General features: G+C 39.4%; 1 protein-coding gene across 5 annotated transcripts; it reads right to left on the bottom strand.

The window, feature by feature from the left end:
• Nucleotides 1-87,649: 87,649 nt before the first annotated feature.
• TBL1XR1 (TBL1X/Y related 1) lies at nucleotides 87,650-221,923 on the bottom strand. 5 transcript variants are annotated; one of them, XM_016218038.2, is made up of 16 exons: nucleotides 221,118-221,228; nucleotides 152,779-152,853; nucleotides 142,407-142,521; nucleotides 122,856-122,958; nucleotides 112,322-112,467; nucleotides 109,503-109,725; nucleotides 108,693-108,825; nucleotides 108,189-108,330; nucleotides 105,283-105,346; nucleotides 105,099-105,196; nucleotides 103,816-103,876; nucleotides 94,472-94,593; nucleotides 94,032-94,106; nucleotides 92,398-92,525; nucleotides 91,451-91,616; nucleotides 87,650-88,029 (listed from the first exon to the last, which is right to left on the bottom strand). In XM_016218038.2, exons 4-16 carry the CDS (start codon nucleotides 122,911-122,913, stop codon nucleotides 87,880-87,882), a joined length of 1,566 nt encoding a protein of 521 aa, XP_016073524.1. In that variant the 5' UTR covers nucleotides 122,914-122,958; nucleotides 142,407-142,521; nucleotides 152,779-152,853; nucleotides 221,118-221,228; the 3' UTR covers nucleotides 87,650-87,879. The 5 variants fall into 5 exon arrangements, with proteins under 5 accessions (XP_016073524.1, XP_016073525.1, XP_016073526.1 ...); XM_016218039.2 differs by lacking the exon at nucleotides 221,118-221,228 and adding an exon at nucleotides 194,823-195,147; XM_016218040.2 differs by lacking the exons at nucleotides 142,407-142,521; nucleotides 221,118-221,228 and adding an exon at nucleotides 194,823-194,981.
• Nucleotides 221,924-288,358: the final 66,435 nt, after the last annotated feature.

Genomic DNA, 288,358 nt, shown 5'->3' with positions numbered 1-288,358 from the left:
AAAAAAACAAAAAAAAACAAAAAACCAAGGCATTAACTGATACAGTTCAAATTCCTAGTTTTCACTCTAGGGAACTTCTCCACTTAAAATGATAGTAGAATCTCCATTTGCCTATGTAATAATCAGGGTAGAGTCAATGAGAATACCAGAAAGTTAGCAATTTGCATAGCTTCCAAGAAAAGAGAGAAAAAAAAGCAAGTTAATTAAATCAAGTAAAACTCTTCAGAATCTCCAGAAAGTCACATAGCAAAATAAATACTCAAGTTTCCAGGCACATATTATATATCTTTTTTCATATTTTATCACATTTCCAAAATATCAAGATAATTTACTCCATTCATCATAGGTACAAGGTTTGACTTGTCGTTTTAGCAACATAAACAAAATACTACAATAAAGAGAAAAATTATTCACAAGAATTCCTCCAGTTCAAATGAATTATTCCTTGTAATAATCCATTATTATTAATACGTAAGGGAGTGTTCATGTTAGAGAAATGTTGTAATACTAAAGGGGTAAGGAATTTTAGGTACCAAGGAGAGCCTTAGAGGAAGGCACACTAACCAATAAGGCAGAATCTTGCATGGGTTCCAACAAAAAGCAAAAGGAGACACAATGCCCCTTCCCATCCTTATTAGCTTCCTAGGGCTGCCATAATAAATACAACAGGCTGGGTGGTCTAAACAACAGAAAATTATTTTCTCACTATCTGGGGGCTAGAATTCCAAGATCACATTATCAGAATTGGTTTCTTCTGAGGCCACTCTCTTGGGCTGGTAGATGGCTGTACTCACATGGTCTTCTTTCTGTCCCTGTCTACGTCCAAATTTCCTCTTCTCTAAGAACATCAGTCATATTGGATTAAGGACATAAATAAAGAGCCTCTTCTTAGCAAACATCATTAATTTATTTACCAGAAGGTTCAGCTATCAGCATATTTACAAGAAGATTAGACCTAGTCATCTGCCTTGCTCATTTCCCCAGGAGCATCCTCCCAGGAATCAGGAGAGAATTAGATCTGGGCCAGCTGCTTTAACTTCTTCCTCCCCACAGATTCAGGATAACGTAAACTCACATTTTTTTCCTCTACATAATCTTTAGTATGTTACATATTTCTCACTCATGTCAAAAATAATAAATTTTATGGAACATTTTATTGGGGATAATCAATTAGTTATCTTTATGCAAAATAAGTACATATGCAGTCAGAAATATAGCTTGCTAAACGGCCTATATAAAGTGTTATTACTGGTCTTTGAAAATATATATATGCACAGAAATTTCACTACAATTATATTTAGGGTGCACCCCATTGAAGAAGCTATCATGCAGTGGACACCTATTGAGTTTTATATCCACCGTCTCAATTTCCTGTAACTTCTTTCCCCTTTCCTAGCCATTTACTCACCCCAACCCCCATCCCACCCCAAAGAATCTCAACTAGATCCCAGCTCCCAGTCAAATAAGTCAATCAAGCTAAAGATGGGCACCTGATCCTAGCTGGTGCAGAACCCCTCCCCTGAGGCCACAACTCTAGCTTTAGTCTTTGATGCTGTCTTGAACTCGACAGTCGTCAGCAGCCACTTTTCTGCTATGTACAAGAAAACCAGTTCTACAGTGTCTGCAGATATAACATCAGAAATATGTTATGGACAACTCTTAAGTCTTTTACTTAAATAGCATAAAAGAAAATTACAGTGTTGACCAAAAGAACACGCAGGTTTTTCATTAAACTTTGTTTTAGAGGGTCTCAAAATTTTGTGACATATTTTGGCGCACTAAATAGGTTAGGACAGATAAGCAAAGAGTAACTTTGTTTATGTGTAAGCTAGTTTATAAAGGCCAAATCCTGTTATATTAAAGTCCATGTGTTGTATATAAAAAAAGAAGAAAACCAGTTTTGTAACAACAGAGAATAAATAATCAGATGCATCGGGAGGATCACAGGTGAGAAATGGAGAGCCCATGCCGATCTCTACTTCCAGCCCATCCTAGGTCTCCACCCTTGGGTTCTGTGTGACGACTGTGTCTATATCCTGAAAATAAGTTTCTTATCCTTAAAAAAGTTGTTTTCCACTGCTTTCATCCACAGAAATCCTAACATTATCTATAGATCTATGTTCAAATTCTGGCACTGTCACTTACTGATTGTGTGACCTTAAATTATTTACCCTCTCCAAGGTGAAGCCTCTTCTTTCATAAAATAGGGGAAATACCACTTTCCTTATGAGTTTGTTCTGTAGATTAAATATTAAAATTTTATGGACCACAGTATGCACTCTGTAAATGGCAGATGTTAATGGAGACTGAAGCTTCTAGCTGCCACCCTTTGGAATCATCAGAGTGTTCATGCTGAGGTCACACTTCTCCCTGGTGCTCCCAGCCAATGACTGAGCTTGAGCTGGCCCATTACTGTCTAAATCACAATTCTTCCAATGGGTAGTCTTTGCTCAAGGACTTCTCATCAGCCTGGTCAAAACTTTATCAGAAATACACAGCACTCTGAGACTCTTCTTACCAAATTCTTCCTTTCCTTTCTCCTTTCTCAAGTCCCAAACTAGCATCATCACCTGAAGACTCTACCTACTAATTCCTGCTTCCTGCCCCTTTCTTCCTTCACTGGCATTTCCCCCCAAATTACCTCAATAATATATAATCCCATGTTGACATCTATTTCTCAAATGACCTGAATTGGCACAATGACAATATAGTGCAGTAATTAATCTACAGATAAATTATCACTGTTGTTGTAAATACACAGTACATCCTACACTATCACAACCATTCCTAACTGTTCTTGGCTCTCAGTCTCTGGCTGAGCCCAGACATGATCTCACACTTCTCTTTAATATGCACATTAACCGTCAATTGACCTGAATTAGTATATTTACAGGATAGATATGATATTAACTTCCAATTTCTACTAAGAACTTGATGAAACACTTGGCCAGGAATGACAGGAAAGCATCTCTGCCTTGTTTCTTTCCAGATCCTTTTCAACTTTCCTTATTACATGGTTGTGTCCTTCACTAAACCCCTCCTTTGTTCCAGGCTGTTTATAAACCCAGAACCCGTTCTAAATCAGTATAGTATAATCATTAAAGCTTACAGAGCTTGTGGATTTTAGTTTTTATGTGGCATCTGAATTTCAGACCTCAGTGCAATTTCTAACATCCTACTAAAAAACATGTGAAATTTAAAAATAAAAATAGCTAACACAGAAAATCTGAGGATGTCAGTCAATTGATTGCTAATCTGAAAAGAACTTCCACAAACTATAAGACAAATAGAAAAATTTTTTAAATCAAAACTAATGTGAAAATGCATGATTTGATACTGACCTAGAGCATATTACTCTTGACAAAGACAGGAAGACACTTCCGTCGGACACTCTGTCTGCCCCATGGCTCAAGGTCCTATGGTCCAAATCAGCAGGGGTCAATCCCATGGATAATTTTTTGAGGAGGCTGCTATACTAGCTTCTATCATTTCTCTATAATTACTTGATTTTTCCAGATTTTCCATAATTAGCATGAATCACTTCTATAATCAGGGTTAATTCATAAAAATAATGATTTTCTTTAAAAAATGGATTCTTCATCAACTACCTTTTACCACTCTGTGTCTACTTGGTTCTTAATGCCTCATTTTACTGTCTGTGTGGCACATGTATTTCTTTCTTCCTTGCAAAATCATTGCATGGTTAAAACTTGGGGAATAATACTCCTTTCAAATAAAGTCTAAGACAGTCCTGGAAAAAAAAGAAAAAATAACTTTTGTGAAATAGCAATTTTTTTTTATCATGTCAACTCTTAATTTGCAGAATTTATTATTAAGAAATCTGAGTTTTTCAAGCACATAATTCTCCTTTTGATCTACAGGCCTCCGGGCTGTAAGTTCCCAGATGCTTGACACTGGTTTTAACTAAAGTGTTTCCCTAGCTAAGGCATTTTCTGTGGCACAAAATGAAACCACCATTGTGGTTCATTTTGTCCAAAGATCCAAATTGATAAATTAAGATGCCAACGTTTGAAACCCTGGTGTGCTGGAGGGAGCTGACTTATTAATCTATATATAGCACACTGAGAAGAAGACTTAAGGTTTTTGATGACTGTTCAAAGAGTGTTTGAGATGAAGGGTCCTGTGGGAGAAGACATGAAACAGAAAAGCACGTTGGAGATTTGTCATAGAGCTGCAGGAAAGCTCTCCACCAAAACATTAGTCCCATCCCAGCAGGTTTGTTGGAAATGTGCTTCCTGTGTTGAACTCAAACTTTCCTGTGATAGGTCTGTGAGAGGCTGACACTCCTGGGGGTGTGGTGTATGCTGTCAATGAAACTGACTCTCTCAACAAAAGTGTGGCAGAGTTCAGAGTGCTGTGGATGCAGTAAAGGATCATTTACCAATGAGCCAAGAGATATGCTGGAACCCCTATAGGTACTAGACACTAGTACAGGGATAGAATGTTAAATAAGATGGACATTGTCCCTGCCCTTACAGAGATTATAGTCTGTTGAGGAAGATGGATGGTAATCAATGCAATTCCAATGCTCTGTGAAAAGAACTGTGATAGAGAAACACGGGAAATTGTCCAAACACAATAACGGAGCGCATGTTCAAACTTGAAGACTTCCTGGGGGAAGTGACATCTAAGCTGAGGATCGAGGATGTGCAGTGGTTAACTGAGAGAAGAGAACTTCTGGCTAAAGATGGGGAAATTCACTAAAGTGAAAGTAAAAGAAGATTCTTATAAATAAATAAATAAATAAATAGGCATAAACACATAAGCCTATGAGGGCAAAGGGAATGGGAAAGGGGATACCAACAAGAAATTTTGTAATTTTGAAAGCAGATTCAACAAATGGGAAGTGACCTAGCTGAGCAGAGCCCACTGACTCTCAACCAGCAGAGGGAACTATCAGAAAGCAACACCACCTATGCTGCTGAACCCCACAAGACTCAGCTGACGGCACTCAGAACCTTGGGAAGCAGGGGTGAAGGTGGTGTTACAACATATGCACTGAGCGAAACTCTGCTAAGAAGAAATTCAACCCCCTCCTTCATGTTGCCCCACCCCCCCACCCCCGACCCCCCGACATCTGCACATCATTTACCCCGGCAGAACACTAAAGGTTTTCCCTTTGGAGAGAGTGAAATAAGCCTCTGGACTAAAGTCACATGTCACAGCCCAAGACACCTTCCTGGAAAAGGTCTCACACTGAATGTTAAGAGTCCCAGCCCTCTTGAACCACTTAACATCCTGAACACAGACTTACACTCTCTACAACTGAAAGATTCCTTTGTAAGGAATCTCAACAATGAAAGAGAAAAGGCAAAGGCAGTCTATCACTGGGGTTCCCTAATCAAATGGCACAAGATCACCTGCAGTGAAGACCACAATCAACAAGCATGCCCCACCATCCCTACACACACAGAACTTCCAAGCAGGTTTCCATGCCCACTCTTCAATGCGAAGAGTCCAGGGTGACTGGACATTGTAGGAAATCATCTAAAATAAAAGGCAGGTATCTATGTCAAAGCAAACAAACCCATCCAAAAAAGCAAACTAGAAGAAACAGAGGCTGCAAACAGGGAAGGAATCAACTTCAAAAATTTCTTAATATCCTCAGCAAAAGAAGAGAGGGTAAGAAATAAAAGAGAATACTGTCTTTCATTTGCTAAAGACACAAACTTTGGAGTCTTCCTTGCCTCCTCTCTTTCTGACAAACTCCCATATCCAATCTGTCAGCATATCCTAAAGCTCTGCCTTTCAAACCTATTCAGAATTAGACCACTTCTTATCTCACTCACTACCGCTGCGCTGGTGCAAGTGAGGCCCGTGTCCCGCCTGGATTTACTGCAAGAGGCTCTGAATGGTTCTCCTGGCTTCTGTATGTCCTAATACACAGCAGCCAGAGTGATCCTTTTGAAACATAAATTAGATCATATCACTCCTTTGTCTGAAACCCACATCAGCTTCTGCTTTCAGTTAGAGTAAAAGCCAAAGTACCTTCTGGGGTTTAGGGATCTCCGTATAACTGGATCCACTCACACCATCCTGCTTCCACCCCTAGGACTATTACCTTTGACTCCCTCACGCCGACTTCCTTAGTTCCCCCCCAACTCACCAGGCACACACTGACTCAGAGACATGGCTCTAGCTCTTCCTCTTGCCATAACACTTGGATAACTCAGAAGACCCTTGGATAACTCTTTTATCATCTTCAAGTCTTTGCTCGAATGTCACTCTCTCAACAAGGACTACACTGCCCCTCTCTTCCACTTCTAATCCACTTAACTCTTCTGTACTCCCTCTTTTTTCCATAGGATATACTACATTGTAAAATGTATGTGTGGTTCATGATCCATCACTCTCCGCGGGAAGGTAGGTTCTTCAAGAGGAATGATCTTTATTTTTCTGAATGATGTATTCCAAGCATCTGAACACTGTACGGCAAATAGTAGGCTACCATAACAAAGTACCACAAACTGGTGCCTTAAATATCAGAGCTAGCTAGCAAGGCACATTCAAGAACATAAAATGAGTTCAGTCCAACAAAGCATGAAGTACAGAGCTGGGACTATTAACAGTGAGAGTGAGATGATGACGTTAAGCAGAAAACAAAACACTCAGAGCTTTGTGAGACATGAGAAAAGAGCTTGACTGTATCTTAAAAGCAATGGGGAAGCTTAAAGGGGGAGGGAAATGGGGATCAGAGTTGCCGCTGAAACCATTATAGAAACTGTGAGCAAGAGAGTATGTTCTAGGTATAAATTAGCTGCAGTAAACCCAAGGACAGTGCCCCTTTAGGCCCCCATGACTCTGTAAGCCAGCCTCTGAACTCTTTTCCTGACTAAGCAGAGTCCCTGGACACCACATCTAGCTAGGTTTCCAGTAACCATGAGACAGTTGGTTTGGCCTGTAGGCTAAAAAATGTAGGGCCAAAGAACAGCCAAGGCCCAGCACTCCAGGGTGAGGCTGGAGTCTGAATCAAAACAGACATTTCAAACCAAGCCATGAGTCTAAAGAGGCCAGAGACAGAGACCAAATGTGAGTCAAAGGTGGTACAACCAGAGGTGGGGCAAGGTTGGCCAGTGCAGTTGATAAGAAACTGTCTGAAGAGATACCATGATTTACTGAGAAGCAGGGCTCCTTTTCCTAGGGTGCTATAAGAGTTGTCTGTTGTCATTTCACAAATCACCTCAAAACAAATAGCTTAAAATAACAATGATTTTTTTACACATGACTCAGTGGAACAGCAACTTGGCCTGGGTTCAGCTGAACTCTTCCATTTGGTTTTGCCTGAAGCCACCTCTGCATCTGCAGTCATGGGGCAGTGGGGCCGGGTGGTCTAAGGTGGCCTCACTCATGTGCCTAGAGAACTTAGCTGGGCTGGTCTATGCCTTCCTCACATGACCTTTCATTCTTCTGGTAGGTTAGGCCAGTTTCACAGTGTGGCAGTGGCAGGGCAGCATTCCAAGAGAGAGAACTGAAGCTTCAAGGCCTTTGTGTGGAATTTGCACCATCATTTTCACCACGTTCTGCTGGTCAGAGCAAGTCCCAGGCCAGCCCAGGCTCAATGGGCCAAGAAGAGACCACCTCCCAGTGGCAGGAGCATCCAAATCACGCTGGAAAGGGGTGTGCACACGGGGAGGGGAGGAGTTGTGGCAGTCAGTTTGGGATGTATCCCAGGTGCCAATACGTGGCCCAGGCAGGCCAGAGGCCACTGGAGCCCACGAAGGGCAAAATGGCAAGATGTCTCAGCTGCCCATTTCTCAATGAATTTAACAACAGAACACCTGTGCTTTCCCGAAGGAGGCAAAGTAGTCCCAACCCACAAATGTCACGTTTTATTGAGTGCCATCAGTAATGTGGGAAATAATATCATCCCCCGGTGCTTTTAAGAGAGATCTGAGTTATAAATTAAAGTTGGGGGGATAATATTACAGTCTATGAATTTCTGTTTTCATATATTTCATAACTGAGTATTTCATGTTAGCTTCAATTCACTCATCTATTTAATATCTATACCTCATAAAGTCCACCTATGAAACTGATAGGCACCTTCCGACCAACATGTATAGTTATGCCAGTCATTCTGACAGGAAGAGAGAAAAGGGATTATCTCCCTGTTAGGTGACTCACTCTGAGTATTTTTAGAGCTGGAGACGGCTACTGTCCTGACACTCCACCTCAGGTAGGGGCCAGCTCCACACAGCCTCTGGCCATCCAACATCCTCTATTCCAAGGTTTTTTGGAGTAAACCTTTATGGGATATCAATAGTCTGAGCCAATTTGAAGCATTCACCATAGAAAAAAAGAAAGGAAAGAAAACACATCTGCCTATCACCAGTTATTAGAAAGTTTGTTTTCCATTGCCTCCCGTCTCAGACTTTGCTCTGTGGGATTCAGTTCTTCCTTATGTTGAGAAAGTACACAAAGAAAGGAGGAAAGGTGATATATATGACATTCAGAGACAGTGAGTAAAATGAATGCTTTCTAAAAATAAGTGTGGTAGTCAGTTTCATACTTGATCAACATTATGTTACCCATTTGTTAGTTTAATTCATATTTGTCCATCACTTGTTCTTCAACAAATGTTTATCGCTCAGCTTTATCCTGTTTGATCCTTTGGGGCTACAAGGGGAATAATCACCGTCTCTGATCTCAGGGACTTCACAACCAATGGGTAGAGTGTTGAGTGGGTCACCAATTGTAAAGGGCTTCTTCCACTGGGTTGTAACCTCTTCCCATAAAAAATATGAAGAGCAGACGATGAAATCGACTCACAAGATTATGTCTATGTCACCACAGCATGCCTAGCTTAAAAGAGAAATAGATATTTAGACAAGTCACCTTGTTTAAATCTTTAGGTCAAACTAGCTTTCTGAAAATACAGCATCAGTAAACACAAGTCAAGTTTTGTTTTCCGGTTCCATTATTTTCAAATCAATTCAACAAATGTGTATGGAGCATTTGCTGGATGCAAGAAACAGGCTAAGGAAGATAAACACATCGCCCATCTTAAGAAGCTGCCAACATAGCAGGAAGATGGGCTGCACCCTATTTTCACTGCTGTGTCCAAATCAACGAGCCCATAGTCTGCACTCTTCTCCCTCAAGGAAGTTATATGATCTGAGTTAAGAAAATGAGATAAATTTTTACATAAAATTAAGGAAAGGAAAATGAGTTGAAATACCTTCATCTTCTAGGATCAAAATGTTATGAGAACAAAACAAACCCAATACATAGAATTTTTTTTTAATGGCAGAGAAAATATATGTTCCCAGTTGGAAAATAATGAAGACTTTGGGAAATATTGTTTTGAAATATGCCCTTGTAAAGTTTAAGCTAAAATAAATAAGAAGCTCTGTGTTAAATTATGTCCCCATCTACCCAAATTTCTCATGGCTTTAGTGAACTATTTACAATTTTCTTAAAATACTGAGAACTGGAAAGAGACCACCAAAGCCTATGAAAAAATGCCAAGACATTTTCACAAGCCACCAAACCTTCTGATGTACCCAGCTTTGTTTTCTCACTAAAAAGCACCAGGCAGGGGATGAGAAGAATTATAGAAATCTTTTTAAAACCTCTACAATATAATGGCATCATTACTAATATGCTCCAGGCTTTTATGAAGGAAAAAACAAAATCACATTAGACAAATCTGGGAGATGTTTTTGATGGAACGCCAGAATTAATTAATGGGACACAGTAGGTGTTGATTTTTATGTCAGTATAAGTTAAGCCTTTTATTTTGTAGTCAAGGAATGAAAAATAAATATCAAACTGGCCTGACCCGCGATCCTGATTTAATAGCTTAATTTCCAGAAATGCCAGTGAAAAATCGCACAAACGTTTGCCTAGGCCAGTTCCTCTTTATTAGACAGTTCTTCTAGCTTTCCCTTTTCACAAAGAATGCAGTGCCTAACGGAGCTTAATTAAGTTTGTATTTTACAGCACAAATCACATTTTCTCACAAGAAAAAGCTTGTTGGAGGGGAGAGAGGGATGTGTCCTAGAGCCCAGTCCATGGAAAAGCTCACCAAGCCGCCACAGTAATCCGCGGATCCTCACATCGGGTGGCGAAGGCAACAAGGGGACTCGATTTGTCACACATATTAAGATAGTACACATTGTATGCTGAGCTAGGGCAGAGATGGAAATATATGTCGCACGTCCGTGTTGAGAAAGGGATAGTGTCTCGGGAGATTTATATTGAGCCCTAATGCCGCTTTTCTTTCACCACATAGGTTTAGAGTTTCTACATTCTTTCTTTTCCGAAACTCTGAGAAGGGTGTCAGAGGGCTCCACCCAGGCCTCCCTGCAGGTGTGCAGGGCACCCCGCAGCATGAAGTCCCCTGAGGAGAAAAGGGGCTGAAATGTGCAGCAGCTCGGCAGTGCCCTCCGCGGTTCCCTGCATCTGTCCCTCACTTCAGCAGTTTTTCAATGGAGCAGAACCAGAGTCGCCCCTTCCTCCAGCCTTCGACCACCCTCACCGCTTTTCCAGCCTCCACCTTCGGTACCACCTCAGCCGTCCTCAGCCTCCGAGACCAGCCAGCACCGTTTTTGACCTTAACTCCTTATTGCCAAACCACCAGGAGCTCCCAAATTCCCAGAATTATTCCAGCCAGGTGGAGGCTGCCGTCAGCCTCCCGGCCAACCTGCATCTGCAGGCCTCCTACGCCTACCTGTCTCTGGGCTTCCATTTCCACCGAGTGCAGCAGCTCTGGAGGATGAGGGACACTTTTTCTGAGAGTTGGCAGCAGAGAAGTAGAAAAGATCAAGGGAGCCAGGTGTCTCTGGAAGATGCAAAACCAGCACGGCAGCCGCTCCCTCTTCTAGGATGAGCAGAAACCTTTCTAAGATGAGTGGGGCAAAACCCAGGACCCCATGGAAGTGCCATGGTCATAGAGAGGAACCTGGGCCAGGCCCTTCTGGACCTGCGTGGCCTGGGTTCTACCTGCACAGACCCTCGGCTCTGCGACTTCCTGGAGGACCACCTCCTGGCTAAGGAGGTGAAGCTCACCGAGAAGATAGGCAACACCTGGCTCACCTCCATAGGCCGGGCAAATCTCTCTTCCAAAGCCTCACCCTCAAGCAGGAGTAGGAGCCTTTGGAGCCCAGAGGCCTTTGAGAAGCCCTTCTGCATCCCCCTGGTGACCGCCTTCTGCCTGAGCCTCTCCCTGAAACCACTAGTCAGCCTTCTAACCACCCTGGAGGCCCCTCAATGACTGGGACCAAATGGAAACAATAAAGCTTTATGCAGCAAAAAAAATAAAAATAAAATAGATGGATGGCAGTTGATTCTGTCAGAGGAGTTGACTTGTCAGAGCCTTGAAAATCAAGTTGCTGTAACAATTTGCTTGCCAAAGTTGTTGAGAAGATAAATTGACCTCAGCAAAATGACCAATTCACTGTCAAAGCTAAGTGAAATATAAATGTTTTAAAAAGGACCTACATCAGGTGTATAACTCAAATGGAAATAAAAACAGGTGGCATTGTTGTGACTGCTCTGAGAAAGCAAAAATAGAAGAATGAATGCTTCTGTTAGGATAGGGTTGATTGCCTATAAAAATGAAAATGAAATAAGAGTTGCTTAAGAAAGTTAGAAGTTTATGACACTTTCATATAAAAGAAGTCCAAAGGTAGACAGCGCATTATATAGTGGCATCAGAAATGCAAGTTCATCTCTCTGTCCCACCAGCTCAGGGAATGGCTTCAGTTTTCAAGGTCACCTCATAGTGCAATATGGCTGAGCTCCAACCGTTACAAATGCACTCACACAGCAAAAAGAGAAGTGGGAAAAAGGGTGAAAAGGCCTTTTTCCAAGCCAACTTAGCTCCCTTTAAGCAGTCTTCCCAGAAGTCTCATATAACACTGTTTATATCTCATTGGCAAGGTCTTTTTTTAAAAATCCTCACCACAGAATATGTTCTTATTGATTTTGTGAGAGAGAGAGAAAGAAACATCGATGTGAGAAACATAATTCTATTGCCTTCCATATGGGCCCCAACAGGAGATCAAAGCGCAACATAGCTGTGTGCCCTGATCGAGAATTGAACCCGCAACATTTTGGTGTATGGAACAACACTCCAACCAATTGAGCCACCCAGCCACAGCTCATAGGTAAGATCTCATAGGCAATACCTAGCTATGGGAAAGGCTGGGGGAAAAAATATTCCAGAGATACCCTTACCCTCCATGACATAAATCAGGATTCACTTAAAAGGAAAGGGGTGGGAAAGGATGTTTAGGTAAGCAACTAGCTTTCCCTGATACATCAGATTTTTATTCCTTGTTGGTAAAACTTAACATGTGACTATGTAGTGACAGAAAGCAGATCAGGGGTTGCCTGAAGCTAGGGAATAGGGGCAGGATGGGGAACTATAAGGGGACATGTGGCACCTTGTAGGAGCGATGGATATGTTCACTATCTTGATTGTGGTGATGTTTCCACAGCTTTAACATATGTTGAACTGTGTGCATAAATATGTGCAATACACTGTGCTATAGATTGAATGTCTGTGTCCCCTCCCCCTAAAAATTCATAGGTTGAAGCCTAATCCCCAAGGTGATGGTATTAGGGGGTGGGGCTTCTGGGAAATGGTTAGGTCATGAGGGTGGAGCCCTCATGAATGAGATTAGTGCCTTTATAAGAGACCTCAGGGAGAAACCTGGCCCCCTTCTGCCATGTGAGGAGACAGTGAGAAGAAAAACATCTCACCAGACACCAAATCTGCTGGTGCCTTGATCTCAGACTTCCTGCCTCCAAAACTACAAGAAAGAAATTTCTGTTGTCTATAAGCCACCCAATCTATGGCATTTTTGTTATAGCAGCCCAAATAGACCAAGACATTTGGTATGTTCATTATGTTTCATTAAAGCTGTTAAATATAAAGTGAGCCACTAAATAAACATGAAAATAACAAATGAGAATGCAGACACACACACATACATTTCAAAAAACGATGTCCTAGTACTATTATAAGAACAGTTATTTCCTTTTAATTGTGGGGTTGTTTTTTAATAGACCCCTCCCGAGAGACTCAAAGTTTCTTCTTATAAAACCTGTAAACAGAGATGATAACAATGGTATTAATTAGATAATCTACTGCACTGAGCTGTAAGTCAAGGCTGCCAAGAACAATGCCAGGCCACAGGCAATAACAGGTGTCTTTCATCCACCAATTTTTAAAAAACCAAACTCTTCACTTGGAATAGAAACTCATTAAATTTATTATCTTTAATTCTCCTTTTTGATAGCTGAGGAGGCTTGGGTAGAAATAATTATCTCTCTCACCAAGTGAGCAGCAATGAAGAGACAAGAATTCCAAGGTTCTCGCACCTCCCATGGAGGGGGTGGGTGGATACAGTCCAGTGTTTCGTCCATAATCTCAGCCCCTGTTCCACCCTCTGCTCCAAGATGAGGAGGTTGGGCTCTGCAATGACGGGTCCCAGATTCCAGGGGGACACTGCCCTGACAGAAAATTAGAAAGTGGGTGAGGGGAGGGGAAGTTCCGCTCTTCCTGCTTCCAGCGTGGGCAGGCAGGACCTCCTTTCTTTGCCTCTCCAGCCTCTTCCTTCCTCAGCTCTGCTATCCAGATCACCACTAGCATTATGACCTTCTTGCTCTCTCCTTTAAAAAATGTACAGAATTAAGTTCACTCCCCAGAGTGACTCTTAAGCCCCTTCTCAACCTGGCCCCAGCCTTGCTCCCCAGCTTTATTTCAAGGCACTTCTCACCCTCTTTCTGCCACTGAGAGTGGCCGTCTCGCCACACACCTAGTTCTCCACAAAGCAATGCCTTCTCCCTCTCACATCCTTCTGCCTCAGATGCCTTTCCCACTTGCCTTCCCCAGAAAGTCTCCTGGGAGCCTTTTAAGATGCATCTCACCCAGCCAGCATGGCTCAGCAGTTGAGCATTGACCTAGGATCCAGGAGATCAGGGTTCAATTCCCAGTCAGGGCACATGCCCGGGTTGGGGGCTCGATCCCCAGTCGGGGGCCTGCAGGAGGCAGCCGATCAATGACTCTCATCATTGATGTTTCTATCTCTCTCTCCCTCTCCCTTCCTCTCTCTGAAACCAATAAAGATATATTTAAAAATAAAAAAGATGCCTCTCCACATCATAGCCCCAGCCCTTTCAGGCAGAGTTAGCAATCTCCTCCCTGCCTTGGGTGTACACTTCTGTAGTGAACTGTAATGCTTCCATCTCCACATTGTCACAAGACTGGGAGCTCCCTGAGAGTGACAAGCCCGCCTCAGTGTATCCTGTCACCCGGTGCCTGGCTCACTGCCTGCCTCACAGCAGATGTTCAACAGGCGTTTATTAAATGAATAAGAGACAGATGAGCAAATGCACTGGGGAAATTTGTGACAAATTCTTGTGGTTCCCTTCTCCCTCTCCTCTCCCTCCCCCCGCTGGCAGGCATCCTCCCTGTGGGGCACAGGCCAGCGCTGCCGTCGGGGACGTCTGAGCCCCCACGAGGTGTGCTCTCCTCCCAGCTAACGCCTCCTCAGAGACACCTGAAGGATCTACCCTTAGATGACTTACCAGGGATGTGGCCTTTGACAACTCACCAAATAAGCTTCTGTTTCCTTACCCAAAAACTAGTGGCAGTAAGCAAGTGAGCCCCAAGGGCTGTTGGGAGGACTGAATGGAACATTATATGTAGCCCTCCAGAACAGAATTTGGGTCCCATAGGAAACTCAATGACACCATTGTTCTTCATCTCTCCCTTTTAATAGAGAACAAAAAAGACTTTACCTTTTTTTTTTTTAAATGACCATTTAACGAAGGCAATAGCAGGTGACGACAGAGGCAGTAAGGGCAAAAGGTTTGGAGAGAGATTCCTGCCTGGGCCCCTCAGACACTGCACAGATACTCTCCTACTCCGTCTCCATAAACAGCCCCACCCTGTGTCTTCCCCATCGCACTTCCCCGGACACTCCCCGCCCTCCCCCACCTGTAATGCTCGGCATGCCCATCTCCTCTGCTGAGCTAGTTCCGACCCATTCTCCAGGCCCAGGCCAAAGCGCACCTCCTCTCCAGAGCCTGTTCTGATACCTCGAGAAGAAAGTCGGTCACCTCTTTCTCTGTATTTCCACAGAACTTCATTCCCCCCCTTCCCACTCACCTGCATCACCTCATGCTCACTGCTCCGTCTCTGGGTCAACTTCCCCATGCTAAAAAGAAGAAAACTTCCTTGAAAGCATCAATGTCTTCCTTCTTCACGATGCTTGAGAGATTTGGCTCCAGAGGATGACCCAGCACTTATATCCAAAGCCACGGAATAAGTAAAGAAGAAACTAATTAAGCTGACCCAGAGGATTTAAGATCTGGAAGGCCTTATTTGAGTTTGGAAGAAGGCAGAAGCCCTTATTAAATCGTTTCAGGGCACTCAGTGGCGAGAGATACCTTTAACACGCGATGATGTGGTGGGAATTCCTGGCTCTGTTCTTTGTATTGGAATTTAATTTCTACTTTAAATAAATCTCACTCTCAGTGGGGACTTTGACAGTACCAGGGCCATTAATGAGAAAGAAAACCCTAGAAACCTAATTATCAGCTCAAAAGACATCCAGGACAGCTATGCAAGGAAAAGGTGTTAAATCTGACTGATGTATCATTCTGGGCTTGTGCTGTGTCTAGGTGTTTGTAACTAATGCAATTATTTTCCTCTCGGGCTGTCTCTAAGAGACATTTCAAAGAATGACATTTAAAGTAACCACACAGTACATTAAAGAAAAAGAAGTAACAAATTTTATACAGACATCATCAAAAAGAGAGCCAGGCGGGCTGACAGAGGAGGCTGCTCCTCCGCCAGGCAGCCCTTAAATGGAAAAGTCCAGGTGGCCAATAAGCACTTTCAGAGAAGAGAGGGGGAGGACCCCCGTGACAAAAATGGCTCAGATTCTATTCCCTTTTGTCACTCAAAAAGAAAGGCTTTGCCTGGCAAAAGCCAGCTCTTCACGCGATGATGGTGGCTTGGCTGGGGGTGTGTTGGCTGCTGTGCTACGTTTTACTGTTTTATGGGCGTTTGTTGTTTTATCCGCTCTGTCCTTCGGGCGGCCTGAGTTCAGCATCCCTACACGTGCACATAACTTTTAAGAGCAGACTTTAGTGTCTGATTATCAAATTGCCTCAGAAATATTTAGGGAATTTCAGGAACATTTCACCCACACAAAATACATGTGGCAGTCCATCTCTCTGGAGGATGATTTGGTTGTACACATCAAAGGTCGTAAGATGTGCCTGCCTGTCGGCCAGAAATTCACCTCCTGGGACTTCATCTCAGGAAAAATATGAAAAGTGTGTACAAATATGTGTATGTGAGGATGATCATCATAGTGACAAGCTCAAACCCTTTAAATAAATGGCCACTGTAAATAGCTACAAAAAATTATGATCCATTCACTTAAGTAAATACTATGGCATCTCAAAATGTATTTTAGAAATGTATTTGTTGACACTGAGAGGTGTTCACAAGTGGGAATAAAGGTTACAAAACAATATGAGTAGCATGATCTCATGCTTGTGAGAATACTGTAGTTTTTAAAATTTTCTTAATCAGGTCAGTGGGTTGGTCAATGAAAAGAAAAAATTAGTTGAAGTGGTAAGACAAAAAATATATATAATATATGTATATATATGTGTATGTGTGTGGATATATATATATATATTTAAATATTTTCTTTAACCTAAAACCTAATTTTACGCTCCTCTACCAGTCATTTGATAAAAGGCCAAGATTAATTGGGGGGGAGGGGTACACCTTTTAGAGTCCCTGTCTTCTGTGATTATGTACTACATTGTCAAATATTTCCAGTTTCAATTTCTTTAATTCGTGTCTTTGTTATCAGTGCAGTGCCCTCTGCATCTCCACCTGTTGCTGGTGGAAGGGGAAATCTTGCAATGTGACAAAGAAAAAGGAATTTTCTGAGACTCACATGGGAGAATGAGTGATGTTTATTTGTGTGAATTAAGCCCCTGGGTTTCCAAGGTCCCATCTCTCTCTGTACTGCCATGGAAAAAGTCCAGCCGTGCCTTCAGCAGAGCTGAGATTAAAGCCACTGCCCAGAGTTTCCACTCCATATCAAAGCACAGTCTAGTCCAGCATCTGGCTAGTTCAGCTTGTGTTCCATGCAGTCCATTGCGTGTGGGATCTGCATGACCATGGGCCATGTGATGCTAAGGCGGCATGGCTCTGGAGGTGTCTGGGAGAGTGTAGATAGCTAACTAATTATGACGATAACATCTTATGAGAGTCATAAGGAAGGATGAGATGGGTTTTACCTCAGAACAGTCAAAAACAAGATGGTTCTTTGTGGTGACAAGGACTCCCCCTTCAACTGAGCTTTAATCCAGTTCCTCTGAGCCATCTTCTCAACTAGACCTCATCCTTGGCCTGTTGACCCATTTTAACAAGAATCCTGCCAAGCCAATTTTGTAATAATCTCCCCACCCTTGATGGCTAACCCAGTCCCTCATAGTAGTTTTCCATCCATTGACCCTTGCGCCCTGGCTATTGGCTATAAATCCCTCGCTGCCCTGTTATATTTGAAGATGAGTTCAGTCTCTCTCCCTGGCTGCAATAATCTTGACCCCTATTGCAATAGTCTTGAATAAAGTCTTCCTTGACTGTTTAACTCCATCCAGTGGCTTTTTTTTCTTTGACAAAGGTTAGCCATTTCTGAAATACAAACGTGACAGGATTTCCTAATTATCACTGCTTTCTGGAAGCACATGGCTCCAATAGAGCTTAACATTGTCAGAGGATATAACAAAATTGATCTCCCACAGTGGTTTGCATCAAATAATTAAGTGCTTTCAAAATTCTAATTGAGTGTAACTTCTTTCTTCCCATAAGGAAAACATTATTTATCAAAATGTATTCTTTTTAAATTTTTTTAACTCTCACCCAAGGACATGCTTTTATTGATGTTAGAGAGAGAGAGAGAGAAACATCTATCCATTGCCTCCCTCCTGCACCCGGACCAGGGATAAGACCCACAACCTGACCAGGAATTGAACCTGTGACTTTCGGTGTATGGGACGACATTCCAACCAAGCTATACCATTCAGGGCATCAAAATGTATTCTTTGAACACCTACTTTGAACACCTACCCGAAAGAGAATAAATATCAAGAAGGTCAAGATATGCTATTAGAGGAAATCGGCCCCTCCTAAACCTAGAGAATTTCTTGTCTTGTTAAAAAGTCAACTTACCAAAAATATCCTTAAGATATTACTCCCTAGTACAATCATGACCCCTTTATAGAATTTCAATGTTATAATCTTCTTTGTTCTCCAAAACAAATACTATGTCTCCCTTTCTTTTCAAATATGTGGTTGACCTCTTTTCAAATGTATATTTGACATGCCTTCAAATGTATATTATCAGCACTCCTTTTAAATTTGCCCCTTTCAAGTAGATTTTTGGAAGTCTGGCAACTTATAAGTTCACCCTCCCTTCCCTGTTATGTGTCCTTTTGTCTCCTTTTTCCTACCTGAGTGTTAGGAAGCCCCTTCTCCCCAGCTGACCACAGGCAAAACTTGAAAGGTAAATTGAGTATAAAAGAAAGCCAATCATTTTGATGTGTTAAAAAAAAAAACTGGGATGAAGTAGTTTTCAGCCCCTGGCTAGTGAGCCCCCCCTTTCCTTCTTCAGTGCAGGTCTTATAAGCAGCAACAACTTCTTTTTAAAAATTCTGATAATTTAGGATAATTAAAAAGAAATGCATCTACCTTGCTACCACCAGATCCCCGCTGAGGTGCAGTTCTCTATAACCCGGCGACATCTAAGTCTGAGGTGACAGCAAATCCACAACCAAAAAGCAATTTAAGAATTTTAAATTTTAAGGTTCTTCTGAGGATCCAAGAGTATGGTTCTCTGTCAACAAGGTTTGAAAAAGTCACTGTGTTTTCATATGAAAGTTTTGGTGCAAGAACCAGTTGGAACACAGTTCAAAATGATCTTCCTGCCTCTCCCTCCAACCTCCCGATCCCCCTCCCACTGTCTTTCTGCCAGTCTCCCTCTCTCCCTCTCTCTCTCTCCCTCACACACACACTCTCTCTCTCTCTCTCTCTCTCTCTCTCAGAGATGCATTTCTTTTTAATTACCCTAAATCTGCCAGTCCATTACACATCAAACTGGCCCACCCTGACTGTTCCGCGCAGGCCTATTTTCTCTCCCCTGGGACTGCAGGGAATGTCTGTCTGGAGATGAAAACACAGAGAACAGCAAAGAGAACCTTGGATAGCTCACTTCAAATGAAAGCCTCACTTCTCCTCTTGCCTTTTCTGACGTGTCCTCCTTGAACTCTTTGTTGCTCATAAGATGCTCGGAAAAGGGCAACACAGCATTCTCCTCGGCCACGCTCTGTGCAGGGATTGGTGTGGTGGGAAAGAAAATGTCTTCCTGAGAAAACTTTCCCTTGTCAGTAGCACATGATATGAGCACCTGCCTATTAAACAGTACTCCCTTTCGGAAACTTTTATCCTGCCTATAGCTCATATATTTAGATGCAAGTTTTGCTATTGAAGTAGCTGCCAGGATCTTATGGGCCAGTGTGGTTGCAATTTACAATATTTCATAAATCACAGCAAGACTGAAAATGCTTGTGACAGACAAGGCTTTAAATTGACATCCTGTCTTTTTATGGACATTAAAAGGGTTGATCTCATGACATACTCCACAGATGCATCCCCACCTTGCACAGCACTGGAGGGGTGGCAAGTCAGGGAGGGAGGAAGAGATATCGAGGAGCAAACTACAGTGCCCCACACACTGTGCTTTGTAAGAGGGGGAAATCCAAAACCAAAGAGTGTGATCCTCAGCATTTGTAATGGCTTGAAAGACAAGATCCTTGGTCCATCCTCCTTGAGCAACACCAATCTGTGAACTTCATGGACCTCCATGAATAGCCCCAACCCCACAAAAGTTAAAGGAAAAGAAAGGTCAATTCACCTTGGAAGAACCAAGAAACTTGCAATTTCCTTGATGGAGATCACAAGGCCAAGCAGTGATTCTATTGGGAAACTCATGAGAAAGTTGTGTGTCCCCTCCCTGTCCTCCATGGGCCACCTTTTCTCAGTCTGGGCCAGACGTCAGAATTGCCTGAGATGGGGCAAAAAAACTACCCCACTCAAGAAAAATACAATCAAATCGTTGGGGTGCAGCCAAGGCCTAAAGTTCTCCAGGTGATTCTAATAGGCAGCCAGTTTTGAGAATCATTTGTCAAAATACAACAAAAATGAGTAAAACAGGCAGGATGTTATAAATGAGGGGGTCTGGGCACTCTGGCCAGCCAGAAGCCACACGTGGCTATGTGTTTAATGAGAACTGTCGCTACTCAGCTCCAGGCAGTTGTTGCCATGAAGGAATAGAGGCCCATTTGTTGTCAGATTTCCTGATTTGAAAAGAATACCAGGAATCTGGCCCTGGCTGGTGTGGCTCATTGATTGAGCATTGGCCCATGCGCCAAAGGGTCTCAGGTTCGATTTCTGGTCAAGGGCAAGTACCGGGGTTGCAGGTTTGTTCCCTTGCCCCAGTTCAGGGATCATGAAGGAAGCAACCAGTCAATGTGTCTCTCTCACATTGATGTCTCTCTTTCTCTTTCTCTGTCTCTCTCCCCTCTCCCACTCTGTAAAGAAATCAATGGGGGAAAAAATCCTCAGGTGAGAATTAACAACATCTGGATATTTTTACCATGAAATCTCCTGATTTTTAAATGTTGAAAAATAGATCAAAAAAATAATACTATGCAGCCCTGGCCAGCGTGGCTCAGTTGGTTGGGCATCACCCTGTGCACTGAAAGGCTGCCAGTTCAGTTCCCAGTCAGGGCACAGATGGGTGTTACATGCTTGATCCCTGGTAGGGGGCGTGGAGGAAGCAGCAGGTCGATGTTTCACTCTCACATAGACGTTTCTCTCTCTCCCCCTCCCTTCCTCTCTCTGAAACCAATAAAGATATTTAAAAAAAAAAAAAAAAAAAGAATTTTCCATAAATAAAAAGACTTCGTCACCACCATCAACATAAATAGGCAGGATGATTCTCCCAGGGCCAAAGACAAGCTTAGGGAGAAGTCTAATGAAGCCCACAAGTTGCAATTATACTGGCCCAAGGGATATAAACGTCAGCGACAAAGCTGGGAGCCGTGATCGTCGGGCGAGCCTCCTGTTTTTATGCTTGGAGTTCAAATTCCCCTCGAGAGGAGGAGGAAGCAGCTCTGCGGCTGAGGCGAGGGCCTGGCTTCGCACAGCCCCGCGTGGCCTCGCAGCCGTTGTCCGACGCCGCTCAGAAGCCCGGTCGCATTAACCCCGGACCTTCACTTTGGCCGTGTCTCTCAAACCACTAAAACAACTTTTTTATTTGCTTTTTCAGTGTTTGCTGACACAAGAGTCTGGGAAGTGGGGGGAAAAGGGGAAAAAGGACAGGAACCAGTAGTAACTGCTTTTGGGCATAAAGAAGTGACAAACACTAACGACGCCTCTCAGACCAGTGTATGAACAGAACGGTTTTCTCTATAAATTAATGCAGAGCAACCTGCTTTTACACATATTATTTATTATTTGTGCTGCTGCTTTATCGATTTTGAGACTGTTTTGTTACATTGGAATGGGGAAATCTGATACAATAAAACTCTTCTCATTGAAAATAATATAGCCACATCACGAAATACAAATTTATCCCTTTATTTATGAGAAGATAGCATCTGTAGACTGCATTTAGGTTGTGGGAATTAGCTGAAGACTGCTTCAGTGGATTAATAAAAACAAAAAGAAATATAAATACATTAATGTTTAGGCATAAAACCTAAGATAAAATAATAGAGTGTACTTCTAAATTTTAAAACTTGTTTGCTTATAATGTTCTAGAGAGCTTTATTTTACGAAGGGGCACAATGCTAGTCTTACAAGACTATATATATTTTCTATTTATATTCCTCTTGTCCCATTTTTCATGTGCATTACATCATCTGATTTTATTATGCCTCATATTTTATTTATTCATTTATGATGCCTTGGGATTTTATTTCTTATAATCTTAGTGGAATTTTTACTTAAAAAAAAACAAAAACAGATAATTAAAAATAAAACCACACAGCTCGCATGAACATTTTGTTTCATATGCAATTATAAATGTATTTTCAAGGCAATTTTAATGCCCAATTTTTACAAAGCATCATCTTTTCCCTATGCAGCATATACTCTAAGGAAATCTTTAAAAGACGCTGTTTGCATAACTTTGGTATTGCAACCCTCAGAGACTCCGCCTACTCAGGAATGACATCGAGGGATTTCCATACAGGTGAGGGAAATAACAGTACTTTTGGTACAAGTGGGTTTCCCAGAAAAAAATACAATTGCCATGGGATGTTGGGAGGGGGTGGTTTGGAAAGAGGTGGGAGTCACTGAGATACAGGGCATTGGCTGGAGGAGCCTTCACACGGCAGCCACCTTGCTAGGGCGGATGCTTTCCCACTGATCTGCAGGAGAATGTGCCCATCGGTCATCAATGCCACGTAGATACTTGGTGATGCACCCCCTAAAACAGTAGGAGTCACCGTTGCCGAGTTGCCCTGCCCTCCCCCTTGCCACCCTCCTGTAAAACAGACAGCAAGGGGGTCTATTTTCCAGGCATGGAGAACGACCGGTGCGCCGCGGCCTCCCCAGTGAGCACCGGGAACAGGGGAACTGAGCCGTCGCCCACAGTAGTGAGCCTGCCAAGGAGTAGTGAGCTCCTCCCTAGCTCTTTCTGCACGGATAGAATACGGGGAATTAGGGGAATCGGTGGTTACACACACCAAGAACAGGCAGTTAGAATCCGCACGACTTCCACCCAAATCTGAGAAACTGGTTACGGGTCCAGGCCCCGGCGGCCTTTTCCAGCTCCTTCTTCCTTTCCCACTCCCTCACTGAACAAATCGCACTGACTCACGTTGTCCTTCCATAGTCAGCTCAAGGGTCACTCCCGCTGGGAGGCCATCCCAGATGCGCCTCCTTTGCTAAATTAGCTGAACCTCCTCGTGATGCCACGGTGCCCGCTGTGCCTCATTCCCTTGTTCTTTTGTTGTTGTTATCTCACTCGAGGATATTTTTTCCATTGATTTTTAGAGAGAGAGGAAGAAAGGAAGGGAGGCAGGGAGGGAGGGAGAGAGGGGGAGAGGGGAGAGAGAGAGAGACATCTAAGTGAGAGAGATACATCAACTGGTTGCCTCCTGCACGCACTCCAACCAGGGCAGGGGATTGAACCTGCAACCCAGGCACATGCCCTTGATGAGGAATCGAACCTGTGACCCTTCAGTGTGCAGGCCGAAGCTCTAACCACTGAGCAACACCAGCCAGGGCTCACTTCCTTGTTCCCCGGTAGACTGTGATTTCCTTGAGGGCAGCACCTGGGGCTCGACATTTCTGTAGCCCAGGGCTTAGCCAAGTCTGATACACCTAAAAGACGCTCAGCAGTGATGTATTGTTCACAAAGGTAGCGTATCACTTATGCAGCTTCTTAGCTCAAATAAGGTTGCACTCATTTACTGATCACCTACCCGCCTGCGGCAAGTCTGGACTGGATATCGAACACACATGATTCAGTGTAAAGCTCACAGCAATCCTTCAAGAAGTGTATTTTTACTCACATTTTACAGGCAAGTAAACTGACCCTCAAGATAAGTTTATCTAACCAAGGTCACATAACCAGTAAATCACAGGGCTTGGATTGAATTCCAGTTACACTTAACTTAAAATTTTCTTTTCTATCTCAATGCTACGCAAATAAAAAGATTTCTATGTATATTATCATTATGGAAAATAAACTTAAAATCAAATCTGTGAACATGGCCTTTTCACCACCAACTTTCTCCCCCTGCCCCTCCCAACCCCCTACATAATTAATATCTTCATATGTTTGGAAGATAATCATCTTGAAAACAATGTCAACATCACCACTTAAACTAGAAATACTAAGCATCCCACCAACTATTTAGTGTTCATATTGCTTTAACTTATTTTTATCAGAAATATAGTATGTGTTGTCCCATATTTATTCACATCTTCAACAAAACTATCTACAAACAACTTCACAAACTCTATGTTGTGTTACAACATCCTTTACAATCCGGACAACCCCCCAAAAAGTGAGAATTCCTGATCTAAAGAACACGTTACTACTTACAAGCTCATCAAACAGAATCTCCAATACTTAAATCTGCCTCTAGAAAATTCTCTCATCGTAAAAAAAAAAAATCAAATGGAACCAGTTCCTTTGTTGGGACCATGATGCCTATACCTGGGGGGTGTCCAGAACTGTCTCTGGTTTTGTATAATCTAGACCTTTAAACTCCACCACAGCCAACGATCAGCCTGATTTATTAAAGTAAAATGTTGCTTCCTGTTTGCAAGCTAAGTGCACAAGGATGGAAAAATCCATTTGTAGGGCCAGCGGGAGCCGCCGTAAGTAACCCTCGGAGCCTTGTCACATGTAGAACGCGCTCACCACCACCATGAGCTGATGGGACCAGAGTCAGGAGGCCTTTCAGTGTTCAGAAAAGATGTCCTTCCCACTCATAGGAAAGACATGCTGCTGCTCTTGCCGTGACCTGATATGGACAGAAACGGGGCGCGTAATAAGCAGCATCTGTGGGTGACCAGCCCTGGGCCAGGCGGTCCTTCTTCATGTCTGGAGGAAAGCACATACTAAGAAAAGAGATACAGGAGAGCTGTGTACCCTAAAACCAAGGTCATCTTGCCAAGATGCATCCTTACAGAAGGGGCAGAGAACATATGCCCTGTAGCAAGGGTTAAGGGAAGGGAAAATAGCAAGAAACACTCGCTTTCTCGTGTGTCTGACCCCCACCAGGCTTTCAGGGTCTCTAGGTGGGAACCATGTCTTCCTGCTTCATGTCCCCAGCAGGATAGGTGGCCACTCACAAACCTTAAGCAAGTGAAAAAATGGATGTTAGATTCTATCTTGGATATCTACTTCCTCTTTAATACTTTCCTGTTGACTGACCTGTGTCTCCTCGTGAAGTCAGTCATCTTTGAGTGAGACAAGGGACCATGGAGACCACTGTCTGAGGTGCTCCCTATCACTCACCTTTGTCACCAATTCCCAGAGCAATTCAAGGAATACAGTGACCAATGTCCAAAAACCACTGTACCATTTTAAGCCTCATACATTCACTGATATTAGTAGCACATTTATTTCATCTCATGCATCTTTCTGTATTTGAGAGACTGTAAAGGGAATTTATATGGCATGAAACAGGACACTCTTCCCCTAAAACAAACATAAACAGTTCATGAATCATGGTTCACTGCAACAATTTGCGTAACAAACACGCTTCCCAAGAAACTGTATAATAGGCGCCTAGTGTTCTAACTTACGAATATTTGGGGTCATTAAGTACAGCACAGAATATAAATAGGAGGAAGAAAAAATAAATACTTTTGTTAAGCTTATCTGGAAATAGAAGACTTAGACTTGTATTTGCATTTTCCTGCTTTTTAATTGTTTAGCATATTGTGTGTGTGTGTGTGTGTGTGTGTGTGTATATATATATATATATATTATATAACATAAATATAAATATAATCTGCCTAAAGTTTTAAAGCAGTTTGTAAAATAAACTGATAGCCTACAGAGCATATTTAAACAGGTAATTTAGTATTCTGGTCCTAATAGGTTAAGGGCCTCAAGTGGAATACTCTAATCACATGCGATAATTCCATCCCTGCCATGAGATCTGGCAACGCTTAGTGCACATATTCTTGCAAATTACTGGAAATACCACATTCCCATGAGACAAAGTGACAGCTATGAAATTAAGTAGTATAAGCCAAAGACTCCAATAGCTACATTAAACAAACACACCTCCAGCAAATTTCTCTGTCCCCATTCATGCAAATGGAATACAATCTTGTCTAAACAGTAACTTGCAGGTCTCAGTCATTGTTAGAACATAACCCAAGTCTTTGGCTTTGTTTCACTACCTTTTCAGGGCCTCTTTCCTCTCTTCCAAGAAGGTAGGAGATCAGAGACATACAATCAGAGACAGTCCTTCCCAGCCTAGTCACTGATGCAATAACCAAAGGGTCATTGGTCAGATTCACGTAAATCTGATACGATTAAAAATAACTATCTATAGACTTCCAATAAAGATGTCCTGTGAGGCCCAGAGGCAGTCTCCCTGGCCATCTGCACTGGGTGTTCCAGGGGTGTTCTTTGTGTGGGTTACATGCTTCTTCCTTTTGTAGTTGAGCCTTGATTGCTGTTGGCATGTCAGTGGTTGGAACTGACCTTCAGGCTGACTGGCTGTGAGGAATGGCTGTGACTACAGAGGACAAACTGTTGTGTTTTGACTGACCCCGAGATTCGCTGTAGCAGGCCTCTGGTGCCTGCTGAGTCCATCCTTTTGGTGTGTCATTTGTGGAGCTAACTGGGTGGGGCTCTGGTGCAGTCTGAAGCTAGTCACTGGGTGTGCTGGTCCTGGAGCCTCTTAGGAGGGGTTCCAGTGCAACACTGCCTGTGCCTGGTCTGGGGCCACCCAGTAGGAGTTACAAAGTACTTTATGGTTGTACTAGGTTTGGAGGCACCTGGGACAGGCTATGCTGTGAACCAAGGCCAGCTCCCACTAGTCCGAGGCTGGGGGCAGCTTAGCAAGAGGTACAGGGCACCCCAAGGGCAGCCACTACTTATTTTGTTTGGGATTTGTGGACCCTTCAGAGATCTTAGGAAAGTCCACAGCAGGGGCCGAGGCCAACCATCTGTGCATAACAGCTGCTGAAAGAGGCTCAGGCTGTGTGTGAGTTGGGTGGGGTGGGTTCTCAGGGAATCACCAGGGTGGGCAAGTTTGATGGAAACTCAGGGATTTTGTGCCTGACTGCACCTGCAGGCTGGGTTGGGGGAGGTCTCAACAAAGGAACAAAGAGGTAGAGAGAGCTGCCCCTCCACCCTGGCCCTGAAGCCAGGCAGTTCAGTTCCTCCTCATGTGTCTTTGATGCTTTTTGAGCAGCTGCTGAGTGCCAGAGCTCAGGGTGAGCGCATCCATCAGCGAGTGAGTTTGGGGGGGGGGGGGACCTTGAAGAGGGTACCTGAGACTCCAGCAGCCCTCTGTCTTACCTGATGGAATTCCTCCTGATTTTCACAGCCAGATGTTGTAGGGACGCCTCCTCCTGGCACCGGTGGTCTGCGCTGAGGGCCTGGCTTGGGACTGGGAAGCCTCACAACTCTGGGGGAACCTCTGCAGCCTGAGGTATCCCTTTCCATTCTTAACCACCACACAGGGGTGCGGGACCAGCCTGCTTTTCTTCTCTGTCCCTCCTAACAGTCTTGATATGGCTCCTTCTTTATGTCTTTAGTTAAAGGAGTTATGTTCAGCTAGTCTTCAGGTGCTTCTCAAAGGTGGTTGTAATTTTGATGTGATCATTGGGAGGAGGCAAGTTGTCAAAGAAGGGGAGCTGGTGGATATTATGGAGATCACCTTACAATCCCACACCCTCCCTGCCGAAAGCTTCAAGAAATCTCATCCACCAAGTACATACTAGCCGCCCCTTGGCAGTCCGTAACCATCAGTCCCGCTGCTAGAGCCGGAAAAGGCTCTTTATTAACTTCAGGGAAACTGGAACCCAGATTGAAGTAATCCCTACAGTAGCTAAGGGGAAGAATTAAGTTTATGTATAATCTTTACTCAGCAAACTTTCAGAACATATTTGAATTCACTTGTACCCACTGTGTGTAGACTCAAACCTCAGAGAGTGCCTCAGCTGAGTCATCTGTAGAAGGGTAATAACAATGATAGCTGCTGCATTGAGCCTTTATGGGGTCAAATGAGATAACACCTGGGAAGTCCCAAGAACAGGTTCTCACAGAGTAAACACTCAAAACCTTCTCTCTGCTGTATTAAAATTGAATCTAGTCATTTCATTTCTCCCACACTTATAAAATGTGTCCCCCTAATAAGAGTTTTATCAAAGTCAAATGAACAGGCATATTAGAATTCTTTCCTGGGGAAGAAGGCAGCATTGTGGTAAGAATTTTAACCTTTCCTCTGTCATCTGCTATTTCAAGGGCAGTAACTTATTTTTACCATGTGAAACCAATAGTAATTATGGGGTAGAATGTGTTCCTAATGAGATCACCCTCATAACCCAAAGCTTCTAAGTTTCCTGGAAGAAATTACACCTCCAATCTCAGTTAGTCATGCTGTAAACAGCAGTGGGAAAGAAGACATTGAGACAATGCTGGAAAAAAATACCTCAACAACACGGTTTCCTTTGAAATGGTTTTAGAGCAAATTAAAGGGCCTAATTCCCTCATTTTACCTACTTTCTGGTGATAAATAAAGCAGGAATGACATTGATTTTCACATTTTTTCTGATCTCTAGCCACTGTCATATTTTTTTTAAAAAAAAAAAACACAACCTTTCCATACCGCTAATACATCCAGAGGTTTCAAATTTCTTCAATATATAAAAGCAGCTGCCTGGGATCAGGCGGACAGGCATTAAAGTTGACATTTGCAAACATCATTGTTTCACTCCCAGTTCACGGGCATTTTGACAAGAAGAAAATACAAACCTTCACTCATTCGAGGGCAAACATTCTGGAACTAAATGATTTACATGGTAATAGGCAAAGGTTAAGATCACATATTTCATAGCCTTTTTACCAACTTTAGTCAAACCTCTGAAGTTTATGGAAATCCTTGGTCTTTCAATATCCCCTGTGAATATATGTGAAATAAGCATTTTAATGATAACCTCTGAGGCCATGTGGTTGGGTTTCAGTAAGTAAGACCACTTATTCAACATATACTGGGATCATTTTAAGTGTAAAATTTTGGTAAAATAAACTAACATACAAATAATGCCTTGAATGTTTTTTTAATATAAATGTCTATTTATTTAATATAAATTATATCTCTTGTCATTGAAGACTGAGTATGGCATTTCAGTTGACAAAAAAAAAAAAAAAAAAAAAGCCACTCAAATTCCTAATAGCCAAGAGGAGACTATATTCAAATAGCACCTTGAGGAGGAAGATGGAATTCGTGAAAATGAAAAACACATCTCTAAGAAAAGCATAAAGGTGACTTTGGGGAGAAGTAAAACTGAGAGAAATCAGATTTGAGCTAATTTTCTATGACTTTGTCAGGTCAGAATATTTACATTTGCTAAGGGAAGCTGCTTATTGTTAAAGTTTACAGTTCTGCTTTCATAGATATGAAAATGTCACTGTTAGTTCCACGTTTCAACATCCATATCAAAACATCTTGCCATACCTCCAAAAAAAGAGGTTGCTAAGTCACCCAAGCAAAATGGATTTGCATTTCCATTTTTAGACATGGCACTTTTAGGAAAGTGACCTTAAATGATATCCATTGCATCAAATGAAGCATTATTGAGGAATCAATCCTGAACTAGATGGCATCTGGGAACAATTGTGTCTATTGATACATACACCCAAAGACCTCACAACTTCTGGAGACTGGTCCAGGCCTCCAGGAATTCCTCTCTTTGTTTTTCTCAGGCACAAGCCTAAGCCAGTTTCAGGAGCCGAGAGACAATAGCTTATCTCCTATTTCTATTTTTGATACGTCAAGAGCTGTAACGAGGAAAGCTCTTACCCCATGGTGCTTCAGTTGGAATACATTTACAAAATTAACTTTGAAAAAAACTGGAGTTGATTAGTTACATTAGATATTCTGTCAACAAATCCAACTTCTTCTAATCAGTCATAATTAAGGCTGATGTTTGATGAGAGGTACAAGTGAGAGCAGCGAGTTGACATGCCGAGCTGCCCCTCTAGGGATCTGGGTGAAATCTGCTCATGATTTTCACTTGGAAAATAAGTCAGTTTGCTCGCTTTGGCCAAATTGGCAAAAGAAACGTATGCCCAACTTCTAACGGATGTAAGAATGTTTTGTGCACATTTAGCAAATTTGGCAAGTAGGTTTTCATTTTCCCCAGGAACAGGGTAAGAATCCTGGAATCCTGGCGCTTTTAGCAAAGTCATATGCCAACCTAGCCCATGCTTTCCATTCCGGTTCTTCAGCCCAAGATGTTAGAGAACATCTCCCAGCAAGGGTAGCAATAATTAAATTAGCATGCCTATAAGGCCTAGAATAATCGCCACTGGATGGTAGAAACGAGGCAGATCCGGTCACTGGATTACACCAGACACATCCCAATAGCCCCAGGTTGGCAAGGGGAGAGCTTCTAGAATGCTTTGCTCCCCACCAGCATAAGAGGCCTGGATTCCCCGCAATTTGTTCCCCTCCAAGAACAAGCGCTGCTTTTTGTGTAATTCAGATATGCCACGACGCTACAAAACAGATTTTTTTTTAACCACCGAATTCCTGTAGTTCTGCCAGACATAACGGAGAGAAACAGGACCTAGCCCCCTAACGAGCCGTTTGTGGGTTCATCAGGCCTGAAGCATTTCCTCCCGCCCCTTCCTGCCTCCCCCAGGACAGTTCTCCTCTCTCTCACTGGGTTTTCCATCTTTCCTTCGAAACTACTTCTTTTTCACCAGCTTGCAAACATGTGAGTCCTGTCGCTGTGAGCCAGCTTCCTCTAGGTCCTCACTATCCCCTCCTTCCTTAACCCTCGGCATCTGCCACCCACCCTCTTTGCTCTGCTGCAAGTTCTCTTCCCTCGACGCCTCCTCCTGATCTAACGCCCCTTCCTTCATCCTTGAAGCCACCCCTGGAACCTTTGACTAAGCTGAGCTTCCAAGTTTTCACCTTCTTCCCTTGAGACCAGAAACACTAATTCTCTGCGCTCTGAGCACCCTCCTGAACTTATCGCCCTGTCCCCTTAAATACAGATTTGTCTCCAATGTGCCCGGGTTGCCCTGATCTTTCTCAGTTCTCTCCTCTGACCGTCCCTTTCCTTCCCAAGAGTGACCATGGAAATCGAATGCTTTCCTGCAACACTCCCGGGGGCCACGGCAGAGTGCAAACAGAAGAGCTAGAAACGCCTATGTTCCTTGATTGCAGCTAATATCGAAACAGATAATCACATCAAAACAAATGTGAACATCATTTACCTGAATATTTGTCAAGCTCAGTTGTAAAGCAAAGTCAAGAAAAAACTATATATTGAAGAATAAAATGCAAAATGTAAATGAATCTTTAGATGAAGTATAAATTTTCCCCCAAAATTGCTTTTCATGCCCTAATTTCCCGTCTCCAAACAAGTCTAGGTCAGGCCCTGGTAATACTCCTGTTTCACATTTACAGCACCTTCGTGGACAATTCCACGCGGCTCTCCCACAAGACCCTCACACTCCATGTTGAAAATTGAATTCTCACCGCTTCCCAAACCTGTTTCCATTGCTAGGGATCCTATTTCCATCAGCAGCACATCCGATAGTGGCCCAATGTCCAAACCTCTTAGGACTGGGATTCCTCGCGCTTGGTTGCTGCGCCCAAGCAGGTGCCAGGCCTGTGCATGCATGATTGCCCTTTCTTCAATTTTCCTATCTCCATTCCTCATTTATCATCCTTCTAGTTCCTGCTTCTCTTTGCCTCAAGCATCACAACGGTATCTAAATGATTTTCCTCCTTTTTGCTATCTGTATGTATAATACATGCCTCTTCCACATGAATCATTTCCACGCTCAAAATCTTCCTACGAGTCCCAAAATCTACTGAATAAAGATGAAACTCCTCGGCCCAGCACACAAAGTCTTCCCCAGTCTAGTCATACCTTATCTCGCTTTTTTCCTGCTCTTACCCTCCAAAGTTATTATATTCTTACAAAGACATTCTGTTTGAGCCTTATGCCAACATTAGCATTTTTTTCCTATGGGTAGGAAAAAAACAAAGTGAGATTTTTAAGCATTTAACTACAGGGACATTTCATTAAGCAAAGTTTAGTTCCTAAATCCGTCATGGCCCTTTTTATCCGGGAGGGGTGAGCTCCATTAAAGCGGTACCGTGTTAAGCCGGGTGCATCCTCTGCTGCAGAAGCAGAAGTTTATTTCACTCTAAGTTCCCCTCTTTCCATGTACAGCCTACTGCCAACTCCCTCGGGCCTATTGGATTTCCAAGTATGTGTATTTCTTTGCTTCTGTGTGATCTCAGCAGGGATAAATGAACCCGAGATATTAAAATGTAATTTGTTCAGATCTTTGCCTTAAGGGTGAGCGCTAAGATGCTGCCATCAGCCAGGAAATTTGTGATCTAATTTAGAAGCAGTGAGCCATGCTGTCTTTTCTCAGACACTTCAGAAAGCTGCACTGGGGTCCCCACTTTTCTGTGGTTTTGTAAAATATTTTCTTTCAAAAAGCTATAAACAGTGTTGATTTCTTTTCTCCACTTTTTCCCCTCTATTATCCCAAGAAAGATTCACTCAGTAAAGGCGGGGAGTAGAAACTGCCCTCTTCAGTTGCCACACTGTTGAAATGCCGTATGACACAAGTGATTTACCTTTTAATCTCTCTGATTCTGCTCTATCAGAGACTGTCCTGCCCTGAGTCACCCTCTACCTGGACGTGCTGGAGGAAATCTGGCCCCGGCGCTTGCAGACAGAGCCCGGGATCCACACTGAGCTGGCCTGAGCGAAGATTTTGAAATTGACAGTCCTCGCGTGCTCTGGAAGAGATTTCTCACCTAAGTATCATTAGGCTCAAACCGTCAGTACTGTCACTAGAAATCAAAATCAAAGAAAAATTTTTAGTTTTTCTACACACAGTTTTACTACTTATAGTTCCCATCTTATCCCAGCTAGAGACAGGCTGTTATTACCAGTTCATTGGTTTCTTCCATTTTTTCTTTGATTTCTCAGCAAAAGAAAAACAAATGTGAGATCATAAAAAGTAATCAGGTACAGCCCGGCCCGGCGTGGCTCAGTGGTTGAGCATGGACCTCGGATCCGGAAGATCGTGGTTCGATTCCCGGTCAGGGCACATGCCTGGGTTGTGGGCCCGATCCCCACTCGGGGCGTGCAGGAGGCAGCCGATCAATGACTCTCATCATTACGTTTCTATCTCTCTCTCTCTCCCTCTTCCTCTCTCTGAAATCAATAAAGATTTTTTTTAAAGTATATCAGGTACAAACTGGGCTTTTTTTTAATTCTAAGGTTACTTAAGAGAAAAGGCATTGGACCTGATTTTGTTGAGAAGAATTCGGCCTAGAGAGCAGTTGGATTAAAGCCAGTTAAAGATTAAAAGCCAGGAGCTATAGAAAAATGAGTTGCTTAACTTCACAGAAAGGATCTGAGATGAGAGACTCAAAGTCCCTCTGGGAATTGAAAACTTACTACTGTCCTGACATCCTCCAAGAAAGAAAGGAAAAGAACAGGTCTGAACATTAGAAATGAAATTTAAATCAAGAAGAGACCATATTATTATTATTATTATCGAGATTAAGAGGCAGAGAGGAAAAGAAGGTAAAAACTAAATGTACCCACATTAGCTTCAGAGTAATATCATAGCAAAATGCTAGGCTGTTCGTTGAAACTCGGGATAAAACAAGTTGGAATTTCCTTTACAAAAGTACCAGCAACTTCCTGAAATACAACTTTTTCCAAATTAGATGTAGAAGAGAAGCCACTAGACTCCTCAGGTCTTCAGCATAAAGGCAACTAAGTCGCATTCATTGGCCACTGCAGACATCATCAGCAAGATCTCTTTGTGGATAATAATTGACTAATAGTTTCTTAACAGTGCAACAAAAGGGACTGGAGACTTTTAAAATAAGATGTTGCCTTGCAATTCAAATGGTAAATCTGACAGAAAGCAAACAACATTCTAGGCAAATGCAGAAGACTACAGACTAGTAAGTGTGCTAGCGGTGAGAAGGAGGTGATGGAGAGCCCAGCGGCTGCTCCTGCAGACACAGGAAGGCAGCCTTTAAAATCTCTCCACCCCTAGATCTCAGGTTCCATCCAACACTGGGTCTCAGTCAGTTACCGCACAAAGCGGTGTGGCTTCAAAGGATAGAATGACGTCCCTGTGCTATAAACTTACACGTTTTAACCCTTCAGTCTAACTTTGAAAGAAAAATGACAGGGATGATGGTAGGGATGGTACCAAAAGGCCTTCAATCAGAGCTCAAATTGTGCGTGCATTTTCTCTCTGAATCCAGGATATTGTAATGTTTGCCTTCCTTCAAAATAGCAAAGATTCCATGCAGATTATCAAAACAACTTTGCAAGCTTAGAGGCATATCAATTTCTAGGAATGGGTTTTATTTTTCCGTCGCATTTTCCTCTGTGAAAACCTTTATTAGATTCCCAACTTGAAGTGCGCTCTGACCATGTGAATCAACAGAATGCTGCACTTCCGTGAGTCTATTTTCATGACCCAGTCGACTGTTCATCATGAATATGAATATAACCCATAGGCTTCTACAAAATGTGGCAAACTTTAGGACTACCCTAAAATAAAAGTTGTATACGTTGTCACTGAAAATTACACAGCCACATTACCTGTGTTTCAAATTGTACTGATTAAGTCTTTCATATCCCCAACCTATTCAACTGAGATAATTAGATAGTACAGGAAGCTCTAGCATTATAAAATCAAAGAACTTAAGTCTCAGTGTAAGCTGTATATGCCAATCAAGTTTGTGTCTCCGACGTTTATAGGGCATGAGTGCCACCTACTGGTAAGTATTAAAAATTGCAACATCTGGCCAAGAGCCACCGACTTCATCTTTGCAACCTAACCACGCCTGGGTTTTCCCCTGTAGCCGGAATTGCACTGTTTTTGCTCATTAGATGAACAGTTTGCCTCGCTTCGTGTTAATATCTTTGCAAGAAGATCACACAAAAAGAGTTTTGTGTGATATTGTCATGATATTTTACTTTGTGTATGCATTATATATATGTAAGTACATATTTGTGCACTTGTGCTTTAAGCCTATCTTCCCCTACAAGCATGCAATTTCAGCCAAAGCAGCAACATTATTTTATTCACTCAGGTATTCTACTGGGTCTAGAACAGTGCCTGGCACTTAGTAAATATTCCATGTTCACTGCATAAATGAGCAAAATTATGTTTTAAGACAATGTAGCATATTGGCTAATAACCTAAGTTTTGAAGCCAGACAGACAGAAGTTGAAACTGTGGCTCCCTTTTCAATCCTCTGTTAGACTTCTGTCATGGTTCTTAATTTCTCAGAGTCTCAGTTTGCTCACCTATCAAACAGCGATAACACTAAGGTAGTTGGAAAATTAAATGGGCAAATGTTTATAAAGTACATAAAAATTAATATTATGACCATTATTATTAAATTCTATGACTCGAGCAAGGGGTTTGTCAGAAACTTAACGAAGGCGCTGGGAGTTTCCTTTTCATATACGTCCTAGGAGCTCGTCCTTCCTCATATCCTTGAAGCCGACTCCCGGCCTCTGTCAGACCCACCACATTCTGCGCTTCCCCCAAGTGCGGGGTCCACGCTGGTGTCCACTGCGCCTCAGCACTCAGGAGCCAGAGACGCTGAGAGTGGTTAGGAGTTGCAGAGTGATATTTAAGAAGCAACTATTCTGGAAACCTTTAAACATACTTTGAATCTCTTGAATAGTTCAGAACTCTCTGAGGGGTTTTGCAGGATTTTAATTTATTTTACAGCCAATACTATACTTTGTTAACTGCCAGGGAACCATTTTATACTTGCAGCAAAATATCTTCCCACGAGCGCTCTGTTCGAATGTTAGGCAAGCCACAGAACCACCATTTAAATGGACTTACCCACCAAGGAACTCTTGTCTCGTGTAACACGAGGTCCGAGGTGGTGATGCTGCTGATTCGCAGCGGGACTGTATCATGAAGACGCCATGTCCTCTTCACGTCATGCTCTGCTGTCCGCAATGCTGTTTTATGCCAAGGCTAAGTCCCCTGTGGCCTTAGGTGCTTCCAGTAGACATCTGGGCCTCATGGTGTGCTGTTCACGTTCTCTCGGCTCATCGGTCCGATACCAAAACATGTCCATCCTCAAAACTGGCTGACTCTAAGATTAATCCGATTGGTTTAGAGTTTTAGATCCATTATAATCCATGCCTGGTGCCAAATGGAGTCGGCTTCCTCTGAGCGCCATGGGCTGCATGAAGGAGGGGAGAAGACCTCCACAAAATCTAGGTTTGTTAGAAAAGAGCAAGGAGAGAATAGAGACAATGACAGAACGCCACAGGGCAGGCCGCCGGAAGTCCCCATTCCAATCAGCACACGGCGGTGCAGAGGTCTGGTCTGTGAAATCAAATCCATAGGCTGAATCGTACCTGACTTATTTTTTAAATTCTAGAAATAATCTGTTAAGGGGATATTTTCTGGCAGTGCACATACAAGAATCTAATATGTTTCCCCAGAAATGTTGCAAATTTAGGTCAATTGTGACATGACAGTTCTGCATACGTTCACTGAACATGATACAGGTCTGGCAGTGAGAACACACAAGCTGAAACTCTCTGTGAGTACAACGGCCTCTCGCCCCTCTGGGTCTCTGTTTCCATCTCTTGTATGAAAGATGGAGTGGGTGAGTTCAAAAATCTTTCAACTTCTACACTCTGTGTATCGGAATCCACATCCACCTACATCAGCAAGTGAATGTGCCTAACAATTAGCACATGATTGCATGTGTCATTTAAGTAAGGATTGAGTTATCGCACGGGCTCTCCTTGGTACGGAACTGACAAGACAAACACAAGCATGAGGCAAGTTCCTGCCTTCCAGAATCTTCCTTGGGGAGAAAAGGCAAGTGTAATAAAAAATTAGAAAGCAGGGCAGCAAACATAGCGACACGTTCACCGAGTGGAACAGTGTCCTGGGCAGGAAGAGTGAGATGAGGGGCAGGTTGGATTCGAGCTGTACCTAGAACAAGTATGATTTAAAAGAGGGAATTTACTGGAGGAGAGGGGATCAGCAAACACTGCAGGTCAGAAATTGATGTGATGTTTGTGAAACTATGAGGAGACAAAGTAGTTATGGTGGACGAAGTGCATGCTGCGCCTCGTGTGACAGCCACAGGTTACTGGGACCTGCCAAGTGCCAGTACTTTAGTTACAATAGTCCATACAATCTTCACAGTAACTCTAGGAAAAGGGTGTCGTAACCCACATTGTAGCCTCAAGTTATCTTGCTCAAAGCAAAAAAAAAAAAAAAAAGGCAGTAAATCTGTGATTAGAAGTTTCTGCAACTTCAAAGGCATAACCAGTTAGCCTTGAGCTCACTTCTCTGCCTCTTTGAAATGTAACCACTCACCGCGGCACCGGAGCCTGGAAATCAGGCTGGACATCGACTGATACTCTTCAGGCCAATTTAGAAAAACAAAACATTCGTGGCAAAGCTACATCTTCTTTCATACAAACGAAAATACCTTTACTCACCCCAAAGAGAGGGGCATCTTTGGTTAGAGAACAAGGCATAGTTTTGAATTTTTTCTTATCTATATTAAATAGAATTATGACAATGAAGAACATGGCTTTGCCTGTCAGCCACTGAAATGTTACTATCTGGGCACATTAGAGAAGCGATGCCGCAGAAGCAGCCGGGAGGTTTTTATCTTGACACTGGATTGAGGGCTCTGCTGAAAGTCGTGCCATCCCTGGGTCGCTTGCTGCTCAGTGTGGTGGTTCTGCTCAGAGAGAGAAAAACAAGGCACCTCACTGACCTCCCACCTGCGCAGACACCATACGACCTCCTCTGTCACCTGCAAGCAGCACTGCCAAGGGGTGTTCAACTCAGCTCAGCATATACTTAGGACTTTTATGATGGTTTCTGGGCCCAGGTGTACACGGACAGTGTCACCCTTGAATGTGACTATAATATGAAGCACACGACGCGAGCACTCCATCATCTCGTCAGCGTTGTTCAAATGGAAATGACGTCCCTGCCACTCCACTCAGATTCCCAAACACATTTCCCAGGGAGCCCTGTACGTGACTGCTAGGCCTCCCTCACCAGCACCGTTCCCTCCCCGACAATTGTAAAAGTGCCTTTTGATCTGTGACCTGCACTTAAAAACCGACATCTGGTAGTGAGGGTGGTAATTAAACATCATTTAAGAGTTATTTCTGCCTTGTTAACTGAGTGACTCTGTGATCAAATTATGGGATAATTTAGAAGAATCCAGGCATATTGATTGTATAATCCATAATGTGTATAATTAATAACCACCCCTGAAAGCTCTGTGTGAGAAACTGTAAGGATTCACATTAGATGGAAAGTCAAGGCCTGAGTGGTGCTCTCTCCTCAGTGCCATTTATTCACGTCACACAAAAGGGAGGCTTTCAAAGGGGGTGAAGCCAAGATTCGATTCCAGAACTTACTGACCCTGTTACACAGATTGGTGTGAGTTGGGATCCTCTTGCACGTCTTTGGGAGCACTCTGTCTGCTGTTCTTACAGAGAGTGTCACTCACCATTTCTGAGTTTCAAATGGGGCTTCTTCCCAGCCCTGGGGATGGCAATGTGCAGGCAGGTTTACCTGCAATGAGATGTAACCCGCAGTTTAGTTAGCAGGTGCTGCTTCTACTCATGTCTCAGTAACACACACCCACACCCACACCCACACCCACACCCACACCCACATCTACACACACACACACGCATTTCTACTGGTTGGGGTCAAAGTGGCAAGGGTCAGATCTCTGTATTCTTGAGTTTTATTGTGCTATTACAGCCATACAAGGTCCCCGAGAAATATGCTCACATACACACACAGACATTATTTACTATTAACTAGCATTTCTGCCCCAAACTCCTTTCTGTTCTTTTACCCCATGAGTCAGGCTAGATTTTTCTGTGAGCCCAAAGAAATCTTGGGCCCTGCACTACAGGAAAACACGATGCCTGTTCAGTGGCTCCTCTGCCTTGGCCATCAAAGAACCTGATGGTGCCTGACCAGGAGCCCCAAGGAGAGAAGACAGCAGAGCTCATCAGGGAATAGACGCAGCTGGGCCGAGTGTCACCCTGTGCACTGGAGGGCAAATGCCCAGGTTGCCTGTTTGTTCCCCGGTCAGGGTGGGTACAGGAGGCAACCAATTGATGTTTCTCTCTCACAGTGATGCCCCTTTCTCTCTCCCTCTCACTTCTTCTCTCTCTAAAATCAATAAAAACATATCCTCGGGTGAGGATTTTTTTTTAAAAAAAAAGAAGAGATGCACTCATTCAAAGCGAAGGGTCTGCCTGTCCCATTTGTATATCAAAGGAAGCGGGACCGTGTTTAGCACTTACACACAGCTAGTTGGGCGCCTGCCTCAGCCTGCCACCCTTTTCTCCACCCACGAACGCACTTGGTGAGGTGGTGACACGAGAGCAGTTTGTATGTGTCGAGCCAGCACTCTGCTAAGTGCTTGCCGTGCACTGCTTATTTAATCATCCAAACAGCCCTAATAAGGTAGTACCAACACTGTCCCCACCCACAGAGAAGGGCACGGTGGGTGGAGAGGTTCGGGGACCCACCCAGACCCACGGAGGGGGAGTGAGGGAGCCCACGCAGGGGCTGCCAGGCCCGGTGCGGCCGAGCGCCTGCCTGGCCGTGCGCCTCCTGAGCACTCCATTTCTCCCGGACACATTCAGGGCTCCTCCTTCAGAGGCGCAATGGAGAGAGGGAGGGGCCTAGGGAGAAGGAAAGGTGCCCTCAGCAGTCACACAAGACCAGGTCATGAGCAGACAAGGCCGCCATGAGAAATGCTCAGGGGTAGGGGCCACCCAGAGACTTTACAGTGAAGACAGCAGCTCTTCTCCTGTAAACCATTTCCCGTGCATGGCTGGTTCTGATGGAGCCCCTGTGTTAGTTTCTAGGGGTGCCATTAACTAGTTCCTACAGACTGGGCCGTTAAACAACAGAAATTTATCTCCTCGCAGTTCCAAAGGCTGGAAATCTAAAATCAAAGTGTCAGCTGAGTTGGTTTCTTCTGAGGGCTGAGGCCTCTCTCCTTCACTTGAAGATGGACATCTTGCCCCCGTGTCTTCACCTGGCCTTTTTTTCTGTAGATGTCTCTGTCCTGATCTCTTCTCAGAAGGGTATCAGTCATATTAGGTAAGGGCCCACCCTAATGATCTCATTTAAACTTAAATACCTCTTTAAAAACCCGATCTTCAAATGCAGTCACCTTCTAAAGTGATGGAGGTTAGGACATCAGCCCGTAACACACACTCCATACACACACACACACTCCACACACACACACACACACACACACACACACACTCTTTAGCTCCAGACTTTCAGTAAAAGTCTGCTAGATATACTGTCTTGGATAAGAGAAAAATGGTAGAAAATTAAAGGCAAAACTGTCTTCCTTGTGGGGAATTAATGAAAATGTAGATGGAAAGAAACAGGCCAGGAGGTCAGCACAGGGCGGCAGAAAGGAATTAAGCACAGGAGGAAGCAGGGAGCCAAAGGAAGGCGTGCTGGGAAGTTTAGTGTCCCACCTCCAGTCTTGAAGATACTGAGATTCCCACCTATATGTGAGTGTATTTTGCTTTGTTTGCTTGTGAGCATGAAAGAAATGATAACTCTGGAAGGCTGTGGCACAGTGATGAATGGTATGGCAATTTTTCAGTGAATTACCATCAAATCTCAGCCTACTTATATCAGAGGTCACACAACCCCTTGAGGTGGAAATGCAATCCAAATATTTACCTCTTGATTCCCAGCCCAGTTTACCATCCCTCACACTGAAACAGACGAGGATGTCACATGCTGGAGGTGAGAAGATCAGTGGGCATCACCTTGGATCCAAGGCAGCACAGCCATTGAAAATCAAAGGTGCTGCAGGCCAGGAGATGAATTCAAGTGACTCACAAAAGCTCTTTGGCTCAGTCCCGGGTGATGAAATTTTAAGACAAGAATAACATTATTAAATTTCATAGCACTTTGCAATCAATATTTTCAATTAAAGATCATTGGGTTCTCCCAACTTTAAAGCTATTAAATAAATAATGCTAACAAATCGATCTTTTTCACACTTACAAAATTTTCCGAAGCCATTTCGACAGGGCATTCTCTGACAGTGCAGAGGGAGAAACTGGCCCTCTGGTTCTGTTTCTGGGTGGCACGGCATGCATGTGGAGTTGACTGACAGTGGCCTTGTGCCAGCATGGTGCCATCCGCCAGCTGGTCATTACAGCTGGGGAGCATAGCCATACTGAGCCCTGTATCAGAGGTCTCAGCTGGTCACTGACAAGGCGGCCATGCCAAAGACACATTTGGCAATTTGATCCCACTAGCATTTGATTATGTGTGTGTTTGTGTGTGTGTGTGTGTGTGCGAATCTGTGTGTATTTGATGATACGAGCCAAAACAGCCTATTGGCAGTGTTTTTCAAACTGACAGTAAGCAACACAAATAAATTAAGTTTCTCATTTCTTTGGGATCATGTGGAGAAAATAAGGAAAAGGAAGGACAGCTGGAGAAAGAAGAAAGGCAAAGAGGTATTTTACAGGTTATAAGGTATGAGGACTGGCACTGCAACTTCACACACACACACACCGGGGCTGCTGGGAGTGAAGAGCCGAGATGTAAACTTCGGTTCACCCATGCAGGTTCAAGGCATTCTATCTTATTGATCATTCCCCAAAGTTACAGGAATTATACAGACATAAAAATAGGAAGCTAAAGAAAGGAACTAGAATTAGTGCCTGGAAACCTTTAAGAAACATAATATTCATGTCTTAAGAGAAATAACATGATCATTTAATACTGAAAAACCCAAAATAGAGAATTTTTAAAACCCAGATGCATAATAGCAAAATAGGGAGTCATACGGCTAATTGTTATATTTCCATGAACAAAAACAAAATTTCAAAGATGAGAATCCAGACTGACACTGCTTTCATCTATATTAAGATTTTTTTAGTAGTGAGGAACAAACACTGACTCTGTCTAGATTCAGAGAGACATTGAGGAAGAGAGAGAATTTATTACAAGGACACTGAAAGGGTCTTGTGACACTCCAGGGACTTCATTGGCAAGTTCCCATAGAGCATTGATTTTTAACCTGGTTACATAATAAAATCACATGGGAAAATGTGAAAAACAGGCACTGCACTGGCTCTACTAAGACAAATTATAACAGAATCTCTGCGGTGGGCCCATGAATAAGTATATTTAAAAAGCTCTCCAGCTTATCTTAATGTATGGCCAAGGATCAGAACTGCTCCCCTGAAATGTTGGAATTAATACCACTCCATCTTTATGACTTCCAAGCCCACTGGGTTTAGCTCAAAATTCTGAAAATTCCAGGAGAGACAATGTAAGTGGCCCAGTTTACATTCAGAGGATACCACTGAAAAAATTAGCCATTGCCAAGGAAGCAGGGTCACATTAGACCAGACATGGCAGATGGCACTAGGAGTCCATGCCTATGGAGCAGAGCAGGTTGAATTACTGAGAGCTGGGCAGCCACCCAAAAAGTGTCCATTACACCACCCATGAGTGTGATGGGAAGTTTCATGCTTAAGCAATTCTCCCTCCTTTACCGAGAACACACACAGATAAAAATGGCACCACAGAGTCCAAACTGCCCAGCATGACACCCAAATGAGTACAGAGATGTTTCATGCACCCTGGCTGGTGAACGAACCCTGTATTTATTCACTCAAATGCCAATGTCACCTGGTAGAAGTTCTGCATTAATGAATGGATATGAATGGTCTGTAGCAACTGTAACAAAGACAAGTCTCCATTTGCTTCTCCTTACTTGATAAATGCATATGAAAGAGTAGTTTAAACAATAAAAGAAAAGCTTCTCTTAAGTGGATAAGCATTTCTCAGACAAGCCCATTTATGCTGAACTTAATCAACCCCCTTTTTTTGTATAATACATGGTGCAAAAATGAACTTAAGTCTGAAGATAGTCCTAACACAAACCTGAAGCTGAAGAAGTTCAAGTGAACTTTTTTTTAATGTAATAAACAACTATTCCAGCTGTGACACAGACAGTAAAGGGAAAGCACCTGGTATGTGTGTAATTATGAATCAAATCAATATATACACTTGCAAACATAAGCATATGGGGAGCACCCAGGAAGCGCTCAGGGCCAAGGAAAATTCAAGATCAGGGTGAGACGGCCGATGCTTTCGAGATAGCCACTGCTTTCAATGGGCGACCAAGCCTACACTCAAAGATCGAGCATCTGAAGAGAGCCTGTGATTTAGAATCAGAAGTTATACTCGAGTCACCATCCCACCCATAGTGAGTTTGCGTCACAAGCCGCGCCCTGCCCCTGAAGGCTCCACACAGTGGCCCATGGAATGACCGGTCAATCCCCTTAACACCCCCCTAAATTTAACACACACAAGAGTCTAGGTGTTACAAAGAAAAACTATACACTTACACATTTACAATGCAGTTGAGCAGAGGAGATAAAATCACGGAGGCCTAATGTATATAAATTATATAATGACTGTCACACAACACAGAGCTGTCATAGTCGTAGTTTGGGTTCTTTCACAAGCAGAACTTGAGACAAGGAATTCGAGCGCAAGGACTTCCTTCGATAGGTGAGTGAGGGAAAACAGCTGCAGGGGCGGGGAGCTGAAACAGGGAAAGAAGGCAGCACTGAAGGCTGTGTCCTTCAGCACGTTGCCCCTACGAGCAACTGGAGCTTAATCCCACAACAGAGGAAACCCGGGAGCCTGTGAAGCACACACGCCTCAGAGCTACGCCACTCAGGGTGAGGGAGCCAGGACACTAATACACCAGCTCCCACCAGTCCCTGGTTGAGGGTTGCTGTGGAGGCGCAGGAGGTTAATATCTGGCAATTCAGGCCTGCTGGGCACGCGGGCACATTGGCTCCAGCAGCCAGCGAAAGCCCTCAGTGAGTGAGAAGTGTCCTGGCAATTGAATGCAGCTGACCTACGACGACATGGTAAGTGGCAAATGAGGCCCAGTGGGAAGAGCACTAGATGTGAACCAACGATGCCCACGTTTGAGGCCAAGAACAGTAATACCTACTCCTGGGGATGTTGTGAGAAGAAGATGCAAATAGATACACACTTTGCAAAGCATAAAGTGTAATACGCACACTAACTACAATTATTAACTGACAATTTTCAGAACTGAAATACTATACCTAGTATTGGAAAAGGGCATAGTCTTTGGAGTCACTGTTTTGGGTTCAAGTCCCAGCTCTACCACTTACTGAGTGCAGGGCATTGACTTAATAACTTAACTTCTCCTTATTTGTCAAATGGGACCAATTAGTGATGCCTAACCCATAGTGTCATGGCGGAGATTAAAAGCACTTCTGCAGCCTGGCCGGGCGTGGCTCAGTGGATCCAGGAGATCACGGTTCAATTCCCAGTCAGGGCACATGCCCGGGTTACAGGCTCGATCCCCAGTCGGAGTCCTGCAGGAGGCAGCCGATCAATGACTCTCTCATCATGAATGTTTCTATCTCTCCCTCTCCCTTCCTCTCTCTGAAATCAATAAAAATATACTTTTAAAAAAAAAGAAAAAGCACTTCTGCATGTAAACTGCCTAAGACAAAGTCTAGCAAATGGCAGAAATCCAAACGTCAACAGCCATCACCATGATCTTCCTTGCCATCATCATTAAATTGAAATCTGTATTAGTCAGCTTGGGTTGCCGTAACAAAACCTCACACACTGGGTGGCTTAACAGAAGAAACTTATTTACTTACAGTTCTCAAGGCTGGAAAAACAAGACCAAGGTGCCAGCCAATTCACTTTCTGGTGAGAGCTCTCTTCCTGGCTTGAAATGGCTACTTTCTCGCTGTGTCCTCACATGGCAGGGAGGGAGAGAGACCCCTTTCTTTTCCTATAAAGCCACTAATCCCACCATAAGGCCCCATCATCATGACCTATTCTAACCCAAATTACCAACCACAGGCCCTTCTCCAAATACCATCACATCGGGGGTTGGGACTTCAACATATAAACCTGCGGGCAACCCAAACATTCAGTCCATAACAAAATGTTTGACTGTCATACATTATTGTGAATGATGGAGTAAATATTATAACAGTTACTCTCCAGTGATCCATACTAAAAGGTAGCACACATAATAATGATAAATGAATATACAGACAGGTCGATAGACAGAGGATTGTATGTCTATGAGTAGAGACTGTAGAGCAGTTAAAGAGTTGTGGAGTTTCTTCTATTTCTACTCTGTTACCAGGCCACCCAAAAACAAATGTTCAATGTTTTCTACTTGTACCTGACATTGTCTGGGTTGAGTGCTGGTGGGACTCTAAATTATAATAGCAAACATGCAACCAGAAGAGTACAGTGTCTGTGAAAGCAAAGCCAATTTCTATTATAGAAAACCATTTTTTAAATGTCTGTTTCTCCGCTTTAGTAAATAGAACACAGAGTACATAATTGAATATCTGATGACTGAAAATCTTGCAGAGTCTGCGGGCTCTCATGCTGAACATCAGTTCCCATCACAGGGCCTGTAGGTGTACTCACAGGAGAACAGATTAGACAGAATCTTCAATGGCCTTGAGCTACTCCCACATGCCTTTGGGGGTTTTTTGTCTTTACCTTTTAAAAGAATAATAAATATTTGATATGAGTTTGGTAAGGTTGTTGTTTGTGAATTTTCTCTGTCTGGTTGAGTTCAGGGGAACTTTATGTACTGATCTCTAAGTGGTATGAGCACTCCCCCTCTCTCTTTCCACAAAGTGAAGGAAGGGTGATGGGCATGCCCTCATCCCCTCTCCATCCACTGAGGACCAGATACTTTCCTCTATATAATCTACACCTAGAGAGAAGTTTAGTGTGCCCAGCCTCTTGCTCAGCTGTGAAACCTGCAGGAATTCACAGGGGAATCTGCTCCTGCATGTGTTCTGAGTCCTTCAACAAAGAGTTGTTTACAATGAACCAGCCTACCCCCCACTCCCATCCCACCCCAGCTTCTCTGCTCTGGCTTCTTTCCCTTTTTTTCCCAGCTCTGCCTTTCTATAAGGGCTTTTCTAAAGTAGTGAGATATCTCTCGAAGCAGTTCCTCATGACCCATCTTCTAAGATTTCCCACCAGCTCTGTTGACTCCTAGAAGTTGTAATCTACAGATGGATCTCTTAATAGATGTCAGAGGGGAGGAGTCATGGGGAAGCCCAGGAGATTTGGGGGACATAGAATAGATATTGTTGATTTAGAAGGTGATTCTTATGTAAGTAAAAGGCAGTTACCTGATTTATTGACTGGGGAGGACTCAGAGTCCTAAAGTTAAGGAAGATCATTGGCCTTCATCAAAGTCTTCTCTTTTCCCATAATATTTCGGTTCAGTGGATGAAGTATGTGAAACCATACAATACTTTTCAAAATCTATTCTCAGCTATACTACAGGAAAAATACAGCCTATCTGAGCTCAATTATTTTTGCTTTCTCTTCAGTTTACAGCTTTGGTGCCAACTTTTGTGGTTATTTGTGGGTATTTTAATAGGAAATTTGAAGGAGCCGTAGCGAGGATGGCTTATCAGCTACCACGGCAATGCAGAAATACCAAAATAAGCACACTGAAATTCTAGTTGCAGTGAAAGTTATTCATGAAAGTCATCTAACCATCAACTGAGAATATAGTAAAATAGTGCTAGTTCCTGTGCATTAAAGCCCATGAGCGTGACTCATTCAAACTACCAGTGTCTAATCCAACAGCCATTCTGCTCTTCCTCATCAAACAACTCAATTTTTAGTTGGGTACACTATAACCCCAAAGAAAAGATTCATTAGCCAGACTTCCCTGCTGCTAAGTGACCATGAGGCTAAAATCTGACCACTAAAACCTAAAACTATTGTATGGGATTTCAGGAAGATTTCCTGAAAGGAAGAAGTACACACATCTTCTTCCAGACCTTCGCCCTGCTGTCGGAATAGAGATGTGGTTACTAGAGCTCTGGCAGAATCTTCTGCCGTACGGATGACAGTTACATGCTGGAGATCACAGAGCAGGGAGCTGGGAGGAGCCTGTGTCACCAGGAACTTTCTTGAGTTCCTATTCCAATCTTATATTTCTGAGTAACAAACCACTGAAATTTAGTCGCATGAAACAGCAGCACCTTTGTACTATCACTTTCTCCCATGGTTCTAAGGCCTGGCTAGGCTCAGCGAGGCAGTCTTGCTGGGGGTTCCTCATGTGGCACTGGGGTCTTCTCATTGACTTTCTCATTCAAATGTGAAGGCTCGTGCTCACTCCTGGCTGGGATCTCAACTTCGGGTATAAGTCAGAACGCCTGTACGTGGCCTCCCAGTGTGGCCTGGGCTTCCTCACGGCAAGGCAGCCGAAACAAGCAGATGCTGTGACCCGGCCTCAGAAGGTATACAGTGCCACTTCTGCTGCCCCCTACTGGTTGAGGTCATCTCACGTTCTGCCCAGGTTCAAGGCGAGGAGTCTCAGGTTGACCTGGGGAGAGGAGCACAGGAAATTGCAAGATCATAACTTAAGAAGAGCAGAAGACATTGTGACAGCCATCTTTGAAAAATAAAATCTGCCATAGCCCCGTACAAGACCCAAATTACCTTCTTAAAGATGTATGTTATGTGAGAGACAAACATCTATCTTGTTTAAGCCAATGTTATTATGGATCTTTCCATTATGTGCATCCCAAGCCTGATCCTAACTAATGTAACTCCCTGGGCCATCACTCATAGATGATCTACATTTACCTTACATGCAATTCTAACCAACCTGTTTCATCTGGATTCTCCTTCCGAGGAAGATTAATGGCAACAGCATAGAAAAGGGGAAAACACTGTTAGAATCAAACCAGGCACACCCTCAGCAACAGAAATTAAGGAAAGAAATTGAAAAGTCATAAAAAGTCAGCCTTCGTGCGTTAAAGAGGCACAGCTGTATGTGGGCATTTAGGAAAAAGACAGCATCATTATATGAATCAAAAAAAAATAGCCCTAGCGATTCCAATTAAATTCAGAACACAAGAATTGATGAGGGCTCTAAAATATTAAAAAGGATAGAGATTTATTCATGCCGGTCTCGTTAAAAATAATTTTTATACATGTTATTGCTAAACATAATCTCTGAGAAAACATTTATAGGTTTTTGAGACATAATTATATATTCTTATACTTTTCCCCTGAGAGAATCCCAGAGAGGTTATTTAATTCCCAATTTCATCTTTGCATTAAATAAAATTTAAAAAAAAGGAAAGAAAACACAAACGCATTAATTCAGCCAAAAATGTTCAAATTAAGCTCAATCCACGCAGTAATTTTGCACCTGTAGGAGTTGGTGCGCAGCTGTCTCCCCTTGCCCCAAGGAGCACGCCAGCACCCTTCTCTGTGAAGAAACCTCGTCAGAGAAACCAGGGAGCAGGGCTGCCGATCGGAAAGCCCACAGCCCGCAGCATCCCCCCAGGCTCCGCCTTCTCAATTATAAACTAGAGTTAATGCTGTTTCCCAGATTTTTGTTTTGTTTTGGTTTGGTTTGAGTCCCAATATTTTTTTTGCTTCTCCTGTCCTAAAACGCCTTGGGATTAACAAATACTAAATTCAGCTAGAAACTCAAAAGAACAAAATGTGCTTCAGCTAACATCCTTCTTCCATCCACTCTATAATAAAAAAATTTTTTAAAGCTATATACTTCCCCAGTAGCCATGCTAAAAAAACAAACAAAAAAACCTAACCTCTAGGCACACTGAAGTTCTTCCCTTCTTGATTTTCTTTGGTCTTGCTGAAATTCTCAACAAATACATCGGTCTCTCATTTCCACTAGCCTTCAGAATTTTCTACACTTTATGACATTCAGAAATAGATTGGCATTTGCCAAGAAAATGACTCTCTTTTCATTATTACCCCCCACACACCGCTCCACACCCAAGCCACCAGGAACTGGGCACACAGACCCACACTGCTCCATCCCCAGCATCCACCGCTCGGCTCCCACTGCCAGGCACACAGGACCGCTTTCCTTTTCTGCTCGCTTCAAGGCCCGCTTCAAAGGTCTCCTTCTCTATGAAGTCTTTCCTAACCCTCTAAATTAAAATTAAGCTCTCTCCCTACATTCAACAAATAAATATTTGAGTGTCTAGTGAACGTTGGGCGCCGTATTAGAGACAAGATATACAACAGGAGAAAACAACATATTGCTCTTCTACTGGGAGAGAGAAACAGTGATCATATAATCAAAGAATGAAGCAAAGTTGATTGTGACATATGCCACAAATGAATGGCATGTGGTGCTATGAGCTACTGGATTTGACCGGCCACGTGCGTTAAGTCAGAAACTGCGAAGGTTTGAAATGTTATCCAACTTGAGAGGTGAAAAGATAGGCTGCCAGTTTGACATGCATATAATGACAGAAGACACTACCCAAGACTCCGGATCAGAAGCATGGATGGTGTTACTCATACCAGAAGCCGCAGCCAGGGCAGTGTCTTGTATGGCCTCCCACAGCCCAGTCTCCACAGGGCACAAGGATTAGGGGCAGGTGTTTCCAGCCCCTGCGATCAGGTACCGCGGGAGAGGGAGCTCGAATTGCGAGAGACTGAGTCTTATGAGGCTGCCCTTTCTCCACCCGCTGCTCTGGAGAGATTCGTGTAAGAGATTCGTGCAAATCAGTCCCCTCCCGAGGAGAAGGGGGAACATCCCTACTCTGAAATGTCACCAGGTGGGGAAAGGAGAGGACTTGGCTACCCAGGATGTCTCCAGGGAGGTCTGTCTCTAAATCTCTCTGGGGAAACACTGTCTCTAGCATCCAAGGTTGTCTGTCCCCTGCTCAGAAGGCCTGGGCCATGAGGAATCAAAGAAATCCGCAGAGAACTGTCTCCCCACGTGACAAAGATCCGAGATGTTCTCCCTGAAGAAATGAAGTTTGTGCTGAGACCTGAACAAGGGGCCGGAGTCTGCGGCAGGAGGGGTGATATCAGGATAGCGTTGCATGCTCGGTGCCGGGCACAAGGGAGAAGCGCAGTGTTTCCAAGGGAGCGGCTGCAAGGCTGAGGCACACAGCTGGAGGGAACCTCAGGGGAAGGTGGGGGCCGCACCTCGCAGCGCCTTGTCCACCCACCTGAAGGCTTTGGTCCCTTTTACCAAGAGCAGTGGGAAGCCAAGGGTGCCTCTTAAGCCAAGAAAGCCCTGGGTTGCATTCCAGCAATGACACTCTCTGCATCGCGGGCAGGACCTTGCGTCCCGGCTTCCACAGAGCCTCCGACTCCAGCCTGTTCTTTGCCCTTGGGCTCTTCCAGTTCCACTCCTCCTCTTGCACCCTCACGCAATGCAGCCCTGCACCTAAGAACTTGGCACGCATCCTCTATTGCTCACCTGCGATGTGCAAAGCACCAATTTAAATCAAAAATTATTTCCTTTGTTGAATCAGTACTAAGAGAAACCTCTACCTTCCTGCAGCTTCTATTTAACGAATTTGTTCACTTCAGTTAAGGTCTTTTAATCCTTCAACTTCTCTACTTAGGATACTTCAGTGTGTCCACCGGAGGGAAGATCAAGAAAAATATACCTTAGAGCTGTCCAATGTTCAAACTACTCTGGAAAATAGCACCTGAATTAAATTACATCAGGGTGGCTTTGAATGAGAGCGGTGAGCTGGTATTGTAGCCCTGTATACAAGAAAGAAAGGGAAAAATACAAGATGCAATTCTGAATCTAAGCTGGGCTAAAAATAAAAGATCTAAAATCTTGACTAGCACGCTGAAATTTCAGATGGAGGCTGGAAGCATATGATGGGGGGAGAGGGCAAGGACCTGATGGCTGCAAGTAACGACTTCTTCAGAAAGAGCTGATTGGTTTTATATATGAGATGCCTTTAAAGTGTTACCTTTTGCATTTTCCCCTTCACCACAAATTTAATAACTTTATTTTCACTGCAGCTCCATCAATTTTAGTTTGGATGTGCAATGATTCACTTCCCTAGAGCGTTTGCATAATGTGTATCCCGCAGGTTTCATTTCTGTAAATCACTGCTTTGTGGGGGAGAAGGGAGGTGGATTCCAGGCACGCTCCAGCCTTTGAGTAAGTTTTGAGACCAAAAGGAGATTGCATTTCCTGATTGCTAAGTTATCGCTGCTGTTCACTGAGAAATTATTTTCCCTATAACACTTCCGTTTGTATATTCGATAAAGTTAATATCTGTGAAATCAGTTGATTCTCACTGCGCTAAATTATTCCGGAATAGACAGAAGATTGACTTCCTGGTATTGACAAGAGAGAACTCTCAATGTCTTTTGACTTATTATTTTTGGCAGTTGGAAAGAATTCCAATAACACACAAAATTACTTTACAGGGTATGTTTAGAGAGCAAAGAAAAATTAATGGAGGGATGGATTCATAGGGTATTTTTGCCTTTTGACAAAGATTTCTATTTCCTGTCAAACATTTCCTCTGAAATGAACTGGAGGAGCACAATGCAAATCGATTTAGCCACACCTTAAGAAATACCTGAGGTTTGATTGCCTCTACAATATTTATGCTGACATAAATAATTCAATGGCAAATTACTCCAGCTTTTATAATTACCTCCCATAGAGGCACACGGCTCAGTCCCAGGACTTAATTATGGCTTGATGAAGGTATTTAGGTCACTACAACCAATAAACCATATAGAAAATTTTAAAGACATAAAGGAGAGAAATCCATAGCTTTCAACCCTAAGCTCTTAAGAAGAAATACAGCATGTGTGATTGGTCCTAAACACTGCGGGCTTCAGGAAACAGAGCTCTATTAATAATGAACTTTCTAAAAAGACATTGTTTTCAACCTCAACATGGGCTCCTCGCACATCAGATCCTTAAATTCGGCATTAAGTGACACCTTTCCCCTGGTTGGCAGATCGCCCACATGCGTGGTACAAACAGCTCTCTCCTCGGTAGTGTCCCACTCGTGGCCTCCAGCCACTCCAGGCTGAGCCGCTCACCTCCTTTCATTTCGCTCATGCTCCCTTAATTCTCCCAGCGCCAACGCTGTGGTCCTAGGCACAGTTCTCAGGTAGAGGAGAGGCAGGTGAGCTCAGTGCTGGCATCTTACTGGGTCCCTCTTCACCAGCCAAGGGACAATTTTCTCTTCCTCTGGGGATATATTTAAAAATCCAGGACCCCCCCAAAGGATACAAATCATACATCCTGTCACTGTCTAGTTATCTAGGAACTAAGTTTGGCATAGAAATTTATAGCTTATTAAAGGATTCGGTAACATTATCTGGCTTTTTCTACTCCTAACTGAACCGTGAAGAAACTACTCTAGTTCAGTTGTATAGGCGAGGAAACCGAGGCTGAGCGAGCTTGAGTAGCTTTCGCCGTATGAACAAGACAGTAGTTGGCAGAGCCAGACCCACAGCCAAGTCTCATCCTCGCGGTGCCCCCTGCGAGGGGCCTTCGGTTCCCTGCTCTGCCTGCGCCTGGAACACGGTAGATGCTCAGCAAATGTCTGTGCGGTGGAAGAACTGAAGCCCCTGCTGGGAGCTCCCACGGCCTCCGAGGCCTGCCCGCCACGGAAGCCCAGGGGAACCCGTGTGACAGCGAGCGCTCTGCGCAGCGAAGGCACAGCAGGGGCGCTGCTGCTTCCAGACTCGCAGAAGCAGGTCATGCTGCCCGGGCCATGGCTCCTGTCCTAGGGGGAGACGTGCATGAGGAGCCCCAGCCCCAGCCACAGCCACGGCCACGGCCACGGCCACGGCCACGGCCACGGCCACGGCCAGGAGCTACACCTGCAACTTCCTTTTAAATCCTATATATACATACACTGTGTGGGAGTGCTGTTTCAGTGAACAACTTTTGGGAGTTTTTTATTATGTATATTCACTTATTCTTGGGTTTTATATTCATTACAAAGTTAAGAACTTTCTCAGGTTGCAGCCGCCATACGGGTGCCCAGACTGAGCTGACAGATGAGTAGGCCGCCTGACAAGGCCACTTCTTTATAAACCTGAGGACAGCCTGGCCCCGAATGAAAACATGCATCACATCCTTGTCTCAAGTCCCTTCCTTTTGCTCTAAATCGTGTTTCTAATCCGCACACTTGCCATATCCTGATCTCCAGGAGCACAGACACTTTGCAGGACCCCAACACTCACCTCCCCACATTATAGGCTGATTCATAACACGTTCTGTGGATGATATTTTGGGGTCACTCTTTGACTACATGGACTGACAGTGTCATCCCACGTCATCATATCCTGTCTATACCTTCTGAGTGTTCCCTTGGTCTAGCTGAAACCCAGGAGCTATGTCCAATATTTCTCCTTTATCCCCTACAGGTGTAGGCAAAAAGCAAATGTTCAGTAAGTACTTACTGAATAAAAGCTCAGGCAAGTCCAAGTGTAGAAATGCATAAATACTTGCATATAAAACAATCAAATACGTAACAATTCAAATAGATAACAGTATGTAAATATATAACAATTCAAATATGACAATTAAAATATGGTGTCTTAACCTGTGATCTATAAATAGATTTCATTGGGTCTCCCTTCAAATTGTATGAAAATGTTCATGGTGGGTACAAATGTTCGTTTTTCTGGAGGAAGTGTCGTTAACTGTCATCAGCTTCTCAGTGAGATCTACTACCAAAAACATAGAGCTCTGCTGCCAAGAACTCTGTAAAGATCGAAAAAAAGGCAAAGAGATTTGACCTCTTTCACAAATAGGTCATATTTCTGCAGAGTTAACCATCTTCTTTGCTATATAAGGCCCTGTCCGGGATAGGGAGGGACAAAAGGGTGTCACTGCAGGCCTCGATTTCTGCTAAATCAGTATTGTTGAGGTCGGGGCACTCACTCTAACAGTCACACTTTGATGGTCATGGGCATAGTAATATGCAACTACAGGGAAGACACAGGATCTGTCTAGAAACAGCATCTGTCTAGAAACAGACATTAGCTCCTGTCTCAAAAGCAAGGGAAAAGAATCTCTTTTGCAGAAATATTTGAGGGTTTCATCAATTCCCCTAAGAGCCTCTCTAAGTCCTTTGATATTTAAATCATTCTTTTTCAAAGAGCCTTTCCTGCCACCATCAGGGCTGCTTTTTCACTCTTCAGTTGTTAACTGGTCTAACTCTGCCAGATCCTCACTTCTCAGTGCAAGTCCCCCAACGTCACTTACAGGAAACCTCCCATCTTTTGTGAGATTCGCAGTTTCGCATTTCAATCTGCCTGGTTTTCACATTGGAACACTGGGTCTTGCTAGTAGGATTAAGCAGGGAGGGATGTCTAAGAGCAGACATTTTATAATGGGTCTATAAATTAGTGAATATTTTTAGGCTGCTATTTTCTAACAACCTTGTAACTGCTGGGACTCAGAAAATATACTCCGATAATTAGGACCCCCATACATCACAGTGTTCACAGCACCGATCTTTACACGGTGGGGTTATAGGTAATAAAAATGATAACTGACATTAATTGAGAGTTCTCTATGCACGCTAAGCACTTTACAAGCATCGCCTCACTTAATATTCGCAGAAACCCCCTGAGAGAGCTACTACTGCTTTCCTTCTTTTCAAGTGAGGAACCTGAGCTTTAGAGAGGTTAGAATACTTACCCAAGGTCACACTGGTAAGTGGCAGGGCTGTGACTTAACTCCGCTTGTCTGCCTTCAACCAGGCTCTCAACTTCCTACTGATTTGTATTTTCTTCTTTCATATAAAAAAAATGTATTACCAGTGACATAAAGAAAAAAAAATGATTATTTCTTAAAACCACTGAGTACAACTATCACCTTGTGCAGCTTTCAAAGTCATATTCCCCAATCTGTTTATGGTCCATTTGATAAATACCACCTATCAAAACCTATTTCTCTGGAGTTTTATTAGAACAAGCATTTAAATTTCTTTTAAAAAGTGAACATTTGAGGCAAAGGTTTTTAACCACTAGCCAATCTCTCGCTAGAAGCCTGGGGCATCTGTTGATTTGAAAATTCCTCTTTTGGCAAGAATACCAGTTCACCTCTCTCTCCTCAGCTCCTCAACGCCAGGGGCCACATGAAAGAGCTGGACTGAAGAGGAAGGGCCAGAAACTGCATTCCATCCTGCGAGGGACAGGGAAGATTTAGAATTTGTGTTTAATCACTTGTTCAGTGGATTTATAAAAAAGAAGGTGAAGGGACTAGTCAAAGAACATATATGCATAATCCATAGCCACAGGCAACAGTGTGGTGATGGCCAGAAGGAAGGGGGAGCGGGGGTAGGTAGAAATTAAAAAGAAACTTAAACCCTAGTTGTAATAAAACTCCAGCAATGTGACTGTATTGCTAGGTCTCTAGAGTCTAAAAACCTGAGAACCAGGAGGTCCATGTCCAAGAGCAGAAGATGGGTGTCCCAGTTCAAGATGAGAGAAAATTTTTGTTCTATTTGAGCCCTCAAAAGATTGGAGGATGCCCACCTGCTTTGGCAAGGGCAATCTTCTTTCCTCAGTCTACTTAATAAAATGCTAATGTCCTCCAGAAACTCTCACAGACCTAGCGTTTTACCAGCCATCTGGGCATCCTTTAGCCCAGTCAAGCTGACACGTAACATTAACCGTCACAGTGACCATGGGTACTGACCATGAACAGCCCATACCTGGAGGAGTAAACTATGGAACCAGAGAGATGGTGGGAGCAGGAGGACACGCTTTAAGCAAACTTTGGGAATGGTAAAGAGATGGTGGAAGGAACATGGCCTCTGGAGGCCGACTGAGGAGGCAGTACTCTCAGATGCCTCCCCTCCAGGTCTCCCCTCTACCCACAACAGTGTCGGCAGCAGCTCTGTGGCAGCGCTGGAGGTCGCTCTACAGAGAGCTAGTTGAAGCTCTGGTGCCGTCAACAATGGAGTAACTTACACATCAGACACCGTGTGCTAAGAAGCAAATAGCGGGATCCTCAGTCCTCACAGGGCTCCCTGCAGCAGCAACATCAGGGCTTATTGCAGACTGGTTAAATTTTTCATCTTACTCTCCAAGAAGCCAATACATTGAAGGCTGATATTTTGGACTAGACAAACCCATGCATGAAGGAACTCCGAGGGATGAAAGAAAAATTTTCTTGATAGTGAGAGATGGCCTCATTAGTACCCCAGGCTGGTGATGCAGAAGTAGTAAGATATACTTATAGAGCTTATGCACTGTTTTATATTATTTTCCATTTTACCTTAGCTTGACTGATTTTTATTAAACAGAAATTTGAGGTTTTTAAGAATATTTTATATCATATATAAATATTTTTGTAATATTTGTTTATAATATATTCTATTGTTTCTATTATAAATATGTAATATATTTTATATTTCTCTCACATTAATAATAATTCACAGTCATAGAGCATGCCTTATATGCTGAGCATTAGGCTAAAGATTCTAATTAGATGAGCTCTTTCAACCCAGCAACAGCTCTAATCTTTTGCTTGTTACAACCAGGAGAACAATCCTTTTTCGTGTCTTATAATTTTGTATTCTTTTTGGGACCTCACACTTTTTTGTGTACAGTATACAAAACGAGGCATGGGCCTAAATGTATTTATCTCCACACCAATAATTAGTATGCTAAGAGCAGGGGTCCACAAACTACTGCTTGTGGGCCAAATCTGGCCTGCTCCCTATTTTTAAAAATAAAGTTTCATCTGAACAGAGTTACGCTGCTTTGTTTGCATATTGTTTACAGCTACTTTCACACCAAAAATGCAGAACTGAGAAGTCGCAGAGTCTAAAATGCTTGCTAGCTGACCTTTTACCTAAAAGCACTGATCATGACATAATTATTTCTTTCTTCATTGTTTTATCTCATTTGTTATTTCTATTTACTACATCTTTTAAGTTCTCCTTCTCAAGTTACCATATAAAATATAATATTAAAAATATAAAATATATCAAACATTTTCTTTACTGATTTTTACTATTTGAGATGGAGTATATTAATTAAAAGGTTAAGTTGTTCAAGTGAATAGATACAGATGAACAAACCAGTTGTAGTTTTTTACTATCCCTGTTATCATGGTGTACAGCGAACAACAATAAATACCTCGCTGTCAGACAATAACGAGCCTTTATTTAGAACATGCACTTGCTCTGGGTTGGCTGGTCTAAGAGGCGCCAGCTGGTACCACTCTTGCACATGTCCGCCACCCTCCTCCTGGGGCCAGCTCCCCCAAGAGCTTTTTCTCACTGTGATGGCAGAAACGCACAAGGTTTCTAAAGACTCAGGCTCAGAACTGGCCCAGTGACACTTCACCTCATCCCATAGGCCATACAAGCCACAAGGTCAGCCCCGATTCAAGGGGCAGGAAGCTCTACTACAAAGTCTCCTGGCAAAAGGCAAGGCTGCCAGGAGGGATGAGAAGCTTGGGTCAGTGACACAATCTACCATGTCACAGAAATATATACATTTAAACCTTAAAGCACATTTGCAGTTCTACATTATACACATTTTAATATTTAATCCTGACAAGGGCCCTAGGAATTAGATATTACCATTGGTGTCTTTTAAAAATGAGGAACCTGTGCCAGGGTATCTGACTTGCTCAACGTTAAACAGTTTGAAGGCAGAAACAGGACTTAAACCCAAGTCTATTTCCAAAGGCTTTTCCTCTAGGTCATATTTGCATATTAAATTTGGCTGGTGTAGTGGAAATGGCTATCTCCCTACTAAAATTCAGTCCCTATGGTTTCATTATTTCTTTCTTCATTGTTTTATATTGTTGAAATGAATTTCCAATAAAACTTTATTTACAAAAGCTGGCAGCAGGCCAGATTTGGCCCACAAGCCATAGTTTGTGGACTCCTGTTCTTAGGCATACTAATTATTGGTATGAAGATAAATACATTTAGTCCCATACTAAATGTATTCTGCCCCCTCCACACTTCCCTTCCCTTCTGGCCAGGTGGATGAAGAAGATAGACTGTCTAATAAGCTTTCTGAGACGATGGATGTGACCTACATCTGAGCATTCTCATATGGTATCCACTGGCTACATGTGAACTCTTGGTATATGGTTAGTACAACTGGGGAATACAATTTTTAATTTAACCTAGTCTACTACCTCCAGCAAAATAATTCTAATTAATTTAAATTTGTTATGGAATTCACCAAATAAAGTACTTGAGGGTTGATATTGAAAACAGATGGAAAGGACTTGAAAAATGTAAACATTTCTTAAATTGGTAGAACTATTTGTCATAGGTCAAATAGTGGCCAATACTTTGGGAAGCAAAATATGGCATAAAAAGGGAACAGATACTCTTGAGATAGTTACAGTTTGATTTTTCCAGTTTCTTTCTGTCTGGATAACAAATTAAACTCCCCTTTACTATACTGTAGGGGAGCAAAACTTGCCAGATGAAAAAATGCCAATTTGGCATATTTATTATTTTGAATCAAAGTTACTTGAGCCCAGCCGGGCATGGCTCAGCGGTTGAGCTTTGACCTAGGATCCAGGTGATCAGGGTTCGATTCCCAGTCAGGGCACATGCCCGGGTTGTGGGCTTGGTCTCCAGTCGGGGGTGTGCAGGAGGCGGCCGATCAATGACTCTCTCATCACTGATGTTTCTCTCTCTCTCTCTCTCTCTCTCTCTCCCTCTCCTTTCCTCTCTCTGAAATAATAAAGACATACTTTAAAAAAATAAATAAATAAAGTTACTTGAGAAACAACCAGTGCCAGAAAGACACTCTGACCTTCCTTTCCCTGTCTCCCTGGAAATAGAAAATAAATCTCCCATGTGAAAGGAACCCTCCCTGTACCAGGAGGTAGAGACACATCCTTATGATCAGAGACAGGGAATTTAGGGCCAAGAAGAATGTACAAAAAAACTTGTTTCTTCTTTACTGATTAACTACCTCAAACCAAACCTTTTTTTTTTCTTGTCAATTCTTCATAAATTTATTGCTTCTCTATCTAAAAAGTATAAAGGCTGCTTGCTTTAGTTATTTCTTTAGGTCTCATATCTCTGAGACCTCTGTACATATGAATTAAATTTGATTTTCTATTGTTAATTTATCTCATGTCAATTTAATTATTAGGCAGCCTGGAAAGGTAGAAGGAGAATGTTCCCCTCCCAAACACTACAGAATTCACTTGCCTCTCTCACTGGTAAATAAATTATCATTTGGAGGCAACCTGACACAACAGTACACAGGCATAAAGCCACCTTTTACAAAATCCATTGTTTCCCTAGCGCGATTGTATCTTTTATTGGTATTTATTGCAATGACCCAGTACTTCTAATGGTTGTGAAACTTGGCCAGTCTGCACACTTTTGAAATCTGTTAAAAATGAAAAGAATATTTAGATATTAAAACACCAGAAAACTGTGATTGCTTTTTAGCTTCTGTTTATTTTACAAAAAGCTCTACCTACCACTGGGAAAGGCCACGGTGATGCATGTAAATGATAGTGAGTCCCCACTATCAAAGGGGATGTCAATCTTATCAAAGGCAGGTCGATGACTCAGAGGCTGACCCATGCTCCATTATCTGCTCTCAGGTTCTCTAGCGCCTCCGTTTAAGAGGACCTCTTTGCTCTTGGCTGTGGAGCCTGTGATTAGGAGTCAGAGCCAGTTCATGTCATGGCTCCTTTTCCTAGCTAAGTGGCCATGAGCAGGTCGCCTTTCTGAACCTCAGTTTCCTGTGCCAGTGAGGGTTAAAGGGAATAGCACAGATAAAGCGTGTAGCACATAGTAATTGCACCTTGTTCAGGTTCAACACATGTGGCTGTTGTCCACCTTTGGAGACTTCTCCAACCTCCCGGTACCCAAAGCCGTGCCTTATATGTATGGCTTCCAGGGCCACATTTTTAAAACCTTAAAACGCATTCAACTGAAAACAGCCTCATAACATAACTGAGAAACATAGACACATTTTAGGAAGGAGATGAAAAGGAAGCCACTGCAACAGGAAATGTACACAGTTCACTGTGGTTATGGATCAGAGATGAAAGATTAATAGATACTTTAAATAAGTCTTAGCCAGGCACATCCCTCTTTGTCACCTTGGACAGGGATTTTGCTACTTTCCTTACTTATGCTAATGAGCGGCAGTCCCTTTCACCTAGTAAAACAAAATTATTAGGACCACAGAATGGATAGCTAATGCTGGGCCCTCCGCCTGTCTCTTATTTGTCACCTTAGGTGTGATTTGCATGCTTGTCTGAAGTTGAATATGTAGTTGTTGGATGTGGCTGAGACCTGAATGGCCTGAAGCTTTTCCAGGTAGTCCAGATCCGAAGCCTTGATTCAGATCAGCGCTTCAAAATACTGCATGCCTGGTGCTGACTGGGGATCTACCGAGATACTGAATGAGATTATAGAGGACAAATGTCCTAAAATGTGCCCTTGTACAGACTCACTTCTCAATTTCCCTGCAAATCACTCTCCTTTCTTATGAAGTTATGAGAAAGATCTCAAACAGTGAGGAAATTATGCAAGATATTACCATGCAAAGGCTTACTGTATATAAGCATTTTATAAAATATTTCTCCTATCATCTTTGTCTCAATAACAGATCATGTTCGTCCATGACCTTCCATTGATCTCTGGCATCTCTGCTTTAAGCCAGGGATCCTGAGGTGAATATAGTTTAGAGGGGGTGGTACACAAAAATGCAAAGGCATGTGTGCACATACAGTTAACTGCCTAACAAATATTTATGCTCCTTGTCCAGAATGTAGAGTTGTTGATGAAAATAGTTGCCCAGAATATCCCCCACCCCCACCCCTACCCCCACCCCTTGCATCTAGATGTGGCCATGAGACTTGCTCCTACTAAGGGGATGTGAACAGAGAGAATACATGTCACTTCTTGGCTGAGATGGTTAAAAAGATGGTGTGCCTGCTCCGCACTCTCCACCCTGGATCTCAAAACTCATGGTGGCATTGGAAGCCACATGTTGAATATGGTGGAGCCACAGAACGAAAGAATCCTGAATCCCTGAATCACTTTCCAGTGGTGAGGAGACTCCTGAGTGGGAACACCCACATTGAACTGTTAGTGAGTAATGAACTGTGTCTACAGCGGAAGTTGATGTTATCTTAATTAATAGCGTGAGCATTGAAGTGAAATTGCAATCAATACAATCCTATGTATTCTTTCCTATAATAGTATCTGGTCGTTGTAATGAACATAGCTAGAAGAAACAATCATTTTACTGCATTAAAATGTAGCGAGTACACACGTCTGGTGAGAGTATAAATTGGTACAACCACTGTAGAAAATTGTTTGGCAAAATTGACTAAAGCCAAACCTTTGCATATTCTATGATCTAACCATATGTAATCCCATCAGAAATGTGGACATGCGTTCATCAAAAACATGCACTAGAATGTGGTATATACATACAATGAAATATTATTCAGCCTTAAAATGGAAGGAAATTCTGACATGCTACAAGATGGGTGGACCTTGAGTACATTATACTAAGTGAAATAAGGCAGTGCCCAAAAGACAAATACTGCGCAATTCCACTCACATGAGGTATCTGGAGTAATCTAACGCATGGAAACAGAAAGTAGAACCATGGGTGCCAGTGGCTGGAGGAAGAGGGAAATAAAGAGTTGTTGTTCAGTGGGTAGAGAATTTCAGTTTTGCAAGATGAAAAGAGCTCTGGAGATGGGCTGTACAACAATGTCAATGTTCTTAACATTACTGACCTGTATATTTAAAATGGTGAAGATGGTAACTTTTCTGTTACATGTATTTTACCACAATTAAGTATAAAACATGTACTAGAATGTTCAGAGTAGCACAATTCATAATAGCCAGGAATCAGAAACTACCAAATGTCCTCCAACAGTAAGATGAATAGACTGTGGCCTGTCCACCCACTGGAATATTACACAGTGATAAGAAATGCATGACCTGGGCCACAAAACAATAGGAATAAAGCTTACAAATGTAATGATAAGCAGAAGAAGCCAAACCAAAAAATGTATGTTGTATGATTTTGTACTTTATATACACTTATATAAAGTAAAAAGCTCTTCAGTGTTGTGAGAAGTCAAGATAAGAGTGTGAGTAGTAACTGAAAAGAAGTCAGGTGGGATCTGGGGGTATTTCTGGATTATAAAATTATTATTATATTTCAATTAAAAATTTCTGATATAAAACCATTGTTAAAATAATACATTTCTAAAGTTTTCTATATTCTCTCAAAAAAAATATTACAGACTAGAGGGAAAAATAAGGTCAAAAAGTCACCCTCTTACTTGAGAGCAGTACAGCCTCTGGAAGCTGCTGAGGCTAACACATTTAGAATTTGTTTGCAAATGATCAACTTGAATCAAGACATCTTAGAATTCCTTGTTATTCCTTAAACTTCCCACTGTATACAGATTACCTACTTGCTCACCAAATTATCATTCATCTATAAGTACCAACAAGAACTGTGTTTAACAATTAAAATTCCATGGTAATTTCACACTCAACAATGCCGTGTGTTCATAATTTCAATATTAGATCTGATTGAACATGATTAAATATGGTCTGTGCTTTCCAAAACGGGTTGCACGATGGATCTAAATGAACTCATTAGTAGCTAATGCTGTAGAGATCTTTCTAAATGCTAATGTTTAGCTGCCTTTGGCTCATTAATTAATTTAAAGATTGTATAATTATCCAAGTGTTTGATTCAAGTACATCCACCACTTTTTATTACTGGATAATGCTTATTTGCATGTGAGCATAAAAAATTAAATTATGTCATCCAAAGATATGGAGCATAATACCAAATGATCATACAGGTTATGTATTTATTTTAAAAAGACAAAAGATCAGAGGGGGGTGTTCACTTGAACACATGAAGATTTGGGACCTCAGCAAATACTTGTCACCAAAATAGGAGTGATAAAAACAAAAGTAGGGATGGGCAAAAAGTCAAATGTTGGGAGAACATAAGTAAAATATAAACTAAACCCAGTGCACAGGAAAGAAGGGGAGCCTGGTTTAATTTGAAAACAGCCCCATTCTAAAAATCTACTCAGGGGAAAATCCAAGGTGACAGGAATATCCTAAATTTCAAGTCATTCTTTTGGAATCTGATCATTGGGATCATCTTTCAAAGGCCTTAAGATCATTCAAGATTGTTTAAAAATTAGAACCAGAAACATAGTGAGAAACGTTTAGATACCTAATGATTTTCTTCCACACCCAGGATGAGAATTTTAAGTGATAATCACCTACAAAAAGGTGATTTGAGGTAGGCACAATGGTGTTCATTCCAGGGTCACTGTTGTCACACACTCAAGAAGAGTCCCGTCCAACAGAGACTAAGTAACATCATAGTCTCATACTTAAAAGCAAAGGTAAGAATAAAGTGCTAGAGGTACTCTGAGGACAAAGAGAAGTGAAACTGGGAGGTGTTTTGGTAGATCCCAAACAGGAAGCCCGCCTACTTCCCCAAGAGTATCATCATCAGGAAACCTCCTCGCAAATAAGGGTAGTATAGTGAGTACAGAATGGTAAATAAGGAAATATTTTTAGCTTGTGACCTACTGATTTCTCTACTAGTGATGGGGTTTGTGGATATCACCACACTCTACAGCTCCCATGGGAAGACATGTGTGAGAGGATGGTCATCAGAGAGCGAGAGTCAGCATGAGCAGGGTTTTAAGTGATGTCTTCTCACGAATCTTGGACATATTTTGGAGGCTTGGGGGTTGACAGGGATTTCACATTGATCTTTTCCATTATGCTTGCAAATTACTTCAATGTGCAGGAGGAATCACTGGGAACTAAATTAAGATCTCTGAAAGGAAAAAGTCAAGATTGTGAAAACTGCAGGAGGGACAATTGAACCTGACATTGATTGACTCAGACAGGCATGAGAACCACGGCAAGAAGACTTAGGAGGCTTTACCTCTTCAACATTTGGTTTTGTCCTAACCCTCCCAAGATGGGCTTTCAGAGTCCTGTCCAAGAATGATTACCTATTGCCATGGTCTGAATGTTTGTGCCACCCCCCTCCAAAATGCATATGTTAGAAACCTAACTGGCAAGGTGACGGTATTAGATAAAGCCTCTGCTCTCATGAATGGGACTAGTGTCCTTATTACAAAAGGGCCACAGAGCTCCCTACCCCCTTCTGCCATGTGAGGATCCAACAACAAATCTGCAACTTGGATGAAGGCCCTCACCAACCATGCTGGCACCCTGATCTCAGACTTCCAATCTCTAGAACTGTGAGAAATAAATTTCTTTTGTTCAAAAGCTACCCAGTCTGGGGTATTTTGTTATAGCAGCTAAACAGACTGACACCTACTTCCTCTTGCCTGTGGCAATGGCCACTCAGGTAACACTGTGAGAAAAGTAGTCATGTCTTAATCAGTTTAGACACCTAACTCTTTAGAATAGTAAGAACTAGCCATGTATATAATCCAGAAGAATTTTCATGTGTTCCCTAATTAAACATTTACACATGAGGCCAATATGAGGTATATATTAGTTAGGATAAAGATGAAGCTGCTATAACAAAGGGTCCCAAAATTCAGTGCCTTAAATAATATAAAGGCTTCTCTCCTAAGAACACCATGTCCAGCATGAGCTAGAGAGGCTTATGCAGCTCAAGGACACAGCTTCTTGCTAATGGTTTTCTCCCATCCCCAAGGGTACTGCCTTCATCCACACTGTTATAGCTAGGTTGCCCCAACATCCATACTACAGCCTATGGGAAGAGGCGGAGAGCCAATATCCAGGGAAACATGCTTGTCTTTAAATTGTAGATTATCTCTAAGTTACATGTTACATGTATCACTTCAGCTCACTCTCTACTTGCCAAAAATTAGTCACATGTCCATACCTAGCTGAAAATAGAGCTGGGAAATAAGTAGCAATTTCCCAAAGCCCACCCCTCTGATAACCCAAATATCTGTGTACGCTCTCTTCTCTCCTCACACAGAACATACCCTTCTCCTAAAAGAGACAGGTCAAAATTCCATCCAGCTACTGCATCCACCTTAAAATCCAAGATATCTGGGCAATATGTAGTCTCCTCCACCAGGTGTGGATGTGTCTCCTAGTGGATAAGTAACCTGCTTGTTCCTTCCCCATCCCCTGCCTCACCCATCCCTGCACCCACAACCTCCTCAGTAAACAATGTGAATAAGACAACATGTGCACAATAGAACTGTCCTCTCAGGAAAGAGACTCAAAATACACAGCAGCCACAGGTCCTTAGCAATGATGGAGTCTTGCTGGGCAGTGATTATAGCCTTGCCCTGGAAGTGGAATATTTCCCTGGTAAGACTTTGGTTCTGGTTTTGGGGAAGAATTCCTTCGCTCATTGTCCCCTGAGCCTGTGGCTTTGCCTGGGCAGTTCTTCCTTGTCCATCGTCCCTCATGACCACATCTGTGTTTGGAGACATTTCTTTCCTGAGCCCTCCTTCAAGGAAACCCAGTTCTTTTTAGACTGCTAGGGCTTTAGGAGCCTGAGGATTACATTATTGAACAATCATAGGCCCGTAGTTTGTTTGGTGTTAAAATTTGCTCAAATACATGGTAGATTTCTAGTCTATTTGATCCCGGTCTGACTTAACGTGTCAGTAGACTCCCAGAATTCTTTACTGGGCATTACTCTTAAACTTGCCTTATTTCCCGACTTCAGAGTTTAGCCATCATCTCGCCCGACAAATGGCAGTTCCCTTTGTGGCCATCTGACACAGCAGACTTAATCTGATTTTTGTTGCTAGGTCTAACTCCCTTTGTTTGGTTGAGAATCTTTTAATGGCAGGGCTTTGAAAAACACTCTTAGTAACGCCTTATCTTCTGCCTTTGTGGGATTTTGAACAGTTGGTTTTTCCGACCACATGGGGTTCTATTATCTTCCAGTTCTTGCAAATTGGCCAGTTCTTGCCTGGGCTCATTTCTTTTTTGTAATAACCTGTGAAAAGCAGCACTGAGCAGCCAACATACAAATATTCTGGCTCTTTCCAACTGCTTTCTTTAGGGCTAATGATTATATAGACATGGGATCTGTCATCCAACTAACTGCAGAAGACCATTTTACTAAATGTTGCCTTGACTTTACAAAGTTTATCAGCTATCCAACATCCACAATTTCCATTTTGTCATTGCTTGTTTCCTAACATCTACGGCAATGCCACATATTTAAATTTTTTATGATGATAAATACCAATATCTGTATTCATTAGAATAAGAATGACATTGTAAAAATAAGGCACCAAAAATAAGTCACTTCAAATAGATTAATTTCTGTTTCTCTCTTGCTGAATATCCTGGTAGGTCTATGCCAGTGAGGCAGCTCTTTGGAGCTCATTCAGGAGCTCACTTTCTTTTCATCTTGGGCATTGCCCTTCATGGTTGAAGCTGAGTCAGGACTACATCAATATACTGGCCTATAGAGAGGGAAAAACAAAGTCCCAGGACAGCATCTTCTTTTTTAGCAAGAGAGTACTTAGAAGTTACACATACCAATACTATTTCTGTCCTACTGGCTCAAATTTCATCATGTGGCCACTAAATGGGTGCTGTGTGAGTGCTGGGAGAGTAAGAGGAAACACCAGGGGCTATCACTGGCTACTGGTACCATGGGAAGGAGTCAGGAAAGCTGACTAAACCTTATAGGGAAGCTGTACAACCCTACCAATTGCATCTGTCAAAATATCCATCTCTACTAGCTTAAGGTAAACAATTTAGCCAACTTTGAGACCTTGCACACACAGATTAGCAGGAAATTTGGTCATTCCCACAGCCCCTTTCCCCATGTCCCAAACTCCATATGACATTCCAAGTTACTCTTGTTATTACCACCACCACCAAAAATTAAAGGCATCTTCCTGTGACCAGAAGACTTCACCACCATTTCACCAGGTGCTGGCACCTACCCTGTCAAAAGTGTTATTCCTGCGAAAAAAGAGACTCTCTCTGGCTATTGTCCTCAGCATGCCTCCAGCCAGCCAGGAATAGCTCAATCCCACACCTAAAACCACTTGAGTCTTCTTCAGGCCTGGGAATTTGGGTCCAACCCACTCCCAGTGACTAGGTCATGGGGGTGGAGTCCTCGTTAATGGGATTAGTGGCCCCAGAGAGCTCCCTTGCTGCTTCCACCCTGGGAGGACACAGCAAGAAGACAGCCGACTATGAACTGGGAATCGGCCCTCACCAGACACTGGATCCGTCAGCGTCTTGAGCTTAGACTTCCCAGCTTCCAGAGCTGTAAGGAATAAATGTTTGTTTTTTAAGCCACTCAGTCTATGGCATTTTGTTGTTGTTGTTGTTTATGATAGCTCGAACAAACTAAGACAGCCACTTAGCCCATATAAAGAGAAAATCCATGGCCTTAAATTATTGGTTCAATCCTCTGATTAGCCAGGACTGGCAGGCAAGCACAGGGAATGACAATCCCCATCACAGTGATTCCAGCCCGTTGGCTGCTCCACCACAGTCACTGGGCATTTACTCTGCCACCTCTCAGGGGACTCGATCATTTAATATTCACCTCCACACGACAATGCCCTGAAAAATCTATTTTTTAGCCAAGGTTTTACAATAATGAGGCCTGGCTCTTCCCTCAGATTTGGAGCTGTCCTCATCATTTTTCCCAGGCTCTGTAAATTTGCATCTTGTCTGCCTAATGAGTTTACATACTTATTTTTACTGCACAATCTGAATTCAGATCCATCTTTCTGGCTTCCTGATAGGAAACATGTTTGTCATCAATACATTTTGTTTCCACTAAATACGGGATTCACTGTGGCAATTATCCAGGGCCCTAATCAGCTGCAGAGGCAGCAATGTGTTGAAGTAAGTATAGGAAAGCTGCAGACTTTCATTAATATGCACATAAACACCATACCAGTGCCTCCCAAGGAAGTTCTCGGCCTCAGACAGCTGCTGGAGCAAGACTGCACATACGAACAGACAAATGAAGTGCATTAAATGATTATCTTTTCTTTAAAAGCCAAAGAACTTTATATGCTGCAATATTGATGATTAAAAGCAACACAATGTGTAATTTAAGAAGAAATTATATCTACTTTTAAATGCATGTATTGATTGCTGTTTACTTTCTCCTCTCTGGAAAACAGTAAAATAATAATACCAAAAAAGAATGTGTAAAAAAAAAACCCTTCTTCCCTGGTGCAAGTTGAAATTATTCAAGACCTTGACCTGTAATAGAGCGCTGCTTCACAAACAAGGCAAATCGGCCCGTGCATGTTCTTCAGGTGACCGGAAGGAGCACAGTTTTGACTCGCTTCCCTGCGTGCCATTATTTTGAATGATCCAATTGGGAAATATGCTTTGTCCAAATAGTTAAGTCTGGCATTGAGGCATTTAAAGTATCTTGGAAAAAATAGCAAGGGACATGAGCTGCCCAGAAATGAATGCCGGAGTAAAAGTGGTGGAGTAGCTGCAACATCGTGGGCTTTGTCCCAGGACTTGGGTGTGCGTAGGGTATGTTTTAACTGCGTCTTCACTTAGGCCTGTTCCCCTGGCTCAGCAGCGGGCGGCACACAGCTGTGGCTGGGAATGTTTTGAGATACTAGGGGGCTTTTTCCCCTCCTCTGTTTTTGTTTTCCTCTGGGTTCAACCTTCAAATAGGTAGCCAGTTGTGTATTCATTGCCTCAGGGGAGGAGTCTTCATTTTCCAAAAGGCTTAAGCCCCTTAGAGAATTTACTAAGAAAGTAAAATACAGAAAAGAACATCCACACTTAAAGAGTTTGTGTTAGAGGAATAACGGAGGTGGCTTAGGACTCCCCCCTCCAGATTTACAGGAGACTCTCCTGAGCTCGAGGGGAGGGGAGGTAGGGGAAGCTTTGGGGATGGGAGCAGAGACCCCGCCCTGTCCCTGGTGATGCCGGTCAGGAGTCAGCGGAACCTCAAGGCCAGGATCAGCCTTGCAGGAGTCCATGCGGGAGGCAGGGAGAAGCTGGGCCCGAAGGGACCCTGCAGGCAGGGACAATAGGCTTCCCAAGAACAGCCTGTGTGCACCAGGTATCAAGGGCCTCCTGGCCTCCACCCCACCCACCTCACCTGGTGCTGCGAATTCTAGAACTGTAGCTTGACCTTGGGGTGGGAATGGCTTCCTGAGGATAGGTCTGGAAAGTCCTGAAGTTAAATTTTTCCTCTAGTTTGGTTGAATTCAAGCTTAAAACGAGATATGAAGTTGAGTATTAAAAAATAAAGTTGTATTTGTTTCTTAGTTGAGGGACTAATATTCCTATTTATTACATAATGGGAGCTAAATAATTATTCGATTAATTCCTTAAGACAATGAAAGCACAGGGGAAGGACACCCAGAGAGGAGCGTCTTTCCTGAGAAAATGTCGCAGTGTGGCCAGGAGGGGCTGGAGGAGGCATCCTTGGGTGAAGCAGGACAGAGGGTAAAGGACAAGCCCTGGGACAAAGGGCAGAAATTCTCACTGGGCCTGAAGCGCCGTCTCCATGGGGAGCAGGTGAGGCTGCAGAGCGGCCTCTGGTCAGGTCCCGACAGGGCGAGGAAGAGCCATTTGAAGGAATCTGGATTTCACTCTGCAGCCTGTGGAGGACTCTGCTTCGCATGAAACCTCAGCTGGTCCAGATCTCAGGGGCCTTTAGAACACGGGCCTCCCCCCGCTTGACTGGGGCGCGTGCAGCCCCTGGCTGGCTCCACCAGCCTGCGCTCGCCACCCTCCCCACCCTGCACCCTGCACCCAGCACGCTCTGCTCTCTAACCTGGCTGTGCTTGGGGGACACCGGCGCCCTGCAGAAGGGAAGCCCAGGCCCCCCACCTGTGAGAACACTGCTCCCAGCTGCGGAGAGGGACCTTTCCAACTGCTTTCCGACCTCCCGGCACCACCTCAGACTAGGAGCCTTGGCCCTGCCCTGCTTTCCCCAGCACAGCGGACGGATGGACGGCAGGCCGGCCGGGGAGACCCGGGGAGGCCGGAGCTGGGAACTGCGGCCGCGTCGCCACAGTCCTGCAGGCGGTGCCGTAGGGCCCCGGGGTCTTTTTCCAGGGCAGGAACCCGGGTGGAACAGCTGCGCACCTCCCTCCATGGAAAGAAAGAAACGAGGACAGTGACTTGCAAGCCTTTTCATCTCCTGGCACCTATAAACTAATTAATAAAATGCTGTGGCACATCAAAAACTATATTTTGGCCAATCTGACCCCTAAAATAGGTATAATTTTGATTCATTCACTCTGGACGGCACGCGGGTTGAAAAGCGAACTAACATTTTGTGCCCCGTGGGCACCGAGCACTTCATACGTGCATACTTAATCCTTACAACAGGCGAAGAGTAGTATCCCAGCTTCGCAAATGGGAGAAAAGAGAGCATTAAAGAATTTACGAACTTGCGGGGCTGCCCAGGGAGTAGGAGGTTGATCTGCATTTCAAAGGCAGATGTCCCGTAAAACCAAACCGCAGACTCGCTCTGGGCCCTGAATGCTCAGCCTCCCGCTGAACCTGCTCTCACTGAGGCAGTGGGTTCCTCCCTGTGCCAGACTGTCGCATGCTGTCAGATGTTACTACTAACTAAACACCAGGCGTCACCCAGTCATTGTGATGACACCGTGCATTCCCCCCAGTGCCTCCAGGGGCAGGACAAGAGCTCCACCTCTTGAGAACCACCCTGGCAAAAGTGAAAAGGAGAGAAAAAGGTTCTGAGTTTATTACTGCTAAAATATCAAAATCAGTGTTTTTTTTAAGATCTTTCTTATAATCATTCACCTGAAGACTGATCTTTCTCCATCTTTGTGGTCACTGAACTGTCACTGTATATAAATCAATCATCACTGTACAGGTTTTGGGGGTGAGCACAGGAAGAGGAAACGGGGAGCTGCAGGACACGGGAGAAAGGCCTGAACGTTCAGATGCCTCACAATGTGTCGCTTCACTTGAGACCACGGTCACGTGGCCCAGCACTTGCACACCCTTATAAGCAGGGTGTTAATGCAAAACTTACTTTTTGGACATAAGTTAGTTATTGTTTTCTTAGTGATTCTCTACATACTTTGTGATCACCAGATAGGTGATGCACATTTTTTATTTCCACTATTATAGATTAAGAGGAAAAATCCCAGAATTCTAAAGAGCACAAGTTGCCTGAGGTTATGCAAGTTGTTACTTTCAGAGCCAGATTTCTACTCCACCACCTCGCTCTCAGTAATGAACTGGAGAAAATGTTAACTGGGTCCAAATATTAGTATGTGTATCTTTTTCCATTGACTCAATTTATGAAGTAACACAACATTAGTATATATACCTCAGGTCTAGTCCCTGCTCTCCAGAATTCATGTTTTGACCTATACCACCGCTTCCATATTTATTAACAGCTGTTAAGTATTTATTTACTTGCAGCGGTTAAACTTTGGATAACCTTCACTTAACCTCTCATGACTTCAGTCTTTCCAACCATCACACACACATGCACAGCAGTTAGGTTTAAAGGTTATCTTGCTACTGCCTCCAAATTCTAGTTTTTATGTCAAGATCATTAGAATATCACCTGTCATCTTAACCTTATCAAAACACTTCAAATTTTTTAACATTAACTCTTCTTAGGTCTTTAAACTGACAATCTTGACATTTCATTTAGGTTCATAATCTCAAATATTTATGCAAAATGTATTTTTAATTTCATCCTTAATGTATTGTCATTATTTTGTAATTTGCTGTTCTCATTGTCTTAGTAAATGCACGGAGAAGCTATTCATGGAGACTGGTTTGAAGTCCCACAAGCAATTACATCAACCTACCTTGATGGTACCCACGATTCACTTTTTTCCCATTATCAAAGTTTTTAATAAGTTAGCTAAATAACTTTGCGTAAGAAATAGCTAAAGGTAATAAAAGATGACTGATAATAACACAGTTTGGATTTAGAGGATCACATAATTCTCTGCATTTGCATAATAGTAACCCCTAGAACATATAACCTAGTAAATAAATCAGCTGATCCAAATTAATTAAACATCAGTTGCTAGAACAAAACTTTTAGGTACTTTCATACTTTTTCTTTTCCTAAAAAGGTAATTACCATAATCCCAGAACCGTTCTTTCCCTGACAAATAACAGTATTTAGCATCTGCAGTGTGTCACGCCCTTGTTGACTTTGGTTCGCACCCACAGCAGGCCTGCTACATTTGCACTGTGGTTCTCATGTTGCAAATGAGGGAGAAGTTTAGGTGAAATGCACAAAGCTCACTCACTCAAACCCAGACACTCCTTCCTCTACTCTATTCAAAGACCAGAGCAAAGGAAACTGGTCAAGAGTTGGCCCAGCCAAGGTGCCCAGGTGGTGCAGGTGTGAACAGCTGTACTGAGTGTACAGAAATCTTAACCCTTCTGAGGACAGCAAACACCGGACCGTACTAATCCTGTCACCATGGTTAGTTCATTTATTTGTTCTTTCCTTCGTTCGACCTAAAAACACGTTTGAGTACCAACTGTTAGCGTAGGCAGCCAGGAGTTAACGAGAGAAGGGAGCTAGACTGGCTGAGCCTGACTGAGTCTGGAGGTTATAGCTTCAGGCACCCCAGGGGACAACTGCATCCCCACCACACCGTGCGTGTTGTGTAGCGAGGAAGGACCAAAGGACCGGCTTTCCAATCTCTCCGGGGAACCACCATCTATTCCACAGATTAGGGTCAGGGGGGAGTGAAGGTGAAATTCGTTTGCTAGGAGCACGTGCAGTAGGAGCCAAGATGGTGACCATAAAGAGGAGGCGTCTAATCTGGGAAAAGAATCAGATTGGATAAGGGACACAAAACCCCAGAGAATCTAGGAACAGGATACAGGGAGGACCCAACACAAGCCTGTGAAAGATTAGGAAAGAGATTGGTTTAAAAGGCAGGCCTCCCCCCCAAGCCAGAGGTAATATAATCAATGCTTAACGAAGGCCCCTCCCGGCAGCACACCTTCACCCGCATGATTGCCTGTTCACGCAGCTCCAAGCACAGGCCTGGGTACAAAGACTGAGCTAGCTGCCGGGGGACAGAGACTGAGCTAGCCGGCTGGAGACAGAGGCTGAGCTGGACTAAGCTTTGGCATGGGCTGAACTCAACTGCGGCAGCTCCGGATGCCCTGCCCGCGCCAGGTAATGGCACATCTCTGGGCCCTGGCCCTTCTGGGCTTGGTGAAGACAAGGCTGGGCTTCTTCCACAGCGGGACGGAGCTGAACCGCCTGGTTGTGGATGAGACACAGACACCAGGCACCTGGGGACAGTCCTCCGTTTGCTCCAGCTTCAGTAATTCTTACCACCACCCCTCACCCTCCCATGCGAGGTCCCCAAAATGCTTTTCTTGCGACTGTGCAAGAACCCCATTTCCACCAGCAACACAACCATGTGCCAGGGACTCTCTTAAATATGTGACACAAAATAATGAGCCCAATTCATTGTCACTGATTCAGGCAAATTACTCATTCAAAACACTTACATGGTAGGCTCTGGAAATATAAAAAAGAATGGCCTTGCTAGGGAGGAGCCTGTGGTCATATAACGGCCGCCTGAACAGCAGGCGGTTTAATATTGTAACTACCGCAGCCTCCGAAGGCTTCCTTTAGAAATCCCTGCCTGGGAGAGCACCTTCATCAGCTCACTTCCTTAGTGCAGTGAGGACGCAGGGATTCTGAAATCAATCCGTTCATTTACTGAGATGTTTTGTTTCCCCTCAGTTAAATCTGACTATTCAGGAAACAGTCTTCACTCTAGAGAACCCTAATTTCATTTTGAAACAGTATTGGAAATGAAGAAACACCATTTCAGGCTGTTTGTCTAAAATGCTGTCATTACCTGTCAAGAAGCAATTTTAGTGAATTTCTTTTAAGGGATAGTAAAGAATTTGTGAAAATGTTATCAAGTTACAATATTGGACTTTAGAGGAGAAATTTTTAAGCAGATAGTGATGAAATCCTCCCTGGATCTGACTACAACTGTTTGCTTAAAATGTCTCAAAACAAATTGATTGCCAAAGTGTAATTTACATTTAGACTTTTATTATATTCTGCAATGGGAGTTTTTTTAGTCAGTTTCATTTGTCAGAGGATCACAGAGAGATACATGAAAAATAAATCTTATTCTGGCTCCTCCTCAACCCAGCTGAACATGGAGAAGTTTACTCTGGGAACTCAGGCAGAATAGACAACTTTCAGGTAAATTAACTACAAAGCACCAGGCATGAATGCCGTTCAACAAAGTGTTAAGGAAACAGAATTTTTTTCTTTTTTAAAAAACAAAGCCTAATTGCTGACTCTGAGCCACCCTCCAGTCTACCCCATTCCACAATGTCAGAGAAAACACCCTGGTACTTTGACATCCCCACCACCCTCCTCCTATATGCCAAAGCATGGGGAGGGGTGTTTTTTTCAGAGAATCCTTTATTGGTGCAAGAGATTAGACTGTTTTTCCTGAATTTATGGCCTCTTTAGAATTTGAGGTTTTTGCTACTTCTAGGCTCTTTTTGGTACATGGTAATCTTTTGTTTGGCAGTGCAGGTCCCATATGCCTAGCTAGACACAACTTAGTGCTTTGCTCTCAGAGTATTTTGTGCTACACAGTAGTGTTGTCTGGAAGCAGGAAATGGTCTTCTCTGCTCTTGGAGTCCACAGACTTTTCATTCCTTTATTCAGTCTGTCTGTCACTCTGCTCCCCAGCCCCTGCATCCCCATCACTAGCCATGAAGTCTGGAGAAAAGTCTCTCTTCCTTCATGTTTCTTTATGACACTCTATGTGACCAAAACCCCACTAAGTTCTCCCAAGAACCCGAGCTTCTGAGCAACAGGACTCAGAAAGACTGGGAGAACATGTGTCCCGCACTGCCACTTGCCACTTCCAAGGCAATGAGCGCTGAGCAGCCACCTGCTGGACTGAAAGGGAGGGGAGGGCACAGCTTAGCATCTCTAAACATCACCCGGCAGTAATTAGAGCTGCTTAGCAGAGTGATTTCTAACCTGTACCCTTGAACATTTCATCTTCCTTAAAGTAGGTTTGTTTTTAAGAGATATAGTGGTATATGATAGGCAGAATAATGACATCCCAAAAGATGTCACCTCCAAATCCAGAGCCTATGAATACGGTAGTTATGCTACATGGCAAAGAGGAATGAAGGTTGCAGACAGAATCGAAGTTGCCTATCAGCTGACCTTACCATAGGTAAGCCTGGATCATTCAAGGCCCCATGTAAGTAAAGGATCCCTGAAAGGCGGAGATAACTTCTGGTTTCCAGTCCCACCAGTAAGGATCTTGGAAGTTACTACTCTGTCTTAACAAGTAAAAAGCCAAACAGGCTAAAAAGTCAACAACTTAAACAGGGTATCTGCATAGCCTAGACGTACCCCCCTGATATGTATTAATCACTGTAGTGGTTTTAACACAGGTTGATTATGTGACGCTCTTCCCCCCAGGAGGTGGAGCTTAATTTCTCTCCCCTAGAGCGTGCGATTAGTAACTTGCTCCTAATGAACAGAGCATGTGAAAAGAAAGCTGGTAACTTCAGAGTGGAGAATCCCCAAAGACACTGTGCCAAATAATGAAAGTTAACATCACCAATCCTCATCACGTTGATGTGGGGTCCTCGTAATGACGTGATTAGGAGTTAAACTTTGCTATACTCGTCTCCAAAATCCAAATGCCAGTCTGATCATGAGAACACACCAGACAAACCCAGCTTGAGACGCTTTCTATAAAACACTTGACCAGACTTCTTAAAAAATGGCAAGGTCTTGGAAAACAGGGGACTGACAGTGTTATTGACTGGAGACCCAGGAGACACGATGACTCAGTGCCAGGTGGGATCCTCACTGGATCCTGGTGGGAAAACTAGTGAAATCGGAGTAAATTTTAGTTTTGTTAAAAGTACTGTATCTATGTTAATTTCTTAGTTTTGATAAGTGTATCTAATATACTACTCCCAGGGGATGCAGGGTGAAGGATATAGGGGCTTACATTACTATCTTTACAACTCTTGTATAAATCTAAAATTATTCAAAAGGCTTTTTTTAAAAAGACTGACCATTTCAAGTTGGTGAGGATGCAGAGCAACTGGAAATCTCATGCGCTGCTGGTTGAAATGTAAAACAATAAATGATACAACCACTGTAGAAAAGTTTGGCAGTTTCTTAGGAAAATAAACATACATATAGTATTTCCCAGCTGTTCTATCCATAGGTATCTACCCAAGAGAAATGAAAGCATGCCTTATACACAACTAAGTCTGCACACGAATCTTCACAGCAACATTATCACTAAGAGCCAAACAGTGGAAGAACCCAATGTTCACCAACAGGTTACTGGTTAATTACTTTCTGGTATATCCGTACAACAGAATACCACTTAGCAATAAAAAATAATCAACTATTTATTTATAAACCATGGATAAACCTCCAATTATGCTGAGTGAAAGAAGCTAGACTGCTCCTGCCCTCACCACCAATAAAATAGTGACTCCATTTTTATAAAATTCTAGAAAATGTAAACAGCTTATAGTGACAGAAAGCAAATTGGTGGTAGCTTGAGAATGGCAGGAGCAGGAGAGGGAGGCAAAAGAGAGGGTTAGTCAAGGGGCGAGAAAACACCCGTGAGGTGATAGGCTCATTTTGTGTGACTGTTTCACAGGTGTACACGTAGGTCAACACATACGCTTGTGCAATTTAATTAGAGCTCAATAAAGTTTTATTTAAACGACATGGAAAGATGTTTTAATGTATTAAGTGAAATAAAATCAGTCACACAAAAACAAGCAGAGCATAATCCCCTTTATGTTAAAACAAAACTTAATGGTTTTGTTTCTAAATGCATAGTAGTGTGAATATTATGTAATGAACAGAGGCTACTACGAGTGTGGAGGTGGGTGAGACGTAGGAGTGGAGGGTGAGCGAGCTGCCGTAACCTACAAGGCCACAATCTCAGTGATTCAGCAACACTTTCCTCCTCCTCACGCTGCATGGCCCACGTCGGTGAGCTGGATGCAGCTCCTGAAATGGCTGAAAGGCCTATAATTAGCAGCACTTAAGAACCCTGCTCAAAACTAGATAAAACTTATACCCGTGATTTTCCTCTTTATGAACACACACACACATCTTTTTACTTTAAAACATTTCTAAAATTAGCATGTATTACATTACCACCATAAGGGGAAAATTACACAGAACAAAACGTCTATGCCTGAAGACAGAGGTGACCACAACCCCACAAAAGCGGAGTGCTATTTTGACCTTGATTAATGTTTCAAAGTTGAAATCTAAGTGAGATAATTGAAATAGAAGCCAAAAGAGTGAAATGTGAAACGCTATGCCTCTAGAACCTTAGTTCTTAATACTGATGCAGTTTCTGATGATTTTCTATAAATAATAGATTACAAAATGGATGTTTGGCACAGAGTTGCTTTTAAAAGTGCATTTTCCAATTCCTGACAATGCAAAAAAACAAACAAAAAAAATATGTAATGGAGACTAAGGGCAAGACACACAAAAAATACAGATAAAGTAACACAGGGAACTGATGACATGTCATCATCATCATCACCCAAGTAGGCTGCATGCAAAAACCAGTTACATATTTTAAGGTATCTCATCATAACAAAATATAATTGTAAATAACAGCCAGTTCAATAAACTACTTTCCTATTCATGTCCATAATAGTAGTGCTTTGTACATCTAATTATAACCCTTATTTTCAACAAATTATCCTGTGAAATACATGTTTTCTCTGGCACATTTATAACAGTAAAAATAGTAATAATAATCATGCCAAGTATGAAAGCCTCATTATGTTACTAGGCTAAATAATTTGTATGACTGCTAATCCTTAAAACCTCAAAAGCAAGATATTTCTCACACATAAAAAGTGATGCTCGGATGTAAAGTTACTGGTCAAGCTCACATCCATAGGCAAGAGGTAGTGCTTTTTTCACTAGTGTTCTCATTTTAAACTTCTCTCCAGGAATTCCTCGTGGCACCACCTCGAATGAATCAAACCATTACTATTTTCCAGTCAATGTTCTAGGCTCTGGGGAACCACAGAGAAGTACAATAGACAGATTTTGCCCTTTAAGAACTCGGTCTAATAATATTAGAGCGGGTGGGAAGCAATTCTGTAACCAGAGCTACGTCTAGGCGCTGAGAGAGAAGGGGCACCTGCCTCAGTGAAGGCTGAGACAGAAGGAAGAAGTGGGCAAGGCGCTGGTGGGTGGCTGCCCCCCAGAAGCACTTGACTAGACCGCACCTGACAACAGGATTAAGCAAGCGGAGGGGGGAAGGCACTCCAGGGAGGGGGCTACCAGGGAGGGCCTTCAGGAGGCGCAGGACTCTGTGTGGAGGTGAGGCTGGGCGGGAAAGTAGACACGAAGCTTCCTCAGCCACTTCCACGCACAACTGCTGATCAGAACACTCCTGTTCCCCGACAGCCTCGAAACCACAGCCCGCACCCCTAGGCACTGCCACAAATTCTCGACAACAAGGAGCAACCAGCACCAGCACCCACCTGCCAGGCCCACTGCGGCCGCTGCTGCTCTCCGCCAGACGCCGGGCACAGCACACCTACGCTGCACACACTTCCTGGGACGTACCAGATAGTCAACAGCTAAGTATTTGTTGAGGAAAGTAATAAAGGAGGGCCCAAGACTTGAGAGGGTAAAATGTATAAAAATAGCATTAAAAAAAGTCCTAAAAAAAATGTCTGCTATTCATTTGCACATGGACTAGAAATTTAGCTTCCAGCAACTACCACTATATGCCATTAAATATTCTGGTACTCCTATGTAGTATATAATTGAATTTAACCTATATATTGTGCTCTGTGGCAGAAGTATTTTCCTCCATGTTTACCCAAACTTAACTATATCCTTAACATTTAGTGACTAGTAACATAGACTTAAAAAATTAGTTGCTTTCTGCCAACTCCTGCAAATGGTTGTCATTTCTTGCTCTAAATTATTCTCATTCCCCCCAAAAATCTCCCTTCTACAAATTCCTAAATGACTCCTTTTGAAATAACAGATTCATTTAATGACAGAAAATGGGTGCGTTGCCAAGTCTTTGAACGTGGCTATTAATAGGGCTGTGCATCACAATCAACTGTTGAATTTGTCCTACAAATACACAACTGTTTACTGCACCACTGTTTACAACAGGAGACAGTGATTAAGTAAATACACATTATAGGAGCCAGTTAAACTAACGTGTATAATACAACACAACCATTAATAATCAAAGTAATGGTAGCATATAGTGTGCTTTATACAAGCAGGCACTGTTCCCTACAGACTTGAAATACAGGTACGTTAACAGTTTTAACCCTCCTACCTACCACTAGTCCCATCTTACAGATAGGAAAACCGGGGCAGTCACTCCTTAGGTCAAATAGCTGGTAAGAGTCGACTTGGGACTCACCCTAAGCAGTCAGGCAGAATTCACGCTTTTAATTTCTATGGCAGCGACTGTCAACCTTTATCTCAGGGCACACATAAACTCAGTACTACAATTCTGTGGCACACCAAAAAATATTTTTTGCCAACCTGACAAAAGAAAAAAAAAAGGTCTAATTTTGATTCATTCACGTTGGACTGCGATTTGTAAACCAAAGGGAAAAGAGCGCAGTGCCCGACTAAATACAGGCGGCAGGTACTGCGCGCTTTGCCTTGCAGCACACCGGCTGAAAATCACTGCTCTGTGGTATAGGAAGTGCTTGTACTTATAGGACAAAAGCCCCTGGCGATTTCGGTGAAAAAGTGTTTCTGAAACCAGTGACTATTAAAATCCCATTTTTAAAAGTATGTATTAAAAATGTTTGGAAGGACACATGGCAAAGTATTAATAGTGGTTACCACCGAGGAGGAATTGGTAGGGAGCTTGGAAATGGGAATTTATTGCTTTCCAATTTCTTCACAAGCACACATTTCATAATATACAGTCTGCCAATTACACAACTCCTTCCTCTCCCACCCATCACCTATGGCATACAAACAAGCATTAAAAACAGCGCACATGCCTAGCACTATCCTATTAGCCAGTAGGTTAAGGGTAGGGTAGGGAGTCTTATTTTAAAGAAGATTTTAATGGACTCTAGGTTAATCAACATTGCTACAAAAGTAAAATTTACTTACCTCTAAATAAGACTTAATTTATTCCAACACCACATCCGCCCAACTTCAAACTTAAGTTTATTCCCATATGCTAAAATATATCAACCACTTCACTGGAAATATTTAAAAACATATTACATGGCTACATTTTTGGCATATTAAACTCAATTTGAATTATCTGATGACTGTAGGCCTTTATGATGATGTCCGTGCCAAATGTGCAGCTCTCCGTTCCTGCTGGAGTTTCAGCATTTGCCTGTCCCCTACTTAGGGATACTGCTTGTCAGGTACCAAAGTTGGAAAATCAGATAATCAACCTAGGGTCAAGAGTTTATTTGCCAAGTTCTCTTTACTTTTTAAAATCTTTCCATGTGTAAATCCAGTCAAAAAAAGCTTATGTAGAAAATAACCTGACAATGTGTAGATTTTTCAAAATCCCCTAAATTTGAACGTAAGATTCTGGACACTGATGTTCTCAAATGTCTGATCTCAGACTGAGTTCAATGTGACTGATTATGAATGCAAGAGTTTCACGACTTGAGGTTTCCATTCAGTGCTTGAATGAAAAGGAACTCTGCTCAGTAGCCCTCCAACCTATGCTTTTGATATTTCTGGTAGAGCCCATTCTGACATTGGATTACTATAAATACTAAGCTGTTTTGTTTTTTATAAACAGAATTACGGTATCCCTTTTCATTATAGATTCCACCCCACTGGTTCTAGTTCTTAAAATGTGAATTGTTTTTGCACAAGTGATCATACAAACCCAACAACCAAGAAACATTAATAATTGTCTTCTGTACTTTACTAAACACTTTGTGTTTAATATATTTTAAATTATAAAGAAATTACAAGGAACTCCTAAAAAATTTTATACAAAAATATTACAAGTTAGGACAAATAGCATTGAGATATGACATTTGAGAAGAAACATGCAGAAAAAGTAGCGTAGGGTTAACATTTCATTGGTGACAGAGCGCTTTGGTACAGCAGAGAAAAAGCACCGTGAAACTACTGTCCATAGTGTCTTTTCCTCCACTGCATTTGCAAATGATTATACTGAGGAAGCAGTAAACTTTAACTTGATCTGCTATGTACTGTTATAGGTAAGAAATCTGACCTACTGTATAAACTGTAAGAACTATGAAACTAATAATAACCCTTCTACAACTATTCAAATTGATTTCAGCTTTACCTCAAGCTTATATGGATTATCCTTAGTAAACTAACACTTTTTTGCAAAAGTGTAAAATGCAGAGTATTATTAATGATCTATGCCATGCAATAAAAGTTAACCCTTTGAAAATAAAAGGTTGTTGGAAAGTTCTAGCAACTGCAGCTTATTTAATAAAACATGACAAGGCTATGCCTGTATTAGTTTCTGAATAAGGAAATGGAAGGGACAGGTAAAAGAACTCGATAATACAAGTTTTTACAAAACAAAACAAAAAATATGATCAACGATCCTTTTAAAAAGTCCTAAGTAACTCTAAAGAAGGTAGGTAGAATTAATTAAAACTGGAAGGTGCCTAGTATCTTTCCTAAGAGATTATAAGGTTTTGTTAGCAACATAAGCAACTAGCTACGGAGAAAAATTATTAAATTATAGTAAGTTTATATGCAGAAAAAATGTCATTTAGAAAGCTGAGCATCCTGCCCTAAAATTCTTCAACAACATAGTTTTGTGCTCAAAACTGCATGCTAAGCAAATGAATCTGACGTCTCCTTTAGTTTATGTGAAACAATGTCTTCTAAGTACAATAATTATTTTTCAAAATAATTCAAAATTATTATTCCTTAGCTGATTAAATGCTCTATTTTTCTTTAATAAAAATAGTAAATAACCCCTTCATTTAAAAAATCTTATCTCCGGCAAGAAGTAATAAAATAGTAAAATTTGTAATTTTATCTATGGGCTTACCGTAACCTATATATCTTGGAAAACAATACATTTATGAAAACAGTGGTTTTGGGTTCTTATGGCAGCTGTTATAATTGGTAACACCACTATGGGAGAGAACAGACATGTTATATGTTATGAAGGCTAACTCAGAGCAAAACAGTTTATTCTACAACAGAACATTGGAGGAGTAAATGCAATTAAAATGTAAACAAGAAATTGTAAACAAGAAATAGCATCCCTCTCTCTTTACTTAACTAAATAGTCTATACAAACTACATAGATATCAAAGGTTTTATATATGTACACAGCCAACATAATATCAAAATATATTTTATTCTGGACCTCTTTCAGATCTGATTCAAATTACAGTTGTCAAAGCAATACAATGCAAAGGGAAACGGCAACAACAACAACAACAACAAAAAAATGTGCCTAGAAAGGATAAAGGGTCATTGGGGACAAATCATTGTGATGTGGAACCAAAATACATTGTAAGTGTAATTAACATGGTCCAGGACAGCATAGAACATCTATAATCAGTCTTCCTTACACCATAATCATGGAAACTGAACAATAAAGTTCTTCAACATGTACAAAAAACTGTCATGGGCTGGTTTACACTTTTACAACAGTTTTAAAGTTAACTGGATAACTAAAGAAATGATGCAGACATTTTAATCCAGTGCTATAGGTAGGCTCACAGAATTAGACCCAAAGGATTTGTAAAAATCAAAATTAGAACATTATAGCTACAATGTCAAAGTCAGGAAAGAAGAAAATCACTTCTGTACTTAGGGATTACAGAGCTACAAAATGCAGTCTGTGTTTTTGTTTTTAATGAGATGGGTAAGTACATCAGACTAGATACAACATGCAGAATGTTTTTTTGAACTCATCCAGAAAATCCAAAGAAAACATCATGAAACATCTTACTAGAGAAAAAAAGCCTTAGTTATTCACCCTGCTCCGACACTGTCAACAGAAAGGCAGAAATAAAGAATGCTACTAATACTTCAGAACTACTGATATAAGACATCAAATTTCTAGATCAGTGTATTAAAAAAAGTGAACACTTCCTCTTTTTTCGCTCTCCTCTACCTTAACTAGAATCATGTTAAAACAAACACAAAAACAAACAAAGTGATATTGAATGTGACGCTTCAGAGCTACTACTGGAAGGAGTAATAATTCATAACTTCCCTAACCTCCTTCCATCCCTGCTGATTCAGAAGGGAAAAAAACAAATCAATCCACAAACCAACCAGGGTCTCTTGTAGATTTGCTGCTATTCCCCAAAATGTTGGCATTTGCTGCCATGCCACAATGTTGGTCCACTGAGTAGGATTCCTGTGGAAACTGTCAACAGTAATTCACCAAATGCAAGTACCATTCTTAGCATGTGAGAATAAATGCAGGTTCTATAGACATGTACAATGTGCTTAAGAAAATGAAAACTTTTGAAGAGTAAATAGCACTGCATTTGAAATTTATTTTTCTGCTTCTCTAGTAAAACTTAGTATTTTTGCTCACATAAGGATGGTCATTTGTGATTCCTTCAAATGGCAAAAATGCATACTCCTCTTCAGGCCTCTATTCAATAGTTTACATTACTCTTAACAAAATCATTCTACATAAACAGCTCCTTAAAAATAGTACTCTCTCATCAAATCTAATTTGACAGAAAGAAGTTTAAGGAAAAAAGGAGTGCTTTATAAGTGAAAATGTACAAATCTTTGGCCTTTCTCTTGACATTTTTATATGTCAAAAAGCAAAAAAAGAAAAACAAACCTTCATGTAATTCAATCTTATGATTACTTTTGCACCATATTTTGTTTTTACACCACAAAAGGAGGCACTTTCAGTATCTATAAAAGGTGTTTAATCCTAAAACATATTTACTTAGAGAATAATTAAAACAATTCAATACATTCTAAGACCTAGCAGAAAATTATAAGTTACCACTTCTGAAAGTCATTTGAAAGTCAATGATGGTACCTGATCAACAACAGGAAGTGGGGATTGGATCAAATATAAGAGCTTATGGGATTTCCTACATGGAGAAGAAAAAAGATATTCCTTTATGATGTTTAGGAGTGACAGCTGCTCTTTATTCCATTTTAATCAGTGAGTATTCTATCCATTCAAGTTTTCCTTTCTATTTTTCCTTATGATAAGTTTCTTAACAGTAGCCTAAATAACAATGATATATAATGAATACCACAGAAATCTACTGGAGTCAGTTGAACTTCAGGAGTAAGTTATCAGAAAAAGATAAAAGAAAAAATGAGCGAGAACCTCAAATATAAAAATTTTACGGGCTGTGAAACTTGGTCTCTCACAATCATGTTACTGCTCAAATGAGAGGCGATCTGATTTTTGTCTACTGGAGCAGCATCGTGGCACATCAGCAGGCAATGGTGATGTTGAGAACAGCAGCAAAAATAAACAATTGTATGCTCATAAAGAACCCAAGCCTACAAAATGGATACCTTCCAGGTGAATTTTACACTTAAAAGACCCAAGACATCAGGATAATAAAGCTCTGTACTTATAATCTTTCATATGTCCTATTGTGGCTATTATGCTTAAGTAAAATAGCTAAAAATTAAAAAAACAACAACAAAACAGAAAAGATGACAATACCATAAAAATGTAGCTGTCTATTTTGGCAGCTATATCGCAGAACTTCTTGACTATCTTTTAATCAGCTGGGAAAAAAAGTCAATAACTGTATGCAAATGAATAAATTGTCAATATCAAAATACAAAAGTACTATCAATAATCACCTCTGACTTTCAGATTTAAATTCAGTGCAATTGACAAATGCATCGCTAAAGGAAAATGCAGCTTAAACATACTCAAAACATTTGTGTCTATTCCTGGGAGCACATTTAAAAATTATTGCACAGATTTTTTTTATTTTTATTTATTTTTTTAAAACAACAACAGAGGTCAACCACAGATGTGGACCTCCAGCAATAAAAGCAGGATTTCAAGTGCCAGATACTCAGCATATTAGGTTTCCTACATAAGTCACAGGGTAATAGTTCTAAGTATCTATAATGTGATCCAAACCCTAAAAACAGCTGGCACAAAACCATCATGAATGACTGCCTCTCTGGATGTAAATTTTTAAAAATATTATTACAGTATCATAGCCCCCACTAACAACAACTGGGGTACATATAACAATGTATTATGGAATTAAGTGTATTTATTTTCTTTAACAATAGCAAATGCTATCCTACCTTAGTAAAAACCAAGACTTGCTTCAATCAATGCTCTTTTGTAAAAATAGCAAAATAACAAATGCTGAAAATCAAAGCTGCATTACTTGGGCTAAATCAGTTTCTATTTAAAATAGGTTAAAATTTTAGTAAAGGCCTCAAAACAATTAGTGATGGAAATAGTGTTATAAATTTGCTAAGCTTGGTAATAAGCGATTCCTCAATTAAAACCTTTGAGAGATAAATTTGACAACTGTTCTCTGGATTCTCACCTCAACCATGACAAACCTGTTAATCACACATATGAACACAGCCCCATGCTATCATTTGTCAATTCTCTAAATTTTCACTTTTAGTTGCATGAGCACAGGAGGAGGTTTGACCTGATACCTATATCCTTAAGAAAATACTTGACATGATAAACAGAATAAAAGACATGATATAGTAGTGATTACCGGGGGGGGAAAAAATAGCAGCTTAAGTCTATCTATATTTGAAAAAATGTAGTCACAAGTACCACAAATGCAGAATCAGAGCAGCAGGGAGGTTAGTGCAATTATACTTAAAAAAAAAAAAAAAAAAAAAAAAAAAAAAATCTGAATCGCTGCTATTTAAAAACACCTTGAAGCAAGTCTTTTGTTTTAAAGATTGTTTTTAAACTAAGGTAGCTAACATTTTGCCATGTAATGGCAGTGTTATATGCCGTTATCTTGCTTTGTATAAAGAAAAATAACATGAGAGATTTTTAATACTGGAATTTGGTTATATTACATATTTAAGCTTCTACACAGAATGATGGACACTTTGAGAAGCTAATCCTTATCCAGAAACATTTTAATCTCTTAAAAAACAAAGCAAAACAAACAAACAAACAAACAAAAGCCCCAAACCTACTTTGCTCCTTTTACAATAGTGCACATTTTAACCATAATTTAGTTATGGCTACAAAACATCAGAAGATTTTTTTTTATGCATCTTCTCTATGGTATTTTTTAAAAAGTTTTTGTGCCCTCCTAGTCTTTAATTGGCAGAAATATGTCCAAAATAGAAACTACTGCATTTAAGCCACATCACAAAACAAAAACAAAAACAGCAAAACAAAACAAAAAAACAGAGCATAATACCCCTTTACTGATGTGTCTTACAGATTGACGTGACCAAAGGCATATATTTTCATTTAATTTCCAATTTCCCCTTCTACAACATGCACCAATTGAATATATGCTCTGGGAGCCATAAAAGGTACCAAACATTTATCTTTTCAAAAGAATGCATTAAAATATTTTTAAGAATTTTTTGTTTAAAAGGTGAAAAAAATATAAACAAGAAACTGATTCACTCCCTTACTTCATGCATCCATAAACTAAACCAAAAACAAAGTTTAAAAGCAAGAACAAACTACTGCTGCAAGTTTTTGTAAGTCCATTTTCTCTGTACATACAAACTGCTCAACTACTGAAGGGAAGAAAAGAATATAATCCATGGTGTCTGCTGATTCAAAGGGGAGAAACAAGGCTGTCATTAGTATCCAAAAAACTGGTACATGTATGGGCTGCTCTTATAATGCATATTTCTTTCTTCTGTTTTTCATATCCAAAACTTGTAAATGCTATTTTAGGGGCACAGCAGATTAGATTCCAGCACTTGGTGAACAGAATTCACAAGCTGTGACAAAATTCTGTCATCTTCAGGGTGCAATTTGTGTATATACACTGGATGTATATGTTTCTTTTAGATTTGGCTGTAGTGGACTGGCCATGGTTCAAGTGGGACTATAGCAGTACATGGGTCAGGGACAGTCATTTGGCTATGTACACATTCATAGTCGGTCCATGGCTTCCAACTAGTAGCGCTATTTCCGAAGGTCTAATACACAAACCTGTAAGAAATTAAAATAATCAACCACTGTGTTAAGAATTTCATCATACATTTTTAGCTTAACTTTTCTATAGTACGGTCTGGAGTCTCTTTCTTTCTTTCTTTTTTTTTGAAATATATCTTTATTGATTTCAGAGAGAGGAAAGGAGAGGGAGAGAGAGAGATAGAAACATCAATGATGACGGAGTCATTGATTAAGCCTGCAACCTGGGCATGTGCCCTGACCGGGAATCGAACCCCGATCGCCTGGATCCTAGGTCGACGCTCAACTGCTGAGCCACGCCTGGCCAGGCTGGAGTCTATTTCTTGGTTCCAAGTTCACAAAACTGGTGAAGCAATATAGTAATCATGGCAACGGGCACTTAACAGAAATCAGATAAATCGTCTAAGCAACTGGAGGAAACAACGATGGGCTAATATGACAGAGGAAGAACCATGGCTACAATTTTGAAGATTTACTCTCTGTTAACTAAGAAGTAGAAAAAATATGCTCAAAAAAAACTATTTCCTATCTCTTGGGTCTTAACAAAAGACACTACAGATTATATTAAGCTCCAGCTCCAGTAAATAGCTAATGGCTATATCCTTTCCATTTTCCCTTTGCTTTCAGAGCTTTGGAAGTCATAAGTAGTATTTCTGTAGAGTTGGCCGACCTGATCCTGAAAGTATCTCAGAATCACACATTCCTCAAATGCACAACTCAACTACCTCTTTTCCCCCCTCCCCGGGCCACCAACACTCTTCTGTAGGGGAGAAAAAGTAGAAACAGGCAGTGAAAATTCGTCTCTCTCAGAGTGGTATTCTGCTATTCTTAATTTCACTAATGAAGGTTTACTTTAAAAATAACTCCATTTCTTGATTATAAAAAACACGCTTTTTGGCAAAGGTGGCCTAAATTTTGTTACATTATTTGAATGAAATGAACATGTATACAGCCTTCAGTAAAAAAAAATCAATACCGTATCATAAAATTTATTTTGAAGAGAACATTAAGCTACATTTATTCACTATGCTTACACACCCTTTGGAAACACTGTATTATACTTACTGAACCATCTGATGCACTGGCTCCAACCTTGTCTCCTGCTGCATTCCAGCAAACTTCAAAAATTCCACCTGTTCCCCTATAGCTGTGAACTAGAGCACCTGTCTAAAAAAAATGAAAAACAAAAATTTATAAATATTAACATATTGAGGTAAAAATATTATATGGCTTTATTTCTAGCAATCAAAGGTAGGATTCAGCTTTCACTCCAAAATAAATACAAGGTATAAGATACTAGAAATGTGATTTGATGATCCTTTTATAAAAAGATAACACTAGTCTGCTCTCAACAGATCATTCACTCACACATTCAGTTTCTCCAGTATTGATAATCATTCTTAGCTAAGGTACCTCTGGCCTCTCTGACACATTAACAATGGCTAGAAGTGAACAGTCAAGGCATGGCTTGAAATAAATTTTTCATGATGTTATTGAAAGCTGCATGAGTTTGGCAAACTTGTAAATAAACAAAATTGTCAGAATTTCTTTGACAAACACGCTAAAGAGAAAGTACAATAAACTAGTAAAAGAAATTCCAGTGTGAGTCTGTTACGTAGTCCATATTAACGAAAATTCCTATTAAAATAGCCCCCTAAACTATAGGAGTTATGAAAGAAGCTAAAATATACGCATATTATTCTTGAAAGATGACAAATTTTTTAAAAAGTGTAACTAGGAACACTACAATTTCATTATCAATTTAGCTGAATAAGTATAAAATATTTTATTCCTGCAGCAACAGAAACCATAATCATTCAGCTGCCACTGAATAATTAAGACTCAGTACAAAAATGTACTGTCCTAAGAAGCCAGTCATTAAACAGGGCAAAGGTCAGAGGTTCTGCTGTGAGAAATTGGAAAACAATGAAAAATATGCTTCTGATGTTCTGCCCTGATAAACCAGGACAGTCTTTCTCAGCTTTAAAGTAATCTAACAGGTCAAACTAGAAAGACTGTCTTTCCTTGCTTTCCCCTTCAGAGTCAGTAGGAAATACTGCAGGAACCACAGGTCACTGCCACAAGCTTACCACACTGGGAAGGCTCTACTGGCTTCCAATTTTTTCCCCTCCTACCTAAAATTTCTAACAATTTAAGAGATTAATTAAAGTGTGTGAATACAGGTCTTGAGTATCTACAAGTAATGAGAAGAGAAAGGAGTGGCACCAACAAAATCTAAACTGTTGATATTAAAAAGTAAAACCTATAAGACAGTCAACTTTGGGGTTTAAGGAAATAAAAATTTCTTTCAAAAGTACTTACCAAGTTCTAAGCTTGAATTAAGCTATAACTGAACCAAAATAGCACGGTCAAAAGCCAGAGCTGTGACATTAACAAAGGCCAATGAATCATCAGCATCTACTCAAATTTGTATGTATATTCAGACGAGGCTTCAACAACTTACCTGTCAAGTGCTTAGGTAACACATCACCCAAGTAATGCAAGAAATAACTACAAGTATATATGATAAAACGATAATGACTTTCTCCTGCACTAAGAACTCACTAGATGCATTTTATTATTTTCAAACTTCAAAAAAAAAGTAAAATGATATTTTTGATACATAACAGTGATACAACAAAACAGCATGGATAGCTGCTCAAATGCCCTTAAAAACCAATCAGTGATCTGCCATTAGAACTCTAAAGCCACATACCCAAATTTCATTAAAACTGATTTTCTCACAATAGAGTAAATGAGTGATTGAAAAGGTAAACAACAGACAGATTATCTATAGATTGTATCTAAAAAGCCTTTGCTATTCAATCACAACAGAAAGATTAATGTGAAAGGAAAGCCAAGGGGAAATGGAAACTATTAAACTAAGAGAGTGCAGCAATGTGTCGAAAGTCAGAATGTTCCAAACACAAGCAACAACCGGTAAGTGAAAGGAGTGTATTTTTTAAAGATGCTATTCCTGGTTAACAATATGATCCACACTTCAGAATAAATTAAGAAAAAGGAAGGTCTTTATATAAAGAAATTATAAAACCTCACTGAAGGGGAAAAAAGACTTAATTAGGGGGACTTATAAAGTTAGTTATTAAAGCTATACTAAAGATGCAGGGATATACCAGAGCATCTGTGAATAAACCACATAAGAACCTGGAATGTGAAAGGGGGCATTACGAAGCACTAAAGTGACAAGAAATAGTGCTGCGACAACTGGGTAACCATCTAGAGGAAGATAAAATTAGAACTCTACCTCACACCATATATAAAAAAACAACCCCAAAGGAGTTCAAAATATAAATGGAAAATAGTGAAAGTATAAAATGAAAGAATCATAATGCTTTTACACACACACACACACACACACACACGAGAACAACAAAATAAACCGTAATAGACAGCTGCCTGCAGGGGATCAAGACAGAAATGGGAGCAAGAGTTCTCAGTGTATACCTTTTACAATGTTTTGGTTTTGGGGGGAAGCCATCTGAATGAGTAATTTAATCAAAATAATACTTGAGCCCTGGCTGGGTGGCTCAGTTAGTTGGAACATTGTCCCAAACACCAAAAAAGGTTGCGGGCTCGACTCCTGGTCAGGACACATACCTAGGTTGTGGTTTGATTCCCAGTTGGGACACGCATATAGGAGGCAAGTGATCAATGCTTCTCTCTCACATCAATCTTTCTTTCTCTCTCTCTTTTAAAAATCAATAAAAACATACCCGAGTAAGGATTAAAAAAAAGAAAAACTTCAAAACGATGATTTACGCAACACAGTCTGACCAAATGCAATGGTTAGCGATACAAAGAGAAGCGCCCACAATCACTTATTATGCTTGTACGACGGCCAGAGAGGAGCTTGCTCACGGGAGGCGAGTGGCTGCTACTGAAGAGCCAGCGCGAGGCCCGGCTGGGGAGCTGGCTCGGCGGTTAGTGTCATCGATGGGCCGAGCCGCCCGTCCGGGCCCGGGCCCGGGCCATACAAGGAGCAGCCAGTGACTGCATAAATAAGTGGAACAGCAAATCGATCTCTCTCTCAATTTAAAAAAAAAAGAAGAAAAAAGAAACTACATGGAGAATAAGAACTAATACACAGAAAAAGATTTAAAAAGGAAAAAAAAAGCAACAAAACAGGCTGTTTTCTCTGCTTTTAGGAAAAAATCTCTATAGCACCGTCCCTAAAAGGTTGTATGGTTTTAAGTTTTTTCACTGCCCTTTAGTACATTTTTTTTACTGCTCACATATAGGTTCTTCAAAGACAATTTTTTTAGAAAACAAAAAAATTATATTATTTAATAAATGCATCTTAAATTCTCACATTTTATGTCTGTGAAACTGTTGAAAAAATAAAGAATCTAAATTTATTCCTAAATTCTGATCTATACAATGAAAACATAACTTCAGTTGGTTTCAATCTTTACTTAGCTGTAAATTTAAAAGGTACTCATTTAAAAACAAGAACTGAATTCATACCACAAAAATAATGATAACCAGAAAGGAAATTATTTGTACATGCTAATGTTTCTTACTGAATATAAGCCCACTTGACTATTCTTATATAGACATAGAGACATACCTGTGTGTTCCAGATGTGCACACATTTGTCAAAAGAACCACTTGCCAGATACCTGCCATCAGGACTGAAAGCTACACTGTACACAGGCTCTTGGTGTTTTGTCAAGGTATGGATGCAAATTCCTCGGTCTACATCCCATAATCTAACAGTAGAGTCAAAGGATGCACTGACAAGGAGGAAAAAATATTGTTTTATAAATAATGAAATACTCTTAGGCCCACCCCAATATACAATATTCATCCATTCCTATTAGCCAGCCACAAATTCCTCATGAGAAGCAGAATGGGCTGTTAGGAAAACAAATCTATAAATGAAAAAAGGCAGCCTCAGGGCAGCTCCAAGTCCCTGAATTGAAACACATACACAAACTAATTCACTGTATTCCTTTGCTCTTTAAATAATTCCTTTATATTAATCCATGGTTTTGAACACTGTATTGACTGTATTTTCAACTTTACTTTTTTTTTTTTTAATCCTGAGGAAATTTTATTGCACTGGGCTTCAATTACTTGGGTTATAATCATCAGCAAATATTTGATATCTCCAGACAAAAAAAAATCCATTATGACATGAAATAATAAAGCTCTATTTAAAAGTTCCCATTTAAACCCGACCCATGTGGCTCAGTGGCTAAGAGTCCACCTATGAACCAGGAGGTCACGGTTCGATTCCCATCAGGGCACATGACCAGGTTGCGGGCTGAATCCCCAGTAGGAGCAGATCAATGATTCTCTCTCATCATTAATGTTTCTAGCTCTCTCTCCCCCCCTTCCTCTCTCTGTAACCGTTTTTTTAAAAAGCATATTTAAAAGTTCCCATTTAAAAATTATGTATTTCTTGCAAGATACATTCCCACTTCATGGAATCTTCCCTAATTTTCTGTCATATTTATTAGAAGTTTTATTTGTAGAAGACTCATAAGAGGAAGAGTAAAACATAAATATTACCTTGCTAACATAAGGTTGGCATTTGGATTATTTGTCCCTGGCCCTGTTGGACTCCACTTGATAGTATAAATTTCTTTATTATGTGCTTGCAAATCATGGACACAATTGTCTTGTTTCATGCTCCATATCTAAGCAAAAAAGAAAAATGTATAAAATCATTTTCTATACAAAAGGTACAATTTAAACACTATCTTGACAATTCAAAATATAAGTGGTATTATCCAGAACAATGTTTATGGAGGTCAAGGGAATATTTGAAAATAAAGTGTACAATATATTTATCTCTTTTTAAAATGACAGTACTTTCCAAATATTCACTATTGTGAGGCTTCAGGACATAATTAACTGTAATCCTAAGATTACTTTTGACAGCTTCAGATGGTATAAACTCTAACGTTCAATAAGCTCCTGGGGTAATGTTTCTAACATGTTTAAGGCGTTAGTTTATATGCTGTCCCTTAAATAAAAGGTCAACGTTATAAATTGCTCTCAGAATTTTAAATCAGGAAATATTTTGCAATGGAGAAAACAGATAAGCAACTTACAAATAAAATAGTATGATTCATGTATGAACCAAAGCATAGGTAACAAAAGCAAAAAGAGGCCCAGTGGGAATACAAAGAATTAAAAAGCTTCTGCACCACAAAGGAAACAATCAGCAAAGTAAAATAAAAAAGGCGAGTAACAAAATAGGAGAAAAATTTGAAAATCGTATGTCCAATATAGGGTTAATTTCCAAAAATATACAAGGAACTCCTCTTATAAGACAACAGCAAAAAAAAACTATATTGCTAGAAGAGCATTTTTACTAGTAATGTTTGCAAGGAAGCTCAGGCTTGGGAAAACTATCGAACTAAAAAACAGCAGGTATTTAAAGAGAAAACCTACCAGGTTACCAAGGTTACATTTAGTCTGTTCATAGGGGAAGGAAAAGCAGTCCCTAATGCGTATGCTGACTGTAAAGGTCATCATGTCTATAGTCACTGGCGTTGCAAAGTCAAGAACAACATTATTTTCAGTAGTTAGTATGTTACAGGAAAGGGATTCATTAATTTTGGAGATTGATATTAGTTTGTTCTTTATATCAAAATGTTTTTTCCCTCTAACTGTGATGTGCATAGGTGTTAGTTCTGCTTTTAGTCACACAACAAGAAAAATGTAAATTCACATTGAGATGTGAATACTGGCATGTCAACTAGGCTCACTCACAATAAGTGATTCTCTGCAATCTATCAGTCTCCAGGCAAGGGTGACTCAAATTACCACCACAGCAAAATCAATACAGTTCACAGAATCTCAGTCCAAGTCATGAACGCTACAGAGATCTTCACGACTTATTAGTCAAATCTTTACATATGCAAATACACTTACTGCAAATATATGTGACTTTCTAATAGTGAAGACAATTTATAACAGCACATTTCTAAGTATCATAATTCCCATCATGCAGCCATCCTTTTCAGGGGAATTTATTTCCTATATTCAAACATTTAAAATACCTCATAAAAGAAAATATAAAGAACAAGGTTTAAGCACTCAAGGAACTATAAAAGACATTCTAAACAGTGTTCAAATGGCCTGAGCAGTAACATTGTACGACATCTCCACCCCATTTCTCCCACTCTCTAAATTACCTTCAAAGTCATGTCATCAGAACAAGAGGCCAGGAGATTGCCAGTTGGGTCCCATTTGATAGCATTTACTTCATTCTAAAAATAACAGTAAATATTTACATTTTCATTTTATAGACTGGTTGCTCTTTGGTCATTAAACATACATACAGTGGTGCCTCGGTTTTCGAACATCTCCGTTTATGAACGCCGTAAACCTGGAAATGCTTCAGTTTTTGAATACTCCTCAGAAGTCGAACATGCCACATGGCTTCCACTGAGTGCAAGACACTGAGGCCTAGCTGCTGGCTGTTGATCCCTCGGCTTTCCAATGTTTCAGAACTCAAACAGTCTTCCAGAATGGATTACATTCGAAAACCAAGGTACCACTGTACTTCGAAACCACTCTGAAACGTTACTTATTCATCACAATCACTTTAAAGGGGGGGAAAAACGTTTCTCACCGTGTGTCCCTGGAATGTTTTAATAGGTCTGTCTTGTCCTAATTTACAGACGTGAATGCACATGTCTGTACTACAAGAAGCAAAAGTGTTGTTGCTCTGCCAATCTACATCCAATGCTGGTGCTGAAATGACAAAAAGCCCGGTTAGCATTCATTCCCCATGTACCAACATCTAGGAACCCGAGTTTTAAACCATGGTTGGACATTAAATATGCTAACAGGAACATAAAGTTCTACTTTATACTTATAAAAATATAATTTAAAGAAATTATAGCTAAACATAAAAAATATTAATAAATTTCTGTTTAGTTGCCTGTCAGACACAGCCTAATAGAAAGTACACTGGCCTGGTAATATGGAGATCAGTGTTCCCAAGAGCATGCTCTGTGAAATACCAGCACTGGATTTTGGTTTTTCATTTGTAAATGATAAAATTGAACATGATGCTATGCTTTTTAATTCTAAAATTCTGTGAGTGTTCAATGAACAAGAGGCCGTGGTTCTGCCACTCCCCAACTAGTAGTGGGCCCTAAGCAAGTCACTTAACCTGTCATGGTATTTCCCTCATCTTAAAAAAAGGGGGGAATAGAACCTTTACGCTAGTACACAAGAATACCAAGGATATTGTGAAAATCAAGTGAGATGAGATGTATGGAGAGTACTTTGTGAATTACAAATTAGACAAATGTTACATTTAATAAGTATCATTCCCAGTATCTACTCAAATGATAAATGGAATACTGCATATGATTCACAAATACATTTTCTTCTAAGAGATTCCCATCAAAAACCTCTTAAAATCTATGTCATTGAATTTCAAACCTCAGAGGCCCAAAGCTGGCTGGCATTTAATACTTATTTTAGCTCTACTATGATTAAAGATTCTTTCCTTTCCTTCTCCTCTGCTGCAAGGTGCAGGTTCTATAATTAGCAATGCAGATTAAGGTAATGATATCAAGTAATCAGGTTAAACAATAGAAGCATACAAAAAACAATGGACTCAGAGCAGGGGTAGATACACTATAGCCCATTAGACAAGACAGTTTTTACATTTCAATTGGCTAGGGAGAAAAAAACAATCAAAAAGCCTACACCTGATCAAAAGAACACCCATGACGGTGAAAATCATACTTAATTCAAAGTTTGGTGTCCATATATAAAGCTTTATGAAACCCAGCCAAGCTCATTAGGCTACGTATTTCCTGCGGCTGCTTTTGCACCACCAGGGCAGACTTGACTAGCTACAACAAAGATTCTACAGCTTACAAAACCAGAAGTTATTTTCTGAACCTTTACAGAACAAGTTTACCATTTAGAGGAAACAGAAAAAGCAGAAAAACAGGAAGGTTAAATTTAAGCTGTGTATCTTCATTATTAGAGAAATAAAGGATTTAGTTAGAGGAGGTCAGAACTGGTGTCTACGGGAAGGGAAAAAGAAAATCACTCTGTGTGTACCTAATTATAATAGTAATTGGCAATGCTGCGATTAAACATAGTATAAATAAGTGTTTTGAGCATCTGGACTGATAAGCCAAAAAGTTTGTCATGTGTGAGGACTTGAAACTATGGAAAGGAGCAGCAAAAAGAAAGAATTAAAGCATTTACGACTCAAAGAAATATTTAATCAGGACTTTGAAAACTATATCAAGATACTTTTAAAGAGACGAAGGACAACAGGCAACAGTGAAAATAATTTCATTAACTGGCTAGGGACAAATCAGGTAAAAATCTAAAATCTAGAGCACAGCTCAAGGAAGCTAACGGTAGTAACATGGCCAGACATTACTAAAGAACTAGCTTTGAGTGTATTTCCACAACAAAAACCAGGAATCAGGACACTACCTGGAATGAGTCAGCAAAGGAAAAGTAGTCCTTACAAAACGGGAAAAGACATGTTGAATAGAAACTTACTATGCAGGGGTATGAAATATTAAATCCGCTCTCCAAGCAACCTTTCTGAAACTAGTGGCATATGAAAATATTAACATAAATTTGACTTTTGTACAAAATTTCAAATTACAAGAATTCTCACCAGATTAAACAAGAACAAGGCACGATATTAGAGCGGGCAAGCGAAAGTGAACGGCAGTGACTGCTACTGTCACAGGCAACGCTACTCTAGGTGGTTCTGGTCTCCTCCCTCCCACTAGAAGCTCTTCACCTGTGTGTCCAGTCCCGTTTCTGAGCACCTGGGTGCTCAGGGCTCCCAGGGGCAAACTTCTTCAGAGACCCACCCTGCTCTGCTCCTGTTTACTTCCCCAAATGTGGCTAGCACCCAATAGCTAGTGATATGTAGTTGAGGGAAAGTGGGCCAGTTAAAAAAAACCTAGCAACCTTGGCTCAAAATGAGAAAAAGTCTGAGGTGTAAATAAAAACTCCAGAGCCATGTCTATCTGGCTGAAAATGGGCTGCTTCCCCCAAACTCCTCCCTTCCTTGGCTCCTTCCTTCTTTCCCATCCTGCTTCCCACAACTCCTAGCTTGTTTCTCCTGAGGTTTCCTTAATAAACCACTTCACTCAAATGCTTGGCTCAAGGTCTGCTTCTGAGAGAATCCAACTTAAACCAGCCAGTAAATAAAACTACAGGCCAACTTTGATTGGCACTGTGTGTGAACTCCGCTGCATCTGTGTGCATCACGACTTCTCAGAGCAATACAGATGACGGTCCTGTTCGTGTGTCACCTTGCTCTCAGGTCCACTCCTTACCACACTCTGTCTTCCTATGTTCTGCATCCAGGGGCCTGACTCTCTCAAATCCACATTCCAGCCTCCTGTGCCTGCAGTTTTCCAGAAATCACTATCAAGAGCCCAAGGTCAGGAGAAACAAAGAGGACAGGCAAATGTGCTCCCATTTCTCTTTCAGGTTGGGCCTCTGGCAGTTGCTAGGATTACTCCACAGGGCTTGCTCTTGCCAGGCAGCCTCTCCTCTAAGGTTCCAATTCACACTGGGCATTTGGATCCTGCCGTCTTCTCTAAGTCTTAGGTTTCCGGCAGTGTTAAACTCTGAGTTACCTCTAAGTATTCTTCTGTTTTTCACTCTTCCAGCACCTCTGCAACTATTTCCTTGTATTAAATTCCCTTTCTTGGATTACCTGGTTTAGATTCTGCTCTTGTGCCTGGAATCTGACTCAGTAACTACTTAACACTACATTTTCATTTTGACATTAAATATATTACTTAAGATATTTCAAAAAGAATTTTAACAAAATGTTTCTTAGGTAAATAACTTATTCAAGTGTTAAGTAGTAAGGGAAAAAAAGACCTGAAAAATCAAATTAATTTAGAAGACAATTCAATGTATAATAAATTGCTTTGAAGAAGGTCAAATATCTGTCCTGATGCACCAGGGTACTAACTTGGTACAGAGTTGTCTACAAAATCTTAGTAAGAGAAAATAAGTAGTAGTATTCAAACAGACACACTTAGGTTCAAACAAAAACAAAAACAAACTATGAGCAGGTACAGACAACTGGAGGAGGCTGGGGAATGCTGCAACATGAGCTGTGTGATTAATGGGTCTGTGATTTGTCTGGCTCATAAGATGCAATGGTTATGGATTGGTGCAATCTAAGAACACAGGCAAGTTCTTTAGGATAGAAAAAGACCTCTAACATAAAATGTGCTCTTATGTAAGTGATATATAAGAGTTGTGTTTGCTATTACTGGCCTCATTTTACACATAATAAAAGCTAAGAAAAGTTAATTTGCCCAGGGTAACACAAACTTTTAATTTGAAGCCGAGATTCAAATTTCTGTGTCCTCCAAATCTGATTTATTTTTGTTAACCTGTGCATCCTTCATAAGTTAAAAAGGTAATGAACAAACCTATGAGGGGGCAGGGAAGAAAGGCATTCATTACTCATTTCCTTTTTTTTTTAAACAGCTTTATTCAAATACAATTCACATGCCACAGGATTCACCCATTTAAAGTACACAATTCAATGCTTTTTGGTATATTACATTATTAACTTTTAAATATTGTGGTCATATGTAACATAAAATATCATTTTATTAAGTATACAATTCAGTGGTATTAATTATACTCATAATGTTGTGCAGCTATCACCACTATTTCCAAAACCTTTTCATCACCCCAAACACAAACTTTAACCATTAAGCAATAACTCTCCATTCCTCCCACCCCCAGTCCTGCTAACCCCTATTCTTTACTTTTTGTCTATATGCATTTGCTTATTGTAATTACTTCATATAAGGAGAATCATACTACTTGTCCATTTGTGTCTGGTTTACTTCGCTTAGCATAATGTGTACAAGGTTCACTGATGGTACAGCATGCGTCCAACTTTGTTTGTTTTCATGGCTGAGTATTAGCTGTCTGTCTAGACCCCATTTTGTTGACCCATCCATGTGCTGATGAGTGCTGGGTCGTCTCCACCTTCTGACTACTGTGAATAATGCTGCTATGATCACCGACAGACAAGAATCTGTTCAAGTCGCTGCTTTCAGTTCTTTTGGATACATATGTGGGAGTACAACTGCTAGGTTACATGTTAATTCTATATGTAGCTGTCAGTGTAACTGCCATACTGTTTTCCACCATGAATGCACCATTTTACATAGAAAAGTATAAGGGTCCTAATTTCTCCACATCCATGAACACTGTTATTTTTTATAGCTGCCCTAATGGGTATGAAGTGGTAACGCATTGTAACACATCTATAATCATGATTTATGCATTACACAATTTATGCATTATATACACAGGAGAACATTCAGTAAAGGAATTAAAATACAGTAATTTAAAAAGCGTGGTAGACTTCCATTTCTGGTCAATATGAAGTGAAAGGGACCATATTTACCTCCTGCCTCAAACAACCAAAAAACTTACAAAATATATGAAAGAATAGTTTAAGACACTGGACATTAGGCACAAAGGACAGTGGTTCCTCAGAGAAAGGACACCCAACAAACAATGTGCCTTCAAAATTGCCCAAGCTTACAATCTGGAAAAAAAAAAGTCCAGGTTTTGGCACAGGAAAGAGAAATCTCCCTAGGCAGAGATCCATGAAATTCCTGAGTTGAACAGACAAAGCTGAGAATCTGGGGAGACAAAGGCAGCTAGAATTCACAGGACAGAGTACTAGAAAGGAGAGAGCTACATAGAGAACTCTGAAGACCTGTAGCGGGCTCTAATCACATATCCAGCACAAGTGCATGACAATACTAGCTGAGACCTGGGAATGAACAACTTAAACAGATGAGAAGAAACAATGCCTGATACACAAGGCTGGGAATAGCGCCTGTATCCATCCACCAGTCAGATGAGAAACTTCATAATGCATGGAACACTGGCTAGAGTGCACTTGAGGTTTTTACCTCAATACTGGGAAATAATTAGCCATAAACTGAGCACTTTTTCACTGCCATTTAATAATTTTATAAGCAACACCTAAACGATCAAACCATTTCTTAACTGTGTCCCAGAACAAAGTTCGCAAGTATTTTTACAAGAATACATTCAACAAGGCAAAATTCAAAACATCCCACTTCCAACCAAAAGTAACAAGGCACTCAAAGATACAGGAAAATGACCAAAATGAAGAGAAAAATCGTGTTAGAATTAACAAAGACATCAAAGCACTTGCAGATACAACTGACAGTTGCACAATGCACAGTAAAAAATATGCATATAACTTTGACTCCTCAAAAACTCAACTAGTCATCCCACAGTATTTGCAGGGGATTGGTTCCAGAAACCCAATGGATATCAAAATCCATGGATGCTCAAGTCCCTTATATAAAGTGATGTACAAAATGCATAATTAGGCCTGGCCCGTGTGGCTGTTGGTTAAGTATTGTCCCATGTACCAAAAGGCTGCTGGTTTGATTCTGGGACAGGGCACATGCCCGGGCTGCAGGCTATATCCCCAGTAGGGGGTGTGTGGGAGGCAGATGATGATGTCTCTCTCTCGCTCCTCCCTTCCTCTCTCTCTAAAAAGAACCCCAAAACCGTATTTCTTTAAAAAAAAAAAAAAAAAAAAAGCATATAGTTAGCCCTCTGCATCTAAAGTTGGTTGAATCCATGAATGCAAAACCCAAGGATATGGAGGGAGGAATGTATATTTATTGAAAAGAAAATGCATATACATGGACCCGTGCAATTTAAACTCATGCTGCTCAAGGGTCAACTGTACATACCATGTATCCGGATAGTTAAGTAGAAACACAAAAGATGTAAAAAAGACCTAAATCAAACCTCTAGAGATGAAAACTGAAATGTGAAATGAAAAAATGCACTAGATAGGATAAGCTGTAGATGTTTCAGAAAAGACTTGTGAAATTGAAACAGTACAGAAAACACCCCAAAATTTAAAAAACAAAACAAAAACAGCCCAGCCAGTGTGGCTCAGAGGTTAAGCATCGACCTATGATCCGGAAGATCAAGGTTTGATTCCTGGTCAGGGCACATGCTTGGGTTGCGGGCTTGATCCCCAGCAGGGGGCGTGCAGGAGGCAGCCAAACAGTGATTCTCTCTCATTATTGATGTTTCTCTCTCTCTCTCCCTCTCATTCCCTCTCCCCGAAATCAATAAAAATATATGTAAAAGAAATAAACAAAAAAAACACAACTTGACCTAAATGACATTTATAGGAACAATGGAATTAAATTAGAAGTCAATAGTACAAATCTCTCTGGAAACTTCCCAAATACTCAGAAATTAATAAGGCAAAAGAAACCAACAGTGGAAAGTATTTTGAACAGAATAAAAACACAACGTATAAAAATTGTGAGATGTCACTAAGTAGTAAGGAGTTAGAAGTAAATTTATAGCACTAAATATTTACATTAGAAAAGCAGAAAGGCCCAATTCAGTGCCTCAACTTCTGAAAGCATGACACATAAAAGAAGTTAATAAATTATAGAATTCATCAATATTATTAACTTCTGATCTCCAAGGACACTATCAAAACAATGCAAAAACAAGCCACAGATTCCAGATAATATTTGTAAATACGTGATAAAAGACTTGCACCGAGAATAAAGAACTCAGAAAACTTATTAATAAGAAAACAAAATTAAATAAAAGGTCCGATTTAAATAGGCACTTCAGCAAAGAAAACATAAAGATGGTAAATGAGCACATGGCAAGATGCTCAACATCATCGGTCATTAGGAAATGCAAATTAAAACCACAGTGAGATACCACTACACACATCTTAGAATGGCTACAATTAAAAAGACTACATAAAAAGTGCTGGCACAATACAGAGGGATGACCCACTGCTGCTGCTAACATAAACCAGTTTAAAAAGAGTACTCTGGAAAACAGTTTGGCAGTTTATTAGTAAGTTAAATATACACCTACCATATGATCTAGTCATTCTATTCCTAAGTATTCACACAGGAGAAATGAAAGCAGAAGTCCGTATAAAGACTACTTGTGTACATGAACGTTGATAGCAGTTTTGTTTGTAATAAGCAAAAACTGGAAACAACCCCAATGTGCTTCAGTAGGTGATAAACTGTGGTATATACCTACGTAATGGAATACTACTCATCAATTGAAAGGAAAGCAATATAATTATGTAGAGTGAAAAAAGCAGACCAAAGAATACGTGCTGTGTGATCCCATTTACATCATGTAAAGGAATTACTGGTGACAGAAAAACTATGAGTGGTTGCCTGGGTTGGGGGAGAGAGCATAAAAGGGCAGAAGGGAACTTCTGAAGCCAACAGATGTAATTCAATGTCTTGAATGTGGTGATAGATTCAATGGTATATACATGTCAAAACATACTGAATTGTACAATTTAGATATACATACAGGGCAAAAGGAGGTTTACAATTGCTCGTATGGAAAATAACATAACAGTTAATGAGTAATAATACAAAATAAACTGTGTTTTGCATACTCACACTGTAAACCCAGTCTACTTTTGCCCCAGACTGTTTTTTTTTGTTTTTTGTTTTTTTGTCAATTCACCCCAATAAAGCTGTTTTAAAAAGGAAAAGGCACGGCAAGAAAGAATACCGTGGGTAAAAAGCTTATTTAGTTGTAAAATGACTTTAATACCATCTACCTCTCATCTTGTCGCCAGGACTAAATGGGATCATGTATACAAAGAGCAGCATCAAAGATGGTACACATCATATAGTACAATACACTTACTTATTTCAAAACTCCATCACTTCTAGGAGGTAGGAGAAACATTTAGGCAAAGAGCCAGAGGCCTAACAGTTCTATTTGAGTGAAGGCTAGAAGCAAAGGTCAACAAAACCTGGTGTGTAAATGCCTATCATGTGGTAAGCTGTATTCAAACTGAACTGGTAACACTATGCCTGCAAAATTACATTACTCACATACTACAGAAAAATAATTCTGTACCTTATTTGATTGTTTAGTCACACTAAATAGAGAAAGACAAAAGAGCAAACTGCCAGAAGCTGTTTGTTTTAAAACTGATGCTGTGCCCTCCCAGTGAAAAAGATGTTATAGAGATTTGAAAATAACCAGTTATTTTAGTCAGCCTCCAAATGAAAGCTCTTCCAAACTAGACCAAAGCCCTGAAAGAAGCAGTCAAATCGGGTATTATTAAAACTACTGCTGTAACAGTTACTAGGCATCTTGTTTCAGTTTAGTATCAGCTACTGTCATCAGGAAACCCCCTGAACGCAGGTACAAAGGTTCCAGGCTGCAAATGAGCACAGGAACTTAAATCCTGTGTCCCTACTCATCTGGTTGTATGCCCTGCAGCATGGCTGTACATCATGGGGTATGGAGCACACTATTTTGGGGGTAAGAATTAAGCATCAAATTATTCCCCAAAAGAAAAAATCCACCTACAGCACCAAAATTCAAACATTGGAAAAGCCTAATTTTTATTTTATGTACACAGGTGGACTGATTTAGATATATCAATCCAAAATGAGAAATGATAATACCTAAATCTGTAGGAGTTTATACGGTATTTTCATATACGCTACTTAGTTTTATCCTCATAACAGATAGGTATTATTATCCTTCATTTACAGGTAGAGAAAATGAGGCTCAGAAAGGTTAAGTGAATTGCTTAGTCTTAAAGCTTGTTAAGTGGAGTGAAACTGTCATTCAAATCTAGACCTCCTGATTCAAAAACCTATGTCCTTACCATTAAATAATACCAACCAGGCCTCAAATGCTTTGTTATGGTACATTTCACAGAAAACTTTTGATGATCCTGACAATTAACATCTGAAAGTCATTGAACACCAACTCCTCAAAGAACTAGTAACAAGACTGATGGTTCAAGATTTTAAATAAATTTAATGCTGTTAAAAGTTCACTTAGAAAAACAGAAAAAAACCCACAAAACTCTAGTTTCTCATGCAAATTGTAAAGATTTACCTGAATGAAAAGGAAACTGTTGCTTGGCTTCACCAGTATGTGCATCCCAAATAATTGTTGTCTAAGATTAAATAGAAAAGAAAAATATATTGCTAAGAAGTTAAAGTGAATTTATTATAGATGCGTAAGACAGATTTTCCTAACTGTACTGAAGCAATATGAAATGTCAGGGTGGATGAATTATTAACATTTACTCTTCCCAACTAGGACAATGAGCTAGACTCTACTTTTAGGGTTTGGGAAGGAGGATATGACTATTAAGTAGTTTAATTTTCCCCTGATGGTTTTTTATGAGTCACTTTACTTGAAATAACAGTTATTGGTTTGTCTACAAAGTACCAGACATTGTATTAGAGTGCTTAAAAAAAATTTCACTGCAATAGTGTATTATTTAATGTAAGATTTTTATAGCTATTAAGCTACAAAGAGAAAAATTCTTAGTTAACAAAGTAATCAGTTAATTCTCAGTATTAAGAATTTTAAAGCTCACATTTACATATAAAGGCAGCTTGAGTTTTGACAATTACCTAGAACAGTATCTTTTATATTAATTACATCAAAGTATGACACATAGATCTGAGTGGATATATTCACCATTCCTTTTCATACTCTCCCATCACTAGTTTTATACCTTTGGGGGTGTTAAGTATTGCACAACGCAGTGACTATTCACAGGCTATCCCCTCCCGTTCCTGGCCTCCTTCACGTTTCTTCCCCTTTTCTCTCTACTTCCCTTTGACAACACACCCAGCTATCTATAAGCATGTACTTTCCTAGATTCACGGTAAAGGGGGTGACCTAAGAAAATAAAGGAAAAAGGTGGCAATATTTTTAACCCATGCATATTTACCAAACTAATCAGGTGCAAAAGCTGGAAGGATCCTGTACTTCTTATATTTTCAATTAAGCACCAGGAGGTTCAGCTAATAGACTGGCGCTAAGATTTCCCATGGAATCACTCCAGAGCCATACTCACTGATGAGATAAACTAGAAACTTTAGAAGGGAAGCAAAGAGTATGGGAAGTGTGACACTCATTACAGCTCAAATTCCAGCAGAAGCAAGGAGTGCAGTCACATAAATAAAGCATAAAGGCTTTAGAAATGAGTAGGTTTAGAAATGAGCTGACAGAAAATCTAAGAAAGTATTCTATAACTATCATTAACTCATACCTGAATTTCCCAAATGAATGTTTTGTTTATGTAATTAGCAGAGAAAATATTACTTTCAATTCTACTTTGTAACACATTAGCCTTTATAGAATTTAGTTTAATATTCTTTTACCTTGTCTACTCCAGCACTTAGGATGAAATTTCCTTTCTTATTCCATTTTAATGCAAATATAGGGCCTTTATGCTGCCCTAAGGTGCTAGCAAGGTTACCTAGTATTAAAAAGACAAACAAAAAAACATTACTTCGAGCTTTATAACAGACCAACAACAAAGGAAAAGAAAAATGCTTCACTTACCATCTTTAGTCCATATTCTGGCAAACCCATCGTATGAACCAGTTGCTAGAAGTGTACCTTCACTCTGTCAGAGAAACACATTTCTTTCAGTTATGTAATCCAGAAAGGGCATGTCACTTATTAGAATGTTTAAATCCTAGGTACAGCCTCCCCTGACATTCTCTGCTTCAAAACTGTTTCAGTGTTACCTACTTGGGAGTGCCACACGGGCCATCAAACACCCTTCACTGCTGGGAAGCTGGAACTTTGCAGCACTCAACCAGCGAGTGTGGGAGCCTCTGTCCAAATCTCAGAAACAGCAGAAGTGCTCTGGAGCAGGACCCCTGCATGCTGAGGTCTACTGTATCCTTATAGATGCATATGACTAAAGATGGGGAGGCTGGCAGACTGGGAAGGACACCAAAATCATAATCTTTTAATGATTCAATAGAAGTAAAAAGCAAAATCTTCCAAAATATTTCATTATGATTTAAAGGTTTCATATGGCCCTCTTTAAGTCTTTTATTGTCTAAATAAAATGTTGTATGATACAAACGATACTACTGTTTCAGATGATCAGATTCTTAAATATCACTGAATGTTCCTTTCCTCTGTTAATTCTTTCCCAATATAAAATCCTTACCAATAAAAAATGCAGCACAAGAGAACCAGAGAAGAGCACAGGTGACTTGACAGTAAAGGAAGTTGAGTAGTTTTGTGGAACCACTTTAGTAGGAACACATTCCAGTCCCTCTAACCTCATATTCCTTTGCTGGGCCCTGCGCTGACAAATAGCACAACGAAGGGCAGGTCTGACATTCTATGGAAATGGAAGTTACAGAGTACACTGAACAGACAGCTGCGGGGATGAGTCAGCCTTGCTGGAGACAGGGAATGAAATCCTGACTTATCCAGTACTTTCTTGATGCTTTTTGGTAAGGGAACTGAAAACAATGTCATCTTTCAGACCTCTCAAGCCACTAGCTGTGCAGGTAAGTGACAAACAAATGCTAGTTCTGGAGGTTGTAGAGTAAGTCCTGCCAGGACTTAGAAATCCACAATGGTTCTAACTGAGGATGAGGTAGCCATCCTAAAGCCAATAGAAAAGGCTTACTTCCAGACTCTGCACAATGGTAAGTTTCTTTTAAACTAATGGTCCCCAAATGTTTTAGTTCATGGACCACTAAAGTTGAAAAACAAAACAAAACAAAACTTGAAACATTAAATATGTCAAGCTCTTACTTTAGTTATAAAAAAAAAAATCCATTAATCAAGAATACCTCTTTTTTTTGGGGGGGGGGGGGTTAATCCTCACCTGAGGATATTTTTTCCATTGCTTTTCAGAAAGTGGAAAGAAGGGGGGGGGACGGGACGGACGGGGACACATGACAATGGACGGACACGACACTGATGTGAGACAGACACATGGACTGGTTCCTCCCACACACCCGAGGCAGGGAACAAACAGCAACCCAAGTATGTGCCCTTGACCAGGAATTGAACCAGAGACCCTATGGTGCATAGGCTGACACTCTAACTAGTGAAACACACCAGTCAGAGCTATTTTTGCCTTTTAGTGGAAGACTCAAGTACATAGTGAATACATTTTTGAAAAGTCCACGTTTTAAAACTGTAACTTGCAGTTTAGAATCGCCAAGCTCAACAAATCAAAGTTCACCATTCTTTTCAGTGTAAATTTCATTAAATTAAAATGGTCTCTGAGCCAAATAGCTTAAGAATGCTATAAGGTTTCTGACCTGAGATATAATAAGGTCCCATATTAAGATGGTTTATTAGTCCTGACCCTACAACCAAATAATACTGCAATGTGATAAACCTCTTTTCATTTTTACAACTGTCAACTTTATAAGGGAAAGGTAAATACATTACTAGGAATTTTAGGAGAGTGTGTTAGAACACAACAGAACAGAACAAAAAGCCCTAGCTAGGAGTTCTGGAAGAACTTCATGGAAACAGAACTTTAGCTGGAATAACTGTTTTTAAGGATAGACTTCATTCCTTGGGATGACATTTGGAAGATTCTTGGGAAAGTCCCACACCAAGCTGTTAAGCGGAAGCCAGAGGAGGAAGGGTGCCCACTTGCTGAGGGAAGAATAGCCAACCCCTAAAACTCTTGGAAACAGTGACAGTCTAAAAGGCTTCTTGGGTGGGGGGAGAGAGGGAAAGAAAGGTAAAAAATGGAACAAAGGAAAATATACACAAGGAGCCACACAAGTGTGAATTTTGCACATATTAATCATGGGAATGGAAAGAAACAAAGATGTTAATCGTGTACTTAAAACTGCAAGGGTGAAGCTTTATTAACAGTAAAATCAAACTTTCTGGTCAGAATAGTCCAGTTATCTCTGAAAGATGTTAAATCATATGCTGAATCAGAGAATTGTAAGATTACTACAGCTAGAATAGTTTGGAAGTAATCTAGACTAATCGTCACTAAAAGGTAGTTAGTTGGCTATGAAGTTTTTGTGAGATCACAGCAAAATGAGAAAAACAAGAACATGTTTTTATTATATAGATTTCTCTTATCCCCAGCACAGGACTTACTAGTTAAGGACACAGTTGTGTCTGCTATTGATTTTCATCTACTTCCCTACTTATGTAGGTACCATCATTACACGTTTACTATACATGTGAGGAAAAGGAAGCATGGCATGGTCAACCACCAACTTTATGAAGGTTCTGCTGTTAGATAAACTGAAGAGCTGCAAGTTGAACCTTGGTCTGACTGCTCAAGGGCCAGCCTTTGTTTTTAACACATTTGGGAATGAGGACTCCTAGTTTGTTATTCTCATTAGTTAGTGAAATTCAAAAATATCTGAACAAAGGGACAAACCCTGCCCTCAGTCAAAGGCTCAAAGAAGTGTATTAGCACTTACATCCACTACGGACAACACAGGGATACTCACATTCCAATCTAGAGAGGTCACGTCCTTGTTGCTTGGGACATCTTGCCCTCCTTCCCGTATACAATGTCTAAGTACTAATTGTGTTGAGCCACTGGTGCTATTTTCACTAAGATTCCATATTCTTGCTGTGGAGTCTCCAGACCTATAAAGTATGTAATATATTTTAAATCCCCATAATGTTCTCTAGTATCCCAGATTTAAAAACAAAACAAAGCATATTTATGTCCTAAATTAATAAGGCAAATAAAACCAGAGTTATCAGGAATTTCCATTGCCAGTATTTTTTTCTCTGCCTCCATTCTGAGGGCCCCAAGCACTCCTGAAGTAGTGAGTTTAATGAAAACTTCTAAGATCAGTTTATGAAGGAATGAAGATTTATAGAGGCAAAATGACACTAACAAGCAACAACAGAAACCTGAAAAGGTAAGAAATGTATTTATAAAATGTAACAGGTTCAGTAAGATATTTTTAAAAACCCGTTTGGTTTCACTTTGAGAAACATACCCCGATGCCAGGAGATCACTGACGGGGTTCCAGGCACAGATGAAGACTTCAGACTCATGGCCCCGCAACACAACGGCCTTGTTCGGGGGGATCTCAACGTCCCCATCCACCTCCATCATATCAGTATGATTGTCTGCAGCAACGGAACGGGGAAGAGTCCAGTCAGGTAGAGCGGCAACACACGGGGGAAACACCTCCCGTGTAACATACAGGTTCATTTGACTACACAGTACTGAGCACATGGAAAATGAATTCTTATCTTTAGTTAAGTATGACCATGCTATTTTAAAAAGCTACATGTATCTGAGAGTGTGTTTAGAGGCGGGGGCTGGAGGATGAGGGTAGAGAGGGACTGCAAAAGGTTAGACCCACAAGCATGACTGAAATGATAAAACGGTTTGAACTCAATATAATCCATGCCAATACTATTCTGAGTTCCCGCCAGTAGGGGTTGCTGATATCATTCCTATAACATGAGAGTTGCCTTTATATCTCCATGTCAGAGCTTCACTGTATTTGTTAATGACTAGTATGACAAATTTTATTTAGGAATCAAATGCAGACACAAAATTCACTTAACCATAGAAAAATGGTTTCTAAATATTTTCTAGAACAAAATAAAATCCACGAGTGTAAACCTAGCTTTCTGGAGCTTTAGGGATGAAAATTTGAACTATGTGAGACGAGTTAGGGGAACAAGTTGGCCTAAATGATAGAGATGATGTTTTTTCAGCTTAGAAGAGGCAAAATTCCTATGAAGCAAAACACTTCTTATGAAAAGGAATTTTTAAAAATTCTGTCTCAGCTCACTTGCTATTGTATGTGCTCCATTCTCCTCCCCATTTGCTGTGTTTTCTCCATTTTTTGCAGATCCTTGTTGGTTTGTGGCAGCTGCAGCAGCTGCAGCAGCTGCTGCTTGTTGCTGTGCAAGCTTGTCTCTGTAAGCTTGTTGTCTTGTTTGTACTACATCAGGCATTACGGCATCTATCAGCGACAGAGACTCTATTGGTCGACCATCGAACAAGGTACCATCCTGGATTTGGAAAATTGTGAGAAGAAAAATCAAAGGTACCACATTAAGGCTAATTTGTATTCACACAAGTCCACAGCAGAAATAAAAACCTCCATTCTGAAACAGAACACTTATAGATAACTTTCTGGATGCGTGTAAGAAGGAAAGGAGTCAGAAGAAACTTCAAGAAGCAATTGGAAATAGCTGTTTAATTTTTCCTTCTCACCTGGTTCTTACTGTTGTAAGTTGCACAGATAAAGCTGAAATACTGAAAGGAATAATAAAAAGTAGGCCCAGATAATAGAAAGGTTTATTAATTATATTCCAAAATTCTGTTAGTCAAAAGCAATGACCAATATGAAATCATTCACACAATAAGATTTGGTACCACATGATAGTAAACACTTCTTTAAAACCAAAAACTCTTATTAAATAGCTTTTTTGGACTTAAAAGTTTCTTGTGATTTGATAAAATATTAAAACAGAAAGGCCTCAGATATTATCCCATATAACATTTCATTTTACTAATGTTGGAGTGCAAGCCCAATAAGGCTTAAAAGACTTGGTGAAGTTACACCTAGTCAAAGGCAGCCGGCATCTCTTAGCCAGAACTACTCAAAGTGTGATCCAAGGACCACCATCGCCTGGTAACTGTTAGAAATGCAGATTCAAACCTATGGAATCTAAATCTCTGAAGGGCTTAGGAACTGTTTTAACAAGCTCTCTGGGGGAGTCTAATGTGCCACACCAAGAGTTGAGAAGCACCATCTTAACTCACAGGCTGCTGCTCTTTAATTTTACGGACTTGCTATAATTTTCCAAAGCTCCTCTCATAGCTATTAGGAAGTTCACAATTAATAAAAAGTTCTCCAGTGAGCACAAGAGACACAAACACTGAGCAAGTCAGAAATTAGCTAACACTATTTGTATGTGAAGCCTGGCTCACTGAAGCCAATGACCACACTCTCCTGATAATCTGCAGGGTGTGAGGGGGCTCTGAGCTGCAAACACAGCACATCTTTCTAAGCTGTTGAGTGTAATGCAGTATTTGAGGAGTAGGTGAAAGTATTTTAATTTATAAGTAACTTAAAAATATCAAAACCAACACAGACTCATTGTGAAGTACTACATTAAATCTACACAAAGTTTTTCAGATAAAATGAGACTTCATCTCTGGCTACCACTGGAAATTGTTTATCACCCTCTGTAAAGGATCCTTTTGGAGGGAAAGTGCTCAAAGAGAGTGAGGACACATTTAATTTTTTATTAGCAAATTTCTCAGTTACAGGGATGAGAAAACAAAGACAATAAAATCAATACTGGTATACTATTAATTATAGTAATAAATACTAATATAGAAATCATGAATGCTTCAGTTTGGGGGTTTTTTAATCTTTATCTGGGGGTATTTTTTCCATTACTTTTTTAGAGAGAGAAGAGGGAGGCAGGGAGGGAGGGAGGCAGGGAGGGAGAGCTATGTGAAAGAAACACATCAATTGGCTGCATCCCACATGCACCCTGACTGGGGACAGGGAATGAGCCTGCAACTGATAAATGTGCCCTTGGCTAGAACTGAACCGGGACCCTTCCATCTGTGGGCTGACACTCTAACCACTGAACAAAACTGGCTAGGGCCATGCTTCAGTTTTAAAAATATATGTCAAAATATTTGTTCACATTATATTTTTGTGAAAGGAAAGGAGAAGATATTAATCTCTGAAATAAAAATAAGGTAAAAGCTCCACATATCATAAATCCTGACCATATATGAAAATTTTCAGGTAGACAAGGGTTTGTGAACCTTTTCTGTAAAAGACCAGACAGTAAATATTTTAGGCTTTGCAGCATAAATTCTGTCACAACTACTCAATTATGCCATAGTAGCACAAAATTAGTCAGACAATATGTCAATGAGTGAACATGAATGTGTTCTAATCAAACTTTACAAAAACAAGCAGAAGGCAGGATTTGGTTCATGGGACAAAGTTGGCTGACACGTGGGTTAAACTACCGATACATGGACCTTACGTAGGCAAGAGTATCAAGAATTAGCTTTAATTATGAAGTGTCTTCCAAAATCAGTTATAAACAAATAATATGACATTTTCTGATTTTTCAGACCATCAATTATGGTCTTAGCATTCCACAGTACAATGCTGTCATTTTAAATAAAATTATTTCTTGCTGTTTACTTCTAAACCATTTACTGTATCCCTAGCCGGTTTGGCTCAGTGGTTAGAGCGTCGGCCCGTGGACCGAAGGGTCCTGGGTTCATTCCAACCAAGGGCACGTACCTTGGCTGCAGGCTTGATCCCAGCCCAGGTCAGGGTGCATGCAGGAGGCAACCAATCAATGTCTCTGTCTTTCCCTATCCATTCCACTCTCTCTGAAAAGCAAGGGGAAAACATCCTCGGGTGAGGATTAAAATTAAATAAATAAAAATAAAACCATCTCCCGTAGGGAGCCAACACGCCTTGCCTATGCGGCCTGACCACTACAGTAGGAACAAAGCCCTTCAAATTTGTTAGCCCAGAAATCAGATGATGAATGAGCAAAAAAGGTATCAGATTTAAAAACATACTGAAGAGTAAAAATATTTGAAATAAGTCTTCCTTACCTCATTAATACTAACTTCTGCCTCTACATACTGTAGACCTTTCTGGATGATAGAAATCAATGCAGCAGGTGGGACAAGGGCACCATTTATGTTTGACTGACTGATATGGCTTTCTATACCAAAGGTAAACGCTGAATGAGAAAATCCTAAAAGCAAAAGAAAAGGTATAAGAAGTTATTCTCCTAGAGGCAACATGCTGTAAGACAAACCTCTATAATCTTCAAAATCACAATCCACCCACTTGAAATCCCAGACTGCTAGCTAAGGTCAAATATATGTTTTTAAACAAAAAATATATCAAAATCCAAACATGTTAATCTTTATATATTTTCCTTTTCACTTTGTGTAATGTACTATTTAAAATTTCCAGTACATACAAAATTTAGCAGTGGCACATAACTTCCTTCAACAAATAGTGTCAAACTTTAAAGTTGGAAAAAAGCATTTGGAAACCAAGTGACTCAACTGCTTCACTCAAGATAATTTAGAGCAAGATAAATTAAGTGACATTTAGTATTTTGGTAGTGTATTTAAATCTCTACATACAAACTGTCAAACACCTTATAAATTTAATCTTTTGCAGGTTTTTAAAAACTACTTAGAAAATAGGCAAACTAAAACTATACAAGAAATGAAAATTGAAATTTAATAATGAAAAATAACTATGCTTGAAAGCCAGTGTATGAATTAAGTGCTAAAAAAAATTACTAATTCTTTGCCACTTAGTAATAACCCACCTAAATGAAACCTTTAGAAAAATGAGTTAGCAAGTGAAAATCGAGTCTGTCTCCATTAGCAATTCATTTTTATTTGAAATACTTAAAACCCAAAACACATAACAAAAATCCCTTATGTTAGCCTTGCTTTTTATGCAAGCCAAGTTCAAAGTGAAAAGTAAAATTCTAGTAAACTGACAGACCCAATGGCGACTAAAATAATACCCATCATAGCTTATCATTAAGTAGTAACTGTCACTAATGTATTTTAAACAATTAAATTATACATGTAATACAAAATGTTAAGAACCCTTCATACCAAGTAAAGTAAATGAATATGGGCTTATCTGGGTCTTGGTTAAACTGATTTCATCTATGTAACTCGTGTCCAGCCCAGTGCATGTCTTTTTTTTTCTTTTCATTTCTGCTTCCACTCTTAGGCTCCATGTGGCACTTATGAACAGCCTATAGTCAAGTACTGTGAGCTCACAAACAGCATGTGGCCAGGAAATAATTCAACTGTTTAACAGACAAGATACACCTAAGCTGATTTTCCTCATGGCTCACTCCGTCCCCTCCTTGGAACACCGAACCGTTCCTTCCTGTAACTACCCATAGTAAGAAGTGAAAAGATGTTACCTTTAAGACTTTCATTTTCACCTCATGACTTTGCCAACAGGCGAGATCATTATTAAACACATTTATAGTTTCCAGCTTAATCTAAGCTCACAGAGATGCTAGAAACATACCAATGGGGAAAACCCAGCATTTTGCACACTGTCCCTTATCAGGAAACCCACAACTACTGAATGAGCAGATTCCAGATCACCAGGGTAGAAAGCTGAGAATGAAGACTAGGAAGGATGGGGAGAGAGGGGGGGGAGAGATATGGCTGTGAAATCAACAGGCAGTAAGGTAGGAGATTGTGTTTTCAATTACATACCCCTCCCTAAATAAATATGGAGTGTATCATGAATAGGAAAAAAGCTAAACAGCCAAGTGGCTTAGAGATTTAAGATTCTAAGATTTAAGTAAGATTTCAAGATAAATGGTAATTATAAAGGGCCTTCACCATGCATATATAACTTTATTATTTTATCATCTAAATTAGCAAAAGGGAAAACAGCCGTTAAGAGAATAAGGATTCATTCAGAGACGGTAGCCGTAACTGCTACACTCTATTGTTCCTACTGAACAGTTAGACTATGGTCAAAAATAAAGCTAAGGCAAAGCAGCTCCTGTTCAGTAACAGTACACAAAAATTCCATCATTATTCTTGTTTCTGCTTAAAATGTTACAAAGTGGTGTCAGTAGTGCATGAAATATTAAGGCACGTATTAGCAAGGTTTTAAAAGTGTTTTGATTTCATAAGTCTTACAAATTGTAGCAAACCCCATGATTTCTGCACACTCTAATTCATGAATACAAATTTAAAAAATCTAAATCATTGTATTTAAACCCTGTTTATATTAGATCACACAGTCCAAGCTTATGTCCAAGAATATCCTAAGAGTTGCAGGTGGATATTCAAGAGATGTCAATTTTTGGCTGGCATGTTGCATATATCCTCAATTTGTTCTATCAGACAAGGAGAGAAGCTATCACCAGTGCTTACATCTATCTCAAGTTATCACACACACGCTTAGAATGTTCTCAAATAATTTGCAAGAAAACAACGCTGAAATGGTCATTAGCATTGTTTTGGCACTTCTCATTAATGTTTACTCTAAAGAAGGTTTACACATAAACACTGAGTAAATAAATGCTGGATTCAACTATCATTTTTTCTTTATTTCTAGTCATAGCATTACATGGCAGCTAAAAATCATTACGTTCAAAATTACTTTCCTTCTTCCCCTTCTTAAAACTTTCTCCTTAGAAATTTCTGACCTTACTTCCTTACACCTGAAAGTCACCCTCACTCCCACCCCTGCTGCTGGCGTTTCACCACTTACCAAATCATGTCAATCCTACCTCCCTGGTCTCTGTCATCACCTTTCCTTCTCTGCCAAAACCTGTAGTTTAGTCTCCGTGATCCTTTGCCTGGACTATTTACTGCCATAAATTCCTTTCCTCTCTTCCCCAATTCATACATCTGCCACATCACAGACAAAATACTGCTTGTAAAACAAAAACTGATCCTAACACTCCTTACTTGGGCACTTTCATCCATTGGCCTTCATAACAAAGGCCAAACTCCTAAGTATGCCACACTGTTATTTTTGTAATCTGACCCTACTTATCTGCCCAGGTTCATCTACCCAGTTCCACACCCCCACACTTCTTCCCACTGCACATTTAATCAAGTGATTAACATTTCTTGTAACACCTTGCTGTGTTTCTCATGCCTTTGGGCCTTACATGTTCCTATGATCTTTTCTCCTAACTAAATGGAGATGACGTCCTTCCTTTCACTGCCCCTGGGTTGATCCTTCGTCTATGCTAATTCTTTCATCTGTATGGCAACTCACCACACCGTGTGTGTCTATGGTTTTGTGTATGTGTGTGCTGGGCTGCCTGAGAGAAGGATTTATGGTCATCTTTCACTTCTGGAAGAAGACAGCGTTACCTAATTTATCCAATGCTCAATAAATGTTAACTCAGAATGCAATTCTATTATAATGTATCTTGGCACATTACTATGAATCCAGAAAAAGCATATGACTTAAATCTTCCTGGAAAAACAAAAGTTGAACCAGGGTTATGATAAAAAATATTTCTATTTATCTGTAAATATATATGTAGAAAATATTTTTTCAGGGATAGCTTTGTCTTACAAAGTAGAAGGCAAAAGAGATCAACCTAATAAATATGTGAAATACCTCTGCAATCAAGTACTCTATACATTCACTAGGGTGATTAAGGTCTGGGAGGTAGAAATTCCTCCAGAGAGGAATGAGGCTGAAAACCACAACTTCTGGGGTATAGTAATTTGATGACAAAGACAAGCAGTGGAAGAAAGGAGGTGTGTGGTTACTCATGAGACCATGCACTATTCCCATATGAGAAACGAAATCACAAAACCACCATTTTCTGAATATTGCTTGTTTCAGGGAGTGTTCTCCCTTGGGATGACAGGGACTGTGTTCTCAAAGGAGAGTCAGTCCTCCCGAGCTAGCCAACTCTACAAACAAAAGACAGGAACAAGAAAATGGGCCTGATCCTCATGGTTCAGGTACAGGGTCTCTATACCATAACCAAGAAAAAAAAAAAAGGGCAAAGCTTAACTATTATACAACACAGTGCCATAGTCGAAAGAAAAATCTGATTTATACAAGGCCCTATTTAAGCTTCAGGTCAGGAAACCCTAAAAAATTATATCCCTGCTCCCATCCTCACACATACCCTTGGCCCCAAATCCATTGCCAACTCTGTCCTACAGACCCAGATTTTGTTTACTCTGAAAGTTCCACAATCATTAGTCAAGAGGATGGAAAGTACAACACAGGAAATATAGTCAATAATATTATAATAACTATGTATGGTGCCAGGTGGGTACTAGATTTATTATTAGGGGATCACTTTTTAAGTCATATAAATGTCTAATCACTATGCTGTACACCAGAAACTAATATAATATTGCATGTCAACTGTAATTTAAAAGTAAATTAAACTTAGAATTACAATATGATCCATCAATTCCTCTCACAGGTATATTGTCCAAGAAAAATAAAAACATGTTTGAACAACAACAACAAAGTTCCACAAACAAATCCTGAAAATTTTCAGAAAAGATAAAAAGAAAGAGAGAAAAAAATGTGATAGGGGATTTTTGATGTTAAAGAGTTAGACCCAGTACTTACAAAAGTTTGAGAAAAATGTGAAAAAAATACTACAATACCAAAACCCAAATGCAACTGTTAATGTCTGTATTTCTTTTCTTTACATACTGGATTTTTCCCAGAAAAATATAATACACTGGCTGTACAATTCCGTGCCGTAATTTTTCTCTTAAAAATATATACAACTATGAACATTTCACATAAATATTTTCTGAAATAATTTCATCATAATATTTAACCAATAAATGCATTCAGCTAGTAAATTCATCCCATAGCTGGATATTGGATTCTTCCAAAGTTCACTACTTTAAAAGAATCTTGCCTCAAGTATCTGTGTCTATAGGTTTTTGCCAGGTTTATATTTTTTTCTTTTTAGGATGAATTCCCTCAAAAGTTGAGGGGGACATTAGCATTTTAAAGGGAGTTTTCATGATTGCTAAACTGCTTTCCCCCCAATTGTGCAAATCTATAAAGCCATCAGCAATTTATATGTTTCCTTATACTCTCACTATGCTGGCTATTGCTAAAAACAAAAAGATTCCTATTAAGATTGGACAAGTTCTACTGGACAATTAAAGTTGTCTTTTTAACAAGCACGTCAGCAGGAATATGTAACTGGAATTCCTTCTATCACAGAAAAACAGTCATTCAGGTGACAAAAAAGAGAGAACTGATTTAGAAGTATGAAAGTATAGTTATTATCAGCATTTATGATAACTGCTTGCTGTTTACTGTTAATTAGTCATGTATACAACAACTATATGTCAAATCAACGTTAATGCATGTTTTATTATAAAGCAAAACTTTGTATACCTACTTGTACTTTTAAAGTGGACTATTCTACTCCTATAAATTAAAAGGCTAAAGGTGGACTTGCCAGATACAGAGCTCTCCTCACTCCATTTCTTCATGGTTAGAGGCATATTGACAGGCAGTTGAACCTGTCTCCATCCTGTCCACTGGTAAAGTCTGTTTATAAATGGCACCAGTAGGAGGATATGGGGAAAGGAATGTTTACCTAGCTCAGTTACCTTTATCTGAGCCAAGAGAAACTACACTGGCATTTGACCGCTGACATTTTACTAGGGTTAAATTGGAAGGTTTAATACAAAAACCATTAAATTAAAAATTTAATTAAAACACACACACACATTCACAAAATGAACAGATAGGTTTTGGTGTTATAGGTTAGAGCCTTAATGGTAAACATAAACATTCAGGTTAGTTTGTGCCTATTATGATGACACTTATATTTCTAAATTAAGTGTGTGTGGGGAAGGTATATTTGATGGTGACCATATTATAAACAAATAGAACATGGGAAGTAAGCATCATCTCAGAAAAAGTGGTGTGGTGTGGTGTGGTACAAGGTCTATACCCAGGGAGATGCAATATTCCTCTTTAAAGGTCAGAAAACAGTGGAGAGAGTAGGATGCAGGAGACAAGGTGCTTTTTTATGAACCAAGCCCTTTAAGCCAAGACATGTATTGCTAATTTCTCATAGAGACTGCACGGCAAGATGAATCTCAGTTCTAAAAACATGAGGATTTAAAAAAATAATAATAGTATTCGGAATCACAATCTAGAGAATAACTCAGTAATAAGGACATATGGTTTCTGCATTTTGCAGTTAGTCTTCGATCAGAAGATGCACAATACAACTGTTCATAACGTCCAACATCATAAACAAAAATGCAATAGATGACAGTTAAATCTACAATTAAGAATTCTCCCCCGAACCAAATACAGTTTAGGCAAAATAAAATTATATATTACACAAAGGAACAAGAAAAATGGGTGCCACAAAGTTCACGAATAACTGCCAGAACAACTTCTCTAGAAAAAAGTAAACTAAAACTATGGACGACTAACTAACTACAGGAGAATTAAGGAAAATGGGAAAATGCAAATGAGGCAGGGGATTAAGAAGGTCCAAACCAGTCTAGCTCTTCAAAAAGTAACACTGTATTAGGTTCTGTTATATAGGCACAATTTAGTGTGTGCCACTCCGTACTTACTCTGCACACGGTTGCTAGATATGAGTTATTAGGGCAATCCAATTATTAATGCCCACGGGCGAGCACTAATTAAAGGGAGCATACTCAATCCAGTCAATCATTACTTACAGTACTACATGTGAAATACATTCAATTTCCAAGTCATCTCAAAAGAGAAAAAAACTAATTTGATTCCCTAGGAATTATTTATTGAATATGGAACTCTAGCTCACGAAAGTACAAAATGGTGATGAGCAAAGTAATTTGCTGAGGGTGAACTTTCAAGAGATAAAATTGAGAAAAATAAAAAGCCACAACCCTTAGTAAAAACATCCTACAATAAATATATTTTTCTCTTAATTAGTTTTAATGAATAAGGGAAGATGGCTTATTTCAAACAGACGTCTATAATACATGTGAGGTTATATATTGCAACGTAATCCCTTTTTAGCAAGTGACGAAGTTTATGGATGTGGAAACTGAAACTCTGAGAAATTAAGTAATTTTGGGGGAAAGAGAGGGACTTTTAACAAGTATCTTCTAGTGCTAGTAACAGTCATAATAAAATGATCGCCACACAGAGTATTCAAGATGAAAACAATTCAAATGATTTTATTCCCTCTGGAGCTGGACACCATTGTCCAGTCCACATTAAATACTGCCTGCAGAGACCAGGTATTAGATGTTCTTACTGAAAAACATTATTTCTAAATCACACATTTATCAAAATAGAACCAAACGTGCAGAAGGTGGCGTTTTTTGGAATTTCTGACTGAAAACTTTTAGATAATGAGACAAGCAAGAAGGAAATTGTATTTTACTTTGTGGTGAGTCTTTACAAACCAGCCCTTTAATGTCTCTGCACAGATACTTTGTTTTTTTCCTATCTCCAATTCAGCACTCTCTTATGGGATTTAAAATAGCAAGATTCTAGTTTTTTCTATATTGCTTTAAATCTTTTAAGAGAAATATTTCTGGCCTAAAAAGTTATTTACATCATATTTCTTACATATTTTATGACTAATTCGCAGTAAATTATGGTGATAAATACATTGAATCCCAAGAGAAGGAATTTCTGGACTATGTGATTCCAAGATAGAATCAATTGCAAATATGGCAATTTTTATGTACAAATGGAAATCGGAACCAAGAAAGAGCCTTTGGATAGTGGAAAGTGCTGACGGGTCAGATTCTGAGCTCTGTCAGAAACCTGTCCCTAGCTGACAGAGCTATACATTTCTTAAACTCTTTTCCATCTCCTATTTCTAGAAGTAATTTCAAAAGAATGTCTGATAGCATCCTTTATGATATAAATATGCATCATCATTCCTGCAAAATCTTACCTACAAATACACCAATTTTATTGGCAGCTCCCTCTTTAGGAGAGTCTCCCGTTCCAAATCTCAATATGTACATTTCATGTTTTCTATTTTCTCTCAAATAGTTACTACATATAATTTGTCTTTCAAGATATTGTGAACATGCTACATACCTGTTGTCAACTTTGTTGTCAAGTTCTAACTGTCCTACAACTAATACAGGCCAGTGGCTTTCAAACTTTATTATGCCTAAGAATCACCTGGGGCATTCGTAAAATGCAGACTCCTGGGCCCCATTCACCGTTCTCTAAGTGATTTTGATGCAGGTGGTCAAAGGATCAAACTTTAGAATTCTGGTATAGGTGGGTCTTAAATTTATGGCAAGCTGCATTCCTTAAAAAACTGCCCTAAGTCAAAATGTCATCAGTTGACGTTGATGGAGCATGGTTGCAGTGTGGTCCCGAACACCAAAAGGTTGCAGGTTCAAGTCCCCGTTTGGGGTGTGTATAGAAGACAACCAATCAATGTCTCTTTCTCAATCAATAAACATATCCTCAAGTGAGGATAAAAAAATAAAATGTCATCAGTTGAGCCTCATTTTCCCCTAAACAGTTACAAATTTTAAGAAGGGACTGGTGTTCACATTTTCAGAGATGTGGTTTAACAGCATACTTCATCACAAGTGCACTGCTGTAGAAGTATAAAGGTTTCTAAAGAATACACAAAGAATGACTAAGACTACAGTAAACAATTAGAAAGGACTTAAGATGATAAATATCAGTCCACCATATAAAGCTTTTTAAAATATAATTGTTGCTTTATTTTTACTGCAACATATAACACCTTTAGACGTGGAACTTAGAAGGGTTTTCTCTGAGAACATAAGCAACTTTAAGGAGGCTCTGGATAACATTTAATCACTTGGTACTCTTTCAGAAATTAATCCAGAGTATTATTTTCCTGCCCCCTTTACTTGCTGTATTTTCTTGTAGCAACATAGAACATCGATTTGTGGACTTCTGTTTGGAAACAAGGTTTGAGTGTTCCTTAACATGTCTAACTTGTCTTTGCTCTATCTTACCGCAGTACAGGCTGAACCACAGGATGCTGCTGAGCTATTCAACTGCTTCTGATCTCCTGAAAGAGCAGTTTCATATGGTGCAACCTAAATCACCACCTTTACAACACACCTACAAGCCATTACAATATATTTCCCATCCACTGATCCTTCACAATGTATTTTGCTTTAGTGTCCAAGGCCTCAAAACTCTGACTTAAACAGTGGTCAGATTCAAAGGCAGAAAAAGTAGTTTGTTTTGACCCAACAAATTCTTTCCATTTTGTTCAAAAGTACTACATAACAATATCCAAACATGTACATACATATTATATATGTAACAATCACTAGGGCTCTACTTTTTTCACTTTATTAATCATTTTATCTTATTCAAAATATTGTATGGATGTCCTCTTTGGATCTGCCTTCAATACCAATTTACCAGTTGTAAAATAAAACAAAAGAGGATCTATTAATTTCAGTTATTCTGCAACATAGCAAGTTATTCTGCATCAGATGGCTATTTTTGTTTCTTCTCCCTTTTCTCTTCTCTGCCCTTGTGGGCATCACTTTCCCAGCTATTCCAGGCCAGAGAGGAACAGTGATGGTGCTTGAGAATAGAAAACCTCCACCCAAGAGAAAGCTCAGAACTGGAGTGCAGCTGGGAACATCTTAGCAAGCAGTGGGACCTAAGATCTAAGCCCATGTTTGTACTCCTATATAAGGAAGGACAACTACCTGAGCCCTAAGGATAATTGGAGTTTCAAAACCAAAACCAGGTTCAGTGCCCTACTCTATTCCTTCTCTCTTCCCTCACACACAACTACCAAAATTATCTTTTTTATACCAGACTTCATCTTACTACTAAAACATTCCAATAAATTTAACCTATAATTTCTAAAATTCAACCACTCCAGCACATTTTCATGCCCTGAATAATTCCAGCTCAAGTTGACAATCTGCACTTACCATTGCAGTCAATCTTTTCCACCATCCTATGACCCATCCAACCGAAGCTAAATCTCTTATACTGTTACCATTTTTGCTTAATCCATCCCACATTTTCCCTTTTAGTTTTCCTTCTATCTAAAACATCTCTTAATCTGCCTAGAAAACTTGGATGATCCCTCATTTAATATTTATTACAAATGACTTTCGATGATTTTCATTTATCAGTTATCCCTCAATAAATACATTCAGTAAGAATTCACGTTAAGAATACATTTAATCAATTGGGATAATACTTATGAAAGCATTCTGAAAAAAATATGGCTACTTTAGCTTTTGAAATGCTAACTACAATGAGGAACAGAAACATTTAGCTATGGATTCTGAATATACATTATTAAATTAATGATATCTGCAAGTTTATATGTTCCTGTGTACAATAATCTCATTTCAGAACAAATTATAAAAAATGGTCTTTGAACAGTGAAAGCCAAACCATTTGTTACAAATATTTGCCTGAGATGATTCCAACATATTTGAAAGAGTCAGAGAGTTAAACCATGCAGTAACACATAGCTTTAAAATGGCAGTCCAGACATTTAAGGAAACATACAAAGTTCAACAGTTTGGACTGATACAAATTTCAAATGCATAAAAGGATATTTTGAGAATATTAAAATAATTTGAGGCCTATTTATTTTATGAAAGTACTCACCTGACTCTTGCAAGTATCTATATACCAAGAAGTTGACCTCATCACTGCTTATACTCATCTTTATTCCCACTTAAACCATGAGGTCACAACACAGGATATAACCCTAAAAATAAAACAAAGTTAATTAAGTATTTTCTCAATAAAATATTTTTAAACAAAATGTAAACAATGATGTAAAAACCATTTGATTTTATTAAATGATGAAAAAAGAAGGTTCTATATTGCCTAATAATGAACCCTAACAAATAAAGTTACTTCCAATAGTTAGTAACAGATTACACAACCAAAACATGGCTGGGTCTATTTTTCTGCAATAGAACATACTGACAAAAATAATTCAAAATTTATAAAAGGACTTTAGCATCACACTTTAATGACTATAGCAAACAGCATAAAAAGTTGTTCCTTTGTTTCTCCTTAACTGTAAAAATAGTAAATTTTAAGAATCAGAATATTATTTATTTAGGAAAGACTGACTTTAGACCACTGGCTATATAATATTGTAGGAGTTGAAGTCTCTATTTTGTCAACATCTAATCTGCAATGTTCAAGTTCCCAAAAGCTCTAGGTATATAAGGCAGAGAGGTTAGAATACAATTCTGAAAACTCAAAAGATACTCTTTTATCTTGATGGACATCCTCAAACCTTGAACTTGGAGGAAGGGAAAAAGGAAACTGAGACATAACTTAATATGGGGAACTATACTTATCCATTCTCATGTCACAGAGTGAGTTAAAGCAGTCATTAGCACCTTTTCCTGTCCAGAGCCAGACAATGAATACGTTAGGCTTTGCCAGCCATACAGTCTCTTCACTGCTACTCAACCCTGTGGCTGTAGCACAAAAGCATCAGCAAACAATATGTAAATAAATGAGTGTGATATGTTATATAATCTGTTGTGTCATAAAATATTTTTCTTTTGATTTCTTTCCAAGCATTTAAAAGTAAAAAAACACCTTTCTTCAATGTGGTCCTTATAGAAGGCTAACAGGCTGATCTGGCCCACAGGCTATAGTTTCTTGGTCCCTAGTTTATAAAGGATAAACTAACATCTAGTATAAAGGGGTCTAGCATTCTGGGCCCATGCTGACTGTTCTGCCACATTATGGATCCTTTATGATGCAGAGTTCATAGTATACTTTAAAATCACAGCTAACAAGCACCTGAGTAAGCTCCCATGCGACAGGAACTGCTGCTGCTCTACACTGTGGAAAGAGTGGTGACTAAGAGCTCATCTATCCAGCTTGTATCTCAGAAAGGGAGGAAGACAAGAAGGTAGTAACAATTTTCCAACTGGCATAGACAGAGGAAACCCTAACCAAATTTAGTATTCTGGGAATACAGCCTAGGCAAAGTGCCACTGGGATTTAGACCTGAAGGACAGACAGGAAAGTTTGGGGGAGGAAGGCAGGGAATGGCAGCAATCCAGTGAGCACTAACAATCAACGAAAGGGCTGGGTGAGGAGACAGTAAGAAAACATGAAGTAAGGCTTGAAACAAAGACAAAGCCCATATTCTGAGGGGCCTTGAAAGCATCACCTAGAGAAAATTAATGCACTGACAAGGTTTTAAGAGGGTAGGTGAATGGCCTGACTTATTGTTTGTTTTTTAAATCCTCACTTGAGGATATGCTTTCACTGATCCTTAGAAAGGAATGGAGAGAAACATGGATCAACTGCCTCCTGTACATGCCCCAACCAAGGTTCAAACTCACAACCTGTGTATGTGTCCTGACCGAGAATTGATCGCTCAACCTTTCTGGTGCATGGGACGAAGCTCCAACCAAGCAACCTCGCCAGGGATGATTTGCATTTTTTAAGATTATCCTTGCCCGGCTGGGCATGGCTCAGCGGTTGAGCAATGACCTAGGATCCAGGGGATCGGGTTCGATTCCCAGGCAGGGCACATGCCCGGGCTGCGGGCTAGATCCCCAGTTGGGGGCATGCAGGAGGCTGTGAATCAATGACGCTCTCATCATTGATGTTTCAATCTCTCTCTCTCCTTTTCTCTCTCTGAAATCAATAAAGATATATATTTTTTAAAAATTATCCTGACTCTGATATGAAGAATAGACTGGAAGGAAACTGGACTGGAAAGGGGGAGCAAAGAGTTACAAGGGTGCTGCAGAAATGTAGCAGAAGACTAAGAAACCCGGACTATGCCACTGGAGCTGGAGAGGAGTACTGGGATTCCAAAGACACTTAAGAAGTAGACTCAAGGGTGATTGATTGGACACAGGGGTAAGGAAAAGGGAGATTCAAAGGTTTCTTTTAGGACATCTAGATGGGTCGTACTGCCACTTCCTTAAATGAGAAACCACAGTGGAAGAGTAACAACTATCTTGATATAAAAAAGGCACCATCCCCCCCAAATTAACTCAAAGAGTACAATTAATCACCTGAATGTTCAACATACAGTACCCACCCCATCCAAGGGACACATTCCAAGAACCTCAGTGCCTGAAACCATAGATAGTAACAAACCCTGTATGTACTGTATTATATTTTTCCTATGCATACGTATCTATGATAGTTTAATTTATAAATTAGGCACAGTAAGGGATTAACAATAATAAAATCAAACAATTATAATATGCTGTATTAAACATTATGTAAATGTGATCACTTGTTTCAGGGGATCCCTTGCTGAAATCTTTGTATGGACTCAGTGCTTTCTAGCACAACATGTTGCTTTCAATCAAAACACATTTTCTGTTCTTGTCTTCCACTCACAATTTTAGTGCCTTTTCCATCTCAACTAAGCACTGACACTCACTGTGGCTGTAACTTTTGCAGTTTGAGGTGTAACAGCAAAACTAGTACAAAATTATTTTTCCTTCACAATTTCTTATATGGAAAACACATTCTTACAACAGATCTTAGCAACCTCAGCATATGATTTTTTTTCTTTATTACACTGAAAACTTTCACTTTTTCACTTAAAGAAAGCACTTACTTACGGCTTCTCTTTGGCATATCCAAATTGCCAGCTTGAATACTCTTGCACTTTGGGGTCATTATTAAACAAAATAAAGGTTACTTGAACATAAGCAATGCAGTACCATAACAGTGGATCTGATAACCACCATGGCTACGCAGTGACTGATGGGCAGATAGTATACACAGCATGGAGATGCTAGATGAAGGGGGATGATCCAGGTCCCAGGCAGGACAGGGCAAAATGGCATGCAATTTAAAACTTGTAAATTGTTTATTTCTGGAATTTTCCATTTAATATTGTTAGACCATGGTTGACCACAAGTAACTGAAAGCATGGAAAGTGAAATCATGGATAATGGGGGGCTACTGCACTTATTTCACTTTAGGGTAATAAACCAATCCAAATAAATGCTGATGGGATTCATTTGTGGGGTGAGGTAGTGACCAGTGAAAAGTAAACACCACAATGGTCATGTAATTAACAAAGACTATGGGGACAGGGGGATGCATTAAAGCACTATTTTTCTGACAGATTTATTTTATTCACTTGGTCAATACTTTGAGCACTTCCAACATGCCAAGTATTCTGACAGATGCTGGAGACATGGCTAAATAAAATAGACCAGGGCTAGACCTTACGACGTTCCAGGTTGTTGGGGAGCAAGACAACATTTAATTCAAACTTAGATAAGAAAAAATACATAAAATTCTGAGAGTACACACCCTGAGTCTAAATGTTCAGGTAGGCAAAGGATGTAAAATGTAAGTGTCCTACAGGTTTCTGTATTAGGCACAGTGTTGGAGGAGCTAATATTCCTTTTAATTCAAAATATCTTAAGTGTATCAAGTTACCTTTGCTCCTACCTGTGTACACACTGCTTCTCATCAATTTGCATGTTAAGGAAAATGAGGTAAAAGAATATTCACATTTACAGAGTCCCATGTATGGGACTAGGCCTTTTACACATTATTTCATTTCCTCTTCTGTGTTATATTCCTCATTTTAATCTAAGAGCACTGACACATATGAGAAAAGCATTTCTATATATAGATCTGTGTATTCAGAAGTGTTATTCAAACACTAAATTGATTTTCCTCAGTGTAGGAAATAAACAGTATGGAATGTATAACATAAAATAATGTAATGATTATAATCAGCCCTAGCCGGTTTGGCTCAGTGGTTAGAGTGTCGGTCCGCGGACTGAGGGTCTCCAGTTCAATTCCCGGTCAAGGGCACATACCTTGGTTGCAGGCTCAATACCGGCCCTGGTCTGGGCACATGCGGGAGACAACCAATCGATGTGTCTCTCTCCCCCTCCCCTTCCACCCTCTAAAAAACACCAAAACAAAAACAATGGAAAAAAAATCCTTGGGTGAGGATTAATCAAAAAAAATAAAATAAAATTCTAAGCACTAGAGGGCCTAAGTTGCTAGTTGCAAGTTATAACATAAATTGCCAAAGCCCCAGTAAGTATCACTGCACAGCTCTCATGGACTAGGATGTGAACAGCAGTCCTAACTGGTCAGCCAGACTCTGTAGTCACAAACAGAGTACTACACTACGCTGCTACATAACAGCTTCTAAACTCACAAAATTATTGTTTGTTGGGGTGAATTCTCAATCTGCTGTGAAGCAAAACAACAGTTTAGCTGCTGCCCTGCAACCCAATGAGTTATAGAAAACTGTCAAATTGTCTTGTTAAAACCAAGACACAGTGTGAAATACCAAACTATACTAACAACAATAAAAAAGTGTGTGTATGTGGAGGGGAAATGAAAGGAATGAGGAGAGAGATTAAATCCAGTTGTCCATTAGTGAAGTCATGGTGTGTACTACCACGTGCTGGGCTGCACAGAAATCCCATGCTGAAGCCCTTACCTCCAGTACCTCAGAATGTGACTATTTGGTGATGGGATCTTTACAGAGGTGATTAAGTTAAAATGAGGCCAATAGGGTAGACCTTCAATAATCTGAATATAACCAAGTAATACCAGTGTTCTTATAAGACAAGGAAGAGACACACAGGATGCATGTGCACAGAGGAAATGCCATGTGAGGAGAGAGCCATCTGCAAGTCAAGGAGAGAGGCCTCAAAAGAAACCACACCCACTGGTACCTTGATCTTCGCCTTCCAGAACTGTGAGAAAATAAATTTCTGTTGTTCCAGCCATCCAATCTGTGGTAATTTGTTATGGCAGCCCTGGCAAACTGATATACACCCATCTTATACCATAAATCCTTAAAAGCTCTCTCTTTGATCATTCATTAGAGACCTTTAAAAGTATTAAGTTCACAATTGCTAGGATCTGCCTTTAAATTTGCCTCTGTCTTTAGGAACCCATCCTGTCCTGTAATTATTAAAGACGATGAAATTAACAGAATACGCTAGCTTTTTATAATCTTCTGCCCCCCCACTACCGCAGTCTCCTCATGCCCACCCTGCCCAAGAAACAGTCTCAGAAGCAGCACCCAAAAATACATTACCCTTAATTCCCACCTCATTAAAAACTAATTAAAATTCTACCACTGTTAGGTAATAATAACACTTTCATGTGTATAAAATATGATACAATGAAGGAAGGTACATTTTAAAACTTACTTTGAAGTCTTTGGCAATATACTTTAAAATGTGCATAAAGTACATTCTCAACTTTTGCAATCCTAAATCTGATAAGGTTTTACACAATTTTTGCTAGACTAAATGAAATCATGTTGACCAAATTACTTTTGTAAACTGTAAAGTTACATTAGGATTTAGAAACAATTTGATAATCTCAATAAGAAACACTAAACTCTAAATTAAATACATTATTTCAGCTTATTTTTAATATAATACTAATCAAACGAAAAACAAAACAGCCCTAGCTGGTTTGGCTCAGTTGTTAGAGCGTCACCCTGCAGACTGAAGGGTCCTGGGTTTGATTCTGGCTAAGGGCACGTACCTCAGTTGCAGGCTCGACCCCCAGCCCTGGTTGGGGTTTGTGCGGGAGGCAACCAATCGATGTCTGTCTCTGTCTCTGTCTCTCTCTCCCACTCTCTCTGAAAAGCAATGGAAAAATATCCTCAAGTGAGGATTAAAAAAAAAAAGTATAAAATCAAATTATTTGGCTGATATCTTAAAGCATTAATGACAACAGCTTATTTACTTTTCTGTTTATCAGCAGCCCTACAACTACGGTTTATCTGTCGAACACTTTAAGGATATCTTTTCATGGCTGCCTGTAATATTAAGTCCAAAGAGAAGAAAAGTAGTGTATTTCCTTACAACAAAAAATTCTACCATTTTTAACATTAGGTTAAACGCCGAGTTTAAGCTATATTTTTAAAGACCTAATCTCATTAGATAATTTTTACTCAAACTATTAAATAGAGGATATCCTTTTAGAATCAGTAAGTTTTTTAAAGAGGGTATCTTTAATCATTTGAATATTATGTCCTAATAAAAAGTCTACAGCATAACCCCCGCCCCAAGAGAAATAATGCACCTTTAAATAAAGAAGTAGACAAGATGGTTTGTGATGAGACATGAGCAGACACTGGCATTGGTTTTGCTGTTCCAATTCTGGTACATGAGCATCTTTTCAATAATTTTTTTAAGAGCATGCCTGGCAATGTATACATTTTATGTAAAGGGTAACTTATTGTTTTGTTTTTTTAAAATAGTATGGACAATTTTTACACTATGAGAATTTCTCCTTTTGGTTATTGTTTTTTAAAATTATTTGTTATCAGATTAATGGTCACCAAAAATCCAAAGTTGGTAAATCTTAAGAATTTAAAGTATGATTATAATTGGGAAGGGATTAACTTCTAAATTACTTTTCTTTCCTTCTTTCAATGTAATCCAGAGCTCACAGATATAATTTAAAGATAACAAGACAGAGATATAATATCTCAGACTATAGGATTTTAGACAAATCATATGAATCTTCTAGGCCTGTTTCCTCAACTATAAAAGAAGGAAATTGAAGTAGATGGTTTCAGTTCTAAACTTCCATGATTCTAGTCAGTATAAGTATATAGGGTATTAGGTATGAATCTTGCAGGCCAACACAGAGTACCAGATCACACAGTGATTTTTAATAAAGCATTTTTCATAGCCTTACTAACAGAAGTGCATTAGAAGATTTTTAAAACTGTCAGAACACAGATGGACATCTCCAAGAATTAGGGTAAGAGAAAACAAATAAGCCCACCTCATTAAGAAACATGTAAGTACTTATTAGGACCAACTATCATTTATAAACATGACTTACATAAAGACATAGGCAAATGGTACAGCAAACCATTTATTCATTAGTAACAGACTTCTGATGACAATCATTTGTTTCAACTGTGACCAGGGGTCTGCAAACTATGGCCTGTATGTCAAATCCAACCCATCACCTATTTTTGTACAGCCCACAATACCTTGTGGTTTTCACAAAACAAAAACTGGATTTACAGAACATTTTTTAAGAGAGCATTTGCCACTGATTTGATGAAACAGAACACTAATTTTGAATCTCAATTAGGCAATTTAAGTCTCAGCAGAACTATACTGAGAACAGTAAACTAGCAACCAATACAAATCACCTTTAAGTTCAACTGACATTAGTTATTTCCTTTTTATACCCAATTTCTTTTTTACACCCAAAGGCCTCTGATGAGCTGCCTCACAACCCAGAGGTGGACTTCTACTTCCCAAACATATAAAAGGAGTAGCTGTTTACTCAGATGTCTTCTAAGATCCCTTTAAAATATAAAACTACTTGATTCAATAAATATGTGTTGAATGATTAAATAAAATTATAGTCAAGATACACTGTCAGAGGAATGAAGGAGGACAAGAAATTAAAACACTAAGGAACACAGGCTGTATTTCTGGTATATCTTTTTCAATTACTGAGCAGCAATGAGTCATAGGACTTAAGGCAAACCACTGTCAGTCTGGGAAGGAAAAGTCTGGAAACTCAAGTCAGGTATGAAAATAAAAGTCAAGCCCGGCCGGGCGTGGCTCAGCGGTTGAGAGTCGACCTAGGATTCAGGCGATCGGGGTTCGATTCCCGGTCAGGGCACATGCCCGGGTTGCGGGCTCAATCAATGACTCATCATTAATGTTTCTATCTCTCTCTCTCTCCCCCTCTCCTTTCCTCTCTCTGAAATCAATAAAGATATATTTAAAAAAACACACACAAAAAAAACAAAAAAAGTCAAGAAGCTAGTCCCCTCCCACGAGAAAGAAAAGCTCTGACTTTGTTTGAATGGGAACAAACATAAGAAAGGTAACAAAATTTTCTCGATTATAACAAAGTTATTCTAGCTCTGGAATAGGTATGTTATGAGAATATGAAAGACAAACAGCTAAAACTTTAAAAGGACAATCATATGAATGAATGGAAACTTTGCTGAAAACTTAGAAATTATAGACAAAATAAAGAGAAAAAGGTACCAGATATAACAATCTGATAGAGTTATAAATAAAAACTACCTATAACCACCTTTATAAAACAGTTTATTAGGTAAGAAATAGGTATTCCTTGATTTAAGCGAAAAAACTAAGACAAAATTAAGACTACTGGGTCCTAGTTTATCAAAACAAGTGTCCACAGATTGGTTATACTGGGAAAATTGTAGGGCAGAAGTAAAAATGTGCAGAAGATTGTTCCAGTGGCAGAAATGTGTGATTAATATAGATCAAGTGTCCAAATATGGGGGGGGGGGGGACCGGACTGTAAAGAGATCAACGTTCATCCCAATGGGCAATCAATACTGTTCAAATCAAGTGAAGACAATTTAAAGCAAGTTTAGTACTCAGATAACAGACTGACACACACATGTGAGCGCACACACACACCAGCCATTGGGAAATATGGAAGACAAAGGCAAAAGCAAATGAAGTGGAAATTGATGACAGGCATGAACTGAAGTAGGCTTTCAAGTTTTATTGGGGGGAAAATGGGGGAAATCCACCATGAATGTCTCACAGCTCAGTTTTACAGTGTACCAAAAACAGCAGTAATAGCCTATTAGATTTTCTGTTTTTAAAAAAAGCCTAGGTAGGAACAACTCAAGCCCAGGTGACACCACAGCTCCACAATCACCCTGAGGTCCTGCTGCGTGTGTCCTCCTTTGTAAATAATCAGTCTGGTCAGGTTGTAGATCCCCTAACTGAAAATACAGATTGTTGGCAGTACCTTACTAAAAGATACTTCTTTCCATTTCATAGGAAATGTACTTCACTGCTAACCCTGTTTAAAGTGCACAAAACTAAAACCTAGATTTATTATCTTTGTCAAGCCTGAGACATAGTTTGATCTGCTTTTTATTAAATTAGTATAGAAATTAGGTCTCACAGTGAGGCCTGCAGACCCATGGGAACAGTTCCCAAGACTTTTTAAGGGGTCCTCAAGGTACAAATTTTTATACTGTTACTAAAGCATTGCTTGCCTTTTTCACTGAATTGATGTTTGCCCTGATGTTATTAGGTAACAGTGGGTAAAATGAAGTCAGGAGCACCTTAATTTATCAGCAGTCATTATACTCTTCAGTACCATGCACTCAAAAAAAGTGACTCACAAAAATTCTTCACTGAAGAATGTCCCTGATAGAGCAGCCAAAAAAAAGCTTGCTTTTATTATTCTTTTTTCCTTCTTATTGACTTTATTAGAGGGACACTAAGTAACAAAATTATACAGGTTTCAGATGCACATTTCTGCAACACATCATCTGTACAGTACCATGTGTTCACCAGCCAAGTCTCCGTCCATCACCATTTACCCCTCCCCCCTCTCCTCCACGCCTCTACCTCCCACCTCCCCGCCCCCTGGCAATCACCATACTGCTGTCAGTGTCCATGAGGTTTTCTTTTCTTTTTTGCTCAATCCCTGCACCACCCCCACCCCCAAGAGATGTCTGCCTGCTCTCTGAGTCTATCACTATTTTGCTTGTTAGTTCATTTTGTTCATTACATTCCACATTTGAGTGAAATCATATGGTACTTCTCTGACTGGCTTATTTCACTTTGACCATAATGTTCTCCAGGTCCATCCATGCTGTCACAAAAGGTAATGTTTCCTTCTTTTTTATGGCCGTGTTGTATTCCATGGTGTAAATGTACCACAGCTTTTTTATCCACTCATCTACTGATGGGCACTTTGGCTGCTTCCAAATCTTGGCTATTGTAAATATGGAACAAAACATTCCTTACACATAAAAGTACTTTTGTTGCACACTAAAATGGTGATTGTCTCAAAGTAAAGCACTGTGCAACTGTTTGAATTGCAAGCTGTTCTAGCTACTTTTTTCATGGAACGGCACTTTTACTTCAAAGAACTGACAACGTATGGCTTTTCAGATTACGAATTTAGCAGACATTTTCTTACAAATAAAGTGAAACTGTCACTTTAAAGAAAACAACTAATGGCATATGTTGGCAAGGGTAAAACTTAAGCTCTTAAGAGAAAATCAGTAGTATCTGGAAATTTTATCAGCCACCATAAGCTAGAGAGCTTCCAATACTCTAATGAGATTAGTGGTGATATTAATGAGTCTGATTTTTTTTATTGTATAATGAACATATGGAAGACCTGCAGAACTCAGTGAACAAATGTTTACTCAATGGCCAGTACAGAATTATGCATGAGGAAACCATCCACTCAATGTTCAAGAGAGACCAATGGATTTTAATGAATAGAATACAAAAAGTTCATTGATATAATTTCAGATGTGTTAAAACTAACCCTTAAGAAACTATCCACTTGTTGAAATTTCATGTAGTATCGAAGAACATCCAAATTTATTTAAAAAAATAAATTTTTATTTTTATTTGAAATATTTACAACTACTTATCTTTGTAAGGCCAGTTTTCATGTATTTCAACTACAATAACATATGTTAATATGTGACTGCAGAAGCAGATGCGAGAAACCAGCTGTCTTCTATTAAGCCAGAGATTAACAGAGATTTGAAAAATGTAAAACAATGCAACCCTTTTCATGAAAATTTTTCATTTTGAAAAATACCTATTTTTCATAAAATGTATTATGGATGGGGTTTACTGTTATGTTGAAATTTGTCAGTAATATAAAATTTCAGTTTTACTTTTTGATGCAGCAAATACCAATAGTTATCACCCACATAAACAAAAGTTCTTTGGAGTCAATAATAAATTAAGAATGTAATGGGGTACTAAGACCAAAATGTTTGAGACCTGATAGTCTAAAAATTGATTTCCTCCTGGCAATACTGGTGGCTAATCTTTTTGGCAAAGTTCAAGAGTTTCCCTGAGGAAACAAACCTCTTAAACTACAATACTGTTCAGACTGTAACAAGGTTTCTATTGTTCATGTTGGAATACATATTAGGTACTCAGTACATTTATACCTAATAAACAAAAAAAGGTACTTATAAAACATAAACATCCTCATGCAAAAGCTCTAGTTTTGATAAAACATATGTAATCTACTAACTAAAACATGAAGGAGTGAAAATTATAAACCTTCTGAGACTATACCTCTGTGAATGGGTTCTTTATGGACATACCCACTTGATTCAATAATTTTACTGAATTGAAGTTTATCATTTATTCAACAAACATTTACTAAGTGCTAACACATGCCTGGGTGCGTTCTAGGCCCTGAACATTGTAATAATGTAAAACTCCATTAATATAAAGAACAATATTGTGAAGAATGGGCTTCACAGGCAAATTCCAAGTTGCATTCCATTTCTTACCAAGTTCTACTATACAAGCTGTAGAAAAGGTGTGGAGGCTGTGGTATAGAAGCAGTACCACCACATCACATCTCCTTCTCTAACAGTGCAGATCCACATGTCCAGCAGGTTTGTCCAGCTTATCACTTGTGTTAAGTAGTAAGGTTCCAAAGGGCTGCAATACCTATCCCACCAACTGAAACATGAAGGTGGTCTCTAACAGCCTTTATTTTCCAAAGAGAATGCATGCATGACTACAGGCAATGGCAGCCTTCCTCACCATTTATATGGAAACAGATAATGCAGGACTGGGGCCCTACAGATCTACTCAATCATATACTCAACCTGTTAGTCACATGAGAAGTAAGGAGAGGTGGACAGCTGAGCAACAAACTTGAAATTCTTTATAGTCAGATTTCCAGGTTATACCTGGTACAAATTCCATACATGCCCCTTTACACTCTGAGGACTCAAAAAAATGAACAGAGAAGATGTGGGGAGTGAATATCTAGGGAACAGAGGTACATCTGTGTTTAATAATGGCAAGTAACTGTTCCATACTAATTGTGCTACTCCTAATCATATCAATACCTGCTGTGGATATATTAAAGGAAAATCAAGCATAAGATTTTTGAAATCTTTGTATGTGTGAAGCCATTATTTGTCTGGTGGAGAAACCTACGCCTGGCAGAACTGCTTAGTAAATTCAGCTCCTGCTAGGATCTCCTAACATCCCTTTCCCCAGACTAGTCCCCTTACAGAGCACTCTAACACTCAGCACCAATCCATATCAACATCACTGAAAGTGAGACAGACAGATGGTTTATGCTTCACGGTGTGGTGCAAAAGGAAACAACAACAAAAAGACTTTATCGTCAAAGACTTACAAGTGAATTTAATCTAAGTACCACTTTACAGAAATTACAGAAGGACAGTGGAATGTGTTAGCAATTCCACAAGGATGCGATTAGCCAAATCCAGAATGTAGAATATTGATAGAACAAATGAATGTTTTCTACCAGTAAGTGGAAAAGATTTAAATTTAGCAACCAAAAGCAGTGTGTAGACTTTATCTGGATTCTGATTAAAACGATCTGAAATGTCATTTGGCAGACAAAAAACTTTTTAAATTCCCTTTACCACTACCAGTTTCTCCTAAGATTCAATGGGGGGGGGGGGGGGGGGACGGACGGACGGACGGACGCACGGATGGGGTAGTGAGTGTAGAGACAATACAGTGACTCTTATTTCATATTCAACATGTATCCTGGTCTTTTAATCCTCACTTTGTTTAAAGATCCTGATTTGACTATGAAATATTGGGCAGCTTTGCTGTTTTCTCTGGAAAGTCAAACAGCTCCACAATGATGACTCGCTATGAGTTTATCTAGACATACTTCAAGGGTTTTCATCAAAAACACACCATTTACTATCAACTTGCTGATCAATTTACTGTTTCCCAAGTACAGGTATTAGAATAGAGTCTTATTCCTTCAAAGCAATGCAAGTGGGTGCCAGGTGCTCAAGAAATAGTTTTAAAGAAACAAAACCCTAAGGCAGAACAGTGAGACATACATACAGAGTGAATGAGAGAGAAAGAGAGCTTGCATATAAGCGCACGCACTGAAGCCTCTCTTCTCATTCCTCTCAACCTCATCTCTTTCTTGGAAAAAGAAAGATATTTAGAGAAATGAAGATACTCTGTACACCCATAGATGTCAGCTTCATAATCAGTTTGATATACGCCAAAAATATTACATTAAGAAATGAATAATAAAGCTTTCTTGAATAGCATCTGGCAATCAGATATTTAATCTTTGTTTGATCTCTATCATGCAACTAAAAAGCCCTCTTTCTTGCACAATTTTCTCACATAAATCTCTGAAAAAATAGAAGAGAAATATTCTTTCAAAAAATATCAAGCTGCTTGGGCCATCAATCTCAGAAACACTCCACTTCAATTAAAATACCTAATGTTATAACAGTCATTGTTATAATAAAAATGTTATACATAAAGTATGTTATAATGAAACAAAGAGAACATCTACCCCTCTATTCTGTCCTGGTTACATGATCAGATAGCACTGGGTTATCTAATGTGAGAGGTGTTAAATCTATTCACAGCCAGGAAGGAGGAGTCTGGAATTATTTCCCTTTCACTGTTCTGTATGCTAGAAATACAAGAACAATCCTTCTTTTCCATTATGTAGTAGAAATGGGCTCACCATCTTTTTGTTGGTGGTGGTATGTTTGTGTGTGTGTGTGTGTGTGTTTTGGGGGGGGTCCCTCCTTATATTAGTGGTAAAGGAAGCTTTCAGGGCATTACAACAACAAAAAAGCAGCTGGGGGTTAACAATGAAAGTATTCATTTCAAAATTAATTTTTTTATTTATATAGAACATTACTCTAAAGAAACAATACTGGATTGTACAATGTGTGGGGTAGGTAAGATTTTTCAAACACTGTGGCGACTCAACAAATACTCTAGGAATGGTAAGTTATTCACATTCATTCAAAAATGAAAGCTATGTAAGAGCAGGCATTTGAGCATTATTATTTACTACTGTACTTTCTGTCTGGAATATAGCCCAATTCACAGAAGGCACTCAATTATTATTTGCTGAAAGAAACAAAGCTCTTTCTTTTAAAGACCAAAAAATTCTCTTCAATGATGACTAAAACTCAATGTTCCTTTTCATCCATTCCCATCTTGATTCTCCATTACCTCCTCAAATTCAATTAAGTTGTTATCTCCATTTATCTTGGGCCAAACACACTAAATATGAAGAAGAAGTTCCACACTCCAGTTTGTAGCCCACCAGTGGTTTTGCATAGTGTGGTATATCAAAATCACCTGTGGCACCTTTTTAAAAGTAATGTCATAAACTTCGTGACAATCCTAAAAGTCCTTAATTAAATTTTAGCAACTCAGAGGTACAGTCCAAGCATGTATAGTTTTAAAAGTTCCTCAGGTCATGCAAACCATGTCTTGCATCATGCCACATACTTAAAACTTCTCTATCTTTAAATCCTGTAACTGTCAAAACAAAAGCAAAGCATGTACACACACACCTCTTTTTTACAGTAACCTCCCTAAATCTCTGAGTTACTCAGTTTCTAAATGAACAAGTTTTCATGATCACCTCAATTACACTTGTCAGCATCCTCCAATCCAACATCATCCTATTGGACTATATCTGTTCTCCCTCCAATTTCATGTGAACCTACTGATCAGACATTTCAACAGCAAATCCTATGATCTTGACATTCAGCTCAACTAGTCCTGCCAATTCCACTCAAGCACTGTATCGTATGTAAACCCCAAACAATGATGGTATACAAAGTCATTCTGCCCCTTTGAGCCATTTGGCAATCATTTTATTATGTTTTGAGAACTTCCTTATCAAAATTTCCATTGTGGATTTTCAAAATTTTCAACTTTCCTCAAGGACCCCATCTCACTGAAAGCTCCTCAATCAAAGGTGATTTCGCTTCTTTGGTAAAAGTTGTTAGAACTTCCTTGACTTTTTGTTTACTTCACAATCTTTATTTTTACTCACCATATGATTTTGTGCTGACTCTCTGAAGTAGAAAAAAAAGATACAGAAGAGGAAAAATTATCCCTACCATAGAATTTATTGGGCCTTCTAGCAAAATTACTTGCCCTTTATAAAGGAATTTAATACAATGGCTAACAAAAACAATAGCTTCTCTACCCCAGTACAAAGCACCTATAAATACAGATGAGAAAATACTCCTTTTACAAGAGTAAAAAACTATTAAATATTTACCAAAAATTAACAAAACAGGCACAGAATTAATGTGACTAAAAGTACTATTCTTCCTGAAAGATACAAAATGCGAGCAAAGGAAAAGGATGGCCTGCTGCAGACTTGTGCTGCCGTGATGACCACCGACCGAAAGGAAGGAAAAGTGGCTCACACGCTTTACTGTAAACAAAAACAAACTCCAGGCAGTTTTAGTATCTAAATATTTCAATAAATGTAGTGCACTTGTGTATGTATGCATGTACACATACAGACATACTTCACATACACATCTTAAACATGTAATAATACATGTCCAATCTAGAGAACAGGAAAATATCTTCTTAACAAAGACTAGAAACTTAAAAACTGCACAAAAAAAGACAGCCATATTTGAGTACATAAAGATTGACTAGTTATCAAGGAAAAAACATACCAAAGTAAAAAGGAGTAAAATTACACTTGTTAAAATTGGTAAAATAGGAGATTTGATATTTCTGTCAGAAATGTGGGGAAAGGTTATTCCCATATACTGCAAATGGAAACGTGAAGTCCTTTTGAAAAACAACTTGACAACCTTTATTAAAAGTAAACACAGCCCTAGCTGGTTTGGCTCAGTGGACAGAGCGTGAGCCTGCAGGCTGAAGAGCCCCAATTTCGATTCTGCCCAAGGGCATGTACTTTGATTGCAGGCTCCATCCCCATCCGAGCACATGCAGGAGGCAACCAATCCATGTGTCTCCCTCACATCGATGTCTCTCCTCCCTCCCTCTTCCCACTCTCTCTGAAAAGCAATGGAAAAAATATCCTCGTGTGAGGATTTAAAAAAAAAAAGGTAAATATATTAGACTGGGCCATAGACATGCCCCTTTTTTTCAGGTTCAAGTGGTAAAACAGTTAACAATGTCATGCAGTTCAACTAAGATATATATACTATACAACCTAGAGAAATAAAAGCATAAGTTCCTAAGGATGTTTACTTTAGAAACACTGTTTTTTAGTGGCAAAAAATAAATAAAAAATAAAAGGGATAAAATAAGTCCATTAAAAGGGAGTACCAAAATAAGATTGTGGCACATTAATAATATTCATGGATAATAAAACATTAAAAACAATTGATGGGGGAGGGGAAGAAAAATGGTACTCTACAAAAACTATAATCACATTCACGTATTTAAGTAAAAGAATATGTGTATGTGTATAAAGAAGAAAAACTATTTTTGTTATTGTTAGTTTTGCTTTTGATCTTATGGATTCTAAATAGCTTTGTTACTAATCACCCCCAAATTCAAAGGGTTTTCATACTCCTTGACTCACACCACTTGCCATTTCCAGCATTTGAGAAGACTGAAAAGAAGAGTCTTTAAACTTCTAACATTTGGCTTCCTTACTTTCCTCTCTCCTCTCTCACTGGCTTTTCTTCCTGCCCTAATATGTGTCAAGCTGGCTTCTTTTTAGCACTGTGATCTTCACTCTACTCTCCCACTAATGACCTCTCCCACTCTGAAGAATTAGAAAACCACCATCTAACACATGCCCCTGCAATCTTTCCCACTCCAAGTATTCCAGCTAACTGAGGCACAAATCCTCCTTTCAGAACCTTATAATTCAGCATTATCAGGGGCAATTTATGCTCTGGGTCCCCAAATTTGTTTCTCCTCTTGCCTGTAACTATCACTGATTCCCATTCACCACACTTTAAACTTTAGTAATCATGTTGTATTTAACTTCCTATCTCGGCTTTTACCTGAAATTTTAATGCTATCTTCTATTACCTATGCAACACCATTTTCAGCCATGCCTTCCTTTCTACAGTTTCTATCACCCCTACTACAACAGCCTCAAAGCCTCCTAGTCTCTTCCTGTTATCTTCTGACACCCAGACATAAAACATAACTCTAATTATGTCATATATGTTTGTTGCTACCTATCGGCTTGCACATTCACTCTATTCAGCCAGACACCTAAGTTCTCCAGTCTATGGTCTCAAAGTATCTATCTAGGCTCAGAGCACCTTTGTACCCTTCAGATGAGCAGAGATCTTCCTCAACTTACAATGGTGTTATGTCCCAATAAACCCACTGTAAGTTGAAAATACTCTAAGTAAAAAATGCACTTCAATACACCTGATGTACTGAACATCATTATCTTAGCCTAGCCTACCTTAAATGTGCTCAGAACACTTACACTAGTCTACAGATGGGTAAAATCATCCCTCTGCTGCTGTCCAATGTCACGAGAGTATCACGCCACATGTACGTGGGAAAAGACCAAAGTACGGTTTCTACTGAATGCTTTTGTTTTCACACCATTCTAAAGCCGAAAAATTTTAAGTTGCACAATCATAAATCGGGACCATGTGTGTTATCTGTGTCATTCTAACATCCTGCAAATTTCCATTCCTGCTTTTTAGCTCTTTGTTCCAACTACAAGTGTTGAAATTCTTCTGTTCTTCTTCAAATGCCATCTCCTTATGAAGCCTATTCAAATACCAACATTAAAGATGGCTGGGTACTTTCCTCCTAGATCCCAAAGAATAGTTTTATTTACTCTTTTCAAAACTGGGCAATAGTGAAAAGATTACTAGACTACAAATCAGAATGTTGATGTTTTCTTTCAAATGCTACTGCTCTTGCATAAATCAAAGACATTTTAAATTCCCTGAGCCCCCGTTCCTTGTTCTGTAAAATAAAAATAAAATCTAATCTACAAACCTCAGGGGTAGGTAGAAATGCACGGAAAACCAGTTTATAATCTAAGTGTTAACACTGTTATTATATTACCTTTTATTATGCATATCTGTTTTTCAACCACTACCAAATTATAAGCATTTAAAAGGCAGTCTGTTCTTTATAGCCTAACATTCAACACATAGTAGCTATTCGAATATTTTTTTAAACCTTCATAAATCATAAAATAGCTCTCATGCTCCAGCATAAAAAATATATAATCTAAGCACAATTTATATACAATTATGCCTTGATCAAAATAGAACATTAATAACCCTTGTCCCCACAGATATATTTTCAGGGAAACTACTGTCACATAATACATCTAGACCTCTTATTTAGTTCACCTGAAACACAATTAGTTAACTGGTAGGTAGGCAGGGACCCTTTAACATGGCGGATGAATAACTAAGTAGTCAAAGCATCTGTCTGTGTGACTGTGCTGGTAGTATCCGATCCCATCCAACAAATTTACCCAAGATTCACAGTGGAGCATTCGTGCTTTAGTTTACCCTAAAATTCTAAAGGTTGACACCGTGGTTATTTCAGTGACATAAAACTGTGTGTGTGTTTTTTAAAAATAAATATACAAGAGAAGCAATGTTAAGTTTCGTTAAGCTGAAACATTTTATTTTTTCTTACTCTTTTACCAAAGCAAAATTATGGACAATGTTAACAAAAAATAAAAATAAATAAAAATGAAAGGGAGAGTGGAAATGACTCTTTTAGTCCTACAGAAATCTGTAAATCATACCTTAAGAGAACTTGAAAGTCCTTGAGTTACCCTTGAAAACTACGTAAGCCTATAATACCTTGTTAAACCAGAAAGCAAGAAAGCTACCTAAACCTACTAGGGTCTTGTCTAAGGACATAGAAACTATCTTAAAGAAGCTATCACTAGCCAAAAATGGAACAATTTTAGCATCACCAGAGATCAATAACCTAAAACACAAATGTGTTTAAACCCATGAGGTCATAAGATAAACTATTTTTACTGCAATTATGTCACACTGTTGACTAGTATTTCTTGGCATTTTATCTCACGAAAAATGTATCATATCTGCTCTTAGATCTCATATCCACACTCTTATACTTGTCATCCATTTTTAAAAAAAGACATTTATGACTCTACAAATCATTCCTGTTTTAAATTTTAATCTACTATTGCTATTAGTGCCTGATAAGGCTACAGGAGTTACTGATAAGAAACCTTCTTACTAAGAGTTAACTCTTCAAAATAATGGTCAAAAGCTAAGTAGTAGTAGCAAAATAAAAAGTCACGAGTAATTAGACTGTTATGGATTAAAATAGACATGGGTTAAAAAAAATAAAATGGAATGTTTGACAGGAACGAACAACAGCAGTTATGAGAGAAGCAAATCACTTTGTGTGTTCATGTAACAACAATAAAAAAGCTCACCCTGTGTGTGATGTTGCTGAGTTCCATAAACAAACCTCAGGCAGCATGATGGAACAGAGAGTCCTAGACTGAGTCAGGAGGCCTCTGTTCTAGCCCAAGGCCTCAGTTTCCTCATCTGTAAAATTAGGGTGCTGAATTAGATAATCTGAAAGGGCTCCTCTAGTTTTAACATTGAGAGATTCTACGGACGAATTTAAGAAGCAGTAAAATGTAGGGCTTTGTTAACAGTGAAGTTTAACTGTTAACATTGGAAACAGCAGGTGGAAATGAATGAAAAGAATTTTCATAAAATTTTGAACTGCAAAAGGCAATTACCTAACTCATGACAGCTGTAAAGGTTTTTATGATTTACCAGCCTTAAGTGACCAAATTATGACCGGAAAAAATCTATTCACCTTTGGCTAGCCAGACCACCCAAGTAAATCTAGAAAATAGTACAGGAACACCTTTGGGCTAGTAATGACTTCAAGTATAAAGTGTTGCATAACTGTCCTCAGTTAAGTAATTGAACATAGAGTAAAATGACAATAAAAATAATTAAACAATTATTCAACTTTAATATGCAATAAAACAACAATTATGCTTGTGATATCCTTTATCAGTAGTGTATTTTTCCTATGCAATAATTTTTTTCTGGTTAGGCCTCAAAATAGAACCTGGTTTCTCCTTTTGGCAACAAGGCTAACTAAAATAAATGACCCCCCTACCGTGGGGAAACATAAACAAAAAAGGTGCCTTTGTGTTTAAGTTTTCTATGCTGAAAGAATCTATCAGTAACAGATAACAGAAAGGCTCTGGTGCCTCAAAAAATGGTGGTTTTCTAACAGTAATTTCCTAAATACAATTAGCTGCCTGGTCCCAGCTAATCCTCCAAGGTCTAATAAATTGAATTGTAAGTTTTAAATTCATAGGTCAAGCTGATATTCTACTTTATGTTTTGTTTATTTTTTGTTTATGTTGATGCTATAGTTCTGACCTGGCAGACTTAAAACTCCAGGGACATGAGAACCAATCAGCATATCTCAACAATCAAAACTCTATCACAGATGTCTATTCACTCTATTAAAGGTGTACTGTCTACCATTAAAGGATATAAAGATATAATGAAACATTCAATGAGAAAAAAACTTGTTTTCAAAGCTTGTTTTATGCAAATTACCTAAGGGATTATAAAATAACTTGGCATCCACACAATACATTAATTATTCATTTGAACATCTCACCTTGGCAATACAGTATCTAATATGTTATTCAGAATCACTAATAAAATTTCTCTCTCAAATTTTAGAAATAAAGGCAAAAACAAAAGTCTTCATGGTAATGAAATTTGATATTGGCCAGTCTAAAAATGTTTGTGACATACATGTGTCTGAGATAGAAAATCTGTGAAACAATTTCCCTTTGTATTGAATATATTTTCCATTTTAATTTGGGTATTTCGATTTATAATCCTAATAAGCTGATTAAAATACCTTTAAACTTAATGGCAAACAACAGAAATCAGGATGGACATGCAGAGCATCATGTAGCGCAGCTGTTCTAGGAACTTTCTCAGTCTACCTTATCTCCTCCTTCCATGACTTTTTCAGAGAGAGAGTTAAACATTAGCTTATTTACTAATAAAAATACTATTACTAATGATAAGATACTATAATTAGTATTGTTTTTAGCCAATATTGTACAGTGTGAAACAGCTCCTACAAAAGTTTAGGGCTGAACTGCTGACTTGGGTAAAATATTCTCCTCAAGGGTGGTACACCAAGATCAGCAGTGAAAGAAGAATGTGATCTTTAAAATAACTAGTTGGTATGTCATGTGAAGCCCAATAGGGTGTGTCCCTCACTAAATTTCTATCTGTAGAACATAAGTATATCTGTAATTCTTTCCACCAATTATAAAAGTCAGCACACAATTTTCTCAAAGACCAAAATATCTCAGATATCAATAACACAGAATTCCTGGAACAATATAAATGGCTAGAGCTGAGCACAACATAGCAGCCCATTTGCTTTGAGGAAGTTATAATACCTAGGAAAAAAATGGTATTTTATTATTGCAATGCCACTGGAAAGATAAAAAAGATAAAAGACCAAAAATAAGTCCAAATATGACTATTTTAGGTCACTAGAAAAATATGAAGCCAATATAATATCAAGTAATTACATATAACGTTTCATTTCCTAAACTTTATTAATAACTGCTTAGTTTTGTTGAAAGTTTTCATTTCAGGATTGGGGAAGAAAAATTGGGCTATAAAAAATTAAAATTATCAAATTAATGGTTAAAAATATCACATCTAATAATTACAGTTTACATTTTAATTTTATTTTTCTTTCATTCTCATCCACTTATGACTTATTCTGATATGTACATTTTTAAAATTCAGCCTATCAGATTAGATTTCCTACGAGTAAATTAAATGAGAAAAAATTTAGTATTTTCTAGTGGTTGTACTTAATATTATGTCAGTATGTTTTAGTAGCACTATATTTGTCTCTCAGAAGCCTATAAAAGAACCACAAAATGCTGGAACAACGGTCGTTTGCTTTTCGACCCAACAACTCATTAACATATTGTTAACCATATTCCTAAATTACAGATTTTTAAAAACAAATTCTAATCATCCAATCTAGCTAACAATTCTAGCATAAAAATGAAGCAGCCTTCCTTCCTTCTTTGAAAAATGAATACAATGCACTAAAAAATGTGTCCTAAGACATACTTCATAAATGACAATTGGTCAATTAAAAGAATGGAAAGAGAATCTAGTAATTTTCTCTAATAGCATTTTCAAAACTTGTTCAAAATAAGCAACCCCGGGGATTCCATCTCCCATTAATCGTACTTGACTCTGAGCATACTCTAATTATGTATCCATTCCCTCAGAATTTATGTATTATAAATTATCTTAATGAGTCTTTGCTGTGTCACTTTGAAGTAATCAAATTATTGTGTGGATATGTTTTGTCTTCTCACTTTTATTGTTTATATTTCTGTATCTTTACGCATCCTAAACAGTTCAGAGCTCAGTCCACAGGCAGAAAAATGTCACGGATCAACTCAAACTATTTTCAAATTTAAAGAAATAATATCAATTTTGATGATAGCCACTGAAAATACGTTAACAAGAGAAATCTGATTTAGAGAAATACTACCTACTAGTATCTTTATAACATCATAAAAATTTACAAATATTACGAAAAATTCAAAGAGCTGCACAGAGAATATTACCACAGCCACCACCAAGACTTTAAAATCAACATTTCCTTGTATTTGTTTTGCCCACATCTATTAATGGGTCTTCGTTTTTGCAGACTTTTGAAAGCAGCTGCAAACCTCAATATAATTCCCCATAAATTTTTCATCTTGGCTATCATTAACTATAGTAAAGTAATACGGTCTTTCTTTTAAAGAAAAATTTACACAAAATACAATGGATACATGCTAGATGTACCATTCAATGAGTTTAGACACATGCACATGCTCAAGTAATCGAATTTCCTAACAGAATACAGGTCATCGCCACTGCCCTAGAAAGTTCCCACGCGCCATTTCCCAATTAATCCCTGTCCCCACTACCCAGGCGTCCAGTTCTGGGCCATGACAACTACAAGTTCCCCAACATAAATTAGTTCTGCTTCCTTCACCCCATCTTTTGAACAGATAAAATCTGCATGCTTTTGTTTTTAGAACATCATATAAAAGGAATCATACGTTATTGTCCTGTTTTATGTATGACTACCTTCGCTCAGCATAATGTTTCAAAGCTGCTACAGGCATCAATAAATAGCTTGTTCCTTTCCCTTGCTCAGTAGTATTCTGCCGTACAAAGACAGCAGGGTTTGTCTGTGTATTCTCCTGCCGACACACACCTGAACTGTTTCGGGGCTCCGGGTAAGCCCTGTGTCTGGCAGAGGTTATGCACAGTACTTGGTAACCCACCCCTGTGGTTCAGGGATTTCCCCCTGCCGCCTCCACTGCTCTGCAGCGGCTGTGTAGTTCTGAACTCTGATTCCTCAAGCCAGTAAGACTGCAAACAAGCCAACAAGAGCCTGTCCTCAGGCAAAACCATCAAGATGAAGAAACTCACTGAAGGCTAGTCCAGTTTCTACTTGTTTTTGTTTGTTCTACAGTGTTCTCATAATGTTTATTTCAAACATTATCCAGACTGTAGTCAGGGTCTGTGGAAGCATTTGTCTGATGGAAGCCAATGCTCCATTTTTTTAGTTATACTGCCCTATTATTCTTCTGAATACACTTGCTACAGACTGTAACTGACATACCTATTTTGGGGTTGTTGTTGTTTTCCTCCTCAACAGCTTGATTAAGCCAGTTCCTTGGATTAAAAGAGCCAAACTAAACCAGGAAAATAGGTCTCTGGGAGCTGGAGAGCATGAAAGCTGACAGAGGGGATCCTGTACTTCTGTGTATGAACGAACAAAGTCCCAAGTTCATCCGAGGGTGTTTAAGCACAACACATCCAAAGAAGCACAGATTTTAAGAACTAAAGATATCAACCACTGTTCAGGTCCCACACTAATCCTGACTGGTACACATGGGAAACTGACTCAAAGCAGCTTAGCAAATTCTTGAAAAGTTAACGAACAAACATTGGAACCACTGCCCACACCACACAGGAGAAAGGACTTGTAGTCTAAACCAGTTATAAAGTTTCCATTTGTTTCTTTTTATACTTTCATTTCAAGTGGAGGGTGGATAAAGTAGCTGCCTTAATGTCTTTCATAATCCTCCTGTTTGGATCATATCAACATTGGCATCTGTTACTGCCTTTTTCTTTCAGAATTGTTCAAATTTTCCCGATTCTTTGTATGTTGAGTAATTTTTTTATTGTATCCTCTTGGGAGGTGACTTGACAAGATACTAAATGTAGATAAAGGAGAGCAAACACTGAACAATTGATCTTTCTGAATAAGACAATGCAAATAGATGGGGGAAAAGTCTAATTTTAATTGAAAAATTTTTTCCTGACAGTTTGCATCTTTAGTTTTTAACAGTAATGAAAACACCTAGAGATCGCAAACCACGGCGTTTTTATCCTATTATTCTATCTCCTCCAGAGATCCTGTGAAAGCTCTCATGATTAACCTTTGAAGAATATTCAGATTCTATATAATTTGTATGACAGAATTTTTTTTAAATGCTGACAACGTAACTATATAATGTAGTCCCATGATCTAATTTTAGGAACCCTCTGAGGGTCATTCTAGTTTCCCCAGATCTTAGCTTTAGCCAAGTTTTCACTGTGCTAATTACTTGTTTCTGGCAAATAAGCAGAGTATATAGGTCAGGGAGCTGAGACTAGCAAGGTCTATAACAATAGTGTCAACAAATATACAATGCAGGACATAATGCAAAACCCATCATGTTAAATTTTCTACAGACGTGAAAAATTTTAAAAGAAACAGATGGCAGCTGATTTTAGTAATAAATTGTATTTAACCCAATATATCAAAATATTTTTTTCGTATAATCAATATTTTGAAATCGAGATTTTACTTTTAAAAAATTATCTTCAGATTCCAGCATGCATGTTATATTTGCAGCACATCTCGACTATGACTAGTCAAACAACTACACATGAGTGGTGGCTACCACACTATTCAGCACAAGTCTACATGTGGAGGTGAAGGATGAGGGGAGGGAAAGCAATGGAAAACAAGGGTCAAGGTGTCTCAATGAGTAATCTGCCTTATATACACACAGAAACTATATGCTGGTGGTGGTGATGAGGTCTACCCTGTTACATGGCAGGGACAGAGACCAGAGAAAGTCTGTTTTTGAAATAAATATCCATCTCCACTATGGGTAGTGCCTAAAAAAAAGGGTAGGTGCTTATGTATCACTTCAAAATAAATGCATTAACAAGTATTTACTTTTATGAAAGCCACTGTCAAAAAGGCTCCTTTGGCCAAGACAATGTAAGCATCCATAGGAATATGAATAACAACTACATGCAATAAATGTATCAAATATTTAAACCCACAAACTCACAATGACATCTTAAAAATCCTCATTGGTCTGCTTTTCCAGGATTCTAGGAAACACCTCAGTACTTTGAAAATTAGTAAGTAAAGGAAAGAATCAAGTACTTAGTATGCCTTTTCTGTGCCAACTGTGCCAAAGGGTAACCGAATATCTGACCAGGGAAGTTTCTCTTTGTAGAAATATTACAGATAAGAAAGACTTGATAAAATTAGGATGTCAACATTGTGTACACTCATGGAAATAATGGATCAAGGCAATGCTCAGCAATGGCCACCTAACATAACAGAGATAACCAGATATTACGTGTTTCTTCATGTAATTACTTAATACCACCCATGAAATATTATGCCACCCTAACCCTCCCCCCCAAATAAAGCAAAAAAACACAAACAAAACTGAATTAGGTTAAGCTTTTAGATCTAACTACCAATTTACCAAAATATACAAGTGAAACAGAGGCATTTTACTACAGGAATGCAAGTAATAAAATACAGAATGTGGAAACCTTACAGGGCTTCCCTTTTAGGGAAAACCCTGTAAGGTTTCCACATTCTGTATTAATAAAGAGCTAAAAGCATAAGCTGTACATGCAAACCAAATGTAATATATGGATTTTGCGATTCTGTAAAAATATTATTTATGAGGAGATGAGGAAAGAAACTAAATGAATATACAATGATATCAAGATATTACTGTCACCACCTCACACCCATTAGGAGGCCCACTATCCAAAAACCCAAACCAAACATAACCACTCACAGAAAAGTACTGGCAAGAATATAGAGAAATCAGAACTCTTGTACACTATTGCTGGGAATATAAAATGGTGCAGCCACTTTGGAAAACAATATGGAGATGCCTCAAAAAATTAAAACTAGAATTACCACATGATCCAGCAATCTCACTTCTGGGTATATAGCCAAAAAGATTTGAAAGCAGGATCTCAAAGAGATACATGCTCACCCATGTTCATCACAACATTCATTATTCACTACAGTCAAAGGTGCAAGCAACCCAAATGTCCACTGACGATGAATAAAGAAAATATGATACACACACATGCAACGGAGTATTATTCAGCCTTTAAAGAGGGAAATCCTGCTACATGCTATAACATGCATGAACCTAGACAACATTATGCTATGCTAAATAAGCCAGGCACAAAAGAAAAATACTGTACTTATATAAGGTAGCTAAAGTACTCAAACTCATGGAAACAAAAAGTAAACTGGTTGTTGCTAATGGCTGGGGAAGAGAGAGAAATAGAAGCTGTGGTTCAGTAAGTACAGAGTTTCAATTTTGCAAGACTAAAAGTTTGAGAGATCTGTTATACAATAATGTGAATAGTTAACACTCCACATACTGCACACTTAAAATTAAGATAAATTTTATGTTTTTACTACAATTTTAAAAAGTATATTTAAATTCCTTTTCAAATAAGAAAAATTATTGTCAAGTTTTAAAGTATGGTAATGGTACTGTATATATTTTTAAATAGTGCATATCATCCATAAAGACATACTAAAATATTTATGAATGAAATCATGTGATATAAGTATTGGCTTCAAAATAATCAGGTGTGTTGGGATATAAATGGTAACAAGATAGTTAAATGAAACAAAACTGGTGACTTGCAGCTGGGTGAGAGTTTATTGTGCTATTCTCTCTACTTCAGTGTATGTTTGAAAATTTTCACAATAAAAAGTTACAATAGTAATACACATTGTTGGTATTAAGGAAAATAATTATAGAAAGTAGTATAAAGCATTCCTATAGGAAGGTAGCTGTAAATCATGATGATTTAAGGTGCAATTAGAGTTAAAATAACTTGTACCTAGGCAAGTGAAGAGAGAAACAAAAATGAATGTTATGAATCCCTCATAGTTATTTCATCAAGAACAAAGCTGAGGGCGGGTGTGGGGGCGGTAGAGTTAACTGTTCCCACAAAGCACTCCTTTATAGCATGTTCAGAGAAAATAAAAAGATGAGACACTACATAGCACAGGCATAATGCTATAGCACTTTTCAGGTCCAAAGAAAAACCACCATTCTGGAGCAAAATCTGTAATTTACAAGCAAGCATTGCATGCAAATGTGTAGAAATGGCTTTTGTATCCTCAGCTAGACTACAAGCAAATTTGTTGTAATCTTGTCCTTCATCTTTAATACACAAACACATATATAGAACACTAACATAAACAAACATAAATTTCTGTGACCATGGCTTAAAAATGATTTTCAACGATTTTCAACAAATTGGCAAACATGAGATAATCTGATTTAAAATACAGTCTACGAGCTGTTCCAAAAACAAAACAAAGCAACACACAGCCTATGTGAGCAGCACACTTAAAACTTCACTTGAGGACAGGCACTTAGAAGAGACAGCCAGTTGCATAGGAACCTGCATCTCAGACACCAAATGCCTATGCAACTGATTCTCAGGGGAGACATGTCACAAATAGTTAAGACTATAACAACCTAGTAAACTAACAGGTTTCAAATGTGAGTGTCAAACAAAACACCAAAGGGAGATACTCCAAAATGCCAAAGATGATTTACCATGGAGCTGCTTCTTACAACAGAAACTCTGTAGTGCTCCAGAGGAAAATAGCAGATTTAATGATGGTTAATGAGTCACCCAACCACCCTAAAGGACCCAGCAAGTATTTCATAAATTAATGAATCCTTCGAGTTAGGTAAAAACAGAAAAAAATTTCTATTTTCCCCAACATTCTCCATTAACTGGGGGGGGGGGGGGGGCATAGTGGGAGCTAGAAGTCATTTTTAAGAATTCAAAAGAGCCTGGCCGGTCGTGGCTCAGCGGTTGAGCATCGACCTAGGATCCAGGAGATTGGGGTTCAATTCCCGGTCAGGGCACATGCTCGGGTTGCAGGCTCGATCCCCAGTCGGGGGTGTGCAGGAGGCAGCCAATCAATGGCTCTCTCATCCCTGATGTTTCTATCTCCCCCCCCCTTTCCTCTCTCTGAAATCAATAAAGATATATTTTAAAAAACAAAAACAAAAAACGGGCTTTAAAAAAAAATTTCAAAAGATAGTTTAGGCAAAGGACATCCTTCTCTTATCAACATACTGACAAATCCATCTTTAAAATGAATCTTCTCTTTGCAATATTTTCACAGATAACTTATCTCACCCTTTTAGCCTGGTTCTAGTTAATTTTTAGTTTTTATTTCATAGTGATGCATCTACCATTTCCCATAAAATTCTATAAACCCTTTATCAGTTTCTATAGCTCCCTGATTTAATGTTTAAAGTAAAAATTTAAGTAAAAATTAAAAATTTTGATGATGCACTACTTTAAAATAGAAGATATTGTTTAAGTAATTAATTCGGGGGGAAACAAAAACAAAAAGCAAAAATTAATTCTCCTGCTAGTCATTAATCCCCAAACTATACAGCAATAGGTAAGGAATTACCTATTTACATTTAGGTAAGAAGTTACTTTTTCTAAAGGAGAATCATCTGAACTCTAATTAACAGTGATGAGATCATTTTGCCTACAGCTAGAGCTAAACTTTAGAAATTTAGTCCAATTCTATCATCAAAATTTATGAGTACTTGACAAAAGTCATCCAAGACACACACAAGAAAAAAAAGCAAATCCCAACTCCTACAGAGCCCAGTGGTCTTTCTGCTGTATAACACAGCTGACAGATTTTTATTCCACAGAGAAAAGCTTTTAAATGATAATTTTAAATAGATAAAAATGTTTCTCCTGAAAATTATTAACTAGTGAAATACAGGCAGAATTTCAGCCATTTAATTCACCATTAACTATAAATATAGGGTGCCCCAAAAACATTTATACACACACCTTGAGTAATTATAAAGGCAGGGTTTAATAAAATACATTTCATTTTCAAAATTGAGCTATCAGCTCTTAAAGTGTGTATACATTTTTGGGGGACACCTTGTATTAGGATAAATGCAATATGCAAAACAGACTATTATATAAGAGGATAGACAAAAACATGAGCTCTTACTGCTGTTATAACTTAAGTTTAACATGAAAATTCTGTTGACAAAATACAGTCTACTTGTTAAAATACAGAATTATCACTACATAATACTTTACGTCTTGATAACCATAACCAAGAGGTTATAAAACCTACAGATAATGAAAATCTTCAAAGGGTTTGCCTCTTTTTAATACTAAATACTTAAAAACTATTTTAAGTACCTTAAATTACATATTAAAAACAAACATTTCTTTAGTTTAGTAACACATGTACATTTTGTGAGATTGTGAGAAACTTTCAAAATCCTTAACAGATTCTTAAAAATAAGTGAATACTAAAAAGAGCAATGAAAACAATCTAACATTCAGAGTGGGAATTCTTACCATTGGCAGTGCATTGATGTGGGGATGTACAACTGAATATCCGGTCCCGCCAATCACAAGTTGCTGCTGCTGATGCTGAGAAAAAGAAAAGTAAAATATTCAGTGTGCCCTGAAACAAGTTCAGTTTAAAAGATTCCTCATGCCAAATTCTACACGTATAAAATACTCTTCATTTATGTCTTCAAGGTCTCCACCAGTGACTATCTTTCTCCCCCTAAGCAACTGTAATCGTAAACAGCAGCAGCAACTTCTGAATGCACAGCATACGGCAGGCACTGCGTCTTTATAACACTAAAAGATTGACACAATAAACAAAACAAGAATCAAGAGATCAATCTGCACAAACTGACCCACATTCAACTCAACTCATGCAAATATTATTTTAAAAGAGCCCAGTATAGTATGCTAACAATCTACTATCATGAGCCATGAAGAATAGCACTCAACTTATTTTCTATATATTCTGTTTAATAAAGAGAAATACATGATTGGTTTTGAAACCATTTCAATCAAAACTTATTAAACTTTAATCTCTTCAGAGTTTACATTTTATAGAGCTTACCCAGTCCTCCTCGATTGCTAAGTCACAGCACATTATCTCCCATGAACCTTTTTTGTAAATATACAAGTGGTTTCTCATACACCCTGTCAGTGGTGACTGTTCCTGTCAAGTTCCTGTCAGAGCACATGTTGACGGCACAGAAAGAAATGTAGGAGCTTTACCTCATACACCTAACAGGTAAATTAAGTCAGGGAACACTAAAAAGATAACTCAGCAAATACATGGAATAACTCAGAAAGAATTTAATCCCTTGAAGTTTGCTCCCCTCAGATTTTATCTTTACTGGACTGGAACTCTCATTTGTGCTGATTGCCAACTCCACCGCCATATACTGAAACTTCAGTTCTACTATGTAACTTAAGTTACAAGGAAATCTAGAAATTAAAATAACATTTATTAAGCATGTCACACATTTAAATGAAATTATAGATGGTTATATCAACATATACTATCCCAATAGCTTCTGGTGTTTCAAGAGAGAGGAATGAGCCCAAGGCATTTTGGTACAAGACACTTATGAGCTAGTTGGTAGATCCTTTCTACCACCTACTGAAGAAATTTTCTATAGATATCATGATTGAGTCCAAACAAAAATTAGATTACTGCTAGGCTCTGTTTACCCCCAGAGTTGTTTGTTATGAACATCAATTATTTTACTTTGAAAATTTCATGAGTTTTTGAGCTGTAAGCCATATACGGCGACTTGTTATCCAAAAATTGGCAGAACACCCTTATCAGAAAAAAGTTTGGGCATACATTTATTCTATTTATTTATAAATAAGCAACATGTGCTACTCAATTATGTACACACTGTAAAACAAAACCAATTTTTAAAAAGAGATTATTTATTTACAGTGCTCTAATGTTATTTAAAACACTCTAGTTTCTTAACTTTTAAGTGTCTTGTAACCACGATAGTTTCATATCATTAAAGTCTCAAGGCATAACTTACTCTTAGAGCAAGGCTCATCAATACCAACAGTGAATGTATGTGTCAAATACATCTTCCTCGATAATCTGAAATTTTCAGTCATCTTCTCAGATTAGATCACGGCTGGGGGAAAGCTCATTTAAGTAGCTTGTATCAGTTCTACCATTTTCTTGTTTCCTATTCTTATTCATGTTTCTTATATTCAGTTCCTTTGCAGAAATTTTTAAGTTACTAGATTTTTATAGGGTTGGGTTAAAATTATATAATATAATCCATAAATCTACATATTCAAACACAAGTAAACTTATAATACAGTAGTAAACTCAAACACATGGTAATTCCCAGGAATGGAATGAGTGGGAGTGCCACTGTTAGTCTGTGAACCCCCCCACTCCAGTCTTCTAAGAACCATTATATACCATATGTTATACATGACTCTATGACATCACAGCCAGACAGGGGTATACATTTGAAACCCTACATTAAATATAAATAAACTTATAATCTAAAATGAACGTAAGTAAACTAATAGAGCACTGGACCCCAATGGATACTTGCTTTCACTACTGGGATGTGTACACTCACAACACACAAACTCACACATCTACATTTGGAAAATACTAATTAGATCGTTCCAGCTGTTAGGTCTTTTTCCTCCTCTTCCTGGGTTTCTCTTTTCTGTCATCTGTGAGTCGTTCTCTCATCACTCTAATATGTCTTGTATCTCAATTTCTCTATCTTTTCTCTATCCTCTTCTTCATTCACTCATTTAACTTTACCCATTGGACTATAGTCCTTAAGCGAAAAAAATCACAATAGTGATTTGATAAATAGGTAGGTAGTTAAATATTTGATTCTAGGATTTGAAGGGTGAATTAATCTGTGAGAAATAACGTTTCAACAGGTCTGCCCACTTGCACATACAATACAATCTGGAAAAGTGAGAAATTTCTAAAAACATAAACATATGCAGGGCTGTATTTTGGATTCAATATTAGACGTTTTTCTAGTTGACTCATTTACCTATGCCCCACCCATTGTGCAGTGCATTTATAAAAGCACACCACACAATTCTTCATCTTATAAAATGAACATCTGAATTTTAAAAGATATAATTACATATTTTACAAAAGAATTACAAAAATCTAAGGTGTGTTTAAGATAATCTGAATGCATATTAAAACTATCTGCACTGAAGTAATTTAAGTTCTCTAAAAAACAAAATCACATGTATCCTTTACATCTGCCTTTAATATCACTTGCTAAAAGTCCTCTACTCTCACCATAGCAGGTGGTCCTCTCTCTCTGTGCTCTGCACTCTGGCTGCCACGATGCTGCTCATTCCTCTGTCAGAAATGCGCTCCAACTATGGTTCTGCCCATCAAGATTCAGCCCAAATCACCTTCCTCCCCTAACTGTTCACTCCAATTTCTAGAGAAAGAAACCTGCCCCTCTCTTGCCCCAACTTTGTAGTGCCTTGCTCTCTCATCATGCCTCCCTTTATCAGACTTCTGGAGACCAGGGACTTGATCATTCATTCATCTTGCTAACCCACCACCAAACTAAGAATAGTACCTTGAACATATATAGTTAAGATATATATGTTCATAAAGTGTTATAATATCTCTATGTGTAGAAATAAGCACACACATATTTGAAAATAAAACACAGTAGAGACTGAATTATAGCATAAATAAATCATATTGGTTAGAAGAACTACTCAACTTTTTTTTTTTTAATGCTTAGGAGAGCCAGCCTATAACCAGTCATTTCAGTACCACTTCTAGGAAGCGACCAATAAAGATTGACCTTTTGCCACTAAAAAACAAACAAACAAACAAACTCAAGAGCACATAATCACATTATAAAATCAGCATAAAACTAGCGACTACTTTGTTCTACATACACTAGACCTATTTGTTTTACTTCTTGTAATGAAGTAAGTCTTCGCAGGCTTTGATTTTACCTCCAAACAAAAAGTTTTGCTTCTAGAATCCATATTTCAGAACATTTTACCTAAAATAAATTTTAGAAAAGGCTTTCAACATAGAAACAGACACTGCTGACTCAGCAAACATCTTCCAAAATCTACCACCTACACATAATCAGGAGTTTTTAATATGTAAAAATCCTATAAAATAGTTCAGCAATGTATTTTGACTCATCTTCAAAAATACTAACCTAAAGACTTTAGAAGTAAATTTATTGGATTGGTGGATTACAGGTCCTTTCCCTAAGAAAAGATACAAACTAACAGAAAAGTTGCTTATAATTAAAGTTGCCATGCAATCTAATCTAGAACCTACTGGCCAGTAACAAATTCAAGAAAGTGTACTTGGTATCCTGAAGAAATAAAAGGTACAAATGAATTCTTTATATTTGAAAATTTTGGAACAATCACCCCAAGAATTAAGAAAAAAACATAATGATCCTACCATACTTAATATGCTTAAAAAGATTTCTTATTAAATGAACTTCTGGGCAAAAGAAAAGTCACAAAGTCCAAATTAAATTGCTTACACATGGTTGAAAGTACAATAAACAAAGTGATTACCTTCAACTGAAACAACAAAAATAATATATTTGTAAATTGAAGTTTCAATGGAATCTTCTCAATTCCATAACCCATTTCACAACTTTTATTAATTGCCTTCTTCAACGTTGTAATCTCTAATATCATACTATGCATTCATTAAAGCCTCTAAAGCATTATATCCTGAGCTCTCCTCACCCCATTCTCACTCTCACACAATATTCTCCTAGACAGCCAGTGGAAAAGGGGAAGGCACTGTAACAGAAGGGATATCTTAAGGACACTGACCCTGAGAGATCAGACTCAAAGTAGTCAGATCAAACACAAGTTTACCATCACTGGCTATGATTTTTACTTTCCTTGTTATTTAAGTGATTTAGGGAAAATGGATTCAAGAGTTGTATACTATGACCCCAATTTTCTAAAAATAGGATATACTCGAGCCACAAATCCACATTAAAAAAAAGCCAAAAAAACCCACGATTTAAACATGCACTGAAAAAGAAAACATGCATTTATGACTAATCATACAATTATGATGTCAGTTACTTTCATTGGTAGCATCACATGTAGCTCAAGTTTATATTACATTTATACCAAAAAAACTACTGTGCAGAAATAAGACAAAAACTATGAAGTACCCTAAAATTTGTCTGTCAGAGAGTTAGCAATGTGCCCAGCCGGGCGTGGCTCAGTGGTTGAGCGTCAACCTGGGATCCAGGCGATCGGGGTTCGATTCCCGGTCAGGGCACATGCCCGGGTTGTGGGCTCAATCAATGATTCTCTCATCATTGATGTTTCTATCTCTCTCTCTCCCTCTCCTTTCTTCTCTCTGAAATCAATAAAGATACATTAAAAAAAAAAAAGTTAGCAATGCAATTAAAGACAATAAAAAACACAAGTTCTCTTATATTAAGCCCCAGAAGTTTTCAAATTAAAGTTTGGTTTGGGCAGTTTTAAGTGTTATTAAAAATCAGACTGATTTTTTTAGGCACTAACATCTAGTGAAGTTCCCAATTCACTAACTTTCAGTGATAGATAACTGAACATGAGAAAAGGCTTAAACTCATACTTTAGTTGTGATACTAGACAGGTGATATAAAAATGTATGACTAAACACACACTGTTGTTAGTTACTTTAAAAAAAAAAAATAGTACATCAACAATGTACTACTACAAAAATCACTTTTATAATGTAAACTAAAATGTGACTGCAAAAGATGCTTTCATATTTTCTCACAATCCTAAATCATAATATAACTCACAGATGACTCTGGGAATGAACAAGTGAATTGTGTATGTGTAATTAGTTTTTAAAACAAATTTATGAATCTGCGGACAAAATTACACTTAAAACAAAATGTTAATTTTCTTATCTTTTCCAAGTTCTCTAATATCAAAGCAACCAAGGATTCCATCGACAACAAAGGGCCAGCCTCCTATTAATGAACTCTCTCCATTAGTTACTGAAGAAAATGCCAACTGAAAAGAAAGCCAGATTCTTTAGGAGGCCAGGAAGCAATGTAATTTAAAGCCTATGTTTATCTCAAAGCCAAGTTTTATAGTAAGGTGTTTTTTTTTTTTCTTTGACTGTAAGATTTATACTGCAACAGACTGCAGGGGGAACTGTGGGGAGAATGGAGAGGAGGAGAAGAGGAAGGGAGGAGGAAGGGGGAAGTGTCTTATTATCCTCTCTCTACTAAACACTGTTAGTATTAAAGGTTAGCCCCTTACCAACAGTAGACAAAATTTGCTAAAATGTATCAGTAAATAAAGACCCCTTGCCCTCCCAGAGTTTAAATTCCAACAGAAGTGCTATGAAAAAAAGAAAAAGTCTGAGTAGGGGGAGGGGACTCGGGCATTCTGGAGGAGGGAGGAGTTGGTGGCTCCGGGCCGCAGTAGTAAGTAGAATAGTCAGAACTGGTTTGCATTTCAACTGAGAGCTGGCAAGAAGATATCAAGATGTTTTATGTTCTGTATGCAGGCAATCGCAGATGAAGATGTGCCTTATCTTGACGTTGTCACCTTAGTGTTGGAAACCGTATCTAGAACATTCACATTCACAAAATAGGTCATTTATGTTTCAATTACTCCAATTTTTTCTCTGAAATATCTGTTCTTGCCTATATCCTGTATCTCTTGTGTATTATAAAGCTGTAATTCCTAGGATAGATATTAGCATTATAAATCACGGGTTTATTTATGTTTAGCACTGTAATATTATAGAGGCCATCAGAAAAGTTATCAAATGTGAAAAAGAAGATATGCTAAATAAGAGAAACTTTCATAACTGTTGCCCAGAGCCTGTTCAGTCAAAGTACTTTTCATAAAAGCATTCTTACAAAGTTAATATCAAAAAGCTTCTAATTTTTCAAGACACATGATACTGAAAAACAGAAAAATACCACTGAAATAAAATGTCTGGTCACTTAAGTCCTACTTCAGTTTAGACAACAGACTCAATGTTTAAATATCCAGCAAATGCTTACATTGTGCCTGTACTACATACATTTATTTATCTACCAATACTACCTTAAAATACCTAGTTAGGTAAAAATAACAAAACGCAAATGTGGATACAGACCATCACTTCTTCAAATGCTTAAGAACCTCTGGTCTTGTTTTTTCCCATTGTGTTCAATATTCTTTAGTAGAGCAAACATACAGAGGAGAAAAGTGAAATTAGTTTGTGAAAACCCACAAAGCTAGAACTTCACTGACCGGCTGGACTTTTTTCAACACTTTAGATTGTAAACTCCTGGAAAAAATAAGGTATCTTTATAACTTGTAGCTTCTATCATACCTAAAACATAATTCTGGATTCCAATGAGCATTAAATGAGATTGACAGAGAGGGGAATTTGTGAAGATAGGGGAATTTCAACAAAATCTTACCTCTTGCTTATAAGAGGGGAAATAACTCGGAAAATATCTTTCCCACAAAGAGGATGAAAATCTGTTGTGACTGTTAACTGGCCTCTAAATCTCAAGTCCTGGTTAATCAAGCAGATGAAAAGAACTTACTACTCTGATGAGTCAGACTCAACAAGGAGAAACTCACAAAATCTTAAGGCCACACCTGTAACCTGTTAACTCAGAAGGACATAGGACAGGAAGGCTATCAGGGTAGTTACTATCAGTCCAGACAGGTCAGCACAACATGCAACCCAGGAGTCTTTGCACACCTTCCTGATTACTCAGGCACAAGGGGACAAGAACTCACCGAAGGGTGTGGAAGCTACCCTGGCTCAGAAACCCCAAGCTCCACAGAGGAACTAATATCATCTTATAAGAGTCTCATGGGCATAGCTTTCAGAGGACCCAACCCATCCATCAAGGGACATGCTCAGTATAAGAATGTACAAAACCTTCCCACCAAGTATTCACTCCCACTGAGATGCAGTTCACAAGTTAAAGACCACTTTGCCATGTACCCCATTTCGGCTGGCAATACTGCTGACATTCCACCTCTATATTTCAAATGAAACAAAGCTAAAAATTAAACTAAGTTCATTTAAGCATCTAAGAAGAAAAGGTTTGCTGAACCCTTTCCTCAAAACACACCTGGGTACTGATCCTTCTCTGCCTCTGGGATGCCAGAGTCTTAGGCTTACAACTTGGGCTTCTATAGGACTGGTTCAGATCCTATAAGCAATGACTGGGTATGACTGGGTTGACCTCTGATATCCTTGGAAGCCTTTTAAAAAATAAAAATGAGGCTCACAAGAAAAAAAACAGGCACTCAAAGAAGAAAATATCTCCTGACTTCTGAAAAATAAGGCAACATAGACATAAAACCAAACTAACAAACTAAATAATATCTTATAAGTAGAACAGAAAACCTGTTTTGATGATCTGAAGGTTAAATAAAGTTTTTTTTTAAAAGTGGTCCAGTATGGCTGGGCATGGCTCAGTGGTAGAGCATTGACCTAGGATCCAGATCACAGTTTGATTCCTGGTAAGGGCACATGCCCAGGTTGCAGGCTCGATTCCCAGTCAGCGGAGTTCAGGAAGCAGCAGATCAATGACTCTCTCATCATTGATGTTTCTTTCTTTCTTTCTCTCTCTCTCTCTCTCTCTCTCCCCCTCTCCCTCTCCCTTTCTGAAATCAATAAGGACATATTTTAACAAACAAACACAAAAGAACTTAAAAAAAACACAAAAAACACGGTTCAGTTCATAAATATTCTTACCAGAAGTAATAAAATACTATTAAACTCTGCATTGCTTGTGCACTCGGTATCATTTACATCTCACAATAAGCTTGTACAGTAGGTATTACTGTCTCTGTTTCAAAAACAAGTTGACTAAGGCTCAAAGAAGTTCCTTGACCAAAAGCAACAGCTGAAAAAGGGCAGAGAAGTGGCCACCAGATGCCAGGGTAAATTCTTTACTCTCCTCCTCTAGGTCTTCTGAGTCTCTCTCTTCAAAAGCCTTTGTTTCCAAAGAGTTTTCTTATTCCAACATGATATAGAATTTTTAAAGCAAGTGTCACTTTACTTAGGAGGAAGAGATTCATATCTTCTCTTATGGCAATGGTAAGATGGTGTTGGTACAGTAAGGATTGTGGGCACCCCCAGAGGATACTCTAAATCCACCAACCAATAAATACTAACTGCTACTCTCTCCTACCCAGCTTCCAAATACTTTTCACCTGGAGTGTTTCATACAACTAGTTCTAGAAGTACTATGTAGATTTAATAGTGTTGTGTGTTTTTAAAAAAAAACAAACAAAAAAAAACCCCAAAAACCTAATACATACAGGAAAAAAGGGACTTCGTCTGATGTGAGTAAAGTTAAATTTATTTAAGTTTGCATCATCAGGATTCATAAGAGAGCCTGGGATTTTAGAATGTGTAATCCTCCTACTTTTTGGAAGTTTACCAAAGTGTTGGAAGGCACAAAAATACTATAGCCATTGCTGGAGCAAATACTGTGCTGCTTGTAGCTTAATATTCCCTACCCAAGTCAGAAGCCTGAAAGTCATCCCTAACTCTTCCTTCTGTCTCCTTTGTCAGCCATATCAACCACTAAATTTTGTCAATTCTTCAATCTGCATTTGCCCCTTGAACCCCATCGTCCACAATCCTCAATCCCCTTCCTTCCCTTGCAATTTTGATGAAGTCTAAAGCCCAAATTCCTCTAATAGCCATGCATCCCAAAATTGATTACCTGAAAAGTCAGCTTTTCCTTTTTTTAATTTTGAAGTGAAAGAGGCAACAGTGGGTTTCTTTGTTGGGTCCCTGCTTCTTTGTTTACGTAACTATTAGTTGCCTTCTAGCTTAATAATCCCAATTTTATTCAAAGCAGTAACATGTCCAGATAAATGCTCCCTCTCCCAGCCTTTCTTACAGCTAGAGGAGCAGTAGGAAACAAAGACACTGAGAAAGGGGGCCACCAGGCGTGGGAGGAGGGCTGGGGAAGCTTTTGCTCTCCTTAGAAGAGGGCAGGTGCAGTACTTCCTCCAGCTGAAGCAGGAAGCTCCTGCAGCCCCAGCCATTTTCCAGAGGCCATGAGCCTGAAGGAATTCCTCACACTAAGGAAAATGGAATAAAACAATAGCAACTTCCCGCCTCTCCACTCATTTGTTTAAAATTGTGGTCTCCTGTAACTTGAAGCCCATTGGACATCCTTCTCCCTATCGGGGTTCAGAACAGGCCCCTCCAAGATGTGCAACTTTGGCATGTAGATTATTTTGAGCTGAAGGCAATCGAGACCCCAGGGCTCATGAGAAACTTTTACCTCTTCCTTAAAGAATTTAAATTAGGGCCTTACCCATATCTATATAGCAGGGCAACCTACTAATTACTGAACATCTGCTCATATTATCTCTTGCAAGGATCTTCCTCTCAAGCCCCAAGGGACCATCCCTCATTCCTTAGTCAGAATGCCATATATAACTCATTTTAACTGTCTTTGAACCTCTCATGTAGGTGGGGTCTCTGACTCTATTATGTGGGGTTCCCATGTGTACATATGTAATGAAATTTGGTTATTTTCCGTTAATCTGTCTGATGTAGATTTAATTATTAGACCATCTGAAAGAATCTCGAGGGTAGAGAAGTTTCTTCCTCGCCCATGTCCCCATAGATGGCCCCAAAGCATTTCAAGCTTGCTATGTATAAACTTAGTTCACCTCCCACTCCAAACCTGCTCCTCTCCCTATATTCTCTACCGGTGTATCGCTCCATACTCCCACTCACCCAAGCTACAAATAATGGCTCTCTCCTCCTTCATCTCCTACAGCCAACCAACCGCCAAACACCATTACATTCTGTCTCCAGGGTGCTCCCTCACAAGCGTTTTTAGTCTTCTGAACCCCCCACACCCTCATGACTTTGGACACGCAGTACCTCTAGCTAAATCTTAGGTCCTCTAAATTCCACCTAAGCTCTACCACCACTGCAGATATTCATTTTATACGCCTGTCTCCCTTCAATAAAAGGTATGTATCTTGAAAGATTCCTTCTTCAGCTTTATAATACTAGATGCCTAGAAAGTAACATGGGAAACATGGTAAAGTATATCCCTTTCACAAAAAGGCTAGTGGTTAAAATAAAGACCTTATCCATACAGGTATTATAAAAATCAATGACAAAATTGTTGGGTTGCTTTTCACTCCCTCATAAAATCAGTTTCAGGAAGAATGAAGACAAATGCAAACTATATCTGATGCAAACCATATCTGAAATTCAGAATGCTGGAAGTATAATTTTTGTTCCAAAGGTAAAGAGAAAAAGAACTATGACCAATTATTTAACAACTTACCTCTGAAATATTGTACGACCATATTATCATAACTATCATATTATCATAACTATCACATCTTGGTAAAACATTTTAAAAGCATTTCAACAGAGTGCTACTCTGCTACAAATGTAGGTGCAAATTTAAAAACGTAACAGTTGTTGTTAAAAGGCATTTCCTTAGTTTTGCTATTCTGGGGTCTGTGATTTGGTTCTGATCCCAAGATCCTAGAAAGAAAATTTGCTCTACTGACATTCTAGCACTAGAGGAAATGAAATCTGAAAGAATGTGGATGCCCCATACATGTTTACTATCATGAAGCTTTCTATGCACTTTCAAATCTTATAGGTTCATTGGTAGCTACCATAAAATTATATCCCAATCTCATATCTCCTATCACTTTTATTTCTTAATTTCCCCTCTTCTAATAATGTGGATATTTTATGTCCTTATTCTCCTCTAACCACACCAAATTCCCTACTCCTTCCCACACTCATTTAATAATCCTATGTCAGGCCATTTCATTTGTAAACCTTACAAAACACAACTGCCAGAAGCAAATGTCTGGTTCTTTACAACTTTTCAATTTTATTAGTGCAGTTACATAATATTTACCTTCCATTGCCTTCCATTCTCAGCTTCATCCATTCTTTACTAAAACCTACATAAGAACTAGAGCTACAAGAATACTGTGACTCTACCACTTACTGAGCATGATACATTAGGCTAGTTATTCTAAACTTCTGCTTCATCATCTGTAAAGTGAGGATTTTAACACTACCTACCTACAGAGGGATGCTGTTATGACAACTAAATAAGATAATGTCCATGAAGCATGTAATAGTACCTGAGATATAAAAATGCAACTGATAGTCATCATAGTTATTTTACTAGATTTTGTGTGTGATGGGACACACTGAGCTATCCTTTAACAGAACCACAGATTTACTGAAATAAATGGTCAATACACCCAATCTAAATGTCTAGAATGTTTTGTGTTTTCAACGATGTTATTTTATAAAAACAAAAATGCAACTTTGTTTTTAAACAGACTATTAGCATTCTGAAAATAAGTTATCATTTCTGGATTAAATATTGGATATAAAATTAGAGGGGGGGAAAGGATTACTAGAGAAGGAAGCAGGAGTGGTTCAAGATTTTTGATCTCTAAGAGATAATACCAATTTTTAATGAACATCACAACCAATCTATATTGGGTATTGGATGAATCAAACAAATGTCCATGTTTTAAAGAAATGTTTAGTCTAATATTCCTATTCCCTGGCTTCCAAACAGTAGCTGAGAAACAATGAAACTAGTGCCTAAAACAGCCAACACTGAATTCCTGGGAAGGATTTACTTTCAGTGATAGCAAAAAATGAGTAAATTTAATAAGGCTTTATTAAGCCTTCTCCATAACTGTGCAGTATTTAAAAACAGTACCTTTATTTTGGTTTTGACTATCATGTCGATTACTGAGTATCTTCCTTATAAGCAGTGTAAGCTCTCAGTGCTCCCTGATGCTTGCTGCCCTGAACAATTAATGTGCTCTATAAATTCTATTAATACGAACCTTCTCTGGTGTCGTAATAAGATGTTAACGGTTTGATTCAGTCTAACTTTGAATGCCACTAGTACAGTGGCTAATTTTCTAATTTGAAAGCAAGTCAGCATATCCCACTTGGAGCTTTAATAAATTCTACTTTATTTCCATGTCATTGATTGGAAAACATATAAAGTAAAGCTGAAAATTTCACTCAAAGGGCAGAGAAGCAGTATTGAAGAACAGAATGGATTCAGTATAAGATGAATTTGACCAAGAACCACTGAACTCTGACCCCACCAATTTGCAAATTTTCATAGGAACCTAGGGCCAATGGTTATACATCTTTTAATAGTATATAAATTTTAACTTTTTTTCATTTCCTTCCTTATTTTATCCATTGTTCTTAGCCAGAGATTGAAAACATAGTTGTAGAATGTTCAAGCGTGACTACTGTTAAACCACATTCTAAGAAACTGGTTCCATTCCAGACCTACATAGAAGGTCTGTTCTTTCAAAATCACTTAATCTCTTCAAACTCTAAAGTGTTCTTGCACATTTATTCACTCATTCACAGCATATTTAAGAACCATGGACTTTTACACTGTAAAAGGGGAAAGAATGGTCTAGTTATAACCACACTACACATGCAGAAACGTATGGAATTCCTTTAAGCTCCAACTCCACAAGAAATTATCTTAATGGAGAATGACTTGGCAGAGGCTGGTTCTCCTTAAAGTCCAACTCAGCCATATATTCCTAGACTGCAGCTAAATCTACAAGGACACAGAGTAGCCAGTCACTCAAAACCAACAACCTGGGACTTGCAGTTGGCGTCTGAAGTGAGGGCAGTCTTGTGGAACTGACCCCTTGACTTAGGGGATCTGATGCTAACTCCAGGTAGTTAGTATTAGAACTGAAATGACTTTTATGACACCCAGATGGTGTTACAGAGAACTAATTGGTGTAGGAAAAAACTACCACACATTTGGTAAGAAGAATTTTGCATGCGAATAAAAAGAAAAACACAAGAATGCTTTTTTTCAACAGTTACTAATATTTCTCCTGCTCGATATATCTCTTTTTGCATTCTCATGTTTTCTTTATTTCGGTCTACAACAATTTTCTCCCCCAAGGCACTATTCAAAGAACTCATATTTCACTAAGACATTATCAAGGGCATTTTATTTAAAAGTTGAAGGAAGTGAATAAATTGTGTCTAAAGCTAATAGATCAAGAAAGACATAAACAAACATACAATAGTTACCCACCAAAAGAACCACAGCACGAACTCTTAGCATTGTTGTAGCCCTTTCCTGAAGGTAGGGTTAAGTAAAGAAGCCCCATTTTTTTTTTCATTTTATTATATGCATTCATTACTTCCATGGTATTAAAAAAAAGTGGTAAGATTTCAGGGCCCGGAAACAAATTTCCTTTACGAATAAAACAAACATTAACTACACATGTCTTTTGCACACCCCCATCACTGGGAATCTTTGGTAATTTAAAGAGATTTAACATAAGTTTAGATAGAAAAATGTTTCAAGTACAAAATTTTACCACATAAGTTACATTTCAGATAATCACTACAAAATGAATTTTTTAACTGCTGGCTTTTTCTTTTAAAGGATGTTAAGGGTCCTTTCCAATTAAGGCTAAAAACCTGGGCATAGTATTTTTATTCAAAGGCATAACTAGATTCCTAGACGAAATTAAAATGTGACTTGTCATATCCTTTTATGGATCAAAGCAAAGCCCATAAGCCAATGGGGAAGGAGAAAGGGAGTAAGGAGAAAGACTTTAGGAAAAGTTTGAAAGAACCTGTTTTGTGAATTCCTTTACTGGGCTTAATTGTGTGTTATGTGGTGAAACGCCACAGTTTTTCCTTCACTTGATTACTGTGTATTGAGTGCCCACTACACATGCCAGGCATCATTTCAGATGCTAAGGGGCTGAGCAGTAAAGAAAACTCCTTGAAGTTTAATTCTAGTCAGGGAGAACAAACAAAAGGATTACATTAAAATACATGGGGGCCCGGCCGGCATGGCTCGGAGGCTAGCATCGACCTATGATCCAGGAGATCCCAATTCGATTCCTGCTCAGGGCACATGCCCGGGTTGCAGGCTTGATCCCCAGTGGGGGGCGTGCAGGAGGCAGCCGATCAATGGCTCTCATTATTGGTTTCTCTCTTTCTCCCTCCTCAGCCTTCCCCTCTCTCTGAAATCAGTAAAAAACATATTAAAAAAAAAAATACATGGGGACCGTCGTCTCAATTTCTTAATCTACCTTTTATAAAATCAAGAGATACTTACCTTTTTAGCATTGTAACCATTCAGATTTATTGACTGTATACACCAGAAAGCAACTCCAGAAAATAGGACTTACTGAAAGTGTTAGTTCAGAAAAACCTGGTTAGTCAGGTTTTGAAAGAAAGAAACCACAGCAGCTACATGAATCAAGAATACCCCTCCCATGGGACGGGGTGGAACGGGTCACTGGGGAGAAAAAAGGACATCTGTAATATTTCAAACATAAGTAAAATTAAAAAAAAAAAAAAAAAAAATTCCCCTCCCTACCAATTACGTTTGTTCCTGGAACCTGTTTCAACAACTTGTGGTCAAATATGGTCCCATCTCTCTTATTTCTCCAATGAATGGGTGGATTCATATTAATTGGGACTTCCACTGATTTTATTTATTGATAGGTAAATACATATGAAAGATTGGCAGAAGGAAGGTTATAAATCCTGAGGCAGAGAGATCTGCAAAGAATAGTATACTCATGCACAGTCTTTCTTTACTGTGACATGATAAACAATGGTCATTCACTGCATGTGATATGCTGCAGGTCTAAATCCCGGCTACCAATTTTGCAGATTGTTTAGTTTATACTTCCACAACCATTTATTATTCCTCCATGATCAACGGCCACGCTTGCATGGCTGTGTCTGCAGATGTTCCAGAATCAACTGACATGCAAAAACATTCATCCTAAAGAATTCTAAGGCCTATACATCGAATCACTGGCCTATATTTCAACCTCACCCATTTTCTTTTCTTTCGTTTTTAATCACAGTTCACATCCAATATTATATTAGTTTCAGGTGTATAGCATAGTGGTCACTTAGACATAATTTACAAAGTAATCCCCACATAAGTCTAGCACCTACCTGGCACCATACATAGTTATTAAAATATTGCTGACTATATCCCTGTGACTATTTTGTAACTGCCAATCTGTACTTCTTAAATCCTTCACCTTTTTCACCCAGCCCAACTCCTTCCCATTGGGCAACCATCAGTCTGTTCTCTGTATCCACAACCTCACCCATGTTCTCTTCAATGTGTTGACAATGCCCTTTCCTTCCACTAAGTCTTGGTATTTCTTATATCAAATTTCTGGGAGAAGAGAGGTATCTCCTCTGTAACAGAAAGCCCCTAGGCAGGCTCCCTCAGCAAACTACCCACAAACAACCATCCCAAAATGCTGCATAAAGTGAATCTAGTCACTATATTCCAACAGGTATCTCATCAACCTTTATTTAAATAACTCAGAGGGCCATCTTCCTCCTCCACCAACTCTACATACCACACATAATTATAAAGACCCTACTTATAGTGCTCAGAATTGATATCCTTAATTTTTCATTAGTTTCCAACATGCATTACTCCCTAACCTGTAATACAATAGGTCTATTTCCAATGGTGCCTTCTTTAATTTAACATGCTCATTCTTTTTTTTCTTTTTTTAAAAAATATATCTTTATTGATTTCAGAGAGGAAAGGAGAGGGGGAGAGAGAGAGAGAAACATCAATGATGAGAGAGTCATTGATCGAGCCCGCAACCCGGCATGTGCCCTGACGGGGAATCGAACCCTGATCACCTGGATCCTAGGTGGATGCTCAACCGCTGAGCCACGCCCGGCCAAGCTAACATGCTCATTCTAATGGCTTTCCCTTTCCTTCTTCTCCAGAGCCAATCCATTTTTCAAGACCCAGCTCAACTCCTTTGTTTCTTCTCTCTGAAGAATGCCAGTAATACACCAGTCATTTTATAGTGCTAGAAAAGGCAGTCCAGGCAGGTTAAATAACTTACCCAAAATCATACAACTAGCTAATGGCAAAGGCTGGACTATAATCTCGATACCTTCAAACTCAAACTCCAACCTCCTCTAACATTATTTCCCACACTAACCTGACTACATTGCCTTCACACTTAAAAATTTCCAATGGATTCTCCACACCTAGGTATTTTCTCCAAAGTCAACCCATCCTTCGCATAACAGGTCAAGTGCAATCTTATCCATTCAAATTTCTTTTTGACAGTTCTAACTCATACTGATTTTCCTCTTTTCCATATTTACTATATTTTAATCAATATCACACAGTGTGGCATCTTTTTACTTTGCACATATTATCTCAATTAATCCCCCAAACAACTTGAAAAGGCAGGGATATATTAGCCATATTTTATGAGTGGTCCTAGATATTAAGTAATTTGCTTAGTTATACAATTGTCCACAGAAGTTGCACCACAAAGAGCTGCATTTTAAAACTATGTCACCACCTCCAAAGTTATGCTCTTTAAATACAGCACACTATAACTTTTTTATTTTCTTTCTTAACATAATTATTTTCTTTCTTAACACACTTTGAATCTGTCCTGAGGAAACAAACCCAAACTGAGAAACTTTCTTTAAAACTGTCAATGTGAATGTAATAAAACACAAAGGAAGGCTGGAAAGCTGTGCCAGAATATTCAATGAATAAATTGAATCCCAAATTAAGGCAAAAAAAAGTGCTAGCAATGTCATTAGGAGAATTAGCAAAAAATTGAATATGGGATATATTAAATAACAATGTTGTATCAATGTTAAATATCCCTAAAATTTGATCACTGCACTAAGGTTATGTAAGAGAGTACCCTTGTTCTTAAGAGATACAAGTATTCAGAGGTAAAGGATCATCATGTGCACAATTTATTCTCAAATGGCTCAGCTAAAATAATGATGAAATAAATTTTTAAAAAGATAAAAGAGGTGATTTACACCAATGTAAAGCCAATGTGCAAAAATGTCAAAAATTAGTAAACCTATGTAAAAGGTATGTGAGAGTTAAAATGTATAGAAAATTTGAAAAATTATATTGTTAGGAGAGAAATGAATAGGCATTTAGATCAGAGATTGACAAATATTTTCTGTAAAGGGACAGGTAGTAAATAATTTAGGCTTTGAAAGGCATACAATCCCTGCCACAGCTACTCAACGTTCCTTCAATGTTGCCACTGTAGCACAAAGATAGCCGATAGAAAATAATATAAACAAATAGGTGAAGTATGTTCCAATAAAACTTTACTACAAAAAGCAGGTCTTAGTCTGCCAACCCTTGATTCAGATGAAAAAGATTGGCCATGTGTTGATAACTGTTGGATGCTAAGCAATGGGGACATGAGATATTTATTATATTATTCTTCTATGTACTTTGAAATTTTTCATAATAAAGTTTAAAAACACAATCTTTTCTCAGGGAAATCTTCTTATATGCCCCTCTTCCTTCCCCTTTCCAGACTTATGGCCTCCAGAAAAAAAAGCCCCAATTTGACTTTACACATCTCTCTTCTCTAAATCATTAACCTCCCTTCCAAACAATGTGCAATATTTTCAACCAGACTAAATTCATTTAGATTGCATGCTACAGGCATTAACTTTTGAAATTCTAAAGTCCCTGAGGAAAGGGGTCTTACCTGATTATTTACATAAATTTGGTGGCCTAACAGGGTGATGTAGCAACTTTCACCATTGGCTCTGAACTCAAGTCTGTCTTGGGACATGGGAAATGAAGCTTTCACAACTCCACCGAGCCTGTATATCTGAGGTTTAAGGAAGGCAAGCCTGCTGTTTTCAGTAAAGATGCCTTCATATCTGACAAACCTTTAGATTTTACATGTTTTATCTTAGCTAAAGAAGTAAAATCAATGGAGGTTGCAACTAACTTAAAAACCACAGATTACTGGAAACCTAGAATGAGACAGGACTTGAGGCATTATAATACAAGAACAACCCTCATCCACAATCCCACAGATCAAGAAATGAGGGCAATTCTAGCACTCCAAGTAATCGATATGAAGTAAAACCATGAAAGTACATTAAAAAACTATAGTATTAATAAGAAAGTTTTATTGTACTATAAGATAAAGTTATAACTACATATATCTTTACATAGACAGATTCGCCAAATTTCTGCTTGAGCACTACTGCCATATTTAGTTATTCCATACTATCGTGCCTACTGAGTAAATTACATTCTGTTAGGTACTATAAGGATATCCAACAATTCAAATATTTCTTCCTCCTCTAAGGTAAGATATATAAAGACATGTAACCGCTATGTAAGACACACGTCAACACTGCATCCAGCTAGGAATGCAGGTAAGCCTATCAGTCCAGGACGGGTGATACGGGAGGTGGGAGGACAGAACGAGGACAGAGCAGCTCACCCTCTGTGACGTGCGAAGCCCTCACTGTCGTCATGAGATCTGCCTCAACACAGACGTCCAATTTGGCGTGTACTACACATTCTAATTTGAATTCTTGTGTACGTAAAGACAAGATCTCTGACCTGAAATGTTAAAGCCTAAAATACAGCAAGTTCACCAACAGTGAGGCCGCACTGCTGGAAATTCAGTTGTGCTGGGCTAGCTTTCCTATAGCTATTACAGTCAACTTTGAGAAAAAGCAGAGCTCTTGGATCAATGGCTTCTGGCTGAGAAAGCTAAATTAGGCAGTTGCAAAGAACAACAGTAATAGCAGTAATAGCTGCAAATCAAAGTACAGATCATCACATATGTGCAGAAAGGACTGATGGTCAGATTTCAGTCTTTTCAGACTTATTCACAAATACGAAATAATTAGCATCTACAATTCTTCATCTCCCAACTCCAACAGCATTTATATACAATACAGCTAATTCTAGTTCAATGAATCCCTCTCTAAATTTAAACAGGGCTGTTAAACACAACAAGCCAAGTTAGCCATAGGAAAACATCTTGCCGTGCAGTATTTCCCCACATTCTATCCTGTTCCGCATATACATGTCTTCTATCTACTGAGAAGTGAAATCTTTTACTAACTTCTCACAGGGTCATGGATAGAAACCTGTGAACAATAGCAATCTTTAGGTGATCCACTGAAAAACAGCCAAAGGGGCCCTGGCCAGTGTGGATCAGTTGGTTGTGTTGTTCCGTGCACCAAAAGGTCACATGCCCAGGTTGGGGGCTCAATACTGGATCTGGGTGTGTGGGGGAGGCAGCTGATGGATGTTCCTCCCTCCCTCTCTCCCCCAAAATCAATAAAAATATTAAAAAAAAAAAAAAAAAAGGCAAAGAGAAAGAAAACCTTAATGGTAAACTTTAATAATTTTTAATGTATAGTAACTTCAGGGGAATATTCATACACATTAAAAACAATATTTTTACATTCTTAAGCAAAAAAGAATACACATTTAAAAATCTTAAATTTAAGCCTTAAAAAGTTACAATTATATAAAGACATCTTCACGTTAATCAATTTGCACCGTCCCTGAGGCACATCCATACTAACATCACAGAAAGAAGGCTTTTGTTTGAAGTCAATTGTTCCCAACCAAGATCCAGGCTACTCAAAATGAGATTTTTGGAATAATCTTTAAAATAAGGAAAAGCCCCTAAAATTTAGCAAACAAGATAAATGTTTAAAACCTGAAACAGGGTAAGCTCAAAAGTTTTTCCCTATTGTATAGATCATTCTAAAATCTCACTTCAAAGAAATAGACACAATAAATTATTTCATGTTCCCCTTCTATTTTGAGAATCTTATCACCTAAAGGTCTTCAAATTACTCTGTCTAAAGGCTAGGAACTTAAATTAATTTGCCTCAATCAGCTTATATAACAATCAGGTTTCTTCCAAACCTTAAAACATATACTTAAAATACATCAACCGCTCAGCCGGGTGTGGCTCAGTGGTTGAACATCAACCTAGGATCCAGGAAATCAGGGTTTGATTCCCAATCAGGGCACATGCCCAGGCTGCGGGCTTGCTGCCCTGTCAGGGGCATGCAAGAGGCAGCCGATCAATGACTCTCCCATCATTGATGTTTCTATCCCTCTCCTTTCCTCTCTCTGAAATCAATAAAGATACATTAAAAAAAAAAAAAAATCAACCACAGAAATACAAATATGCACTAGTGCATTTTCTCCTTTAAATAATATGTTCTTTTAACGAATCATTTACAAAAAAAGAGCATAATTCCCGGAATCAAGAAAGGCAACTTTTAGCCCTAGCCAGTTTGGTTCAGTGGTTAAAGCATCAGCCGGAGAACTGAAATGTCTCGGGTTCAATTCCCAGTCAAGGGCACGTACCCTGCCTGGTTGCAGGCTCAATCCCCAGCACAGGTCGGGGCATGTGAGAGAGGCAACCAATTGATGTGTCTCTCTCTCACACTGATGATTCTGTCTCTGTCTTTCCCCCTCCCTTCTATTCTTTCTTAACAAACAAACAAACAAAAACAACACAGTGGAAAAAAATATCCTCAGGTGAGGATTAACCAGAAAAAAAAGGAAAGGATAAAAAAGAAAGGCAATTTTTCAATTTTCCTGAAAGGATAACAATGAAATTCCACTTACATTATCACAATTTATATATTCCTGCAATTTATGCAAACGTCCTTCAACTCACAATCTATACATCACACCATGCACAAATGTGATGCGAGATTCTTTAATTTTTAGTTCTCACCAAGCTTCACTCTTACTGCAGTGCCTCACCCCCATTGCAGATTGTTTTCCAACAAGGTTAGAGAAGCCAAAAAAAAACAACTAGCTCAAGCAATGGGGGCAATTTTCAGGATATACATAATAATGTTAGCTAATCAAAAACTGGAGTACTTCTAATCATTTAATCCTTCAAGACAATAACTATTTTCACTCACAGTCTGCTACTTGACTGAAGTCTGGAGAAGAATAAACCCTGAAAACTTCACAAACATGAAAGCAAATCAGAACAGGAAAACAGAAACCCTTCGGCAACCTTTGTTTCATGCAGAAACCCCTTCTGTAATTTTAATGACAAAATGACTCAACCTGTGTTTGAGCTACTCCAGTGATGACTGCTTTCACGGGAGGGGGACCATTTCACTAAATTATTAGACAGCCCTAATTGTTTCAAAGTTCTCTCTTCTCTAGGATTCAAATGTAACTTCTACTTAGGGCCACTAGAGCTCCACAAAAACAAGCTTACCTCTGCCCCAAATGAAAACTGTTAGGTACTGGAAGGACTTTCTCCCAGTCTCTCATTCCCAAGTGTTCTACTTCCCATTTAAAAATTTTTTGACATAACAATTAGAAACCTGCTCCAGTTTGTGTCCTAAGAATATATGACTCCTGAGATGGAACACAGTGCTTTATGCACAGCATTTATTCTTCAATATTTAGTAAATTTACTCTTATCTTAGACAACACGGTGGGAGTAATCAGTAAAACTCAAAATCTCGTTAACCACTAACAAGATCTATAAAGTACTGATAAAAATTCATAAAAATCTCTCACTGTAACAAATGGATACTGGGACAACTGGATATCCACATGCAAAAGAATGAAGTTGGTACCCTACTTCATTCCATATAAAAAATTAATTCAAAATGGAGCAAAGACCTAAGTGTCTTTGGATTAAGCAATGGTTTCTTAGATATGATACCTAAAGCAAGAGGAACAAAAGAAAAAAATAATAAACTGCCATTATCAAAATTTAAAACATTTTGCTTCCAAACACACCATCAAGAAAGTGAAAAGGCAACCCACAGAATGGAAAAAAATTTTACAAAACCTGTAAGAAACTTGCGTCTAGAATACATAAAGAAGTATTATACAACTCAGTAGAAAAGCAAATAACCCAATTTTTAGATGGAGAACATATCTGAATAAGTATCCCACAAAACAAGATATAGAAATGGCTAATAAGCACATGAAAATACACTCAACATCAGTAGCCATCAGGGAAATGCCACAACATCCATCAGAATGGCTATCAACAAAAAGACAAGAATGGTTGTACAGGACCCCTGTACACTGCTGGTGGGGATGTAAAATACAGCCACTATGAAAAAGTCTGGTAGCTCCTTGATAATTAGAATTTCATTAGAAACAATGGATTATTAGAATTCAAAAAAATACTCAGTTTAAAACTGACAGGTGCCATTAAAAAATTTCATAAAAATGAAAAACTACATCAGGACATGTCTCCTTTCCATACATATACTACAAATGACTACAATAACTTATTTTTAAATTCTAGGTGGTAATAAAACAGTCAGTATGCTTGATGTAGCAAGGAGATGTGCTAGCAATTTTCTTTAAAATACCACTATTTTTATAATTAAAATAGCTCACTAAATTCTTCAATTTCTAGATTTTCAAATTTTCAAGTAAGAAAATTACCATTCAAACTGACAAAGATTTTATAGTCGAATAGTAAGTTGGAGAGCACTGATTTTTAATCAGTTATAAGCGATTAATCAATAGTTTGTAGAGAAAGACCATGTACAAAAAAGCAAGCTCTATCCAATAGAGCTGATAAATACCATATTTTTTCTAAAGGTAATAAAAGACTATAAATGCCTAGTACTAAAATAAGAACAAAACTGTTAAAGCACAGATTGCTAGGTTCCGCCCTTAGACTTTCTGATTCAACTGCTAGGTCGAGGGTAGGACCAAGGATTTGTCTTTGTATCAAGTTACCTGGAGATGCTAACGCTGCCAGCGACCACACTTGAGAACTACTATATTATACAATCCCGAATCATGTAACACTATTTTAAAAAAAAACACAAAAAAAACCCACAAAAATTGGTGATATTAATGATCCGACAACCACTTGTCAAATATCATTTACCAAACGTGGTTTAATAATAAAATTAAGACACATCAGAGAAGCTTTTTATCTTCAGGTTTTAACCAATGGTATTTGCTCCAATTGGTACATGATCCTATGAATACTCCCATGAGGCATCCTTCAAGCCCTTGGTCAGCTGCACTGCATTCATGAAGCCTTCTGATTCCCCAAGCTGGAAATAACTCCTTTGAACCTAAGTCCTCACTTATACCACCCATAAGACAATGATTGCCAGCTTGTATTATTTGTTTAGTTATTTGTATTCAAGACTTATCTCACCTATTAAACTAATTTAAGTTTCACAGTTGGCAACAGCTAGGCATTTTTGCATCCCTCAAAGTTCTTAGACCAGGCTCTCCAAAAGTACTGAATAAAAGTGTGTTCTGTAAATAATAATTAGAATCAGTATCTTTGATTTCATCACTGAAAAAAAATAAAGGAAGGCTCAGTAGGTTAAGTTTTTACAGAGAAATGAACTCAAAACCAAATCCTTTCATAATGACTATGCATAATATTAAGTTATACTATTTAACAATTTAGGTACAGGTTTATGAATAAGGACCTGAATTGGGATGTTCAAAACCTAGCTTCAACAATAACTTACAATATAACCTTTGGGTTGGTCAATTAACCTACTCTGCTCTAAAAATGCATTCAAAATCCCAAATTAGACTATTTGTTTTAAAGATTAATCTACCATAAACAGATTACAATCAGTATTGGGACCTGCTGTCCAAGTATTATTTCCATAATGTTATTTATATTGAAAATATCTGTTGTGAGATGTAGCAAACATGCATGCTACCATCTGACCAATATAACGAGGCTCAACTTGTATATAGTTCCCACTAATTTCCTCGAAAAGAAAAATCACCCTTTTGTGGTATTTCCAACATTACAGAACATAGCAAAGAATTCAGCAACATTTTTTAAATGTTTGAAATTATCTGAAATTTTCCTATCATGGACTATAATCTTCTATGATATTTCTACATAACTCCATTATATCCATCTTTCATCTGCCTGCCTACCCCTTAGTTGACTGTGAGCTGTCCTTCAGGGAAAAAAAAGGGGGTGGGGGACACCTAATGTTATTTATACCCCAATACCTAACAGTGCCTAATATGTAGCAGGTGCTCAAGAAATACACAAAACCATTGTTGCCTTTCATGATCTTACACACTCTTCTTCCTACAGCTCGTGAGATTACTAGTATCTACATTTGGCAATTTAGAGAAGTAATGAGGTCCAGAGCAGCTCAAAGAACTCAAGTCCTAAGTACAGGAAAAACATCCCATATTTAGAGTTCTATTCTATGGTGCAGTCCAAGGGTCAGAAAAGACAGTGAAATGATTCCCTTCTGAAAATCATGTTAATTTAAGAATGGGGGGGGGGTATTTAAACATATACAGGCAGTACTACTCATTATTTTGAACAGTAGTGTAGGATCACAAAAATGACCATGTGACCTTAATTAGTGGGAATTGTTCCATGACCTTTAAAATTGTCAAAACATTAAAAACTCTGTTAAAAGTGTGTAAGACAATAAAAATACAGTAAAACTAATACAGAAATGAGAATCATTGTGAACTAAAAGGCTTTCTTTGTAAGTAACTTATCCAGTAGTTTGAACAGTACTTGTCTCTTCTCATGGTACAACTTACATACGCAGTGAGCATCTTTTATATTTTATACATCTTGGGGAACTGTCATACTCCTCCCTAAGTTGAGACCAGCTTCCAACACTTTATCCCTTGCACTTTCAATGTTAGAAAATATCTCTGTGAAAGGTCCATTAGTGTGAAGTTTTCTGTCAGAGTCACTTCCTCTGAGACATCATCCTTTTCATAACACCACTTTTCTTCCTTTGTCCATAAAGTTTGCCTTCATTAAGTCCCTCTGAATGCATGTCTAGAGTATCTTGAACAGTGGCCGTGGGAACATTCTATTCTTCTAAAACTCCATTTACATTTTATTCAAATTTCACTCCCAGAGTTACCACTTTTCATTTCTTTATTGCACTTTCATTTTTTACTGACATTAAGGTATGGTTTAATAAAAGTTATGTAATACTCAGAAGACAGTAGGCCTATTGAGTAAACAAGTAAGTAATATAATGGGGGATGATTTAATGGCCATAAGTTAATTTTATTATATAAATTTTTAATCTTCATGTAGGAACCATCCTATGCAAAATCAAAAGGCGTGGCCAACTGTAAAAAATAGTTACAACAACCCAGCTGGGCATGGCTCAGAAGTTTGATTCCAGGTCAGGGCACATGCCCCGGTTGCAGTTTCAATCCCCAGTTGGGGTTGTGAGGGAGGCAGACGGTCAATGACGACTCTCTCATCATTGATGTTTCTCTCCCTCTCCCTCCCTCCTTCTTTCCCTCCCTCACTCTCTCCCCCCCCTTTCCCTTCCTCTCTCTGAAATCAATAAAGATAATTTAAAAAAAAAAAAGTTACAACAGGTAAAGAATTCACTCCCTTTATGTACAAAGAGATCCATAGAAAAATGATCCTCCATTCATGGATGTAGGAAATACAGAGTTTATAGAAAATAAAAATTTTAAAGTCAAACATGAAAAGATGCTCAGAAAACTTTAAAGCTTGAAATGTGAAAAGATTCTCTCCTTGTAAGAGAAATGCAAATTATGACTTCACTGAGAACTTTTGATATAACTTGGATGAATCACAGGTATAACACTGAGCAAAAGAATCTATATATGAGGACACACACTATATGACTTAAACGAAGTATGAAAATAATGACTTGATGATATAAATCAGGACAACGGGTATCTTTCCAGAAGCTGGCGATGGAGCAATGATGGGGATAGTGGTTACACTGGTGTTCCCATTTGTGAAATTCATCAAGGTATATTTTTGTGCCTTTTAATGTGTTATATGTGTTATATAATGAAACACAAATCTTTAAAAAAAAACCAAGATGGCATTTTTTCATCTACCAGTTTGGTGAAGATAGAAAGTGTTATGCTGTAACACTGCTGGCAGGTGTGTCCGTTAGTACAACCTCCATGGAGACAATCAGGCAGTGAAAGTTAAAAATGCACATATCCTTTCACACTAAAATCCCACTGTGGGGAATTTATCCTTCAAAATGTTTGCATACATGCAAAATAATTTATGTACAAAGTTATTAACTGCAGCATTAGCAAAAGAAATTAAACAACCTATTTTCCATCAATAGTGTCCTGCTCATACTAATATATTGTTTAGTCAAAAAGAAAGAGAAGGAAGAAGCCCTTCAGGTACTGATAAGGGCACTGTCATCAAGCTATACTTTTAGACTAAAAGGGGGAAGGGGTAGGGGGACAAAATAGTACATAAAATACACACCTTTTTTGCTTTTAAAAAAGTTGAAAGAAAACATTATATATTTGTTTAAATATAGTCACATTTCTTGGAGGACTCCTAACAGCATCATTTCTTGGAGGGTAATGCTGGTTGCTGCAAGGAGGAGAACCAGGTGGCTTGGGAGGCAGATGTCAGAAGATTTTTCAATGTATATACATTTGTACATTTTAAACTTGGAGCCAATATAAAAGGTTCAAATGTTCAAAATGATTAAGTTAAAAATAAGTAGCTGAAAGGGAAGCAAAAACAGAGGCCCATAAAGAGATGAAAGCCTAGATTAAAATATTTGCTAACAACTCCTCAAAGATGGATGATCTAGAAATGTTTTAAAAAGAAAAGGCTACAATATTTAGGATTTAGGCATCCATTTCAAGATATCCATTTGACTAACGTGAATCCAAATAAAAGAGTTGAGAGAGTTCTAAATACTTAAGTACAAAAGGAAACAGAAAGAAACAAGACAGAGCCCCCCACCCCTGCTGTCCAGGAGTTATGGTTAATGTTGGATCAGCAGGCTGTGAGAGGCAGAACTCTGAATGTTTTTCTTATCTATATTCCCATGGTATGTTAAAAGGTTACGTTAGCGAGCATTCACTATCAGAGTCTTGCCATCTTCTACTCCAACTATGTGGTACAGTGAGAAGAAGTCTGGTTTTGGAGCCCTCGTGATCTTAGGTCCAAATATACATCTGCCAAGTAATTACTAAGAAAAGCCTTGAGTATAATACTTACCTTTTGAGCCTCAGATTATATTTCTTCAAAGGATACACTAACTGAAATAAAGAATAATTTACAGGGAATCAACAGTAGAGTAGATGAAGCCAAGAATCAAATCAGCAATTTAGAATATAAGGAAGCAAAAAAACACCTAACCAGAACGGGGGGGGGGGGGGGGGGATCAAAAAAATGAAGATAGTGCAAGAATCCTCTGGGACAACTTTAAGCAAACCAACATTTGCATAATGGGGGTGCCAGGAGAAGCAAGAAATTCTAGAGAGCAAGAAATTGGAAACCTGTTTGAAAAAATATTAACAGAAAACTTCCCTAACTTGGTGAATGAACTAAACATAAAAGTCTAGGAAGCACAGAGAGTCCCAAAACAAGATGAACTGAAAGATGCCCACACCAAGACACATCATAATTAAAACGCAAAAAGTTAAAGACAAAAAGAAAATCTTAAAAGCAGCAAGAGAAAAGCAATTAGTCACCTACAAGAAACCTCCCATAAGACTGTTAGCTGATTTCTCAACAGAAATTTTGCAGACCAAAAGGGATTAGCAGGAAATATTCAAAGTGATGAAAAGCAAGGGCCTACAACCAAAGTTACTCTACCAAGCAAAGCTATCGTTTAGAATCAAGGAACAGATAAAGAGCTTCCCAGACAAGAAAAAGCTAAAGGAGTTCATCACCACCAAACCAGTATTATATGAAATATTAAAGGGTCTTCTTTAAAAAAAAAGAAAAGTAAGATTAAAAAACACAAACAATAAAATGGTAATAAGCACTAACAATTGAATCTAAAAAACAATTAACTAACAAGCAGTACAGAAATAGACTCATAGGTATTGAGAACATTTTGATGGCAGCCAGATGGGAGGGGGATTGGGAGGTTGGGCAAAAAAAGGTGAAGGGATTAAGAAGTACAAATTGGTTGTTACAGAATAGTCACGGGGATGTAAAGTACAGCATAGGGAATATAGTCATAAATATTCTAATAATTATGCATGGTGTCAGGTGGGTACAAGATCTATCAAGATGATCACTTAGTATGTTATATAATGTCTAATCACCTGGGTGTACACCTGAAACTAATATAATATTGTGTGTCAACTGCAACTGAAAAGTAAAAAATGATTAAATGGCCAAAAAAGGGAATATTACTGTCCACCCTGTAGTGTCGTCCTCATAAAAATCAGAGATACAAAAAAACCCATGCTGCTTGGTGAATAAAAGGTACTCAAAAAAAGGTCACTATTATTGCCTCATCTGTTTGTAAAAATACTATAATTTTTTTTATAGAAGACAGTTCACAGAGGACACAAGAGGGGAAAGTACCTTCTTTGCCTTCTCATGAAGACCCTTAAGGGGGAGGAGTTCAAGGGAAGATTAAGGAATAAGAATCTCATTCACTTTTACATCCATTCCTTCTTACCACTCACTGTCTCTTGACCTCAACACTACATAAAGTGCCTGCTCCTTCCCAAGATACTTAGATTCCCAAACCTGAAAGTTGAAAAAGAACCTAAATGGTAAAGATACTTTTAGTTATTCTGAATATCCACTGTCAAATCATAAACACATTAACAAAATCATTGACATCTTCCAACACAGAAGCAATTCCTGCTACAGTAGCCTTTACATTCTAGTGGAAGAGAAAAACATGTGAAAAAAAAACAAGTTGACCTGATTATGTTCCTCAAATAAGAGAAGGACCTGCCCACCACTGATGCCAGGTCAAAGCACAAAACATACTGATTAATACTGTTGCTTTAAACCACTGGTCCAATGAGCTTATGGCTGTTTGTACCAAAACGCCGTAAAAGCAATGGGATTAGAGAACAATAACCAGGAAAGGAAGAAGGGACACCTGAGCTAAGGTACAAATGAGAAGAATCCAAGGAACCAACAACCAAAGGTAAGAGAATCCCAAGCAAGTATACAGGCTCGGAGGTGAGAACAAGTTTGACTTGAACAAAAGCTAAATGTGGCTAGAGAGCAAGGGAGAAACAGAAAATTAAATCAGAGGTAGAAGGGGCCAGTTCAGAAAAGGCCTTATACATTTGGATTTCAACTAACCCAAAAGCTTGTTCTTGCTGCCTCTATTTGCTCACACGGTCCTTCACCCTCACTCCAACCTTTATAATGCCTTCAGATTAAACCTTCTAAAAGGTAAATATAATCATATCAATTGACAGCTTAAAAGAAATGAATCCTAAATACTCAGGATAACATTAACTCTTTTTAAAATATGTTTTTATTGATTTCAGAGAGAGGAAGGGGGAGGGGGAGATAGAAACATCAATGATGAGAGTCAGTGATTGGCTGCCTCCTGCTTGCCCCCTACTGGGATTAAGCCAGCAACCCAGGGAATGTGCCCTGACCAGAACTGAACCGCGAACTCCTGGTTCATGGGTCAACACTCAACCACTAAACCAAGTCAGCTGGGCAGGATGACATTATCTTTGCTTGTTACCTCTCTCCTCTCATATCACTTAGTTTTAAGATATATGCCCTAAGCCCTAGTCACATACTGCTCCAAAGTTTTGTTCACTTTTTACACCAGGTATATGACCAATAAACACACTCTATACTGGATAACGATTAAGAACCACATGTATCTTCTCTCTGTAGCTTGAAAATACACACACACACACACACACACAGAACTGGACATCTGTTATTTATGGCTGCCAGCATCCAGTCCCCTTCTGGAGAAGCACTTTAATTTTGCTTTAACTACACAGCTTATGCTGCAGTCTGAGTTGAATTTTTCAGTGTCCTCTCCTATCCTGGCCAAAGGATGGAAACATAACTCCAGCTACGCAAATCCGATTTTCTCCTAAATATCTGAATGTAAAGAGAGAAAATGTATAAAGAAAAATAACTGAAACTGTTTACTGACCACTGCCAACTCAGCCCACTGATTTCTGTGACTAGATTTCTTGTTCAGTTTTTCTTTTCTTCAACGAACACATCTTTCCTCTTTCTTGCTTCTGTTATCTAGTATACATGTCTTTGCTTAGTGCTAAAACACCAGGAGTCAAGCAGCCAGGAATGTGGCAGAAGTCACACTGCAGCAGCAATCACAAAGCACAGAGAGGAGAGCCTGACCTAGTGGGAGACAGAACTGCATTATGATGGCAGAACACGGGAGGCGGAGCCTTTTGCTGCTGCTACTGAAGGGAAACACGAGAAGCAGTCCATAAGACTGTTATAGTCCAGATGCACCAATTATCCACAAAGTCAGAAAATGAAAACTATCACTTATCGTCAAAACAGTACTATAATTCTCTGAAATGCCTAGCTTTGCAGTTTTAAAATGATTCCTGTTTTCCCTAACATCACTTATGTATCCCTGAAGTAAAACCCCAATTAGCTGGAGGTAATTTGAGAGTCGCTGTTCCTCAAAAGTTAAAAAAAAAAAAAAAAAAAAGACATCTGTAATTTCCCCAACTCTGACTTCCCCTCTTCAGTTACTCTACCTTATATAATCTACCTACCTCCTCCTCACCCTGTAGGGCAAGAATGTCTATGTGTCTCTACATTGATAAACTGCCACCCACCTCCCTAAGAATGTCTGAATCTCAGCGCCTGCTTAGCATGACACGTGGAATATAGTAATAATGAAGATAATAAAAACCTTCCAATTATTAAATATCTGCATGATTCCTAGCACTGCTAGGCACTTTATGTTTATTTCTCATCCTTACAATCAAGCTAACAAGATATCATTATTCCCAGTTTACAGTTGCAAAAACTGACTCAAAGAAGGAAATTACCCCAGTCCATTAAGATAGAACCACCAAGGTCTACCTGAATTTAAATCCCTCCATCTTCCCACTACTCTAACAGATCAGGATCTATATCAGGGGTTTTCAAACTGCAGGTCACAACCAACTAGTGGATCATGAAATAAGGTTAGTGGGGCATATCCTTTTTGTTCATGAAATAGACAATATGAGTGTATCACAGGAAGTTTCATGGAATTTAAAAATTTCAGTGTTAAACACATAAGGCAGCAATGTAGATTTGTATCTTACCGTAGACCTCAGACTACAGGAGTCTAAATGCCACCAACATAAGCACTGTCTTTATTACGGTTGTACACAATGATACAACTTGATTTTTTATCAAAAGCCTGATGGTTTAAAACATGTGGGCAGTAAAATCCTTCACCTAATATCCTAAAGGCATTACACAACAACAATAGCAATGGCAAAAGGTTTACAAGGTGTTAAATAAAAAGGTGTTTGGGACATAAGTACCATATTTTACCCCTTCCAGCAAAATACTAAAACTACATTGCACATCCATATAAGATGGCAAAGAACAAAAATGATCTAGCCAGTCTTTTACTCTCTTCCCCAGGCTTTTACAAAGTCATTTTGACAAATGATTCCCTTCTTTGCTATCCGACACTAGAAATCACAACCCAATTTTATTAGTTTCCTGACTTTTTCATGAGTAACTGAAAAATACAGGGTGTCCCAAAAAAATTATACATGCACTTTCAAGAATTATAAAGGCAGTGTTTATTAAAATACATTTCATTTTCAAAATTGAGCTATCAGCTGAAAGTGTTAAAGTGTGTATACACATTTTTGGGAGGATACCCTGTATTATTCAATATATACTGTCTCAAAAAAAAGATAATTTCACTTGCATGTATGAACTTATATACCAAAAAAAGGCACTCAAGGTGATGGGCAGCACTGGCACTGTGGCTGTGCGTGTTTTCTTCCACAGGAGGCCATACGCCCAGAGAGCAGCAGTTAGCATTATGGCAGAGAATGAAATTAAAACAGTGTTTGTTACTGGGGGAAAATAGAAGACTTACTAATTCTTCTAAGGCACAAAAGAAGTCATACATGTTGAGAGAGATGTGCTTGGGAACTTATCTACCTTTTAAAATCAGTCACAGCCTGGTCGGGCGTGGCTCAGAGGTTGAACATCGATTTAGGATCCAGGAGACTGTGGTTCAATTCCCGGTTGGGGCACATGCCAGGTTGCGGGCTCAATCCCCAGCTGGGGGCATGCGTGCAGGAGGTAGCCCATCAATGACGATTCTCTCATCACTCATGTTTCTACTTCTCAATCCCTCTCCCTTCCTCTCTCTGAGATCAATGAAGATGTATTAAAAAAAAAGAAAAATCAGTCACAAATTAGTCATTACAGTTCAAGGCAGCAGACTGAATCAATGTATGTGCCTCTCTTCTCCTATCCCTCTCTTCTCCTCCTTTCCCAAGGCCCCACTGAAATGGCAGGAACAAAATTTAAAATAAAATGAAACGACAGCACTGTTGCAAAACAAGAAAAGACGTCACTGGATGATCATAAATTTTAAAGAATTCCGGGCAGACAGAAGGCCGAACAGTAACTTCACAAAGGAAAAAAGGAGAAACCACATATAAGACACCAAAGGCTTTCCAAGAACACCCTACAGAAGTTCCAAGTTAAAAATCAAACTAATCACAACTACAAGGAAGGGTAAACAATCAAGGTACTTCATCAGGGCACTGCACTGCTTTATTCTGTGCAGATGACCCCTCCTCTCACTTTGTGAACAGAGATGCTGGTGGTGGTACCTTCTGCCTTTAGGATAAAGCCATAGAGTCAGTCCCTATAAAGTAGGCATTTCTACCTGGAAGCTTCCTATAAGAGCAGCCGGGCCTGAGAGAAAAGGAGAACAGAAAGATGGGGGGCACATGAGCTCTCTAATGCAAAGATTAAAATAAAGTGGGCAGGGGAAAAGGGGGGAGACAGGGAGCAAGCTCTTAATACCAACGGAATGAAATATGCCAAAGCACTGCTCCCTCCCCAGCAGTAAAGACACCAGTCAGACAAGTGAGAAGGGTGAAACTTTGCCCACGCCTCACCCCAGAAGGAGGTCTGATCTTCAGGTCTACACGTAATCCCACTTCATAGAACCCATCACACTAAAACTGGAGAGAGAACTACATACATATTTCTTTTTTCTTCTTTTATTTAATATATATCTTTATTGATTTCAGAGAGAGGAAGGGAGAGGGAGAGAGAGAGAGAAACATCAATGAAGTGAGTCATTGATCGGCTGCCTCCTGCACGCCCCCTGCTGGGGATCGAGCCCGAAACCCGGGCATGTGCCCTGACCGGGAATCGAACCCTGATCTCCTGGATCCTAGGTCGATGCTCAACCGCGGAGCCACACCCGGCCAGGACAGACATATTTCAACTGCCCAGGTGCATCAAACACTTGGAGAAACCTAACAGCATAAAAGAGCAAGATGAGGAGAGAAAACAAATCGGGAAAATGGGCATGACTAACACCAACTTATTTATCTACATGTAATTATAAACCGCTACGTCTGGATACAGTCTATCATTAATAGATTTCATATTTAAGAAATCTGCCTACATGCTAAAATTTATATGCAACCCCAAAATTAACACTCATGGCACTTCCGCAATCTTCAGACATATACAGAACAACGAAAACTGAGTTGTTGATCGCACACATAAGGCAGAAATCTGTCTTGTTTCAGCTCCATACTGTAATAAATGTCCTTTGTATGGTCCGTTTAGTGCCATTGTTAATTTTTGTGCTTTTTATTGGTGATTTCGCTATTTAAAATAGGCACAAGCATAGTGCTGAAAGGCTGCCTTTCCAGCACTCCCTAAGCACAAGAAGACTGTAATGTGCCTTATGGAGAAAATATGTGGGAGACAGGCTTCATTCACGTAGGAGTTATAATGCTGTTGGCCATGAGTGCAATGCCAATGAATCAACAATATATAGTAAATAACGACTCTTTAAAAAGAAACACACAAATTAAGTTTATTATTGATCAGCTGACAAAAATGTTGTGACCAAAGGCTCACAGGAACCTAACCCTATATTTCCCCTAGGAACGACAGTTCAGTATTTGCTAATTCAGCGTTCACAGCAACTTTATAGATATAACTTCTGTGAATGAGTACTGACTATCTACAAATTTTAAAAAAGGAGGAATATTATAGGCAAAAAATATTAATTTATGTCAATCACTCCAATACCCTTAAGGGGATTTAAAATATTTTAATAGCTAATAAGGTTTTGTACAGTACATGAAGGGGAGGGAGACATTTATTTCTAAATTAAAAAATAAGTATTTGAGTACTTATTTCATTGAACTATAGTAAGCACTTTACTTCTTATGTGTGAAAAGCACTTAGCTCAGTGCCTTCACACAGTAAAAATCCAATAAATTATTGACTAATATTATTTATAGCATTAAATTCTTACAATCACTCTGTGAGTGATGAGCAATCCTTCAAGGTAATGGAAATATGAGCATGTTATCTAACCTGGTTGGCTTTGAATGCAGTGAAGACACAATTATATAAGATGAGCCTCTGGTAGTTCACGCAGGCTATAACAAAATTAAATTATCAACTGTAGTCGTCTATAATGAAGTGCCTACTGAAAACAAGGCTTTGGGGACACATGGAGATGGTAGTAGAAAGTTATGAAGGTCATGAGGACAAGGACTGGAGTGTCACGACTACTGCTTCTAACAGCATTAGAGAGGTCAGAAAAAAGAAAGTGACATTACCGACAAAGAACAAGGCAGTTACTAAATATGACAGAGGAATTCTTCTCCAATCTCTAGAGCAGGAATCAGCAAACATTTTCTATAAAAGACCAGGAAGTAAATTTTTTAAAGGCCATAATATATGTCACAGCTACCCAACTCTTGTTGTAAAGTGAGAGCAGCCATAAACTATGCATAAACAAATTAATGTGGCTGTGTTCCAATAAATCCTTATAAATGAAAATGTAAATTTCATATAATTTTCCCTTATCATAGAATATTATCATTCTTTTGATTTTTTCCCCAATTACAAAAAATGTGAGAAACATGTTTAGCTTGTGGGTCATAGAAGGCAAATATAGGCCATGGTTGCCCTGCAGGCTGTAGTTTGCCAACTCCCACTCTAGTGCTGTCAGGACCAAAATGCATAGTCTGACTTGCTTGATTGCTTAATTATAACATCAAGTGGTACCAAGCAAGGTTAAGGAAACAGGAATCTAGTGGTTATCCAACTGGTTTGTTTATCTAGAAGAATCTTGGAAAGTCCCTAAAATCATATTAGGACATCCCACCATAATCCTATATGATTTGTACCAGAGGTACAGAAACTACAACCTGTGATCCAAATTTGACCCACTGTGTTTTTGTAAATAAAGCTGCATGGAAACAGACACGCCATTTATTTAGGTACTGCCTATGGCTATTTTAGCACTGCAACAACTGTGCTGTAGTTTCTTCAAAGACTGCACAGCACATAAAGCCTAAACCATTTAACACACTGCCCCGTACAGAAAGGGGTTGCTGATCCCTAATCTATACAAATAGACAACTCTACGTATGGCACACAGAGAGGCCAGGCAGAGGGAACATAAGCCACCAAAATAGAAAATTACAGCCTCTCAAAGTTCTCAGAACTAGAGCCTCCAGGATAAAGGTACAGCAAAGTATCCTTCAACAGGCTATATGATCACAGTGATTTTCCTCTTGGCTTCCCACAAGTGATCAACAGCCACTTCTCAGGGCAACCATGCACTTGGGAAGGGGAAATAACCTGACCTTTTTAGGACTATAAAAGCTAACTCTTACACTAATATCTGAGGATACAGGTAGTACACCATTGTGATTTATGTGTCAGAATGAGGGATTATAGTAGTCAAATAATATATCAAGTTCTGACTCAAGTCCATTTATTAGAGAGTGAATCATTCCTCTCATCTTATTTACAGTTATTTCCCCAAATGCTGAATGTACAGTTGAAAAGAGTAGTCTTAGTTGACTACCAACTGAAAAAAATCCCACACTGCCCGGCCAGGTGTGGCTCAGAGGTTGAGCGTCGATCTAGGATCCAGGCGATTGGGGTTCGATTCCCGGTCAGGGCACATGGCCGGGTTGCAGGCTCGATCCCCAGTCGGGGGTGTGCTCTCTCCCCCTCGCCTTTCCTCTCTCTGAAATCAATAAAGATATATTTAAAAAAAAAAAAGAATCCCACAATGATGTCATGACAAGTGGAGTAAAGGGGTAGAACTGTATCAGGGAAGGTCAAAAAGAGACCCCTGGAGCTCTCCCTCCAAATAAAATATTGCATCCTTAGGAGGTTATCAAAGAATTGAAAGATGCAAGGGTTGAAATCCCTAGCAGATACTCATTTAATACAAGTGTTTGGCTAATGCAGAACACAGAAATGTTTTTTAGAGAAGGGCAATATTTTAAACTTAATGACTACAAGCACAGCTGGGAATCCAAAGGTGATCTCCTTAGTGAGATGCCTGGTATGCAGCTTTAGTTCTGGCAAATGGTTTCTCTATCTCTACAAAAAACTCCAGAAGAAATGTGCTTTCATCTGGCTTGGAGGGCAATACGTATTTACTACATTGCCTCAGGAGAAGTCCAGTTTCTAGCTTTTGTATGACCTTAGTTATTTCACCACACCACTGAACACTACACTGATAGTAGTAAGCCAAGGGGACCTGGTGAGGAGGAAAGAAAAATACTCTAGCTGCCTTAATAAGTCACAAATGCCAAAAGACAGACTAAGTCCTAAGAAAAAACAGGTTTCTGCCACCACTGTGAAATTCTAGGAGCCAATGGGGTGTGACAAGTCAAGATACCCCCTCCAAATTAAAAACAGATCACTACACCCTGTACTTCCTACAACAAAGAAAGCAAGCAGAAAGCTTGCTGGGCCTCTTTGGATACTGGAAACAAAATACACCATTTTGGGTGTGCTGCTCTATTTATTACTGAGTGATCTGAAATCCATCAGTTTAAGTGTGACCCAGAGAAAGAGAAAAGTTTCTAGCCAATCCAGGCTGCAGTACAAATAGCTCTGCCACTTGACCATAACGACCCTCTGATTGCATTGAAGTTCAGTGTCAACAGATCAATGCCACAACAAGCCATTGGCAAACCCATCTAGGACAATCACAGCAGAGACCCCTAAGAGTTTTTAGGCCCAAATCATACCTTCTTTATCAAACCAAGATTCTCTTTTGGAAATAGTTCCTGCACCTTCTGTCCGGGAGGCAATTATAAAACCTGAGCTGCCCATCAGGAATGATCGTCACCTGATCCCCTAAGTCAAAGCTGATATGACAGAAACACTACATCATCAAGTGGTTGTGGTATATAGAAAGGATTTGGGCTGGTTCTGAAGCAGGAGCAAATGGCTCACATTTTCAGTGTGCCTACTCCTAGTGCACTGCTATTTCTTCCTCAAACAAGGCCTATCACCGCTACATAGGGCATTCTCTATGACCACCCAAGAGAGAAGGAAAAACTATGAGCCTGGATTACAGGTATCACCCAGCAATTGACTCTTTCAACCATACTGCTCCATTCTGGAATAGTTCCTAAAGAAAGGTTAAAAGGAGAACTCCACCCACTGGATAGTGCATCTTGTAGTCCACACTGTCAAGAAAGGGAAACAGAGTGAGCTTCAAACCAGTTCTTGAAAGCAGAGTAATCATGTGGCTAGACTTCCAGTCAGGTCCTCAAAAGAAAAAGGTATGAAGAATAATTTAAGGTAGAGATATGTGGATGAACCTGTTAGAATTGACCGAGTATGAAAATATTTCTGTCCCATGTGAAGGCTAACCAAAAAGTCTAGCTGTGGAGACTTCTATAATCATGTGGAATCACGTACATACTCTACTCCTTAAAAGTCAGTCAACATCTTTCCTAGCAGCCTCAAGGCCTAATCAATGACCTCACAAGAAACAGCCATAGTAATAAAAGAGAGGTTCAACAAATTGTACCAACTTGTACTTCTCAACAAAACTGACTTATTTGCATTGCCAAAGTGCCATCTTTCTCTAGATTATGATGTGAGAGGGAAGAAATAATCCTAAAAATATTAATAGTTTACAGTGGTTCTTAAATATTTTGGGTTCACAAACCCTTTATATTCTTAAAAACTGAGGATCTCAAAAAATTTCTACTTATACAGCATTACAGCTATATTTACTATATTAGATATTAAAATGAAGAACCTTTAAAATGTATATTTATTGGTCTTAGAGAACATTTTATGAATTTGACCCCAAAGGCAACCAACCGAATGGGAAATGATATCTGTAAACAGCTCCAACAAAGGGTTAATATCCAAAATATATAAAAAACTCAAACAACTCAACACCAAACAATCCAATTTAAAAAATGGGGAGAGGACCTGAACAAAACCCTTTCCTAAGGCATACAAATGGCCAAAAAATATATGAAAAGATGTTCAACTTCACTAGCTATTAAGGAAATACCAATCAAAACTACAATGAGATACCACCTCCCACCTGTTAGAATGGCTGTTATCAACAAGACAGGTAATAACAAGTGTTGGAGAGGTGGTGGAGAAAATGAACCCTCATTCACTGTTGGTGGGAATATAAACTGGTATAGCCACTACGGAAAACATGCAGCATGGCAATTCCTCAAAAAATTAAGAATTGAGTTACCGTATGACCCAGCAATCCCTCTTCTAGCTATCTACCCAAAAAACTCGAAAACATTTGTTTGCAAAGATATATGCACCCTTTGTTCACTACAGCATTATTCACAGTTGCCAAAACATGGAGACTGAAGTGTCCTTCAATAAAGGACTGGATAAAGAAACAGTACATGTACCCAATGGAATACTACTCAGCCATAAGAAAGGGTGAAATACTGCCATTTGCAAAAACATGGAAGGACACTGAGAATATTATGCTAAGTGAAATAAGTCAGTGACAAAAAGCTAAAAACTATGTAATTTCACTCAAACGTAAGATATAAAACTGAAACTCATAGACAGACACAGACAATAGTATGGTGGTTACCAAAGGAAAGGGGGTGGGGGAGTAGGGAGTAGTAAAGGGTAAAAGAAGCCAAATATATAGTGATGGAAGATGATTTGACTTTGGGTGGTGGGAACACAGTGCAACGTACAGACCACGTATCATAGAAATGTACACTTGAAAACTATCTTCTTAACCAATATCACCCCAGTAAGTTCAGTTTAAAAAATGTGGATTAGCATGCAGAACTTCATTATGGAATGCTCTTAGGTTCAACATGGGAAGGGGAAGGGGAAGTAAAGGGGCAAGGGGCAAGGGGAGGGGGAGGGGAAAAAAAAGTATGTTTACTATTTCCTTTAAAAATAATAAACCAGCCCTAGCTGGTTTGGCTCAGTGGTTAGAGCATCGGCCCATAGACTAAAGGGTCCGGCCAAGGGCATGTACCTCAGTTGCAGGCTTAATCCCCAGCCCCATTTGGGGCGCCTGGAGGAGGCAACTAATAGATGTCTCCCTCTCACATTGATGTTTCTCTTTCTCTCTCTCTCTCCCCCCTCCCCCTTCCACCTCTCAATGGAAAAAATATCCTTGGGCAAGGATTAAAAATAATAATAAACCAGTTACATGTAAACACAAATAAAATTTTAAAATAAAAAAAATTTAAGTCTTTTATATTTTTACGAATCTCTTTAAAATCTGCCTTAATAGAGGACATGAGATTACCATATCTGTTTCTGCATCAATATGCTGTTTCGGTTGAAATATAAGAAAACCCAAACTCACACAGACAATGTACAGGCATACCTTGGAAATATTACAGTTTCATTTCCAGACCACGGCAATAAAGTATATATCACAATAAAGCGAATCATAATCTTTTTGCTGGTGGAGGATCTTGCCTTCACTTTGTAAAAATGCAACATCTGGGAAGCTCAGCAAAGCAAAGCGCAATAAAATAAGGTATGCCTAGAGTTGAAGAGGAAGAGATATATCACAGCTTTTTCAAATAGCTATGAATATTATTCTTTGATTCTGTATCAAAACTCAACAAATGACAGTGTCTTAAAGGTTCACTGAAGAGTGGAATCTTAAACCCAATCAATTAACTTTTTTTAACGTTTTTATTGATTTTTAGAGAGAGAGGAAGGGAGAACGGTAAAGAGACAGGAACACTGATGAGAAAGAAACACTGATCGGCTGCCTCCTGCACACTCCCGACTGGGGATGGAGCCTGCAACCCGGAATGAAACCAGTGGCCTCTTGGTTCATGGGACAATACCCAAACCCTGAGCCATGCCGGCTGGGCCAATCAATTAACTTTTCATACTCTTACATCAAAATCCATTGGTCTGGCAATATGAATGGATCTTTTACCCACGCATAATCATTCACTAATCAATCCTAAGTACTGGTCCACTGAGTTAGGCAGATCTCCGTTTTCCCTAAGATACCACCTACTCCAGAAGTGCAGAAGTGCTTCACCAACACTTCCTTTGCATCACAAAGGCTTTTATAAAGATGCATTCTCAGAATCAAGTTTTTAAATTAATAGCTTCTACTGCTTCACCAAAGATATTGCTAAGTAAAAAATTTTTTGTTTGCTGTAAATATGTCTTGATGAGCACAATTTGAAGAAACAGCTGGATTTTTCCTAAGGCACCAGCAGTTTTCCCCCACCATCACTTTTGAACCACAGTGGGAGGTCAACACAGAAAAGGGCACTTAGTATTATCATTAAAATAGTTTTATCCCTGAAAGGGTCTGAGGTTCAATAAACAGTGCTTTGAGAACTGTTTTACCAGAACAAAAATGTATCTCTCTTTTTTTTCCGTATGTTGGCTTTGGGTTGGCTACAGGTATCTCCTTCATTCTGAGATCCTGGCAAAAGAAACACCTTTCTCTGCCACCTGTTTTCTTGTGGCAGAGGTAAATGAGCAAAAATCAATTCATGCACTGGCTCCTAAAGCTTCTGTTTAGACATGATGTGTGTAACTTCTCTCCCACTGACGAAAGCAAGTCCCACAGCCAAGCCTAATGTCAATGGGAAGAAGGAAGTACTCCTCCTAGGGGCAGAGACCTGTAGAAAAAAGCCCAGTAAAGAAGGGAAACAAATATTTTTTAGTAAGACAATCCACCATAAGCAGCAATTCTCTGTACCTCTCACCTCCACACCAAACAGTGAACAAACAGCCACCTGGTAGCAAACTGGTAACATTCAGAATCTTTCTATAAGGAACTTATCCCCATGAAATAGACACTTGGCTTTGGTAAACAACCTTGTTCTGGCTACCTTGGAAACAAGTCCACTATTTATAACCTTGTTTTGAAGGAAGAATATGCTTTAGGTTCTAAATAAGCAATCTGCATACCAACTTAGAACATAAACCTTTCATAAATTTTAGTTTTTAGGTAAGAGCTTGTTATAGTTGTTTGAAGTTTAAGTACAAAATTAGGTGTAAATGTTAATAGGAAAAAGTTAAGTGTCTGCTATTGCAGACATTCACCATATTCATCATGACCAAAAGTTTGAGCAGACTTTAATTTGTGGGTATTCCTACATTTTATGATATACCACTTAATGCATTAATGTAATTTCTAATTTAAAAATCAGAACTTGCCCGGCCGGGCATGGCTCAGCGGTTGAGCATCGACCTAGGATCCAGGAGATCGGGGTTTGATTCCTGGTCAGGGCACATGCCCGGGTTGTGGGCTAGGCAGCCGATCAATGACTCTCTCATCATTGATGTTTCTCTCTCCCCCCACCCCCCGCTCCTTTCCTCTCTCTGAAATCAGTAAAGATATGTTTAAAAAAAAAAAAAAAAAATCAGAACTTAAAATTCCCAGCCTCCTCTACAACTAGGGACATAGCATATTATTCTATCTCTAACATACAAACCTTCGAGAGACCTTTATTTGGAAGTAAGCAATGAGTAGAACTTCCGTTTTTGCTCAAGCTCAAGGCAGGAGATACATTTGTCTTTTAATGGAGGCAGCAGCAGCAATGTTAGCCATTTCCGGGTAGTTACAATGTGAGGTTCCTATTGCTGCAAGAGCACCAGAGCTAGTAGTAGTAGCACCTGCAATAAAGATGAGAACCTATGACATTTAGGGTTCAGCATTAGTAGCTTTCCCAAACTTAGTTTTGCCGTATAGTTTTGGGAAATGTTCCCAGAAGCCTGGACTCGAGTATCTCTAGCACTCTCCAATGACTCTGACCTATCTAATATTCTTTAATAATTCCCTACTCTGCTTACAATAGCCAGGGCAGGTTGTTTTTATAATAGAGCTATATTTTATAATACTTGTATTATTCCCACTCTACATATAAAAAATCTGAGATTGAAGATGGCTAAGTAATCTGCTAATATCAGGGTTTTTAGATTTGAAAGCTTATTTCCCTAATTTTATATTATACTGTTAATTACTTAAATAGTTCAGGGCAGTGTCATCCTGTTCTAAAACAGGAGTTGGCAAACTATGGCCCATGGGCCAAATCCAACCTGCTTTTTACATTTTTAAATGGTGGGATGGCAGGAAATGTAAAAATTACATAACCTTCAAATTTCGATGTCTTATCATATCTAAAATTTTACTGGAACACAGCCATGCCCATTCATTTAAATACTGGCTGGGGTTGGTTTCCCACTACAACAAGCAAACTTGAATAGTTGCCTAAAATATTTACTACCTGACTCTTTAGAGAAAGAGTATGCCAATTTGTGCTCTAAAATTATTCTAAAATAACTGAAGAAATGCCAATATAAACAAATTTTGAAGTAGGTATATATGTGTTTCTATCATTCTTGATCACCTACTTCAAGAACATGAGACATGTAGCAAAGCACGATCTGCCCCACAGATAAAGTTAAACCAGAAGGTCCCACTTTTTTCTCACCTACCTGTGCTTCTATAGCAAAGGAAAACATATCAAACTAAAAGTTAGTGTCAAAAAGGGTAATTTTCAGGAAAATCAGGGTGCTGGTAACCAAGAGCCAAATGTACCTGACTATTCATCTCTAGAAACTAAAAAAGTCAACAGTAAAAAAAATATTTTAAAAACAACTGACACTGAGTTTTTAAGGGGGGTTGGGGCAGAATTCAAGAATACAGTGGAGGAGGGACAATCAACATAGTGTCCATCAAAGGATTTGATATTTTAGCAGGAGACAGAGTCCTCAATTCTTTAAAACGAAGCAAAATGAGCCAAAAGAAAAGGAAACTCACTAGTAAATGAGACGCACAAGTAGCTGCTAAGAAAAGCCCATCACAGAGTGCCTTTTATGCATGCCAAAATCCAGAGCCCAACAGTCACCAGGTCACTAAAATTGAAAACTGACTAGTCCCTGATTCTTCCTATTTCAGCAACTACAAACTGAGTTAGCTAGCAAAAATCCATGTCTCTTTGAAATATACAGATTAAACACTGTTTTTCTCCATCATGTAGTTTAATAATGTTCTAGGAAATTTTTTTCCCATTTGTTGGTAGTATTCTCAGCTCTTACTATCTCCAAATCCCAAAATGACTTTTCTGTATGGATTAAAAAATGTAAGTCATATGTAACCCTATGCTCAAGTGCCATGAAGGCCACTAACAGAAAGTAATTATCTAAGGACTCTGTGACATAATCCCAGCTAAGATAGGCTGAGAACAGAGCAGAGGGAGGCATTCTTAACTAAGGAGAAATACTCACAATGTTTTTCATTTACCTTCATTTAAAAATCAGATCACAAACCGGAACCACTTGTGAGAATCTGTAAGATCTGACCTCAACATATAACACAAGTCCACCACTGATGAAAGGTTTGGAATGTGAGTTGGTTGTTAAGAACTTAAAACTCAATCTCTCCTGGAAATAAGGTTATATATAATGTATTTGTTTCTAAGATAGCTCAGAAAAGATAATAAACATACAAAAAAACATAGGATCACAGAATATGATAAATGCTAATTAAAGCTGCTGTTTGATGCCTGTATTTTATTTTACAGATTAATGCAGCTCTGGTGAAGAGAAAGAATGATGGTGCACTTGCCCAGTATCACCACAGTATATAAAATCAAAGCTCAGAAGAGAGCCAGATCTCTTTAAACCACATGCTTTCGGATTACACCTTCTCTACTTACGAACTATCTTTTAAGTATAGATGCCCCAATATAGCTTAACTTTAACAGTGTATATCAGAGGCAATATTAAAAAAACAGTTGCATGAGATTCTGTTAGTGATGGTGGCTTATGTAATTAAATAGTAAATAGGCCAAGTGTGAAACCAGCTGTATTCCAGAATACCTGCAGTGTATCAGCTGGTAAAATCTCAGTAATTGTTCACCACCCAAAAGTAACAGAAGTTTTCTCACTAGATATAGTACTCTTTTTTCCTAAATACTGCTAAATATAATTTATTCCAAGCTGATTCAGATTAATAACAGTGTGAGGGAATTTCAGGAATAAATTAAAGACAATTGTAACAAATTAAAAGTTTTGTTAAGTCTACTCAATTGACCTGGCAGTGTTGCAAAACTACTTCCAAGATGCTCCCAGCTGTCACCCTTCTCTTTCAGTCTACAGGACTTTGCTGTTATACCCACTCTGAATCATGCATGTTACCTTTCAATCCCAGACCACCGTCCCTCCTCCCTTTGGTTTCTCCAGAGCCAAATGACAAATTTTAGCGCCACTCTAAGTTTTTGCAGAAAGCTGCTGTATCCATAGTTATTTCCTTCACCTACTCAGACAAGGTTCCACATATTTCTATGTATTTTATTTTCTATGTAGGTCTCTCTAGCCCTCATTCATAGAGCTTCCTCAGAGTTTGACAACCCAATTACTTTACTCTTGACTAGCCCTAAGTGAATTATTGCATCCATCTCCCTCTGTCCTTTTTTCCATTTTCCACACAGCTTTCCTAAAAATCTCTTTAGCTCTTGCTCTTCGCTATTACTTCTCTCACATTTCTATTCAGCTGACACTACCGTGGCAGATCCACACTGCTTAAAGACTGGTTTGCAAACAAGGTGTGTATCATTATTACATTTTACGGATCCAGAGAAAACTAAATAGCCCTGCCCAGTGCCTCATATTTGATTAATGGAAAGTCAAGACTTAATACAGTAGAGTAATTCTTCACCAAGAATTCATCTTACCTGTAATTTTTCTAAAAAAAAAAAAATTGTTTGAAAAATAATTTAGAGGGCATATAAGAATGAATAGAGCAATATGAACTAATTAAAAATTTTAAACTAATGTATAACATAAATAAGAACAGAAAAGTAAATGAAAGTAGTAATAAAGCTAGTGCTTTATTATTTTAACAAAAATACTTGTTTAAATCTTCAGTTTTCCCAAAGATAATATACAAATAGCCAATAAGCACATAAAAAGATGTTCAACCTCATTAGGTATTAGGGAACCGCAAATCAAAACCACAGTCACATACCATTCTTCACACCCCTTAGGGATGACTATTATCAAATAAATGGAAAATAAATCTGTGCATCAAAGTACACGATCAACAGAGTAAAAAGGCATCCTAAGGAATAGGAGAAAATATTTGCAAAATATTTTTCCCTACAGGCCCACAGTTTCTAACTAGGCCACTGAGGAACCCTGGAGTGCTACAGTGAACTCACAAGGGCAACAAAAAATATTTTAAATTTGAGGAGAAAACAGTGATACCCAACATCTATCAGAAATCACAAGTATTCTGTACACTTTAAATTGATTTTTAGAAGTAGTTAGGTTATTTTTTAAAACAGAGAGAAAAAAACCCATAGTAATCTGTGTGACAATAACAAGCAGTCAAAACATATGTTTAATTGAAGTTACTGAAGGAGGAAAAAATATTAAAAGTTCTATTGAAGTATAAATATACAAATCTAAGAAGCTAAACAAAATTCAAGCAAATTATGCCTGGCCGGCATGGCTCAGCGGTTGAGCATCGACCTAGGATCCAGTAGATTGAGGTTCAATTCCCAGTCAGGGCACATGCCCGGGTTGCGGCCTCCATCCCCCGTGGGGGCCATGCAGGAGGTAGCCGATCAATGACTCTCTCATCATTGATGTTTCTTTCTCTCTCGCTCCCTCCCCCTCTTTCCCCCCTCCCTCCCTCTCTCTGAAATCAATAAAGACATATTTTTTAAAAAGAGAACCTCATTCTGTTTGGAAAAAAAAAATCCAAGCAAAATAAACAGAAAACTATACATACTATAATCAAATTGCTGAAAATCAGTGCTAAAGAGAGAAATAAAAGCAGCCAGAAAAAGTTAAATATATAGAGACCAAAAAAATCTATAGGCTTATCAGAAACAATGAAAGCAAGAAGATAATGGAAAGTCTCTTTAAAGTACTCAAATACTCCTGCAAAAAAAAAAAAAAAGGTACTCAAATAAAAAGGTGACAACACAGAATTCTATATCCAGTGAAAATAGCCTTCAAAAATAAAAGTGAAATAAAGACTTTATCACACAAACTAAAGTTGTTGGAAATCCTCGCCAACAAAATAGTGGAAATGTTGAAGGAAGTTCTTAAGCAGAAAGAAAATACAAACAGGTAAAAACTTTCAATCTTCTCAAAAGAACGAAGAGCACCAGAACTTGTAAATATACATACTAATACAAAGCACTTTTCTCTTTATTTTAAAAATCCCTCTGAAAAGGAAAGTAACTGTTTAAAGCAAAAAAAATACTATATTCTCAAGTTTACAATATCTACAGAAATAAAATATATAACAAAAGTAGTGCAAAAACAGAAAAGGAACAGGCTATCGTAAGTAACATTATATGGGAAGTGCTATACTACTACTTGAACATAGGCTGTGAAAGTATGCAAAAAGTAAACTGTAGGGTAACAACTAAAAAAGTAAACAAAGGTATAACTAAAAAGAAATAACAGGTGAAAAAAAACAACAGAATGCTAAAATATTACTAAATCAGAAAGAAAGCAAAATTTTTTTAAATGAGACAATAGCAAGGTGGCATCCTTAAATTCAGCCACATCTACATCCAACTTAAAGACAAATTGTCAACCCAGGTTTTTTAAAAAAGGAAAGGAAGCGGCCCTGGCCAGGTGGTTCAGCTGGCTGGAGCCTCATCCACCAGAAGGTTGGTGCACTAAAAGGCTGCGGGTGAGATTCCCTGCTGGGGTGAGTATGGGAGGCAACCGATCAAGGTTTCTCTCTCACACAGCCATTTCTCTCCCTGTCTCTAAAAAACCAATTTTAGAAAAATTTAAATAAAGAAAAGGATCCAGCAGGCTGACAGCTGTTGGGTGGTGGGGGAAGTGGGGTTGGGCTGGGGGGAGAAGGGATTGAGCAAAAAAGAAAAAGCTCATGGACCTGGAGCAAGTGTGGTGACTGAAGGGGGGCATGAGATGAAGGAGGGTAAAGGGGGAATAAATGATGATGGAAGGAGATGTGACTTAGGGTGGCGAGCACACACTACAGCATACAGATGATGTGCTGTGGAATTGTGCACCTGAAACCTGTATAATTTTGTTGACCAGTTAGTTCAATAAAGAGAGAGAAAGAAAAGACCCACCTGTATGCTGTTTAAAAGAAACCCACATTAACTATAAAAATATACACAGATCAAAAGAAACAGAAACATATATTACACAAAAATTAGGTATAAAGGCATTGTAGTCATTGCATTAATATGAAACAAGTTACTTTTGTGACAAGGACCAAGAGGAACGTTTCATAACGCGAAAAAGGTTAATCCATTAAAAACACACAAAAATCTTAAATGAGGGCACTGAGTAACATAACCTGGGGGAAAAAAAAAAACATGAAGGCTTACAGAACTTAAATGACAAATAATCACATTTAGAGTTGGAGAGTAACATTCTTCTCTCTGTAAATGATAAAACTAAATATAAAAATCGTAACAATATAGGCTATCTGAACACTTGACCAACTTGACTCCAATTGACATTTATAGAAAATACCACCCAACAAAAACAAAGTGCAAAGAGGACATCACAATTGCCCACATGCAGAACTATTACAGAGATATGAATCTAAAAGATGCAACAGAGAATTTTCTCTGACCACAAAGGAAAGGCATGTACAGAGTTCTTAAATATTTGGAAATCAGTCAACACATGCCTAAAGTTAGCAAAGGATCAAAGAAGAAATCACAAGGAATATTAGAAATCATTTTGAATTGAAAAATAAAAGCTTATCCTTTTATTTTGGGATGCAGCTGAAACAGCACTTAAAGGGAAATTTATAGTTCTAAATGGTCTACATTACAAAAAACTGGGGTTTGATATCACTGACATAAGCTTCAGAAGCTAGAAAACCAACAGCAAATTAAATTTAGAAAATGAAAGGAAATAAAGTGGAAATCAATGCAATTGAAAATGGAAACACAATAGAGGAGAGCAGGGAAACAAAAGTCAGTGTTTTTGAATAAAGCAATGAAATTGATACACCTCTCCCTACCCAGTGATCAAGAAAAAGACACATCGATAATTGTAAGAAATGAGTAATATGACCATAAATTCCACACTCATTAAAAGAATAAGCTAATAAATTATGCACTTAGAAGAAAAAACTATTTTGAAAAACATGAATTACCAAAATGACTCAAGAAGGGGAAAAAACAACACTGCTCTATATTTATAAAAGAAATTTGGTGTTATTAAAAACCTTCCCTCAAAGAAAACTCCAGGCCCAGATGACTTCTCTGGTGAATTGTATCAACCATTTGCAGAAAGAATACCAAACCTATACAAACTGAAAAACAAAAAAAGCAAATATCTCTCAGCTTATTTTCGGAAATTAGCATTACCCCAACACCAAAACCAGACAAACACAGTAGCAAAAAACAAAAATCGTAGATTAATGTCCCTCATAAAACAGATGGAAAAATCCTTAGTAAGATATAAATAAAATCAATGATATATGAAGAAAAATAGTACATTACGACTCTGGTGGACAAGCAAGGATGATTTAATATTTGAAATGTTAAATAATAAAGAAGAAAATATATTTCATCATCTCAGTACATGCAGGAAAGAAACCTGACAAAATTCAACACCCATTCATAATAAAAATTTCAGTGAAACAGGAATAGAAAATATCTACAATCTGGTAAAGATTTGTGAAAACCTGCAACCAACATACTTGGTGAAATACAGTAAGCTTTGCTGCTAAAATTGGGAACAAAAGCAAAAATGTCCTGCATCACCAACACCTATGCAACACTGTACTGGAGGCCCTAGCCAGCTGAAATAAAAGGCATACAGATCAGAAAAAAGAATAAAGTGTCTTTATTCAAAGACATGATCACATACATAGAAGAGCTTAAGAAATCTAACCCCCCCAAAAAACTAATTTTTGACAAAAGTGTTAAAGTCATTCTTTCTCAACAGGGGTACTAAAACAACTGGACAGTCACATGGGGGGGGGGAGGGTCAGTGACCTCATACCATGCACAAAATTAAATCAAAGTAATTTAATGTTTGATCACAGATCTAAATGTAAAAACTAAAACTCTAAAACTTCTAAAAGACAATATAGGATAAATTTTCTTAGGACACTAAAAGCACAATCAGCGAAGAAAAAATATTGTAATCTAGACTTGATCAAAATTTAAAACTTCTACCAAAAATAAAGCTTGAAAAAAATGTAAAAGCAAGCTATATACTGGAAAAAAAATATTCTACGTAATTCTGGCAAAGACATATCTAGAATATATAATGTTACAACTGTAAAATATTTAAACAGTTCACAAGATACATGAATGTCATCAACAAAACGAAAATTAAAACACAAAGAGATACTACTACACACCCACTAGAATGGCTAAGAAATTAAAACACAAGGAGATACTACTACACACCCACTAGAACGGCTAAGATTAAGAATGGATAAATTCTAAGGTGAAGAAACTGTTGGTGGGAATGTAAACTGGCACTACTTTTTTTGCTATGTAAAATATTCAGGTTCCATCTTTAAGTGGTCTTTATTCTGTCTACCATATAAAAAAAAAATTTCCACTTATATGAGATTTTAAAAGCAGCAAAACTGATCTGCAGTGTTTGAAAGCAGAGCAGTGGTTGCCTGGAATGGAGGTGGAGAGTGGGACTGACTGCAGTTGGGAACAAGGGAATTTTTTCTGTAATAAACATGGGCCTTGACTTGAATTGTGGTGTTATATAAGAATACTTACTTGTCAGAATTCAATGAATTATACACTTCACTGTATATAAAGCACACCTCAGCACAGTTTATTTTAAAAGGCATAAATATCTTTAACAGATATTTCGTTTTTTTTTAGTTTTTTCCCCCAAAGACTTTTAACAGGTTTGCTGATCATCTCAATTCTCCAACCTATCTTCACCATATATCTTAAGTTCCCATCACAGCAGTTTTCAGAAAAACAATCTGCGACTAGGAAGGAAGGAATATTTACCAGTGAAAAATTAATCGCTTTTTATAACATTCAAAAGAAAAACCTCTTGGCAATTCCAGTTCAAATATGGGAATTTAGAACACGGCCACAACTCCGGCAATGGTATATTCCAAAATTCCATGCTTTACGTTCAGGACTGAAAATCCTGTGTGTTGCTATGGCATTCTTCTAGGAGACAGTTCAGAAGCAGTAACTAAGAGGAGGTAAGAAGCTGACAGACCTGTGTGTGGATATGATTAGATCATGCAGTGCTTTGCACACCCTGGTCGAGCACCACTAGCTTAAAGAAAATCAGACAACCACTAACAACCTTAAGGTTGTATAAGCCCCCAAAATTAACCTAACTTCCCTGCAGTAATACTAAATATCATTCTCCTACACACCACTCAATATAAATCAAGAACAGGAACATTCATCCTAGGGGCCACATTTAAATTACTGTGGCCAGTAAAAGGGCTAGCTCCCCACCTCCAAAACTAAAGCTACAAAAATACAATATGGTCTTTAAAATCATTAGTATTCAAAACGCCTCAATGTAGAGATACCCTGTTATAGAGTTTTAGACCTACTGTGCTAAAATGTAAAAAAACAATAGGAAGAATTCTTTTTAATTCCTGTAGTGACAAGGGTGTGTTTTTTGGCTGGTTGGTTAAGTGATACGAAGTTTGATTTTCTCAATGGGAAAAAAAGAAATGTTTCCATCATGGGTTTAAAAAAAAAAAAAATGCTGGGCCTGATTTCTGCTGCTAAGGAAAGTAAAGAGCTTACTTCCAAAACTGAATGAACAAGCTTCTTGAAATTATATCAATTCTCTAATGCTAAAAAGATTCCCTCAAAAATGGTAAGCAAATTACCACTTGTGGCACGATTTAAAGCATCACTTTATGAAAATAAGGACCCTCCATTTTAAAATAGAGCATGTTCAATGTTATGAGAATTGGGTGGTTTATTAAAAAGGAAAACTATATGAAAGTCAATATGTATCATTTACACACATATAAGTGACAAGTCTGATCAAAATAACTACTTGAAAACATAAAGACATAAAATTCTCATCACATTTTGGCAGCACAAGTTCTTATATTCATTCTCTCTTAAAATAGGCATCTACAACACCCCTTCCAAGCACTAAAGATACATCAGTCCTTAATATTCTAATGGGAAAAGGAAAAAAGAAATCACCCAAGTAAATGTATAATTATAATCAGTGGTAAACATTATGAAAAAGTTCCATCTCCACGCTGGCGAGTGTTGCTGAGTGGTTAGAGAGTCGCTCTGAAGGTTTGCAGTTCAATCCCCAGCCCTGGTCAGGGTGCGTGTGGAAGGGTTCACGTTGATTTCTCTTTCTTCCTCCCCCAGCCCCCTCCCTCTCATCTACTCTCTCTGAAAATCAATGGGAAAAATATCCTAGAGTGAAGATTGACAAAAAATAGTTCCAGCTCCTGACAAGAAAGTCCTCTCTTTCAAGTAAGCAAGTAACATTACTATAGCCACCTGGTGCATAGGGCTCTGTGAGGACTGATGACGACCATCCACGTTTTTAAGACAAGTTATACTGGTCCCAAACTCAGCTGGCTATGCTGCTAAGTTTCAAAGACACTAGGTATACATCTTCTGAGGACTCAACATTTTTCTTAGTAAAATTCAACCGGTTTATCTGTTTAAAATATGAATTATAGTAGTTTAATTTTACTTACCTTAATGACTTCCTTCCTCTTAATATCTAAAAATTTGTTATGGGACAAAAACTCTATTCCAGGTTTTATAATTACTTTGGACTTCCAAATCATAAAATGGGAAATAATCCACAACTTTCAATATCTTTACAGTTGAGCTAATTTCTTAACATGTGATGGCATAAATATATAAACACATCAGATATTAGGTATGTCATATAATGAAAACCAGGCTTCTGGCACAGGTAAATTAAAATAACTTATAAATCTTTTTTCTTAAGTGTTCACCTGGCTATACAAAGTTTTAAGACATTTATTACTACTTCTAGTGAAAAAGAATTACTATGGAAGAAACTACACAATTACAAACCAGTTTCTAAGTGCTCCAAATACAACGTATTTCACAATCATTTGGTATTCATGAACAGACATGAATATATTGATGTTTTCTCATTCTACAAAGTTGTGTACATTTAACATTAAAACACCAACACCTACTTTTAAAAATAGTTAAGTATATATCATTTTAAATTAACCATTTATTTCTGAAGTGCATTTACCTATTAAACCTAAAAACGCCATTATTTGATTTACAATTTAAAACTAAATATTCACTTTATTGAAATCTTGAGCCACTTCATTGCTTTCTCTAGTAGAAAAATATAGATTGGATGGTGGGGGTTAAAATACTAACCTACTCTCTCTGCTTTTGCCTTACCAATCCAGTTACCCCAATAACCAATCAATCATCTCAAACTAAGCAAGTTTTTTGTTTATCATTCTATCCTCTAACCTTCTACAATCTACTTTCCCATATTAGTTTAGGATTCTTGAATCCCTAAAGCTTGACCGCATGTTTACATACACACATGTTTTTCTCTTAACAAAAAAAAATTTCATTTCAGTTGTTAAAGCAGTGATGGTGTTTATATTTTACTACTTTCTTAGATAATATTGTTCATTAACCAACAGAGAAAAATGATAATTTATCACTTTGGTATTTTTTTAAAAATCAGTAAAGATTGAACCCCCACAGATACGAATTTCTTTGAAGACTTTAAATGTAGACTTATGCCTTGTGGAATCATCAGTCTAAAGAATATTATTATTATAACCACCTTGCAGCCACACACACACACACACACACACACACACAGAGCCAAATTTCCAAATTTTAAACTATTCATGTTTTTTTAAAAACAGTATTTCAATATGTTCAGATTCATAGTTTTTTAAAAAAATTAAATTCACGTTTCAGTCACATTTTCCCAGGAGACGTCATTATAAAGAGTCAAAGCTAAGAAAAGTATGGGCAGGGTAAATATGCTCAACAAAAAACTACCCAAGATAACTCTACCACATTAACACACTTTGGAAACTAAGCATTCCATCTATACTAGGCAATGCCACTATAAAATCAGTGACTATTATAATTGAAGCTCAATAGAGAAATGACAAAGATTTCCAGTAATGAAGAAATGATACAATTTTTCAGATGGTAATACAAAAAAAATTTGAACACTCATCCATGTATGTTTCCAAAAACTGATCCCTATCCTTTCTTCACTAGTCAAAAAAGTCAGCAGCTCTAAAAATCTAAGAGACCAAGATTGGATAGGAGCACTGAACAAAGATTAGGGAGTGTCTCTCTAATCCACAATGGCCACCTCCTTATATCCTTCCACCACCAATTCGCTTCTCTTCAATCTCTTTAGCATAGCCTAGTAGGTATCAAAATGTGGTCCCAAACTAGCAATATCAGTATCAGTGTTACCTGGTAACCTGCAAGAAATGCAAATTCTCAGGCCCCATCCCAGACCTACTAAATCAGATACTCTTGGGGTAGAGCTGAGAAATGCTAAACTGTTTAACAAGCTCTCCAGGTGATCCACACTAAAACCTGGGAACTACTGTAGCAGTGTTTAGTTAAGGCTTTCATTTCTCACCTCTATCATAGCAATACCCTCCAAGGTGCTGAAAGGATCAGATTGCATTACCCTTCAATTTACTCCTTCAAAAAGTCCCTCAACCCCAGTCAATTTGGCTAAGTGGTTAGAGCGTCAGCCCTCAGACTGAAGGGTCCCCGGTTCGATTCCAGCCACAAGCATGTAACTCTGTTGCAGGCCCCCCAGAGGCAATAGGTCTCACTCACATGGATGTTTTTCTCTCCCCCCACCCCACCCCATTCTCTCTGAAAAGCAATGGGGGGGGGGAATATCCTCGGGTGAGGATCAAAAAATAAATACATAAATAAAAATAAAATAAAGGCATTGAAGGAAACAATCATTCTCAAAAATGTATTTGATGCTGTTTCTTTTCATTGTCTCTACAATGAAATGGTATGTAACAGATGCACCTGAACTCAGCGATTAATGGATAAAACAAAAGAAGTTTCTTAAGATACCCAAAAATATTTTCTGTATCGCTAACCTGTTCAAAATTAAGGTGTCAGAGAAATGCAGTTGTTTTCTTTAGGAAAAAACAGTTCAGGCAATGATTAACCTGAAGAGCTCAGTAGTGTACCATTTTCCATTTAACTTGGCTGAATACTGACCTAATATTTAAATTATATTTGCAATCAAAGGGTCAAAGGGCATTCAACCCAAGAGAGACCTCAGAGGCCCAGTTCAATGTTTTAAAGATGAAGCAAATGAAGTTGGGAAAGATTAATAAACTGAGTCAAAAAAGGCTTTCTCTACATGGCTATTTTCTTATTTTAGTGAGCTGATAAAGTATTGCTCAATATAAACACTGTTAGGAATATGTAACCTGTTAATTTTGTTACATGCTAAAAAAATATTTATCTGGTTAGGATGAAGGTGGTTATCTTCCTCAGAGATTAAAATATTCCCTATATATGTATAACTGACCTATTGATAATTTTCTAACAGCTGCCTTTAAATGCTGGCTTCCATTATCTGTTAAATTAGAAGTAATGTCAAAAACAAAGCCAAAGTAAATAGCATCAGTATTTTCACTATATAACTCATTTTGAGAAGTCAAATTCATTTGACTACCGGTATTAGCAATAGAGGATACATAAAATTACAATTACTATCACATGAGGAACCTCAATTTTTCATTTAAAAAATGGATCTGTATTTGAAAAGGTTGGGAACCACTGGGGTGCCAGTTCTAGTTAAAAGAGAATTGTAAATTACCTTCTTATCATGGATTAAAGACACAACCTTCCCAACTATAAGTGGACACACGTTTGGGGGTGACAGATGGGGATAAGGGGGGAGAGGCTGTCTGCCCAGCAGCTTCCTTGTTTACTCAACTGTCATTCCCACTGCTCTCCTCCCACCCCAACAAGATACTTAAGAGCAGCCATAGTTTATAAGTGGCCTCTGGCCATGGAGAGTACTTTCCCAAACCAATTGATCAGTTCTTCAAAACTTTCCAAACAAAATAGAGAAAAGAAGCAGTCCCAACTCTACAGCAGGGGAAAACAGAATAGAAACTCTGGAATGGGGAACTTATGTTTTCTACTATGAAAGAATGAAGCTAACCTACCAAAAAACAAAAACCTGTTAAGAGAAATTTCTGGTAGCGGTCAAATGGGTCTGATCTTAGTTGTCCTACAGCCTGGCTGACTCAACGCCCTTCCTATAGGTGAGCTATTCAATCCATTTTTGGATTCCATAGGCCAATAAATTCCCCTTTTCGGGTTAAGCTAACTTGAACTGAGTTTCAATCGCACAACTAAGATTTCTGACTCATATACCAACTTTGGGAAGTTGACCATGATTAATCAAGACAATATCACAGGTAAATGTAAGTAAAGGCAAATTACAAAATCTCCAGAACCTGTATAAAGTATAAACACGGTATCTAGGCCTCATCATATTACTTGAATGAAATATGTATCTTTAACTTAAGAAAAATGAAGTATTAACGTCTTAAATCTAGCAGTTATGATGAGCAAAAGCACATTTTCAAATTTCATCAATCATCCATTTATTTTCTCCAGACTGATTCAAATACCATCTCTAAGTACATTTCTCCAAGAAAAGTGGGAGGCACTCACATATGTTCCCTAGACCTCCAAATGTACATACCAATGTAGCATAGCCTCTTCCAAATGCTGACCTCTTAATGAATTATTCCAGTGTTCGACTGTAAGGATGAACCAGTTTAAGGCTATCAGCTGGACATGTAAACATTCCCAAGGGAACAATTTACTAAAGTATTTACTGAACACGTACCAGGTCCTGTTGTAGGTCCTGGAGTGACATGACAGGGCCCATACCTGTTCTCACGGAGCTTAACCTAATGTTTTCATGACCAGATGATAGCCTTAAACTACTGGTTCATCCTTACAATAGGACACTGGAAATGAGTGATATTTTATATATATATATCTCAATGATCAAGTGATATGAGGAAAATAAGAGGGTCTTGTGACTGAAAATGGCTAAGGGAAACCAAATGGCTAAGGAGTGGGCAGCTACACTTCAGTGTGACCTCTCTACAAGACCTGAGATAGTGGCATTGAAACTGAAATCTGAGGGACATAAAAGAATTAGAATTAGCCTTATGACCATTTCAGGGCCAAGCCTGAAGCCCAGAGCAAAGCAATTAAGGCACTGAGACAGGAACAAGCTTGTTCAGTGGGCGTGGAGCTGGCATGACTGGGAACAGTGAACAAGGGGGAGGGTGCTGGGAAACACAAGGTTTGTGAGGTGGCCAAGGCAGGATCACATGGTGGAGGCTAAGGAAAGGCATCTGAATTTTGTTTTGTACTGAGTATGATGGAAAACCCACAGAAGAAGGGTAAAGGGAAGAAAACTGGCATTAACTGAGCATCTTCTAGAATGCCAGACAAAACAGTATGTATAAATGTTTTTGCTAAGCACTCTATAAAGCCATATATGCATTATAAATTATACCTTGTGTATTTATCATAGTATTTATCAAAGAATCAGTATGCTGTTATGCACAAACTAAAAAGGAAAAAAAAAGCCACTTTTCCTGTTACTACCAGTTCTCACTTGTAGGAAGTCACTTAACATGTTGATTTGTCAGACCAAAGGAACCAACCAACCAATGTTATCTACTAGCAACACATATGAGTCATCTGGAAGAAAATGCAAGAAAGGCAAATGAGACTAGACGAACAAGGCAGCCAGCTATTCGTAAGAGTATATGACCCAGTAAAATGGAACAAACCAAGTAGAGAAGCAACAAATTAGAAAACATGCCCCCATACGAGAAACAGAGAGCCTAGGGATATAAAAGATTAAGTTATCTACTTAAACAAAAGTCCACTCCAGCAGACAAATAAACAAAAGGTAAAAAACACAAAAGGTTCCAAAATAAATTCTGTGTTCATGCCCCTTATTTAATAGGACCTTGCTTGTTTTAACATTCAGAGGAAAATGAAAATGTTAATGTTTTAAATATACTATGTTGGTAATTTTTTATCTGTTGAATTTTAAAATTTTTACTTATAAGTATAAATATTTCTTAAAATATCACTGAAATGCAGTGGCAATAATTTTAGTTCTAAATTCTAAAAATGAAATCTTATCTTCCCTCATAGCAAATTCTGGTTTCCAGAAAGCAGCTCAACTATCTTTCCTCTGACAACTATCTCCCTCTGACAAAAGCATCTTCAATAAAAATGAAAGGGGGGAAAAAAGTCACCTTCCACTTTGGAAGGCTCCAAATAATAATACCAAGACTTCTAATTCCTGCGCCTCCCACTCCAAACACCCAATATTTCAAACTGTCCTGGATATTTTCACCAAAGCCAGAAGTAGATGTTGCCCCAGCTCACCCTGACTGACAGTGTTACCATGACCTACTCCTATTTCTTCCAACTCTGACCCTCTTATCTTCCAACTCCATCTCATCACCACTTATCATTAAATGAAAATCTCATACCACTGCCAGCCTACACTCAACAGTAAAAACACAGGAAGAAAGTACAGGATGTTCGCACGCTAGAGTGTGGGTAGTAGTAGATCAGAAGAGGAGGTCAGAATTAAGACCCAATCTGGGCCACAGAACCACTTGTACAGTAATGGCTCATTTAAAGAGACAAAGGGCATGGAGTGTGCGCATGCTCTGAGACCCAAGGGACGGCCAAGATCTTAGGGAGAGCACAAGGTAAGATGGAGAACCAGGAGTAAAAGTCAAGCAAGCACGGCACTATCAGTATCAGGTAAAGGCCAGGTTCTAATGTGGAGGGACAGGACCCAAAAGGAAATAAACCAGAAAGAGTATATGAGTATCAGGAACACATGGACAAATCTACACAACAACCCAATTCAAGTTTAACTGCTAATGTCAGGTCAACGTCTTTGTTTCTTTTAACCCAGGTGTTGAGCTTATTGTCTCTGCTGACACCAAAAGCTGTAGAGCAGGACGCTAGGCTATCAAGCAGACCCTCACAATTCTTACAGCACGAACACAATGAGTCCAAGGGTCAATGAACTTGTAAAAATGATGAATCCCTTTTCTAATTTTGTATATTTGAATCACCCTGCATGTTTTTAAACAAAAAATAAGAGTATAGAAAATGTGTAGCACATATTAAAGCGAATATCATTTCCTGAAAACTTCAGTATTTTTGCACATATACACATCCTGTGTTATGTCATATGTATTTCTTAGTGAGAATCCAAGTCAGAGTTCACACAGTTTGCAGCATGCCTATTTGAAATGACTGATCCGTTCACAAGCAGTACTGAGAGCCAGAGCAGGGTCTGATCTCCCAGAGACTGGGAAAAAGGAGTAGATTCCATTCCTGAACGCAAAAAGACTATTTTTTAAGAAAGGCAGCAAACTTTTTTTCCCTTGAAACATCATATCAAGATGTGACCAAATTCCATATAAAATATTACTGTAAAACAACATAAGTATCAGAAACATAACAGCTTCACAGTACACATTCTCATTTCACAGTGAGAAACAAAAGCTCAGTCACCAAATGTAGCAGTCTTAGCCCTCTAACTTGGGAATTCTAACCATCCCATTCTCTGCAGTTGCCATAGGAAGCCATGACAGGTTTACAGAAGGGGTGTCACTTTTCTGCCTGTCTCCACAGCTGTTCCTCCTGCAGCTAACAAAAGCACCAAGTAGTAGCTAGCATTTATTGAGTACTTCCTATGTGCCAGGCCCTGTAATAATTGCTTTACATGTATTCACATTTCAATCCCCACAAATGCTCTATGAAGAAAAGTATTAATTACCCTTATTCCCATTTTTCAGAGTGGAAACCAACTGGAATGGTTATATAATTTCCCAAAGCTATATAACTAATAAGTAGGGGTGACAGGATTCAAATCAGGTATGCCTGGTTTCAGAGGTGAGCTCTTCACCACCTTAACAGCCTACATATAGTTAGGGGTTACTGCCAAAGATCACAGACCCTACCTAGTCCTCTCAACACTAAAAAGAAAGGCACTGCTCTCAGGAAAGGCTAGCGTCAGGTCACAGCAGAATTAAATACACAAAACAGAGATGCTACCTTTCTCTGAGGTTGTTCCAGCTTAAGTTAAAACTGGTAAGCACAACTAGAAGGCAAGACCCTGTGGATAAACGAAACAGCCAATGTACAATTACAAATGACACCAACTGCAACCAAAAACAGAATCAGAGTCTAATGTATCTGTCTCCTTGGAGTCAATAATACATACATCTAAATTCACAAGTCATGTTAGGATCCATGCAATATCAGAATATACAGTTCCACAAATACCATTTTATCAAAGTTTATCATAATTATTAAAGTCAACTACTAAACTATGAGAACTCCAATTTTCACCTGATTTCCAAATCCCTGGCAAAATGACACCTTTGTAATCAGGTACCACTACTTCCACACAACCAAAATCTTTTAAAGTTTGCAATGAATTAATTTCTAATTATCAACTATGGATAGGACTCAAAAATCACCAGTCACTATCACTAAATACTTTTACTGATCTGATGACCCCAATCATGAAACAGAACCAAAACTTTTTAATCATGCTCTCATTCTACCAACAAATTTAAGAAATAAAAATAAGAGCATGCAGAAATACACAGTTTCAGCTCTTTAAGGACTGAAAAGCATGAGAGATGTTAACATGTTTTCTCTTCTTTCGACTGTACAAACTGAAAGGAATAGAAAAGATTAAGAATTCTTAATTGGAAGCCTTGACTTTTCACAATCATTTCTGTTTTAGAAATGGTAAAACTAACACAAAATTCAAACAGTTCAAAAGGTTATGCACAAAAATAAGGTTCTCCCACATCTGACCTCATGATCTCCCCACCCTAACCTTACCCCCCCCCCCCAAAGTCACTGTTACCAGGCTCTTGTGTCTCTTTCTGGAGTCACCTTGAACACATAAGACAAGCATGCATACACATACTCATATACACCCCATCACCATGTATGTGTCCTTTCCACTCCTCTCCCCCTTTCTAAGTTAAAATGGCAGCAGGCTATACAAGATCTTTTGCCTCCTTATTTTTTCATTTAAACATATCTTTAAGAAGAGCCTATAAATAAATACTAACAAAGTCATAAACATCAAATTTAAACAAATCTGTAAATGACCAATTCAATTCACACATCTCTCTCACCAGGTGTTAAAACTGGTGACCTCTGCTGGCAGGACATAAAGAAGTCCAAAGTCAAAAAACAATTCTGGGGAGGGCCTGAGAGATTTTGCACAAGAATAGGAAAACTATTTCCTGATACAGTAACAGACTGCACTCCTAACCTTCCTAACCTGTCTATGATCTCACAAATGTACACTAAGAAAAACAGAGAAAATTATTACATTTTTATATAAAAAGGTGCCAAAGAACATTGCCACAGCTACAAACAGCATCTAAAAATTTACACACATATGATAAATTTTATCCCATAAAGGGATAATTATATAGAAAAAGAGAAAACAAGATGTTAAGAAAATTCATTCATTATTCCTACTACCTTATTTCAAATATCCAAAGTAGATGACCCAATTGCCTTACACTCTGAGTTAATGACATCTGATAGCGACAAAATAGAGATGGAACAAAATTAGTATACACTCTACACAATTAGCATGTTCAAATTAAGGAGAAAGTGTAAAACACCTCTCCCTAACCCATAATTTTTGTTCTATTAGCAGTTGAAGATAACCACCAAAATAGGCTATTACTGCCTGGCCGGGCCTGGCTCAGCAATTGAGCATTGACCTAGGATCCAGGAGATCACAGTTCAATTCCGGGTAAGGGGACATGCCTTGGGTTAGGGGCTCCATCCTCAGTCAGGGGCATGCAGGAGGCAGTGGATCAATGATGACTCTCTCATCATTGATGTTTCTCTCTCTCTCTCTCTCTCTCTCTACCTCTCCTTTCCTCTCTATGAAAATCAATAAAGATATATTTAAATTAAGAATAATACGCTATTACTGCAACTTCTCTAGCAATGAGTCTGCTTACGCTAATGACAAGTACTTTCTATTATGCTATGTAAGGTTGTAGTGTTTTTTTTGTCTTTAAACACCTTAAATTAAGCAAATTTTCCATGTAGATCTTCATCAAAAATAAAAGTCACATAAAAATAAGAGAACTGAAGAATTTTAATACAGGAATTAACTATGTAAGTATTGACTGAATAAGCAAACATTAGGTACTACTTCATGTGATCCTCTTAATACACATCTCTAGGAGATAAATCATTTACCCACATAACTAAAAGCCACAGTTTTAACAAAATCTGATAAAAATTCATTTGCTTAATAGTGAACCCATGTTAAAATTTAAAATACTTTGCACCATTCAAGTAGATAAGCAGTAAAAATAAACAGTCACTGATTACCTCATTAATAATGTCCTATCATTCAGTGTTAAAAATAACACAATGCAAAAAAAAAAAAAAAAAAAAAGGAAAAAAGCTCAGATATCACCTTTGTTCTCAGACAAAATAAAAAAGATATCAAGAAGTAGATTGAAATCTAGTTCCTAAAAAGTAAAAATTCATCTGTTTTTGAAGTAATTAAAAAATTTAAACATCTTTATCTCTTTTTAAAAAAAAAAGCTTGGGAGTACGAAGTATCATTTCATGAGAGGAATTATTCTATTAAGATACTGGAATGACCATCTCTGACCTGTGCTCCTCATGTTCTCTTCTGTTTTTTAAAATTCTACCTATTGAAAGAAACTTTCACAGCTACAGAGGAAAACAGGTGGCAAACTTCCAGTTTAAACATTCAATACCTATTCTTCCTCATTCATTCTTCAAACTATTCATTTCACACAAATCTTTTCCTTAATCTGAATACTCTTTCTATGTTTACTGGAATTTAACTGTTGATCTTTCGGCATGACCCTTATAGTCTGATTATATTAATTCTGAGTTAAGAATCTAAACCCTCAGAAAGCAGGTAGCATCCAAACTCATTTTGTTTGATGCAAAAAAAAAATCATGCTAAAAAAACTTTTATTTTAAAACTCTAAACATTAAAAAATTCAGAAGGATAAAACTAAATTAGTTGCACTTAGAATAAATTACGCAAGTTGCTTGTAACTAATACGGCACAGCCATACCATAAAAACCTATTCAAGGGAGATGGTCGTGACGACACTCTTCTGGCAGATTGAACCCATGCACACAATATGAGAGATGCGCCCTATTCTGAATGTTCACACGTTCATAGCAATGGCTCAAGCGGGACTCCAATGTGGTCAGAATGCTGTCACACAGACTGAAAGCTAAAAATAAAAACTTTAGGCACACTACTGAGAAAATTATGAGCAAAAAAGCCTGAGAATAAAATTAAATACATAAAGTCAAAAATCTTAAGGTGTAACTAGCACAAAGATAACCAGATAAAGCAAACTTAGTGACCTGATTCCCAGCCACAGTGGCTTTTCACCGATGTGGCTACCATTCTTTTTGGCTTTTATCCTCACCCAAGGATTTTTTTCATTGCTTTTCGGGGGGGGGGGGAGACATCCATGTGAGAGAGACACATGGATCAGGTGCCTCCCGCATGTGTCCGGACCAGGGCCAGGGATCAAGCCTACAACCGAAGTATGTGCCCTTGGCTGGAATCAAATCCAGGACCCTTGCGTCTATGGGCCAAAGCCCTAAGCACTGAGCCAAGCTGGCTAGGGCGTGGTCACCATTCTTAAAATTTAAGAAGACAAAATTCTTCACTTTCACTTCACTCTTAAGTTTTGACTAGGTTCTTTTTTTAAAAATTCAGATTAGCAGTTAAATGTGACTATCATACACCTAAACCTTGAAGGTCTAATTCAAAAAGAAGTTTCTGCCATATCAATAGGACTGTCACTGTTATTTTAGCTTTGGCCCTTGTAGAAACAATTCATTTTACATGAAGATAGTATGAAAGAAAAGTCAACAATTCTGCTAAAGTCTTGGCCGGTCTGGCTCAACTGGTTGAGTATCATCCCATGCACCTAGAGGTCACAGGTTCAATTCTGGGTCAGGGCACATGCCCGGGTTGCCAGCTCAATCCCCACTAGGGAACAGGCAGGAGGGAGCAGGAGGCAGTCAATGGATGTTTCTCTCCCTAAAAAAAAAAAATCAATAAAAACATTTTCAAAATAAGAATTCTGCTAAATACTATTTTTAAAAGTCCAAGAAATATGATGTGAAGTTGGGGTGATAAAACAGTGAATAATTATGGAGTCTGTGATATTCACTAAATCAATGGAATCTCAGGGAAGAAATACCCTGAGTCAGGATGGCCAGAAAAAGCTTCATGGAAGAAGTGGGACTGAAATTAGGCCATAAAGAGGACAAACGGAAGGAACAGCATTCGCAAAAACAGCGGAGTAATGAGTATGGAAAACTGCAGTATTTGATAGGCAGGCAAGAATCCCAGTTGGAAAAGAGTGGGAAATTAAGCTAAATAGGTAGAAATGGAGCCTTAAAAGCCAGGACTGAAGCACATGAACGTGATCCAGTTGGCAAACGGAAGCCATTATGGGTTCTCCAGCAGGGAAACTGACATGATGAAGTCAGTATTTTAAATAAATTACACTATCAGTAGTTACAGAAGATAGGACAGAGAAGAAAGGCTGCTCAAGACAACCTACTAGAAAATTAATTTCCATAACCCAAACCAAAAACCATTCATTCATTCATTCTTTCATTCACTCACTGAGAAGACAGTAGACTGCTAGTAAAAGACCTGGCTATAAGACCAACACACTGGGCCTAACGCCCCTTACTACCTGACCCTGTTTCTCTGCTGTTAAAATCAGGGTATCACCCACTCAGATTGTCATAAGTACCTGTCCAAAGCATCTGTGCAGTCCTGACTCATAAAACTCTAATAGTAGTTAACATTATCACTAATTAAGAATGGTAAAAAATGGGAAGTGAAAATAAGACAAGGCTCACAGATATTCCAGAGGAACAGAATTTCCAAGTAGAACTGTCTTGACAGCAGCTGGAATATGGAACAGAACACAGATGAAAAGTCAAGGCTGGAGAAACTACAACCCACTTGAAGTAATCCCTCCAATCTAAAAAGCAGATCCTAGGTACTGAGGAATCTGGCGTTGAAAAACAAACAAAAAAACATTTTAAAGAGTTGGAAAATATTTAAAATAATACAAGTGAATTTAGAAGTTCAAGCCCAAGTGATGGAACAGCAACAAAGGCATGCAAAAGACGCATCTCTGTACCTACACCAACCATGTAACTTGATACTATTAAAATCCAATCTAATCCTTCAAGGTAAGCCTTAAATCACAACTTCCAAAGTAAATAAATTAAGCCAAATTTATTTCAAATACTTTGACAAGGAATCCAGGAAATAAAGCTGCCAAATGCTTTCTAGACATTATGCCCCCACTGAAAATAAGTAACAAGCAAATAAAATGTAATACAAAGAAGCAAACTTCAAATCCAAAATCATCATCCCAAACACCTTACATTTCCATGATGCTTGTTGTACGTCAAGTACTGTTCTCAGCACCTTACATATACACTTCTCTCAATCCTCTCAACTGTACAAAGTCAACTGTCCCCATGACACAGAGGAGGAAACTAAGTACAGCAGGAGTTACTCCCCCAAGGTCACATATAATAAAATAAGGGCTAGTGCCAGAGTTTGAACCCAGGCAGCTGGCCTCAAGATTGCTGATGGAATCACTATGATACACAAGACATGCTGTTTTTTATTCAAGGAATATGTACTGAGGATAGTTGGACATGCTCTTATTTGCTTTTCCTTAATTGTAGGCATGGAACCACCTTTTCTTATTTCTACAGGCAGTAGTTGGAGAGGCCACCTTGCCACTGTCAATCTTAAGGTAGAAAATACAGTTAGCAAGATTCTATCTTACTAAACAGTTCTAGAGATTAAAGCACAATGATGGTTCAATCCCATGAATTTCATTTATCCATGCAATCACTTGACCCGATTAGTAGAGATACACAACTAAAGAATTATAAACTTGACTAGAAACACTAGCTTTTGCAAGGATAGCTACAGAAAAGACTGACAAAACAGCTGGAAAAACTTGGAACAGCTACAGCTATCTAGAAAGAACATGGATAGGGCACAGACAGATCTAGGTTTGGGCTCTAGTGCATCGTTGGATCATTTTGTGGCCTTGGACAAGTGAATTAACTTCTCAGGACCTGTGTTTTATCATCCACACACAAAAAAAGCCCAATACTACTCACCTCATAGGATTAGCCTGAGGTATAAACGGCACACAAAGCATCTCTCACCTTTCCTAGAGCACAGGGCACAGCCCAAGCAGAGTTCCTTTCCTCTTTCTGGCTCTTCATAACAGGGCAATTCATTGTACTCTTGCAAGTCCAATCCCAGAGGTGGCGAGTAGGAAACTTCAACAGCAGCTCACACACAACTCTCTCTTTTTTAAAAAAAAAATCAAGTTTCTGTTGGTGATAGAGCAGGAGACATACCACCATGGTGGTCTCCAAACTCGACCATACTCTTACTAATTCTCTACTACACAACCCTGGAGGCCTAGCCCTTCTGTTTTATGGGAATGCATAAACGTCTCCATGTTAGCTGCTTTTTTTTTGTATGTCAGTGACATATTGTAAATGTTATTTGTGAAATGACTCAAATTCACTTGTACTAGAAAAATACAAAGTGCCAGACAGTGCCAGTACTTCTGCCATCCCTCTCTCCTGACTTACCACCATTCTCACTTCTCTCAATTCTTTTTATATAAATACAAAAACTGAACAAACCCAACAAATTACTTCTACTAACTTAATCAAAATGTGTCAATTCAGAAATTCTCTGCAATAATAATGCTGTAGTAAATTGCAGGACTCCTTTGTCAGCCATCCATTTGACAAGACTGTACTTATATTACATTGCAATATACAAATAGATGTATTTACTCAACAGGTTGTTGTTCAAAAGGTCCATTAGTCACATCTTTTTTCATCAGTAACCCCTATGTTTATATTAAGCTTCTACCCTTTCTGCGCATTAGCTTGAAAGGCTCCCAGGACACAGGAAGCAGTTCTTCTCATTCTCTTGGTAGCAAGTTCTCTTGGTAGCAAGCATCGTGGTAATCATGATAAACCTTAACTAGGTGTTGAGAAAACAAGTAACAGAAAGATTCCTGGACACATGTAAGAAGTTATTAAAATGTTTAACACTTCTTTGAAGCAACCAATGCAAAAAATACAACCCCTACCAGGGGCAACTTCATTTACAATGTTGTCTCCCCCATATGAATAACCAAACGTCACTAACTGACAGTGAGCTATGCAACAACTTTTAAGCTATTGAGGAGTCCCTGCAGTTCCTTAATAGGAAGAAAAACTTCTTCCATGTAATTGTTGTTTTCACCCCATACAGTTTGGTACTTTCCCCTACAGGTCTGCTTCTAACTACTCAAATGGCAAAAATAGTAGTTATTTATGGATTTAATGGTCATGGTTACATACATTAGACAGTGCATGATAAAAGAACTGGAAAAAAATTACATTCAAAACAATCAGGAAAACCTCAACTTAAGAGCAAAAAGTATAAACACCGCATCACATGCCTAACCACTCTCAGCCACATTTTCTATCTGCTGCCCCTCCTCCAAAGGTAAATGCTAACTATTTCTAGAGTCGTCAATGATAATTTCCAAAGCTTGCTTGCCAGGAACTCCCATGATACAACCTAACATACACACCGTCTTCATGGAGACAAAGCTGCTCTACTTCCCTAGACTATAAACTTATTAAAATGGTGAGAATGTACAGTCCCAGGAAGTCAGGATTACTAAAACACACCAATGTAGCATGGATCTGATTTAACAAAAATGAAAATGAACCACACTGGGAAAGCCAAAAAGTCACTCACTGTATCTTCAATGTGTAACCAGGATATTTACTACAATTTGTTGTAGGTAAGTAGATGAAAACACCACCAGGGTCTTATATTTTACAATCTGATAAAGGAGTCTTTAGGAAAAGGAGGGAGGAAGGTAATAACTTAATTACATGGGGGGAGGGAGAGGACAATGCATTTAGACTAAAAATAACCCACCAATTCACCCACCATATTTGATTAACAAGCTTGTTTAGCTCAATGTAAGGTTCTTGTTTGGAAAACAAGAAAGCCAATAGTAAACTTCCCTAAGTCAACTGTAAATCACAGAGGTACTAAAACTATTCACCTCGGTGCCTGCACAGTCCCAAGGTATTAAGTAAACTCCAGACACTGAAAAAATCTAGTTTTTAACTAGGTTCCAACTCTTGTCATTTACAATCACCAAATTATTTTAGAGAATGTTATTATAAAACCGAACAGGAGCATTTTTAAAGAGCCATCACAACCCAAATTTTACATGAAACACACAACATTTTCACAGCTTAAATTTAATCTCGGTTGCCACTGCAACACTGCAAAGTGATGCCTGTTTCAGCAAATTAGGAACTTCCAAAAATACGGAACACGTTAGCACATGCATTGCTTCCCTCGAGCTGCCATTTAACATTAATATTTCACTTAAGTAAAAGTCTGTTTCTGTTTAAAAAAAAGGAAAAAAAAAAGACATCGATTGCAAAGAGGAAGTTACCGAGAAACCACCCTCACAACGTGGCCTTTACACTGTCAGAAAATAATGTGACTCTGTGCCACCCAAAACTTACCAGGAAGCTGGCAATAACTTTGCCAATTCTACACTTCTGAACCCAACTTCAAAGAGACTCAAAATACCTTCTTAGGACGATAAGAAGCACTAAGTTACAAATAAACACGTCCAGAAGTGCGGCCCCGCCGCGCGCGCCCCTCCCCCGCCGGCGCCCCCGCCCGGGACCCGCGGCCCCAACAGCCTCCGGCGGCCCCCGCTCGCGGCCCGGGTCGCCGCGCCGGGGCCGGGGACGCGCCCAAGGAGGGAAGCAGACTCCCATCGCCGCCCGAGGTTTAACAAAATAATGTGCACCGAAAAGATCCCTCTCCTCTGCTAAAAATAGGCTATAAAGGAGTCGGCCTCATGATGGCTCCTTGATTCAATTTGCTGCAAATTCTTTCCTGAAAGCCTCCCCCCACAAATACACACAAAAAGGGGGTGTAAATGCACGAAGGTTGGAAGAGGGGGAGAAGGCCGAGGTGCATATTTTCGGGGACAACATAATAAGGGTAAGGATCCCCCGAGACCAGGAAAGGGTAGGGGTTGGGCAGGCACGTGAGCATTTCAAAGAAGCCTGAGAGGAAAAAAGGGGGATGGGACACCCTAAATGCCTTCCCCTCCCCCACCCAAACCCCGGCTGCCCGAAGGGCCAAGTTGAAAGATGCATGTTCCAGTTGCGCCCATTCCCCCGCGGCCCGGCGCCCCCGGCCGCCTCCGCCCGCGCCCCCCACCCCGGCCCACGGCCGCCCCCACCCCGGGGTCCGGCCCCCAGCACTTACCTGGAAACGGTGGCCTCCGACTCAGCTCCCCCCTCCCGGGAATGGAGGCACAAGGAAATTCCCCTCCTCGCCGCCGCCGCCGCCTCCAACCACCCCCAAAATAACCCCTCCGGGGGGTGAGAGGCAATTATAACCCCGGAGAGCGGAGGGCGCGGGGGATGGGCGCCGGGCGGGCGGGGGCGGGGAGCGCGGCGCGGGTCCCCAGGTGGCGAGCGGAGGTGCTCCCGCCGCGGGGGGAGGGGCAGGGGCGCACGCGGCCGGCGGCGGGGGGAGCGGCGCGCGGGGGAAGGGCGCGAGCTGGGAGAGGAATTGAGGCAGAAGGTAAAAGCTGTTACTAAGGGAAAGAGCCAAACGGTTCGGAGCAGCCAACGGCTCAGACACTCAACACTGGGGAGAGAGGAATGGGGACCAGCCAGGCACAAATGAGCTCGCGAGGCCCGCGGCGGCGGCGGCCGCGCAGCAAAACAAACCCGAGCGGCCTGCGCCGGGCGGGCGCGCGGGGGAGGGGCCGGCGGGGGAGGGGCGCCGCGGACGCGGGGAGGCGGCGGCGGCGGCGGCGCGGCTGGGAGGGGGCGGGGGCCTCCGCCGGCCTCGCTCTTCCCCCTCCCGCCCGCCCGCCGCGGCGGCGCTGGGGGCTGGGCGTGTGCGGCGTAGTCTTTTAAAAATAAAGACCCGCGGGCGCTCCGGGGCTGCTCCGGGGCACCGGCCGCCCCGCCCCCACCGCCGGCCGGAGCCGGGTGCGGAGCCTCCCGGGTGGGTGTGGGCCGCGCGGCCCGAGGCCCAGTGGGGGCGGGGAGGCTCGCGCCGCAGCCCGTGGGGCGACGGGGGTAACTTCGCCGGGAGGCCGGCGGGCAGCCTGCTTCCGCCGGGCCCCGCGCGGCTGCCCACGCGGCGGCATGTGCGGGGCGCGCGGCGCGGGGACGTGCGTGTGAGGAGGTGCGCACACACCTTTGTGTGCATACGTGCATATGTTTCTCGGAAGCGTACCTGGAACGGGGCTTCCTCTGTAATAAGCAGTTTTCGAAATGTAATCCAGAGCGCGGGATCTGTAGAGAAAACACGCACGCAAGAAAAGGTTTTTGATGCTAAACACAACGCTGTAATTGAGGTGTTTATGCCCAAATGGTTTGTGAATCAGACATATGGTGGTATTTATCGTCTGGTGGGTCTGTTTGAAAGGTCTAGGCGATCAGTTCTCATTTCACAAAAATAAAAGAATGTAAGTGATTACTAAATATGTACTTCTAAGGCAGCATCCCCTCAAGTTTACCCACTTTGTGTACTTTTTGCACGTGTGTCGCACACCAAGGCTGTTTATAAAGCATAGCTTAGATGAGTAATGATGTGACAATATGATTGAGGAATGGGGTGCTGCCGATTGTTTTTAAAAAGTAGGCACCTCACTGTCTTGAAGACAAACGTGTTAATCTAACTTCAGACGGCAAGGGTCAGGGGTCTTTTAAGACCTTTGTCTGAGCCTAAGACATACAAAGCAGCTACCCTTTTAGGATATGGTCTGAAAGTAACCTGTTTGTTGGTATTTTCAGTTATTACTCTTTTCAAAGTAAAGTAACATTTTTGCAGCCTTTTTACGGGAGGGGTTCTGTTTTCATACTTTCATTACAATATGTAAAAATAGGTGTAGTCATTATTTTTAAGCAATTGTCTTTTCCCCTTAATAGCAGAGACCTAAATTTTCACACACATCCCAAAAAAGTTTATTTGAAGCCTGGACTTTTATGCATCTGGACGTCTGGTGGCCTAATAAGCTCAGTGATTAGACAGGTGCTTTTAGAGCCAAGGTCAAGGGCTCTTCCCCCTGATTAGCCCTTGCTTGGGGTGAGGGGCAGCAGCCAGAGGCTCTCCTGACCAGCCTGGAGAAATGGGGGGTGGGGGGCAGGAAAACCATTACAGGAAAAGGAGTGGGATTGGAAACTCCCTCCCAACGTCTGAAGAGAGTTCAAAGCACCTCAAAGGATGTCCTTGAGCTATTTTCATATATGAAAGAGGGAATGTTAGATTAAACAATGTCACCCGATGGGAATTTAGATAACTGCAGGTTTCCAAAACACTGTGTTGAATATACAGGGAAACAGCACAAGGAAAGGGAGTTTTGCATTTCTGTAAGATTCTAAAGCCTAGGCTTATTTACTGCAAAACTAGCACCTCTGCAAAGACTTTTATTTCAGAAGTGATGAGAATACAGTAGCTTTCTATGTTTTTTGTTTTTTTTTAATTCTCACCCAAAGACATTTTTTAATAGATTTGAGAGAGAGAGTAAGGGGAAGGGAGAGAGAGAGAGAAACATCTATGTGAGAGAAACATCAGTGGGTTGCCTCCTGTACGCACCTCAACTGGTAATCAAACCCACAACCTGGGTATGTGCCCTAACCAGGAATTGAACATAAGACCCTTCAGGGTACAGGACTATACCCCAACCAAACAGAGCCACACGGACCAGGGCACTTTCTATGTTTTTAAATTTTTTAAAGAGTTGATTAATGTCATACGTAGGTTACTAAACAATCTTCTCTTCAATAAGTAAACTGCCTCAGTACAATTAGGGTTCATTACCTGATCTACCCAATGAAACAAATGTATTAGCCTAGATTGTTTTTGAAGTCTCACATTGCTTGCCTGGGTCTTCTCCAGGCAGCAGCTACTATAAAATCAAACCACTGTTCCAGTGAAAGTGGACATCCCAGCTACATGATTCTTAATAAGGCCATCTTCAAACTGGGGCAACCCACTATTCTCCCTGAAAATGACCTCTTTCTCTCTCTCCACAAGGGTGGACCCACCTTCTTCCAGTCCATAGGGTCTAGGGTTTCCAGTATGAAGTTCTTATACCCTACACCAAGCTGCCTTCTTTCCTAAGAGAAGTCATCATAATGATAATGATAATAATAACCTATGTGGTTTTTTTACATACCTATAGTTTACAAGGTATTTCTGTGCATAAATTATTTGAATATTGTGATGAAACTCACCAAAGGCGGGACCTGTGCCATCAACTAGTTCCAGTAAAGGGGACCCCACCCTCCATGTTCACTGAAAATAAACTTTAAGTATCTTCGGACCAAAAAAGCAGTAAATGTGGAAAAGCTTTGATTTTCTCGTGAAGGAGTTTTAAATGAAACCATATTTTGATCACTTTGATTGCTATATTCTGGAACTTATCTGAAATGACAGTGTGGCTGCAGCATGAAATCCTCAGATAAATGACCCACCATATAAAGGTGGTACATATAGTTACCCTACCCTTCAGTCATCCTAATATATCCACTATACAAGATGAGAGGCCTCACCAAAATTCAAGCAACAGTTAGGCACAAGAGCAGGGAAGACAAAGAAGTAACTACTGTTACTAATGCTCAGTGCTTTGTTCTAACCTAAAAGCTGCTCTTATGCTATGAATATAAGTGTTATGTTTCTAGAGAGGAGAAATTACTCTGTTACTAAGAAATTCTCAAGCAAAGAAGCACATTATTAAGAAAACCCTCTTGAACTTTCTAGCTAATTACTCAACAAAAAGAAACCTCATACCACTAACTGTTACCAGAAGTTACATACATATTATAAAATGACTAAACAAATCTTGACTTGTTTTATTTCAGTAATAGACACCCAGGGGTGTGGTATGGCAAGATAGCCTATACCTTTGCAACTTTTATCACTCAGGAAATAGAACATTTTAAAGTTTAGGTGACTTAATCCCAGGCCCACAGGATCTCATTCCTGTATATATTTTTAAAGCCACCATGATGATTTAAGATGTTTGCATTGGCTGATCTATGTAATCAAGATGTTCAAAACAAACGTAATAGCATGAAGAAGATATTTGATACCAAAAATGTTATCCTGGCACTATAAACCTTTTTATATTCTTACTCACCCAGGAACTCAGTGGCTTTATGTTTGCAGCATTTACCCCCAAGCGTCTTGCTGATACCCTGAGATATGTTTCTGTTTCATTTTGACTCAACTTGTGCAATTCTTTGTCTGTGGTTCTTTCAGCTATCAGCTTTTGCCATCTGCACTGATACTCATCTTGGCCACACATCTCAAGATCTTAGCACACAAGCTCCTTTTCTCCATCTGTGCTTAGCATGCTACTTGTGACCTTTCCTCATCACTGTGAACCTTGTCACAATTTTCCATGACTCTATGGCCCGATTTCATTATAACTATGAACTTTACTTGGGAGTCTTCATTTAAATTACAAAAGAAACACACAACCATCTTACAAGTATTTATGCCTCTCAGATAATGGAAATAGCAGGTTGTATCCTGCCTTTGTGATTCAGTCAGAACAGAAAACCAACCACACACAGATTGCTAAATGCTGTACCAATGACTTACTTATACTGACCAGCCATATGCTTCCTCAGGGCTTCCTCAAGGCCTTCCATTATGTTGATGGTTTTGCCATTCAGTCATTCAGCAAACCTTTACTGAAGCTTAGTGTACCCTGTTCAAGAAGCTGTCCACAGTGAACCAAACAGAGCTTTCATTCTCATGGAATTTACCTTTCAGTCCCTTTTCAGGTAGGGGTTGGAAGGGCAGTGAGACTTTCAAAAAATATATGTCTGTATTAGTCTACAGTTTGACTTCTGTAACAAAAGTAATATGAAAATGGCTTAAACAAGATAAAAGTTTATTCTCATAGGAGGCCATTCAAATGTAAACATTCCAGAGTTGATAAGGTATTAAGGGCCCAGATTTCCCTACTGTCACAACACACATCTTCCATGTGGTAGTCTAAGATGGCTTTCCCCCCTCCTGCCATCAAATTCAAGTTCCAGTCACTGGGCTAGAAAGGAGAAGTTGAGGGCTTATGCCTTCTCTTTCAGGACTTGTCCTGGCATTCGCACTTATCACTTCCACTCATACTCCATTGGCCAAAACTTGGGCACATGACTATACCTAGCAAGACAGGTATAAAATAAGGTGGGGAGGGGGTTGAAAGTATGTTATTTTAGAGAAGACTGCTCAGTTAAGGTAACATGAGCAGAAAATTAAGTTACGTGAGTGTGCTAATATCAAAAAAAGGAGCAGTCCAGGCAGAGGGAATATCAAGCATAAAGGGAGGGAAGTAAAAGCCAATGTGCTGTATTCTAGGAATAAAAGTGATGCCAGTTGACTGGCGTGAAGCGAGCAAAGGAATGGCAGGAGAGTGATCCAGAGGCCAGATGTGAGAGGCCCTTTTCTTCTTGTGAGACGGAAAGCCAATAGGAGGTTTTGAAAAGCAGAGAAGTGACATGGTCCAACCTCTGTTTGAAAGGGACTGCTCTACTGTGCAGAGGGCCCAAGACAAGAGTGCAGCCGTGCAAGGGACCACTAGTCAGGGGGACAGTGCAGAAATCCCAAGGAGAGGACGGTAGCATGGGTGATGGTGGCAGGAGCTGCCTGGAAGGAGCCACACTCTGTACATTTCAAACAATGATTCCGAGATTTTAGACCAAACAAGCGAAAGAATGGGGTTGCCATTTATTGAGATAAGAAAGGCTGGGAGAGAAGAAAGTTAATGAGGGAAAGATCAAGGGTTTCTGTTTTAGAGTTTGGTATCCCCATAAAGATATATAATGGGCAGCTAGATAAACTAATGTGTTCAGAGGCGGTATCAGAGCTGGAGATATAATTTTGGAACTTGGCAGTAACGATATTTGAAATCATAGGTCTGGATACAATGAGCTAGAGAGTGAGTGTGGGTAAAGAAGAATTCTCTGTTACCTCCAATTATCTGCTGCCCCAAATGTTTTCTTCTATTACCAGTGCTCCCCTGCTCGATGTGGTCAAAAACCTAAAACATATTTTACCATGGGTGAACATAGGTAACATACTGTTTGTGCACGGACACTGATGGAAACCATAGGTAATGTTAATTGCCATCATTTATTGTGCATGTTTCCAAGCACTTTTATGTTTGTTGTCTAATTTTGTCAACAACCTGAAGAGGTAAATAATATTGTGATCTCAGTTTGGTACATCAGGAAACTAAAGCAATGAGACCAAATAGCTTTTCTAAAGGTCAGGCTGCAAATGGCAAAATGAGGATTTGAACTCGAGGTTGTCTGAGTGCAATGTCTGTTTTTCCACTAAGTGAAACTAAGCAGGTCAAGGCAAGAAAGTGAAAGTGTTTGCTGAAAAGTCCTTCACTGAATGAGGAGAGCAGAGAAATGCAAAGTGGTAAAAAGGAAAAACTGCTTGAGGGGAGGAACCCCATCTTAATGATATTTACATGACCCACATTTCCTAGATCAGAATCTCAAAAATGTTTGTTGAATGCAGACATGGTTATAATCAATTAATTAGATTCACTGTTGTACTTGGATTCACTGTTGTATTCTTTGGTACTATTAGGGTATCTACTGATTACTGGTTACACAAGCAAGACCTTTATCCTACTCAGTCCCTATCTCTCCTGCCATCACAGGGCAATTTGAGTATGGAGAGTTCTTGAAGACAGGTTTTGTGGACAAAGACAATATACAGTAATTCAATTTAATTTATTACAAACTTGATAACTTAGTTTTCTTTCAAGCTTTGAATTTCACATTCAAAATCTAACTCTATTTTTATTTTTTAATTTCTCTTTATTGTTGAAAGTATTACAGATATCCCCCTTTTTAAAAAATATTTTTTATTGATTTTTAGAGATAGAGGAAAGGGGAGGGAAAGAGAAAAACATCGATTGGCTTCCATCAGCTGCTTTCCTGCATGCCCCTCCCTGACCAGGAATCAACCCAGAACCTTTCACTGCAAGGGACAATGCCCAACCAACCAATTGAGCCACACCACCTGGGGTTCTAACTCTTCCTTTTAAGGGAAAGTTTACAATTTGATTAATTAAATTCCCTTGAGTTATTAAACTGCATTTATACTTTTAATGCATTCACTCTTCTTTTTACAGTAATATTTCAGTTGCTCAACAAACAAAAGAATCACAAATAGTTAAGTAATGTTCATAAATATAATAAACTAATTATAAAATATGAATCTTAAGTTCTCTTGAACATTACAAAAAGGTTTATAGATTTAATAAAATTCTCATATCTTGTCAACTGAAATCATATCTAAATCAAGTACAGCTCTCATTTAGATATTTTAAATTGGCATCACAAGGATAACCTGTTAGACATTCTAAAATGTAAAATTATCTTCAGGAAACTAAACATTACAAATGTTTAAAATACCAAATACAAGTATGCATAAATTATTTTAAAACATAAATAATACTATTTTGAGCTTACTATAGCTCTTTATGTAACTTTACGCTTTCCTGAGGCCCAAAGAAATGTATACTTTAAATAAACAATTCTACTGACTCAGGTGAGTTGGGATGCTTTACTAGTGGGTTGAGTGGCTTATTGTCTGAGTGGTTCTGGCTGGAGATAAAGACTTCAGGGTAGTATTTCTCTCAGCTGATAGGACATGCTGAACCATCCTTAATGCCAGCCAATGGGAACCCCAAGTTCTTGCCTTCAAATGGGTGGTGTTGCCACAGTTTATGTTCACAGATTCTGGCTGCATCTACTTCTTCCAAATGATTCGAATTTGCACCCCTTCTTATAGATTGCTGACACATAGCTGGATTTAACCAATTTAGCTACAGACCTGTACAGCATGTTACTGTACTGAATATTGTAGGCAGCTGTAGCACAATGGTAAGTATTTTTGTATCTAAACATTGAAAAGGTGAAAATATAATAAAAAGGTAAAAAGTGGTACAACTTTATTGGGCACTTACCATGAATGGAGCTTGTAGGACTGAAAGTTACTCTGGGGGAGTCAGTGAGTGAATGTGCAGGCCTAGGACACTACTGTAGACTTCATAAACGCTGTACACTTAGGCTACATTAAATTTATAAAACAAGATTAAATTAAGCAATGAGAAAATGTGTTTTTGATACAACCAAAAGACAGTGAACATGACATGTATGAGGCTACTGCCAGTGTAACACAGCATACTGTTTTATGGCAAACTTTTTTTTTAGTAAGTGGAAAGAGTACTCCCTAAATAACAATAAAAATGATAGTATAGTAAATAAGTAAACCAGTCACGTAGTCATTTATTACCATTATAAAGTATTTTGTGCTGCACATATTGTATGTGCTATACCCTTCTATGACTGGCAGTACTGTAGGTTTGTTTGCACCAGTGTCACCACAGACACGTGAGTAACGCGCTACACCATTTATGAAGGCTATGACATTGCTAGGCAATAGAAATTTTTCAGCTCCATTGTAACCTTAGGGGACCACCGTCTTATATGTGTTCCATCTGTTGATGGAAACATCATTATGTGGTGCACGACTATATAGCCACTAGAAAGTGAGCCGACTTCACTTTATGAGAAAAATTGAGAAAAATGCCCCAAATAACTTTTGGTAGGTAACATCTTTTTCTTTTTCTTTTCTTTCTTCTTCTTTTTTTTTACAACTACAATCATGTCCTTATGTCACAATTTCTCAAATCTTGTTCCACTTATCATGGGCACAGAGCCTATGCTTTCAGGATTAAGAGGTTCCAACATTAAAGTTTGGGAAATCTCACGTTAAATCTACCTTCTAGAGATTTGCAGTGTTTATTAGCATATTAAAAGACTGAGAAACCTTTCAGTATGAAAGTCTCATAAACCCATTGAGCCTCCTTTGTAAAGACTTTTCAAAATTTTGCAAGTATTCTGTGGAACACTGTTTGATACATTGTGTTTGTATTTGGTAAAATGTTTTTATTTCTTGATCTTTTATTTTTTGGAGATCAAAGGTTAGATATACAACCAATGGGTTTCCTAAAATTACCCTTCCCCCTAAACTTCTCTTCCCCAGCCAAGGCAGAACTGAGCAATCACAGCCCTTCCCTGCAGGGGAAACTGCTCACACAAGGGCAAAGGGCGTTTGTGTCCTGAGGCAAGTCCCTCCAAAAGGAGAGGGGAAGTCACTGACCACTTTTTGCTCCTTCACTTCCTTCCCACAGTCTTGTAAGTCACTTATCCTCTGGGGCAAAGGGGGCCCACCTGAGACTGCAGAGAACTCCCCTTACCAGCCTTCTAACTGTGGTCTTCATAAGCAAAAAGCTGAGAAGACAGTGCATGTCAGTACCCAGGTTATTATCAGAATCGAGTAAAACAAACTTGATTTAATGCATATTTAGTGATAGGTATATCAGCCACAGGGCTAGCGTAAAGGCCAGAAGATCTGGGTTCTAGATGTAGTTCTACCCTCATCGCCCGGTGATCTTAGACAAAGTACCTACCAGCTCAGAAACTCAGCATCCTCATTGATAAAATAGGGGTCATGTTAACTAATTGTTTCAGCATATATTCAAAATATTTATCAACCAGTTATGCATGGCCACTGACTGGTCAGCCATGCCCGATTATTCTGCCTGTTAGCAGGCTCACAGCTCATCTCCCTCACTCAGTCAGCACTTGTGGGCACCTACCATGTGCCAACTATTTTACAGGGCTGTTGGATGCAGCAAATTAAATAATGTTTCTGAAAGCAGATTACAACTTGCATACAAGAGCAAAGTATTTTTAGTCATGATTATTCTGTATGGTGAAAGGCATAGAGAATAAAGGAGTAGGAAGTCTCCTAAACACATTTTTTTTAAAAACCCCGACACAAACGTCTGATCTGGTTCACAGCCTTGCCTGTGCTCTGGCGGTGGCGGGGCCTAAGTCTGAGAACCAATGTCACCTTGAGCAATAGCCTGAGGAAGTGGAGACCTGGGCCAAGACCAGCCCTCGACACAGCTTAACCTCAGGACATCAAATAGTAGTAAAAGCAGCACTTTATTGAGTACTTACCATCTGCTAGGCCTTGTTCAAAACAGTTTTATGCAGATTAACTCATTTAACCCTCGGCCACAGCCAGATGAGGGAGGAACTATTATTATCACCCCCTGTCCACAGATGAGGAAACTGAATCACAGGCTGATTGACTTGCTGGAGGTTCCTTAGCTAGTAAATGTCAGAACTGGGTTTTCATCTGGGTGGATGAGTTCATACCCTTAACCACCCACCCCTCACTCCATATAGCAAACAGATCTGGGCAGCCAGGGGGGGGGGGGGGGGGCGGCGCGGGCGAGTGGAAAGAGCTGGCAGCCACAGAGCACTATGGGTCACAAGCTGAGCCAAAGTCCTGGGAAGGCTCTCTTAGGACCACAAGTGTCAAAACCCAAAACCCCAGGGAGTCCCAAGGAACAGACCTGTTCACTGCTCTTGCAGAGGATACCCAAAACCTGGGTATCCAGAAACTCCTGACTGCAGGAACCCTTGTCTCCCCGCATTGAGAAGAACTGGGGTACCCACAGCCTGAGGCGGGGCAGCTCCGTTTCAAAGAGCATAGTGGAAGCCAGGGGAGGGGGAGTACTGGGGGGAAGGAGAGAGAGAAGCAGACCAGCAGCCCTCCCTCCAGCTGGGAAAAGGCACCAGTTCAAAGGGTTTGCCTAGGGTAGGAGGATTAGCTGTAATTGTTGAGTAAGTAAACCTGGAGCTGAGGGCTGGGCCCACACTCTGTACAGAGGAGTCAGGAAGGAATCTGAGGAGTGAGGGCTGGGGAGGGGGGAGGGCAGTGCTCTGAAGCTGGGCGAGCAAACTTACTGTGAAGGTGAGATGGTAACTATGAGGCTTTGCAGTCCGAGGTAGCTTCCTTGTTGATATTGTTTCTTATAGTCCTTTAAAAATGAATTGGAAGCCCCAGGCTGTGGCTGGATATGGTCTGTGGGTTACAGTTTGCCAGCTTCTGCTCTAAAGAAATGATCTTTAAACCATACCATTTACCTGGGTCTGACCCCACCCTCCTCTCCATTTGGTGTTTAACTCAAACCAGGGCTCCCCAAGGAGTTGTAGGGGCACTATGATGGGGAAAGGGGCATAAAGTTCCGACTCTGGTGATGCTTTGTGAATCTGAGGCATTTTTCAGAGAGCTGCTACAGGACTAACCCTGTCTGGCAACCCAAGGTCTGCTCTGGGGATTTTTATGCCATGCACAGCTGCACACATGAGCAACTCTGCAAGAATTATGTTTCATGCCATATTCCATTTGGGAACTGATGCCTAAAACAATATTGCAGAGCAGTGAAACTTAGTATTACTGTATTTCAAGGAAAATGGAGAAGCACCCTTTCCCTCTCAGTATCCTTAAATGGAATGTCTCAGTGTATTTGGGGAGGGCCTAGCCTGCTCTCAATAGGAAGAAATTGTACCTGTTAGTAAACCTGAATTTCAGTTGTAATGTCTGATTTAAAGAGCCCAGCTATGCAATAAGGAAGCTCATCTGTAAAACCAAGCAATTTCCTATATTTTGTCATTCGAGGGACAGCTCATTGTCCTACCAGCTGCCCCAAACTATCCGTCTCATAACTAGACACAAAACAATCCTCCCACCTTTAACTTGAACTGCTAATCGCTGTAATCACTAAAGCTATTTTTAGATAATACACAGACATAGTTTTAAGGAAGGGAAGAGGAGTGAACTTACAAAGCACTTTTCCTTCCTTTTTTTTTTTAAACTTAAGAATTGACAGGAAGTCATGGCCTCCAAATAATTATTAGAACTTTTCAATCCATTTAACATGAACTAATGTGTCTTGGAGAGGGACTACTTTTAATAGAATACAGGGGAATGTTACCGATATGGAACAAAGGACAGAAAAGTTTTCGATAGGAACATGAAGTTTGGGAAGAAAAAAAATAACAGGGGCCAAGACAAATGCCAAATTGGAAAGCTTGGTTATCATGGTTTAGAGGCCTGGAAGGGGCCACTGGCAGGGGAAGCACCTACTGAACCATCGCATCAACTCCTGAGCAGCCTTTTGAGATTTCCCTGATAAGGGTTCCCATGTTGACCCAAGGCATGCCAACAAGACTACATATTAACCAAGACACATTAATAAGAGAAGTGCCCCACAATACATTTTAGCAACATATGTGGAAGTGATCTAGGTAAATTAATACTTGGAAACTTTGAAATAAATTTTATCTTAGAGGTCTCTTTAAATCCAATGAATTGATTAAATATTCTATGTACATTTAGAATTAGGCCAAGAAGCAGTATCCCTTCCCACTTTCCTCTAAAGTACACAAAGCAGCTGAAAACCTCTAATGCCCAAACTTCTCTGAACACCCCCGGCCCTCCACCCCCCTTCCCCACGCCATGCATGTGCCCTCTGCACCTGGGCTATCTGTTGCAGCCACACTGAGTTTCTGCCTGTCCATCACATGCCCATGCTCCCTCCCCCACAAAGCCTTTGCCACTGAAGCAGCCCAGCCTGGACCCGCCCCCAGCCAGCATCCACACCCTCCCTGGTGAACCCTACACTTTCACTCCTCGTCTAGGTGTCAGTTCAAGCATCAATTCCTTGGGAAGACATTCCTTACCCCTGGAAAAGATGGACTCTCTGTTATTCCAATAGTCTTTATAACTGGACTGCTCCTTCATGGTGGCCATTTTATTTGTTTTTGTCTGATTGTGATTTACAGCCTGTCTCATCCACTAGACCATGAGCTTCTTGATGGCAAACGTTATGTTTGTTTCATTTATCAATGTACAAGACAGACTAAGCAAGTGAGTTGTCATTATTATGTATCTGGAACAGATCAACTTTTCATTTGGAGCCTTTTAGAATGCTATCTACAAGTTTCCCACTTACAAATTTGACCCCCGCAAAATTAACCAATGCATAAGAATGATGCCAAACTACTCAATCTAGTAAATTAATAGAAACAGAGCTATTAGATAAACACAATATGTTTGTCTGAAGGGCCAGTTTATTCATGGGGTTGTGTCTGTTGAGGGCAGGGGGTGTTTATATAGCATAACAGAGATATTATGGAATTTTAGGATAAAATAATTTTTTAAATTTATCTTTATTGTTGAAAGTATTACAGGTGTCCCATTTTTCCCCCCAATTGACCCCCTCCACCTCACTCACACTCCTTCCCCAGGACTTCGCCCCGTTATTGACTGTGTCCATGGGTTATGCATATAACTTCTTTGGTTAATCTCTTTCCACCTTCCACCCCCCTTCCCTCTTTCCTCTGAAATATGATCATCTATTGCCTGCCTCAGTGTCTCTGGATCTATTTAGTTCGTCAGATTCTTTTGTTCATTAGCTTCTTCTTAAAGAAGACCCTTCAACTTTTCCTGTAGTGCTGGTCTGGTGGTGACAAATTCCTTTAGCTTTTTCTTATCTCTGAAGCTCTTTATCTGACCTTCAGTTCTAAACGATAGCTTTGCTGGGTAGAGTAATCTTGGTTGTAGTTCCATGTTTTACATCACTTTGAATATTTCTTGCCACTCCCTTCTGGCCTGCAAGGTTTCTGTTGAGAAATCAGCTGACAGTTGTATGGCTGCTCCCTTGTAGGTAACTAAGTACTTTTCTCTTGCTGCTTTTAAGATTCTCTCTTTGCCTTTAACCTTTGGCATTTTCATTATGATGTGTCTTGCTGTGGGCCTCTTTGGGTTCCCCTTGTTTGGGACCCTCTGAGCTTCCTGGACTTGTAAGTCTATTTCTTTCCCCAGGTAGGGGAAGTTTTCTGTAATTATTTTTTCAAATAGGCTTTCAATTTCTTGCTCTCTCTCTTCCCCTTCTGGCAGCCCAATAATACAAATGTTGGGCCTCTTGAAGTTGTCCCAGAGGCTCCTTATACTATCTTCATATTTCTGGATTCTTTTTTTCTTTTTTCTCTTCTGGTTGGGTGTTTTTTGTTTCCTCATGTTCCAAATTGCTGATTTTATTCTCAGTGTCCTCTACTCTACTGTTGATTCCCTGTAAATTATTCTTCATTTCAGTTCATGTAGCCTTCATTTCAAATTGGTACTTTATTATGTCATCAATTTTCTCAGTTATTTTCATAATAATCTTACTAATATGGTTGAGCATCCTTATAAACAAAATTCTGAACTCTGTATCTGTTAGCTTGCTTGGTTCTATTTCATTTAGTTCCTCTTCTAGAGATTTCTTCTTTCTTTTGTGACATGTTTCTTTGCCTCCGTATTTCGGCTGCTTCCTGGTGTTTGTTTCTATGTATTAGGTAGAGCTGCTATGTCTCCTGGAATTGGTAGAGTGGCTTTGTGTAGTAGGTGTCCTGTAGGGTCCAGTGGCTCAGCCTTCCCAGTCACCTGAGCTGTGCCTTCTAGGTGCTCCCCTGTGTGCGCTGTGTGCACTGTCCTGTTGTAGTTGAGCCTTGGTTGCTGTTGGTGTCACTGGGAGGAATTGACCCCCCAGGGCAATCAGCTGTGAGGACCAGCTGCAGCTACAGCCAAAGAGCTGCTGTGCTGGAGACACCCCTATGGAGCAGGATTTACTTCAGTGGAGCTTTGGTGTTCACCAAGTACGCCCTTGAGTGGGTCATCATGGATGTGGTAGGGTTGTAATCCAGTGTGGTCGAGTCTGACCACCAGGTGCACTGTCTCTGGGGCCTCCCAGGAGGTGCAAAGTCAGCCTCTGCCAGTGCCTAGCCCAGAGCCACCCAGCATGAGCTACACAGCAAACCATAGTTGGCTGCTACTTGTGCTGGGCTTGGCATTGTCCAGGAGAGGCCAAAGTATGAACCAATGCAGGCTGCTGTTAGTGCCAGGCCTGGGGCCACTTATCAAGCTGTACGGGGCCCGCTGCTGCTTGTTTGAGAGATTTTAGGAAAGTCCTAAGCATGAGGCTGGAGAGGCCACTTGCACAGAGAAGCCCCTGGAAACGGCCTGGATGAGCTGCAGGTGGGGAGGGGCGGGGCCTCCGGGAATCATGGGGCGGGGCCAAAGGCGTGAGTCAGGTGCTGGCGACTCAAATATGGTGCCTGCCTGCCGGCTGTGTGCGGGGAGGACTCGCCAAAGGAGCAATAGCCTCCACCAGCCCTTCTGCCTGGGAGGAAGCCGCCCTCCAGCTCTCGCCCGGATCTCAGGCAGGTTAGTTCCCCCCGAGTGTCCCAGGTCCTTTCAGGCTGCTGCCCGGCACTGGGCTCAGAGGGAGCGTCCGAGTGAGTCCGTGCCGGGCCCTTTAGAGGAGCTGCTGGGGCTCCCGCAGCCTCCGCGACCCTCAGCCACAGTCCCCGCTGGTTTCACAGCCCGAAGGTGTGGGGACGTCTCTTCCCAGCCCTGGCGCCCTGGGCTGGCGGCCTGCTGTGGGGCTGGGACCCCTCGCTCTTCTGGGAAACCTCCGCCGCCCAGATGTCCCTCCCGAGTTTACCCTGCAGCACCGGGTGTGGGCCCGCGGCCGCATCTCCGAGATCCAGCCCCAATCCGCCCGCCTCTCCGCCCCTCCTGCCGGTCTCGATGCTCCTTCAGGTCCCTGGTTGGGGGCTTCTGTGCAGCCAGGTCTCAGGAGGCTCTGAGTGAGGGTGGGTCTGTATCTGAGTTGTAATTTTTATGTGTTTGTGGGAGGCGGCGGGCGCAGCTGCTGCCTACGCCGCCTTCTTGTTTCTCCTAAAAGAGTTTTTAAAGGCCTTTTGAGCTGTGGGCAGGTCATTAAGGGCACACTCCTCAGACACCTCTGCCTCCTTTCCTTACCAGGACCAGCCTCCAGGCGCGCGAGTCCCACCGTAAATGTGTGATGGGAACATGAGAGGCATTTAAAAGAGGATTATAAGACACATCCTAAATATGCATAAAGGCTTCCTTTTTCCCTAATTTTTTTAAAACGTGAGATTAGATATTAGTGATACGATGCATGCCTACAACCTAGTAATTTCTTAAGCCTAAATCAGTATGTAGCAAAACATTGTTTTCTAAAGTACATACTTAGCTTTAATATGTATACACACACACACACTCCTGATTAATAGAGGAAATATCTGAGCTAGTAGAGTATTATAGAAATCCCAGTATTATCATAGGCAGGTCAAGCTTATGTTTGGTAGACAATTTAAATGAGCTCCTCCAGCCTGATTCAATGTAAAATAGGGACATAATAACACATAAGCAAAAATGTACAAAAGGCCCACTATAACCAAAAATTTTAATAAATGGTATTTCATTATTTTTCATATGTATGTGCCAGAGTAATTTGAAAATGTCAAGAAAAGCAGGAATGGTATTTAGGGCTCTGGTCAGCTTTGGATTTGAGTTCAAGTTTTTGATTTGAAAGCTCCTCAAACCTTGTGCTTTAAAGACAGTCTCAGGGCTGATATCTGAAACAACCATCCCAACAACACACACATACACACACACACACACACACACACACACACACACAGTGAGGGAGGAAGAGAAGAGTGTGGGGAGCAGATTAGGGATTCTTTTCTTAGATGTGGCGGTTCTTTTCTTTAACCACCACACATTGTCCTGTGATTCAGCATTCATAAAATAAGTCATTTACAATTTCAGCAAAATAACATCAGGTTCCTGCAGAGCTGTAGAAAATGACTTGTGGGGGCTAATAAGAAATAGAGGATGGGACAAGTGTATGGAATCTTTGTTCTATTCCAAGGGTTGACAGTCCTTAGAAGGCTTATAAACCACTATTTATGACTCACTCCCTTCCACCCACACTTCCTTTTCAAGCTCTTAATGCCACTTATGGCTTCTTGTGTTATCCTAGGTTTCTAATTCCACTGCTTCCTACTGCTCTCCAGTCAGCTGCCTTCTGTTTGTGGAGACCCTGAGAAAGACTGGCTAAGGAACAGTGGACCAGGGTGTTTTTCACCCAAACCGACCTAGATTCTTCTAAGTGACTAATTACTTGATTGCTATTGAGGTACCAATTCTCTCTACTGGCCTTGTTATCCCAACCTTGCCTGGTCTCAGCTACTCAGAACAAGCTTCTAGCTTGGTTCAGGCCATGTTCTCTCCTCCAAACAATCAGGGAACAACAGAATTTGGGAAAACTTGTTTTGGTTGTTCTCCATTTTAATATGTCCTTAGATCTATCCAGTGGCACCGACTTCTTCCAGTTGAATTTCATCTCAAGCTTCCAGTAAGGAGGCTGGGCCACCTTCCTTCTGCCTAGGTCTTCTGAACCCAGCACTCCTATGCCTCTTCCGTCAGCCTAGGATATGGGCACAGGGTGGATGGAAGCACTGATCTGTATCCCAATCATTAGACTGAAACTCACTGCTCAGCTGGATCTTGCCAACCCATTTTTCTGGAGGCTCAGCTCTGTTTCATCCCTTCTAGCGCAGATATCTCAGCAGGCCTCCACTTCCTTACTTCAGTCCTTACTCTCCCTCAACACTGTCCTCCCACTTCCTCCTAGGCTTTCACTGAATTCGCAGCCCCTCCGTTCACCAGCTTTGATTTTCAGCCCTGATTTGTATCCCTTGCCTGAGTCTGCTTTGGCTTGAGAGGTTGCTAGGTTCCTACTAACCCTTATTTTGTTCCCCTCCTGTCACTCTAGCTTTGCACTTCCATAAACCCTTACATTTGTGTGCATGTGAGTGTGTGTGTGTGTGCATGCACACACACTCACTACAAAGGAAGTATTCGGATCATTCGTAGCATGGTGGCTAGTGTATGTTATCTAGTAACAGGAACTAACACTGGTATCCATGGCATAGTAATGGGGCATAGTAATGGCAGTGTTATCCTCATAGACAGCTCCAGGGATAGATGCCAAAAGCTAGGTAGTTGATGGGAGATTTGCCTTCCACTGTCATATAGCTCTCCCCAGCTCCACAACTTCCTGACTTCCACCCATCCCAACTCCCTTTAACACTGGGCAGTTCTACTAACAGGTAGAGACAGTGCCACATCCTCTGAGCTGGAGAGCAACCTTATCTCTGCCCTTTTTCTTTCTCATTTGACTGTCTTCCCCACCAGCACCCACCCAGCCTCCCCTTCCCTACCCCCCAGGATAGGTCTTAGTCATTGCAGTGACTGGATTCAATGCTTTAGGGGGAGTCCAGCGTTTACTATGCAACATTCCTAAATGCCACCTTCTTGGGAAGACTCTTCCAACAGACACTAAGCCTTATTAGACACTGAAATGAGTTATGGAAGATGGTTTAGACTCTCACTCCCTGGAGGTCTGTAAAAGCAAGATGGATTCTCCTCTGCCTGGGGTGATTATGTGGGATACTGCTGGTAGGCCAGGGGATAGACCAGCTTATCATTAGCAAATACTATTTATTAAACTCTTGGGCATTCATTCCATATATATTAAAAGATACTTTAAAAGACACTAAAAGAAGTTTTAAACTAATGAAATGAAAGGTTTGTATGAGACACAAATATTATAATGAAAAGCAATAATGCTTGAAATTTTTTAAGCATGTAGGTTTCTCGTTTTCTCTCTTTCTCTTCTCATACTCTTTAGTATGGGTTTTGGACTAGGCAGAGCAAGATTTGCAATGAGCAAATTTTTTTTTTAGCTCATATTTTCCAGGAGTTGTAAATGATGCAAAATGTGAGCAGATATCAGAAGAATTAAGTAGGGCAGAAAGCACAGAATGGCTTCAGTTTTATCACGTGGAAAGCAAGAGGCTGCTGGGTTTGATCTCAAAGGAGCCTTCACTTTCTAACACCCTGGATTCTAGGTCAAGGAATAATTAGGGTCCAGGGGGGGAAAAAAAGACTATAAGGAAGAGGGAAAAGAGCCAAGTATTGAATATTTTTTCCCATCAGAGCCATAAAAAAGTATTGGCCAGGGGTCTATTTGAGGCCCGATCTTCCGCAGACAAATAAGGTTATATTCCTTGAGAACCACCAGGATCATATAAGTGCTGCCTGGCAGAGAAGTGTGTGTGTTCATGTGCAGGAGTAGGTCCTCCCCACTTCCTCTAGCAAAGCACCAATGCTGTGGCCCTGCGCTCTGCCGCCTCCGATCTGTGCTGTCCAGAGTGCAGAAGTGCCAAGTTCAAGTCCATTTCTACATTTATTCCTATGTCTCCATGAGAATGTCTTTTTCTAGGCTACCTCTTTTGTCCTTTTGACTCATGAGAGCAGGGCCACTGAAGGCCTCAGTCAGCACACCTAGGTTTTTTGTGCCCCTCTGAGCGGACCAGTTAGAACGAGATACACCTTTCCCCAGTGAGGCCTTGCACTGTGCAGGCACAGGGCATGGCCAGAGGGAGCAGGTTAGATGCTAACACCCACTTGTGCCCCTGGTGCTGGCCCTACTGACAACATGGCAGCCCTATCGCCAGTGGGAGGATTTTGAAATATCCTATATAGGCATGTCTCTGTACAAAGTAAGTAACTGATTAAATGTGCTCTGTGATTTTTCTCTAATTTCGCTGTGTATAGAGAGATGTGAGTGAATCAGATTTCATCATTGTTTACTTCTTAACATAGTCCTTTTTTTTGCCATTAAAGAAAAGCATGGACAACTTTCCCCTCAACATTCAGGAAAGCTGGTGGTGTGTACGCTAAAAGTTGTTGTAATATAAACTTCATGTTCAGTTTATTGGATATTTTCCCCTTCTAGGAATATACAGGAAAGAGGGTGTGGTTGTTTATGTGGCTCTTTCAATTCAGTGAATTTCTTTGGTGGAAACTGCCTCTCATGGCTGGTATCTTAACCAGAGTCAGGGAACCTCTGAAGACATAATCTTAGACTTCTCACATCTAGTGACCCCATTGGTTTTCTTATTTTTAACTAAAACATGTCAGTTGAATTTACATAGGTAAATAAATGTGTCGTGTAAATTTGATTTTCCAATAATTCAGTCAAGGATTAACTGCAATAGAGAAGAAAATGAGTGTTGAGCTTGTTTCTCTCAAATTGAAATATATATATATATGTGCCAAAATTGATTGGTTTATAATTGGTCAAGTCTTCAGTTTTATTTAGTCAATCATTTAATCTATATATAACTCACTAAATATTTAAAGGAAAACTTCTCTGTTATAATTGTATCCACTTCTTAACATTTTAGGCTTCTAAACACATTGCACAACTAAGTTATTTTCAACATTAAAGAGTTGGTCTATTTTTTAAAATACTATATGACTTCTCTTAGAATGCTAAGACAAACCTTTTTATACATTCTGTTATTAAGCAGTTGTATTTTAAGTGCTGATTTACTGAAGTTCCTGACAGTTTAGCAGAATGATTTTAAATACAGAAGGATTGATGATGGTCTTTCATTCAAGGAATGAATTCTACCAGAAGTTTAGTAGATATTCCAGTTTCAAAGATGAAACTAATTATATTCCTTTGTAGTTAGCTGTTAAAAGCTGCTAGTTTTAGGGGCCAAATCCATGCAGATGAACTCTTGTTTTCCTTGAAAATTCATGGGAGAAGGCAGAAGAGAGCACAGCTTCCTTTTGCCTCACTAGGTAGGCCCCTGGGATCAAGCTGATCCAATAAATGTGAGGAGTGGAGCTGGAGCTTCTTTCCTCTTGAGCTGTGAGGCTTTGAGCAGTTTATTTAACCAATCTAAGCATTTAGTCTCTTTGTTTGTTAACCGAGGCTACTATCTACCTTGCAGAGCATTTGTAAATATTTTAAATATTATATGTAAATTATTAATCATATTGTTTCTCACAGATGTTCAGTAAATGGTAGCCATGCATTTGAGCACTTATCTCATTTTTCTCCCTACACAGACTATAAATTCTCTGAGGGTAAGAATTACTGCCCCGGTACAGATCGTTCCCTGTTTCTGGGGATCAATAAATATTTGTTGAGTTGAAAATTTCACTTTTGAAAGGTTTTCAAAATAATCTTTCCTTTAGAATTTTAGGCCTTTGCATCTGACTTAGCTTTCTAAAATCTCAGTTCCTGGGGTTTAGAAGCACATTTGACATCTCTGGATATCACACAATCTAAGGTGACTTGGGCACTTTCTTTTCTCCTCAAACTCCACATCCAGTTCAAAACTAGTTCTCTCTCTCTCTCTCTCTCTCTCTCTCTCTCTCTCTCTCACTCTCTCATTCTCTCCCTCTCCCCCTCTCTCCCTCTCTCCCTCTCCCCCTCTCCCCCTCTCCCTCTCCCTCCCTCCCTCTGTTTCTCTCTCTCTCCTAGAATTAAATACAAAATAGCAGTTCATCTGGCTGTTTCCTTCACCCTATGGGAGATGAAATTCTCAGAAAAAGAAGTTATTAATTTAACAGATGCCTTGCTTTGAGACTCCCACGGATGTCCTGGGGAGCTGAAGCCCTCTTTACTATTATACCTTGTTTGTGCCAGTTTTGCATTTTGTTGAGGGAATGTGAAGTTATAACATATATCCTGCTAAGGCAAATTAATTTTGCCTTACCATGGGCAAATACCCTCTTATTAGGACAGCAAAGCTGAAAGTGTCAACTTCCTTTGTTTTATTCCCTTTCTAGAACTCTTCCTGACTCAGATTCTAGGGTTCAGTAGAATTCAGATTCAGCCTCAGATTCCGCTTCTTAGGACATTATCGTGAACAGGGTTATATTAACACATTATTTCCCTGTCAGATGCTGCTCCTCCCATAGAAAGGGTTCTATGTTCTCATATTCTTTCCCTTAAGTATTCCTCTCATAATGTTCCCCTCAAAGTGCTTTACTCCAGATAAATTACTTCCACCCCCTCTCTTCTCCTGTCACCATGGCTTCTTTACAAAGACCTGTTCATCTCATGTAAGTCTGTCCCGATCCAGCTTTGACCCCACACCTCCCTTTTATTGCCTAATTCTCAATTTCTAATATAGGCCATTATGTCTTTTTCTTCCAAGTTTTACTTCATATGCATCAAAAAGCCTCCTTATACAACATTATCATCCTGCTATAGAAGTCATGTGATCTCACTGAACATTTAAAAGAGAAATTCTCAAGCCCCTATGTTTACATGCCACCGCATCTATTCTACGCAGCGCTTCTCAGAAGAGAGGAGTGTGGTGTGCATTAACAGTACACAAAGACCAGACAGACAATAAGGGGCATTCAACAAGATGAAGTTGTGGGCTGAACGAGGTAGGCAAAGCACAGAGCAGAAGGAAAACTTGCTCTGAATCTTGAACAGTAAGCTGGGTTTGGAAAAGCAGCATGAAAAATAAAAGAGAATTCTATAAAGGTGGACATTGTACTATTTTTCTTCCCTGCACCTACCTTACTTCTACCATACTCTGTATTTTACTTCTTTGCTCCTCCCTATTAGGATGTATGTTCCATGATGCAGGGATTTTCTATTGTTAGTGTTATGTTTTAACTTTGAAATCCTCAGCGGATCCTGGCACAGAGTCGCGACTCAATAAATATTTGTTGACTGAAGAGCATGTGAGTGAGTGAATGAGTGGACAGATGGATGGATGGTAGGGCCAGCCTGACGTAAGCGGTGTTCCAGTGGGGCTGGAGTAGAAAATGCAGTCAGTTGTAAGAATGTTGGATTCGAGACAAGAATTTGGAGTTCTTTAGGCAATGGGAAAGAGAGGGAACATGATGGAATTCCTTGGCTCATCTTACCTCATATTCCCATATTTAATGTAATTACTCCAAAGAAGTTGAAAAAGGAGCTAGAAATGCAGAGGCAGACCTGGAACCTTTCTTAGAAAAGGGTGATTTGCTGGTGGTCTGGCTGGTGAGGCTGTGATGTTGCTGTAGGCAGGCTCCTCAGTCTGCCGGCCATTCATTTTTGCCAATCTGATGAGTTAAAAGTATCTTGTTGCTCGTTTTTGTTGTTTTACAGAGAAAGAGGGAGAGAAGAAAGAGAGAGAGATTTGTTGTTCCACTTATTTATGCATTCATTGGTTGATTCTTGTATGTGCCCTGACCAGGGATCAAACCCACAAGCATGGAGTGTCAGGACGATGCTCTAACCAACTGAGCTACCTGGCCAGGGCTCTTGTTGCTGTTTTAATTTACCTTTTCTTAATTATTACTGAGGTAAAGCATCTTTTCATTAGATTATTGGCACTTGGTATTTACTCTTTAATGCTTTAATTTTTTTTTTTTTTTGTCTTTTTTATGTTTAGGATTTCTGATATATTTTGATTGTTAATTTTTTTTCTGTTGGGCAGGTTGAAAATATATTCTCCCAGTAAATCAATTTTGTTCAACTTTGTTTTCTGTGTCTTCTGTCAAAAAGAAGCTTTAAATTTAATATCGTTAAAAATCAGTCTTTTTCTTCTATAGGTTTTGTACTGTGTCTTGCTTAAGATGGGCTTCCCTAGGCAAAGGAACTACTCTTGCTCTCCTGCACGTTTGCAAATACTTTTGTAGATTTCTTCTTACAGTTAGTTCTTTAAGCCATTGAAAATGTTGTTTGTTTATGGTGAGGTAATTCTCTTCATTCTGTAAGTGTGTATGACAAACTGTGTACAAATTCTCCAGCTCAGGAGCAGAAGGGAGACATGATAATACCCTTTCCCTGCACCTTTTTAATTATTCCTCCCCACTTCTTTTTCTCCTACCCCTGGGGCAACACTCATCAGCGCTACACATTTCAACAGGCCTTTCTGAGGTTCTGAGCAACTCCAGCACCTACTGCACATCCATTCCTTTCTCTCTGTGGAAGACATTAGTAGGTCTTGTCTATATCCAGATCTCTCCTGGACACAGAGAAGACTGCGCTTACCGAGCCTATCTAGTTAGTGGGGGCTGTGTACCTCGTTCTGATCAATAACTTCTGAGTGGAAGTGGCATGTCATTTACATTGTCACTTCAGGGTAGGTGTAAAGTCCTGCTTGATCTTCCAGCTTCTTTTTCTGAGCCTTCCTTTGGGACTGTGGGGCTGTGTGAATGTAGCCTGGGTGCTGAGATACTGTGTGGAGTACAGCTGCCTGCTGACCTGATCAACCTGCAGTGGATATGTGGTAAGTGAGGAATAAACCTGATGTATTAAGTCACGGAGCTATTTGGGCTTGTTTATTATGCTATCAAAAGGCAGATGAATTAAGAATGACAACATTTCTCAGTCAATCTTGATTCTGCTCTACTTTATTTTTTTAAAGTAGAAAGTTTGCAACTTTGGTACTTTATGATTTGAAACAAATCAGCTGCAAAATATCTTGCAACTGGCCCAGCTGGAGCTAGTTGGTTGAGTCCTGTCCTGTGCACCAAAAGGTCACCAGTTTCATTCCTGGTCAGGGCACATACCTGGGTTGTGGGTTCAATCCCCAGTCGGCATGTGTCGAAGACAACCAATCGATGTCTCTCTCTCTCTCTAAGCATGTTTTTGGGTGACGGTTAAAAAAACAAAACAACTTTGCAACTGATTTTGGAAACACCCACATTATTTATTCGTTATTTAGGTATATGTATTGAATACATACCCAGAACCAGGCTCTGTGAATAAAATGAGAATACAAGAGACTCAGCCTCTGTCCTCATGGGGCTTGGCAGTAATTCCATAGAGGAGGCCATGCGGGGAATTGTCAAGGGTATGTTTCTAGGGTCAGATGCCCTAAATTTGAATCCTGGCTCTGTCTGTCATTAGCTGAGTAACCTCAGGCAAGTTAATTAATCTTCCAGTGCTTTATTTCCTCATCAAGAAAACTAAGAGTAAGTGAGTTAATGCATGTAAAATTTTTAGCACAGGGCATTACAAACAATAAGCACTCAACAAATAATTATTATCACTATTGGGACCATGGGCCTGGAATACACCCAGGTGTTTTAAGGATATATAGAGCTATACTCAAAACATGGAGCCAACCAACATCACCAACTCCCATCGGAGCCCAGCATTTTGCCTCCTGCCTCAGCATGGTACTTTCACCATTAGAAAAGCAGCAGAAAAGTCCTCAGGCAGTGAGAAGCAGGGGTTATGAAAAGTACCTTGTGCTGTCATCCCTCTATTTTTAATGTTTAATATTTAATGTTCCAGAGCATCTGACTTAACAAAAGATAATAATCTATTTTTAAATGGCCTATAAAAGAGTGATAAGTCTAGTTTATGGACTCTGAAATTCTTAGCTTAAGAATATATTATAAGAACTTTGTATATTTAGTTATGGATACATATTGCATATGTAAACATATGCTTACAATTGCTTAGATACACACACACATATAAATGGGGCACTTTCTGTAGAGGGTGTCATATTTGTTTTGAACCCTGAACTTAACATTTATCTGTTACCCAAGATCACAGAACAAACTCAGTAGCAGAGACAAGATTAGAATCATGAAATCAGCAAATGCTCTTTCCATCGCAACCCTGTCTCATAAAAGAAAAACCACCTTTGACTTACTAGAACTACACTCAATACGGAAGAGATAGTAATATATTACGCATGCACACATTTTTATTGCTAGACCATATAACCTTATCTTCAACGGAGGTTTTAGTATTTTCTCTGTAAATACACACCACTTCCTTTGTATACCACTATAGCAAAATTATTAATAAACACGGTAGAAGGCAAGGTCCTTGGTAGAACTGTAGATGTAATATTAAGTCAGTTATAGAATCCCATTTCTTTCCTCCTATGAAAAACTGCTACACATTTGTATTATGACAGCCCCTTCTAAACCACCAGTCACCTCCCTCAGGGAAAGGGAAACTAGCGTTTATTGGATGCAAACATATATATGTTAGGAACTATGGAAGAGTCTTCACATAACCATACACCTTCCACAAGTACACCATTAACTTAAATATACACATTATGTATAATTTATTTCTGTTTTATAGGACACACACACACACACACAAAGCCCACAGAAAAGTGTATCAAGGAAAAACCTGCAACCTTCTCATCACCTTCACTCTTGTTTGGGTTCATCATCAGTTCAACAGAACCATTGAACTATAATAACATGTTGCCTCCAAAGCCGTATCACCTTTGGATTTGTATGTGAGCATGTTGTTTGTGCATGTTGATTATAATCAATGTGTAATTGTTGACAAAATATGTGAAGGTTGGTTTGTAAACTTTTAAAAAGATTTCTGTGATCTCACTGCCACTGCGTGAGAAAAACCCTTTACTGAGAAAACCACCGCCAGTGTTGTAATATGTGTCCTTCAGGTTTTTTCCTGCATATGTGTGTACATTGGGAGTATATTTCCATGTCTAAAGTATACTTCTACATCATCCTGTCAAAGGCCACACATTTTCTTCCTGTACTATAGCTGTGTATTATAATTTATGTATCTTGTTGGTCAATTAAGTTGTTTCCAACTTTCCACTCTGGTAACTAGTGGGATTGCTGACTCAGATGCTTCAGGAGAGATGCCAGGACTATCCAAGGTAAAAGCATGTAGCTTGGCCTTCCGTTCTCCGTGTTCAGCCACAGTTCCTTCACCCTTCTTGTCCTCAAACCCAGTAACACGGGAAAAATGTGGATATGGGAATCCATGGGATGTGGATTTCAATCTCAATTCTGATTACTAATTGAAATAATTACTTATTATACATGGGCTATGGATAATTGTATTTAAACTCAATTCTGATTACTAATTAATTTTGTCAAAGCCATTTTGTAAAATGAGGGGACTGGGTTAAAGTGAGGTATAACAGGTCAGCTGATCATCTGAATTACCTGAGAAATTACATTATATATATATATGTGTATATATATATATTCCTGGGTTTTGACTTATAACTATTGAATCTAGATCTCTAGGGTGAGACTTGGGAATCTGCATTTTCAAAAAAACCCCATGTGCTTCTGATGTATTGCAGGCTGGATGCGCTAGACCAGGTCACCTCTCAGGGCCTCTCCTTGCTTGAGCTCCTCCATTCATCCTTTCTCTTCCCCTCCTCAGCACCCCAGGCCCCACGCAGTTTTCCCTGAAGTCCAGGCAGTTTGTGCATAAATAGCACACGGAAAACAAAGGGGGATTAAGTTCAAAACAAAACTCTTGAATCATTTTTAAAAAGCAAATTAAAACCAAGATAATAAAATAATCTCACTTCTGCTACTTCTCATTGGCTTACCTATTGTCCAATTTATTAAAATGTTGGCTTTTAAAAGGTACGTTTTACTCTTTTTGAAAGCCTGATTAAGGTTTTTCTTGTTGTTCAAACATGCCATCTGACAAATGTCAAGTGGGGTGTTTAGATTATAATTGAAGAGTCCAGAGTCACTGCAGTTTTGAAAAATCTATGATTTTATTTCAGATAGTCTTGTAGATACTAGAAAAATATACACACAGTTGACAGGTCCAACCCTCTAACTCTGTGGGGAACATGCTAATATAAAAGATATATTGAAATACAGCTATTTCTGGGAGAGTAAAGCATACTGTTTCAAAGGTACAGTAAGTCAACCAATTATAATTTAGAACACAGGGTTTATCTAAGATCTATTTTCACCTGTTTTTGAATATCAATTCAACGGAGCTAACACAGAAGGCTTAAAAATCATGTAGTATTCTTATTTTTCATTCTTAAATAAGTACAGAAAAAATATTTTAGATTACCTCAGTTTCTTGTTAATCTTTACATCTTCCACATAAAAGGAATTAAGTTAGTGATTCAAAGAGGAAACTTAGAGTCTATATTGTTTGTTAAAAGTAAATACTAATGGAATTTAACTTTTCTTTGTGACTACAGTAAAATGAAGATTATATCTATTAATGTTTGAAGGAAAAAAGAGAAAACAGGAATTTTGAGACCTAAAAATGGATCATCTTAAGCGAAAAAAGCTTTATTATTTCAATTTATCAATTAAGAAACATTTAGCTATGAGATTCTAATAAAAATATGAGCCTTTTATTCAGAGATCTTACTACTATGATAGCATCTGCATTTCCAGTGGATACTTAACAGTGAAAATAAATTAAAGCTTTCTATCAAATATCAGCCCTGCAATGGGTGATTAACATTGCTCAATATTCTCTTCTGCACTCTAACTCCAATTTATATCACTGACGCAATAAACCGTTTGGCCCAGGATCAGTAATATGATGAAATCAAACTATTGTAGACTTTTAAGGTGCTATGTTGTTTTCTGCATTGTACTCAAAATGTAATAGTCCAGAACCGGCACCAAAGGTTGCTGTTACTGAGAGACATTTATCTATAGATTCAATAACAAAGCTGGTATTAAATATAAAACCACTCATAAGACTGTTCAGCAAAGAAAGTATCGTTTGAATAACTCCAGGGCTACAATTTAAGCTCACATAACAAAAAGAAACCTTGAATTGGAATTGTTTTATAGCCTCAATTTACTATTTGAGAAGTTGGAGTGGATAGGTCAGATTTAATTCTCTCTCCATAGGGAGAGAGAAGACTCTCAGGAAGTTAAAAAGTTGTAGACCAAAGGTCTTTCCCCTTTTGTGAGGGGGGAAGATTTTAAATTCTCCCAAAGCTCTGAGATCTTAGTTAGTGAATGGAGTGTAGAGGGACCATGCATGCCAACTTTGCTCCTTACTCTTAGAGTCCTGCGGGGTGTGAAAGAAGCAGCCTGGTTAATGAGGTATAATAATCTATTCTGATTTATGATTATTTGGGTAATTGTCTTATCTTTTCCATTAGACTATACTCCTCCTGTGGGAGCCACCGTGTATTTTTTTGTGTCTTTGTGAAAAGGATCCTGAAACACACGCCTTCTTACACAGAAGATGACCTTAATGGGGTTAGCATTGCAAAGATGGGCCTAGAAATGAGTTTGGGTGTAGGAGAGAATTTCATTAAGTTAAAACTGTTGACTTACATACTATAGGGAGAAAAATTTGGTGTTCTCAAGTTAGGGGCAGTCTAAGGCAGAGGGTTAAGAAGAAAAAAGGATCCTGGTGAGGCTGTGGATTATTTCTTGTAGTTTTATTGGGTGGAGGAGAGGTGAAGGACTTCTAAGGAAAAAATGTCTGCTGTTCTCTTTGAAGTTCAAGGATGGTGCTAAGTAAACACCACCACTGCATGCCCACATTCAGTAAAGTCAACCGAATGACAAAAGCTTTGAGAGTGGCATCTGCAGGGGGAGGGAGGTGGAAATTGAGTAGAGGTTGCGTTTTATGTTTAGTTGATGCTGCTTAGTTGATGGGAATAGAGAAAGCAGTTGAGAAATGGCATGAGTACACTCTTCTAGTTCTGCAGAACCAAGAGATCGGTGCCAGGAGTGAACGTAAGAATACAGCTTCAGGTGTCACAGTAACCTTGGGAAGGGACTTGACACCTGAACAGCCTATCTGGATGGCAGTGGACGTGGAAACCTCAGTTGAAACTGATTTACATAAACTGATCAGAGTGCCTGGCCCAGCCCTGGGTGTTAGTCAGAGTAGGTTAGCTGCCATCACAAATGGCCCCAAGTGTCACTGATTTAACACAATTTCTTACTCACATAGCAGTCCAAAATGAATCTATAGCTTTAATAGCAAAGCTAGTCTTAAATATAAAACCATTCATCAAGCTTCTTGGAAATAAAGCCTCATTGAAATAACTCCTAGGCTCCAACTTAAACTCAGAGCAAAGAGAGACCTTGGATTGAATGTCAGGGAGGGAGGTGGAAGCTCTGCTGTATGCAAGATGCCCTTGTCCTCCAGCAGATGCTCAGACAAGAGGTAAGGCTAAGCGGACACCTGCTTTTAACTGCCGTGGTCTGAAAGTGCCACCCATCACTCGCTCACAACTCGTCGTGAGAGTGCTCTTCACATTCCCCCCTAGATGCCAGAGGCCAGGGCCGTGCAGGCCACGGTGCACCACAGAGGGCGAGAGCATGGGCAATGGGGATCAGCTAGCCAGCCTCTGCCATTCGCAGGAGATATGCGCTAGATTAAATGAACTGCTTTTCTCCAGCCTCTGTTTATTAAAATGAATCATCCTAGGCCTTGCACTTGGAACTTGCTAAGAAGATTGGATGTGGTAAAACAGCTCCCTGTTTATAGTTCCTGGAAGACATCTGTGTATAACAAGAAACTCCTAAGTGGCATAACTCCTTAACCCAAAGCAATGTGTTGAAGGTGATGAGAAAAGAGGGCAGACCTGACCTCTGTCCTCCGAGGTTGCATTTATATACTTGACTGTTGTGACTCGTAACAGGTTTTTACCTGTCTGGGGACAGCATCTCCCGTGTAACATGTTTTGTCTACATGTACTTATCTGGCCCTTGTCCTCTGTCAGGCACTCTTCTAAGCACCTTGCTGATACTAACCCATTGAATCCTCATAGGCCTATGAGGCACAGAATATTTAGCTCCATTTTACAGTTGAGAAAACCGAGTCACAGAGAGGACAGAAAACTGCCTATGAGTAATAGCTTATAAGTGATGGGACAGTGATTCAAAACCAGAGAGTCGGCTAGAAAGTCTGAGCTCATAACCACCACACATGCTGCCATACCTCCTGTAAGCCTCCCCCTCCCCTTTCCAAACTTGAGTGTGCACCCCAGAATATTATGTACACAAGTAGGGCTTTTCCTAAAATTTCCACAAGGGGTGTCTCTCTTTCACATTGTTTCTAGTTGGTAGTTACAGGTGGAAATAGAGCCCGATAAGCATATATTTCAGGCTCAACAATCAAATTCCAGAAACCCTTAATAAATCTCCCAGTCCACGTAGTTTCACTAAATTAAACAATGGAGAAAATTCCAGGCCCTCATAGCAGGCTGATGGAGAAGGTTAGCTGGGGTGCCTTTTATTCTTACCTTACAAATCATATCTCATTCATTCATTTATTCATTTTATTTGACCAATATTAAGTAAGTCCCCCCATAAGCCATGAGATACAATGGTATGCAAAATAGACATGGTCCTTGCTTTCATGAGCCAAATACACAGATAATTAATTATAACTGTGTAAGTTCTATGAGAAAGAATACTATGAATGTATACAATGGGAAATTTGAATTAGTCTAAAGATTCAGGCAAGGCTTGCTTCCCCCAGAATGTGACATTTGAGTAGTAGTTAAGTAAGTAGAGGGAGGCAAAGGGGGGGAAGACTGTTTCAAGCAAAAGGAACACCCTGCATGAAGGCTCATGGGGGAAGGAAATGGTGCTTCGGAGAGAACTGAAGACAAAGGCAAATGTGGTTGTCATGCAGAGAGCAAGGGAGAGGGAAGCGTGCGAGGGCAGAGAAGCAGGCAGAGAAGCAGGCAGAGAATCCTCGGGCGCTTGCCACACTGAGAATTTCCGTGTTTATCCCAAGAGCGATGAAAATCCAGTCACTGCTTTTGAGCAGGGGAAGTGACATGGTCAGATTTTCATGTTGGAAAGACCCTTTTGGCGACAGATCTGAGGGTTTTGTAGTGGAAGGAGGCGATCACTTAGGAGGCTACTGTACTCACCCACAGGTGCTCACACTTCCACAGCCGACCGCCCCATTTGTGCTCGAGGCTGCCCGCGACAGGGCCCCTCGGAACTCAAGATACAGTAAGACCTTCCCATGCTGACTTGTTTCGGCATGGGTATCCTCTCTCCCCTTGAGGCGAGGACATGTTTAGGATTCCAAAAATAACTTGTAAGAAGGTATTTTGCAGTTACATCCATTTTCCTCATTATAATTTAAGATTGATAATCTGGAAGCACTGGGTCTTGCAGAGGGCACCTCGATAACTGGATAATAAAAAATTGAAAGGTTATATAAATAGCTCATTGGATATAATAAATATTTATGGCACCCATGAGTGAAAGGGAAAAAGCATCTAAGAAATCATAAGTGGAACGACAGGTAATTCTATAGTTCTTTCTTTGGTGAGAGGGGTAGTACCTTTCAGAAGGGGCTGGGGTCTGTCAATCTAATCTGAGGTGGTGGTTTTGTTTAATTCTTTCATGTTACAATCCAAGAATATTATTCCAGGACTGGTATGAGGTGGCCCCCTCAGAGTCAGGGATACTTGTTCCTGCCTTATTGATCCTCTGTCCCTACTGTTTTGACATTAGCCAGTTTTATGATGGCTTACTAGCCAGCAGGAAGGTGAAATGAAGAAGTGAAGACCAAACCTGTTTCCTTTAAGGTCACAACCCACTGCACATGTTGTTTCTGCTCACACCCCATTAACCAGAATGTAGCCACATAGCCAAGGGAGACTGGAAAATCTAGTCTAGTTACTAGAGAAGTAGAGAACAAATATTGGGGACAGACAGCATTCTCACCCACAGAGCTGTAGGTAAAATGAAACTATATGCATAGAGCTTACTATCTATTAGGAATAAAAGACATTAAATAAATAATTATACAAATATATAGTTATATTTATAGGTGTATAATAAATTTTAAGTAAAAGTGCAGGTGCTATTAGGGTCAATAACAAAGGAGTCAAACCTAATCTGATGGAAGGGTAGAGATGGGAATGGAGGTTCATGGAACACTTTTCTAAGAAAATAATATCAGGACTAAGAAAGACCTGAAGAATGAATCAGGGAGAGAGTGTTCCCAGTAGAGGCAATCAGGAAGGGGCATGGTGATTCCAAAGACTCAGAGACAAGAAGCCCAGAGAGAAATAGGAGGGAAGGAAGGGCTCTCAGGAGATCAGAAGTAGCTGGAGGGGAAGGAGAATAGTTAGAACTGAGTGTGGAGAAGACAGTCACTGAAGGGTTTTACTGAACAAGGAAATGAGATTTGCTTTAAAAAAATCATCCCAGCTGCAAAGTGAACAAGGGTATGGGATGGGAGCAAGACCAGAGGCAGAGAGACCAAGCAGGTAAACCAAGTAGAGATGGAAATAAGTGGAAAGATCAGAGTAGTTCAGGAAAAGTCTCAGGAGGATAAGTTTTCTGAACAAGTTCTTGTATGTCTGAAAAGACCTTGATTCTACCCTCACAAGCGAATGCTGGTTTCACTTGGTTCAACATTTTAGACTACAAGTGACTTTTTTCCTTAGAATACTAAAGATGCTTTATTAACTTCTAAATGTGTTGCCAATGAAAAATCTGATTCTAATCAATCCTTGTTCCTTTGTAGATTGTTTTGTGTCTAAAAGATTTTAGATTTTTCTTGCTTTCCTGAGATCCTGAAATTTCACCAGTATTTAAAAAATTGTGTGTGTGTTTTTTTTTTTTTAATTTGTCCTGATTTCTCTACAGCCAGTGGTACTTGTAGCCCCTTGACTTTGTTCAGCTCTGGGAAATTGTATTTTTCCCCCCAGAAAATTCCCTATTCTTCAGCTCTATTTCTTCTTTATAGAGCTGTTGGTCACTGCTGAAACTTTTTAATTATCCAAAATATCCAACTATTCAGTAATACTTGATATTGCTATGTCCCTTTGGGCTAAGAGACATTACTTTTGATCTTTTAGCTCACTGATTTGATCATTGAGTCTTCCATATTTATTCCACCTATTGAACTTTTAATTTTAGAGAGTTTTTTTTTCATTCATAAGATAAAGGTTTTATTTTTTAAATAAACTTTATATAGGTATAATGTACATACAACAAAATAGTCATATTTTAAGTAGTTGGATGGATTTTAACAAATGTATACACTTATGTATATAGAAAATTTATTACTCCAATTAGGACATTTTTATCACCTCCAAGTTTCCTTAGGCCTCAGTGTAGTCAATATTCCCCCATTCTCCTCACATCAGGCAACTATTGATCTAATATTTATCATTATAGATTTGTTTTGCATGTCCTAGAATTTTATATAAGTGGAACCATATACTATGTAGCCATTTATGTGTGGCTTTTTTTGTTAACTATAATATCTTTATGATTCAGCCACATTATTGCATATAACAGTAGTTTGTTCCTTCTTATTTCTGATTAGTCTTCCATTTCACAAATATATCACAATTTATTTATTGTGCTATTAGTTAATGGATATCGACTTGTTTCCCCGTCTGAGGATATTATGAATGAAGCTACTGTGAACATTCACTTACAAGTCTCTGTGTGGATATATACTCTTATATCTCTTAGGTAGATACCAAGGAGTAGAATTCCTAGGTGGTAAGGTGAATATATTTTTAAATTTATGAGAATCTACCAAATGATACCTTAAAGCAGCTGTACTATTTTGTGTTCCTAACAGCAAAGTATGAGTGTTCCATTTGCTCTACATCTTCATTATTTGTTATTGCCAGGTTTTAAAGTTTTAGCCATTCCAATGGTATTTCTAGTGGTATTTCATTATGGTTTTAGCATGCATGTCCCCAGTGTGTAATGATGTTGTGCATTCTTCCATGTGCTTTGTGGCCATTCACATATTTTCCTTGGGATGTCTTTTCAAATCTTTTGCCCATTTTTAAATTGAGTCATTTTTTTTCCTATTGATTTGAAAATGTTCTGGTTACAAGTCCTTTACATGTGTTGCAAATAGTTTTTTCCTGCCTGTGGTTTGACCTTTTATTTTCTTAACAGTGTTTTATGAAAAGCAGTGGCTCTTGAAGAATAGAAAATTTTAATTTTTGTGAAGTATAATTTATAACATTTTCTTCTCTGGTTAGTGCTTTCTGTGCATGATACAAAGAATTATTTGAGGTTCTCGCCCCCGCCCCCAGCTATTTTGAAACATAGATATCTAGTTGTTTTAGCAAATTTATTGAAGACTATTCTTTTCCTATTGAATTACTTGGGCACCTTTGTAAAAAATTAATTGACCATATGTGTGTGGGTCTATTTCTGGACTTTTAATTTTGTTTCATTAATCCATATGTCTTTCTTTATGTGAATATCATACTTTTGCTTTATAGTAAATCTTGAAATCAGGAAGCATATGTCCTTCAATTTTGTTATTTTCAAAAATTGTTTTGGCAATTTTGGTCTCCGGCATTTTTACATAAGTTGAGAAACAATTTGTTGACTTATGTAAAATATCTTCTGAGATTTTGGATGAGACTACATTAAATCCATAAACAACTTTGTGAAGAGTTTACAGTAGACCTATCTTTAGTCTTGCAGGCCATGAACATATTATTTCTTTCCATTTATTTGGGATTTCTCTAATCTCTCTTGGCAGTGTTTTATAGTTTTCAGTATATAGGTTTGCACATAGTTTGTTAATTATTTTCTGTGTTTTGATGCTATCTGAAATGGTATTATTTACATTTTATTTTCTAATTATTTGTTGCCAGTACATATAAATACAAGTAAACTTTGCATATTGACTTGTATTTTGTGACTATCCTAAATTAATTTATTGGTTGTATTAGGTCAGATCTAAAATAAGTCAGATCTAAAATAGTCTTACTCTAATCAGGGTTTCTCCATCTCAGGCCTATTGGCATTTAGAACCAGATGATTCTTGTTTTTATTTTTTATTTATTTATTTTTGCTGTTTAAAATACTACAGATGTCCCTTTTTCTCCCCAATGACCTTTTTTTTTTTTTTTTTTTTTCTTTCAAGTCTGTACTGTGCATTATAAGATTTTTAGCAGCACCCCTGGTTGCAAATAGCAGCCCTCCTCCAACAGTTATGACAATCAAGCTATCTCCCTGTATTACTAAATGTCTCCTGGCAGGCAAAATCACCCCCATTTGAGAACCACTGCTCTAAGGCTAATTTAGCCCTGCTCATTAAGGTATGGTCTTCTTAGAACTTCTACCTAATGTTCTGGGTATTTAGCAAAGTTTTCCTTTTGCAACTGGTCAAAGATCGTTCTGCTTTGTGTTTGCTTTAGTAGTTGTTTATTCACAAGCCCCAGAAGTTGCACTTCTCTGAAAATTTTAGTTTGTCCAGTGTGGCGGATTCCCATCCTCTGATGTTGGATTTAGCCAATGTTTCAAGGCGCCTTTAAGCATTTTTCTGGGACTCTTTCTATGCATTGTTTCCTGCTTCCTTTTGTACTCTGTTCTGCAACTTTCAGTCACCTCAGCCTTCCCAAAATTCAATCTCTGTCTTCTCAGCTCATCAACATCATCGTAGTCTATTAGGATTTCTCTCCATGAACTGATTTCCGAGAAGTATCCCTAGGGAGAAAGCCAAGTGATTGTTGGGGTCACCTCATTTATTTCCATTTCCTCAGAGATCATAATCTTTTATACCTTTTGTCTAGTGTCTGAAAATGTTGTTTCATACACTTTTTCAGTTTTCTAGTTGTGTTCTGCGGGAGGGTCTTTCTGGTACTAGTTGTTCCATCATGGCCACAGTGGAAACTACCTATCTGTGGTAGAGTCAACATGCTCCCAAATTCTTTGCTGTTCCTCCCACTGAGGAGTGGAGTCTAATTCTCTACTTTCGAATCTGGCTTGGCCTTAGTTTTGCTTGACTATTAATTAGAATGTGGACAGAAGTGATATTCTTGGATTTCTAAGGTTGAGTCCTAAGACTCTTTGTAGTTTCCATTTGGGTTTCTTTGAATCTTTATTTGGGGAAGCTAGCCACAATGTAAGAAGTTTGACTCTCCTGAGACTGTTGTGCCGAAGGCAACTTGTGGTGCTTTGGTTGACAGTTGCAAGTCCATTCTTTCAGCCATCCCCACCAAGGCACCAAGCATGTGACTAGATCAGTCTTGGAAACTACAGACCAGTTTATCATTCAGCTGTGTATAATCAAGAGGCCTCAGTTGATGGCACAAGGAATAGAAAAATCACCCAACTGAGACCTGCCCAGTTCCTTGACCCCCAAAATGGTGAAATATACTGTCTTTCAATTTGGTAAAATGGTTGTGTTTAGCCATAAGAGAGGTAGTTTGTTATGTAGCAATAGATATCTGGAACATCACTAGAGACATATTTTAACTTAAAAGATTTTTTGTTTGTTTGAATAGCATTTTTTCTTAGGTTGACTTTTAGTAACTATTTACCCAAATGTTTAGTGATTCTCAATGCTCTTTGGGGATCAGGTAGGACCTGTGACTAGACGGGGTCTGTGAATCTCTTGATTTTGGATGTGAGGGCAGGGTTCCCCCTCATTCTTTGGAATCTCAAATTATCATTCATTCTTCACTGCTTTTTTTGGTCTCATATCTTCTTGTGTTAGAAAACCCGCCTTAGAGAATAATATCTTAAAATTTTGTACCAGTGAGAAGTGGCTGATTTGTCGATTCCCTTTCCTCTCTTTTTCTTTCCTGTCGACTCGGATATTTGGAGTTACGTCATTGCTTTTTTTCCTCCAGCTCCAACACTCATCACACTAATATTCCAGGCAGATTGTTTGCTTTGGGGAAAGGGGCGCAAACAGCAGCAGCTACCCTTTATGACTCTCAGGGGAAGAGGAAAAGCTCTGACTCATGTCGCTTATTGAAAGGCCACAATTTAATGAACGGCTGAGACAGTTGTGCCAAAGCTACTCTGCTTTTTGTTGACTCTCCTCTTAGTGTATATCTGGAATGGCTCTTATTTTTACAGGGGAGTTATATAATATTCATACTTAATTTTTCAGAATTCAATTATGTGGTAAGGAAAACATAAGAAAAAACAATATTTACACTATGGGGGCTGATTTTGCCTGTCATTCTGTTCAATAAATTTTGTCCCACAATGAGCAAATCTGAGATAAGAGATATAAGTCTTCTGTTCTTTCCATCATAGTTGGTGTCCATGTCTTTTAGTTAAAGCACTCACCAAATTTAGTATGGCAGTAATGATTAGCTACACAGCTTTGTCCCTTATAGCATATCTTCTAAATGTAAGCCAAGCATTTTTTCAGGCGCTTAATCAGAGAAATATTATCCTATTCCACTGTTAAGGAAAAATCACTTGTGCTGGACACTTAAGCAATATTCTGATTGTCTGCCTTCTCAAGAGCTTTTCAAGGATAATTTTCATTGATTCGTTAAAAAAAAATATATAGGTAATTGTGCAATTGTTATGAAGATGATCCTGTTGACTGGAAGACAATAAAGTTTCAGATATATAACACAACTTCCTTCACTGGAAATAGGAAAGATCTAAGTAGCTACATCTGGCCAGCTCTGCAGGGTAAAATGCTAACAGCAATGTCCCTGTTGATGGGGAAGCTCACCTGTCATCTCCCACAAGGGTGTTGTGGGGCTGGTAGTGCTACCTGTGGACAGAGAGAACTCAAGGTTTTTAAGAGTTCTTCTTTTTGCCATTGCTCAGAGGTTTTGTGTGTTTTTTGTTTTGTTTTTTCCCTCTTTATCACTTTCCACTGTTCTAGAGACTATGGTTATGTTTCTAATGCTCACCAGATGCAAACTAACTCACAACCACTCTGCACATTCCTGAGTGCTTACTGTAAGAATGGACCAATTGGAGATCAATTGCCCAGGGCTGTTTTTCCAGATGTTCTAACCCCCTAGCAGACCCTGGCCTCCTGAAACTGTTCCCCGTGCAATACATGCATAATGTACCACATTTTAAATTATAAAAGAGTGCAGTGAAAATAAAGCCCATTTCGATGGTAATTTTGATTATAAACAATTTTTGTTTGTAAAACACAAATCTACTCAAGTATTTTTCTCCTGGTTGTGTTTTAGGCTGAGTGAGATGTTTGTTTACTGGCTCTTAGTTCCATTCAATTCTTCTCAAACTTCTGGTCAGCTGATGGTACAGTTTTGTGTGTGTGTTTTAGCACAATTACCTTTTATAAGCAAAACTTACAGGGGTAGGTTAAGGAATTTGGGAGATAAAGGGTAGATAGGTATATGTGTTCTGTCTGTCATCTTTATCTGAAGGATACCTTTATACCTTTGGTATTGATGATTTGGTGTCTGGACTCCTAATTTTTGGATTTCCCACACAGACATTGGCTTCCTTCTCCAGCTCTTCCTGCATTTTACAATTTCGGCTAGAATTCCTGCGCTAGCTATCCTCTCGGAATCTAATTTCTGTTCCTGGTGTTCTGTTTACCCAATTTCCCAGAATAGGGGAGAGGACTTGGGCAAAGCCTCCTTCCTGTTCCCATCTGCAGGGCCTTGTGGCGGAGGCAGCTGTGGTCCCACACCCCCTGCTCTCAGGCCCCCAGCGGCACAGGTCTTTCAATGCTTTGAACTGAAATTCATGCCCAGCTTTGCTTCGTAGCCTTGTGCGTGCTCTTCTCCACGTCTAGAGCAGCCCGTCCTCCCACACTCACTCCCACACTTTGTTATTGTTTTGTCATTTTCAGGTGTCCAAATACCACTTCCTCCTGGAGCCCTTCCCTGACTCCCTGCATAACCCAGGTCCCAGAGCATCAGATGCATTTCCTCCATAGCACTCTTTACAGTTTGTAACTGTATATTTATTTGTATTTTAATTTTATGACTGCATTGCCTTTTGAGACTACTAGACCTTTGTCCCTGGGCTCCTGTCTGTTTGCTCATCTTTGTTTTCTGAGCCACTAGCCCAGTGCCGACATGAACTGGTTAAGTGAGACCGTAGAGTGAGGATGAAGGAGACTGATATTTCTTTCTTCTTGTATTTCTGACCTTAGTAGTAATATAGTACAAATACTTATTTCTATAGCATAGAATAATCTGCATATAGTTATATATCTGTAGTATAAAATAACAACTTATATTGACATTAGATGACAATAGTAACATGGACACTAAGTTAAAGATTTCTTGAAGTGTATATTCTGTCCTAGTAATATTGCATTGAAGAACCTCAACTCACCTACATGTTGGTGAATCACTATTTATAAAAACATTGTGGTAAGATACTTTGTTTCTATTCCGTAGGCTTCATTAACGACAACATCAGTGTGAGTCATGGTTCTTTAGGCAACAAGCATATGGCTACATTAAGTCAACTAATATTGATATAATAGCTTCTATGAATTTGAATGATTCTGAATTTGCTTTATAAATATGTGGAATAAAATATCCTCTCCTGTGTTACAGGCACAATATAGTACACAGGGTTCACTTACGTTAACTAATTTTATAATCGTACAAATCCAATAGCATTTTGGTGAGGGATTTTAGTAAAAAAACAAGTAAGTCTATTCTGATTAATTTAAGCAGCAAAATGTATTAAGTAAATCACAGTATTAGAGTTACTATGTGTCCCATCTGTTCGGTACAGTTCTAGTTTATCCTCAACATTATTAATAGCATCCCCTTTTACTCCCAAATGTGTCTTAGTTCAAATTATAAACTACGTATATGATTCCCTACACGGGATCATTGGGAGAGTTGGAAGAGCAGATTAGGCTTCCAGGAACAATACCTTGTGACACATCACAGAACTGGACTAATGAGGGAGCTGTCCTTTGGCACCACCACGAACTCCAGAAATTACTCCACAGATCTGTCCTGTGGAGAAAGCAGCTACTGACTCCAAAATCATATTTCATGTGTTAGAGGGGAAGTCTCCATGACTACCTCTGCCTCTGGTGACATTCACATCATCAAAAAATTGCATTTCCCACGCAGACCCTATTTTCCCACATGACAAAAACCAGGTAAGTGCTTGCACTACTTGTAAAAGAATCTGTAAAGATGAAGTTTTGGGGATTCCACTTGGGGAAAATGTTTACAAAATAAGAAGCAATCAAAAGCCAGAAAAGGAGTTAAAAGATTTTGAGCAGTCACAAAACATAGATTTCACCCTTTATCTTGACATATATTCATTTTCCAAACTTAAAACAAAAATAGCAACAAAAAAAATCTATGTTCCCATCAAATAAGGTGACATTCTCTCATACAAACAAAAAAACTCACCGTCTCCTCACGGGAGGAGACTCTAAGACTATTTCGTACAATCTTTTCTAGGTCTAATGTATGTAGTGATGATTATGTTTCCCCAAATTGTATCTAGTGTTCTCTAGTTATTGGGACTGAGAAGAAGGCATTGATCAAATCAATAGGTACATTCCAGCTACATTCCAGGGGCTAGCTTGATTTTTTCTGCTACATGATAGCATCCTTATGATGTGACAATTCAATTGAATATAAAATAATCCTTTGTCATTCTGCAAGACCCATCTCTCTTCTGCAGAGGCCATACAGGTAAATTTAATGAAAATATGATAATAGTTAGCAGCTGTGCATCTTCTAAGTCTTTAACGGTGGTGCTAATCTCTATGTCTACCAGGTGTGTGGTATTGCTTTTGATTTAACATTTTAGGCGGGCAGGTAGCCCTATGGACTTAACATTTGGCTATTTCTACCATCATTTAAATTTTGATTATAGGGGTCAAGGGCCAGCATGGAGACTTGCCAGTTGCTGAGTATTTCTATCCAAACTGTTTTGAGAACTGGGAAAATATAAACACGACGGGTCTGTGGAAGCGCTGGGCCCACTCTAAGACTGACTAGGTTCTCAAAGCTCATCACATGGCCCCCATTAGCTCCCATTCTGACCAGTGGGCCATAGTAAAAGCCTGGGTTTCCATGGAGTACCTGTAGCTCAGAGCCAGTGTTCAGTGATCCCCAAAGTGTTGTCCTGCCACTAGTAGTGCACAGTCACCCTTGCCGAATGGCTGCATGTCCCATTGGAGAAGGCCAAGGAAAGGTCGATGCATGATTTACATGTGATGTCATCTTAGGGCCTTTTCTCAAGGGTTTTCTGGGCTCCCTCCTTCATTCATGGGCTTTAGGGTCTGTGAACTGACTCCTGTATGGGTGTTGGTTGTTGGGTTTTTGACTCCATCATGGTCACTTATTTTATGAGTCTGTTCTTTAGAAAAAGCACTTTTATTGTTTTGTTCTTGTTTATTTTTGTTTTGTTTTTATATCAAAAGGGATCTTAGTGGGGTGCCCCTATGTTTTTTGTACTGGGGATCCCGGGATCAGTTAGCACTGTCAGAGATCACTTCGTTATGAATCATGTGATAATTGTGGACACATTATCTATTACTATAACCATGTCTACCTTGTCTCTTGAAGTTAGGAACTGCTACTAGACTGTCAGCCAAAGGTCTGCTCAGCAGAGAGCCCCATTCCACAGCAGTGCCCCGTGCCACAGACAAGAGCACTTTTCAAAACGCTGGCCCCTACTTACCAATGTATTTGTTGATGGTGTGGTGAAAATGAGTTCCTTCTGGGCTCTTTCAAGGGCCACAATGTGTGTGTGTGTGTGTGTGTGAGTGGTTTGCAAATCATAAATAGTCACTAACATTTTCTTATTTATCCCAAATCTTTGTATTTTTGCTTCTTCATAATATCAAACTTTTTTTACATCTTCATTTAGGGAAGACCACCACTGAATGCAGGTTTCAGTGAACTAATTGAGCAAAACTTCAAACTCTAATTACTCGACCTACCATATTGACTCCAGAATCTGTTAGAACAAGGGTGGGGAACATCCGGCTTGTGGGACATTTGGTCCGGCCCTGCCATTAATCCCTATCTTGGTCGGTCAAGGTTCTTGTTTGCAACTAACACAAATTACTCTGAGTAGTTTTAGCTGAAATAGATTTAATAAAGGATATTAGGTAGCTCGGGATAATTGGGAAGGCCGGGGAAATGGGCTCAATTTTGTAAGTAAAGTCTAGAGACACAATGAAGAACACTGAGGGGATGGCAGCTCCAGACCATGCAATAGAACTTGCCTGAGAGAAAACTAAATACCTCTCTTCATCAGGTATAGGATCTGCCACAGAACTTGGCCAATTTTGGCACATCTTAAATAACAGATATTATCACATACAGGTAGAAAAAGACTCATTAATTTTCATACTTTTAAAAATTCTACAATTTAGAGGTTCCTATTGCTTCCAGTTGTCAAAGCTAAAAGTCCATTTGCTTGTGTGAACAGTATTACATATATGAAATTCCTCAGCACAAGAGTTCTTCATATTAAGAAACCCAAAACTTTATGTATTTCCTGTCAGTTTCATAATTCAGAAATCATAGTGTATGTTTTCCTTTCTACATCCAAATCTATTTTACTGAAATAAATGGAGAGAGGATGATATATTTTTTTTCTTAATAATTGGATCATATTTTCAAATGATTGATCTGATTCACCAACAGATGATTGAATTTCAAATATTGTTTGAAAATGCCTAATGGCTGTATAACAGAATGTTTAATCACGCTTTGCAGACCTATCCCAAGTTTTAAACTTCAAGATGTTGAAAACCTCTATATCCTCTGGTACCATTTATCTGATCACTTAGAAATTGTACTTGGCTGTGAGTAACAGAAACCAGAAAAACAGAAGCTTAAACAAATGAAGGCTTTTATTTTCTTCACATTACGTGATGTCTGGAGCTAGGCGCTGCAGGGCTGGCTGCCTGCTACCACTATAATTCAGGTTCCTCTGTCCTTCCCTTCAGCCATCCTTAGTGGATGCTTGTTGCCTCATACGCCCAAGCTCAATGCACCACTTCCAGCATCACATCTACTTTCCAGGAAGAAAAGAGAGAAAAGGCAAGGGAAAATATTTGTTGGCTGAACGTGTACTGCTTTTAAAGAGGTTCCCTAAAATTCTCATCCAGTGATATTCACTTGTATCTCATGGGTCAGAACACATGGCTACTTCTATCTGCAGGGGGACATTGTTAAGAAATTTAGTTGGGTTTTTTTGTTGTTGTTCTTTTGTTTTTTTGGACAACCACTTTGCTGTCCCAAATGGAGGAAGGTAAGAATGGAAAAAATTATGAATTTTTGCCACAGGTAGCATAGACCTAAATTAGTATTATTTATAGAAGAGAAGCAATTTGGATTGTCCAACTTTCAATTGGCAAGCAAAAAACTATTTCAACACTTCAGTGGTATATGGGATACTATAAAATAATGTGACAGTATAACACAATAGTATTGTCTTGATACTAGAAAGCTATAGAAATCTTTGGAATTATTTTTAAAAAGCCCAGGGAGTTATAAATAAATTCCATGGGAAGAGCTGCCTCATGACTGCAATGGTCAAAAATCCAATGTACCTTTTGTGGGTTCTGTGTTAACTGTTGATTCTCATTAAGTACAGATTTTGAGTTATAAGTAATCATTTTTTTTCTAAAACAAATATTAGTATTCCAGTTCTTGTGGACATTTATATATAGTAATAAACCAGATGTTCTAAGGGAAAAAACAGTGAAATGATAACCAATAGTTGAACGACATGATGAAAAATTTCAACACTGAGATGTTCTCTATAAACAATGAGGATACCATTTTCTTGAACAGAACAACAGCTGATCCAGCTGAGAAAGATCTGACTTTTGGGTATAGACTCAGTACAGTTGGGTAATTTATTTTTGCCAGCTGAGGAAGCAGGTTAGTTTCCGTGGAGTTTGATTTCGGGGGGAAGGGAAAATGTGCATGCTCACACTTCATCAACCAGCACTCCCATACCAGCAACAAAGAAGTCTCCAGAAGATGGCCTTTTCACCTGCTCAAATATAGTTAGTCCACTAACAAGTGTGTAAAATACACTTGTGCCTTTGGTTTTCTTCTGTAAAATGGGAAAAATAATTGTACCTACTTCATAGAGTTGAAGAATTAGTAGAGTTAATATGTGAAAATTGCACAGAATGGTGCTGGTACATAGTACATGCTATACGAGTTTGCTAGTACCAGTTATCAAAGCAAATCTGAAAATAAGGTTAATAACATCTCTTCTCGGGTGGGGTTAGTGTAGGCTTGTCAAATGGCGATTTAGTCTTCAGGTGAGGATGGGGAATGGTGGCTTAAGATTAAATTTCTCCCTTCCGGTGGTTTTGTTGGCCACGATAAGGGCATTTCACTCTTACTCACACATGGGTCATAGCAGGACTGTTGAAGGATTGAGTCAACAGGAATTAGCTCTTACTATTTGAACCCTCCATTTCCTCTACTTATTTGTAAAGCCTCTTTTATCCTTATCGGTTATCAGTTTTCTGCCTTTAAGTTTCAAGACTATAAATTCCCTGCTGAACCTACTAAAGAGAAAGAAATTAGTGCTTCCAGAAAGTGTGTTAACTCTTAAGCTCCCAGCTGAGGCAGAGTTGACAATCATTGGGCAGCATTATGGTAACTGAAGAAAAACTAGTAATTATTCCAAACAAGAAAATACAAAAGGACATGGAATAAAATGTCACATTTCATAATATGGTATCTCTACTCTGTTATACAGTATACACTTTCTGACGAAGACATCATTGGTATGGGTGAGGCAGGCTCCGTAGGGACAGCACTGCATCCAAGGACCCGCACTGCCTCTTACTACTTATGTGTCCTTTAGGGAACTTCGCACTCATGGGGATGGCCGCTGGCTTTGACAGTACCCAAAACACGTTGGCTTAAACAAAACAGATGCCTATTTCTTTCTCTGTAGAAATCTAGAGATAGGTAGTCCCTCTCTGGGTTTAAGGAGCCTGCTTTTGTTCTAGCTGTCCCATAACCAGCAGGAAGGAAGGAAAGGGCCAGGAGCATACACTCAATCTTTTTAAGGGCAAAACAAAACAACAACAAAAAAATGGCACATATCACTTTCTTACCTTCCATTGGCCAGAGAACTGACATTCTTTCATTGTGGAGAAGAGAAAACTTTCCTGACAATGCATAGATCTTCAGTGGCTTCAGGTGATGAATGGCCCACTTAGGTATAGTCTTTGCTTTCCCTGTAAGAGGATGTCCTTGGCCCATTCCCAAACTCAATGACAAAAAGAATCACCTGGGTTTCATCCCAAGCCATTTGAATCAGAATCTGCCGAATAAGGGGATCTAAGAATCTGCATGTTTAACAAGGGCTCATCTTCACCCCTTTACCAGGCACTTTGAGAAACATGATGTTCTCTAAGCAGTGGTGGCCAAGTTAGAACCAGGGTGGCTCTGTAGGCAGTAAGGAGGCCTAAGTAGTTGGACTTATGATGAGATATAGGAGGAGACTGGAACCCAGGCAGAAATGGAAGTTAAACTGAGATGAGGAACAGAGAAATTCAAAGAGTCGCAGAACCACGTTGGTGGATTTCCTAATTCTCTACCTGAGTCATTTTCCTCTCTGGCCTCACTTCCTCACATGTAAAACAATGGGCTGCCCTGTTTTTAGAGCCCTGTTGAGAAGGCTCTTCATACTCAGGCTTATCACAACCTCGTCTTCAACCAAAGCAAGTCTGCTTGGGTTTGCTTTGCTCTTTGGGCTTCTATATTAGATTTCATTTAAATAAAGTGTTCAGTACCATTTTTTTCAAACTTTGAAAACTAGTACACTAAGTGATTGCCCAGGTCCTGATAGGTCTGGGACATTAAGTGTGTCTGTAGCAGCAATACCAACAACACAGGTCATTAACACAGAAAAGAGCACCAGGAAGCCTCCACATTTTGAGGCCTAGTTTTTTTTTTTCTCATATTGACTCCTGCTGTTCAAGCCTGTGGCTTCCTTGTTATGGGCTGACATTTAACGGGAGAGGAAATAATTGTGACACTTCCATAAATATAGCAATTCAACTCAAAGACAAAAATCTACCCCAAAGGTTGTTTGTCATTGTGTAGTAGACAAAATAACACTGATGAATTCTCTAAATTTCCCCCCTTTTCACTAGTTATTTTAGTATCAAGTAGCTATAACCAAATATAAGTCCTGTTGAGTGACCTGGCGTAAGACCAGCTGTGCGTTCAACAGCAGCTGCAGCCAGTGGCAAGCCAGGTGCCTGGTGCTAGAGCTTGTCAGGAGTTTAGAGAGGCCGCTTCCCCTATTTGGACACTGTACACTAGTCCATCTTCAGAAACAAGCGTCTGTTTACAAATGGACGTAACCTTTGCCTTCCTACTCACCCTTCAATCCAGGGAAAAGACTGCTGAGCATATGTGGCAAAGCTCTGGTTCAAGTTCAGCTCTGTGCTTACTGGTGTACCTTGGACAAATCGCCTGTCTTATCTAAAGTGGGGGATAATAATACCTACTTTGCAGCACTGCTGTGAGGATTAAGTAAGATAATGCATGTGAAAGCATTTTATAAATAGCACAAAGTCTTACAAATATAAAGGTGCATTTATCATAATATGAATAATGTCACCATATTCAAGCAAACAACATTAGGAGAAAAATACTATCACATTCACAAGCTATACAAATGCTTTTCTGTATAATCAGACAGTATGCATTCATGAACATACCCATTCATTCATTCACTGGTTCCTGCCTGTATAGTACCAGTCCCTGTGGGAGGTAAGAAATAAATGAAGGGGAAATGGTTGGATAAAAAATACACTTAGGGTTTGATGATCGTATAGCTCAATGCCTATTGAGCCAGTGCTATGTTCCAGGAATGAGGCTTTTCCCTGAGGGAACATAGATACTTCAGGCCCTGTTTCTCCAGCGGAGGGGCTCATAGTTACGGAGGGAGATAGTGGCCCAGTGAGCCTGATAATCCAGAGGGCATCCAGAGTTGGCCCTGACTTGGCAAATGGATGCTGACTGAATACAGATTTTATCCCTTAAGGCCACTTTCCAGAATGTCCTTTGCTCTTCCCATTCCCCACTTAATCCCACTAGTCATATCTTGCTTGGATGCTCAAGAGTCTCCCAAATGTCCTGAATAAATTGCACAGGGCCTCTTCAGGGCTGAGCCCAGTACAGAGCACATGACTCTATTTGTAGACACTAGATTGGTAGGATGATGGTCCTCAGAGTCCCTCTAACCCAGAACAGAAGAAAAAACGACTTTGTAAATAAAAGGTAAAGTCAATGTGCCTCCACTGAACAGGTGTTCTTTTAACTTGTAGTAGAGAAACGAGTGATTTAGAATCTATACATGTATGATTATGTTGACGCAATGTGCAAAATGATATAGCAGAAATGCATGGATCCAGGCTGCCTGCTGGAGAGATCTCTGGACCACCACGCCCTTTGGTTTATCTGTGTTACATAGCCTCATGGCGCACCAGGCCTGAGTCTCCCACGCACCGCTCATTTACATCACTGCTGTTACTTGCACAGGGTTAATCCCAAACTTGCTTTTCTTGCACATAAATAAAAACAAATGTAAGCTTGGCCGTCTAATCCCGTTTATAGGAAGGCTAAATTGGATGGTAACTACTAGAGTTTTCCAGTCTAGGCAAGCCCTTTCCTTTAATCTCCCTCGCTTCTCTCAGAAACGGTAACAATGAAGATAAAAGTATTTTCCCCTATTGACTGCTCCTCTCCCCACCCCCTTCCTCTCTTCCTCAAAGGCTCTTAGGTTACACAAGAGCACTGCATATATTTTGCAATCCAAAGAGATCCAGCTAGGATAAAGGGCAGAGTTTCCTGCTGGGGAACCCTGGGAGGCCAGCAGCCTTCCTTCTGAGCCTCTGTAAGATGCTCCCTGTCCTGCCCTGACATTCTCTATGCCTTTGACTTTGACTAGATCCAGAGATTCCTAATGGGGGAGGCAGCTGGTGTGTACTTTTCCTCTGGATGTTAAAAATACTGTCAGGCACCATGTAGTATGGGAGTGGGTGGGTGCTCCGTGCTCTGTTATTGAATGATTCCATGCCCTCTTCCACAGTTTTGGGAGGTGAGAGTCCTCTTGCTCCGGACACAGTTTTGCCCTGACCTGTGGTGACACCTGTGCCTTTGTCCCACGGTGCTTTATAATCTCCGTTTACCTAGTTGATTTTTACAGTTCTTGGGTATAGACAAAATGTATGTGTCCTTTGCTGTTCTTTAACAGTGTAACATTATTACAACATATGTACCACTCTCTTTAAAATATATATATATATATTTTAATAGGCTAGGAAATAGATAAAGGTTACATAAAAAAACTTTCTGAACTTGTTCAGTTCATGCATTTCTTATGACCAAGCACCATCACAAATTAGTGATTTTATAATAAATCTTACAATAAATCTAAGACTGAGGTTATCCTGAACAAACTGTAATCACCCCCCACCCTAATGTCATAATAATAATGGCAACTAACATCTGTCCAAGGCAAAGTATTTTGGAAGGTACTTTCCTATAAATGACCCATTATGCTCTGCATACCATTATCAATGTCATTCTACAGATAAGAAACTCAAGGCTTAGGTAAAAACAAGAGATTTGCCCAGGATCCCTCAAGGGATACACAAGGAGCAGGATTCGAGGCCAGACTTCTGACTGTAGGGCCACAGAGGCTGCTCAGCCCCTTCAAGTTTCCAATGTTTCCCCTTCCCTCCAGAGTCAAGGAGCCAGTGAGGCGGTGTGGCGGTAACTCACTGGAGTGGGCATGGAGGGACTGTGATTGGGTTGTAATCTTGCTGCCTGTAGTTGTGTCATCCTGAGTGAATCTCTTCATTCATCTGGGCCTCAGGTTCCTCCTTTCTAATAGGGAGATTGTGATCTTACCAGGGTCTGTCGGTGGTCAGTGGCTGCTGTGTGCAGGCCTCTCAGTGGTCCTGCAAATGCCTGACTTGTTTCGTGGAGGTGGAGGCTGACCACTGACCCTTCTTAACTCCTGTTTTCAAATTTCTGAGTTCACTTAAATAGCCTCTTAGTTTGAACGTTGTAAACATATTGTAGGAGAAAACGCATCACTGTAGTGAACCTAGAAAACAGATGTTGGAAACTAGTTCTGCAACTTTCGCCCTTCACACACTATGGAATACAATAGGGTTAAAGTTGAGGAGACCAAGAGTGGGTGGAAGTTGGGAGATTTCCTTTGAGACAGTTGTCAGTATGCTGTCGGTGTCCTTCACCCATGGAGGGCGAAGGGGGTCCTCTTCCCTCGCCCCATGATCAGTGCTCCAGGGAGACCAATTGGAGTCCTTGATTTGTGCCCCTGAAGTCTGAGGAGACCCCGTGAATCTGCATCCACTCCACCTGGAGAGATCTAGACCAAGCCTCTGGCTGAAGCGCTCCACCCGGAGTGGGGGGCTGAGGTTGAGGAAGTAACCTTGCTCCCTTTCAGTGAAAGGTCAAAGGTGCCTCCTTCTTGTGGCCCGGGCGCAGGCTAATCAAGAGAAAGAGCTAGCTCGACGTTACCGGAGGTTCTACCTAGGAGAAGTACCTGGGTTATCAATGAGATCTCAGTAGACGAAGGCTGGAGGTAGGGACTGACGGAAGAGTCATCAGAAACCAGTCTGAAGCCATTCACATACCTTTGTCACAGGGACAGCAAATGAAAGTCCATAGAAGTGAGAGTCTCCCCATGACAACACCCCTTGAGGGGAAGAGTCAACTTTAAACATGTGCCAGGCCCAGTGAGCACCTGCACCACCCATGACAGCACCCGTTGAATAAAACTTTTCTTGCCTCTTTGCCTTCCCTCTTCCTCCTGACCCCCACTTTTTTAATGTTTGCCAGTTTACTGTGAAGCATTTTATAAACGATACTGCTGAGCAGCCAGATGGAGAGGTACGTAGGGCAAGGTCCAGAAAGGTCCCTAGCGCAGGAACTTCTGTCCCTGTGGAGCTGGGGTGCTCCACTCTCCTAGCACGTGGATGCATTCACCCCTCTGGAGGCTCTCCAAAGTCTCCTTTCGGGTTTTTATGGAGGCCGTATTGGGTAGATGATGGATTAAATCATTGGCCATTGGTGATCGATTTAACTGCCAGCCCTCCTGACTCTTTAGTCCTGGAGGTGTCAGAAACTCCATTAATCAGCTGGGGCAAAACAGGGAGAAGAGGGTGGGAAGCTAAAGATCAGCCAGCTCAAAGCCCCTTCCCCCCCACCAGGGCCCAGCCTAAAGCAGTCCCAAGGGGAAGGGGAGAAGTGTAAACGTTTAAAGGAGCTCAGACTAGTAACTGAATTGAAATTGTTTGGATGAATACAGTGAGTAAAGGACTTTTTATTCCTTTGGTTAAACCTGAGGAAGACCAGAAAAGGCTGGCACTAAGTTGCATCCAAAGGAAAAGGAACACCGACCCCAAAGAATGGGCATGCAGGGGCAGTGGGGGAAAGAACCAAGTTATTTTCTTTTACCGTTCATGGGTCCTGAATATTGAACATAATGGTCACATCTAAAATAATACTATTTTCTCTTAATCCTAATAAGTTGATTTGAGCTTTACAGTTTCAGAAGCTTGAAAATTGCTAAAACTCTATGTTGAAAGCCACTTTGGGCATTGGCATCCATACTAGTTAGAACAGAGTGGAAAACGTGGCAGAATTTTCTTCTTCCCCATTGTATTCACATCCGTTTCGATTTTACGGCATGAAATTGAAGGAACCGAAATTGTTTCCTTCTGTAAGAAGAGAGTGTGCGACTGTGATCCTGGGCCCTCCCATCCCCGACCCCCCAACCCCCAACGCATAGACCCTAAAAAACCTTACATTTGGGTTAGGGGGAGAGTGGAAGAGGCATCAAGAAAACAAGTGGGGGTGACACGATGGGGTAAGGATCAGAGGAGGGAGAGGACCTGGGGGCTGTTACTTTGGGCACAGGGGCAGCCTTCCTGACCAGGAGGGAAAGCGAATTAGGGCCTCATGGGAAAGAACCAGGGCTGCCCCTTCACCTACTGGCTCCCACAGCACGGCTCTCCCAGCTCTACCCCCGTCTCCCGCTTCCCGGAGGATGGGGGACCACAGCACTTGAATGAGCCTGTCTGCAACTGCAAACCTGTGCTCTGGCTTTGCACAGTCACTTGGTACTCACCTACCACACTCTCAGTGTCTTTGCTCTCTCTGCCTTCCTCCCCGGGATCTTACCAAGGCCCCTTCCCCAAGGCTCGTTCCTCCTCCGGCTGCACAGTGTGCCATAGGGCCATCTACAGACGCAGGCTGTGATGTGGGGCATCTTCTTACAGCCCTCATTCTGTCTGCTGCCAAGCAATTGAAAAGTTTTATATGAAAGCAAACTTGGGTACATTATGATGAAGGATGTAAAACTTAGATAATTGGTAAATCCAGTGGAAGACTTGATATGAACGCTGAGCTTTCAGCTGCCTTAGGCTTAGTTCACTCAGCTCCTCAGGGTTCTTAGTTCTTCCTGCTCTGCTATTAGAGGTGTTTTCCTGGAAGTGCTTGAGGAAATTTGCCCTAAGTTGTTTCTGTTCTCAGGAGCATCTGTATTGGGAATAGTGACAATTATTCAAGGACCGAAACGGTACTTTAATGCAAGAAATGAAGGCAGTTCGATGGGAGTTGGAACAGATCTTTGGGTGTGTGTGAAGCAACTCTCATTTCATATATTCTGTCAACTGATGGGGCCAGCTCTGTTTATAGTCTCTATGTAACCAGGTAATAAAAAATAGGAATGATTTAATGAGAGTTTATTAGACCAGCTTTTCCCAAAGTATGCTTAATGGAATACTAGTCGTGTAAAATGACTCAAGAATGAAGAAGTCCAGGGTCAGATAAGGAGACACCTTCTTGGAGAGTCACAAATGCAAAGACAGGAAAGGCTCCGAGAAATCATGCAGCTAAACAAACAGGTTTGTTTGACCCAGTGTTGCCCAAATATACTGGATCCTTTTTAAAATATAACTCCTTATAACTCTATTATAACACCTCAGAAGTGGTATTCTGGGGGACACACCTAAGGAAACACCATATTATATTACATACCACGTTACAATCTTTTCTTATCAAGGCCCCCCCGTTTTGTTTTCACCCTTTATCTCATGTTTTGAACACGTTTTCTAGCAAATAAAATAAAACGTATCTCACAGTTATGTGAAATGAAGTTACGTAAACACAGAGAAGTATAAGCAATATTCACTGCTGCAGATTCCTTAATATTGGCTCTCAACCTGTACTTGTCCCCAGGTGCATTCTGCTTTGGGCATTTAGTCTGGATATTACTCTGATAACAGTGTGTCCCCCCAGTGTCATCACAGGAATGCCTATGGTATTTTCAACAGCCAGTCAGAACTTTCAAGCAGCATGACTTAGTTGCCAGACTGAACTGATCTAATTTTAGCCCAAAGCAAAGAAATAAGATGTTATAATTAACTTGTGTACATCAATACAGCGTGCATGTATAATTGTCTTTAGAAGTTTAAAAATATTTTAAATATCCCCAGGATGTGTTGCTAACTTCACAGACCCTTAAGCACTCAGGTATTACAGACTGAGATGTTCAACAGGCCATTTTACAAATGCTAGTATTGTGCTTATATGGCATATGTTACTTTCATATTCAAAGTTCTATTAATTTAAAGATGATTTCATGTTAGGTAACTCTCAAGTCACAAAAAATGATAACATATTACAAAAAGTATGAAAAAGTAACCCTGAAGCATGACAAAACTTTCAGTCTTAAGTAGAAATTTTTGTTCCCGGTTAACTGAATATGAGGACTTGAGAAGAATTGCATTCATGCATCGTGTTTTACTGATGACAAGCATTCTAGGTTAATCATCTCACTCCGTTCTCCCAGCAACCAAGTGATGCTATAGTCAGTACACAGTGTGGCATTGAAAAGTGCTCCGTTATATAATTTTTAGGATCTTTTGGCTGAACGTGATAGAAACCCAACATAAACTACCTTATGTGAGAAACACCATTCATTGGAAGGGTGCTGGTGGGTTTTTCCTGCTGTTGTTGTTTTCCTTTTTCATAGACTTCTAGAAAGTGTTAAATAACCACCACAGGAAGAGCAGAGGGGCCGCTGGGATATGCATACTTCAAGCCAGAGACTAGAAAGTTGTCAGCATTTTCTCAGTCTCATGTGCCTTTCTGGATGCTGGCTTCGTTCTGTCTCATTTCTGACTGGCTGTCTCTACTTGGTGGAATAGATACTTGCCGGAAGCAGCTGAGCTTTATATCTAAATGTGAAGCCACTGGAGAGAGATATACCTCAACTTGCACTTTGACTCCAAGGCCACAGCCACAAAGAAGGACTGTGGCTCAACTTAAGTCCCATGCTGACCTGTGGATGAACTAACAACAGCCGGGGCCCTGGGCCCTAATGTATGCATAGAGTGGCTCCTGTGGCAAAAATGTAGGTGAGGCAGAGCTGTGAGAGTAGGGTGGGGAGGAAATCAATTCTTAGATATGTGAGGCAGATCATTCTGTAGGTATGTGCTCCGTGTCACGCACTGTGACTGTCAGCAGAGCCCCCAAGCCCACTGTAGAGGAATTTATGCTCAATTACATCAGGAGAATGATTGGATATTAATGAAACTCCATGGGTCATTACCTTCAAGAAGGCTACGTCTTCCCCATCTCACACCAGAAGAAATGTTAGCCATGTTCTACCCAGGCCTGGGGTAAACACAGCAGAGGTTTGTCCTCGAGCTCCTATTTTAAAGGTAAAACTGGTAAGAAAAGAACTATGAGAAAATGACTGTTGATCTGGAGGAAGAGAGGACATCTCTGTGCCTGGGCTATTTTCTCATATGACAAGTGACAGTGAGGTAAAGATGAGGGTTCTGGCTACACTTGAAACTTCAACTACCTAACCTTCCTAGGAAGGTCTGTCTGCAGATGTCTCAATCCCTCTTCCAGGAGAGGGTGGAGTGCCAAAAGGATGTGGGAAGAAAAAGAGACAATCATAGACATTAAAAAGGGGAATTGCTTGGTTCCCAGGCAGGCCACAGGTATAGCCAGGCCTCACAAATGCAGAAGAATACGCAATTATAGAACTGTTCTGTGGGAACATAGCAACTTGTGCTGCTTGAATATTTTATAATTATTTCCTTTTACTTCCCTTAGTAATATTCTCAAAAGCAAGGGTATACTTCAGCTGTGCTAAGGGGAACTCCCACCCTACCCTTCCCTCCAAACCCTCTGCCTTTCTGTGTCCATATTTTACAGGAGGAGTCTAATATCCATGGGGCTAATTTTGGTGATGGCTCTAGAATAAAAGTAACAAAATTCCAAGGGTCAAGAGAAACTCCCCTTTTGTGGTTAGTAATGGTGGTAGTGGGAGGAGGCTGCATTGGGTGTTTAGAAGCTGTGATGGATGATTTTATGTGTCAACTTGGCTGGACCTGGTGCCCAGATAGCTGGTAAATCGTTCTAGATGTTTCTGTGAAGGTATTTTTTGGATGAGATTAACGTTTAAATTGGTGAACTGAGTAAAGCAGATTACCTTCTAAATTGTGGGTGGGCCTTGTCCAATCAGAGAAAGGTTTGAATAGAACAGACTGATTCCCCTGAGCTAGAAGAAACTCTACCAGCAGACTGCCTTTGCACTCTTTCCTGGGTCTTCAGCCTGCCCTACAGATTCTGGGTTTAGCAAATCTCCACAACTGCATGCCCCAGTTCCTTAAAATCTCAGTCTCTCTCTCTCTCCCTCCCCTCCTCCCCCCATACACTGTTGGTTCTGTTTCTGTGGAGAACTCTAATACAGAAACTATTCCTATAACCAAAGTTTACAGAAAGATTGCCCAGTCAGAGCTCCTCTTAAATCCTAGAGACTATTGCTATCCATAGTCCTATACTTAAGAGTATAACAAGAGAGAAGAAATTTCTCAAATATCAGTGACCACTTATCACTTATTGAGGGCCTCTTTCTGCTATGTCTCAAAACCCAGCAAGGCAGAATGAATGTGTGGGGAGGAGGGTGAAAGGGGGTTCCGGGTAACAGAATGCTTGTCCTGGGAGCATGCAGGGGTGTGCAGCAAGGTGAGCAGGGAGTGGGTGCATTTGGTAGGTACCCAGGAAATGCAAAGGGAATTATAGAAATACTATTTTGGAAAAGGTATGTATGGCCTTGATTTCCAGGCCTTTTCTCTAGAGGCAAGGAGAAGCCAATGAGGATTTCCGAATGAGGAAGTGAGATATTGGGAGGGGAGGAAGCTGGCAATGCAACACTGAGTGGCTTGGAAAGAAAAGGTTGGGAGTAAAGAATCCATGTGGAAAGTTGTAATTATCTCCGTATTAATTCCTTTATTCACTGGACATTTATTGAGCTTCTGTAAGCTAAGCCCAGGCAAAGTACAGCTTACCGAGAAATAGAGACTGTGCCTCTGAAGAGTCCACTGTCTGGGAGATGTGTGCGGCGGAGGAAACCTAAGAAATGCTGTGAAGTGTTTCCCAGTCTAGCACTTAGGCCTGAGGCCGAGCTCACATCAGATCTGGACACAAAACTGAGTCCAAATTTTTTCAGGGTACCTCATAAAATGGTACTAAGTGCATTTGTGCCTTGTTCATAGATTGTCTCATAGTAACAGAAGACAAAGATCCAAATTGATGGGGGGAAATAATCCGAGTAGTTATGGACCTGATACACGTGTGTGTATGTGTGCATGTATATGCGTGTATGCATGTATGTGCATGTGTGTATGTAATATGTGTATGTGTGCATGTATATGCGTGTATGTATGCGTATATGTGTATGTAATGTGTGCATGTACCTGCAATGTGTGTATGTGTATGTGGTATGCATGTGTGTGCGTGCATGTGTGCGTGTGCGTGCATGTGTGCGCGTGTGTCTGAAACCGTCAGCTCGGGGAGGGCGCGTTCGCCCTCTGGGCTCCCTGGGCTTAGGCCCTAGCAGAGAGCAGGCCGCTACCCTGGTAAAGGCGGTAACGATGACTCAGGATGGGCTCTATGCGCATAAGACATTGGACTTGGACCTGTAGCCAGGACACGCTGTTTTCTTATCTTTAATCTCCACAAAGCGTGTGTTTATCATTCTCTCGCAAAAGCCAAGGGGCACTGCCTGTTTTATTAAGGAATCACTCCTCCTTGGACAGCTGCGCCCTCTAACCGCCCTCCGAGGAGGGGGCGGGGGCGAAGGCGGGAGCCGGGCGCCGTGGAGCGCGCCTGGGCCCCGAGACCCGCAGCTACACCCCGGGGCCCGGCGTGCGGGGCTGGGAGGGTTCGTTCAGCCAGGCCTTCACCCCGCAAGGCTCCGCGCCTTCTCCCCAACCTGGTTTCCCAGAAGTTGGGCAACCTGCTTGCACTTTACAACTTGGTAAATGATATATTCTAAGGGCTCATAAAAATTAATCTAGGCACTTGCTACAAAGCTGATACCATGAAATGAGATCGAGCAGAAGCCTGCTGGACGGCCGAGCGAAGGGCGGTCGCAGTGCGGCGGAGGCGGGGACTCCTCCCTGTGGGCACCGGCCATGCGGGGCTGCGCGGCCCCGGGGCCCTCAGGTCCAGCCCTGGCGCGGAGAACGTAACAGGTGCCCTGGACGCGGGAAGGCTGCCTTTCCGAGGTTTCTAGACTGTTCCCCACTCCAACCCCTCCTTTCAATGAAATGAAATCATTAATTATTTTGAAAGTAATAATAGCTCTCATTTACTGAGGACCTAATATGGGCCAATTTATTTGCACTTTATTTATTTTTAAATATATCTTTATTGATTTCAGAGAGAGGAAAGAGAGAGAGAGAGAGAGAGAGACATCAATGATGATCATTGATCAAGCCCATAACCTGGGCATGTGCCCTGACAGGGAATCGAACCCCCATCGCCTGGGTTCTAGGTCATGCTCAACCGCTGAGCCATGCCGGCCGGGCTACACTTTAATTCCTACCGTCATGGATCACATACAGTAGTGATCTTTTGAGAATCAGAAGAAATAACTTGGCAGGGTCACACAGCTAGGAAACCAGGGAGTCTATACAAACCTAGGACTGCCTACTACACTTCCCACGTGTACAGGAATTCTACCCTATTAAGGCAATGTCTGGGTAATTTTTACTTACTTACTGTGGAGGTAAAACGGAGGTACTGCATCATGTGTGTTTCAAGTGGAAGGGAATAAGAAGTCTGATTTTCTTCCTTCTAAAGATTCTCTAGTTTTCTCTATTGAGAGTGCAGGGAAAGGTCCATGAAAATAATTTTAAGCACTGTGTTAAATTTCTAATAGAAAGACAGTAGCTAGGGAGCAACTTTATGTTTTCAGAAATTAAAAATTTAGTAAAACAACAAGTAAAGAATAATCAGGTATAATCTCCTCACTGTTAAGATCTTTGCCTATTAGCCTCTAGTATTCAAAGAAAACTGGCTTTACTGTTTTCAAAGTTATTCAAATTATTTAGGAAAGTAAAAATGAAAAGTAAATGTGGGTTACCTAGAGATTGCTGCAGTTAATGCCGATGGACATGCATCCTTCTTTTTAAAATTTTTAAATTTATTTTTAATGTTTTTATTGACTTCAGAGAGAGGAAGGGGGAGGGAGAGAGAGATAGAAACATCAATGATGAGAGAGTCATTGATCGGCTGTCTCCTGCACTCCCCCTACTGGGGATGGAGCCCACAACCTTGGCATGTGCCCTGACTGGGAATCGAACCTCCATCTCCCCGTTCATAGGTTGACACTCAACCACTGAGCCACATTGGCTGTGCAGGACATGCATCCTTCTTCGCGCCCACTCAAATAAACAGGCTTTATACAAATAGCGTCATGGTCTAAATGCTGTTCTCAATCTTAAAAACTTTGTATTTAGTAGAAGAAAAGTAAAACAAAACACAATGGGAGGAATTGGTGAACTTCAAATAGACGTGTCTTCTCCATAGGGATATTTTCTAGTTATCTCTCTAAGGTTATAGGAGAGGTTGTGACGAACAGTGAGAAGAATTTTTAGATGGTGTGAAAGGAGAACATTAACGTTGTCATTCTTCCGTCTCCCCTTTGCCTATCTCTCAAATGTTAACTATATTACTATTTTCAAATTATTCAGATGTATAATGTTTATATTTGGTCATTACAGTTTCACTGTTTTAGTGTAACTTCTTTGTTTAAATGGAAATGCGTTCTCCACCGGTCTTTGTGCTATAGCTTCTTTGATCTTTACTTTGATTCATCTCTTACTTGTTTGGATCGCATCGTCAGATATTGTTTCAAAAGGGCCTGCTGGCACCGTATTCCCTGGCCCTTTCATGTCTGAAAATACCTGTTGTCTTTATACTAGAAAAATATCATGATTGGATCAGTGCTCCTGAGTCACTGTTTCTTTCCCCTGGAATTTTGTGCCTATTTCTCTGGTTTTCTGCCTTTGTATATTATTGTGAAGACATAGGAGATCAGGCCAGTTTGATTTTTTTCATCTTTGTGGGTGTATTAGTCTGAGTTTTCCAGAGAAACAGAACCATTAAGATATATATATCTGATATATAGGAGACTTATATAGAGATTTATGATAAGGAATTGGCTCGTGTGATTATGTAGTCTGAAAAGTCCTAAGAGCTGTAATTGGCCAGCTGGAGACTCAGGAGAGCCAATCTGCCGAAGGCCGGAGAAGTGGAAGTGATGGTGTGAGGTCCAGGGGGAAAGCTGGCAGGCTGAAGACCCAAGAAGTGCCAGTGTTTCAGTCCCAGCCCAAATGCTGGAGAAGATCAATGTTCTAGCTCAGTCAGGTAGGCAGGAGGAGTTCCTTCTCACTCAGCCTCTTTGTTGTATTCAGGCCTTCAGTTGATTTGATGAGAGCCATCCACTTTGGAGGAGGCAACCTGCTTTACTCAGTCTACCAGTTCAAATGTTAATTTCATCCAGAAACACCCTCACAGCTATACCCAGAACAACATTTAGCCAAATATCTGGGCACCCTGTGGCTGGGTCAAAGTGCACATATGATTGGCCATCACAGTCGTAAGATGCTCTCCTGGACATGTAAAGAACTCTTTCTTTGCCCTTGCTGTTCAGTAGCTACCTGAGGTAGTGTCTATATTGAGCCTTCCATATGAAATTTTCTTGGGACTGATTTGCATATCCAGTTTTTTCCTTCACTTGGGGTCAGAGTGTGGGGGTCTTTTTTTTTTGCTATTATATCTTTTCTACAGCTTCTGCTTCATTGATAGTTTCTCTGGCGTAGCGACACCAATTACCATTATTTGGGATTTTAATCTTTTATTTTCTCTGTATTTATTAGTGCTATTCTAATTGAATTTGTATTGTGTTTTTTAAAATCTCATATTCAGGGGTATCTATTCCTTGCCGTCTCTAGTTTATCGGTTAGTTCTGTGCTATATATAGCTCCACTCAAATCTTCCTTTTACTCTCATTCTGTTGTTTTATCATCTTTGAATTCATACTTTATTAAGTTCAAATTCTTATGAATTTATGCAGTGGCATGAAGCAGATGTTAATGATTTCCTTCTGGGTCTCCTCCCTTCCTTCCTTCCTTCCTTCCTTCCTTCCTTCCTTCCTTCCTTCCTTCCTTCCTTCCTTCCTTCCTTCCTTCCTTCCTTCCTTCCTTCCTTCCTTCCTTCCTTCCTTCCTCCCCCTTCCCACTCCCCCCTCCCTTCCTCCCTTCCTCCCTTCCTCCCTTCCTCCCTTCCTCCCTTCCTCCCTTCCTCCCTTCCTCCCTTCCTCCCTTCCTCCCTTCCTCCCTTCCTTCCTTCGTGATGTTTGCAGAGTTTCCCGTACATTTCTTTTCATTCTGTCCTTGCTGGGTCAGTGCCATCCAGGCTTGCTGCTGCTCCGGTGCAGAAGACTTCTTGACTTGGTTCCCACTGAATCCAGTGTGAATTCCTCTCTGCGCAAGGCTTTGAAGTTGAATGCTTTCCCTTCTATTTATGTTCTGAAACTAGTATGACTTGTGGGGCCTGATTTTAGGGTAATAGCTGATTTAGGTCAGCTCTCTCTTGTTTTTCTCGGAATTTTCTCTTCCTCTAGCCATTAATTTTTGAAATATGGCATTGTATTACACCACTCTCTTTGCTTGGTTTCCTCGGGTGAATCTATGCCTAAGAGTGTTCTTAAATCTATATTTTGCTCAAATTTTATGTGTTGGAGCAGAGAAATTTCTTCCTTTTGTTTCCTTTCACTTTTTTAGAAGTCTTAACCCAGAAGTTGGAATGTTATGAGAAGAAACTAAATGAAGAAGGTGACTTGTATTTAAGTCAGAAAAACTTTTTTTTTTTTTTTTTAAATTTAGTAAGCACCACTTTATGACACAGAACACTGTATTGTACAAGAGAAAGACCACCGAACTGAGCAGCAGATAACCTTCAATTCTAGCTCCCAGCTCTAGCATATACAGTTGAGACTGGGGAAAACCCTTTACTTCTCTGACCCTCATTATCCTCAGCTGCAAAATGGGTTGATAGTACCTGCCATCCACTTCATAGAGCTGTTGTGAGGTTCAAATGAGATGTTTAAATGGAAGGGCTTTGAAAATACCAAAGTGACATTTACTGGAAGATGTTGTCATTATTAGATTATCATCATCATTATTATTATTAAATCTTTATTTGTAAAGCTTGTCATAAAGATGGTTAGCTGAGAGTGCTTAGGAAGGGGATTTAACATGGTGAGGGGCTATCTGACTAAGCCAGGGAGTTATTCCAACTATTTACACTTCCCCTGTCCCTATTCTGAGAGGGAGAAGGAAGGTGCATAGTTTTGAAAGATGTTTTTAGCTTATTATGGATTCAGTCTCACATCTCCTTTGCTGAATTTTGGCTAAAATTTTTGCCCACAAAACATTTTAGTCAGTAACTTTTTGCTTGTAATGTCTTTTTCTGGTTTTCTGGAGTAATGCTTGCCTCATAGAAGTTGAGAGGCATTTCCTCTTCTTCAGTTTTCAGAGAGACTTTGTGTAGAATTAATATAATTTCTTTAAATGCTTAGTATAATTACCTTATGAGGCTTTCTGGGCCCAAATTTTCTTTTTTGAAAAGTTTTTAAATGTGAATTCAATTTTTTTAATAGATAAAGGAATAGTCAGGTTATCTATTTCCTCTTGAGTGAGTTTTCATTGTTTGTGCCTTTCAAGCAGCCTGTTTAGTTCATTTAAGTTGCTAAATTTATTGGATGAAATTGTTCAGGTATTCCTTTGTTTATCACTTAATATTACTTAGTGGTGTCATCTCTTTCATTCCTAATGTTGGTAATTTGTTTCCTCTCTATTTCCTGATTAATATTGCTAGGTGATTATCAATTTTATTGAACTTGTGAAAGAACCAACTTTAATTTCATGATTTTCTCCCTGTTTTTTTTTCTCTTCATTACTTTCCATTTTGATTTTTATTATTTTTTTTCTGTTTACTTTGGGTTTTAATTCATTCTTTTTTTTCTAGTTTCTTAGGGGAAAGCTGAGGTCATTGTGATGAGACCTTTCTTCTTTGTTAATGTACATGTTTAATGCTATAAATTTCCCTCAATAGTGCTTTGGCGGCATCTCATAGGTTTTTAATGCTGCATTTTTATTTTCTTATTCAAAATAATTTCCCTTTTGATTTCTTATTTGATCCATGGGATATTTATCAGTGTATTTAGTTTTTAAATATTGGCTTTTCCAAAAAATTTTTTGTTCTTGGTTTCTAATTTAATCCCATTGTAGTCAGAGAACATATTTTGTATTTACCTGAATTTTTTTAAACTCAGTGAAACTTGTTTTATGGCTCAGAATATGGATGTTGTTGGTAAAAACCACTTATAAAGAATATGCATGTTTTTGTTGTTGGTTGGGCATTCTATAAAACTTTGTTGAGCAAGAGCAGACCAATGTTTACTCTAGACTACTTTTCCCCCATTACTGGGGCACAACTCTAACTAATGCTCTCATGAATTATAAGGTTTTCTGATTTAGTTAATGGAAACAGGCACTTTTTTCAGCCCACATGAGATTACGGTATTGCGCCCTTTAATATTTTCAGGTGTTTTTTGTTTTGTTTTTAAAGCCTGACCTCAGGTAGTTTCATCATCTGCATGTAGTGATTAACACTCAGCTGAGCACCAATGGTTACTCTCTGCAGATATCCAGCTCTTCTCCTTCTGGCAGTCTTCTCTGAATTCTAAATACTTTTGCTTCCTCACACTCACAGTTCTGATTCCTCAACTCAGGGAGATGATCAGACTCTACTTGGTTTCCCCCTTCCTGTGCCAAACCTGAAAACTTTTTCTAGGTAGAAAGCTAAGGCAATCACAGGGCTTACCTTGTTTGTTTCTCAGGGATCGCTGTCTTTGGTTGTCTGATGACTGCTTCATATACTTGTTCAGTTGTTTAGTTGTTTCGGGAGGAACGGTAAATTCAGTTACCGTTGTTTTGTGTTGGCCAGAAACAGAAGTCAGTTCCAAGTCCTTTAAAATATTATTCTCAAGAGGAAATGATGACCTGAATAGAACAAAGCCATTGGAAATATAACAGAATATGTAAATTTGAGGGCTGTTTCTTCAGCTTTCTGTGACTTGGTACCTAATTAAGCATGGACAGTGGGAGAAAACTTCCAGTTCTCACAACCATATGACCATGTGGATGGCAGTGCCATTTTCTGAGTTTAGGAGCCCTAAGGGAAGATATAGGGTGGGAGTGGGGTGAAGAAAATGGGTTCTAGGTTTGTACATTACCTGTGTGGGTCATCTAAATGAAGATGACCAGGAGGCAGGTAGAAATATGTATCTGGAGCTCAGGAAAGAGAGAGCATAGCTAGAACTATAGATTCTGGAGCAGTCCTAGAAAGGCTAGTAGTACCCAATTGAAAAGAACTATTTATGTCAAGTTTTGTGAATAGAAATAAAATGTGAACAACTGGGTAATGAATATGATCATTCTACTCTAAAAGAATTTGTTGATGTTGACACTGGGTTCTGTTCACTGAAGTATGTGTGTGTGTGTGTGTGTGTGTGTTCACGTTCATTTTCCCTGCTGAATTTTAGATTGACAGGAAACAAAAATTTCAGCCCTAAAGAATAACGTTTTGTAATATCCTATCATATAGACTAGCATCTCCAACTCTGTTTTAGAATTAATTACAATAAAAAAAGAGTAGGCTAAATGTTTTGCTTTCCTTCTAAAATTGCTTGTTTTTATGCCAATATACCATAATCAAAAGTTTTATGAGAATACTGAAAAAAATGACAGTTTGTTGGGTTCTTTGATATATCATGTAGCTCTTGAATTCGCTAGAATTAAATGAATAAACGACACTATGATTAATACAAGTCCTATGGTATTAGTCAAAACTTGGCTCAAGTTGAAACTTTCAGTATTATAAATTTTTACTTTCAGTATTATATATTTCCCCAGTCAGTGGTTTGGAACCTTTGTCACAAGGATGAAAAAACATAGGGTAAAACCAATTCATTTAAAATAGCAGTTCAATAATGTATGCAGAAATTAGATACATTTAATTTAGATTATGAGAGGACTTGGACCAGTGTGTTTCTATTATTAGAAGAAAAGTTAGAACATAGTATCATACAGCTGTCAGGTCACATCAGTCAAGGATCATCTCATATTGAGTGTACCTTGGTCAGTTGGAAAAATGAGCATTTTAAACAGTTTTGTATTTTCAGGGATGCAAAAAGCTAAATATAGGAGGAAGGTCAGTAGTCAATGTTAAATAACAGTTCTCCTTCCTCCCCTCCCCTCCCCTCCCCCTCCCCCTCCTCTCCTTCCCCCTCTTCCCTCTCTCCCTCCCCCTTCCCCCTCCCTTGCCTCCCCCTCTCCCTCTCTCCCCCTCCCCTCCCCCTCTTTCCTCTTTCCCTCCCTTCCCCCCCCTCCTCTCCCTCCCCCTTCCCTTCCCCCTCCCCCTCTCCCTCCCCCTTCCCTTCCCCTTCCCCCTCTCCCTTCCCCTCCCCACCCTCCTCCTCCCCCTCCTTGAGGAGCCTCCATGCTGTTTTCCACAGTGGCTGCACCATCTGCGTTCCCACCAAGAGTGCACTAGGGTTCCCTTTCCTCCACATCCTGGTCAGTACTTGTTGTTTGTTGATTTATTGATGGTAGCCAATCTGGCAGGTGAGAGGTGATATCTTGTTGTGGTTTTAATTGTAATTTGCATCTCTCTGATAATTAGCGACATTGAGCGTTTTCTCGTGTGTCTCTTAGCCATCTGTTTGTCCTCTTTGGAGAAGTGTCTATTCAGGTCTTTTCCCCATTTTTTAATTGGATTGTTTGTCTTCCTGGTGTTGAATTGTATAAGTTCTTTATATATTTTGGAAATCGGATGTATCATTGGCAATATGTTCTCCCATACAGTGGGCTCCCTTTTCATTTTGTTGATGGTTTCTTTTGCTGTACAGAAGCTTTTTAGTTTGATGTAGTCCTATTTGTTTATTTGTTAAAAAAAAGTTTATTATAAAACTTTAACTTTTCTTAGGGAATGCCCTTTTGTAAATAAGTTTATATCTACCGTGGAATTTAATAATTAGGCTGCAAATAAACTAAATCTACTCGAAGGGAGAAGCTCAATCTGACATGAATGAAACTAAAGTGTCAGACTCAATGACAGAATTTTGGAAAACATGCAATTTAGGAGGATGTTTAATGTCCTTTTAGTTTAATTCATTTTTTGTCTTTTCAGTGCTTCAGAACTATCAGTACATGTACATACAACAATTAGATTTTTAGCAACACAGTTCAGAATAAAGATTAATTCTATTTCCTAATAATTCATTTATTATTTGGTTAAGAAAATTATAGGTTCATCTCATACTTTTGCAGCAAAGTAGCATCTCATAAAGTACTACACTTTGGGGGGACAGAAGCTACCCCTTTTACTGAAATTTTAACAATTTAATTCACTTTGGGTACAAATCATTTTAAAACATTCTACATAGTTGCTTGTCCTTTATAACATCATTGCAAAAATGAAAAAGAGAAAAATTCCTTTATCTCCTGCCATATGAAAACTGATTCCATTTTTGTATTTTCTCAGACTTTGTGCCATATGCATGAGTTGTAAAACAGGAATTATTTAAAAATATAATTGATGTAACTTAATTACCTCAGGATAGTTTGAAGTGTTTAATATGAACACCTTTTTTCAAAAGGGCCTCTGACTTTTATTCCAATAACATTATTGCATTGGGAACACTGCAAACACTATAGATTTTGATTCCAACAAGGCATTTGACAAGTCTCTTCAGATTTGGCAAAATGGCAAAATGCTGGGAAGATGAAAGTGCCTTTAGGTGTGTACTTGTAACAAAAAGTGACCATAAGAGTTTCCAATTAAAAAATTAAAATAACATTGGGTGCTTTCCCTTATTAAAAAAAATAATATGTGTTATCTATAGACATTTTGGAGAATTTAGCTAAGTACAAGGCAGAAAATGAAGGTCACATACAAAGCAAGCCCACATTTAACCACTCCTCACATTTTGGCACATATATTAATATAAAATGAAATCATACCTGAATCTTTTAGTAAAACATTTTAGATACTTACTATATTATAAACATAGCTCTATGTCACTAGTTATTGTCCTACAATGTTATTTTTTAACAAATGCATGGTATTTTATCAGGTGAAGATACCATAATACATTTAACATATCCGCTGCTGTTGTTTCCAATATTTTGGGTATTAAAATTAGGACTACATATGGAATTTTTCAAAGGCCTTCTCAGCATCTATTAAGTTGCTTAAATGATTTTTCTCCCTGAACTTTTTATTGTGGTGAAGTGTTTTTAATGTCAAATTATTTTTGCATTTCTGGAAACCCCCTTATTTGATTTTGGTGTTTATTTTTATTCCATTTTAGTTATGGAAATTTTCAAACAAACTGCAGCGTATAGAGAGTAATGTAACAAACCCTCAGGCAACCTCCACTCAAATTCTTTAATGACCAATGTTCTTGTTTCATCTATGCGCTCTTCCTCCCATTTTTGGTGAAGTGTTTTAAAGCAAATTCTAGGGCAAGCTATCATTTTACCCATGACTACTTCCCTATGGCTAATAGATAAGGGCTTTAAAAACACAAGCACAATGCCATTAGGACATCTAACCCAAGTACCAATTAACACATGTACTCATTTCCTAGAGTCATCTAATGACCTATCCAAGTTCAGTTTTCTCCAATTACCTCAAATACTGGGTTTTTTGAATTGCTGGCTTGTTTTAAGAAGTCTCTTTATAAGAGCCCTCCATTTCTTTTCATTTTTTTGTGTGCTTTGTTAAAGAAATGGGGTCATACTTTGAATCTCCTGCATTCAAGAGTTGATTGATTGCATTCTTGTGGTTGTGAACATAGTCTCCTTTCCCTGTGTTTTCTTTAACTGGTATTTAGGCCTAGAGGCTTGATTAGACTAAAGTTCACATTTTAGGCAAGAATATTTCAGAAATTATGTTGTATCCTTGATTTTTTTTTCCACCTTAAGAGGCTCAAAAAACCTGCTTGTCCTACTTAGTGATGCCAGGATTCAGGGGCTGCAGTTGGTCCATCATTACAAAGTTCCCCATTATCACTGTATCCTTTCAGCCCAGGGCTGGATATGATTGGCCACTATTTTATTTAGTTTTTTTTTAAAAATCTATAGTTCATAAGTGAGCTACTTCTCTTGATTCCTTTCTGTGTA

The sequence above is a fragment of the Miniopterus natalensis genome, chromosome 6 (genome assembly GCF_054644295.1).
Source record: "Miniopterus natalensis isolate mMinNat1 chromosome 6, mMinNat1.hap1, whole genome shotgun sequence".
In the NCBI taxonomy this organism is placed as follows: Eukaryota; Metazoa; Chordata; class Mammalia; order Chiroptera; family Miniopteridae; genus Miniopterus; species Miniopterus natalensis.
The sequence above is the reverse complement of the archived record's forward strand: the minus strand, read 5'-3'. Positions and strand labels throughout refer to the sequence as shown.

Bases quoted from the DNA above. Each gene is read 5' to 3' on its own strand.
- TBL1XR1 (XM_016218037.2), bottom strand. From the start codon at position 154,374: ATGACTGAAAATTTCAGATTATCGAGGAAGATGTATTTGACACATACA. The intron at 91,617-92,397 runs GTAATATTTATG...CCTCCTTGTCAG, and splicing joins GCCAACCTTATGTTAGCAAG to TGCATCCTTTGACTCTACTG. The intron at 88,030-91,450 runs GTATGTCTCTAT...CATTTTTTTTAG, and splicing joins TGCACATCTGGAACACACAG to ACAGGTGCTCTAGTTCACAG.